The sequence below is a fragment of the Podarcis tiliguerta genome (assembly GCF_965153285.1).
Source record: "Podarcis tiliguerta genome assembly, chromosome: Z".
In the NCBI taxonomy this organism is placed as follows: Eukaryota; Metazoa; Chordata; class Lepidosauria; order Squamata; family Lacertidae; genus Podarcis; species Podarcis tiliguerta.
This window is the reverse complement of record NC_139553.1, coordinates 49,369,167-49,654,103: the sequence shown is the minus strand read 5'-3', so window position 1 is coordinate 49,654,103 and position 284,937 is coordinate 49,369,167. Positions and strand designations below refer to the sequence as shown.

Genomic DNA, 284,937 nt, shown 5'->3' with positions numbered 1-284,937 from the left:
TCAAAAGATTAATAATAATAATTTATTCTATAAAGAGCGGCTTCCCAGATCAGTGACCCCTTGGCTTTCAGGGCAGATGTTCATACTGGCACGATGCCCCATTTCTTGGGATTGCAGTTGGGAACTAGAGATCCAGCCCCCTTTCCATTTCATCCTCTGCCCTCTCCCAAACTTTTTGCCATTCCCAAATATTTTAGAGTGGTGCCTTAGGTTGAAACAAAATGTATTTTTGTATGATCACTCTTTTCATTCTGGCAGAGACAATCATTTGGACAAGCATGATGACTCCAGTGTTTTCCCCTGTGCAAACTGATGCCTGTTGAATGCTGTATGTAAACGCGTATTAAGTGTTAAATAAATTTTCCCATTGAAAGCAGCCTGCAGTTGGTTATTAACAGATGATCCAAAACTGTTGCTGTCGGCAAGGAGAAATGCAGAGCTTCTGAAACTGACTTTGTATTGACCTATCGTTGGTTTAATAATAATAATAATCAGAATAGATTCAGGTAGGTAGCCGTATTGGTCTGACACAGTCAAGATAAAAAATTTAAAAATTGTCGCACCTTAGAGACCAACTAAGTTTGTTCTTGGTATAAGCTTTCATGTGCATGCACAATTCTTCAGATACACTGAAACAGAAGTCACCAGACCCTTATATATAAAGGAAGGGCGGGGCGGGGGTTTTCTTCATAATTACTTTTCTATGTATTTCTAATATAACTGTAAAAAACGACTCTGAAAATGTATTAGTCCAAAAAGCAAACCTTCCTCCCAGTTGTCAATATGAAGAGGATACCAGCAAGGTTGAACCTTTCTGTAAAAAATAAATAAATAAAATCAAGTCTTGCTGATTCGTGATTTACCATATTTTCCGCTCCATAGGGCGCACCTAGTTTTTAGAGGGGGAAATCAAGAAAAAGTAATTATTCCCCCCCCCCAGCCCCAAAGAGCAGCATACAGGCTGCGCGCGACCTCTCCCTGCCGGAGGGGTTGCGCACGGCTATGGCACAAGCCAAGATACATCCCACTCGCTGTCTTGGCTTGTGCCATAGCCGCGCGCAACCCCTCCGGCAGGGAGAGGCTGCGCGGGGCTAAAGAAGCCATAGCCACGTGCAGCCTCTCCCTGTCAGAGGGGCTGTGCACGGCTATTCCTGAAGCCTTCTGAGCGCAGCGCAAGTTCCTCAGGCTTCGGGTTCCTTTTGCTGAAAGGAACCTGAAGCCTCCAGAATGCAGCGGGAACTTGCGCTGCACTCCAAAGGCCTTCAGGTGGCTATCCCTGAAGGCTGGAGAGCGAGAGGGTTCAGTGCGCACCAATGCCTCTCGCTCTCCAGGCTTCAGCCTGCATTCGCTCCATAGGACGCACACACATTTCCCCTCAATTTTTGGAGGGGAAAAAGTGCGTCCTATAGAGCGAAAAATACGGTAAATTGTGATTTATATCCTGATTAAAATTGATTTGATTTAAGTTAAATCCACCGTGGTTCTCAACAAGCCTGAAATTGAGAGAGAAGCCTCTTGAAATGGGGGGCAGATGTACAGCGATCCAACTCTAAAAGCTGAATAGTAGAGATACTCTCTTTAGGGAGCAGTCATTGTTCTACATCAGGGATGTCTCCAACTCTCAATAGATTGTGATCTACTCTCAGTGTAAAAAAAACTGGTTGTGATCTACCCATTGTCGTTGGACAGATCGAAGTTGTTGAGCTTTCTTTTTTTGTGTGTGAATGGAACTGAATTTATGAATGAATGGAACTGTGAGCATTGCGAGATAAACAAAACCTAATTTAAAGTCGATTATATAAAACACAGTTGACGGTCCTGAATCCACAGTCCAAATGGTGGACCTTAATCTGATCAGCAAAAGTTGCTGATCTTTTTTTTTGAAAGGCAAATTGTGGAGCTTTTCTTAGGATACCAAAGTCGTCGGGCTTTTTTTGGAAAGGCAAAGTTGTTCAGCTTTTCTTAGGAAGCCAGAGTGGTTGTTGAGCTTTTTTTTTTTAGGAATCAATGAATAAATGAAACTGAAGATATGAAATGAATGAAACCAAATGAAGCCAAAGTTACCGCGTTTTTTTCGGAAAGGCAAAGCTGTCCGGCTTTTTTCCGGAAGCCCCCAGAACAGGCTGCCTACCCCAGCCCCCAGAACAGGCTGCCATCCACAAGCCTTGCAAGCCCGGCAGGAGTTGCTGCCGGGCTCGCAAGACTTGCGGGCAGCAGCCTGCAGCCTGAAGCACGGTGCGCCCTCCAGAAGGCGCCCCATGCTTCACGCAGGTGTCCGCAAGCCTTGCGAGCCCGGCGGGAGTTGCCACCGGGCTCGCAAGGCTTGCGGATAGCAGCCTGTTCTGGGGGCTGGGGGGGGGGGGATAATTTTTTTTTATTCATTTCCTCCCCCAAAAAACGAGGTGCGTCCTATGGGCCGGTGCGCCCTATAGGGCGAAAAATACGATACACAGAACATAACAGGAAGCAGTAGTTGTTGAGCTTTTTTAAATTCCTTTTGTTCTTTTTTATTTTGGGGGGAAGGAGATCCCTGAGGGGCCAGAGATCGACCAGGAAAGCCCCACGTTCTACCAGTAGATTGTGATCTATCTGTTGGACATGCCTGTTCTACATGACTGTTCCATAGACATGGTACAGCCTTGTCTGCAGAACAGGAATGTTTGGAAATCAGGCACAAAATCAATTGGGCCTTTCTCTGAAAAGAAGTGGCCTTTGTCCCAAATTTCTCAGTGTCTTTCGGCGTTGTGAACATCCGCCTTTCCCCCTCAAAGAAGAACGAAGTGCCCTCTGGGAATTCCCACCTGTGTACTATGGGGTTTCCTTTTAGGGCTTCTACTAGAGGTTTAGATTTCTCTCTTTCCTCCTGTCGCCTGGTTGGGGTTATCTTATGGATAATGATCTAATTTTCTTTTTCTTTTTCCTTTTATAACGGGGTGGCCAACTCCCAAGAGACTGCGATCTAAACTGGCAGTGATCTGCCCCCTTTTCTGGGATTCAGATCAAAGTGGGTGAGCTTTTTTTAGGAAGGATAGCCCTTTTAAAAAAAAAAGGGATTCAGGTCTAAGTGGGTGACTTTTTTTTTAGGGAGGTTCAGGTCAAAGTTGTTGACCTTTTTTAGGGAGGAGAAAGGCACCATTTTAAATGTTGAGCTTTTTTAGGGGAGCCAAAGTTGTTGAGCTTCTCTACAGACATCCAGTCATAATCTACCTGTTGGACATGCCTGCTTTATAACAACCAAATAACATTTCTTCATCACATAGATCTTTGCTCAAATTGACCTTTGACTTCCTCCCATCCCCCTCCCTGACTTCCAGATGTAATCACTTTTATCTGAGCATTTCTGAATTGCCCTGTTTACCATATATCCATACTTATGATCTCATTTTCATCCATTCTGAGTTTTTTCTTGTTACTAGTTTGTCATACTTTGTCTCTGGTGTCCATCTATGGTTTGATGTTCCCACACGAGGCTTCCAGGAATGGTGAAAAATAAGGGACTCCTGTCATATGGGACCTGTGAAGCTTCCCACAGCCGGCATGCAAAAACGGAATACAAACCCAGGCAAGTTGAAGCAAAGCAGCGAAGATGCTGGACCTTTATTTGAGATTTCTGCGGCAGCAGGGTCAAAGCCAGTCTCGCCAAGGAGGAAAGGAGAAGACTCCAAACGGGAGACGTTTCTTACTTCTTAAACAGTTTTGAACCAAGCACACGTAGATTTCCGTAATCCCCCCTCCCCTTAATTCCCCATGAGACACTTCATTGGACGCAACCTTGGGTGTGATAACAGATACAAGTATCAGCTAAGAATGGGTGGAGGAAATTGTGTGTTGCAAATGTTTGCGTTTTATTCCTTCGTGCGCATCAAGGGTTTCATTGTGTTAATCTGCGAAGGCCAGGTTTTCTGGAGACGTTTCTGGGCTGGACCATGTGATGCTGATCAGATCTGCATATTGACATACTATCACCTAGGGCACAGGTGTCAAACACAAGGCCCGCGGGCCGAATCCGGCCTGCCAGACCTCGTCATGTGGCCTGTGTAGCCGCCAGCGGCCGCCAGCCTTCACCTTTTATTCTCGCTTTTTTTTTTGACACAAGAAAGCCGCCTCTTCAGCGCATGCGCGGCAGCCTACAAGCCAGAGAACGTCTGCCCTCTAGTGGCGCCGGCCGTTCTACACAGGAAACCTCCACTTTACGTGCATTCAGGAAACCTCCACTTGTTTTTATATTGAGCACATGAGGGTGACCAAACTGCTGGTGCGGCCCCCGATGAATTTGAGTTTGACACCCTGACCTAGGGCAGGGATGTCCAGCTCCCAAGAGACTGTGATCTACTCACAGTGTAAAAAAAGCTGGCAGTGATCCACCCGTTGTCGTTGGATGGATCAAAGTTGTGGAGCTTTTTTTGGGAAGCCAAGTCCAGCCCCCACAAGATCCGAGGCACAGTGGACCGGACCCCTGCTTTTCATTGTCAAACAAATATGAAGGCATCATTGCTTGTGGAAACTGACGTTGCAAAGGGCTCAGGCCAGCCATCTCCTGGCTTTCATGGGATTTTTGATATGGAAGAGCACACAAGCATTTTGCTTCCCACCCCACCCCAGGATTCAGTTTAATACAGGCAGAGGGCCTTCTTGGTGGTGGCATCCTCTCCCATCAGATCTCAAGGAAATCAGCAAGACGTCTGAAGGCAGCCCTGTTTAGACTTTTAAAGGGTCAGTGAGTGACCCTTTAAAATGGCCTCAAACTCTCTCCCGATCTTTTGCTCCCCAGGAAGGAGAAGCAAAAATTTCTGTTTCAAAAGCAGCCATGTGATTTCAGCCCTCATCTTACTGCTCACTTAGAAGTTAGTAACCTACCATACTTTTCCTTGTATAAGACTAGGGTGTTTTTTTTTACTAAAAAATAATGCAAAAAGGCGAGGGGTAATCTTATGCCTGGGGGCAATCTCCCTCCATTTTCTTAATTTTTGAGTCCCCCAAAATAAAGGTAAAGGACCCCTGACAGTTAAGTCCAGTCCAAAATAGGGGGCATCTTATACAGTGGTACCTCTGTTCCGGAGCCCCGTTCGCATACTGAAGCAAACGTAACCTGCGTGTGCGTGGGTCGCAATTAGCCACGTGCCCATGACGTCATTTTGAGCATCTGCGGAAGCGGCGAAACCCGGAAGTAACACACTCTGTTACTTCCGGGTCGCCACAGAGCGCAACCCGAAAATGTTTAACCTGAAGCTACTTCAACCTGAGGTATGACTGTACATGGGGGCATGTTATACATGGAAAAAGACTAATTAGCTGTATGTGCTCAGTTATCAGCAAGTACCGTACTTTTACATGTAGAAGACGAGGTTCTATATAAGACTCAAAGCGCAGGCTGCAAAGACCCCTCGGTGACCACAGCGGGTGCAATTTGTGGCAACCCCCCCTAAAAAAAGCTCAACAATACCCCCCCCCCAATTTTGGAAATTTTTAGTCCCTCAAAATAGGGGGCATTTTACAGAAGGGGGAGTCTTCTAAACGGGAAAGTGCGGTATATTTGGTTGTGTGAAGCTTGAGCCGAAACATCAGCTGGCACCCACGAAGCATGGCAAGAAGGCAAGAGGATCCCAGCGAGGTTGAACCTTTCTGTTTTTTAAAAAATGATTTAAATCAAGTCTTCCTGACTAGTGATTGAAATCCAGTCTTACAGAATATATGATTTAAATCAAATCCACCCTGGTTATCAGTAAGTACATTTGGATGTGCAAAGCTTGAGCCTAAACTTCGGCCGGCACCTGTGAAAATAAAAGGATCTTTCCTTAAAAAAGGGGGGGGGGGATTTTAAGCAAGGTTAGCAGCAGGTAGGATGCTAAGGCAGAGCTTTTATTGAATGCCACCTGTCAGATGGGGAGGGGGAAGCCTAAAATGTGGACAGGAGAGTGGGCAGGTTTTCTCCAAGCACACGGATCAAGCCCCTCCAGGGAAGAGGCGAGGCCACGCCCCCCCCTTTGCCCCTGGCGCCGCCCCTTACAGCTTCTTGGCGCAGGTGGGGCAGTAGACTTGCTCGCTGTGGAAAACGAAGGGCTTGTTGGCCAGCGGGATGGAGCACTTCTTGCAGTTGAAGCAGTAGTCGTGCCAGGAGTGGCCTTCATGGCTGACCACGTTGGTGCCTTTCCCGAAACCTGCCGGTTCAGAGGAGGAGCAGGGAGGGAAGGGTTAGAAAGGAAGGAGAAGGAAGCACACAGGTCACTTATTCAGGCAAAGGCAAACTTGGCCCTCCAGCTGTCTTGGGACTACAACTCCCATTGTCCCTAGCTCACAGGACCAGTGGTCGGGGATGATAGGAACTCCAACACAGCTGGAGGGCTGAGTTTGCCTATGCCTGGAAGCAGGAGTGGGGGAGTTCGGGGACAGGTAGGTGGGCTTCCCTCCAATGAGCCCCGCCCCCAGGTCTCCCAAGACTTGTAGGCTTCCTCAAACCTGGCCTACAACTCTAGCTAGCAGGACCAGCGGTCAGGGATGATGGGCGTTTTAGTCCTCAAATAGCTGGAGGGCCAAGTTTGACCACCACTACTCTAGATCAGGCATGGCCCAACTTGGCCCTCCAACTGTTTTCGGACTACAACCCCCATCATACCTAGCTCCCAGGACCAGTGGTCAGAGACGATGGGCGTTGTAGTCCCAAAAGAGCTGGAGGGCCGAGTTTGGGGGTGCTTGACTTAATTGCTTATGAGCTAGGCCAGGGATGTCCAACTCTCAAGAGACTGCGATCTACTCCCAGTATAAAAAAACTGGCAGTTGGACATATCAAAGTTGTCAAGCTTCTTTTGGGAAGCAAATGAACGAATGGAACTGAATATATGAATGAATGGAACGGAATATATATCTTGTGTATCCTATAGCAGAAGAATCTGATATATCCTATATCCCAGTGATAGCTGAACTTGGCCCTCCAGCTGTTTGGGGGCTACAACTCCCATTGTCCCTAGCTCACAGGACCAGCAGTCAGGGACGATGGGCGTTGTAGTCCCCAAACAGCTGGAGGGCCGAGTTGGGCTGCCAATGCAGTAGTCCAAGTGGAAGATAACCAGAGCATGCACCGCTCTGGGCAGAGAGGGGTCTCATCCTGCGTCCCAGATTGAGCTGCCCTGGACACAGAATGGACCTGTGCCTCCTTGGGTCCAAGATCACCCCCAGGCTGTGCAGCTGGTCCTTCAGGGGCACAGTTGCCCCATTCAGGACCAGGGAGTCCCCCACACCTGCCCACCCACAACAGGACTGCTGCCTTGCCAGGATCCAACCTCAACCTGTTAGGTGCCACCCATCCTCCAACCACCTCCAGGCACCTGTCCCGGACCCATCACTGACCCACCTGTGATGGGGTTCTTGCAACCACTGCATTTCTTGGCCACAAAGGACTTGTAGCAATCAACGCAGTAGAATTGATCCTCCACAGCTGTGAAGCGCTGCCCTCCCAGTTTCTTGGAGCAGGTGGCACACACAAAGCACTCGGAGTGGTACGGTTGCTCCTGGTAGGCGACCCCTCCGCAGGTGATGGCCTGGCGTGGGGAAGGAAGTCAGAGGTCAAGCGCTGCTTCGACTCCTGGGGAACCATTCGTCCCAACCGCCCCGAACCCTGTGTCACCTGTGGAAGCTTTCTCTCTTCTGTTCTCTCTTCTGTTTAAAGCAGGGTGGACAATGATTTTTTAAATGATTTTTAAAAATATATATATATATTTGGATGGGGGGGTTTCATTTGAATTAATTTAACGACCATTTGTATTGAAAAATTTCATTTAATTTAAATTTTATTTACGGTGGTACCTTGGTTTGTAGACGTCTTGGTTTGCAGACGTTCTGGATTACAAACATATCAAACCTGGAAGCGCTTATCCTGGATTGCAACCTTTTTTTGGATTACAGCCCTTCCCCCCCTTTTTTGGGGGGGGGGAACGAACAATTTTGGGGGGGAGGCACCATTGGCAAAAGCGTGCCTCAAGTTCCAACCTGTTTTGGTTTACAGACGGACCTCTGGAACGGATTATGGTTGTAAACCAAGGTACCACTGTACATTGTACAACATAAATCCACCACAACATAAAACGTCAGAATAAAAGACTTCCTTTATCCTGTACATGGCCTCCTTGCTTACTTCTTATAAACTGTTTTCTTCATGAATTATTATTCTGATTTTTTCAATTATGACTTTAAAAAACCCACAAACTCTTTATTTTGATTTAAATGGGATTTTTATTATTATTCAAATCAGGATTTTTAAAATGAAATACTTTGGGAAGAAAAATCTTTCTAAAGGTTTTCTATTGAAATTACATTATAGTCCAAAGGCTATTCGTCAGGAGATAAGGATTTATTTTTAAGTGCTAAAACTCAGTCTGTTGGGTTTAAAAAAGAAAAAATGTTTAAGCACATCAGTTAACAAACGTGGATCCATATGCTATCACGTTACTGTTTTAGTGAAATAAATGGTTTAAATTGTTGTGAAGGAAATGTTTTTTCTCCTTCCAATCAAATACAGCAGAAAAGTTGTCCAAATAGAAGCAGTTAACTTATGAAACCTCACTATAATTTCATCTTTATCTGTCAATGTATTTCTCATAGTAGAACCAAATCAGTCATATTTTATTTAACTGTAAAAACTCCTCTGAGAATTTATGATTCCAAAAATGAAACCTTCCTCTGGTTGTCAATATTAGGAGGATGCCAGCAAGGTTGAACCTTTCTGAAAAAAAGGTTTTTAATCAAGCCTTAATGATGAGTGATTTAAATCAAAAGGGCCAGAGGGCCAACCAGCGTTGTTAAGCTTTTTTAGGATTGAAGTTGCTGAGCTTTTTTTAGGATTTTACCTAGGGTGGCCAACTCCCAAGAGACTGCGACCCACTCACAGTTAAAAACTGGCAGTGATCTACCCCTTTTTGGGGGTGCAGGGCAAAGATGTTGACCTTGTTGAGCTTCTTTAGGGAGAGCCAGTGATCTACCACAGATGTCCAGTGATCTACTGGTAGATCATGATGCCTGCTATCCCTATCCCTATCTTTAACCCCTGTGAGTGCTGCAACCCATCGCCACCTTGGACTGGACTGAACCTTCCTGGAGTCCCTTGACCCTGACCTTATCTCTACCATATGTCCTCCGTTAAGAACTGCACCAAGAGAGGCCATGGTGAAAGAAGAGTGGGCGCATTGGTCGGCATAAGTGCCTTTTGGCGCACCTTCCGAACTGGCGGAGGAAACTCTGATAATGAGCGCAGCTCCGAGCCCTTTGGGGGAAAGCTGGGATCCAAATGGGATCCAGGTAAGCTGGGGGAGGGTGGGTCGGCACAACTTACCTGCTTGCACTTCACACAGGTCTTGGCAAATTTCTGCTCATGGCAGGAGGTGCAATAAATCTCGTCGTCCTTGGGGAAGAAGCTGGCGGTGCCAATCACCTGCTTGCACTGGCTGCAGGTGAAGCACTCCTTGTGCCAGACAGTCTTCTTGTATTCCACATTCTGGTCGCCTGCAAAGAGGGAGGGAAAGAGATGGCGCTCACTGCCAGATTGATGCAATTTGTGGCACTGAGAAAATTGTGATTCACGAATGGCAAGCTGAAAGCCATCATTATTATTATTATTATTATTATTATTATTATTATTATTATTATTATTTATTTATTACTTATAGCCCACCCATCCAGATGGGTTTCCCCAGCCACTCTGGGTGGCTTCCAATCAATTATTAAAAATGCAAGATTAGGGATAGGGGTTAGGGATAGGAATTGGGGTTAAGGATAGGGGCTAGAAACAGGAGTTGGGGATAGGGGTTAGGGATAGGAACAACTTTGAACTGAACACCCCCCCCCCAAAAAAAAGGGGGTAGATCACTGCCAGTTTTTTTTATACTGGGAGTAGATTGCAATCTCTTGAGAGTTGGACGTCCCTGCAATACAGCATCAAACATTAAAAATTTTCCCTCAACAGGGCTGCCTTCAGATGTCTTTTAAAAGTAGGATAGTTGATTATTTCCTTGACATCTGAAGGGTGGGTGCCACCACCAAGAAGGCTCTCTGCCTGGTTCCCTGTAACCTCACCTCTCGCAGTGATGAAACACAGTGGTCTAAATCTCTTGGACTCTAAAATTGGAAAGGGGACAACATCCCCTCAGTAGAAGATTGGTTAAACAAATTGTGTGAACTCATCAAGTTGGCTAAACAAATTATGTGAATTCATAGAGTTGGCTAAAATGACCGCAACCATGAGATTTCCATTGGAACCAAAACTTCAGAAGGAACGGAACTAGTTTGGAAGAATGACCAAACATTGATCCAAAACAAATGGATTGATATGCGTGGGCTAACTTCGTAAAGGAGTGGGAAAATTATTGTCAGATTGTCCTGGGGGCCAAAGTAACTAAAATATATTAGGGTGATTCATTAAAAAGTCTGGTCTTACTACACTAGGAATTATATAGATATATCTGAAATTTTATGCATATCAGTTAATATCTTGACCCTGCTCCACTGAAAAGCATTGGTTGTTCAGTAGGACGGTTTATAAAAAAAACTATTTTGTAAATGCCTGCTCCCAAGTTCTTATCTTACCACACTAGGGATTATATAGCTATAGCTGAAATTTCATGCATATCAGTTAATATCTTGACCCTCCTCCATGAAAATAGCTGTTTACTTGGCCATTTTCCTATGTTGTGAAGGCTGAAATGTCAATTCAGCAGAGCAGGATCAAGATATTAACTGATATGCATGAAATTTCAGAGATAACTATATAACCCCTAGTGTAGTAAGATAAGACCTTTGGAACAGGCATTTTAAGAAAAAGGTTTTTTATGAACTGCCCATATTTCTAACAGATTCAAGTAGGTAGGCATGTTGGTCTGCCATCGTCAAAATATACCAAAACCATTCTTTAAAAAGATAGTTCAAAAGACTTTTCTTAAAAATCTAAAAACTTCCTTAAAAGAATCAAGTCTTCTAAAAAGTGATATGATCTAAGAAAGTCTTTCAAATAATTCTTCCAAAAGAATAAAAAGCAGCACCTTAGAGACCAACTGAGTAGTTTTAGGTATAAGCTTTTGCATGTATGCACACTTCTTCAGATACACACACAATGACAAGTTCAAAATGTATTAAAGGATGTCGTGTTGTCAGAGTATCAGACGGAGTGTGTATTACACACAAAACCTCATACCTTGAAAGCTTATATTTAGTTGATCTTTAAGGTGCCACTGGAATTATTAAAAAAAAAATTCATCTTGTTATTTATTATGACACACACACACACACAATGACAAGTTCAAAATGTATGAAAGGCTGCCATGTGGCAGAGGGAAGTCACAGAAACAGAATGAGAGAGGAAACGGGGATTTTTATCAATGTCATAATTGACACTAGATTCTGCAATACAAAGATGAAAATAAAAAATAAGAATAATGAATTTCTTGGACTATAGTACATGGATTATAGTGGGGTGGGGCTGGCAAAAAACATGCGTGCTCTTCCAGGTCAAAAATCCCATGTCAACCAGAAAGCCGGGAAACAGTTTGCAACTCCACTTTCAACAAGCAATAATGCCTAAATGTTTGTTTGACAATGAAAAGGAAACCAAACCATTATTGCAGAATATTCTGCTACCAGAGATTCAGTGGGAACCCTCTGTTTCCACTTTTAAATACTGGCTGAAAACTCCTCTATTCCAACAGACAATGAAGAATACCTATTTCTACAATAGCTACCTGATTTCTGGTTTTGATTATTTATATGGTTCTTGCAGTTTGGATTTGTTAAGAGCTGCCTCTACCTGTTATGAAATAATAAATACCATATTTCCCCATCTATAAGATGGCCCCATGCATAAGATGTCCCCTATTTGGGGGGGACTCAGATTGAAGAAAACGGGGTGGGGTGGGGTAGATGGATCCTAGTATAAGATGCCATCTCATTTTTGACATTATTTTTAAGGGGGGGGGGAACCTAGTCTTATACACGGGGAAATGTGGTAATTTTGATCAAGCTAGAACAGGCATTGGCAAACTCAGCCCTCCAGATGTTTTGGGACTACAACTCCCATCATCCCTAGCTAACAGGACCAGTAGTCAGGGAGGATGGGAGTTGTACTCCCCAAACATCTGGTGGGCCGAGTTTGCCTATGCCAGAGCTAGGAAAAAATAGACATCTATACCTAGGTATTCCCAAAATGTAGACCCACTGTTTCACTGGAGGACTTTCAATTTTGTGCGCTCATTTACCAAAGATGTGGTGCGCCCGCAGCGGCGCTTCTCATTCACAATATCGGTGCCTGTCCAACTCAACAGCGGCACTTGTCATTCTCCGTGGCGCCATGTGTGCAAAATTAACTAAATTTGGGGGGCACTGGGCTGGTCTTTGCACCCGGCCAGCGCATATGTGAAGGGCTAAAGTATATTTTGTCCAGAACATGGTGGTGGATGAGTGTTCAGACCCCTGGGCTCTCACTTGTGGGGTGCCTCAGGGTTCCATCTTCTCCCCCATGCTTTTCAATGTCTACATGCAGCTGCTGGGAGAGATCATCAGGGGATTTGGGCTGGGTGTTCATCAGTATGCGGATGATAACCAGCTCTACCTCTCTTTTAAATCAGAACCAGTGAAGGTGGTGAAGGTCCTGTGTGAGTGTCTGGAGGAGGTTGGAGGATGGATGGTGGCTAACAGATTGAGGTTGAATCCTGACAAGACAGAAGTACTGTTTTTGGGGGACAGGGGGAGGGTGGGTGTGGAGGACTCCCTGGTCCTGAATGGGATAACTGTGCCCCTGAAGGACCAGGTGCACAGCCTGGGAGTCATTTTGGAGTCACAGCTGTCCATGGAGGCACATGTCAATTCTGTGTCCAGGGCAGCTGTTTATCAGCTCCATCTGGTATGCAGGCTGAGACCCTCCCTGCCAGCAGACTGTCTCACCAGAGTGGTGCATGCTCTAGTTATCTCCCGCTTGGACTACTGCAATGTGCTCTACATGAGGCTACCTTTGAAGGTGACTACAACTAATCCAAAATGCGGCAGCCAGACTGGGGACTGGGAGTGGCTGCCAAGACCACATAACTCCAGTCCTGAAAGACCTACATTCCTCCTGGGACATTTCCAGGCACAATTCAAAGGGTAGATGCTGACCTTGAAAGCCCTAAATGGTCTCGGCCCAGTATCCCTGAAGGAGCACCTCCACCCCGGACACTGGGGTCCCTCTCCCAAGATCCTTTTGGCGGTTCCCTTCTGCGAGAAGTGAGGTTACAAGGATCCAGGCAGAGGGCCGCCTTGGTGGTGGTACCCACCCTGTGGAACACCCTCCCAGCATATGTCAAGGCAATAAGCAGCTATCTGACTTTTAGAAGACATCTGAAGGCAGCCCAGTTTAGAGAAGTTTTTAATATTTAATGATGTATTGTTTTTAACACTCAATTGGGAGCCGCCCGGAGTGGCTGGGGAAACTCAGCCAGATGGGTGGGGGTATAAATAATAAATTATTATTATTATTATTATTATTATTATTATTATTATTATTGGGCTGGACGGGTCTTTGCACCCTGGCAACATGTATGTGCAAGACAGCTCTGGTTTTGTGCGCAACATTAAAAATGAATTCGTGTTACGTAAGTATTTTGGTAAAAGAAATGTTCCATAAGCCTGCTGGCCGCCCCATGACAAGGCTCCATAGTCGAGTGGGGCAAGAAGCAAAGGAGTCCTACCTGCCACGATGGGCTTCTGGCAGCCCTTGCAGTGGGGGGCCTGATCCATGGTGCACTTGTTGCACCACACTTTGTTGTGCTCCTTCAGCATGAAGGGCTCGTTGACCAGAGACGTGGAGCACTTGAAGCAGCGGAAGCAGTTCTCATGCCAGTAGCGGTTCTTGAAATGCAGCTCCTGGAGGGAGGGAGGAGGGGAAGGCAGCAGAATTGAGGTTGAATCCTGACAACACCGAAGTCCTGTTATGGGGGAGACAGGTGGGGGCACTCCCTGGCCCTGATCAATCTATCTATCATCTATCTATTTAATCTATCAACCATCTATCTATCTATCTATCTATCTATCTATCTATCTATCTGACAGCCTTAGCTTATTGAGCTTCTGTTCCAATTTCTCTGCACATTTCCCCTCCTCTACTCGATGATTTTCACTGTTTCCCTTTTAAAGGCAAGAGCGTGTAACTAGAGAAACCAGCCAGGTAAGTTTTGCATGCTCATGGTTTTTTTTTTTTAGCAAGGCTCTCCAATGCTGCCATCTATTGGTTCTTATCCGGCAGTTCCCGGTCCAATTTTTTCCATCTCTCTTTATGGGGGTGGGATAACAGTCACGAGGAGGCCGTGTCATATTCAGGCATGTCCCAACTCCCAGGAGACTGTGATCTACTCCCAGTATAAAAAACTGGCAGTGATCTACCGGTTGTCATTTGAGGGTGGGGGAGCATGCGTGGGGTGGGTATATTGCCCAAAGTTGTTGAACTTTTTTGCGGGGGGGGGATTGCACAGATATTTTTTAAGCTCCCCCCCCCCGTAACTTTTTGTACACGATAAGAATCCGGCGATCTACCAGGATCGGCCGGGGATCTACCGGTAGATGGCGAGTGAGAAGCTAGTCTTGAGCCAACCGCTATGCGTTCAAAAGGGGGATGCACTCTGCTTGGCAAAGGGACTTGCTAGCACAAGTTAGGAAGAAATATATAAAAGATAATCATAATCATAATTCATAACAAAAAAATAAATATGTAAAAAAAAATATTTATTTCTGGCATAGTCGAAATAAATTAGAAAATTAGCACCTTGGAGGCCAACTCAGTTTGTCCTGGGTAGAAGCTTTCGTGTGCAGGCACACTTCTTCAGATACCTTTTTTATTTTTTATTTTTTCCATCAGGTGGATATTTTAGTTCCAAAAAAGTTCGCTGCAGATCTCTTAGGGGAGCATCCCTGTCTGTAGAGTTGGAGCAGGATTGTTTGGTATGTTTGGGGTGGTGGCCAGAAGCATGTAGATATCATAGAATCATAGAATCATAGAATCATAGAGTTGGAAGAGACCACAAGGGCCATCGGGTCCAACCCCCTGCCAAGCAGGAAACACCATCAGAGCACTCCTGACATATGGTTGTCAAGCAGGAAACGCCATCAGAGCACTCCTGACATATGGTTGTCAAGCCTCTGCTTAAAGACCTCCAAAGAAGGAGACTCCACCACACTCCTTGGCAGCAAATTCCACTGTCGAACAGCTCTTACTGTCAGGAAGTTCTTCCTAAGTTCTTTCTTCTTTAGGGGGAATCTTCTTTCTTGTAGTTTGGATCCATTGCTCCGTGTCCGCTTCTCTGGAGCAGCAGAAAACAACCTTTCTCCCTCCTCTATGTGACATCCTTTTATATATTTGAACATGGCTATCATATCACCCCTTAACCTCCTCTTCACCAGGCTAAACATGCCCAGCTCCCTTAGCCGTTCCTCATAAGGCATCATTTCCAGGCCTTTGACCATTTTGGTTGCCCTCCTCTGGACATGTTCCAGTTTGTCAGTGTCCTTCTTGAACTGTGGTGCCCAGAACTGGACACAGTACTCCAGGTGAGGTCTGACCAGAGCAGAATACAGTGGCACTATTACTTCCCTTGATCTAGATGCTATACTCCTATTGATGCAGCCCAGAATTGCATTGGCTTTTTTAGCTGCCGCGTCACACTGTTGGCTCATGTCAAGTTTGTGGTCAACCAAGACTCCTAGATCCTTTTCACATGTACTGCTCTCAAGCCAGGTGTCACCCATCTTGTATTTGTGCCTCTCATTTTTTTTGCCCAAGTGCAATACTTTACATTTCTCCCTGTTAAAATTCATCTTGTTTGTTTTGGCCCAGTTCTCTAATCTGTCAAGGTCGTTTTGAAGTGTGATCCTGTCCTCTGGGGTGTTAGCCACCCTCCCAGTTTGATGTCATCTGCAAATTTGATCAGGATGCCCTTGAGTCCATCATCCAAGTCGTTGATAAAGATGTTGAATAAGACCGGGCCCAAGACAGAACCCTGTGGCACCCCACTTGTCACTCTTCTCCAGGATGAAGAGGAACCATTGATGAGCACCCTTTGGGTCCGGTCAGTCAGCCAGTGACAAATCCACTGAGTGGTAGCATAGTCAAGACTGCATTTTACCAGCTTCTTTACAAGAATATCATGGGGCACCTTGTCAAATGCCTTGCTGAAATCAAGGTAGGCTACATCCACTGCATTCCCTTCATCTACCAGGCTTGTAATTCTGTCAAAAAACGAGATCAGGTTAGTCTGACATGACTTATTTTTCAGAAATCCATGCTGACTATTGGTGATCACAGCATTCCTTTCTAGGTGCTCACAGACTGTTTGCTTAATGATCTGCTCCAGAATCTTCCCTGGTATTGATGTCAGACTGACTGGGCGGTAATTATTTGGGTCCTCTCTTTTCCCCTTTTCGAAAATAGGGACAACATTTGCCCTCCTCCAGTCTGCTGGGACTTCGCCTGTTCTCCAGGAATTCTCAAAGATGACTGCCAGTGTTCTGAGATCACATCTGCCAGTTATTTTAATACTCTTGGATGCAGGTCGTCTGGCCCTGGAGACTTGAATACATCTAAACTAGCCAAGTATTCTTGTACTATCTCCTTAGTTATTCTGGGCTGTGTTTCCTCTGCTGAATCATTTGCTCCAAATTCTTCAGGTCGGGCATTGTTTTCTTTATCGGAGAAGACTGAGGCAAAGAAGGCATTGAGGAGTTCAGCCCTTTCTGTGTCCCCTGTTTGCATTTCACCATCTTCTCCTCTGAGTGACCCCACTGTTTCTTTGTTCTTCCTTTTGCTACAAACATACCCATAAAAGCCTTTTTTGTTGCTTTTAACCTCTCTAGCAAGCCTGAGTTCATTCTGTGCTTTAGCTTTTCTGACTTTGTGTCTACACGTGCTGGCTATTTGTTTGAATTCCTCTTTGGTGGTTTCCCCCCTTTTCCATTTTTTGTACACATCCTTTTTTAATCTTAACTCAGTTAAAAGTTCTTTAGATAGCCACCCTGGCTTCTTTAGGCACCTTCCATGTTTCCGTCTCATTGGTATTGCCTGAAGTTGTGCTTTTACTATCTCCCTCTTAACAAACTCCCAGCCATCATGAACTCCCTTTCCTTTTAGTATTACTGTCCATGGGATCTCACCCAGCACTTCCCTAAGTTTTATGAAGTCGGCTTTCTTAAAGTCAAGAAATTGAGTCCTAGTATGCTTGGCTGCTCCTTTCCGCTGTATAGTAAACTTCAGAAGAGCATGATCACTTGCGCCTAATGATCCTTCCACTTCTACCCCATTAACCAGGTCATCAACATTGGTTGGGACCAGATCTAAAATGGCTGTTCCTCTTGTTGCTTCTTCCACTTTCTGGACAATAAAGTTGTCTGCAAGGCCAGTGAGGAATCTGTTTGACCTTATGCTCTTGGCTGAGTTTGACATCCAACAAATATCCGGGTAATTGAAGTCCCCCATTACTACTATCTCCCTTCCTTTTGCATGCTTGGCCATCTGTTCCAGGAAGGCATCATCTATGTCCTCCGTTTGGCTTCGGGATCTATTTTAAACTCCCACAATGAGGTCACTGTTATTCTTCTCTCCCTTAATTTTGACCCAAATGCTCTCACTTTGGCTTTGAGGTTCTAAATCTTGGATCTATTCACAGGTATACACATCCCTGACATATAACGCCACTCCTCCTCCTTTCTTGTCTGGTCTGTTTCTCTGAAATAGATTGTATCCCTCCATTATTACATTCCAGTCTTGGGACTTAGCCCACCAGGTTTCAGTGATGCCTATTATGTCATATTTAGTTTGCTGTACCAAGAGCTCAAGCTCATCTTGTTTATTTCCCATGCTTTGCGCATTAGTGTACAGACATTGAAGTCCATTAATCATTCCCCCGTGTCTCTTATTTAAGGATTTTCTCCTTCCACCACTAGGTCTGCGTGCTGTTTGCTCCATTTGGTCTATGACATTTGGATGATCATCTTCATCAATTGATAGACACCTACCTTCAGGAGCACTGTCTCCCTCCCCCACATTAGTCAGTTTAAAGCCCTCCTGATGAGGTTTCTGAGATTTTTGGCAAAAACATTCCTCCCAACCGTTGTGAGGTGCAGCCCATCGCTTGCCAGAAGTCCATCTTCAAGAAACTGCAGTCCTTGATCTAAGAATCCAAACCGTTCCTGTTTACACCATTTGCGAAGCCAGCTGTTCACTTCCACTATTTTTCCCTCTCCCCCTGGGCCACGTCGTTCAACTGGGAGGACAGATGAGATGACAATGAGATATGTTTGCCAGTTGTTTGGTTTCCGGCCTCAGGTGGTGTCTATGCGCCCATCCTGTCTTTTTATAGTAGTGTCCAGACAATGCATTTATTGCATAGATTGGTTCCTTGTTAGCTTGATGGTGGGGTGAAAGCCATTCTATTGAATGTCCAGTGGAAGGTGCCCAGGGTCTGCTGACCATGTGTTCAGAATCCAAAGGCTATTCATCAGGAAATAAGGATTTGTTTAAAGTTTTTCATGTGTGCTGTTTTGGGACTACAATTCCCATCATCCCTGACCACTGCTCCTGCTAGTAGTAGTAGTAGTAGTAGTAATATATTATTTATACTCTGCCCATCTGGCTGGGCTTCCCCAGCCACTCTGGGAGGCTTCCAAAAAAACAATAAAATACAATAACCTATTAAACATTAACAGCTTTCCTAAACAGGGCTGCCTTCAGATGTCCTTTAAAAGTGAGATAGTTATTTCCTTGACATCAGATGGGAGGGCGTTCCACAGGGCGGGTGCCACTACAGAGAAGGCCCTCTGTCTGGTTCCCTGTAACCTCACTTCTCACAGGGAGGGAACTGCCAGAAGGCCCTCGGCACTGGATCTCAGTGTCCGGGGAGAACAATGGAGGTGGAGACACTCCTTCAGGTATACTGGACCGAGGCCGTTTAGGGCTTTAAAGGTCAGCACCAACACTTTGAATTGTGCTTGGAAACATACTGGGAGCCAGTTTAAGTCTTTCAAGACCGGTGTTATATGGTCTCGGTGGCCGCTCTCAGTCACCAGTCTAGCTGCCGCATTCTGGATTAGTTGTCGTTTCCGGGTCACCTTCAAAGGTAGCCCCACATAGAGCGCATTGCAGTAGTCCAAGCGAGAGATAACCAGAGCATGCATCACTCTGGACAGTTACCCCATTCAGAACCAGGGCGTCCTCCACACCCGCCCGTCTCCTGTCCCCCAAAAACAGTACTTCTGTCTTGTCAGGATTCAACCTCAATCTGTTAGCCGCCATCCATCCTCCAACAGCCTCCAGACACTCACACAGGACCTTCACCGCCTTCACTGGTTCCGATTTGAAAGAGAGGTAGAGCTGGGTATCATCCGCATACTGATGAACACCCAGCCCAAACCCCCTGATGATCTCTCCCAGCGGCTGCATGTAGATATTGAAAAGCATGGGGGAGAGGACAGAACCCTGAGGCACCCCACAAGTGAGAGCCCAGGGGTCTGAACACTCATCCCCCCCCCCCACTTTCTGGACACGGTCCAGGAGAAAGGAGCGTAACCACTGTATAACAGTGCCCCCAGCTCCCAGCCCCTCTAGACGGTCCAGAAGGATGTTATGGTTGATTGTATCAAAGGCCGCTGAGAGATCCAGCAGAACTAGGAAACACCTTTGTTCCTAGCCCTCCGGAGATCATCAACCAGTGCGACCAAGGCAGTTTCAGTCCCATGATGAGGCCTGAATCCCGACTGGAAGGGATCCAAATTTTCCGCTTCTTCAAGGCGTGCCTGGAGTTGTTCAGCTCAATCACCTTGCCCAAGAATGGAAGATTTGAAAGTGGGCGATAGTTGGCCATATTGGCTGCATCTAAAGATGGTTTTTTAAGAAGCAGTTTGATAACTGCCTCTTTCAGCGGGTCTGGGAAGGCTCCTTCACAGAGAGAAGCATTCACCACCCTGCGAAGCCCGTCTCCCAGCCCTTCTTGGCTACCTTTTATAAGCCAGGATGGGCAAGGATCAAGGAGACAGGTGGTTTGTTTCACTCATCCAAGCAGCCTATCCACATCCTTGGAGGTAACAGATTGGAATTGGTCCCACGCAACTTGACTAGACAGGCCTCTAGCACTCTCCCGCCCCGGCCCTGCTCCCACAGTGGAGTCTACCTCTTCCCGAATCTGAGCTACTTTATCTGCAAAAAACTTTGCAAAATCATTACAGGAGATCATGTGGCCCATACTGGGCCCCGATGTAGCAGGTGGTTTCGCTAAATTGCGAACCACCTGAAAAAGTCTCCTGCTGCTGTTTTCTGCAGATGCAATATAGGCGGTGAAGAAAGTCTTCTTTGCCGTCCTACCACCACTTGGTAGGCTCGATATTGAGCTTTAACCCGTGTCCGGTCAGATTCAGAATGAGTTATCCGCCGCCGGCGCTCTAGCTGTCTCAGTGATTGTTCCATTGCCCTCAGGTCCGTGGAAAACCACGGGGCTGTCCGGGCTCCATGCAATCAGAAAGGGCACTTCGGAGCCAAATAGTCAATAGCCCTGGTTAACTCCGCATTCCAGCGGGCCACCAGGGAATCAGCTGAAAGGCCATCAACATGGGATAAAACATCCCCCTACCACTCTCTGGAAACTATTTGGATCCATTAAGTGGCGGGGGCGGACCATCCGAATCGGTCCCACCTCCCTGCAGAGGGGAAGGGTCGCGGAGAAGTCCAGTTGTACCAGGAAGTGATCTGACCATGGCACTTCTTTCGTTTCACTTTTACTTAGTGTCAGATCACCAACATCCATAGAGGTGAACACCAGGTCTAAGGCATGTCTGCGGCTATGGGTTGGGCCAGACTTATTCAGGGACAGCCCCATGGAGGCCATGCTTTCCACGAAGTCCCAAGTGACTCCTTATAAGGTTGTGTCGGCATGGATGTTAAAATCCACCAGGACAACCAAACTAGGTGTCTCCAGAAGAACATCTGCCACAACCTGAAGCAGCTCAGGCAGGGAATCCTTGGTGCAGCGGGGAGGTAGGTACACCGAAAGGAATCCTGTACTGCCCCTATTGCCCAGCTTCCAGAACATGCACTCAGAGAAGTGGGTCTTCCCAATAGGATGCCTGGTGCAGACTAATTACTTCCTAAAAATCACTGCAACCCCCCCCCCCCCGCCCACTACGCTGGGTTGCTTAAGAGAAACTTGGTGGACAAGCAGCAGCAAGGACAGGCCCATCTGCATCATCCAACCAAGTCTGTTGGCTGGGACCAACTCCCCGGCAGCCCTTAAGTACAAAATAAAACCTTTAAAACAAAACACAATAAAACAATACAAACAAAAAACTAAAAATTACAAACACATCAAAATCAAAACAAATTCCCAAACCCAACCAAACATCCATCCCACCCCCACCCCCACAAAAAAAAAATCAAAATGGAAATAATAGAATTTTAAAACATTTTTTAAAAGAACACTGCACAGCTCCGAGTCTTCCTGGCCAGCAGCAGCAGCAGCAACTGTCCTTATGAGGCCTGTCAGGCCCTGCCCTGGGCCAGGTGGTGAGTGGCAGGAGTGGGGCCCTCAGGCACTCATACAGGGGAGTCCTAGCTAAGGATCATGGGAGTTGTAGTCCCAAAACAGCTGGAGGGCCAAGTTTGCCTATGCCTCTATTAAACAATGGGTCCTCTCCTGCCTCCCTGAACATTCCCACATTTCTTGGGGCAGGGAGCGTGGGATGGAAATATCCATTCAATAAACAAGCAAACTGTTAAAATAGCCACCTTGGAATCAGCCCCGATGGGCTTCTTGCACTCAGCACAGGTGTTTGCACAGAACTTCTCAAAGCACTTGATGCAGCAGTGGCGGCCTTCCTTCTGCACATACTTCTTCCCGTGCAAGTTGTCCCGGCAATAGTGGCAGTCAAAGCGCTCTGACATGGTGCCCACCGTGTAGCTGGTAGGCCCTGTAATAATAATAATAGCAATAATAATAATAATAATCATCATAATAATAATAATAATAATAATATATCTAGGGCAAAGGCGGCGGGGAAGGAGACAGCAAAGCACATGGTTGGTGCATGGCAAATGGGAAAAGCATCTGCAGCTCAGAACATGGCATTGGACAGGCATCCCCACTCTGGGGGGCTTCCCAGATTAAAAATACATTAAAACAAGATTAAATAGATTAAACAAGAACAAAATAGATTAAAAATACATTAAAACAAGTCATTCAGCTTCCCTAAGCAGGGCTGCCTTCAGATGTCTTCTAAATGTCATACAGTTGTTTATTCCTTTAACATCTGACAGGATGGCGCTCCACAGGGAGGGTGCCACTACCAAGAAGGACCTCTGCCTGGTTCCCTGTAACTTCGCTTCTTGCCGGAGAGGGACCCTGGCATCCGGGGTGGAGGCACTCCTTCAGGTCTACTGGGCCAAGGCCGTTGAGGGATTTAAAGGTCAGCACCAACACTTTGAATTGTGCTTGGAAACATCCTGGGAGCCAATGCAGGTCTCTCAGGACTGGTGTTTTATGGTCTCGGTAAGACTTTCTTTTACAGAAAGGTTCAACCTCACTGGCATCCTCTTCACATTGACCCGCAGAGGAAAGTTTCCTTTTGACAAGAATAAAATCCCTTTTTTAAAAACAGCAAGTTAATTTATTATTATTATTATTGTTGTTATTATTATTATTATTAAATATTTTCTTGTTTTACAGAGGTATGTGTAATGTCTTTTGTATTTTTTTCCATGTAACATTTTTACAAATCAGTTTCATTTGTTGAGACATTAGTGGTGGGGAAAGGGGTGGAGGGGGGAAGGTGGGTGGGGGTGGGTGGCGATGTTTCTATTTTGCTTAATGGGTTTCGTGTCAGCTTTACTCGTGCTGGTTCTCTGCTGTTCACTTGTGTTTCTTTGCTGATGAGAGAGGTTGGGGTTGGCCTAGGGTGTGGTTGTTTGTTTGTGGTTGGCTGTGGTGGTCTTTGTTTTCGTGTGTGAGTGAGGTGGGTGGGTGTTTTGGATCAGGTTAGCCATATTGATTTGTATGCTGTTGGTGGATTATTGTCATTGTCCTGTTGGGCTGTGTATGTGATAAAGGGGAGCCATACCGGGGTGAAGGCGTCTTCTTCTGTTTGTCCCCATGTCAGTTTCAGTTTATTAGTTAATTTTTCTAGTAGGGCTGTTTCCCATACTATTTGGTACCATTGGTCCATACTTACTCCTGACAGGTCTCTCCAGTGTCTGGCTATGTTGCTTCTGGCTGCTGAGAGTAGGTGGGTTATGAGTTCTTTGTGGTGTATGGGCATTGTTGTCTTGGAAGATGTTTAGTAGGGCCAATTCTGGGGTGGTGTCTAACACTTGCTTAGTAATTTTATATATTTCTCGTGTGGCTGTTGTCCAGAATAGTTGGATTTTGGGACACTGCCACCACATGTGGAGATATGTGCCTGTGGAGGTGCACCCTCTCCAGCATTTTGGTGAGGTTCCTGGGCATATTAGCGCTAGTTTCCTTGGTGTTAGGTACCACCTGTAGGTGAGTTTCAGAGTGAGTTCTTTTCTTTTCGTTGATATGGATTTAAAGGGGGGTTTAGACCACATTCTGGTCCATTGAGTGGGGTTAATCTCATAGCCTGTCATTCTCCCATTGTTTTTTGATTGCGTCTTGGGGGTTTGTGGGATTTTGGAGTAGTATTTTGTATATTGCGGATACCGTCCCTTTACCTTAAAACAGTAAGTTTCAGCCTTGCTGGAATCCTCTTAATACACTTTGAATTGAGCCTGGAAACATCCCTAAGTCTTTCAAGACTGGTGTTATGTGGTCTTGGTGGCTGCTCACAGTCGCCAGATTCTGGATTAGTTGCAGTTTCCGGGTCACCTTCAAAGGTAGCCCCACGTAGAGCGTGTGGCAGCAGTCCAAACGGGAGATAACCAGAGCATCCACCGCTCTGGGCAGGGAGGGTCTCATCCTGCGTCCCAGATGGAGCTGCCCTGGACACAGAATGGACCTGCGCCTCCTTGGGTCCAAGATCACCCCTAGGCTGCACACCTCGTCCTTTAGGGGCACAGTTGCCCCATTCAGGACCAGGGAGTCCCTCACTCACACCCACCCACCCCCTGTCCCCCCAAAATAATACTTTTGTCTTGTCAGGATTCAAGAAGTTGATGTTGAAGAATTGTCACTTCGACACTGGCAATCTTTGCTTCTTCTAGTACTCTGGCATTAGTTCTCCTGTGTCTTCCCAAACTTTTTCAAGACCCCGTTGATGGAATCTTTCGAGGAGTTGGAGATGGAGTTGATAAATGGTCTGTGTTTCACAAGCAGACAGTCAGGTTGGTAGTACCATAGCAAATTTGGGTTTCCCTGCGAATGTCCCAGTCCTCAAACACTCTGCCCTTCAATTGGGAGAAAGCTGCACTCGCAGAGCTCAGGCAATGCTTGATTTCAACATCAATGTTGGCCCTTGTGGAAAGAGAACTGCTCGGGTAGGAGATGAGATTGACATTTCCCAAAGTTACACAGATCAATAAATGCCTAACTGGGTGATTCTCGACAAGGAGACCATCACAACAGAGACCAGGAAACCAAAGTTTAAAAAAACCAGCCAGGAGGACCTCTCAGACACGGGAAAAGATCTTTGAAACCCCACATTCTGAAAGATGGCATTTGAGATCCAGCGCGGGGCCTGGGAAGCTGCCTGGAATTAAGTCAAGCTTTCTCTCCTCCAAAACATGGGGAAAGGCTTGAAAAATCCAAACTATGCTGCTCCTTGGCCAGCTCTGTGCAGCCGCATAAAGCAAACAGTTTTGTTTGTCCAGGACTTTTCCATCTCTTGCTAAGAACTCCTGGTTGTTCAGGATCCAAATAAGCCATTGCCAAGGTACCGTACCTTTCTGTGTATAAGACTAGGTTTTTTTTACTTTAAAAAATGTTTAAAAAGGGGCCCCCATTTGAGTCCCCCAAAATATGACAGATGGTGACAGCAGTCACAAAATCAAAAGACGCCTGCTTCTCGAGAGAAAAGTGATGACAAAACTAGGCAGCATCTCAGAAAGCAGACCTTATCGACAAAGATCCCCAGTAGTGATGTATAGAAGTGAGAGCTGGACCATAAAGAAGACTGATCGCCAAAGAATTGATGCTTTTGAATTATGGTGCTGGAGGAGACTCTTGGACTACAAGAAGATCAAACCGATCCATTCTGAAGGAAATCAGCCCTGAGTGCTCACTGGAAGGACAGATCCTGAAGCTGAGGCTCCAAGACTTTGGCCACCTCATGAGAAGAGAAGACTCCCTGGAAAGCCCCTGATGTTGGGAAAGATGGAGGGCACAAGGAGAAGGGGACGACAGAGGACGAGATGGTTGGACAGTGTTCTCGAAGCTACCAGCATGAGTTTGACCAAACTGCGGGAGGCAGTGGAAGACAGGAGTTCCTGGCATACTCTGGTCCAGGGGGTCACGAAGAGTCGGACATGACTAAACAACTCAACAACAACAATTTTTCTCCTACTGATAGGGAACCCACTTAAGGACTCTAGGCGGGCTTTTGGGTACCCCATAAGGAGAAAAGGAGCAATGGCATTTTTTAAATAACATGATGTGACCCAGCTGCTCTTTGCAGAGCGGGATGGCCTGTTTTGCTTCCTAATCCACAAAGGAACACATTGCTTCAATGGCTGGGACGCTGTCTCCCCTCCGACTTGCCAAAACTTCCAGCTGTGTTAACCTCGACCTGTCTCCCATTCATCAGGCCAGCTGCCACCTCATCCATCAAGAGACAGAACACAGGAGACAGACAAACTCCCAGGGTTTCCCCAGCAGTTCACATTCTTGGCCAAACTTGCTTTGGATGTTGGTCTTCTTTCAAACAGCCTTAGATCCTAGATACAGGTGTTTTGGAATTCAAAGTTCAACAACAGATCGACAAAGTGAGACAGATTGCCAGAGAGCGCTTGCTGCGAGACAGACCCCAAAAAGAAAATAACAGAATGCCACTAGCGATCACATACAGCTCCCAAGTTAAAACAGTTCAACGCCTCAGAGATTTGCAACCTTCCTAGACGGCGATAACAACTGCTCACCCACAATCATACCTTAACATGGACACAGGTACCAGAGCCTGCAATAAACCCAGGTGCCAACTTTGCTGCCACTCAAACCCAGACGACACCATCGCTGGACCCAACAATGTCAAACATCCCATCTCAGGCCTATTGAATGGCTCACCTTCGAATGTTGTGTATGCCATCAGATGCCATCAAATGCCATCAAATGCCACCAGTGCTCTCTATTGGTCCAACAGGCCAAACCCTGTGCCAGAGGATAAATGGGCATCACTCTGACATAGGGAATTGCAAGGCAGAGAAGCCAAAAGGAGAACGCTTCCATCTTCTGGGAAGTTCAATACAGGATCTCCAAGCAGCTGTATTATTACAAAAGAATTTCAGATAGAGACTTGAAAGAGAATTGGCTGAATTGCAACTTATCACCCAGCTGAAAACTATGGAGAGACCTGGCTATTTTTGGCACCCCTGCTTATTTCTGCAGGACTAATTGCAGTTGTTCACAGTTGCCAACAGGTTAACCATACCCACTGAGTCCTACTACTCTTCAGAGAAAACCCCCGCCCCACCCTCCCTCTATATATCAGGGTCTGGGGACTTCTCCTCCCTCTATATATCAGGGTCTGTGGACTCCCCTCCATCTATATATCAAGGTCTGGGGTCTCCCCTCCCTCTATATATCAGGGTCCGGGGGCTCCCCTCCCTCTATATATCAGGGTCTGGGGACTCCCCTCCCACTATATATCAGGGTCCGGGGACTCCCCTCCCTTTATATATCAGGGTCCGGGGACTCCCCTCCCTCTATATATCAGGGTCCGGGGACTCCCCTCCCTCTATATATCAGGGTCCGGGACTCCCCTCCCTCTATATATCAGGGTCCGGGGACTCCCCTCCCTCTATATATCAGGGTCCGGGGACTCCCCTCCCTCTATATATCAGGGTCTGGGGACTCCCCTTCCTCTATATATCAGGGTCTGGGGACTCCCCTCCCTCTATATATCAGGGTCTGGGGACTCCCCTCCCTCTATATATCAGGGTCTGGGGACTCCCCTTCCTCTATATATCAGGGTCTGGGGACTCCCCTCCCTCTATATATCAGGGTCTGGGGACTCCCCTTCCTCTATATATCAGGGTCTGGGGACTCCCCTCCCTCTATATATCAGGGTCTGGGGACTCCCCTCCCTCTATATAATCAGGGTCCGGGGACTCCCCTCCCTCTATATATCAGGGTCTGGGGACTCCCCTCCCTCTATATATCAGGGTCTGGGGACTCCCCTTCCTCTATATATCAGGGTCTGGGGACTCCCCTCCCTCTATATATCAGGGTCTGGGGACTCCCCTTCCTCTATATATCAGGGTCTGGGGACTCCCCTCCCTCTATATATCAGGGTCTGGGGACTCCCCTCCCTCTATATATCAGGGTCTGGGGACTCCCCTTCCTCTATATATCAGGGTCTGGGGACTCCCCTCCCTCTATATATCAGGGTCTGGGGACTCCCCTTCCTCTATATATCAGGGTCTGGGGACTCCCCTCCCTCTATATATCAGGGTCTGGGGACTCCCCTCCCTCTATATATCAGGGTCCGGGGACTCCCCTCCCTCTATATATCAGGGTCTGGGGACTCCCCTCCCTCTATATATCAGGGTCTGGGGACTCCCCTTCCTCTATATATCAGGGTCTGGGGACTCCCCTCCCTCTATATATCAGGGTCTGGGGACTCCCCTCCCACTATATATCAGGGTCTGGGGACTTCCGCTTCAGTGTATCTGAAGAAGGGCGCCTGCACACAAAAGCTTCGACCAAGAACAAACTGAGTTGGTCTCTAAGGTGCTACTGGACAATTATTTATTTTACTTATTTATTTCAAACAGCGTTAGATCGGGACAGAGTCCCAGATCTGACGCATTCCTCTCTGAAGCTCTCACAGCTACAGGTTCAGGTGCACAAGCTCAGAACAAGAGAAGCAAGCAAGCAGTGCGGCCGCACAGAGCACCTCCTCCTAAGGACAGCCAAGGAAAACCAATGTGTTCATGGCTAACTTGTTTCTGCAATGTTCTCTCTGGCACGTACCCCACCCGCCCGCCCTCCAATCTAAATATAGGCCCATGACCCCATTGTTTCATGAGTTGCTTGCCCTTTCACTCAATTACCTGGATTTGGTCCAGCTCTATACAAAGTATTTTGTGTCATGGCAACAGTTTGTGGAGCACATTCAACAAACAGGAGGGAGTGGAAACTGATAAGCAAAGAGCTTTTTGGGGGGGGATTCGCTAATGTCTCTGGATAGACGTGAAACGATTTCTGCAGCCTCCGTCCGTCCGTCAGCAGGCAAAGTGGGATTGAAGCATGAACAGCAAATGCCAGTCCTACAGTGCAGGAGCACAGCTAGGGCGAATGAGCACCAAAGTGCTTATGGAAGACAGAGACAAGGGGCTAAGCTGTGAGCCCTGCCAAGCAAGTGTTAAAGAAAATTCTGGGATGAGACTCTACTCAACAGCCCAGCTTGTTGGGTAGCAAGTCCCCCATGGTCCATGCAGCCAGTAAAAGAAGGAAATTCCAGGCATGTAATTTGGAGCAAAACAGCAGTCAGTAGACTTTGATCCCTTATTGTTGTGTGACAGGTTCAAACGGCAGTAAGAACCCTGAGCATTGGGGCGACATTGACTTTTTAAACAGTTCACACAGCATCATCGATACTTCATTGCTACACCACTAAAACCGTCAGAAAGGGGAGGGTTACACAAGATTAGCATAGACAGATATGTCAAGGCAACACCCAAGTATATGATTAGCACAGGCAAACATGTCTCAAGTACCAACCACCCAAAAGTACAATAGAACTTTCTTTGCATGTCTGAGCCTGAGACAAGTTTGGTGATGAGATTTGGCTTCCCTTGGCCAACAATCAGCTCAGCAATTGTCACCTCTGGCATTTCCTGGGGTAGGAGGTGTGTATACATGTCCCCAGGCTTGGGGAGGTGGCAGGGGAAAGAGTCCTTTTTCCAAGGGCAAAATAGCGTTGAAATGGAGGAAACTGGCAAAGGAGTTGATGTTATATGATTTTTTAAAGCTGGGCATCTTCCCTGAGCTGTCAAGTCTAAATGATACATTCAGGCATAAAATTTGTAACATTTAACAACTTTAAAGATGTGGGGGGCACCTGTCATTTCCGTAAGAGAAGTTAACACCCTTTCTCTCGCCCTCTGCCTCAATCTACCTGATCTGTAAAATGGACCCAATAACATCACCCTAGGAAGCCGCTTGGTTCCAGGTCAGGATATTTGTCCACCAAGTGCCATACTCAGAAAGGCAGCAGGTCTCGGGGGTTTTCGATTCACCTGCGACCTCAGGTGTTTTAAAGTGGTGGTCCCAGGGGTCTAGCTTGGAGTTTTCCTGCATGCAAAGTTTCTAAGGCAATTTTTTTCTGTACCACCCTGTGTCCCAAAGGCATCATTGCGCCTAGAGGCCAATCTCCCTTCAGTAGAATTACGAATCTGGCACAGGACATTTAACTTCTGGCTTCACCTATACTCAAATCCCCCCAGTCTAATATCCCTAGTGCTGCAAGATTGTCCCAAGAGCGCCTGGACTCAAATGGTCTATCCAAAACTTCACTCTTCAGGTTTTAGTAAAGCAAATAGTCTAATTTGTCTACACCTAAATGATATAAATGATCACTGCAGATGGTGACAGCAGCCACGAAATTAAAAGACGCCTGCTTCTTGGGAGAAAAGTGATGACAAACCTAGACAGCATCTTAAAAAGCAGAGACATCACCTTGCTGACAAAGGTCCATATAGTTAAAGCTCTGGTTTTCCCAGTAGTGATGTATGGAAGTGAGAGCTGGACCATAAAGAAGGCTGATCGCCGAAGAATTGATGCTTTTGAATTATGGTGCTGGAGAAGACTCTTGAGAGTCTCATGGACTGCAAGAAGATCAAACCTATCCATTCTGAAGGAAATCAGCCCTGAGTGCTCACTGGAAGGACAGATCCTGAAGCTGAGGCTCCAAGACTTTGGCCACCTCATGAGAAGAGAAGACTCCCTGGAAAGCCCCTGATGTTGGGAAAGATGGAGGGCACAAGGAGAAGGGGACGACAGAGGACGAGATGGTTGGACAGTGTTCTCGAAGCTACCAGCATGAGTTTGACCAAACTGCGGGAGGCAGTGGAAGACAGGAGTTCCTGGCATACTCTGGTCCAGGGGGTCACAAAGAGGCGGACACAACTGAACAACAACAAAATTTAAAAGAATGGCGGCCAAGGAGTTTAATTGAGAGTCTAAGCAAGGACAATGCTGTCCCTGAAGCTTATCTGTGTCCTGTCTCCTGCTAAAAGGATCTGGCAGTTGTTTAGGGTCCAATCCATGAGCTATATTATAAAAATTAAAATTAAAATTAAAATTAAAATTAAAATTAAAATTAAAATTAAAATTAAAATTAAAATTTATTATTTATACCCCACCCATCTGGCTGGGTTTCCCCAGCCACTCTGGGCGGCTTCCAACAGAATATTAAAATGAAGTTAGTGATATTCTGCTTAATTGCCCTTTACCAGCTCTTATACTTGCTTATCCACACCATCTCCAGCTTCTCAAAAGATTCCGTCAACAGGGTCTCCGGAAATTTTTACATTTCACTTGGGAAGACAGGCGAACTAATACCAGTGTACTGGAAGAAGCAAAGATCGCCAGTGTTGAAACAATGATCCTTCAACATCAACTTTGGACCAGTCATGTTGTTTATCTCCTTCCAAAGCAATGACTCTCTTCCAAACTTAAAAATGGAAAGCGTAACGCCAGTGGTCCACAAAAGAGGTTGAAAGATCTCAAGGCAATTTTTAAAAAATGTAGTATAAACACTGACAACTGGGAAGCACTGGGCTGCGAGAGCTCCAGTTGGAGAACAGCCTTGACCAAAGGCGTCCTGGGCTTTGAAGACACTCAAACTCAGGATGCAAGGGAGAAACGTGTGAAGAGGAAGAAACGCTTGTGATCAACTCCCACTCAGAAACCAATGTCCCCACTGTGGATCTAGAATTGACCTCCACAGTCACTTATGGACTCATTGTTAAAACCTTGTTTATGGAAGATCTGACTCAGCTACGAGGGATTGCCAAAGATGAAGGATAAGAAGACCTCTCCCCACGAGCATCTCTACCAGGCTCTTACAATACTGAAGGGTTTTTCAGGGAAAAACAGGACAGAAACACTAACAGACACCCACAGCATGAAAGTAAAGCAAAGGAAATGTTTGTGCAAGGATCCTTCTTGCAGCAGTTGGCAGAACCTCTACCCACTAGGGCAGTTCATAAAAACTTTTTTTTTAAATGCCTTCTCCAAAGGTTTTATCTTACTACACTAGGGATTATATAGCTATTTCTGAAATTTGAAGCATATCAGTTAATATCTTGACCCTGCTCCACTGAATTGACATTTCAGCCTTCACGATATAGGAAAATGGGCAAGTAAACAGCTATTTTTGTGGAGGAGGGTCAAGATATTAACTGATATGCACGAAATTTCAGAGATCCCTAGTGTGGTTAAAATAAGACCTTTGGAGAAGGCATTTTCAAAAAAAAGTTTTTTATGAACCACCCTACTGCTCACCCTGGAAGGAATATCATCGCACATAGGGTCTCCTTATTTGTTAGAAAGCACACACACACCCCAAGGCTCAAAGGAAGAATTTCCAGCACAGCGAAATCCTGTTGAAAGAGCAAGCCAGCCAGCCAGATCTCTTGCCGGAAGCACAAAAGACAATGAAATGCCATATATATATTTGGGGTGCAGAGGAGTGTTACCTGCGTGCCTGTGATAAGCCATCCTTCAGCGAAGACCAATTCCCAACTAGCCCTACTTTAGGAGCTCGGCTGGTAAGAGCTCTCCCAGTTTGAGAGTTCAGGGAGGCTATTAATATGGGGGGGGGGGGCACCAAGAGTTGTCCACACCCCTTTGCCCAGGACTGGTGGCCCTCATCCCACGGAAAACATTTACCATTTTAGGTGATCTCAGGGGAGAAGAATAGGGCACCGTCAACAGGATATAAATACCTGCCCAGCTACTTCAGTCTCTGAAAACGTCCAAAATGCTGAGTGGCCCCTGTAGGAATCTGAGAACTCTCGGGGGGGGGAGGGGGTGCATAATTTCAGGAAATTTTAAACGGCTGTCTTTTTAATCTTTTGTTGGAAGCAGCTCAGAGCGGTTGGGGAGAGCCAGCCAGATGGGCGGGGCAGAAATGATAAATTATTATTGTTGTTGTTGTTGTTGTTACACGTATTGTTATTATTATTATGGCTCAGGCTGAGCATCATCAGGCAACTTCACTTCTGAGCTTCTGTGAGTCCTCTGTGAGTATCTGGAAGTGGTTGTGTTATATTGTGAAATTAAACGTTTGTTGTTTGATTTCTTATGTAGAGCAGACTTCTTCAACCTCAGCCCTCCAGATGTTTTGAGACTACAATTCCCATCATCCCTGACCACTGGTCCTGCTAGTGGGATCTTGGGAGTTGTAGGCCATAAAAATCTGGAGGGCTGAGGCTGAGGAAGCCTGATGTCAAGCATTTTGAATGCTGTTTAAATACTGTTTTATTCGCAGGATGGGACTCTTTCTGAGAGTCCTGCTTCCAACAAATGTAACCTGCATAAACTAACTGTATAAACTAACTCAGGGGTCAGCAAACTTTTTCAGCCATGAGCTAGCCCCCTGTTCCTCAGACCTTGTGGGGGGGGGGCGAACTAGATGGGGGGGGGGGAATGAACGCATTCCTATGTCCCACAAATAACCCAGAGATGCATTTTAAATCAAAGCACACATTCTAGTCATGTAAAAACACGCTGATTCCCGGACTGTCCGCAGGCTGAATTGAGAAGGCGATGGGGCCGCATCTGGCCCCAAGGCCTTAGGTTACCTACCCATGGACTAACATTATAAACGATATAAACTAACTATATAAACTAAACCTCTTTGCAACCTTAATACCTGAAACTGTGAGTGTCCCAGGGCATTCAGCTTGCTTGCCTGCTTCTCAATATCAGAGGCGTCTGCAAAGTTTAGGTGCTGCAAATTATCATTACAGCTGGTATCCTAAATGTGCCCTGCTCCCTTTCGACGTAGCTTATACACAGGCCCAGGCACAGCAGCAAAATCAGGGATAAATGAAGGCACAAAGCCAAAAAGGAGAGAAGATTAGGCAAAGATGGGAAATTGCTGATAAAGTAGAAGAAGGAAAAAAGGATAATATGATGTTACCCATAGGATCTGAAGTTATGTATATGAGATTGAGGACTAAGGACCACGTATTATGGCCTCTATGGAAAGGATCATTTGTGACAGTTGAAGGATGGATGGTGGCTAACAGGTTGAGGTTGGATCCTGACCACTCTGGCCAGGCAGGCGGCGGGCAGGGGGGTGGTCTCCGCCTGCGTCCCAGATGGAGCTGCCCTAGACACAGAATGGACCTGTGCAGCTGGCCCTTCAGGGGCAGAGTTGTCCCATCCAGGACTAGGGAGTCCCCCACACCAACCCACCCCCTGTCCCCCCAAAACAGTACTTCTGTCTTGCCACGATTCAACCTCAATCTGTTAGCCGCTCCTTCAGGTCTACTGGGCTGAGCCCATTGAGGGCTTTCAAGGTCAGCACCAACACTTTGAATTGTGCTTGGAAACTTACTGGGAGCCAATGTAGGCCTCTCAGGACTGGTGTTTTATGGTCTCGGTAAGACTTTATTTTACAGAGACTTCCGGGTGGAGCGCCATCGGTCATGGCTGACTTCCTCTGATCCTCAAGGGGAGAGCTCTGAGAAGGACGGGGTTTTTACCGCTACGGCGACGCGGTAACCCCCTGAAACCGTAGGCAGAGGAAGCCTACGGCCGTGGGACTCGGCAGGCACCAAGAGCTTGGCTTCAGATCGTCTCCGGGACGGGAAAACAGCCCCGGAGATCGGAGGGGGGGCCAGCGCGGTGCTGCGAGTCAATCGCTACCTTCTCGGAGCGACGTCGCATTGCCGGGATCGGAGAGCGCCCAACTTCTTCTTGTAACAATTCAGATTACAAAAACAGAATAATCGTGAGTAAAAGAGAGTAAATTTAAAGGAACTAAGTTCGGGAAATTGGAAGATAATCAGAACTCTAAATTTCTTTCGGAAAGATTTGATTTGAAGCGGAAAGGCTTAAACAGGAAGTCAGCCTTCCGCTCTGTAAATAGCAAAAAGTAAAGACTGTGTTGCTAATATTTTAAAAGAAGGGACTGAAATAACCAATCTGAAGCCTTTGAAAGATCAGACCCCCCCCCCCAGGACGAAGGGAAGGAACCTTAAAAGGACTTTTGCCGCTCAGACTCTCAAGGTTTTCTATGATCGAACTGAAGGACAAGCAGACCAATCTAAGGATCAGAGGCGTGCCAGAAATTGAGAAAGAGAGCCTACGGGACCTCCTTACACAAGAATTTGAAAAATTTTGGGAATTGGACTCGGAAAAAGAAGAATTTAAAATACTAAGTGCTTTTCGACTGGGAAAAACAAATAAAAGGATCAAAATCAGAGACTGTTTGGTTACATTAAGATCCAAAGAAGAAAGGGACAAGATTTTGGGACTGCATTTTCAAAAACCTTTGGAAATTTCCCAGTCCAGAGCTGAAATTTTTAAGGATATTCCAAAACATCTTCTTGACCTTAGAGCCAGATACAAAGATTTGGTCACTCAGCTGAGGGGGAATAACATCATCTTCAGGTGGGAATTTCCAGAAGGACTTTCCTTCAATTTCAAAGGAAGAAAGATAAAAATAAAATCAGTGGAAGATAGAAATAGTTTTTTGGAGGCCTACGGGGAAGGCCTACAGAAAGGAACTGTAGATCTGCTAGAGGAAAGAAGGAAGAAGATCACAGGAGCAATATTGAATCTGAACTTGGACAAAAAGACACCACCGGGACTGGAAGAGGAGAAGTTATCGGAAGCATCTGGAGGAACAGAATAGAAAAAAATACAACATGTCTGCAACTTTTGAGCTGGAACTGCAATGGTCTGAACTCGGGTCAAAAGAGGAAATCTATCTTTCATATATTAAAAAAAGAACAATTAGACTTGATTTGCTTACAGGAAACACATGTGACCAGGCTCCACAGAAAAATCTTAATCAATAAAAAATTGGGTCAAGAATTTATTTCGTCGGATAAAGTCAAAAAAAGAGGAGTTGTAATTTATGCTAAAGAGAACCTGTCACCAAAATTTGTTTTCAAGGATGAGCAAGGAAGATATTTGGCAATCGAAATTCAATATCATGGACAGAAATATTTGATAGTGGGTGTATATGCGCCCAATGAAGGAAAATCAGAATTTTTTAAAAGGTTGCATGAGACATTGTTGGACTATATGGAGTACAATGTGATTTTGATGGGAGATATGAATGGAGTAGTTTCAACGAATATGGACAAGGCACAAAAACAAGTAGTCACCAAAGATGGGAGACTACCGAAAACTTTCTTTGAACTGACTGACAACTTGGACCTGATTGACATCTGGAGAACTAAGAATCCCTTAGAAAGAGAGGGAACCTTCTTCTCTGAAGCCAAAAAGACTTGGACTAGAATTGACCAAATATGGATCACTAGAGGACTGGCACCGAAGATAAGAAAAGCGGAAATCTGCCCAAAGACTTGCTCCGACCATAATGCTGTAAAGATGGCAATGAACCTACAACCAACTGGTTCCTTTAGATGGAGGATGAATGACTCTCTTTTTAGAGACAAGGAATTTGTTAAGAAAGCCCAGAAAACTCTGAAAGATTATTTTGAGATGAACACCATGGTGGAGAAAAGAACCATTTGGGATGCAAGCAAAGCTGTTATGAGAGGATTTTTGATACAACAGAATGCACTCAAGAAAAGACTACAACAGGAAAAAAGAGAAAAGATTCTGGAAAAGATCAAGGAAGGTGAAAAGAGATTGAGATCAAAACCAAAGTCACAAGAAATTTTAAGAGAGATAAAGCTGTATCAAGTACAGTATATGCAAATGATAAATCAAGAGATTGAATGGAAGATCAGACAAATGAGACAAAGAACATTTGAATCTGCAAACAAATGTGGAAAGTTATTGGCATGGCAAATAAAGAAGAGGCAGAAAATGAACACTATTACAAATTTGGAAGTAGAAGGAAGAACTTTACAGCACCCTACTGAGATTAGGAGTGCTTTTCAAAAATATTTTAGACAGCTTTATTCTCAACAACCACAGAAAGATACAGAGATAGAAGAATTCTTGAAAGTGAATGGGCTACCAAAAATATCTCAAGAAAACAAATCTAAACTGAGTTGTAGGATAACAGAACAAGAGGTCGAGAGTGCCATTCAAAATATGCAATTAGGCAAATCTCCAGGACCTGATGGGTTGACTGCAAGATATTACAAATCATTGAAAGACTGGCTAATTCAACCCTTAAAGGAAGTATGTAATGAAATACTTCAGGGGAAAAGGGCTCCAGAAACGTGGAAAGAAGCTTTTGTGACTCTTATACCAAAGACAGATTCTGAAAAACATCAACTTAAGAACTACCGGCCTATATCATTGCTTAATGTGGATTACAAAATATTTGCAGACATTTTGGCTAGAAGACTGAAGAAAGTTTTAATAGAGGAGATTCATAAGGACCAAGCAGGCTTTCTCCCAGGAAGGCACCTAGCAGATAATGTGAGGAATATAATGGACATTTTGGAACTTTTACAGGAAAATATAAATACTAAAGCGGCTTTGATATTTGTGGACGCGGAGAAAGCCTTTGACAATATTTCTTGGGGTTTCATGAAGAAGAATCTTCAAGGCATGGGGGTAGGCCAAGAATTTGAAAATGGTATAGGAGCAATCTACTCTGAACAAAAAGCTAAATTAATTGTTAATAATGTTTTGACTGAGGAGTTCAGAATAGAAAAAGGAACACGACAAGGTTGCCTTATTTCCCCTTTGCTTTTTATATCAGTCCTGGGGGTGCTGCTGAATATGATTAGAAAGGACCAATTGGTTAAAGGGATGCAGGTTGGAGCTAAACAGTATAAATTAAGAGCTTTTGCAGATGACCTGGTTTTGACATTACAGGAGCCAGAATCTAGTGTGAAAAAAGTCTTAGAACTGATTCAAGAATTTGGTCAATTGGCAGGTTTTAAATTAAATAAAACAAAAACTAAGGTTTTGACAAAAAATTTAACAGAAATTGAAAAAGAAAGGTTTCAGAATGAGACAGGCTTGACAGTGGTGAAAAAAGTAAAATATTTGGGAATTACCATGACTGCTAAAAATGGGAACTTATTTAAAGATAATTATGATAAATGTTGGACGGAGATAAAGAAGGATCTAGATATATGGTCTAATTTGAAACTCTCACTTTTAGGTCGTATTGCTGTGATAAAGATGAATGTATTGCCCAGAATGCTATTTTTATTCCAGAGATTGCAGATTATTGATAAAACAGACTGTTTCAAGAAGTGGCAGAAAGACATATCCAGATTTGTCTGGCAGGGCAAAAAGCCAAGAATAAAATTTAAAATATTAACAGATGCAAAGGAAAGACGGGGCTTTGCCCTGCCGGACTTAAAACTTTACTATGAAGCAGCAGCTTTTTGCTGGCTGAAAGAATGGCTACTTCTTGAAAATACAGACATATTGGACTTAGAAGGATTTAACAATGTGTTTGGTTGGCATGCATATTTATGGTATGACAAGGTTAAAGTGCATAGAATGTTCAAAATTCACATTGTTAGGAAAGCACTGTTTAATGTATGGACTAGATATAAAGATCTTTTGGAAAACAAAACTCCAAGGTGTTTGTCTCCAATGGAAGCAAAAGCTTTAAAGAAACTCAATATGGAGGCCAACTGGCCAAAATATTGGGAGATTTTAGAACAAGATGGAGATAAACTGAAACTACAGAGTTTTGATAAATTAAAAAGCAAAGTCCGAGATTGGCTCCATTATCATCAAATAATGGAGGCATTTAAAATGGATAGAAAAATTGGCTTACAGGTGGAAAAATCAAAATTGGAAACAGAATTGTTACAACCCAAAACAAAGCTATTGTCAAGAATGTATAACTTGCTGCTGAAATGGAACACACAGGATGAGGAAGTGAAATCAGCAATGATTAAGTGGGCACAAGATGTTGGTCATAATATAATGCTAGCTGACTGGGAACGGTTATGGACCACTGGAATAAAATTTACGGCATGTAACGCCTTAAGAGAGAATATAATGAAAATGATTTACAGATGGTACACGACACCAGTCAAGCTAGCAAAAATTTATCATATGCCTGATAATAAATGTTGGAAATGTAAAGAATCTGAAGGCACCTTCTTTCACCTTTGGTGGACGTGCCCGAGGATTAAGTCCTTCTGGGAGATGATTTATAATGAACTGAAAAAAGTGTTTAAATACACATTTCGGAAGAACCCAGAAGCCTTTCTCCTGGGTATGGTCAACCAACAGGTTCAGGTGAAGGACAGGACATTTTTTATGTACGCCACAACAGCAGCAAGAATACTCATCGCACAGTATTGGAAGACACAAGAATTACCCACGCCGGAAGAATGGCAGATGAAGGTTATTGACTATATGGAACTAGCAGAAATGACTGGCAGAATCAGAGACCAGGGAGAAGAGACGGTGAAGGAAGACTGGAGGAAGTTCAAAGACTATCTACAGAAACACTATAAGACAACGAATGTTTGATGACATCAGATCGAACTTAAAAGAATATTAGCATAAAAACTTAAGGATTAAGAAAGACTAATGTTTTAGGATATATGGAAATGTAATTATGTTAAGACATTAAGATTAAGTTGAACTAAAGTTAAGCCAGAGGGAAAGAATTTACTGTCAGAATACAAGATCTGGAATACAGAGTGGGAAGGTTTGGGGAAGTCGCAGACCCAGGTTAACGTTAAATAATGTAAAGACACAATGATTGATTTTAACTTTTTCTTTTATTTTTTCTTCTATACATTACTACATAAATTTGTTGTTGTATGGTTTGTATGTGTTGCTTTTATTTTTTTCTTTGTATCTGTTTGTTTGTATTGTGTGTTTATTGATTGTAAAATTAATAAAATATCATTTAAAAAAAAGACTTTATTTTACAGAAAGGTTCAGCCTCACTGGCATCCTCTTCAAATTGACCCGCAGAGGAAAGTTTCCTTTTGGGAAGAATGAAATCCTTGTTTACAGAAAGGTTCATCCTGCCTCGCCAGCATCCTCTTAATACACTTTGAATTGGGCTCGGAAACGTATGGGGAGCCAGTGCAGGTCTCTCAAGACTGGTGTTATATGGTCTCAGCGGTCCCAGTCCCCAGTCTGGCTGCCGCATTCTGAATTAGTTGCAGTTTTTGTGTCACCTTCCAAGGCAGACCCATGTAGAGTGCATGGCAGTAGTCCAAGCGGGAGATAACCAGAGCATGCGCCACTCTGGGCAGGTAGGGTCTCATCCTGCGTCCCAGATGGAGCTGCCCTGGACACAGAATGGACCTGTGCCTCCTTGGGTCCAAGATCACCCCCAGGCTGTGCAGCTGGTCCTTCAGGGACAGTTACCCTGTTCAGGACCAGGGAGTCCTCCACACCAGCCTCTCCCCTGTCCCCCAGAAACAGTACTTCTGTCTTGTCAGGATTCAGCTTCAATCTGTTAGCCGCCATCCATCCTCCAACCGCCTCCAGACACTCACACAGGACCTTCACTGCCTTCACTGGTTCCGATTTGAAAGAGAGGTAGAGCTGGGTATCATCCGCATACTGATGATCCCCCAGCCCAGCCCAACCCCCCTGATGATCTCTCCCAGAAGCTTCATATAGATGTTTAAAAGCATGGGGAAAGAGGCACCCCACAAGTGAGAGCCCAGGGGTCCCCCCCCCCCCACTTTCTGGACACGGCCCAGGAGGAAGCAGCCAAACCACTGTATTACAGGGCCCCCAGCTCCCAGTTTAGGTATGATTTCCCTTGCTAAGTAGTTCTTAAGGCTATTGAAATATACAGTAATTTTCTAAGCTCTGTTGATCCTTATAATTTCGGTGAGTAAAGATTTCTGAGCAAATTTCCCTCTTCTATTTCACTGTTGTAAAAAAAGTGCTGTAAGGAGGAAGGAGTGGAACCACTGCAGAACAGGGCCCCCGGATTAATCGCCTTCCATACATAGCTGCTTCTTATTCTTATTACTTACTGATTCATCACCTCCAGCGCCTATGTCAGGCATAGGCAAACTCCAGCTGTTTGGGGACTACAACTCTCATCACAGGACCAGTGGTCAGGGATGATGGGAGTTGTAGTCCCAAAATAGCTGGAGGGCCAAGTTTGGCCATGCCTGTCTTAAGGAGATATACTAGATAGCAGCTCAAACAGCTGTACAGGGCTCTTTAGGTTAGTACCAACACCTTGAATTTGGCCGGGAAGCAGATTGGCAGCCTGTGCAAACCCTGAAGACAAAGGGTTGGATGCTTGGTGGCACTTGGACCCTAAAACAACCTGGTCGGAGTTCTGCACCAGCTGCAGCCTCCTAGCCCACCTCAAGGGTCTTCTTCTTTGGCGATCCCTCATAGCTGGGTGAGATTGGCTTCCATCAACACAGATTTTAGCAGTGAGCCCATAAGTGACAGTGGAGGCCAATTCCGGATCCACACGCCCTTCCACAGTGGGGTTTCTGGGCGCGAGTTGATCCCGGTGAAGGTTCTTCCTCTTCACCCGTTTCTCCCTCGCGTCCCAGGTTTGAGTGTCTTCAAAGCCTAGGGCACCTTTGGTCAAGGCTGTTCTCCAACTGGAGCTCTTGCAGGCCAGTGTTTCCCAGTTGTCGGTGTTTATATAGTGGTACCTTGGGTTAAGTATTTAATTTGTTCTGGAGGTACATTCTTAACCTGAAACTGTTCTTAACGTGAAGCACCACTTTAGCTAATGTGGCTGCCTGCTGCCGCCATGCCACTGGAGCACAATTTCTCATCCTGAAGCAAAGTTCTTAAGCCGAGGTACTATTTCTGGGCTAGTGGAGTCTGTAACCTGAAGTGTATGTAACCCAAGGTACCACTGTACTAAATTTTTGAAATTTGCCTTGAGATCTTTCAACCTCTTTTGTGGACCACCGGCATTAAGCTTTCCATTTTTAAGTTTGGAATAGAATTGTTGCTTTGGAAGGCCACATGACTGGTCCAAAGTTGATGTTGAAGGATCGTTGCTTCGACACTGACAGTCTTTGCTTCTTCCAGTACACTGATATTAGTTCGCCTGTCGTCCCAAGTGATGTGTAAAATTTTTCGGAGACCCTGTTGATGGAAACTTTTGAGGAGTTGGAGATGGCGTTGATAAGTGGTCCATGTTTCACAAGCATATAGTAAAGTTGGTAGTACCATAACTTTGTAAAGAAGCGTTTTGGTTTCCTTCAAATATGCATGATTAATAAATAACCGGGTATAGAATGCACTTCTGTATTGAAGAGAAATATATCAGGTAATGTCTGAATGTGAGATTATGGAGAGTAGTGATTAATGGATATTCATGAGTTTATACAGTAATGCACTGCATATATATATATATATATATATGTTCTTAAATCAAATGAAGAGGTTATAATACCTTAATAATAGTTGTCTGGTATATAATGTTATGTACAGTCAGCTCTTAGGTATTATGTAAAATATTAGGATATTCATGGGGTAAATATATAATGCAAAATTAAACATATATGTATTATGTCTTATACATTGGATAATGTATGTATAATATTTAATGGGGTAAATCAGTTAATGTACTATATATACAATAGTATTTAGATCATCTGCTGGTGACAGTTTGCCCCCAAAACAACCTAGGCACCCAGTTCTGCTCCAGCTGCAGCCTCCAAGCCCACCTCAAGGAGCGCACTGCAGTAATCCAGCTTTGAGGTTCCCAATGCATGGTGTGTAACTGTGGCCAAGCTCCACGGCTCTGCAGGAAAAAATAAAAATCACCTTCCACCAAGAAGGTTGGCAGGAGAGGAATGGAGTGGAAGGGGCAGAGGTCTCTCCCACCGTGGCCAAGCCAAGAGAAGGGGTGGGGAGGCCGCTCACTCTCTTTCTGGCCTGCGTCAAATTATTTCGCCGCCTTTGCCTTCCAAGTGAATTGTTAAACAGGAAAAAAATAAATAATTGTCCAGTAGCACCTTAGAGACCAACTCAGTTTGTTCTTGGTCGAAGCTTTTGTGTGCAGGCGCCCTTCTTTAGATACAGTGAAACAGAAGTCCCCAGACCTGATATGTAGTGGGAGGGTGGGGTGGGGTATTACTCAGAAGGGTAGTAGGAGATGGGTGATTTTATGGTTCCCAAAAGGAAACCTTCCTCTGCTTGTCCATATTGAGAGGATGCCAGCAAAGCTGAACCTTTTCCTAAAAAAGGATTACAGACCTGTGCCTCCATGATTAACATCTTCTTAATACTTGTAGTCAATAATAATAACAACACTTGGCTGTTGTGCGCAGGCAGACTTCTTCAGATACACTGAAGCGGAAGTCCCCAGACCCTGATATATAGTGGGAGGGGAGTCCCCGGACCCTGATATATAGAGGGAGGGGAGTCCCCAGACCCTGATATATAGAGGGAGGCGAGTCCCCGGACCCTGATATGTAGAGGGAGGGGAGTCCCTGGACCCTGATATATAGAGGGGGGAGTCCCCGGACCCTGATATATAGAGGGGGGGGGGGAGTCCCTGGACCCTGATATATAGAGGGAGGGGAGTCCCCGGACCCTGATATATAGAGGGAGGGGAGTCCCGGACCTGATATATAGAGGGAGGGGAGTCCCCGGACCCTGATATATAGAGGGAGGGGAGTCCCGGACCTGATATATAGTGGGAGGGGAGTCCCCAGACCCTGATATATAGAGGGAGGGGAGTCCCCGGACCCTGATATATAGAGGGAGGGGAGTCCCCAGACCCTGATATATAGAGGGAGGGGAGTCCCCAGACCCTGATATATAGAGGGTGGGGAGTCCCCGGACCCTGATATATAGAGGGAAGGGAGTCCCCGGACCTGATATATAGAGGGAGGGGAGTCCCCGGACCCTGATATATAGAGGGAGTCCCCAGACCCTGATATATAGAGGGAGGGGAGTCCCTGGACCCTGATATATAGAGGGAGGGGAGTCCCCGGACCCTGACATATAGAGGGAGGGGAGTCCCTGGACCCTGATATATAGAGGGGGGAGTCCCCCGACCCTGATATATAGAGGGAGGGGAGTCCCCGGACCCTGACATATAGAGGGAGGGGAGTCCCCGGACCCTGATATATAGAGGGAGGGGAGTCCCCAGACCCAGATATATAGAGGGAGGGGAGTCCCTGGACCCTGATATATAGAGGGGGGAGTCCCCGGACCCTGATATATAGAGGGAGGGGAGTCCCCGGACCCTGATATATAGAGGGAGGGGAGTCCCCGGACCCTGATATATAGAGGGTGGGGAGTCTCCGGACCCTGATATATAGAGGGACGGGAGAGCCCGGACCTGATATATAGAGGGAAGGGAGTCCCCAGACCCTGATATATAGAGGGTGGGGAGTCCCCGGACCCTGATATATAGAGGGAAGGGAGTCCCCAGACCCTGATATATAGAGGGAAGGGAGTCCCCAGACCCTGATATATAGTGGGAGGGGAGTCCCCAGACCCTGATATATAGAGGGAGGGGAGTCCCCAGACCCTGATATATAGAGGGTGGGGAGTCCCCGGACCCTGATATATAGAGGGAAGGGAGTCCCCGGACCTGATATATAGAGGGAGGGGAGTCCCCGGACCCTGACATATAGAGGGAGGGGAGTCCCTGGACCCTGATATATAGAGGGGGGAGTCCCCGGACCCTGATATATAGAGGGAGGGGAGTCCCCGGAACCTGACATATAGAGGGAGGGGAGTCCCCGGACCCTGACATATAGAGGGAGGGGAGTCCCTGGACCCTGATATATAGAGGGGGGAGTCCCCGGACCCTGATATATAGAGGGAGGGGAGTCCCCGGACCCTGACATATAGAGGGAGGGGAGTCCCCGGACCCTGATATATAGAGGGAGGGGAGTCCCCAGACCCAGATATATAGAGGGAGGGGAGTCCCTGGACCCTGATATATAGAGGGGGGAGTCCCCGGACCCTGATATATAGAGGGAGGGGAGTCCCCGGACCCTGATATATAGAGGGAGGGGAGTCCCCGGACCCTGATATATAGAGGGTGGGGAGTCCCCGGACCCTGATATATAGAGGGAGGGGAGTCCCCGGACCTGATATATAGAGGGAAGGGAGTCCCCAGACCCTGATATATAGAGGGAGGGGAGTCCCCAGACCCTGATATATAGTGGGAGGGGAGTCACCAGACCCTGATATATAGAGGGAGGGGAGTCCCCAGACCCTGATATACAGAGGGAGGGGAGTCCCCGGACCCTGATTTATAGAGGGAGGGGAGCCCCAGACCCTGATATATAGAGGGAGGGGAGTCCCCAGACCCTGATATATAGAGGGAGGGGAGTCCCTGGACCCTGATATATAGAGGGGGGAGTCCCCGGACCCTGATATATAGAGGGAGGGGAGTCCCCGGACCCTGATATATAGAGGGAGGGGAGTCCCCGGACCCTGATATATAGAGGGTGGGGAGTCCCCGGACCCTGATATATAGAGGGAAGGGAGTCCCCAGACCTGATATATAGAGGGAGTCCCTGGACCCTGATATATAGAGGGAGGGGAGTCCCCGGACCCTGATATATAGAGGGAGGGGAGTCCCTGGACCCTGATATATAGAGGGGGGAGTCCCCGGACCCTGATATATAGAGGGAGGGGAGTCCCCGGACCCTGACATATAGAGGGAGGGGAGTCCCCGGACCCTGATATATAGAGGGAGGTGAGTCCCCAGACCCTGATATATAGAGGGAGGGGAGTCCCTGGACCCTGATATATAGAGGGAGGGGAGTCCCCAGACCCTGATATATAGAGGGAGGGGAGTCACTGGACCCTGATATATAGAGGGAGGGGAGTCCCCGGACCCTGACATATAGAGGGAGGGGAGTCCCTGGACCCTGATATATAGAGGGGGGAGTCCCCGGACCGTGATATATAGAGGGAGGGGAGTCCCCGGACCCTGACATATAGAGGGAGGGGAGTCCCCGGACCCTGATTTATAGAGGGAGGGGAGTCCCCAGACCCAGATATATAGAGGGAGGGGAGTCCCTGGACCCTGATATATAGAGGGGGGAGTCCCCGGACCCTGATATATAGAGGGAGGGGAGTCCCCGGACCCTGACATATAGAGGGAGGGGAGTCCCCGGACCCTGATATATAGAGGGAGGTGAGTCCCCAGACCCTGATATATAGAGGGAGGGGAGTCCCTGGACCCTGATATATAGAGGGGGGAGTCCCCGGACCCTGATATATAGAGGGAGGGGAGTCCCCAGACCCTTATATATAGAGGGAGGGGAGTCCCCAGACCCTGATATATAGAGGGAGGGGAGTCCCTGGACCCTGATATATAGAGGGAGGGGAGTCCCCGGACCCTGATATATAGAGGGTGGGGAGTCCCGGACCCTTATATATAGAGGGAGGGGAGTCCCCAGACCCTGATATATAGAGGGAGGGGAGTCCCCGGACCCTGATATATAGAGGGGGGAGTCCCCGGACCCTGATATATAGAGGGAAGGGAGTCCCCATACCCTGATATATAGAGGGAGGGGAGTCCCCAGACCCTGATATATAGAGGGAGGGGAGTCCCTGGACCCTGATATATAGAGGGGGGAGTCCCCAGACCCTGACATATAGAGGGAGGGGAGTCCCCAGACCCTTATATATAGAGGGAGGGGAGTCCCCAGACCCTGATATATAGAGGGAGGGGAGTCCCTGGACCCTGATATATAGAGGGGGGAGTCTCCAGATCCTGATATATAGAGGGGGGAGTCCCCGGACCCTGATATATAGAGGGTGGGGAGTCCCCAGACCCTGATATATAGAGGGAGGGGAGTCCCCGGACCCTGATATATAGAGGGTGGGGAGTCCCCAGACCCTTATATATAGAGGGAGGGGAGTCCCCAGACCCTGATATATAGAGGGAGGGGAGTCCCTGGACCCTGATATATAGAGGGGGGAGTCTCCAGATCCTGATATATAGAGGGGGGAGTCCCCAGATCCTGATATATAGAGGGGGGAGTCCCCAGACCCTGATATATAGTGGGAGGAGAAGTACCCAGACTCTTATATATAGTGGGGGTGGGTAGGTGGGGTTTTCTCCAAAGGGTCGTAGGACTTCAGTGGGTATGGTCAACCTGCTAGCGACTATGAATGACTGAAAAAGCAAGGGATGGTATGCAGGTGACCCAAAATAGCTTCAGTGTGTGTAAAGAGACAAGAATTCAATTTCTCTATTCAGACCAGCTCTCTCCATAGTTTTCAGCTGAGTGATAAGTTGCAATTCAGCCACTTCTCTTTCAAGTCTATTTCCGAAATTATCTTTTCAGAAGATAGCTGATTGGAGATCCTGTATTGAAACTGTTAAACAGAAAGCTCTGTTCACCTACAGCTGGCATCCCCAACATGCAGCCCTACAACTTGGCCTACAACTCCCATGATCCCTAGCTAACAGGACCAGCTGTCAGGAACGATGGGAACTGTAGTCCAAAACATCTGAGGTTGGGAATGCCTGACCTACAGCCTAAACCAATTCTGGGCTTTGGCCTTGGAACGTTTCCTTCAGAGTGCTTCATTGAACTCGCACAAGTTGCTCTCCATCAAGGTTGAAGCATGTGAAAAGGATCTAGGAGTCTTGGTTGACCACAAACTTGACATGAGCCAACAGTGTGACGCGGCAGCTAAAAAAGCCAATGCAATTCTGGGCTGCATCAATAGGAGTATAGCATCTAGATCAAGGGAAGTAATAGTGCCACTGTATTCTGCTCTGGTCAGACCTCACCTGGAGTACTGTGTCCAGTTCTGGGCACCACAGTTCAAGAAGGACACTGACAAACTGGAACGTGTCCAGAGGAGGGCAACCAAAATGGTCAAAGGCCTGGAAACGATGCCTTATGAGGAACGGCTAAGGGAGCTGAGCATGTTTAGCCTGGAGAAGAGGAGGTTAAGGGGTGATATGATAGCCATGTTCAAATATATAAAAGGATGTCACCTAGAGGAGGGAGAAAGGTTGTTTTCTGCTGCTCCAGAGAAGCGGACACGGAGCAATGGATCCAAACGACAAGAAAGAAGATTCCACCTAAACATTAGGAAGAACTTCCTGACAGTAAGAGCTGTTCGACAGTGGAATTTGCTGCCAGGGAGTGTGGTGGAGTCTCCTTCTTTGGAGGTCTTTAAGCAGAGGCTTGACAACCATATGTCAGGAGTGCTCTGATGGTGTTTCCTGCTTGGCAGGGGGTTGGACTCAATGGCCCTTGTGGTCTCTTCCAACTCTATGATTCTATGATTCTATGAAGCTCTGTTTTACCAATCCGTGGCTTTGCACCGTGAGTATGTGTTGTGTTTTCCAAAGCTTTTCCTCAGCCTTAACACTCCTGCCATAAATGGGAAGGGGGTGGGAGAACGGATGAATGATGGCATTCTCATGTTTCCTCCTGTCACTCAACGCTGCTTAAAAGGGCCCCCGCATGGATGAACTATTAGTCACGATCACCAAACAGATAATTTCAGTTGCAATCAACAGCAAGCAAAGAAGGGCATCAGAACCTCACTTCGGGGTAATGTTTCATATGAAATTGGCATATAAATTCCTTAATGGGGAGGCAGCCCAACGAAAGGGCCAAGAGGATGCAGAAATAATAAAACGCAGGGCTGGAGGCAGTAATGTTTCTGAGCACCCGACGCTAGAAATTGCAGGAGGGGACAGGATTCTTGTTCTGAACTACTTGTTTTTGTTGTTGTTGTTGATGATGATGATTTATGGTTTCTATCCTGACCATCTGGCTGGGTTTCCCCAGCCACTCTGGGCGGCTTCCAATGGAAGGTTAGGAATACATGAAAACATCTGTCATTCACCCTAAACAGGGCTGCCTTCAGATGTCTTCTAATCGTTCTTTATTCCTTTGACATCTGACAGAAGGGTGTTCCACAGGGCAGGCACCGCTACTGAGAAGGCCCTCTGCCTGGTTCTCTGTAACTTGGCTTCTAGCAGAGAGGAAACCGCCAGAAGGGAGAGAGACCAGGGTGGAGACGCTCCTTCAGGCCTACTGGGCCGAGGCCATTTAGGGCTTTCAAGGTCAACACCGACACTTTGAATTGGGCCCAGAAACGTTCTGAGAGCCAACATAGGTCTTTCAGGACCGGTGTTATATGGTCTTGGTCAGACTTTATTTTACAGAAAGGTTCAACCTTGTTGGCATCTTCTTCGTATTGACATGCAGAAGAAGGTTTCCTATTGGGAAGCATTGAATCCTTTTTACAGAAAGGTTCAGTCTCACTGGCATTCTCTTAACACACTTTGAATTGGGCTCGGAAACTTCCCGGGAGCCAACGCAGGTTTTTCAAGACTGATGTTATGTGGTCTCGGTGGTCCCAGTCCCCAGTCTGGCTGCCGCATTCTGGATTAGTTGTAGTTTCCGGTCACCTTCCAAGGCAGCCCCACGTAGAGTGCATTGCAGTAGTCCAATTGGGAGATAGAAACTAGAGCATTCACTACTATGGCGAGATAGTCAGTGGGCAGGAAGGGTCTCATCCCGCATCCCAGATGGAGCCGCCCTGGACACAGAATGGACCTGCGCCTCCTTAGGTCCAAAATGACCCCCAGGCTCCACACCTGGTCCTTCAAGGGCACAGTTGCCCCATTCAGGACCAGGGAGTCACCCCCCCCCACCTACAACAGGACTTCTGTCTTGTCCGGATCCAACCTCAACCTGATAGTCATGACCCGTCCTCCAACCACATCCAGGCACTTGCACTCGACCTTCACCGCCTTCCTTGGTTCCGATTTGAAAGAGAGTCAGAGGTCTCCCCCCAAAACCCCTCCCCAAAACAACAACTCTGGGGAACCCCACCACCCACCCCAAAAAAGCTCAAAAACTCTGGGCACTTTGTGTTAACACTTTGCGATAAATAAAGGGGTTTGGGGCTGCGGTTTGGGCACTCGGTCTCAAAAAGATTTGCCACCACTGGTCTAGGCATGCATAGGCCACCTTCGGCCCTCCAGATGTTTTTGCCTACAACTCCCATGATCCCTATCTAGAAGGACCAGTGGTCAGGGATGATGGGAACTGTAGTCCAAAACATCTGGAGGGCTGAAGGTTGCCTATGCCTGGTCTAGGGTGAAAGTTGTCACTTTTTTCCAAACATGCTTTGCCGCGAAGCGGCCAAAACCTTCCCGTTTTGTGTCCCTACATCTCCGACATTTCCAAATAAAGCTTTCTCTCTGTGGCTTCTTCTCTAATGACTAATACACTGGAAACCTCTTCGGAGGCCCCGTGCTTATACTTCATTCTCGTTTGGAAAAAGCGAGCCAAGTCTCCATTTGTCTCCGTTTTATTACACTTGCCAGGAACTGATATACAACACCAGGCTTCCTCAACTTCAGCCCTCCTGCTGTTTTGAAACTATAATTCCCAGCATCCCTGACCACTGGTCCTGCTAACTAGGAATGATGGGAGTTGCAGCCGAAAAACATCTGGAGGCCCAAGGTTGAGGAAGCCTGCACAACATTATCAAACCTATAGTTATGTAAATCCAACTAGCATGCCCAAAATATTCTTCTGCAGAAGGAAACCAGATTGATTTTCCTGCTTGATTCTTTGCATCTCTCAGGTTTAAATACAGAAATAGATTATAGTTTTTTTATGAGTCATCATTAATATCTTGACATACAATGGATAACCTTAAAAATCTATGTTGAATCTGGTTTCAAAGGGGTCACTTTAAGACAGGCACTCCCAACCTTTGGCCCTCTTGATGTTTTGGACTACAATTCCCATCATCCCTGACCACTGGTCCTGTTAGCTAGGGATCATGGGAGTTGTAGGTCAAAACATCTGGAGGGCCGCAGGTTGGGGATGCCTGTTTTAAGAGATTAAAAAACTTTGCTGTAGATTGCTGCCACCTGTAACAAGAATTAACACTGTGTCTCTCTAGAAAAGTAAACATAGGATTACTGTTTGTTTACTGTGGGATCCGCCATGTCACTTGTCCCACGTCTCTGATACACAAAATATGGTATGGAGATCCATGCGTGTTATGTTTTATTTCTTAATTTGTTAAAAAAAAACTACAGGCAGCCCTGTTTAGGGAAGCTTTTAATGTCTGGTGCACTATTGTATTTTAATATTTTGTTGGAAGCCGCCCAGAGTGGTGGGTAGAAATAAAATAATAATAATATATTATTATTATTATTATTATTATTATTATTATTATTATTATTATTATGTATTATTTAAAGTATCATGGCTGACGAAGCCTGATAAGGCGAAACAAGGTGTTATTCCGGGAATCCTTGTCTTAAGTTCTTTTGTGTGATACCTGCATACAGCAACTATATTTTGCAAAGGAATATGTTAAGATCTTTTGTATCTTTTGTCTTATACCTGCATACAATAACTATACTTTGCAAAGGTGTACGTGGAGCCTTACAAGTAAAAAGTTCATTTTCTGCGAGAACCGCTTCTTAAAGTTGTTGCATCTGACACTTGTATTCGTAAAGACGTACTGTATGTGGAACACAAAAAAAGCTTCTATTTGGACATTACGTATGTAAGAAAGGATCTATTTGTATTTCCTGTTCAAAATGGTGGTTTTTAATTGCTTCTACTTAATTTGATAATGTGAATAGATGTTTATATGATGTATAAAGAATTCATATAGTTAAACACAGTCAGGAACTGATACACACCCATCAAAATTAGTTTTATTTCCCATTGGGCAGCGGCCGCAGACACATTGCAGGCTCAGGATTCTCTCCCAGCCGATGTGAAGCAATGTGGCCTTTTCTGAAAGTGAGCCTCCATGGTTTTACTAGTGCTCCTTGCCTCAATTTTCCTTGGTGCCTTGTCTCCTTGCCTTAGTCCCCCACCTGGTTTCTGATACACTTTCCCACATAGCCCCAAAGCAGTTGCTTTTGCAATACCACCAACTGCCCCAAACAGAGGGTCGTGATGAGGGTCAAGCTGAAGGGTGCAAGGAATCTCCCAACTTTAAGCCTGCAAGGTGGGAGTGAGGGGGTTAAATTGGTAACAATGAAATGGGCACAAGATATAGGACATCATGTACAAATGGAGGGTTGGGAAAAGTTACGGAGAATGAATTTAATATTCACTGATTGCATACTAGGGTGGTTCATAATTTATTTATTTATTAAATGCCTGCTCCAAAAGTCTTCTCTTTCTACACTAGGGGTTATATAGCTACATGGGAAATTTCATGCATCTCAGTTAATATCTTGACCCTGCTCCACTGAATTGACATTTCAGCCTTCACGACAATATAGGAAAACGACTATTTTCATGAAGGAGAGTCGCTAGTGTAGTATCTTTGGAGAAGGCATTTTCAAAAAAAAGGTTTTCATGAACCGCCCTATTGTACGCTGCTAAAAGATAATTATATGAAAATGTTGTATAGAGGGTATATTACAGGGTTAAAAAATCACAGAGTTAAAAACTGGCAGTGATCTACCCCCTTTTGGGGGGTTCAGGTCAAAGCTGTTGAGCTTCTTTGGGGCGAGCTTGTGATCTATGACAGACGTCCAGTGATCTACCGGTAGATCACGATCTGCCTATTGGGCCTGCCTGTAATATAGGAAGAAATGAATCATAGAATCATAGAATCATAGAATCATAGAGTTGGAAGAGACCACAAGGGTCATCGAGTCCAACCCCCTGCCAAGCAGGAAACACCATCAGAGCACTCCTGACATATGGTTGTCAAGCCTCTGCTTAAAGACCTCCAAAGAAGGAGACTCCACCACACTCCTTGGCAGCAAATTCCACTGTCAAACAGCTCTTACTGTCAGGAAGTTCTTCCTAATGTTTAGGTGGAATCTTCTTTCTTGTAGTTTGGATCCATTGCTCCGTGTCCGCTTCTCTGGAGCAGCAGAAAACAACCTTTCTCCCTCCTCTATGTGACATCCTTTTATATATTTGAACATGGCTATCATATCACCCCTTAACCTCCTTTTCTCCAGGCTAAACATGCCCAGCTCCCTTAGCCGATCCTCATAAGGCATTGTTTCCAGGCCTTTGACCATTTTGGTTGCCCTCCTCTGGACACGTTCTAGTTTGTCAGTGTCCTTCTTGAACTGTGGTGCCCAGAACTGGACACAGTACTCCAGGTGAGGTCTGACCAGAGCAGAATACAGTGGCACTATAACTTCCCTTGATCTAGATGCTATACTCCTATTGATGCAGCCCAGAATTGCATTGGCTTTTTTAGCTGCCGCGTCACACTGTTGGCTCATGTCAAGTTTGTGGTCAACCAAGACTCCTAGATCCTTTTCACATGTACTGCTCTCAAGCCAGGTGTCACCCATCTTGTATTTGTGCCTCTCATTTTTTTTGCCCAAGTGCAATACTTTACATTTCTCCCTGTTAAAATTCATCTTGTTTGTTTTGGCCCAGTTCTCTAATCTGTCAAGGTCATTTTGAAGTGTGATCCTGTCCTCTGGGGTGTTAGCCACCCCTCCCAGTTTGGTGTCATCTGCAAATTTGATCAGGATGCCCTTGAGTCCATCATCCAAGTCGTTGATAAAGATGTTGAATAAGACCGGGCCCAAGACAGAACCCTGTGGCACCCCACTAGTCACTCTTCTCCAGGATGAAGAGGAACCATTGATGAGCACCCTTTGGGTCCGGTCAGTCAGCCAGTTACAAATCCACTGCGTGGTAGCATAGTCAAGACCGCATTTTACCAGCTTCTTTACAAGAATATCATGGGGCACCTTGTCAAATGCCTTGCTGAAATCAAGGTAGACTACATCCACTGCGTTCCCTTCATCTACCAGGCTTGTAATTCTGTCAAAAAATGAGATCAGGTTCGTCTGACATGACTTATTTTTCAGAAATCCATGCTGACTATTGGTGATCACAGCATTCCTTTCTAGGTGCTCACAGATTGTTTGCTTAATGATCTGCTCCAGAATCTTCCCTGGTATTGATGTTAGACTGACTGGGCGGTAATTATTTGGGTCCTCTCTTTTCCCCTTTTTGAAAATAGGGACAACATTTGCCCTCCTCCAGTCTGCTGGGACTTCGCCTGTTCTCCAGGAATTCTCAAAGATGACTGCCAGTGGTTCTGAGATCACATCTGCCAGTTCTTTTAATACTCTTGGATGCAGTTCATCTAGCCCTGGTGACTTGAATACATCTAAACTAGCCAAGTATTCTTGTACTATCTCCTTAGTTATTCTGGGCTGTGTTTCCTCTGCTGAATCATTTGCTCCAAATTCTTCAGGTCGGGCATTGTTTTCTTTATCGGAGAAGACTGAGGCAAAGAAGGCATTGAGGAGTTCAGCCCTTTCTGTGTCCCCTGTTTGCATTTCACCATCTTCTCCTCTGAGTGACCCCACTGTTTCTTTGTTCTTCCTTTTGCTACGAACATACCCATAGAAGCCTTTTTTGTTGCTTTTAACCTCTCTAGCAAGCCTGAGTTCATTCTGTGCTTTAGCTTTTCTGACTTTGTGTCTACACGTGCTGGCTATTTGTTTGAATTCCTCTTTGGTGGTTTCCCCCCTTTTCCATTTTTTGTACACATCCTTTTTTAATCTTAACTCAGTTAAAAGTTCTTTAGATAGCCACCCTGGCTTCTTTAGGCACCTTCCATGTTTCCGTCTCATTGGTATTGCCTGAAGTTGTGCTTTTACTATCTCCCTCTTAACAAACTCCCAGCCATCATGAACTCCCTTTCCTTTTAGTATTACTGTCCATGGGATCTCACCCAGCACTTCCCTAAGTTTTATGAAGTCGGCTTTCTTAAAGTCAAGAAATTGAGTCCTAGTATGCTTGGCTGCTCCTTTCCGTTGTATAGTAAACTTCAGAAGAGCATGATCACTTGCGCCTAATGATCCTTCCACTTCTACCCCATTAACCAGGTCATCGACATTGGTTAGGACCAGATCTAAAATGGCTGTTCCTCTTGTTGCTTCTCCCACTTTCTGGACAATGAAGTTGTCTGCAAGGCCAGTGAGGAATCTGTTTGACCTTATGCTCTTGGCTGAGTTTGACATCCAACAAATATCTGGGTAATTGAAGTCCCCCATTACTACTATCTCCCTTCCTTTTGCATGCTTGGCCATCTGTTCCAGGAAGGCATCATCTATGTCCTCCGTTTGGCTTGGGGATCTATAGTAAACTCCCACAATGAGGTCACTATTATTCTTCTCTCCCTTAATTTTGACCCAAATGCTCTCACTTTGGCTTTGAGGTTCTAAATCTTGGATCTCTTCACAGGTATACACATCCCTGACATATAACGCCACTCCTCCTCCTTTCTTGTCTGGTCTGTTTCTCTGAAATAGATTGTATCCCTCCATTTTTACATTCCAATCGTGGGACTTATCCCACCAGGTTTCAGTGATGCCTATTATGTCATATTTAGTTTGCTGTACCAAGAGCTCAAGCTCATCTTGTTTATTTCCCATGCTTTGTGCATTTGTGTACAGACATTGAAGTCCATTAGTCATTCCCCCGTGTCTCTTATTTAAGGATTTTTTCCTCCCACCACTAGGTCTGCTTGCTGTTTGCTCCATTTGGTCTATGACATTTGGATGATCATCTTCATCAATTAATAGACTCCTACCTTCAGGAGCACTGTCTCCCTCCCCCACATTAGTCAGTTTAAAGCCCTCCTGATGAGGTTTCTTAGTTTTTTGGCAAAAACATTCCTCCCAACCGTTGTGAGGTGCAGCCCATCGCTTGCCAGAAGTCCATCCTCAAGAAACTGCAGTCCGTGATCTAAGAATCCAAACCGTTCCTGTCTACACCATTTGCGAAGCCAGCTGTTTACTTCCACTATTTTCCTCTCTCTCCCTGGGCCACGTCGTTCAACTGGGAGGACAGATGAGATGACGATTTGTGCATTTAATTGCTTCAATTTCCTGCCCAGAGCCTCGTAGTCTCTTTTGATCTTCTGGAGGCTATTGCTTGCAGTGTCATTGGTTCCCACATGAACCAAGAGGAAGGGGTATTTGTCAGTGGGTTTTATGATTCCTTGCAGTCGTTCAGTTACATCTTGGATCTTAGCCCCGGGGAGACAGCACACTTCCCGAGACATCTTGTCAGGCCCACAGATCACTGCTTCTGTTCCCCTCAGTAGGGAATCCCCTATCACCACTACACGCCTTCTCTTAGGTTTGGTCAGGGTTCTTCCGTGAGCGGTCTGTTCCAAGGTCGCCTGCACATTCCCTGAGGACTGACTTTGCTGCTCATCTTCATATACGTGATCGACTGTAATGAGGGAGAGATCCTCAAATGGAGTCTGCTCTTCGTCTTCCATGCTAGGGGAGAGGACCTCAAAGCGATTGTGTATTTCTAGACAATCAGAGCGAACCCTGGGCCTCCTACTTCTTTGAGTCACGTTTCTCCACATATCGGGCTCCTGTGTTGGTGAACTAGCCTCCTTCTCAGGGGAGTCCCCTGTCTCCTCCTTGGTGGAGACGGTGTGCTCTGTTGCTTCCAAGAAGAGCTCCAGCTCTCTAATTCTTTGGAGCGTAGCTACACGTTCCTCCAGTTGCTGGACTTTGTCTTTTAGGAGGGCAATCAACATGCAATTGCTGCACGTAAAGCTGCCTGCAACCTTTGGCAAGATGGCAAACATTGCGCAGGAACCGCAGGCGACTGCAGCTGTTCCCTCCCCCTCCATCTTGAGAATGTGTCGTTGGGCTTGAGACTAGCTCCCCTAAATCTAAAAGATGGTTCAAACTGACCTTTGACCAGGGAAAGCAGCTAATCAGCCACAAGAATCACACACACAAGAAACCCCTCTTGGCTCCTTCTTCAGCCGCTGCCCTGCAAACACTGATAAGCTCCTCCCACAGCTAATCACCTGCCTCAACAGAAACCCTGCCCCCTCTGACCTTTGACCAGGGAAAGCAGCTAATCAGCCACAAGAATCACACACACAAGAAACCCCTCTTGGCTCCTTCTTCAGCCGCTGCCCTGCAAACAAAATGATTTGATCCTAAACTTATCTCTTGAAGAAAGTGCATCTAAGGCCCTAAGCTTCAGCCGACTTAGCCCCCTAGACATAAATCTGGCACTGGCGGAGACCGTAATACAGGGGTGAGCAAGCTTTTTCGGCAGGGTCTGGTCCCTCAGACCTTGTGGGGGGCCGGACTAGATTTGGGGGGGGAAATATGAATGAATTCCTATGCCCCACAAATCACCCAGAGATGCATTTTAAATTAAAGGACACATTATACTTATGTCAAAACATGCCCATTCCTGGACCGTCCGCTGGCCGGATTGAGAAGCCGATTGGGCCAGATCTGGTCCCCGGGTCTTAGTCTGCCTATCCATGGCATAATAGAAGGGAGAGAAGAGGGAAGAGGGAAAGCACTAGGCTTGGAGGAGGAGTCAAAGCTGCTGCTGAATTATGCCCCCAGCCAAACTCTCTTTGGCAAACACCTCTCAGCAAATGGTCAGGGATGTTCCGTCTCAGCAACAGGTGGGATTGGCCAAAGCTAAAGAGAATTTCAGACCCGAAGGTTCACAGAGAGGAGAAGCAGATGGCAAACATCTAAAAGGAACTGGAAAATCTCTCCCTCTCTCTCTCTCCTTCCTTCTTTCCTTCCTTCCTTCCCTCTCTCTCTCTCTCTCTCTCTCTCTCTCTCTCTCTCTCCCTCTTCTGTGATGGCAAGAGCCCCTAGTTATCAAACCTTCAGAGGTACAGAAGGGGCACTGGGGGGAAACTACACAGCCTTCTCTCCTGATCCACCACAGCTCAGCTGTGAAGAGAGCAGAATCACATTGAATGAGTTGCTCATGACTCCTCGACCTAACCTACCTATCATCTATCTATCACCTATCTATTGATCATCTATCTATCTTATATCTATCTATCATCTAATCTATCATCTTATATTTTCTATCTACAGTGGTATCTGAAACTGTTCTTAACCTGAAGCACCACTTTAGCTAATGGGGCCTCCCTGTTTCTTTTCTCATCCTGAAGCAAAGTTCTTAACCCGAGGTACTATTTCTGGGTTAGTGGAGTCTGTAACCTGAAGCATCTGTAACCTGAAGCATATGTAACCCGAGGTACCACTGTATCTATCTATCTATCTATCTATCTATCTATCTATCTATCTATCCATCCATCCATCTATCTATGCCAGTGCAGGATTTAAGTATGAGCTCAACAAGCTGTAGCTTAGGGCCCCACTGTCTCTCAGGACTGGTGTTATATGGTCTCTGCGGCCGCTCCCAGTCCCCAGTCTGGCTGCCGCATTCTGAATCAGTTGTAGTTTCTGGGTCACCTTCCAAGGCAGCCCCACGTAGAGTGCATTGCAGTGGTCCAAGTGGGAGATAACAAGAGCATACGCCACTCTGGCAAGACAGTCAGTGGGCAGGGAGGGTCTCATCCTGCATCCCAGATGGACCTGCCCTGGACACAGAATGGACCTGTACCTCCATGGATCCAAAATGACCCCCAGGCTGCACACCGGGTCCTTCAGGGATACAGTTGCTCCATTCAGGACCAAGGAGTCCCCCACACCCAGCAGCCCCGCCCCCCCAAGAAGAGTACTTCTGTCTTATCGGGATTTAACCTCAATCTGCTCTATCATATAAGGAAGGAAAGTGGGTACAAACAGCTCTTTGGGAGGGGGGGAATTCCCACCCTCCACGCAGGTATCAAAGCAGAAGTTTGGAACAATGTCCGCCTGCTGCAGCATCATCCATCTCTGTCCAATACATCATTTTCACTGGTACCCCAAAGGGATAAACCAGCAGGAATATTTTGGGGGCAACTGGGATGGCAATGGTCACATCGTGTCTGTCGTTCGTTACAAAGGCAGACAAACCTTTTTGAGAGCCCTAAACGTCAAGATCCTATGGGAAGGATTAAGCGGAAAGGTTACCCTGCAAATAGTCAGCACGGCAGCCAAAGCGAGCCAAATGGTGTTCTAAAATGAGCTGCCGGGCTGCGAGCTACTAAACAGCCCTACAAGAACATGCAAATATTTTGTTCCAACTTGAATAATTGCGTTAATCCCTTTGTCACGCAGCCAACCTTAGAGCTTAGTTTCCATGGTGTTTGGAAGACAACTTGGCACACACAGAAGGAGGCAGCAAGATGAAATGTTTGGCCTCCCATAGTTGCTGCTACTCAAAATAGAGCATGAAGGACCAGGGGTGCAGCCTGGACACCATTTTGGACTCAGAGGTGTTCATGAAGGCGCAGGCCCATTCTGTGTCCAGGGCAGCTCCATTTGGGACACAGGATGAGACCCTACCTGCCCAGAGTGGCGCATGCTCTGGTTATCTCCTGCTTGGACTACTGCAATGCACTCTACATGGGGCTACCTTTGAAGCTGACCCAGAAACTACAACTAATCCAGAATGCGGCAGCCAGACTGGGGACTGGGAGTGGCTGCCGGGACCACATAACACCAGTCCTGCATTGGCTCCCAGGACGTTTCCAGGCACAACTCAAAGTGTTGGTGCTGACCTTGAAAGCTCTAAATGGCCTGGTAAGGAAACTTTCCTCTGGTTGTCACTATTAAGAGGATGCCAGCAAGGTTGAACCTTTCTGTAAAATATAAGTTTTAAATCAAGTGTCACCAAGGCCATATAACACCAGTCCAGAAAGACCTGCATCGGCTCCCGAACTTTTCTGGGCACAATTCAAAGTCTCAGTGCTTACCTTGAAAGCTCTCAACCGCCTCAGCCCAATAGACCTGAAGGAGCATCTCCACCCCGGACACCGGGGTCCCTCTTCCGAGGGCCTCCTGGCGGTTCCCTCCCTGTGAGAAGCGAGGTTACAGGGATCCAGGCAGAAGGCCTTCTCGGTAGTGGCACCCGCCCTGTGGAACGCCCTCCCATCAGATGTCAAGGAAATAACTATCTCACTTTTAAAGGACATCTGAAGGCAGCCCTGTTTCGAGAAGTTTTTTATGACTGGTGTTTCAGTGTATTTTTAACCTTCTGTTGGAAGCTGCCCAGAGTGGCTGGGAAAACCCAGCCAGATGGGCGGGGTAGAAATAATAAATTGTTATTACTACTACTATTATTATTATTATTATTATTATTATTATTATTATTATTATTATTATTATTAGACTGAGCTAGGGAGGCCATGTTCTGACCCCCACATCTCTGGGGCTGCAGACCAAACTGCATCATTTTCAATCTGGAGATTGATCAACAACAAAAGTGTGGATTCTTCTTCCAGTCATCCTCTTTGCAGTTATTTTAACTGCATGCCAGGAACTATGTCTGCTTGGCTGGGACCCTGACATAAGCTTCTGTGATATAAATCACATTTTATTTTTATGCAGCTTGTCTGGCCGGCTTGCTACGCAGGCAGGTCAAAGGCTGGGCAGGGCGCCAGGGGCAGAGGTTTCCCAAAAGGTCTCCATTGCATTGCAGTGAACATGCAGCCCTCGCTCTGCGTGTGCCAACTGGGGGCCCTGGCACAGCCCTGCCCTTTTATGGACCTTGGTTGTCTCGTCTGGGACCCCTAAACGTATTTTTATTGCATTTCTCCATCGTTCAGGGCGAGGGGTTTTCTGTCCACAGCAGGAATCTTAAGAGCCATGGAGTTTTTTGGGGGGTGGCAGGTCAGGGCCGTCTTGGCCCAGGGGCGCAAGGGGTGTGGGGCACCTGGGCGCCAAATTCTGGGGTGAACGGAAGCTGCCTAATCTCTTAACTATCTACCTGTTATGAAAGAATCAATCATTTTGATCAAGCTAGAAAAACAAAAGACATCTAGACATAGTAGGGCGGTTCATAAAAAACATTTTTTAAGATCTGCTCCCAAGCTTTTATCTTACTACAGTAGGGATTATATAGCTATATCTGAAATTTCATGCATATCAGTTAACATCTTGACCCGGCTCCACTGAATTGACATTTCAGCCTTCACGACATAGGAAAGTGGCCAAGTAAACAGCTATTTTCATGAAAACTGGATATTATTATTATTATTATTATTATTATTATTTTATTCTCTCTCTCTCTCTCTCTCTCTCTCTCTCTTTCTCTCTCGACTGCATCAGACAAACATGGCTACCTACCTGAATCTGATGTTTGTAGTTATTTTAACTGCACATCTGGTTGCTTGGCTGGGACCATAGTACTCTTTCCTAAGCTTCTGTGATGATATAAATCCCATTTTATTTTTATGCAGCTCGTCCGGCTGGCTTACTACACAGGCTAGGCAGAGGTTTTCCGAAAGGTCTCCATTATGTTGCAGTGAACATGAAGCCCTCGCTCTGCATGTGCCAACCGGGGCCCTGGCACAGCCCTGCCCTTTTATGGACCTTGGTTGTCTCATCTGGGACCCCTAAACATACTTTTATTGCAGAGGATTTCCCTTTCTCCCTCTTTTAAAATTACCGTATTTTTTGCTCCATAGGGCGCACGGGACCATAGGGCGCACCTAGCGTTTAGAGGGGGAGATCAAGGCTGCCGCAGCCTGTCCGCTTCTCCCAGAGCTGCTAGGGATCCCACTCGCTGTCTTGGCTTCGTCTTTAGCCGCGCGCAATCTCTCCAGCCGGAGGGGCTGCACGCAGCTATCCCTGAAGCCTTCCGAGCGCAGTGCGAGTTCCCGCTGTGCACCTCAGGCTTCGGGTTCCTTTTGCTGTAGCCGGGAGAGCAAGACTTTCCTGGCTTCAGCGAAAGGAACCTGAAGCCTCCAGAATGCAGCGGGAACTCGCGCTACGCTCCGAAGGCTTCAGGCGGCTATCCCTGAAGCCTGGAGAGCGAGAGGGGTCGGTGCACACTGACGCCTCTCACTCTCCAGGCTTCAGCGAAAGCAACGCGAAGCCTCCGGAGCGTGGAGGGAGCGCTCCCTCTGCGCTTCGGAGGCTTCGCGTTGCTATCGCTGAAGCCAAAGAGCCTGCATTCGCTCCATATGACGCACACACATTTCCCCTTAATTTTTGGAGGGGAAAAAGTGCGTCCTATAGAGCAAAAAATACGGTAACTTTTATTTGCTTCTCACATTACTACTTTGATCTATTTAAAAGAAAACACCTTTTAACATCTTTTGCTGTACGTTGTTGTCAGGGGTTCAGGAGCAGAGTCACAGGAGAGGGAGGAAGTGGAAAGCGAGGGGGAAGAGTCCGAAGGAAATGTCAGCGAAGACAGCAGTCCGAGGTCTCTGAGTCTCTCCAGTGACTCGGAAGATTCACAGAAAGGGGCCCCCATAGTCAGGGCAAGGGGAGTGCCCAGGGGGGCACCTCGGGAAGAAGGGGCCAGAGGGGACTCAGAGAGTAGCAGCTGGAAATCCGGACCAGCGTCCCCCCCAGAGGGCAGTAGGGGGGAGGAGTCCCAGGCATCGGGACCAGGGGGCGCGCGGGCAGCGGGAGAACGTGAGGCAGGAGGGACCACACCCTCGTCAGGGAGCGAGGAAACGGTAATCAGGAAAGTTAAACGCGCGCGCGCGCCAAGTTCAAATGTACAGGAGAGCGGCAAGGTGGGCAGCCCGGGTAGGGAGCCAGGTCCTAAAGCCCGCCGAAGAGAGGGGGAGGAGTCAGAGGGGTCAACGTCTGCCTCAGAAGAGTCCAGGAGGGAGGAGACCCCGGGGGGTAGTAGGACCCAGAGGAAGAGAGAGAGAAGGAAGAGGTGGAGTAAGATTAGAGTCTTAAACTGGTGCGCAGGGGGCGGAGATTCAGACGGAGCTTCGCCGGTCTAAACTCCAGACGTAGAGCTGGGACGCTGAGGCTTGGAAATGGAATCTATTCTTCAATAAAGACTTTGATACTTTACTACCGGCTAGCGTTGGTCCTTGGTGAGCTGGGACCCGGAGCCAGCCCTGACAGTTGTATATATATGTATCCAAATATCCTTCTGCAATTTCACCCTTAGTGTCCCTATGACCTTCCCTCCACCCATGCTTGGCCCCATTAGATTGATTTCTACAGTATATCCTTTATTTTTGTTCAAACAGTATACTGTATTTTTCCGTGCCTTCTGGCAGTTCCCTCATTGCAAGAAGCAAAGCTACAGGGAACCAGGCAGAGGGCCTTCTCAGTAGTGGCGCCTGACCTGTGGAACGCCCTCCCACCAGATGTCAAAGCGATAAACAACTACCTGACAGTCAGAAGACATCTTAAGGCTGTTCAGGGAAGTTTTCAATGTGTGACACCTTAGTGTATTTTTTGTCTCTGTGGAAGCCGCCCAGAGTGGCTGGGGAAACCCAGCCAGATGGGCGGGGTACAAATAATAAATTATATTATTATTATTCTATCCCCCCCCCATTTTCTTAAATCTGAGTCCCCCAAAATAGGGGGCATCTTATACATGGGGGCATCTTATAGACAGAAAAATTTTGTACTTTAGATATTAGCCCATATAATCTTGTAGCTCTTTCTATTGTAACTTTGTGGATTTCAGTCTAAACATATAAATCAATTTCATTCAGAACACTGTTTTCCCATAGATTCATCTACACATTCCCACTCTTTCTTTAAGTTTTGGTTAGAATGTAATCTGATTGCTGTCATCATTTTGGCCAATTCAATGAATTCACAAAATTCAATTTGCCCTTCTGCCACTGAAAGGACTTTATCTCCATTCCAGTTTTTTGCCACCAAAATCCTGGAGGCGTATAAGAATTTTTTTTCTTGTTGTTGGGGATGTCCCTATTCCTAGAAGAAAGGCTTCTGGGCCAGACAATCCATTTAGAGAGATGGGAAAGGTTATGGAAAACCGATATAAACTTTACAGCCTGCTATCTGATTAAAGAGAATATAATGAAGATGTTCTATCGTTGGTACCTCACCCCGGTAAAATTATCAAAGAGGTACAAAAAGCACTCAAATCTCTGCTGGAGGGAGGTGGGGACAATGTGCCACATGTGGTGTAAGGTGGTTAAACAGTTTTGGATTGTGATACATGAAGAGCTCAAAAAGATACTTAGGAGTTCAATTTCTAAAAAGCCAGAATGTTTTCTGCTGGGCTTAATATCTAGTGACATCCCCAAGGATAAAAGGAATGTATTCCTTTATGCAACAGCAGCAGCCAGAATATTAGTGGCAAAAAAACGGAAAACAGACAAAATTCCAGAATTACTAGAATGGCAAGCTAAGCTTTGTGAATTTGCAGAGATGGCAAAGTTAACAGCAACAATTAGAGGCTGTGCTAATAATTTTTTTTATAAAGAGTGAGAATGCGTAAAGGATTACATGAAAAGAGTCGGCTTCGGAGTCTAAAATTGATATGCGATAGTTTAAAGGGCTCAAGGTTATAGGATGATATTAAAACAAATCTGGAACAACAAATATAAACAGCTGTTAACTCAACAACAAAAACAGCAACAACAGTATGTAAAGAAGATTGTACATGGGTGAAGGGAAGCAACTAGTTTAGGGGGAAGGAGGTGAGGGCATTAATTGAAAAATTGTTAAAGATATATATGGGACCTAAGAGATTAAGGATAAGGAACCAAAAGGAGACAGAAATTAAGGAATAGTAAAATAAGGGAATCTGAGAAGAATCAGTACAAATGAAAATATGAGACTCAAGGTTTTGTTATATACTGTTTTGTCTTGGATGTGAAGTCTTTTGTTGTAAAGATTGTACATAAAATGAATAAAGAAGTGTTACCGGGGGGGGGGGGGGAGAGAAGAAAGGCTTCTGGTCTTTTTTCAAATGTCATTTTGAACACCCATTAAAATTCTTCGTAAATATTACCCCAGAACTTTTTGATTTAATCGCATTGGGGTGGGAAATTTTTGGTTTGCAGCAGGACTCTTAACAATCATGGAGGGGTTTTTTTTTTGGGGGGGGGTGGCAGGTACTACTAGCTGAGACCCTCCACCCATTTCCTCCCAAGCCACAAAACTAATAGCATCCCCCAGAAATTGCCTTCATCGTTGACATCCGTTTCCGCGTTTCCGCTTCCTTCACCATCATTTTTCTCACACATGTGGGTGACCTCGGTGAAGCCTCTGGGCTCTACGTTCTCCTTTGGGTGTTCTCCGTGACATTGAGGAGAGAAGATGTCACAGTTAACAGGAGATGGAGGACCAGGGAGGCATCCGTGGTTGCTTAGCAACCACCTATCGGATGCCACCAAGGCCTCCGAGAGGAGGCTGGTGGTGCAAATGGGTATTCCCTGGTCTCCCACTACTTTGGGTGAGGTGGACTTTCTTTGCTTCTCTTTTTATAGTAATATTGATTAAATTTCCATTTTAACAATCTAATAAATACCACATTAAAACATTCCAAATGATAAAATCACCAAATGATCCAAATATTAAGCCAAATAGTAAGTCTTTGGTTGACTTCCCATGCTCTGAGGTTCAGGGGGGTGGGTGTGATGGTGATTTCACATTTGTGCGGCTTATCTTAATTAGTCCAGGTCATTCCAATAAAACATTCCGATCTTGATCCTTCGTTTATTTTTAACAGACTCTGAGTTCGTCCGGCAAGTGGGTTGGACCAATGTCATATGTTTCTGTGTGGATATTTATTTTCTTTATTTCTCTCTTTATATTCTTTGTAGTCCAACAGTCTGTCCGTGGCATTTCTCTTCCTCTTTCTTGTGCCTGTGATTTTCCACTGCGACGTGTCCCAAGGTGGAATCTGTCTTTCTGCCATTTGTACCAGGCATATGTCCAAACTTCTTTGTTTTATCTCCTTCCATGACAAATCAGCCTGCACTTTGGCTAGAAACCATCATTTCCATCATCTATTCTTGTCACTCCATTGAAGGTAATTGCAAAATTCACAAATCATTTCCATGCAGGTAATTTGATAGCTAACTATAATCATAACAATGATGAAATACTCTTTCTTTCTTTCCCCTCCCACTTACGCACATAAACAATCAGGCACGCAGTCCTTACAGGGAGGTTGGCCAAATAAGATAGCATATACGAAGTATATCAAAAAGAAATAATGGAGGCACACGGCCCCCTTCCATTCCAACATAGGGTGAGGTGGACTTTCAGTACAGAATCAGGTAGATAGCTGTGTTGATCTGACGCATTCGAAATATATTTAAAAATAAAAACATTGTCCAGTAGCAGCTTAGAGACCAACTAAGTTTGTTCTTGGTATAAGCTTTTGTGTGCATGTTTCAGTGTATCTGAAGAAGTGTGCTTGCACATGAAAGCTTAGACCCAGAACAAACTTAGTTGGTCTCTAAGGTGCTACTGGACATTTTTTTTCAGTACAGAAGTTAGGAAGCCAAGAATATAGGACTGCACTTGAGAGCGCCTGGCCAGCAAGGCGGTGTAGCCCTGCCCTTTTCCTGAGGATTCCAGATTTCCTTTCTGGTTAGTTAAAAGCATGGGTAGGCAACCTAAGGCCCAGGGGCCGGATCTGACCCAATCACCTTCTCAATCCGGCCCGCAGACGGTCTGGGAATCAGCGTGTTTTTACATGAGTAGAATGTGTCCTTTTATTTAAAATGCATCTCTGGCTTATTTGTGGGGCATAGGAATTCATTTATTTCCCCCCTCCGTTAAAATATAGTCTGGCCCCCAGAAGGTGAAATAAACAGCTATTTTTGTGGAGGAGGGTCGAGATATTAACTGATATGCATGAAAATTCAGATATAGCTATATAATCCCTAGTGTGGTAAGATAAGACCTTGGGAGCAGGCATTTTCAAAAAAAAGTTTTTTATGAACCGCCCTCCCGTACAAGCGGTGGGTTGGCGCTTTAAATTGGCCATTGGGCAGCCGCCCCGGCCGCCCAAAATAAAATCAAGATTAAAGTGACTCATCCGTTTACAATGGATTCATTCCTTGACACCGTGGACGTCAAGAGAAGATACAGAGAGGAACGTTTCGCCACAAGCCAGAGAGGGCTGAAGAAACCAGAGAGGGAGGGAGGGAGGGAGGGGGCAGCCACCCAAATATTTTGGCAGCAATGGAGGCGAGAGGAGAAAGAGAGAGAGAGAAAGAAAGAGAGAGAGAGAATGTGCAGTCGCTGTGCATGAATATCCCAGAGCAGTGGGGAAAGCTATGGAGGCGAGATATTAGATTGACTGCCTGTTACACAATTAAGGAGAACCGAATGGAAATGATGCACAGGTTGGACATGACCTCAACCGGACTTGCTAAAATGTACAAATTAAAATCCAACTGAAGTTGGAGATTCAACAGAGCAGAAGGAACGATGTTTCCCATATGGTGGGGATGCGAAAAAATGGGGGGGGGGCGGCGGTCTGGAATACAATTTCTGAAGAACTAAAAAAGATGTTTGAAACATCCTTTGAGAAAAGGCCAGAAGCATTCCTAACAGGTATTGTTACAAAAGACATCCTGAATGATAAGAAAAGTGTGTTTCTAAATGCCACGGCCGCTGGCAGGTTGTTGATAGCTAAAAATTGGAAAGGGGACACTGTCCCCTCAATAGAGGATTGGTTAAACAAATTACCGCACCTAGTTTTTGGAGGAGGAAAACAAGAAAAAAAATATTCTCAATCTCACAATCCAGAACAGCAAGAGGGATCGCTGCACAGCGAAAGCAGCAATCCCTCTTGCTGTTCTGGCTTCTGGGATAGCTGCGCAGCCTGCATTCGCTCCATAAGACGCACACACATTTCCCCTTACTTTTTAGGAGGGAAAAAGTGAGTCTTACAGAACAAAAAATACGGTATGTGAATTTAAAGAACCGGATAAAATGACAGCGGCCATTGGTTTTTCACTGTGAGTAGATCACAGTCTCTTGGGAGTTGGCCACCCCTAGCTTAGAAGAATATATGACAAAACATTGTTCCAATTTCTTGATATGTATTTTTTTTAAATGATATTTACTAAAAGTTTTATAATTACAGAAAAGAAAGAAAAAAGAAAAAACACAGTATAGATATAAAAAAGAGGGGGGGGGTTAAGAAATACATCAAAAATAAAAGCAAAAAAGAAGACAATACCTCCACACAACTAGAAAGAAAATAAAAACATTTAAAAACACATCCATTTTTCACATCTCTATCCTTCAATGACTTAGTTCCTCGACCTCCTCCCACCTCCCTTTTTTGTATTCCAGTTAATAATTAAGTCACCAAATCCTTTCCATCTTTCACTGCTTACTATCGTTTAATTATCTTAATCTATTTTAACCTTATCTTCCCATCAAAATCTTAAATTTTATCTATACTTAAATCTAAAAAACCTTAAATCTTAAATCCTTAAATCCTTAAATCTTAAATCCTTATCATATTTCTACTAAAGTCATATAAGCATTCCACCATCTCCCAACATTCCTTAATTATGCTATATTACTCTAAATAATATTTTTAAAAATTCCAATCTTCTTCCACCGTCTTTTCTCCCTGGTCTCGGATTTTGTCAGTCTTTTCTATCAGTTCCACAGAGTTCATCAACCTGGTGCTCTTCTATCCGAGGCTCCTAACTCTTCTCCCTGTCCTGTCTGCAAGTTTCTTTTAGTGCCAAAAATTAAGTCCCAAAGGGCTTCCTTCTTAGCAGCTCCTTGATCCCATCTTAGCAAATTTACCCATACTCCATATTCAAAGTTGTAATCCAAAAGATGTTCCAAGGCATACTCCACAGGCCCTTTGAGACTAAAGAGCTCCACTTTTCCAGTCTCTCCCTCAGTGCTTCCCTCCATCGGAAAATCTGCCCATCCTCCCTTCTTCAGTCCAAGCGGGGCACCGTCTCTCCGATTCTGACTCTCAAACTCCATCACCTCTGAATTCAACTTATGTCCATCAATTTGTTTCTGTGGGGCCAAGACCTCCACTTGAGTTTCTTGAGGTGCAGAAACAGTTTGTTCCATCTTCTTCTCCAGAACTTGCCATTTCAAAATTGGTTCCTGAGTCACATCCCGAGTGGTTCCTGTAAAAATTTTCACTTTTTGTTCCAAATCAGATACACTTTGTCCCAAAGGGTCCATTTTCTTTACCGTCAAGTCCGTCTTCTCATGTAATTGTTCCAACAGAGCATTTATTTTGTAAAATGCATTCACTAGAGCTTCTTGTTTTTCCATTCTTATCCAGAGACTTTCCAGGGTCACTTATTTCACAGCCCTTGGTTCTTAGTGGAAAGTTCCACTTCGCAGTTGCAACAGTTTCAGAAGCTCCCTCTATAGGAAACAGTTTCCATTTGTATCTATCCTTGTTATTCCAAATCAAAATCCAGTATCAAAGTTACTGTTCAGCTTTTCTCCTTTTTAAGTGCCACAAGAACAATGCAAAGAATATATATCTCTTATTCAACCGTCCATCAGGATGTATTCCATTCCCAGTTATTAATTTTCTCAGATCATAAAACTTTTTGACAGCCCGATCCCAGGCTTGAAACAGTGGTAAATTATCTCGTCTCCCTCACTCTCCTGCAGGTTTAAACCATCCACAAAAGATTCCCCCCTCTTCTCCTGCTTCCAAGGGGGTATTCGATATCCTAAATGGTATTTTACAGAGTACTTTTCCCAGGCTTTAGCTTGGGACGTCTTTGCTTTGATCTGTTTACAAAATGGAAGGCGGACTTCCTGTTTAGACCTTCACGTTCAAATGCCAAATTTAGATGTTTAAATAATCCAATTTTCTGTTTACTTACAAATAATTACTTAGAGTCCAAATGTCCACAGGAAAAGTCGGCACTTTCTGGCAACAGCAATGCGGCTTCACTCCTTGAAAGAAGCGGTTGATTCGATGTACCGCGCCGCTCACCCCACGTCGCTCCGGAGCCCCAAAACCGGGTCTCCCCGCGAGTAGGGGAGGCGCAAAAGGTACCTGCCAAATCCCAAGTCCACGGGCTTCTTCCGCTCGTGGTTTCTAGTGGGTCTCCGCCTCACCGTGGCGGTCAGACCCTGATTTCCAAGGAGCGGATTCCTCCTGAACGGAGGAAATCTGCCATTACCAGAAGCGCCAACCCGGAAGCATTTCTTGATATGTATGGACTGAGTTTGTACAGGTTTGGGGAAGTTATTGTAAGACTGTAAGATCATTCTGGGGGTTCAAGTAACCACTATATATATAAAAAAACACAATGACTAGTTTAAAATATACCAAGAAGGTCTAGCTGTGGTGGAGGGAAGCCATGATAACAGAACAAGATAGACACAGAATGGAAAACAGGAACTTTATCAATATCACATCTTACATTGCATATTCTGTATATCTTAGAGCATAGATTCCATGTTATAATAATCAAATGAAATAAAGACTTGCAATATGAATATATATATATATATATATATATATATATATATGGCGGTTCATAATTTTTTTAAAAAAAATGCCTGCTCCCAAGGTCTTATCTTACCACACTAGGGATTATATAGCTATAGCTGAAATTTCATGCATATCAGTTAATAACTTGACCCTCCTCCATGAAAATAGCTGTTTACTTGGCCATTTTCCTATGTCGTGAAGGCTGAAATGTCAATTCAGCGGAGCAGGGTCAAGATATTAACTGATATGCATGAAATTTCAGATACAGCTATATAATCTCTAGTGTAATAAGATAAGACCTTGGGAGCAGGCATTTTTTTACATATAAAAAAGTTTTTTATGAACCACCCTAAATATATATACAGTATCCCAGAGCAGCTGCCGGCCACTAATGGGAGAGACCGTCCAAAACCTCTGGAGGGCACCAAATTGGGAAAGGCTGCCCAAGAGTTAGAGCACACACAGGCACAGCCCAGGTGACTTAAAACACTCTGACTGCTGGTCCCTTGTAAATAGCTGCTTTCCATATGTCCCTTTTCCTGCATGGGGTGGAGTAGTCTTGATGCCTTACTAAAAAAAGGTTGTGTCAAGGCCTACATCGACGTGGCACCGTTTGTGCAATTCACAATTTGTGCCAATGGGGTTTTCAAACTAAACTGCCACAGCAGGGCCCCCCAATCTGGACTGGCACCTTGGCACAGGCTGGTGTGTGTGTGTGTTCCTGCCCAGAAACCTATGTCCCCACTGTGGAAGGATGTGGGGATCCAGAATTGGCTTCCAAAGTCATGGTTAAAACCGTATTTATGGAAGACAATCTTACTTGGCTTAAGAAAAATAAGAGCCTCCAAAAAAACCTACAAACGCCTGTGTTTCCTTCTAACAGACACGACACAAAAGGAAAAGGGAGGATGAGGGAGGAAGAAAAGAGCAAACTCTAGCACTAGATTTGGGTTACGAAGTTTTTGCAAAGGCCAGCAGGAGTGGACAAATTGGGAGTGGCATAATCCTGGCATAATTAGCAGCTGAATCCCATCATCTGATTCCTATGCATATTTACTCACTGCAGCCTAAGCCTTTAAGCCGACATCAGAACTTGGACACATTTAGGAATGTGAAAGGAGCTGTTCGTCTTTGTTACTGCTGCTGCCACTGTAACCCTAAACACCTCTACAGTGGTACCTCTAGATACGAACGGGATCCGTTCCGGAGCCCCATTCGCATCTAGAGGTAAACGTATCTAGTGATGGCACATCTGCGCACATGCGCGTCACTTTTCGCCACTTCTACGCATGCACGTGATGTCATTTTGAGCGTCTGTGCATGCGTATGCGGCAAAACCCGGAAGTAACGCGCTCCGTTACTTCTGGGTTGCCGCGGAGCACAACTCGAACGCACTCAACTCGAAGTGTATTTAACCCGAGGTATGACTGTACAGTATTTCTCTTCCAGGCACAACCCTAAAACGATTCAAGCCATATTTGGTTCCAAAATTTGGAACTCGGCTCTTTGCTTTCCAAACCACCCTAAATATCTTCACAGAAGCTTACAAAAAGCTTGGCCTGTCGTTTCACATGCAAAAAACCAAAGAGCTGCACCAACAAGCACAAAATAATACCTCTGCAGCACCACAAATCCAGCTCAATGGTGTAATGTTGGAAAGTGTCGATCACTTCTCCTACCTAGGGAGTTATCTTTCCATAAGGGCCAACATTGATGCCGAAATCCACCACTGCCTGAGCTCTGCGAGTGCAGCTTTCTCCCGAATGAAGAGCAGAGTATTTGAGGACTGGGACATTTGCAGGGAAACCCAAATTTGCTATGGTACTACCAACCTGTCTGCTTGTGAAACATGGACCACTTATCAACGCCATCTCCAACTCCTTGAAATATTCCATCAACAGGGTCTCCAAAAAGTTTGGGAAGACACAGGAGAACTAATGCCAGCGTACTGGAAGAAGCAAAGATCGCCAGTGTTGAAGCAATGATTCTTCAACATCAACTTTGGACTGGTCATGTTGTACGGATGCCTGATGATCGTCTTCCAAAGCAACTACTCTATTCCAAACTTAAAAATGGAAAGCATAATGCTGGTGGTCCACAAAAGCGGTTGAAAGATCTCAAGGCAGATCTTTAAAAATGTAGTATAAACACTGACAACTGGGAAACACTGGCCTGCGAGAGCTCCAATGGGAGAACAGCCTTGACCAAAGGTGTCAGTGGGCTTTGAAGACACTCAAACTCTGGATGCAAGGGAGAAACACGCTAAGAGGAAGGCACACTTGCGGGATCAACTCCCACTCGGAAACCAACGTCCCCACTGTGGAAGGACGTGTGGATACAGAATTGGCCTCCACGGTCACTTACGGACTCATTGCTAAAACCGTGTTAATGGAAAACAATCTGACTCGGCTACAAGGGATCGCCAAAGAAAGAAGGAAGCCATGCCTAAGCCATTGTAAGGGTCCCTTCCAACTCTGCAATTCTGTGATCTCCACCACTTCCTTCTCTACAGGGAAAACATTTGGTTTTTGTGCTGTGCTCTCCATGTTACAAAACCACCATGCCCCACTGCGTCCCTCCAAGTGGGAAGGGAAATAAACAGGCCCTGCAACATCTGGCTGAGCATCTGGCTGCTGTGTCCTAGGCTCAGTGGTTTAGACCACAGCGCCACCCGCGTCCCTTCTCATGAGGGTAGTAGGGCTCAGTGGGTATGGTCAACCTGTGGATGACTATGAATGACTGCAATTAGTCCTACAAGAAAAAGCAAGGGAAAATATGCAGATGACCAAAATTAGCTTTAGCATGTGTAATGAGACCAGAATCCAATCTCTCTATTCAGACCAGACAGATAAGCCAGGAGGAGAACACTTCCATCTCCTGGGACATTCAACACAGGATCTCCAAGCAGCTGTCATACTGCAAAAGAATTTCGGAAATAGACTTGAGAGAGAAGTGGCTGAATTGTAACTTATCACTCAGCTGAAAACTATGGAGAGACCTGGTCTGAATAGAGATATTGGATTCCTGTCTCATTGCATATGCTAAAGCTATTTTGGGTCATCTGCATACCATCCCTTGCATTTTCCTGCAGGACTAATTGCAGTCATTCACAGTCGCCAACAGGTTGACCATACCCACTGAGTCCTACTACCCTTTGGAGAAAACCCCCGCCCCACCCTCCCTCTATCAGGGTCTGGGGACTTCTGTTTCCGTGTACCTGCACATGAAAGCTTCTACTGAGAACAAACTTAGTTGGTCTCTAAGGTGCTACTGGTCAATTTTTTAATTTTTTAATTTATTTTGACTGTCAGACCAACAAGGCTACCTACCTATATTTCGTTATGTGCAAATGGCTTTAGATACCTATTAGGTCCATCAGTGACCATATAGCACACATTCAAGACACACAAAAAGTGACAAAATGTTGTTGACAAATGACAGCTGGACAGATCAAGGGCCCCATGACTTTCAGTAGCTGAGGGCCTCATCAAACCTAAATCCGGCCCTGGCTTTGCCCGATTGTGAGATTGCCAATGGGTACAGAGAAAACGGGGCGATTCTGAGATCCTGAGAGAGGCAGCCCCTTCCATTGCACAGCCGAGGGAAAGAGCCAAGCATTTCAGATCACAGAAAGCGAAAGAAAAGTTGACATTAATTTGTTGGCAACCGACAATGCACAGGAACCCTGCCGGCAACAACATTGCACCCTTTGCCACCTTCTAGTTCTGTTAGGATTTTTTTTGGATAAAAAGAAGCACAAACTTTCCCTCCAGAATAAGCTGGGGAAGGGGGATTACCCAAGCTAGCAATAAACATACGAACAGTTAAGAGACAGTCGCCTGCAGCAGCCAGAGGCTTGGACAGACGTCTTCTAGCCCTCAGGCTGGAAGATGTCCTTGGAGAGGTGTTAGAGGAGAGAGACAGACTGACTCACACTGAGACAGACTCACCTCTGACCTGCTGCCTGGATGATGCCAGGAGGAGAGACTGGGGAGCGGCTGCTTTGCTCAGGAGGAAGGAAGGGGAACTAAGATCTGGAAGCAGCTGAGCCAGAGGGTTGGTGCTGGCTGGGTGGAGCATTGGAGCGTGAGGTGGGAGGGCGAGGAGGAGGAGGGGGGATGCAGGCGAGCCTGGACGGTCCTGAGGCACAGACCCGAATCCTGCTGCTCCAAAGGTGGTCCCATGGGATGGAGCCAAATGGAAGCGACATGCATATAAAACATTTGGAGGTTTCATCTGAAGAAGGCAATGGAAGAGTATCCAGGGTTCTGAATCTGAGCCAGGGTGCCCTGCCCGATGGTGAGATTGCCAACAACGGGCTCAGAAAGAAGTGGGTGATTTTGAGAATCTGAGAGATGGAGCCTCTTCCATTGTACAGCCAATGGAAAGAGCCAAGCATTTCAGATCACAGAAAGCAAAAGAAAAGTGGCACATTAATTCGCAACCCACAGGAACCCTGCCGGAAACAACCCTGCCCTCTTTGCTACCTTCTAGTACTGCTAGGAAATTTTTTGGATAAAAAGAAGCATAAACTTTCCCTCCGGAATACGTTGGGGAAGGGGGATTCCCCAAGTTAACAAGAAACTTACTAACAGAGACGGTCGCCTGCAGCAGCCAGAGGCTTGGACAGCTGTCTTCTAACCCTCAGGCTGGAAGATGTCCTTGGAGAGGTGTTAGAGGAGAGAGACAGACAGACTCACACTGAAGGATCCTCTGACCGGCTGCCTGGATGATGCCCAGGAGGAGAGACTGGAGAGTGGCTGCTTTGCTCAGGAGGCAGGGAAGGGGAACTAAGATCTGGAAGCAGCTGAGCCAGAGGGTTGGTGCTGGCTGGGTGGAGCCAGTGCCTGCTTTACATATAAGCTCAACAAAGCTCTAGTTTAGCCCCCCCCCCCAAAAAAAAATTAACATGAAAAAACCTGGATGTACATTTCCAAAAGAGAAGATAAAAAACAAATAAAACCAACATACAGCAACCGTGTTTTGTATTGTGTAGGCTCCTATGATGTAAGTCATGGGCCCCGCCTGCTCGCCTGCTCCCCTGCTCCTCAAACTATCACTGCTTTGCTCATTTCTATATATAGGGTGCCGACATTCTGCATGGACTGGTTGTCTGGCAACATGTGCAAATGGCTTGAGATACCTATGAGTTCCATTAATCACCATATAGCATTTATTCAACACAAAAAAACAGTAGCAATGTGTTGTTGACAAAGGACAGCTGGACATATAAAGGGCCCAATTACCTTCAGGTAGCTTAGGGCCTCATCAAACCTAAATCCAGCCCTCAATCAATCAATCAATCAATCACCTGTCCATCTGTCTGTCATCTATCTATCTATCTATCTATCTATCTATCATCTATCTATCATCTATCTATGCCAGTGCCAGATTTATGTATAAGCTCAACAAGCTACAGCTTAGGACCCCACTCTCTTGGGGCCCCCCAAAAAATTTAAAGCAGGAAAAATACTGGATGTACATTTCCAAAGGAGAAGATAAAAAAACAAATAAAATAAAGCTGACATACAGCAACATTGTTAAAGCAAAATACCGTATTTTTCTGTCTATAAGATGCCCCATGTATAAGACGCCCACTATTTGGGGGGACTTGGGTTTAATAAAATAGGGGGGGGAGATGTATCCATGTATAAGACACTCCCAAATTTTGGACATTGTTTTTTAGGGGGGGAAACCTAGTGTTTTAAATGGAAAAACATGATACTTTACATTGTTGTTTAGTCGCCTTAGTCATGTCCAACTCTCTGTGACCCTATGAACCAGAGCACACCTTAGAAACTCTCACTTTTCTTCTCAAAGCTTCCCCTTTTTTATGTCCATTGAGTTTTCTTGGCAAAATACTGGAGTGGTTTGCCAGTTCCTTCTCCAGGTGGATCACATTTAGTCTAAACTCTTGGCTACGACCTGTCCATCTTGGGTGGCGCTGCATGGCATGGCTCACAGCTTCTTGGGGTTATTCAAGCCCCTTCGCCACAAGTCAGTGATCCATGAAGGGGCTACTTTACTTTTTGTTGTTGCTGTTTAGTCGTTTAGTCGTGTCCGCCTCTTTGTGACCCCCTGGACCAGAGCACGCCAGGCACTTCTGTCTTCCACTGCCTCCCGCAGTTTGGTCAGACTCATGTTCGTAGCTTCGAGAACACTGTCCAACCATCTCGTCCTCCGTCGTCCCCTTCAACATCAGGGTCTTTTCCAGGGAGTTTTCTCTTCTCATGAGGTGGCCAAAGTATTGGAGCCTCAGCTTCAGGATCTGTCCTTCCAGTGAGCACTCAGGGCTGATTTTCTTCAGAATGGATAGGTTGGATCTTCTTGCAGTCCATGGGACTCTCAAGAGTCTCCTCCAGCACCATAATTCAAAAGCATCCATTCTTTGGCGATCAGCCTTCTTTATGGTCCAGCTCTCACTTCCGTACTTCACTACTGGGAAAACCATAGCTTGAACTATAAGGACCTTTGTCAGCAAGGTGTTGTCTCTGCTTTTTGAGATGCTGCCTAGTTTTATCATCACTTTTCTCCTGAGAGAAGCAGGCATATTTTGATTTTGTGACTGCTGTCACCATCTGCAGTGATCATGCAGCCCAAGAAAGTAAAATCTCTCACTGCCTCCATTTCTTCCCCTTCTATTTGATAGGAGGTGATGGGACCAATGGCCATGATTTTAGTTTTTTTGATGTTGGACTTCAGACCATACTTTGCGCTCTCTTTCACCGTCATTAAGAGGTTCTTTTATTCCTCCTCACTTTCTGCCATCAAAGTTGTGTCATCTGCAAATCTGAGGTTGTTGATATTTCTTCCAACAATCTTAATTCTGGTTTGGGATTCATCCAGTCCAGCCTTTCGCAGGAACTATCGGGCATATAAGTTGAACAAGAAGGGAGGCAATACACAGCCTTGCCGTACTCCTTTCCCAATTTTGAACCAAGCAGTTGTTCCATATCCAGTTCTAACTGTAGTTTATTGTCCAACATAGAAACCCATAAAATCTTCTCCAACTTTTATCCTGACTTTGTGAACATCAGCCTATCAGCCAGTTTCTTTGGGAACAATGTTTTGCCATAGACTCCTCTACACATTCCCATTATTTCCTGAGTTTTTGATTCGGTTGTCATCCGATTGCTGCTGTCGTTTGGGCCAATTCAATCAATTCACAAAATTTTACTTGCCAGTCCGCTACTGATGGGACTATATCTCCCTTCCAGTTTTTGGCCACTAAAATAATAGTGGCACAATATTTTTTTCTTATCATTGGGGATTTCTTTTTTCACTATACCCAGAAGGAACGCTTCTGGAGTTTTCTCAAATGTTATTTTGAACCTCTTTTTTAGTTCTTCATAGATATTACTCTAGAACTTTTGGATTTTATCACATCCCCCCATACACAAGACCTTGTTCCTTCTGTTGTCTTACATCTCCAACATGCAGTGGTACCTCGGGTTCCAGTTTACAGTGGTAAATTTACAGTGGTACCTCGGGTTACAGATGCTTCAGGTTACAGACTCCGCTAACCCAGAAATAGTTAAGAACTTAACTCGATTAAGAAATTTGCTTCAGGATGAGAACAGAAATCGCACAGTGGCGGCAGCGGGAGGCCCCATTAGCTAAAGTAGTGCTTCAGGTTAAGAACAGTTTCAGGTTAAGAGTGGACCTCCAGAACTAATTAAGTTCTTAACCCGAGGTACCACTGTATATGTTTTAGCTCATCTGGCAGGGGTCACGTACCACCTGTACCACATCTTCATTAGATTTTCCTTGATTGTGTAACAGGCAGTAAAATTGACATCTTGTCTCCACAGCCTTTCCCACTGATCCATCCTGATTGCATACTCAAAATCCTGGCTCCACTTAATCATAACCTCCTTTACCTCTTTGTCTTTCAATTCCCATTGTGGGGAGGGGGGGCACACTTGCCTGGACGATCCTGAGGCATCCTGCACCAAAGGTGGTTCAGTGAGATGGAGTGAAAGGGAAGCAACATGCATATAAAACCTTTGGAGGTTTCATCTGAAGAAGGCAATGGAATAGTATCCAGGGTTTAATGTGAACCAGGGCTCAGCCAAAATTATCATTTCTTCCCTGACACCCATCCTGGGAAAAATCTGCTCAAAGGAAGGCAGATGAATAAATGAGCGAACCGTGTTTCGGTGAATGGCTCAGTGCTGGAACTTGTGAAGTCCTGAAAACTGGGATTTGTCCTCTTTTCCTTTCTTTTCTTTAAATAATTTTTATTGAATTTTACATTGTTATCGTTTCCACAAATATATCTTAACAAATAATAACAGATGAATAAAACCCTCACCGCAGTTGTAGCTGACGTGTCCTCTGATCATGTGCAGAGTGCAACCTTCCGCCACCCCACCCCCCGCAATATCTTGTTCCGTTCATTGAAATGCCTTCGCTGCATTTTGGCTAGTTGCAATATCCAGTTCAAAATGCTGGCAATTATTTTCGATGGCTAGATTGTTTGTTTTTAAAAAAAGGGGGGGTCTTCTCTGTGAGATTGCCAATGGGCACAGAAAGAACGGCGCTATTCTGAGGATCCGAGAGAGGTGGCCAATTCCATCACAGAGCCAAGGAACAGATCGCACACTGAGAGCCAGTGTGGTGTAGTGGTTAAGAGCAGTGGACTCGTAATGTGGTGAACCGGGTTCACGTCTCTGCTCCTCCGCATGCAGCTGCTGGGTGACCTTGGGCCAGTCACACTTCTCTGAAGTCTCTCAGCCCCACTCACCTCAAAGGGAAAGGATATTGTTAGCCGCTTGTAGACTCCTTCGGGTAGTGATCAAGTAGGATATCAAATCCAAACTCTTCTTCTTCTTCTTCTTCTTCTTCTTCTTCTTCTTCTTCTTCTTCTTCTTCAAGGGCAAGAGCCAAGCATTTAAGATCATAGAAAGTAAAAGAAAAGTGGCACATTAATTCGCAACAACATTGCCTCTCTTTGCCACCTTCTGTTAGGAATTTGTCTTTGATAAAAAGAAGCATAAACCAACTCTCCCACAGGAACATGGGGTGGGAGGGACGAGGAGGAGGGGAGGGGATGCATACTTTTTATTTATTTATTTTTATTTCTTCTTACAGTATTACATTTTTTAAAAAGAGAACATCTTCTAACATTTCTTCCTTTACATTCTGTAAATATATTTCCAATTCCCAATAGACTGTGATCTACTCACAGTGTGAAAAAAAACTTAGCAGTGATCTACCCATTGTCGTTGGACGGACCAAAGTTGTTGAGTTGAGCTGGGGGGGAGGACACAGAATTGTTGAGCTGTTTTGGGGAAGCCCGAGTTGCTTGATCTTTTTTCGGAAAAGCAAAGTTGTGGAGCTTTTTTAAAGGAATCTAGAGTGGTTCAGCTGTTTTTGGGAAGCCAGAGTTGTTGATCTTTTCTTGGGAAGGCAAAGTTGTTGAGCTTTTTTGGGGGGTGGGAGGGGATCACTGAGGGGCCGGAAATCTATCAGGATCTACCAGGAACACCCCATGATCTGCCAGTAGGTAGCAATCTACTTGGACATGCCTGGTATATTTGATGTGTGTGTGTATGCAATATTAAAATAACAACAACAACAATAATAATAAAAACAACTTTCTTGGGCTCCATGATCACTGCAGATGGTGACAGCAGACATGAAATTAAAAGACGCCTGCTTCTTGAGAGAAAAGCGACTGCAAAGCTAGACAGCATCTTAAAAAGCAGAGAGTTCCTCCTCAGGAACTGTCCTAGAAACAATACTCTTCACCTTAAAGCTGTCCTGTTAATGCACGGTCTGCTCCAGGTCCCTAGCAACGCAAGCAAAAACAAGGAAAGGTCACGATTCTGGAATTAAGTTTGGCGAAATCCAGCAGAAGAAGGTGTGGTGGCCCTTCATACAAAGTCAGCCAACACCCCGTGAAAACTAATCTGGATCCCATATACGGCTCACGATTCCAGCCCTGGGTGGCTTTCTAGTTCTTTTCCATTGCTGTAATTCAAAATTATCTCCCCGCCGTGTATGTACACAGTTTAGATAGCGGCACGAAGGAGAAATGACTGAAGCGTTGAGGAATTTTTAGTGCCGAGAGGGAGACTGAGTGTGGGTGGGGGGAGGACAGAGAGACAAAAGCTCCTTCAGAAGGCAAGGAGCAAGGAAAGCAATGCTACTATACGTTGGTGCAACGTTGGTTTTCAAACGCTGCAAACCCGGAGGGAAGTGTTCCGGTTGGTGGACTTTTCCCAGAAGCCGAACGTTCTCCGTTTTGAGCACGCTCAGGCCTGTCTCGACCTGGGGGTGCAAGGGGGTGTAGGGAACCAGGGCGCCGGATTCTGGGGGGTGCCCAATGTATACCTATTGTATACAGTGGTACCTCTACTTACGTGCCCCTCTTGTCACATATCCTTTGAGATACGCGCGCAGCAAGCCTGGAAGGATTGCGGAAACCTTGGGATCCAGCCAGATCTCCGGAACAGATCCCGCCTGCAACTGTACCAGCCCCTCTCTATCGGCAGCAGTGAAAAGCACGGGAGTGAAAGTCCCTGCCCCCACCCTCTGCCACTCTGTTACTCCATGGCGGCAAATATTCCTGACGAGTAAGGAAACTAAAAGCTTTGAGTTTGCCCCCCCCCCAAAAAAAAATTGGGGGTGGCTAAACTAAATGACAAAACTAGGCAGCATTTTACAAATCCGAGACATCACCTTGCTGACAAAGGTCCTTATAGTTCAAGCTATGGTTTTCCCAGTAGTGATGTATGGAAGTGAGAGCTGGACCATAAAGAAGGCTGATCGCCAAAGAATGGATGCTTTTGAATTCTGGTGCTGGAGGAGACTCTTGAGAGTCCCATGGACTGCAAGAAGATCAAATGCATCCATTCTTAAGGAAATCAGCCCTGAGTGCTCACTGAAAGGACAGATCCTGAAGCTGAGGCGCCAATACTTTGGCCACCTCATGAGAAGAGAAGACTCCCTGGAAAAGACCCTGATGTTGGGGGAAATGGAGGGCGCAAGGAGAAGGGGAGAACAGAGGATGAAATGGTTGGATAGTGTCTTTGAAGCTACAAACATGAGCTTGACCAAACTGCGGGAGGCAGTGGAAGACAGGAGTGCCTGACGTGCTCAAGACGGCCCTGGTTCTGCTTCTGATTTGAGTGCCACACTTCCGCTTTGAGTGTTACACTGAGGTCTGTTTTGTGGTCTCCAAAAGAGGTTGAAAGATCTCAAAGCAAATCTTAAAAAAATGTAGTACGAACATCGGCAACTGGGAAGCACTGGCCTGCGAGTGCTCCAATGGGAGAACAGCCTTGACCAAAGGTGTCATGGGCTTTGAAGACACTCAAACTCGGGACGCAAGGGAGAAACGGGCGAAGAGGAAGGAAGCCTCGCTGGGATCAACTCCCGCCCAGAAACCAATGTCCCCACTGTGGAAGGATGTGTGAATCCAGAATTGGCCTCCACAGTCACTCACTGTTAAAATCCATATTTATGGAAGAAAATCTTACTCAGCTACGAGGGATCGCCGGAGAAGGAGGAGGAGAAGGAGAAGAAGGAGGAGAAGGAGGACAACAACAACAACAACAACAACAACAACAACTTGTCCTATTGCAGGAAGGAAAGCAAAGTGACTCTGATTTTTTATTCTGGAAAAGTACAGCTTTGCTACCAGAAAGAGAACTGGCTTTTTCATGCTTGCTGGAAGAAAAAAAAAAGCAATTTTCCTGCTTACAAATGTGCAAAGCAGGATTTAAAACAAAATGGTGAAGTAAATTCTAGACTGCAATATGCCCTTTTGTTATGTTGTAAGCCTAAAGTGGCTTATCTCCTGCCAATGAAAACCCAGGAGCTTGAGGAGTTAAAAGTCCAACGCTGATTGCAAAGCAATAGGTTACAGCCAGATTGTTCTGCAAAAGTGCAACCCCGCCCAGTGGTTCTGGTAGTGGTGTTGATAAAGTTTCAAACAAAGGATTCCAGTTTCCACTGGTTGTATGAAGCATATCCTACTGCATTGTGGGCAATGTGAGGAAGGGATCAACGGATCAAACCCTTCCTGGCAAATTTGCCGGGAAAATTCAAAGTCCCCCATATTAAATATCTTTCAGAAGACAGGTCAAATGATATTACACTGGTCATGGCAAAGTTTCTCTCGGAGGTTATAAGAAACAAATATCATTATGCCCTAGATCAGGCATGGCCAAACTTGGCCCCCTCCAGATGTTTTGGGACTACAGCTCCCATCATCCCTGACCACTGGTCCTGTTAGCTAGGGATGATGGGAGGGGTAGTCCCAAAACAGCTGGAGGGCCAAGTTTGCCTATGCCTGGTGCACACCATCACCTCATTTTATGTTTAATACACATGTGTAATGAGTGGCCATTTGTGCCGATTCAGGTTTGATTCTCACCCATTTCTGTCAACTAAGCTTGGATTCCCACCGTGTGCTGTTACATCAGGCATCTTCAACCTGCAGCCCTCCAGATGTTTTGGCCTACAACTCCCATGATCCCTAACTCACAGGACCAGTGGTCAGGGATGATGGGAATTGGTCCAAAATATCTGGAGGGCCAAAGGTTGGGGATGCCTGTGTTACATTGTGTTAGTGTGCATGCCGTTTGCACCATGTAGCGGTTCTAGCTTTGAGCTGTATCTTTGTGATCCACAATTAGCTGTACAGTGGTACCCCTGGTTGCAAACGGGATCTGTTCTGGAGATCTGGCTGCATCCTGAGGAATTTGCAACTGGAAGACCGCTTCTGTGCATGTGTGCGCGGCAACAACCAGAAAAATACTTCCAGGTTTGCTGTGTTTGCATCCCAAAAATTACGTATCCAGAGTAAGCAGAGGTACTGAAGGGGTACAGTTAGGGTTACCCCAGAAAGCCCTAAAAACTGTTTGTGAATTCCCCCCCCCCCCCCAGCCAGGCCTCGGCGTACGCATTTTAAAAACTGCAATTTCCTCTAAGACAAAAAGCACAAGCTAAGCAGTCCTCTTTGTAACAAAAACGCTGTAACAAACCTAGAGCTGAGAACAGAAAACCTTTCGGGTTCCCAGATCTAAGCAACCTTGTCCTGGTACATTGATTTGCAACATACTTCCGGGAACAGAACCAGGGAACGAAAAAGCAACATTCTATGTAAAAATCTGTGAAGGGGGAGAGGGAAAAAGGGGTTTGAAAAAAAGATAAAACCTGGTTGTAAAATGTTTTCGGTGCGGCCTGTCTTTTGTGAACTGAATCACACAGGTGCCTCTGCCCCTCCGGATGGCAGAATAAAACGCTCTTTCTCTGGATTAACCCCTTGGTGTCGTTTGGCTCCTTTTGTCTCTGCTCGGGTGCAACAATTATTCCTACCCATGGATTAAAAAGGCTACATATTTCTGGTGCATCGGCCGGGAATAACCACGTTCCCCGAGATCGAGGGACAAAGAGGTCCAGGGCGTCACTGCAAGGCGAGCAGCTCAGGATCCTGGGTCAACAGTTCCAGCGCGCATCCTGCCAACTTCGTGGGAGGGACTGGCCACCCGTTCCTGAGTGGACACGCGACAAGTGACGGAGAGAAAGAGCAACGGCCGTGCAGAAAGAAGGTACCTCGAGGAACAAGGTAAGCTCCACAGGGATAGGTGGGAGCAATAAGAGAGTCTGATCAACTCCACCAGCAGGGTAGAAGAAGTGCCACTGGTTTTGGTATTGCCCAGAAAAGCAGCAAAAAGGGTGCTGCAGGGCGCCGGTCGAAGTCTAAGCGCTGCCGGTTATGGTTCTTTTTGTGTCCAAAAGAAGCAGTAGAGTGCTCTTGGGCCCCGGTCGAAGTCTAAGCGCTGCCGGTTATGGTTCTTTTTGTGTCCAAAAGAAGCAGTAGAGTGCTCTTGGGCCCCGGTCGAAGTCTAAGCGCTGCCGGTTATGGTTGGTTTTGTGCCCAGAAGAAGCAGTAGAGTGCTCTTGGGCCCCGGTCGAAGTCTAAGCGCTGCCGGTTATGGTTCTTTTTGTGTCCAAAAGAAGCAGTAGAGTGCTCTTGGGCCCTGGTCGAAGTCTAAGCACTGCCGGTTATGGTTCTTTTTGTGTCCAAAAGAAGCAGTAGAGTGCTCTTGGGCCCCGGTCGAAGTCTAAACGCTGCCGGTTGTGGTTATTTTTTGGGGGGGAAAGGGGATTGGGGGAGGTGCATGGTTTTTTTTTTTTTTCTGAATGTGCGTGTGGGGACACTCCAGTGAATGTTTTGAGTGTGTGAGACGTTGAAAGCAACGTCCGGCCTGTGACTGAGTGAGAGAAAATAACGTTAGGAGGGCTGAGTGTCCCAGTGTCCCCAGGATCCCAGAGTCATGGGAAATAAAAGCAGTAAAACAATTCTTGAGACACCACTACAGAGCTTTCTGGAAAACTGGAAAAGTGCCATGAAAGCAGAAGAGTGGGGATGTAAACTCAAAAAAAACAGACTCCAACATTTATGTGACGTTGACTGGCCTTCCTATTTACCAGAATGGCCTCCTGGAGGATCCTTTGATCCAAACTTGGTCAACATTTTATGGAGTAACATTTTCAAGGCCCACACAGACCAGATTCCCTATATTTTTATCTGGAAAGCCAATGTGGATCAAAATCCCTCATGGCTTCGGAAAAATAGAATTGTGACTGCCCAAGTCAAAGTATGTTCAGTACAATTACAAGTTAAAAAGCCACCAGTTTTGCCAGTCCCAGAAGAACAGTCCCAGAAGAAGAGGAAGGAGGAATAATTAGCCCCCCACCACCATATGCAGCAACTGCACCACGGCTAAATGAGGTTCCCCCTACCCAACCCCCTTTTGATGCAAGCAAGGAAGGTGATGATGTTTGTGATGATGATGACTTCAGAAGAACTCTAGATAAAGAGATAAGATGGACTAGGAAGCAGTCTGACAGAGTGTTCCAGTATGTAGAACCATATAAAAGAGTGAGCTGGATGTGGCTTCTTGGTTCTAGAAGCAGCACAATGCAAGGATGTGAATTGGCAGACAGACAGAAACAGAGCAGAAGGCTTTGAGAGCCGCATAGGACAGAACTGTTAAAAAAATAGACAATTAAACCCAAGGGATTGAAATCCCTAGGATTACAATACTGACCATTGAGGAAATCCACAAGATACATGCCCTCAGGGCAGCGGACAATACTGATGTTGCAATTGAGGTAGCTAAAACTCCACTTTGATGGCCCACCCACTGACTGTACGACCCCCTGTGGACCCCCTGGTACAGGACCACAGACCTCCAAGCACTTTAAATCAGAATCCTTCTTTCGAAGAGGACCCAGCCAAAATAATTAGGGGTTTGTCTTCAAGCAGCCAGAAAGCCAAAAATGCAAGAGGGTGTCCACGGGAGAGAAAGAAGATGCCTAGGGAAGAAACCAGTGCACCATCTGCAGGCAAGAGGGTCATTGGGAAATGGAATGCCCATAGGCCCCACGCCCGACACACCCCACCCCCACAGGCTGGGAACAATAAGATTTCTCAAAAATGATTTCTTCTCATCTCTGTTCTTGCTAAAAGACTGTTGCAGCTAGAAGCAAGTAACAGGACATCAGCTTTTTGCTTTTTTTTTTTTTTTCCCCCTTGTGCCAGGCGCTTGGAGGTAGCTTCAGAGCGTTATCTCTTGGCTGCTATCCCAAGAGGAAAATGCTGCATTCTCACCAACCAGCTACCCTGAACCCCACACTGTCTGGATTTATGGTTCAGCCACAAAAAACCCAGAAGGCCAAGGGTTACCCACCCCCCCTTGCCCCAAGCACTAACCTGAGGAAAGTGACTTTCTTAAAAGCAAGTGAATGCTTTCTGTGAACTTTGTCAAGTTTTTCTTTTTAAGGTGCAATTTTACTCTGAAAAAGGAGCCGCAGCATAACATAGGAATTTTGAAACTTTGAAACTTTGCCAGAAGCAAGGAGCGCATTGTTCTTTTTACAGAGACTGGCAGTTTTTGGCAAATCAACTGGCAAATCAACTGAAATTTGCAACATGGCTTACAGGCCACGAGAGCTCTGAAATTTAGAGCACACGAATGAGACTTTTAAAAAATCTCAGCTGGCAAAACTAAACCCAAGGAACAGAACTGTTAACCCCTTGCGAAGTTTCCTGCCAAGCATACCCTTTTGAATTAATGTTTGCTAGGCCTATACCTTAGGTGCAAATGCTATCTGTCAATGTACAGTCGTTCTGCCGTGTGTTTCTTTTTCTCTTCTCTTGACAGGTAAACCGGCCAGAGGCTGTCCTGTTTCTCTACAGCTGTTAAAGTCACCAGCATCTGTGACACCTGATCTACACCGCCCACCAGACTGGACCCAGACGCCCAGACATCACTCCAGCATTGTTGGAAGAGACCCAAGACGTCCAACGCCCACCAGACGCCCCGACGCCCACCAGCCCTGCTCACGTCACTCCGGAAGCTGAAGTTTTGCATGGCTCAAGAATCCAGCATGGATTGAAAGGGGACATTTTCTTTTCTTTCCTTTTGCATAACTGAACTTTATTGAAGGTACCTGGGCCTGGTTTGCTTTACGCCACCCCTGCAGAGGAGGGTGTCTAGTGGGTCTTTTCTTTCAGCGTAATTACACCCCAGCCCACTCTCTAGCACTTACCTAAGCCCCTCCACGTGTATACAATGGCTCAAATACGACTGTGGGTCCCCGTGCTGGTATTTCTGCTGCCTTTGACCTTTGAAATGCCAATACCACTCACAGTGACCAGACAACTGCTGCAATCGTGGGGGGCCCACCACACATATAATAAGTGGATTCAGGTTGCTGAGATGGTTGCGTTCTCTGCAAATCGGACCAATTGTGCCGTTTGCACTCTGGCCCCTGTAGATGCTCTGGGAGGAATGCCACTCCTCCCTGTGCCTTGGAATGAATCCTTGGTTACAACTCCACTTGTTGCCTTCCAGCCTCTGGGCAACCATTCTTCTTTATGGAATCATTCCGTCCCTTTCCAGGTTCACAGGATCACTGGCTGCCTTTGTGTCAACAAATCAAATGACGCCAGTGACGCTCAGACCTATGTGGGCACTTCCCACTGTGATCGTACCTTCCCAGCCCCAACTGACATGCCTGAGTCCAAGACAGGAACTTTTTCTGGTTCCAAATTGACTGCATGCCTGGCCCGCTTGCTGACAGGCACCATATCTGCCCATGGTCAGGACGTTTACTGGGTGTGTGGCAGAAAGGCCTATCATGCCCTCCCAAGAGGATGGTATGGGGTCTGTTTTCCAGCCTACTTAATACCCCCCATGTGGATTCCTGACCAGATACCCTCTGCACCCCCTAGAAGGAGGCGTTCGGCTGACCTGGCAACACTTGCAGGTGGCAGTTCCCAGAATTGGGGCCAAAATCAGTGGCCTCCGGAAAGGATATTGGCCCATTATGCTCCAGCCTCTTGGAATCGGGGAGAGAAAATCTCTGGGGCACGGGGGCCAATTTATAACTTGAACCACATAATCAGACTCCAGGCAGTGGTAGAGATTGTTGCTAACACGACAGCCACGGCCCTTAGGCTAATTGCCACGCAATTGGATGAGACACGCAATGCGTTTCTCTCAGTCCGATTAGCATTGGACTTTCTCCTGGCGCAACATGGCGACTTTTGTGCAGCATTAAATCTCACCGGTGGGGCCTGTTGCTTTAACATCTCTGATTATGGTGAGGCCATTCGCAATTTGGCAGCAGGACTTGAAACAGTGGCCCATATTCCTACCCAAACCTGGGAGGGATGGGACATGTCATGGCTTGACTGGTTGCCAAAACTAGGATGGGTAAAAGGCCTGTTTTTGCTGCTGCTTGGCCCACTTTTCATTTTGCTAATTTTTTGCTTTTCTGTACCTTGCTTGCTGCAATGCTTGCATACAATGACACGCAATATGATTTCTCGCATGCTTCGCCCCCAGATTATAGCTCTGACCCAAGAATATCAGCCTGTGCCTTCCTGGGACGAGCCTTTTTGAGAAAAAGGCTGTCCAAAATTGAGAGGTATGGAATGAAGGGGTACAGTTAGGGTTACCCCAGAAAGCCCTAAAAACTGTTTGTGAATTCCCCCCCCCCCCCAGCCAGGCCTCGGCGTACGCATTTTAAAAACTGCAATTTCCTCTAAGACAAAAAGCACAAGCTAAGCAGTCCTCTTTGTAACAAAAACGCTGTAACAAACCTAGAGCTGAGAACAGAAAACCTTTCGGGTTCCCAGATCTAAGCAACCTTGTCCTGGTACATTGATTTGCAACATACTTCCGGGAACAGAACCAGGGAACGAAAAAGCAACATTCTATGTAAAAATCTGTGAAGGGGGAGAGGGAAAAAGGGGTTTGAAAAAAGGATAAAACCTGGTTGTAAAATGTTTTCGGTGCGGCCTGTCTTTTGTGAACTGAATCACACAGGTGCCTCTGCCCCTCCGGATGGCAGAATAAAACGCTCTTTCTCTGGATTAACCCCTTGGTGTCGTTTGGCTCCTTTTGTCTCTGCTCGGGTGCAACAATTATTCCTACCCATGGATTAAAAAGGCTACAGTACGACTGTATTCCTGCCCCAATTGGGGGGGGGGGGCGGCAACTTGCAAAATCCTCAGTTTCATAAAGCAACAGGTTACCATAACTTTCCTGTTAGAAGTACACTGAAGGATTTCTAGGGATACACAGGAGTGCTCTGATGGTGTTTCCTGCTTGGCAGGGGGTTGGACTCGATGACCCTTGTGGTCTCTTCCAACTCTATGATTCTATCATTCTATTATTCTACATTATGACATTTATTTTGGCCCCTTGGGCCACCACCACCACCCCCCCTTTCAAGCTTAAAGGTGTGAGATTAACTCATCACGACCCTCTGTTTGGGGCAGTTGGTGGTATTGCAAAAGCAACTGCTTTGGGGCTATGTGGGAAAGTGTATCAGAAACCAGGTGGGGGACTAAGGCAAGGAGACAAGGCACCAAGGAAAATTGAGGCAAGGAGCACTAGTAAAACCATGGAGGCTCACTTTCAGAAAAGGCCACATTGCTTCACATCGGCTGGGAGAGAATCCTGAGCCTGCAATGTGTCTGCGGCCGCTGCCCAATGGGAAATAAAACTAATTTCATTTGGTATACAGTGGTACCTCTGGTTAAGTACTTAATTTGTTCCGGAGGTCCGTTCTTAACCTGAAACTGTTCTTAACCTGAAGCACCACTTTAGCTAATGGGGCCTCCCGCTGCTGCCGCGCTGCCAGAGCACGATTTCTGTTCTCATCCTGAAGCAAAGTTCTTAACCCGAGGTACTATTTCTGGGTTAGCAGAGTCTGTAACCTGAAGCGTCTGTAACCTGAGGTACAACTGTATATCAATTCTTGGCAAACGTAATAAAACGGAGACAAATGGAGACTTGGCTTTCTTTTCCAAACAGGAACGAAGTATAAGCACGGGGCCTCCGAAGAGGTTTCCAGTGCATTAGTCACTGCAGAAGAAGCCGCGGGGAGAAAGAGCTTTATTTGGAAATGTTGGAAATGGAGGGACACAAAATGGGAGGGTTTTGGCCGCTTCCCTGCAAAGCATGTTTGGAAGAAGGCGACAACTTTCACCCTAAACGCTTGCTTAGGAGGCTCTTCCTCAAAACCAGACATGGAATCGTCTACTTCCTTCAGAGTGTTGTAAGAACTGAAGGTCTCCAAGATATAAATTAAATGTTCAATAATGTACAAGGCAAACATGTACATAAAGCTGTAAACTACGTGTCTGAAACAGCACAAGAAGACCATCCTGAAACCATTTGGACTCTACCCAACTGACCTCACATGTTCCTCTGCAGGGAGGGAAGCAATGGGGTCACTGGCAGGTCACTGGCTCCCCCCAAAGAAGCTAAACACCTTTGACTCGCCTAAAAAAGCTCAACATTTTTGCCCTGCACTCCCCCAAAATGGGACTTTTCTCCTCCCTAAGAAAAGCTCAACAACTTTGACCTGAACCCCCCCAAAGTGAGTAGATCACTGCCAGTTTTTAACTCTGTAGGCAGATTGCAGTCTCTTGGGAGTTGGCCACCCCTGCGAATAATTAATCAAATATTAAAACCTTCCCAAAACAGGGCTGTCTTCAGATGTCTTCTAAGGGCCAGAGAGTTGCTTATTTCTTTGAGATCTGATGGGAGGGCATTCCACAGGGTGGGCGCCACCACCGAGAAGGCCTTCTGCCTGCTTCCCTGTAACTTTGCTTCTTGCAGGGAGGGAACCAGAAGGCCCTGGGGAGAGGGACCCTGATGTCCGGGGTGGAGGCACTCCTTTGGGTCTACTGGGCTGAGGCCATTGAGGGCTTTCAAGGTCAGCACTGACTCTCTGAATTGTGCCTGGAAACGTCCCGGGAGCCAATGCAGGTCTTTCAGGACCGGGGTTATGTAGTCTCTGCAGTCCCAGTCCCCAGTCTGGCTGCCGCATTCTGGATTAGTTGTTGTTTCCAGGGCATCTTCAAAGGCAGCCCCACATAGAGCGCATAGCAATAGTCCAAGCGAGAGGTAACCAGAGCATGTGCCGCTCTGGGCAGGTAGGGTTTCATCCTGCGTCCCACAAGGAGCTGCCCTGGACACAGAATGGACCTGCACCTCCATGGGTCCAAAATGACCCCCAGGCTCCACACCTGGTCCTTCAAGGGCACAGTTGCCCCGTTCAGGACCAGGGAGGTCTCCCCACCTGCCCACCCACAACAGGACTTCTGTCTTGCAGGATTCAACCTCAACCCGTTAGCAGCCACCCTTCCTCCAACTGCCTCCAGACACAGGACCTTCACTGCCTTTACCGGTTCCGATCTGAAAAAAGAGGGTACCATCCGCATACTGATGAATGCCCATCCCCAAACCCACTGGTGATCTCTCCCAGCGACTGCGAGAACAAGCCAAGACGGCGAGCAAAGCTGGAAGGTTTTGAACTTTTAGGTTTGCTATCTTTTGCTTTCTGCATTCGCAGGGCCAAAAACCTTCACACATCACCTTCAAAGTGAAGGAAGTCACACACTCCAGACCAAGTTGGGAGACTGTAACCAAATATGGCAGCTTCTGACGGCGGCAGCTCCCTGTTTTGCAAAAGGGTTTGGCACCACCGAGGATTGGAAAGGAGAAACTGGGTTGGAATTTATGGGGGAAACCTCAGCAGAAATACCAAAATGGGGGGGGGGGGGGAATAATTCTGTTTACAAAGGCCTCTGTCTAAATATTTGACACAGAATTAAAAATTCTGCTCTTTATACTCCGTGACTCTTTGGCTTCTGTTAGTGTGAGCTGTGGGTTCTTTCTAAGCCATAGGATAAGAGCAGCACACAACCCACATTTCCTAAAACAGGCATGTCCAACAGGCAGATCATGATCTACTGGTAGATCTCTGACCCTTCAGTGATCTACTCCCCCCCCCCCACAAAAAAAAAGCTCAATAACTTTGCCTTTCCTAAAAAAAAATCAAGAACTTTGGCTTTCCAAAGAAAAGCTCAGCAACTTTGGCTTCCTAGCAAAAAAGTGGGCCATCAGATTAAGTTCCACTATCGGACTGGGGATTCAAGACCCTCCACTGTGTTTTATATAATCAAATTTTGATTGTGTTTTGTGTATATCACAATGCTCATTCAGTTTCATTCATTCATATATTCAGTTCCAATCATTCAGTTCCATTCACTCATTTGCTCCCTAAAAAAAAGCTCAACCACCTTGGCTTCCCCAAAAAACTGTTTTTTCACAGTGAGTAGATCACAGTCTATTGGGAGTTGGATGTCCCTATCCTAAAATAACGGGACCAAGTTCATTTCCAAAGGATTGATATTTGCCGTTCTGCTCAAACTCTGCTGTACGGGCTCTCGTGCTTAATTTACTAGTGTTATTAGAAAATAAACCACCAAAGAGGGGACGATTGTTATGAGCTGAATAAACTGCAATAAATTGCCAGTCCTCAATACCTTCCCTCACTTCCTTCGTTGTAGCCTTGTGCGTTACACTGACATTTGCTGCCATTTTATTGTATTGTAGTTTATTGTACCACTGGTCCCATGAGCTAGGGATGATGGAAGTTGTAGTCCCAAAAGAGCTGGAGGGCCAAGTTGGGCCATGCCTGCAAGGGTTTGACTTACTCCCAAAGGCAGCGCACTCTTCCTTTGTCTTACAAGACAGGCGGATGACTTTTTTATTCACATTGCAATCTGCTTTCCCATACATATATACCACATTTTTCTGTCTATAAGATGCCCCCATGTATAAGACACCCCTTATTTGGGGGGACTCTGATTTAAGAAAATGGGGGGAGATGGCCCCCGTGTATAAGACGCCTCCAATTTTGGACATTATTTTTTAGGGGGGAAACCTAGTCTTACACACGGAAAAATACGTACGCAAAGTGGCTCAAAACATGGCAAGAATCAAAACCCTCTGCAGGCATGGCCCAACTTGGCCCTTTAGTGAATGAATTTATTATTACAGCCACAGACCAGTTCTGGCTCACTTACAATCTCAGGAAAATCATAAAAACACAAGAGGGATACATTGAATGGCAATTGGGTCTAACAGGGACAATACGGGTATAGCAGTAGTTAAAAACATATAAGTTAAATCTTAACTTGGAAGAAGCGGACAATTTGGATCCCTTCCAGTTGTGATCCAGGCCTCACCATGGGACTGAAACTGCCTTGGCCGCGCCTGTTGAGGGGACAGGGGGCAGGTGGGTGTGGGGGACTCCCTAGTCCTGAATGGGGTAACTGTGCCCCTGAAGGACCAGGTGTGCAACCTGGGAGTCATTCTGGACTCGCAGCTGTCCAAGGAGGCGCAGGTCCATTCTGTGTCCAGGGCAGCTCCATTTGGTACACAGGATGAGACCCTCCCTGCCCGCAGACTGTCTCACCAGAGTGGTGCATGCTCTAGTTATCTCCCGCTTGGACTACTGCAATGCGCTCTATGTGGGGCTGCCTTTGAAGGGGACTTGGAAACTACAATTAATCCAGAATGCGGCAGCCAGACTGGGGACCGCCAAGACCACATAACACCGGTCTTGAAAGACCTACATTGGCTCCCAGTATGTTTCCAAGCACAATTCAGAGTGTTGGTGCCTAGCCCGAAAGCCCTAAACGGCCCCATCCTGTATACCTGAAGGAGCATCTCCAACCTCATCGTTCAGCTCAGACACTGAGGTCCAGCTCCTAGGGCCTTCTGGCGGTTCCCTCTGTGAGAAGCGAGGTTACAGGGTACCAGACACAGGGCCTTCTTGGTGGTGGAGCCCCCACTGTGGAACACCCTCCCATCAGATGTCAAAGAAAGAACCAACTCTCTGGCTTTTAGAAGACATCTGAAGGCAGCCCTGTTTAGAGAAGCTTTTAATGTTTGACACACCATTGTATTTTAATATTTTGCTGGAAGCCGCCCATGGTGGCTGGGGAAAGCTAGCCAGGTGGGTGGGGTAGAAATAATAATAATAATAATAATAATAATAATAATATGTCACTAAAATATAACCTAAAATTGTCATTTAAGAGCTTAAGATCCTTGTCCTCTACCAGGAGTTTTAGACATTGAAGTTCGGGCCCATTTGGAGATTTTTGTATAGCAGGGGTGATAAATGCCGAGCGTAACAAGACATGAGAGACAGTTTCTACCTCCATCAAGCCTCAGGGGCAGACTCCTTCTGTGTATTATGGATTACCCGCGAATCTGCCCTGCAATAAGGCAGATGGCAGCATGTTGAACCTGGCGAGGCCCTCCAGCTGTTTTGGGACTACAACTCCCATCATCCCTAGCTCACAGCGGTCGGGGTGATGGGCACTGTAGTTTACAAACGGCAACACCAGCAATTCGTTCCGATAACGGATTGGGGTGGAATGGTGGCAGCCCTGAGGGAAGCGGGTCCTCCAGCTGTTCGGGGACTACAATGCCCATCGTCCCTGATCACTGGTCTCGTGAGCAGCAAGCGACGAGGGGCGGGCCCGAGCGAGCCCTCCTCTCTGCGCACGCGTAGGAGAAGCTCCCACCACCACCCCTCCCCCTGCCTCCAAGGACGTCGAGAAGAAGCGCCGCCTCTCGCGCCTCTGTCGCCCTTTTCCCGCTTTCCACTTCACGTTCCCGGCAGCCCTAGCGCCTGGTGACGCGAGAGGGGCGGGGAAATGGGCGGGCCCGTCCGCTGAGGCGAGGGAGAGAGGCGAAGAGGCGGTGCTTCCTCGACGGCGGCGGCGGCGGCGGCGGCTGGTGACCGAAAGAACCCGGAGGCGGAGGGCGGTCCGAGGGGTGAGTGAGGGCAGGGAGCGAGGGTCCGTCGTCGCCCAGGAGGGTCCTCAGGGATCTCATTCCCGGCGATGGGCCTGCTTGGGGACTACAACTCCCATCATCTCTCACCGCTGGCTACTGGTACCTGGGGATGATGGGAGTTGTAGTCCCCAAACAGCTGCGAGGCGACCCGAGCCCGAAACAAAAGCGGGCCTCTTCCGGCTTGAGGGGAAGGGGCTGCGCTGCGCTCCTCTGCGGCTCCGGTGGGGCGGCGGCTCGCCTCAACCTGAGCGTTCGCGCGCCCCCCGCCCCTCGGCGGGGAGGGGGCGATCGGGGGTCTCTGGCCTGGGTGGGGGCTTCCTGGGGGAAATGGCTCTGAAAAAGTAGATGACCATCGCTGAGGGCGAGGAGGGCCTGGCTGTTTTGAGGGGGGATCGTCGTCGTGCCTTTGGCAGAGTTGTGTCAGAGATGACCGCCGTAGCTGTTTGGGGACTACAGTGCCCATCATCCCTGGCCACTGGTGCTAGGGATGATGGGATTTGGAATCCAAAAAACAGCTGGAGGGCCAAGTTGGGCCATGCCTGGGCCAGAAAGGGATGAAGTCTGTTGCGAGAGAGAACAGCAGCGGTGTCCTTCTACTGTCCTGGACTACAATTTCCATTATCCCTGACCACTGGTTCTGTTGGCTAGGGATGATGGGAGTTGTAGTCCCCAAAAGAGTTGTAGGGCCAAATTTAAAGCATGGCCCAACTCGGCCCTCCAGCTGTTTGGGGACTGCAACTCCCATTATCCTTGGCCACTGGCTAAGTTTGGCCATGCCTGCTGGCAGTGCAAGGGGTCTGGTAGCTCTGTTAAAAAGAATGCCAGGGTTGGCCGCAGCAGCCCCTCACCTAGAGGGGGCTTCAGCAGCAGCAGGGGCCGTATCCTCAGAGAGAGCACATATGGATCCGAAGGTTGGACTCTGCTTGTGTGTGTCTCCCCCCCCCCCCCCGCTCATTTTTTGTCTGCTGTTCCGGCCAATCGGGAGAAGATACCCCTGCCGCTGTAAACAGTAATGTGACTTGGCAGCGTTTTGTCAAGGGTGCAAGCTAGATTGGAGAGGGCCGGAATCATGTCTCCTCGTCTACAATATTCTGTTCGGTTTGTCTCCCATTCATTTCTTTGGATTTCTCTTCGCTGCTTGGTGTGCCTGAAACACATCTGGAGGAACGTGCTTCGTTAAGCTCCTTGGCCAGGGTTCCTCAACCTCGGCCCTCCAGATGTTTTGAGACTACAATTCCCATCCCACTAATTCTTGTTTTGATTGCATTCTAATTGACGCTGTCGTCTGGGCTAGTTCAAGTTTTGCCAGTTTTGAATTGTGTGAGTAGATCACAGTCTCTTGGGAGTTGGCCACCCCTGCTTTTTCCGATAACAATGACGTGATTCGCAAATGTGGCAGGCTTGCCATTTTCAGGATTAATTGGCATGGGTGTTGTGAATAGCTGCTGTGGGATCTCATAGATGCATAAAAGCTTTTGGCCTACAATTCCCATGACCCCTATCTAACAGGACCAGTGGTCAGGGATGGTGGGAATTGTAGTCCCAAAACAGCTGAAGGGCGCAGTTTGGCCACCACTGCTCTAGCTCAGGCATGGCCCAAGTTGGCCCTCCAGCTGTTTGGGCTGGGCGTCCATCAATATGTGGATGATACCCAGCTCTACCTCTCTTTTAAATCAGAACTAGTGAAGGTCCTGTGTGAGTGCCTGGAGGCGGTTGGAGGATGTATGGCAGCTAACGGATTTTGGTTGAATCCTGAAAAGACAGAAGTACTGTTCTTGGGGGACAGGGGAGAGGCTGCTGTGGAGGACTCCCTGGTCCTGAATGGGGCAACTGTGCCCCTGAAGGACCAGCTGCGTAGCCTGGGGGTCATTTTGGACCCATGGAGGTGCAGGTCCGTTCTGTGTCCAGGGCAGCTTCATCTGGTATGCGGGATGAGACCCTCCCTGCCCAGAGCAGAACATGCTCTGGTTATCTCCCGCTTGGACTACTGCCATGCACTCTACATGGGGCTCCCTTTGAAGATGACCCGGAAACTACAACTAATCCAGAATGCGGCAGCCAGACTGGAGACTGGGACTGCAGAGACCGCATAACCCTGAAAGACCTGCATAGGCTCCTGGGACATTTCCGGGCACAATTCAAAGTGACCGTGTGGACCTTGAAAGCCCGAGGGCCTTAAATCCGGCACTGGCATAGATAGATAGGTAGACAGATGATTGATAGTTAGATATAAGATGGAGAAATAGATGATAGATAGATTTGATAGATAGATAGATAGATAGATAGATAGATGAGACCCTACCTGCCAGAGTGGCGGTTCCCTTGCTGCGAGAAGTGAGGTTACAGGGAACCAGGCAGAGGGCCTTCTCGGTGGTGGCGCCCGCCCTGTTGAACACCCTCCCATCAGATGTCAAAGAAATAAACAACTATCTGACTTTTAAAAGGCATCCGAAGGCAGCCCTGTTTCAAGAAATTTGATGCTTAATGTTTGATGCTGTCTTGTGTTTTTATAGGTTTGCCTATAGGTTTGCCATAATGCTTTCGGATTCCTAAATTGCTGTGACGAGACGTGTGGGGAGACAAAGCCGTCGGGCGAGCAGAAGGCGCAGTGGCGAGGACGACTCGGGGCCAATGCAGCAGCAAAAAAGGCAGCCAGAGTTAGTGGAAGGAAACCTTCCTGTCTTCCTATTCCCCACGGAGCTTATATTTTATGCAGACGACCAGTCGACCCATAAACAGGTGTTGACTCTCTATAACCCCTATGAATTTGCCTTAAAATTCAAAGGTGCGTCTCAGGTACAATTCTATTTAAGGGTTTGCTTGGGGAGGAGGGATTGTCTCAACTTCCTTTTATTTGCTTTCTGACTTGCCTTTTGCCTGAAGGTCTGTGGGTGGGTTACAAGAACTTGGGAGTCCGGATAAGGCATGGCCCAACTTGGCCTTCCAGCTGTTTTGGGACAACAACTCCCATCACCCCTAGCTAACAGGACCAGCGGTCAGGGATAGTGGGAATTATAATCCCAAAACAGCTGGAGGGCTGGAGTTCGGTCGTTCCCGATGTTGAGCTTCGCTTCTGTGCCAGTTTTCCTTGCGATTGGCTGACATCGGATGACGGCCCCTTTTCTTTTCTTTCAGTTCTTTGCACAACCCCAAATAAATATGTCGTGGTCGATGCAGCAGGCGCGGTGAAGCCTCAGTGCTGTGTTGACATGTGAGTAAAAAGCTGGTTTTTGGTTTGTTGCTTTGAAATGAATAGCAACCACTAAGCTGCCTTCCAGAGGCCATTCGTTAATTTATTAGATGTATAGTACACCCTCATCAAGACATCTCAGGGTGGGGAAATCAAAAAATTAAAAAATTGTCCAGTGGCACCTTAGGGTCTAAGCTTTACGTGGGCATGTGCCCTTCTTCCGATACACAGAAACCAAAGTCTGTATAAGAACTAGCATGAAAGAGGCCTCCCAGCGTTCTCACAGGCCCATATAAGAGCAGCGCAAACAGTTGGGCCTGACGAGCGTTTACTGTTCCCAACCCTAATCCTGCGGAAAGCCATCTAATTGGATTTGAATTTGATCCTGGCTTGTTTTCAGGAGGTAATTTCGTTATTGCTTGATTTTATACCAGTGTTACATATTTGGTGTTAGCCTCCCTGAGCCCAGGTTCAGACGGGGAGGGCGGGATACAAATAAAAGTGTATTATTTATTATAATTAACCAGACCCTGATAGATAGTGGGAGGGTGGGGCGGGGTTTTTCCCCAAAGGGTAGTGGGCCCAATGGGTATGGTCAACCTGTGGGCGACTATGAACGACTGCAATTAGTCCAACAGGACCTGACCCTGTGCTCCGGGGACCAGTGTGGCTGGCATAGCACTGGGTGGACGTGGTCAGCAGGGGACCGATCCACTGTCCCTCGGACCTTGTGGGGGGCCGGACTAGATGGGGGGGGGATGAATGAATTCCTATTCCCCACAAACAACCCAGAGATGCATTTTAAATAAAAGGGCATATTCTACTCATGTAAAACACGCTGATTCCTGGACAGTCCGTGGGCCAGATTGAGAAGGCGATTGGGCCGGATCCAGCCCCTGGGCCTTAGTTTGCCTACCCATGGTATAAAGGAATACAATATTGATCTAGGAAAGAAAGTTTTTATAAAACATCGCAGAAATAAAATGATACAACACGCTTATGAGAAAGGGAAAAAACATGGAGAGGATGGGTAGTCATAGGTTTGTGATGAAACCCCATAATTGAAACTGTATGTATCTTTTGTGATCACCGATAGCTTTACAGTGGTACCTTAGTTTACAACAGGCATAGGCAACCTTGGCACTCCAGCTGCTTTGGGACTACAATTCCCATCATCCCTGACCACTCATCCTGTGAGTTAGGCATCATGGGAGTTGTAGTCCCCAAACAGCTGGAGGGCCTAGGTTGCCTATGCCTGGTTTATGACCATCATCCGTTCCGGAAATCCCTTCATAAACTGAAGCAGGTCGTAACCCAAGGCACGCTTTTGCCAATGGGGCCTCCAAAAATGGGTCATTGTCCAAAAAAATGTGTTCGCCAACCAAAAAAATTGTTTGTACAGTGGTGCCTCGCAAGACGAAATTAATTCATTCTGCGAGTTTTTTCGTCTTGTGAATTTTTTCGTCTTGCGAAGCACCAATGTGTATTGACAGTTTTCCATAGGAATGCATTTGTGGTTTTAAAAAAAGGGCGCAAGACGTTTTCGTCTTGCGAAGCAAGCCCATAGGGAAATCCGTCTTGCGAAGCAACTCAGAAAACGAAAAACTCTTTCGTTTTGCGAGTTTTTCGTCTTCCGAGGCATTCGTCTTGCGAGGTACCACTGTAATAAAAAACCACGGGTTGTAACCCGAAAAAGGTTCGCAAACCGGACGTGCACATCTGGGTTTGAATCGATCGTCATTCAAAACTGTTGTAAGCTAGGTTGTTCACAAACCAAGGTACTAATAGAAATGATTATGATGACTTGTTGTGCATATATAAATAATGAGCTGTTTATAAATATTAGAAGTAAGTCTATTTAGTATGGAGATGACAGGCTTCCTCAACCTTGGCCCTCCATATGTTTTTGGCCTACAACTCCCATGATCCCTAGCTAGCAGGACCAGTGGTCAGGGATGGTGGGAATTGTAGTCTCAAAACATCTGGAGGGCCGAGGTTGAGGAAGCCTGAGATAAGGTAAATAGGGTGATTTAGAAATGCGGAGATAAAAGTGATTGCATATGGTAGTCAGGGAGGAGAACGGGAGAAAGTCAAAGCTCAATTTGAGCAAAGATATACCGTATTTTTCGCTCTATAAGACGCACCAGACCACAAGACGCACCTAGTTTTTGGAGGAGGAAAACAAGAAAAAAAATATTCTGAATCTCAGAAGCCAGAACAGCAAGAGGGATTGCTGTGCAGTGAAAGCAGCAATCCCTCTTGCTGTTCTGGCTTCTGGGATAGCTGTGCAGCCTGCATTTGCTCCATAAGACGCAAACACATTTCCCCTTACTTTTTAGGAGGGAAGAAGTGAGTCTTATAGAGCAAAAAATACGGTATGTGATGAAGAAATTTTATTTGGTTGTTTGTTATAAAGCAGGCATCCCCAACCTTTGGCCCTCCAGATGTTTTGGATTGCAATTCCCATCATCCCTGGCCACTGGTCCTGTTAGCTAGGGATCATGTGAGCTGTAGGCCAAAACATCTGGGGAGCCGCAGGTTGGGGATGCCTGTTATAAAATAAAAAAGAAAATTTAATAAACATTATATTAAAAAAAAAAAAAGAGCAATAACGCGTTAAAAAAGGAAATGTGGCCATTCACGTCCTCCTCCCATTACAGCGTGATCCGTCACAGAGATGTCCGACCTTGCCACTATGGCGTGATTGACAAGTTTCGGCTCCAGGTCTCCGAGCAGAGCCAGAGGAAAGCGCTGGGGAGGAAAGAGGTCATCGCCACTCTGCTTCCAGCAGCGAAAGACCCGAAGGAAGAGGAGGAGAAGAGGATCACGGCGCATCTGGCAGAGAGCGTCTTTTTCGAGCAGGCTTTGTGCCAGCCAGGTAGTTGGATGGTTGGAACACCATTGCTTTTTGGAGCTATAGACCTGCCTTTTTCTCTATTTATTATTATTATTACTACTACTACTACTACTACTACTACAGTGGTACCTTGGGGTACATATGCTTCAGGTTACAGACTCCGCCAACCCAGAAATAGTACCTTGGATTAAGAACTTTGCTTCAGGAGAAGAGATACCGTGCAGCGGCAGCAGGAGGCTCCATTAGCTAAAGTGGTACCTCAGGTTAAGAATGGACCTCCAGAACGAATTAAGTTCTTAACCAGAGGTACCACTGTATTATATACCAGGGGTCAGCAAACTTTCAGCAGGGGGCGAGAGATGCATTTTAAATAAAAGGGCACATTCTACTCATGTAAAAACACGCTGGCTCCTGGACCGGCAGAAGGCAATTGGGCCAGATCTGGCCCCTGGGCTGTAGTTTGCCTACCCATGGCAGGGGCTGGCAAGTTTTTTTCATGGCGGGCTGGTCCACTGTCCCTCAAAAACCAAGGTCCCTCAGACCTTGTGGGGGGCTGGACTAGATTTTTTTTTGGGGGGGAGAACGAATTCCTATGCCCCACAAATAATCCAGAGATGCATTTTAAATAAAAGGACACATTCTACTCATGTAAAAACACGCTGATTCCTAGTCCCAGTCCACCGGATTGAGAAGACCATTGGGCTGCATCTGGCCCCCGGGCCTTAGGTTGCCTACCCTTGTTATATGCATTTGTGAATGTTTACTCAAACCCTGCCAATGAGTCCAACTCTCCTTGTCTCTTCATATATATCATAAATGGTTCCCATTCTCTTTTAAAGTCTTTGTTGTCCCTCTCATGTAATTTATCTGTTCATTTTGCTAATTCTGCATATTCCATGACTTTCTCTTGCTGTTGTTCTTTCTTGGCGTTCTTCCATCTTCCGAGCTGGGGCTAATAGAATCCTTGCTGCTGTTGTTTCACACATAAATAATTTCCAGTTGTCCTTTCTTATTTCTTATTTATTTAAGCATATTTACAAGCAGACAATATGGAGGCATTTCCTCACATTTGCCGTATTAAGCAGCTGGTCCCTTACCTCCCTTGTCCTGACCTCGCCACAGTGACCCATGCAACGGTCACCTCCAGGCTTGATTATTGTAACTCACTCTACGCAGTGTCCCCGCTGCGGGACCACGTCCACCCAGCGCTGTGCCAGCCGCACTGGCTCCCAGTGGAGCACAGGGTCAGGTTCCAGGTGCTGGTTTTCACCTTTAAACTAGGCTTCCTCCACCTCAGCCCTCCAGATGTTTTTGGCCTACGACTCTCATCACCCCTAGCTAGCAAGACCAGTGGTCAGGGATGATGGGATTGTAGTCTCAAAACATTTGGAAGGGCCAAGGCTGAGGAAGCCTGCACTTAACCCCAAAAACCAAAAAGAGTAAAGGGAAAGGGTCAGAAAGAAAGACTACACCCATTTGACTTTTTAATGTTTTATTTGAGAATATTTACAAACAAACAAACAAACAAACAGGTACACACACTTCACCCCCCAAAACCAAAGACAGTAAAGGGAAAAGGTGAGAAAGAAAGAAAAGATGGAGGAGCACACCCATTTGACTCCTCTCCACCAGCACTTGTCACCTTGAGAGTCCTTTTAAATTCTCATTCCTGTTACGTATTATTTATCACTACAATTACTTCTTTGATAGTATGATTACGGTGTAACATCAAGTCACCTTACAAGCTTAACCTTCCTTTGCTTGTCAATATGAAGAGGATGAACTTTTCTGTAATGTGTGTGTGTGTGTGTGTGAGAGAGAGAGAGAGAGAGAGAGAGAGAGAGAGAGAGAGAGTTTTAAATCAAGTCTTACCTCCGGGCTTCGCCCTGCCCTGCCTAGGTGAGGAAGGGAGCTGGCTGAGCACCATTTTCAGCAATCCCTCTCTGGAGCCAGCCCGTTCACACCACTCATCTTTCCCCCGCCGCCCTGCCTACCCATGAGAAGCGGCGGTAGCCCCTGGGAGGGTAAGCGTGGGGGATGGGGAGGAGGACTACTTGCCCACCTCGCCTCTTCTTCCAGCTCCCACCCTCCCTGGTGCTGGTTCTCCGGCCCGTCCCAAAGTCTGAGGGACAGTGGACAAGCCTGCAGCAAAAAAAAATTTGCTGGCCCCTGCACCTAATGGGAAGCTCAAAAGCTGAACCTGAGCATCCCTCTCCCCGCTGGTGGTTTTTGGCAATTGGTATTCAGAGGAACACTGTTTTCCCCCATTGGAGGTCGAACCTAGCCCATGGGTAGGCAAACTAAGGTCCGGGAGTCGGATCCAGCCCAATCGCTTTCTCAATCCAGTCGGCGGACCATCTGGGAATCGTGTTTTGACATGAGTAGAATGTCCTTTTATTGAAAATGCATCTCTGGGTGATTTGTGGGGCATAGAAATTCGTTCATTTCCCCCTCCCCCCAACTAGTCCAGCCCCCCACAAGGTCTGAGGGACAGTGGACCGGCCCCCTGCTGAAAAAGGTTGCCAATCTCTGAAGTCCTAGCCATTCTGGCTGGGTGGATTTGACGGGAAGCCCAATGTCAATAAAAGCAAGAATGTTTGGTGAAATGAAATGTTTAGGAATGAAGTGGATCTCATTTGAACTTTTTGTTAGGGTGGGCAAGACTGTGATCTACTCACAAAGTTAAAAACTAGCAGTGATCTAACCAAGAACTAACCAAAGTTCTTGAGCTTCTTTGGGGGGAGCCAGTGATGATGATGATGATGATGAATTTATACCCCACCCATCTGGCTAAGTTTCCCCAGTCTATCAAGTGCTAAAAACAATACAGCATTAAATATTAAAAACTTCCCTAAACAGGGCTGCCTTCAGATGCTTTCAGATTTACCTGTTGGACATGCCTATGTTATACCATTCAAAAAACTGTGGGCAAAAAATATAAATTTTACAGCATGTTATTTAATAAGAGAAAATTACCTGAAAATGCACCATAGGTGGTATTTAGCACTGGAGAGATTGGCTAAAATGAATAGATCGCTTAGTAATAAGTGTTGGGAGATGCACAAAGCAGATTGGAACCTTCTACCATATATGGTAGACATGTTCAGAGATCAGAAAGTTCTGGAACATGATCCATGAATAAATAAAAAAGTTACTAAGAACTTCACAAAGTAAAAGACCAGAAACATATCTTTTGGGAATATTGAACAGTGATATTCTAAAAGAAAAGACTTGATTTTTTCTGTATGCAACATCAGCGGCAAGAATTCTAGTGGCTAAGTACTGGAAGGGTAACCAGGTACTGACCAAAGAGGAGTGGCTATATAAATTATGTGAATATTTGGAACTGGCCAAATGGACGGATATAATAAGACTAAAGCCAATGAATACAGTCCAGGAGGAATAGAATTGCTTGAATGACTACTTAGAAAGACAAGGTTCAAATGTAAAAATTTGGCTGTGTCTAGAATGACCTGGTGAATGGAAAAGGGGAAATATACATATATACACATTTATATATTCAGATGAAAATAATACTGAAATACAGAGTGCTGTGAGAGTGATGGAAGTCTATTATTATTTTGTAAATTAGTGTTTATTGTAATGAAATATGATACTTTATTCTTCTTTTCTGTCTACTTTTCTTTGCATTTTTTCTTTTTCTTTTTTCTTTCTGTTTTATTGGATATTATTCTTTATGTATGGTTTTGTTTTGATGTATTTATTTTGCAATATAATAAAGATTTTTTTAAAATGTTTTGTTATTTACTAAATTCAATAAAAGGGGGGGGGGAGAGAAAGGAAAGGAAAGAAATTGTCCCTTTCCATAGTGTCAAATGCCTTTTCCTTTTTCCAGAAAACAGAATTGCCTCATCGGGGCCGAGTTTGCTCACCGTGTTCCTCGGAATCGTGTGCATTGCAGCTCTCATGCTTCCCACGCTGGGAGAAGGGGGTTCCCTTGTGCCTCTCTACCTCCACTTAAGTGTGAATCAAAAGTTAGTAGCAGCTTACGTATTAGGTATGCATCTTTTTGTCGTCATTTTGAAATAGGATTTGGGGTCGAGTGTAAAAATGAAAATGTGTAAAGAAACATAATAAACAACCCTATAATCGAGTCACTGCGTGAGGGCCATGTCAGCAAATTGCAACCAGGGTGGATCAATGTTTTTTAAAAGCAAGTTTTTAAAAATAGGATTTTTTTATTTAAATCAGATTTTGGAAATAAAATGCTTTTGGAGGAAGAATCTTTCTATAGTTTTCTGTTTTGGTTACATTATAGCCCAAAGCAGGCTTCCTCAACCTCGGCCCTCCAAATGTTTTGAGACTACAATTCTTTTTCTCTTTCCAATCAAGTACAGCAGAAAAGCTGTCCAAATGGAAACAGTCAACTTATTAAACCTCACCATCATTTCATCCTTATCTGTCAATGTATTTCTTATAGTAGAACCAAATCAGTCATTTTTGATAGAACTGTAAAAACTACTCTGAAAATTTACGATTCCAAAAAGGAAACCTTCCTCTGCTTGTCAATATTAGGAGGATGCCATCAAGGCCGAACCTTTCTGTAAGGGAAAAAAAAAATTAAATCAAGTCTTACTGACTAGTGATTTAACTGATTGCAACTGAAAGTAAATTTGAGCTCTCTGACATTTCGGCATTTGTAGAGAGATGAGTTGTGTATGTAAGATAAGTTGTGTATGTAAACCACGTTTCACAAATATTCACAAACATGCTCCCAGTGAACAAGCTTTCATGCGCATGTGCCCCACCTAACAAAACTCTTGGTTGGGTTATTTCTCAAGTTAAGCCGAAATAACTGGCTTTTTTCTTCTGATTCTTGCAGGTCTCATCACTATGGTAATCCTGAGAACATGAGCGATAACACAATTGGATGTCCATCTTTTCTCTCCTATTTTTTTACTGCCTTTTAAATCCGCATCCTGAACGTGGGCCTCTGACCTCCATTTGGGTGCAAAAATCATCTGGCGATTTGCATCGCTCTCTCTTTTTTTCCTTTCTTTCTTTCTTTTTCTTTTTTTTGAAAGCAAAGTTTTAACTCCGTTTTCACCAGAAAGACTCATGCGCTTGGAGGTGCTTTTTGACTGATGAAATGGTTGAAGGAAAAGGAATTGAAGGAAGCTTTTCTACCTACGTCTACCATGCAAAAATCTCATTTGTGCTTTCTTTTTAAATTGCATGTTTTTAAATTCATGTCAACTTCAGTGTTTGACCGCCATAGGAGCCTGCAGTTCTATCTGCAGTGTTCATTTGCCTGTAAGTATTGCAAATTTAAATACAGATAAAAACGCCTGGATGGCGGAATTGAAAGCCGCTTGCCCGATGGTGGAAGCTGCCGTATTTTTCCGTTTATTTTTGGAGACTCCGGTTTAGGAAAACGGGGGGGGGGGGGGGTTGCCCAGAAGAAGAAGAAGAAGAGTTTGGATTTGATATCCCGCCTTTCACTCCCTTTAAGGAGTCTCAAAGCGGCTAACATTCTCCTTTCCCTTCCTCCCCCACAACAAACACTCTGTGAGGTGAGTGGGGCTGAGAGACTGTGACTGGCCCAAGGTCACCCAGCAGCTGCATGTGGAGGAGCGGAGACGCGAACCCGGTTACCCAGATTACGTGACTACCGCTCTTAACCACTACACCACACTGGCTCTCTCCAGAGCATGGGTAGGCAAACTAAGGCTCTGCCCAGTCGCCTCAGGATCCTGCCTATGGACAGTCCGGGAATCAGCGTGTTTTGACATGAGTAGAATGTGTGCTTTTGTTGAAAATGCACCTCTGGGTGATTTGTGGGGCATAGGAATTCATTCACCCCCCCCCCAATAGTCCAGCCCCCCATAAGGTCTGAGGGACAGTGGACCAGCTCACGGCTGGAAAAAGTTGCTGACCCCTGACGCCCTTTTTAGAAAAGGAGAAAAGAGGACAAGCTTTTGCAACCATACAACTACACCAGATGAATCGTTGACAGCCAAATTGGCGACACAGATTTTTCTATTTTTTAAAACTAATACATTATAGTGGCCGGATCCGAGGTTTTTGCAACAGGAGGTGCCTGTTCTGCGCATGCGTGCGGCGCAGTAGAGTGCTTCTGTGCATGCGGCAAAATCCGGTAAAATACTTCCAGGTTTGTCGCTTAGGTATCCTGAAGTTTACGTAACCAGAGGGTTAGGTAAGCTGAGGTACTGCTGTATCTGCACTTCAGGGCAGGTCATGCATAGCAGGCGCAGGCGTGGCCCTCCAGCTCTTTTGGGACTACGACGCCCATCATTCCTAGTTAACAGGACCAGTGATCAGGGTTGATGAGAACTGTAACAGCTGGAGGGCCACGTTGGGCCATGCCTGTGGTAGGGGATAGCTCCTTCCGTTTCCCATGACAACTACATCTTGTAACTTGGTCTACCAATTGAGAAGAGGGTTTGCCAATGGAAACCTATTCATTGATTCTATCACTACTGTATTCTCAAGCGTGGGTGCCAGTGGGGAGAGTTACAAAGTGTGGGGAAACACGCTAAAAACATCCTTAAAAAAAGCTCAGCAACTTTGGGGTAAAATTGTAAAAAGTAGCTCTAAAAATTAATAATCTTAAAAAAAATTTTTTTGATTTTTATCCACTCTGATCCATGGACATTATTGTGAAGCCTTTGGCAATGCTGGACACAGCTGCCCTTAGACTAGAATGTCACTTAAATTGGAAACCATCTTTAGAAAGATTTTCTCTCCGGAAGCATTTTATTTTAAAAATCTGATTTAAATCCAAAAAAATCTGATTTTGGGGTTGTTTTTTTAAAAAAATCACTGATTTTTATCCACCCTGTCATGTGGTCATGCAGTGCTTTCAAATGCTCTGAGCTTACCTGGGATTGCCCACATAAGCCTCAAGTGTTCCCATTTTAAAGAACAAGGAACCGAGGCTAAGCAAGAATGATCTATCCCAGGCATAGGCAAACTCCAGCCCTCCAGATGTTTGGGCCTACAATTCCCCTCATCCCTGACCACTGGTCCTGTTAGCTAGGGATGATGGGAATTGTGGTCCCAAACATCTGGAGGGCTGGAGTTTGCCTATGCTTGATCTATCCAAAGGTATCGAGACTTTCCTGAATTGAGGTTTGAAAACTTCACTGCAACGTTCTGAATTTCCGGTACCAGGTCAAACAGCAGCCAGTAAGTGCACGGATTGACAACTTATATTTTTAAATTGTTATTATTAATAATAAAATAAAATAATTATAAAATTGTTGTTATATAATATAAATTTTCTAAGCTGTAGATAACATCCTGTGTAATAGGTCTTGTATTGCTGGGACTATAGGAAACCCTCTTGATATGAGTCAGCCCTTCGTTTAGCTTGGTGTTGTCAACACTGACTGGCAGCTGTTCTCATGGGCTTCACGTGTGTCTTTCCCCCTGGAGATGTCAGGGAAAGCTTAATAATTCTAAAATAAAATTATTATTATAAATTATATTAATAACATTAATATTAAATTAATAATATATTACTAATTTTATAATTATAAAATAAAATTATTATTTTTAAAAAACAATGCTGATGATAATAAAAGATCAAATTTGTTGGATTTAAATCAGATTTCTTTATTATTTAGCAGCAGCTGGGAGGCCAGCCAAAACAGCACAGTTTATCTACACAAATACAATTCGCACGCAGATAAAATTGAAATATATATATAAAACATCGGTCCAGTAGCCCCTTAAAGACCAACTAAGTTTGTTCTGGGTTGAAGTTTTTGTGTGCATGTGGATAAAATAGTCATTTAAAAAAATAAAGATACCCCTGGGTGACATTTTACAATATGCACATTTATTGGAGGCGAGGAAACTCTCTCCCAGGCAAAAACCGGAATACAGGTAACAAGAGGCCCAACTCCGATTCCAAACCAACGCTTTCCAAAGGAAAATTCCAGGAAGGGGAAAGCCAAATGTCCTTTTTTTGCCCTTTTTCCAAGCCAGACAAGCACAATCACGCTTCAAATTCCGCACTATTTCTTGGAAGGAAGGAAGGAAATCAAAGTTTTCCACATCCGGAAGACAAACATTTGGAACCAGAATCGCACAAATCCGGCGGACAAAGTTGCCTATCAATACAGACCAGCCAGTGCTCGCAGGACATGGGGAAAGGGCTTCAATCATAAAAAAATACTCTAATAAATCACCAGACTTTTGTTATTATTTTACAGAATTATAAATAATAAATAGCGTGACACAGTAGATTACAAATGGGTTGCATCTTTTTTTCCCTTTTTTGGAAATTAAGCCCAATTGGATCTTGTGAGGAATAAATCAGACTTCCTCAACCTCGGCCCTCCAGATGTTTTTGGCCTACAACTCCCATGATCCATAGCTAGCAGGACCAGTGGTCAGGGAAGATGGGATTTGTAGTCTCAAAACATCTAGAGGGCTGAGGTCTAGAGGGCTGAGCCTGGAATAGATCATTTCTTGCACCCCAAACCGAATGACATTTCCCATACTTAAGTGTACTTCTCAGTTTCCACCAGCATTCATCTCAAGAAACAGGCAAACTCTGGCCCTCCAGATGTTTTGGCCTACAACACCCATCATCCCTAGCTAACGGGACTAGGGGTCAGGGTGATGGGAATTGTGGTCCCAAAATAGCAGATGGGGCCAAGTTGGGCCACCAACTTGGCCCTCCAGCTGTTTGGGGAATACAATACCCATCCTCCCTAGGTAACAGGACCAGTGGTCAGCGATGATGGGAACTGTAGTCCCCAAACAGCTGGAAGGCCAAGTTTGACTAGGCCTGACCTAGAATAAACTCATTTATTTCAGCTCCATTCTTACCTTCAGAGCAAGGGATCGTGACGGCGACCGGTTTCCCACCGACATTTTTAATGCGAATATAAATTGGATGCTTTTCCGGGAATTCGGAGGAAATGTGGGTGTCATTTCTTTGAAAGGAAAGTCCCGATCCAAGGATACGTTCGCAAAATAATTTGTAGTTAAAAGGAAAACTGAGCAGACGTTGGCAAAAGAATTAAAAGGGAAACCGGCAAGCCAGGCAGCGCCAGGGCCTGACGCGTCCATTAAAAGGAGGATTAAAATCGCCTGGAGATGTTGCCGAGGAGGGTTGATGTGGGTGTTTCGCTCTCGGCACTCCTAATCCGGATGCCCTTGGGGATTTTATGCCGCCGGTTTCTCCGTAGGCGGGTATAGCAAAAGGATGGCACAGGCGGACATCCAGGCAGGCGGCAGGGCGAGTCACTTGGGGGAAAGGTCTTCCATCAAGATGAATGGGGAAGAAGGTTCGGATCGCGCGGCAGGCGATTCCGCTGCGGCGCCAGAGGCGGCGCCTTTGGCCAGTGAGTCAGTGGAGGGGCTGGCGCCGCTGGAGCAACCGTCGAGGGCATCTGAGGGCAGGCTGCGGACACGAGGGGAAACTGCAAGCTTCAGTCAGGGCACATAAAAAATGGTCCAGTAGCATCTTGGAGCAGGCATAGGCAAACTCCTATGTTTGGGACTACAATTCCCATCATCCCTCACCAGTGCTCCTGTGCAGTGGGGATGATGTGGGTTGTAGTCCCAAAACATCTGGAGGGCCAAGTTGGGCCGTGCAGCGGTGACCAAACTTGGCCCTCCAGCTGGTTTGGGACAATTCCCATCATCCCTGACCATTGGTCCTGTGAGCTGGGGATCATGGGTATTGTATTCCCAAAACAGCTGGAGGGCCAAGTTACCGTATTTTTCGCTCCATAAGACGCACCTGACCATAAGACACACCTAGTTTTTAGAGGAGGAAAACAAGAAAAAAAAATTCTGAACGAAACAGTGGATGTAAGAGTTTTGTGGTTCATGCAATGGCCACAGACGTGATTTGACGGTGAGTTTGGGGTAGGCCATTGCAAAAATCCTGAGGATTCATGTGGATCTGTGCTTTGTAACCACGTAGTTCCACCATTGCGGCCCCACAAAACAGTGGGTGTGTTATTTTTTTGGTGCAGGCTGTAGCCATGGACATGTTAAGTGATCTGATGGTGAATTTGAGGTGACCCAATGTAAAAATCCTGAGGATCCCCCCTCCCAGGCAGCCTCCTTTTTTGTGTCCCTTATCTCTTTCCCCGATCGCTTACCAATCAGCTACATCCTTTCAACACCATCTTCCCTCTTTCAAAAAAAGGAGCATGATCTGCTTTTTGACCCTGGGCAATTCAGCTCCAGGGACCATGTATTCGCTCCATAAGGCGCACAGACATTTCCCCTTACTTTTTAGGAGGAAAAAAGTGTCTTATGGAGCAAAAAATATGATATGTATCTGTACACTTCTTCAGGTCAGTACCCACCCGGGTGGATTGGGTACTATCATTTATTGCTATAAAGTCGGTTGAAATCACAATTCAAATCACTCGTCAGTAAGGCTTGATTTAAAATCCTTTTTATTTACAGAAAGGTTCAGTCATGCTGGCATTCTCTTAATATGGACCATTGGAGGAAGGTTTCCTTTTTGGAATCATCAATTTACAGAGAAGCTTTTACAGTTTACGGGCTGGGGGAGTGATTGTCGCAGGGTGGATTTGATACAAATCAAATAGATATAAATCCCTCATCAGTCAGACTTTATTTCAATCACTCATCAGTAAGGCTTGATTCAAGTCATTTTTAAAAATATTTTTATAGTTTTAAATTAATATTAAAACAAGGTTTTAATAACCTTGTTGCCATCCTCTTAATATTGAAAACTAGAGGAAGGTTTCCTTTCTGAAATCATAAAATTTCAGAATAGTTTTTACAGTTATATAAAAAATGAGTGATTTTTAGCACACATGAAAAACTTTAACCACATCCTTATTTCCTGATGAATAGCCTTTGGACTAGAACAGGCATAGGCAAACTCGGCCCTCCAGTTGTTTTGGGACTACAACTCCCTAGCTAACAGGACTAGTGGTCAGGGATGATGGGAGTTGTAATCCCAAAACATCCTGAAGGCCAGAGTTTGCCTATGCGTGGACTAGAAAGCCACTTAAATAAAAAATCTTTAGAAAGATTTTTCCTCCAAAAGCATTTTGTTTTAAAAATCTGATTTAAATCAAAAAAATCTAATTGAAGAAAAAAAAATCTGATTAAATTTTTTCAAGAATATGAATTTTTTATTTTTTAAAATAATCATTGATTTTTAGCCACCCTGATCCATGGACATATGTCACTTCAACAGAAAACTATCTTTAGAAAGATTCCCGCCCCCCAAAGCATTTTATTTTAAAATTCCAAATTAAATTTTAAAAATCTGATTTAAATTTTTAAAAAATCAATTAAAAAAAACTTTTTAATAAAAAAAAAAATAGTTTTTATCCACCCTGGGTAGGAACTATTTTGGAATGCTAGAGCATCAAAAGATACAGCGAACCATTTCTGGGCATTGATGAGTAGTATATGTATTATTAAGATTAATTTTACCATGAGCTGAGGTCAGAAAGGTGTGTCGCGTCAGGAGAAAGCATGTTGGTGGTTCCTTGGAAGAGTCTCTTGGGCTGGCTTTCGGTTTCCATTTCACCTATTGAAATCAAGCAGATTTGTTTCAGATGGTTTATTAGCCAAGAGGTGGAAACTGCCAGAGTTACCAACGATTGAGGAGTGGCAGAATGAAGATGGTGGACTAAGCCAGAGGGGGCCAAACTCAACCCTCCAGCTGCTTGGGGACTGCAACTCCCATCATCCCTGACCACAAGTCCTGAGAGCTAGGGATGATGGGAGTTGTAGTCCAGGCATAGGCAAACTCTGCCCTCCAGATGTTTTGGGACTACAATTCCCATAATCCCTGACCACTGGGCCTGTTAGCTAGGGACAATGGGAGTTGTAGTCCCCAAAACAGCTGGAGGGCTGAGTTTGGCCATGCCTGGACTATGCAGAATTGGCCACGCTGACTGGTAGAATCCGGAACCAAGACAACCAAAACTTTCGAAGAGACTGGAGTAAATTTATTTGGTATATGAACAATTATTCTAAAAATGTACTGCAAAAAATCTGGCCAAAGAGATAAGAGTTGGCTACAAGGATATTAAGGTCAGAAAATGCTAATTTAAAGGGTGATACAAAGATCTGAAAAGAAAAAAACCAGCTGAAGGGATGGAGGGAAGTCACAAACTTGGCAGAGAAAAGAGCAGGCCTAGGCCAACTTGGCCCTCCAGCTGTCTTGGGACTGACCACTGGTCCTGTGAGCTAGGGATGATGGGAGCTGCAGTCCCAAAACAGCTGGAGGGCCAAGTTGGGCCATGCCTGATCTAGAGCAGGAGAGATGTGTGGCTCGGGCGGGCCGCAGGCCCCACAACAAGGGCCGCCCAGCAATTTGTCACCACCCCGTCAGTGGTGACACCCGGGGCACCCTGCCTCCACTGCCCCCCCTTCCTCCACCTCTGCACTTACCTTTCCTTTTGATGGGACCAAGAGCGCTGGGCCGGATGCAGTTGATTGGACTCTGGCTCCTCCTGCTAAAATCAAAGCTGGATTATGGTCTTTCCAGGAAGGGGGAAACTTCCAAGGTGACAAGATGAATGACTTTAAAGCTACTATATTGCGTTTTCAAGATTATAATCAGGGTGGATAAAAATCAATGATTTTTAATTATTTAAATCGGATTTTTAAAATAAAATGCTTTTGAAGGAAAAATCTTTCTAAAGATAGTTTTCTATTTTGGTTACATTATAGCCCAAAGGCTATTCATCAAGGAAACAAGGATTTTTTTTAAGTGCTAAAACTCAGTCTAAGGCAGACATGGCCAAATTTGGCCCTCCAGCTGTTTGGGAACTACAACTCCCATCATCCCTAGCTCACAGGACCAGTGGTCAGGGATGATGGGAACTGTAGTCCCAAGGCAGTTGGCGGGCCAAGTTGAGCCACCACTGTTCTAGATCAGGCATGGCCCAACTTTGCCCTCGCTGGTCTAAGGTGTGTTTAAAAAAAATTAATTAACCACATCAGTTAACAAACATGGATACATGTGCTATGATGTTATTCCTTTAGTGAAATAAATGGTTTAAATTGTTATGAAGGAAATGATTATTTTTCTCCTTCCAATAAAGTACTGCAGAAAAGTTGTCCAAATAGAAAGAGTTAACTTATTAAACCTCACCATAATTTCATAATTGTTTCTAATGGTGTAACTAAACAGTCATTTTTTATATAACTGTAAAAACTCCTCTGAAGATTTATGATTCCAAAAAGGAAACCTTCCTCTGTTTGTCAATATGAAGAGGATGCCAGCAAGGTTAACCCTTTCTGTAAAAAAAGGGGATTTTATTATTCCCAAAAGGAAACCTTCCTCTGCTTGTCCATATTTAGAGGTTGCCTGCAAGGTTGAACCTTTCTGTAAAAAAATAAAGAAAAAAAGATTTAAATCAAACCTTCCTGACTAGTGGTTCAAATCAAGGAATTTAAATCGTGAGTTAAATCGGTTTGATTTAAATCAAATCCACCCTGATTATAATGCTGTATAGGAAACCCTCCCCCCCCCCAATCCTTACAAAGAGTAGCCTTTCACAAGATTTCATCCCGAAAAGAAAACACCAATATATTTTTAACCCCCAGAGGAATTTCACTGAAGATGGACTCTGTGCCCAAGCGGGTTATCAAATGAACCTTTGTTAAATGAGTCTGCTCTTTAATAAGCAAATCTACACGGTGCAGTATTTTCTGGGCAACACTAATAACATCAATATAAAGTTGAAAATAAATGCTATCATCTGCAGAAAATAAAACACAAATAATGACAAGTTATGTAACATCCGAAATGCCAATTTATATCTGCATAGATGAGGAATGCAACACACAACGTGTTTAAATGATAACTGAGAAATTTCCACAAGAAAGAAATTTATTTTAAAAATAGGCTTTAAGTAACCAGCCTGTGACTTTATAGTTTCAAATTGCGTTGTGCTGCCAGATTTGATATATAGATATATTGGTCCATCACCAAAGAGTAGTCAACATAATGAGTTGACATTTTAAACAGTGCTGAAGCAACCTGCATAAAAGGTAAAGGTACCCCTGCCCGTTCGGGCCAGTCGTGTCCGACTCTAGGGTTGTGCGCCCATCTCACTTAAGAGGCCGGGGGCCAGCGCTGTCCGCAGACACTTCCGGGTCATGTGGCCAGTGTGACAAGCTGCATCTGGCGAGCCAGCGCAGCACACAGAAACGCCGTTTACCTTCCCGCTAGTAAGCGGTCCCTATTTATCTACTTGCACCCGGGGGTGCTTTCGAACTGCTAGGTGGGCAGGCGCTGGGACCGAGCAACGGGAGCGCACCCCCCCACGGGGATTCAAACCACCGACCTGACGATCGGCAAGTCCTAGGCGCTGAGGTTTTACCCACAGCGCCACCCGCGTCCCCTGCATATTAAATAACAAATAAACAATAAATAAGGAATACGTACCAAGTAATTTTTTTAGGATATCCATACATATAAATATAATACTTGTAGATCAGAGCTCACTAACCAGTGTAGCTAGCTGATGCTGATGAAACTGATGTATAGAACTGATAATTATTTATTTGACACACCTGTCAATAACCTCAAGAACAGTGTAAGAAAATTGAAAGGTACAGTACATTATTTGGAACTTGTAAATTTCGGGTGACATTCTGCTATTAATAATAATTATCCATGTGCTGCGGCTGAATTTGAGTAGACAAGTAAGGCAACACGCAACATGTTTAAATTGTACAACTGATAATCTGGTTTTCGTGTTGGTTTTATGCAAGTGGTTTTTAATGTGAAGCGCCTCGAGAGATATGGGGCGGTGTAGAAATACAATAAATAATAAATAATAATAACAAAGACGACACCAGACACTGTCCACCAGCATACATCTAGATTCAGGTGGGTAGCTGCACTGGTGGGACGCAGTCAAAATAAATAAATAAATAAATAAATAAATAAATGGCCTTAAGAGACCAACTCAGTTTGTTCTGGGTCAAAGCTTTCGTGGGCAGGCCCCCTTCTTCTGATACACGGAAACAGAAGTCCCCTGACACTTATATATAGAGGGAGGGAGGGAGGGTGGGGTGGGGTATTTCTCCGAAGGTTAGTAGGAGATGGGTGATTTTACGGTTCCCAAAATGGAAACCTTCCTCTGCTTGTCCACATTGAGAGGATGCCAGCAAGGTCGAACCTTTCTGTAAATAAAGGATTTTATTATTTCAACACGGAAACCTTCTTCTGCTTGTCCATATTGAGGGGATGACTTCTTTAGATATATTGAAGTGGAAGTCCCCAGGCCCTTATATATATAGCGGGAGGGGAGCCCCCAGACCCTTATATATAGAGGGAGGAGAAGTCCCCAGACACTGATATATAGTGGGAGGGTGGGGCGGGGGTTTTCTCCGAAGGGTAGTAGGACTCAGTGGGTATGGTCAACCTGTTGGCGACTGTGAATGACTGCAATTAGTCCTGCAGGAAAAAGCAAGGGATGGTATACAGATGACCAAAACTAGCTTTAGCATATGCAATGAGACAGGAATCCAATATCTCTATTCAGATGAGGTCTCTCCATAGTAATAAGTTGCAATTCAGCCACTTCTCTTTCAAGTCTCTTTCTGAAATTCTTTTGCAGTAAGACAGCTGCTTTCTCTGTAATAAACTGACAACTTTTCTAAATGACTATAACCACCTGGCAAATAGAAGGGGAGGAAATGGAGGCAGTGAGAGATTTTACTTTCTTGAGCTCCATGATCACTGCAGATGGTGACAGCAGCCACGAAATTAAGAGACGCCTGCTTCTTGGGAGGAAAGCAATGACAAACCTAGACAGCATTTTAAAAAGTAGAGACATCACCTTGCAAACAAAGGTCCGTATAGTAAAAGGTATGGTTTTTCCAGTAGTGATGTATGGAAGTGAGAGCTGGACCATAAAGAAGGCTGATCGCCGAAGAATTGACGCTTTTGAATTATGGTGCTGGAGGAAACTCTTGAGAGTCCCATGGACTGCAAGAAGATCAAATGCATCCATTCTTAAGGAAATCAGCCCTGAGTGCTCACTGGAAGGACATATCATGAAGCTGAGGCTCCAATACTTTGGCCACCTCATGAGAAGAGAAGACTCCCTGGAAAAGACCCTGATGTTGGGAAAGATGGAGGGCCCAAGGAGAAGGGGACGACAGAGGACGAGATGGTTAGACAGTGTTCTCGAAGCTACAAACATGAATCTGACCAAACTGCGGGTGGCAGTAGAAGACAGGAGTGCCTGGCGTGTTCTGGTCCATGGGGTCACGAAGAGTCCGACACGACTGAACGACTAAACAACAACAACAACAACATAACATACTATCTGAAGCTCAGGCAGCTTTCTGCAAGAACCACTCAACATCAGACCACTGTCTAATGCTGTCCCTCCTAGCCGAGAAGTACACCAGACCTTGACAGGGAAAACACTTTGTGGCCTTTATGGACCTGAAATCTGCCTTTTGATTCCATCCCCAGATTCCAACTATGGGCCAAGTTACATCTAGCACTGAAGGATAAACGTCTCCTATATCTTACTAAAGCCCTGCACTGTGGAAGCAATTTGCAGGTTAGGTGTGGGTTGCAGGGCCAGCTCTCAGACTGTATTGAGATGGCCAGGGGAGTGAGACAGGGATGCATTTTGGCCCCTACTTTGTTCAGTTCGTTTCTGAATGACTTAGAGGCAAGCTTAATGACCCCGATGGCCACGTTCCAAAAATAGGGACGAGAAAGACCCCTCTCTTGTTGTATGCGGATGACGCGGCCATCCTCTCCCGAACCAGACCTGGCCTGAACTATCAACTATGGAAATTCTGAGACTACTGCTCTGGTAATGGGTTATCCATCAGTTATGAAAAATCTAAAGTCCTGGTGTTTGAGAAGAGATTCTCCCTGAGTAAATGGGTACTGGACGGTCACAAACTAGAGTAGACCAAATTCTTCCGGTACCTAGGGCTTCTGTTCCATTATTCCAAGTCCTGGAAACATCATTGGCAGACCGCCTATCAAAAGGCAGAGGTAAGCAAACTGGCTATACTTCAATTCTTTTATACAAGGGGAGGCCATTATGTTCCATCAGCCATTAAGGTATTTAATGCAAAATCTGTCTCTCAACTCCTCTACGCCTCAAACGCCTCGTTCAATGGCTCACTCTCCAGGTTCAATGGCTTCCAGGCAAAGTTTCTCCGGTCCAAATTGTGTTCCAAATGGAATACTATTTTTCAAAACAGGTAAATGTCCTCTATCAACTAAAGCATGGTGGGCTGACCTGAGATACTAGCTCAAGATCTGTGTCTTTGGCCTAGGGAAGGGCTTCCATACCTTCCATACCTAAACAACGAGGAGTTTGCCAGCTCATAGATGAAAATGATGGTTAGAAAAGCCACTTGGCTTGGTATGCCACCTTCTCTCCTGTACCATCTGGGCTATGATACTGCCTTTGAATCTCTAAGGCAAAGCCTCTGGGACATATCACATAGTGATCTCCAATCTCAATCTCATGTTATCTGTGGCCCATTAGAAGTAGGAATTCACTATGGGTTCGAGTTTCAGACACCTGCATGTCTTAGAAATTTGTCTGTACCAACATACCGGCATTTTTTCACCCAAGCCAGATTAAATGTATTCCCATCAGAAGTGTTAAGCGCCAGACTGAGAGGTGGTGTTGTTGTTGTTTAGTCGTGTCCGACTCTTCGTGACCCCATGGACCAGAGCACGCCAGGCACTTCTGTCTTCCACTGACTCCCACAGTTTGGTCAAATTCATGCTTTTAGCTTCGAGAACACTATCCAACCATCTCGTCCTCTGTCATCCCCTTCTCCTTGTGCGCTCCATCTTTCCCAACATCAGGGGCTTTCCAGGGAGTCTTCTATTCTCATGAGGGGGCCAAAGTCTTGGAGCCTCAGCTTCAGGATCTGTCCTTCCAGTGAGCACTCAGGGCTGGTTTCCTTCAGAATGGATAGGTTTGATCTTCTTGCAGTCCATGGAACTCTCAACACTCTCCTCCAGCACCATAATTCAAAAGCATCCATTCTTTGGCGATCAGCCTTCTTTATGGTTCAGCTCTCACTTCCATACAATGCTACTTGGAAAACCATACCTTTTACTATACGGACCTTTGTTTGCAAGGTGATGTCTCTACTTTTAAAGATGCTGTCTAGGTTTGTCATTGCTTTTCTCCCAAGAATCAGGCGTCTCTTAATTTCGTGGCTGCTGTCACCATCTGCAGTGATCATGGAGCCCAAGAAAGTAAAATCTCTCACTGCCTCCAGACTGAGAGGTATCCCTTATCAAAATAGGATCTGTGTGCGCTCTCAGGACGTCGACTGCATGAGGCATATTTTATTGCATTGCAGACAATATGATCAAGCTAGGGAACAATAGATTAAACCACTATTGGCAAATCGGCTGGGTCAATCTGAAGCCTACTATATCAAATATCTTCTGGACGACAAGTCCAATGATATCACAGTGGCCGTGGCAAAGTTTCTTTCAGTAGTCATACAAATCAAAGATCAACATACCCATGACTAAACAGATAACGCTTCGGTCTCCCTTCTCTGGGGGGTTGTCTGTATTAATCCATTTTATTTTGAATCCATTTTATGGGTCGTTGGACCACATAACATAATAAAGATTATTATTATTATAGAAACAGTTAACTTATTAAACCTCACAATAATTTCATAATTATCTGTCAATCAATGTATTTTTAATAGTAGAACCAAATCAGTCATTTTGGATAGAACTGTAAAAACTGGGAATTTATTATTTTCCAAAAATGAAAACTTAAAATAGTCATAATTTGTTTATGAAACAAATTTCATAATTATCTGTCAAACGATGTTTTTCTAAGAGTAGGACCAAATCAGTAATTTTTGATAAAACTGTAAAAACTACTCTGAAAATTTATTATCTTCCAAAATGGAAAACTTTAAACAAATCCTGATTTCCAGATGAATAGCCTTTGGACTTGAATGTCACTTAAATAGAAAACTATCTTTAGAAAGATTTTTCCTCCAAAAGCATTTTATTTTAAAAATCTGATTAAAATAAAATAAAAAATCTGATTTAAATAAAAAAAGAATCCTGATTATTTTTTTAAAAAAAAATATTTTAAAAAAATCAATGATTTTTATGCACCCTGATATATTCCATTCACAGGCATAGCTCATGTACAGTATATTTTAACAGTACAGAAGTCAAACTGATTATTAAGAAACACTTCCACAGATACAGTGACTTACTTTGAAAATCTCCTTGTGGGGCTGGGAATTGGGCTTGGAGGCAGTCCATTACTACTCACAAACATTTGCAGGGAGGGAGAAAAGCATTGCTAGGAAAGACAAACACAGCATTGAAAAGCACCTGAAACGATGTTTTAAAGAAGTCTTATCAACATATAAACACCAGTGAAATTAGCTAAAAATGTATAAAACAATGAATCGTCGTTGGAAACGTAAAGAAAAGGAAGCTACTTTTTAACTGTATGTGGTTTAAAAAAATGTTGAAACATACATTTATTTTAAAAAAACAACAACCCAGAAGCCTTCTTACTAGGAATTGTGGGTAATGAAATACATAAGCAATATAAAAGACTGTTTTTATCTGCAAAAACTGCAGCAAGAATATTATTAGCCCAGAGATGGAAGCACATGAGATGCCAATGAAAGAAGAGGGGCTGACGAAATTAATGGACTATGGTGAGCTGGCAAAACTTGCAGGGAAAACTCGGAACCAGCAAGACCAGACTTTCCTGAAAGATTGGAATAAACATACGGAATACTTGAAAGACAATTGTAAAAAACTAACTTCGCTAGTAGGGTTGCAAGAAGTTTTACAAGGTGGACTTTATCCATTATTTCAAAGTATAATTTAAAAATGGTTGATTTACGATTATGATTTCTTAGTACAGTCATACCTCAGGTTAAAGACCCTTCGGGTTAAATCTTTTGAGGCTGCGTTCCGCGGAAACCCAGAATAAAAGGAACAGGTTACTTCTGGGTTTCACCGCTCGCACATATGCTCAGAATGACGTCACACGCATGCGCTAATGTGGCAAATCGCAACCCGCACACTTGCAGATGCAGGCTGCGTTCTGCTCACGATGCAAAGGGGGCTCTGGAACGGATCCCGTTCACATCCAGAGGTACCACTGTATTTTTTTGTCTATAAGACTAGGGTTTCCCCCTGAAAAATAATGTCCAAAACTGAGGGGCATCTTATACACGCGGGCCATCCCCCCCCCTTTCATAAATCAGTGTTCCTAAAAATAGGAGCATCTTATAGACAGAAAAATACAGTAATTTAAAAATGGTTGATTTACGATTAAGATTTAATAGTACCATATTTTTCTGCCTATAAGACACCCCCATGGATAGGACACCCCCTATTTTTGAGGACTCCGATTTAAGAAAATGGCGGCGAGACGTATACGTGTATAAGATGCCCCAAATTTTCGACATTATTTTTTTAGGGGGAAAACCTAGTCTTATACACGGAAAAACATGGTAATAATTACAATTCCAAAATGCAGTATTAGATAATAAGTGGGGAAACAATGAGTCAAGGAGGAGGGAAGTCTAAGGCTGTTGTAGCCAAATGCTTTCTATATTATATATAAATTGCATGTTATGTTTAAAACGTTTGCAAAAAAATTAATAAAAATTATGATATTAAAAAAAGTTTTATAAACATATTGCAAACATTGGATGCTTTTTTCTCACTTAAAAAGTGCTGTCATCAGAAACCACTGTGATACTCTAGCAGGTTCTCAAAATTGGTGCTCAGGATTTCACTATTCCACCTCTGCTAGTGAAGGAAGCTGAAATGACGCTAATAATAGTAATAAATTTTATTTATACCCCGCCCTCCCCAGCCGAAGCTGGGCTCAGGGCAGCTAACAACAATCAAAATAATCCAACATTCTAAAAACCTTTCATTATAAAAATTAATTAAAATCAAATTGATGGCAACCATTAAGCAAGATTCTGTGCAGATTGCCAGAGGAGGGAGTCAGGCTGCGCCCTGACCAAAGGCCTGGTGGAACAGCTCTGTCTTACAGGCCCCGCGGAAAGATGTCAGGTCCCGCAGGGCCCTAGTCTCTTGTGACAGAGCGTTCCACCAGATTGGAGCCGCGGCCGAAAAAGCCCTGGCTCTAGTTGAGGCCAACCTAACCTCTCTGTGGCCTGGGATCTTCAGGATGTTTTTATTTGCAGACCGTAAGTTCTTCTGTGGGACATACCAGGAGAGGCGGTCCCATAGGTACGAGGGTCCTAGGCCGTATATGGCTTTAAAGGTTAAAACCAGCACCTTAAACCTGATCCTGTACTCCACCGGGAGCCAGTGCAGCTGGTATAGTACCGGATGAATGTGATCTCGCAGCGAAGACCCCGTAAGGAGTCTCGCCGCGGCATTCTGCACCCGCTGGAGTTTCTGGGTCAGTCTCAGGGGCAGCCCCACGTAGAGCGAGTTACAATAATCCAGTCTGGAGGTGACCGTCGCGTGGATCACAGTGGCTCGGCCAGGGCGAGAGAGATAAGGAGCCAACTGCTTAGCTTGGCGGAGATGAAAAAATGCTACATGGTACTCCTTCCGGCACAAATTACTTTGACATTAAATCCGGCTCCAAACCACCGGAAATCTTAATTCAGCTGCCCGTGTAGCTTCTGAGCATTCAGCATTCGGTTGCAGGCTTTGGATCAAAGGTTTTGTGGTGTTAGTGAGCAGGGAATCTACGGTTTTTACCAAGGCAAGCTTTAATGCGACGTTGTTTTTGTTTTTAACTTGACTACATAGGAAAGTAAAGGATATTTATCTCTGGACAGAAGCAACAAGAAGGCTTGGTGCCCACAGCCCTCTCTGAAGATTATTAATGAGCTTATTGGTCCAAAAGATTTGAGGCCCCGCTATAAAGTGGTACCTCTGGTTAAGAACTAAATTCGTTCTGGAGGTCCGTCCTTAACCTGAAGACCACTTTAGCTAATGGGACCTCTCGCTGGCGCCGCGCGATTTCTGTTCTCATCCTGAAGCAAAGTTCTTAACCCAAGGTACTATTTCTGGGTTAGCGGAGTCTGTAACCCGAAGTGTTTGTAACCCAAGGTACAACTGTACATCATTTAGTTCCTGTAGTCTTCCCACACTGCCGCTTCCCTTGCAACTCCCAAACTGAGGAAGCTCTCTGGCGTACCTTTCCAATCCCCCTCGTAGGCGAAGGTGCCGGAGAGACGGGAATGAAGTCTATCCTCTTTGGAGACGAGGATTTTTCCGATTTGTCCAAGTCATTGTCACTCTGAGAACACAAAAGGGTCATGTTGACAGCCTCACGGGACGCAGCGGCCCTAGAGGCTGCGCCATAAAGATCCCGATGAAAAAGAGAACGGCCAATCACTCCATCACCCACTCTGAGCTCACTGGTTAAGTCAGGGAGTGGAATTAAAATATTAAACATCTGTAAAAGGATTACCAGGCTCAAGCTTTCTTCCCATGATTGGCTTATCTGCATTGCTGTTTGGACTTCCCTAAAACACAAAAAGGCTCATCAGTGGCGACAAGAGAACACAGTATCTGCTTTTTTAAAAAACAGCAGTTCAGTTGCGCCTACCTTTCATGTGCCGCTTCTCTGTTCATCAAATCCACTCCTTCCTCCTGGAGTACAAGAATTCACAGCTTAATTCTCAATGACTTCCTGCTCCGCGAAATTATCATTTCCCATATCAACCACATATCCTATATCAGGCACCGGCCAACTCAGCCCTCAAGCTGTTTTGGGACTACAACTCCCATCATCCCTAGCTAACAGGACCAGTGGTCAGGGAGGATGGGCGTTGTAGTCCCAAAACATCTGAAGGGCCGAGTTGGCCTAGGCCTGTCCTATATCAGCAGAATCTAATATATCCTATATCATGGGTAGGCAAACTAAGGCCTGCTGGCCAAATCCGGCCCATTGGCCTTCTCAATCCAGCCCGGAGACGGTCCTGGAATCAACATAATCTGACATGAGTAGAATGTGTCCATTTATTTAAAGTGCATCTCTGGGTTATTTGTGGGGCATAGGAATTCGTTCATTTTTATTTCTTCAAAATATAGTCTGGCCCCCCACAAGGTGTGAGTGACAGTGGACCAGCCCCGTGCTGAAAAAGTTTGCTGACCCCTGATCTACAGGGACTGTTCGAAACTAGTAGACTCCATGCCAAATTGTGTTCAAATGCTGCTTAAAAAGAGCAGAGGTCACCTCTGTCACTAATGTACATATGTGTGGGTTTTGTACGTGTAATGGTGTCTATTCCACCTGTCTGTTCATAAAGTCCAAACCATCCACATGAAAGGTTGTTACAGTTCCATAAAAGTCTAAGACAAGGATTTCTGGAATATTGGCCTTGTTTCGCCGTCCTGGGCTTCATCAGTAGTTAAAGCTCTAAGTAATGCAAATATATACAATATCATTACACAAATGGACCTTATGCATGAACTGACTATAGAATGATCTGATTCACTGGGTCTTCTGCTTTGTTCGTTTGTTGAATTTTATGAGTTACTTCTGTTGAAATTTACAATTTGATTCTATAAATAGTATACCTTATTTATCTAAGAACACAGCCGGTTACATCTCATGTGCTTATTGAGTTTCCAAAGTTAAAGTCAGGCTTACAACATACTATAAAAAATACGTAACTACAAAGAAAAGTAGTCACATACAATAAAGAAAACATCCAATAGTACACAACCAAATAGAACAATTTCCATGTAAAATGTAAGATTCCAAATAAAGATACAGTACAAAATATTAACAGCAACAACACCCCCAATAAAAGCTCCAGTCCAAGATTATATAGAGACCATTATACTGGGTTCTAAACAAGAGTATGATGATGATGATGATGATGATGATGACATAGCTCAGCTTCTAGAATGCAAGTAGGAGGATTGCAATTAGCAATGGCCAAAGGTTAAATCAGGCACATCCAAACTCAGCCCTCCAGCTGTTTGGGGACTACAACTCCCACCATCCCTAGCTAGCAGGACCAGCAGTCAGGGATGATGGGAATTGTAGTCCCAAAACATCCGGAGGGCAGAGTTTGCCTATGCCTGGGTTAAATGCACACTGTGGGACCCCAGACCTGCAAACAAGAACTTGCCCTTAAGTTGCATTTAACTGCCGTATTTTTCCGTCTATAAGATGCCCCCAAGTATAAGATGCCCCCCAAATTCTGAGCATTATCTTTTCAGGGGAAACCCTAGTCTTATACACGGCAAAATCTCCGCTTCTGAAAATTAGGGAGAGGTGGAATAGGGTCATGGAGACCCCAATTCTAACAACCATATGTGGAAGCTAGAAAAATTTAGCTAAGAAACCCAGAGTTTTTTTCCTTTTAGGAAGGCAAAAAAATAGAGCTTGGTTTTGGGAGTGGAGCACACAAGACGACTGTTTTCTTCAAAGAACCAAGATATTATTGAGAGACCAATTCCAAAGAACTTTTATATATGTTTGTACTTTAATGCCAGTGCCCATAAAAGTGAAATGTTGCTTACCCTTCTGATCTGATGGAGTCGGCTGCTGGGGATACGAATTGTAGAGGAAGAGATCAGCTGCAGGAGAGAAGGAAGAAGGCACAGACCTTTCAGATGTTACCTTTCTTTGGTTGGGCTGAAAACCGACACTCAATCAAGAACCTGGCACGCCACTTTGTAAAGACGGAAAGATGAGCCATCAATAATAATAAGTGCCCACAGAACTTGTATAGTAATAACACCAGGGTGGATAAAAATCAACTATATTTTAAAAAACAACAACAAAAAACAGATTTTTAAATTGGATTTTTTAAAAATTTACCAGGTTTTTCAGTGTCTTTTGGGGGTTTTTTACCACAAAAATAGGTTTAAAATTGGGGCTCATCTTATACATGGGTAGTGCTGAGGGTGTTTCTAAATTTGGAGTCCCCCATAGGGGGGCGACTTATACATGGGGGCATCTTATACACAGAAAATTTCGGTAAATCGGATTTTGAAAATAAAACGCTTTTGGAGGAAAATTCTTTCTAAAGATAGTTTTCTATTTAAGTGACATTATAGTCCAAAGGCTGCTCATCAGGAAAGAAGGATTCATTTAAAGCAGAGGTTGTCAAACTAAGGCCCGCGGGCTGGATATGGCCCACTGGGCTCATTAATCCGGCCCACGAACGTTGCAGGACCCTACCGCCCACTTGGTCAGTCCCCGCGCTAAACAGGCGCGTTGCAGAGGCCTGCCTCACCACACGGAAACTGACTTCCGCGACGCCCCTTGAGCAGGAGGAAGCGGTCGAGTGGGAAGGAAGCAGCAGCGGCGTGGAGGCTGCCTCCGCCACCAGGCCAGTGGCATGGCCTCTGTACTCCGCCAAGACAGGGGATGCCAACGCTGCCAAAGATGGGGAAGCGCCAGTGGCTGTGGCGTGAGTGGCATAAGAGGGGGGCATTCCGGAGGGGGGTGCTTTTGGGAGGCGGTGACTCCGGCCCCCAACAAGGTCAGGAGTGCTCTGATGGTGTTTCCTGCTTGACAACCATATGTCAGGAGTGCTCTGATGGTGTTTCCTGCTTGGCAGGGGGTTGGACTCGATGGCCCTTGTGGTCTCTTCCAACTCTATGATTCTATGATTCTAAGGTCTGAGGGAGAGTGGACTGGCCCCCTCCTGAAAAAGTTTGCTGATCCCTGATTTAAAGTTTTTCATGTGTGCTAAAACTCGAAGTTTTTTTAATATTAAAAAAATTAATTTAACCACAAGCATGGTTTACAAGCATGGGTCCATATGCTATCATGTTCTTGTTTTAGTGAAATATGAAGGAAATGATTAGTTTTCTTCTTCTAATCAAGTACAGCAGAAATGTTGTCCAAATATAAACAGTTAACTTATTAAACCTCACCATAATTTCATAATTATCTTTCAATGTATTTCTAATAGTTTAACCACATCAGTTAACAAACATGGATCCATGTACTATGCTATTGTTTTAGTAAAATAAATGGTTTAAATTGTTATGAAGGAAATGATTATTTTTCTCCTTCCAATCAAGTACAGCAGAAAAGTTGTCCAAACAGAAACAATGATCTGTTTATTTCTGATAGTAGAACCAATCAGTCATTTCTGATGTGACTGTAAAAATGACTCAAAATTTAAGATTCCAAAAAGGAAACCTTCCTCTGGTTCTCAATATGAAGAGGATGCCAGCAAGATTAAACCTTTCTGTAAAAAAATGATTTAAATCAAGTCTTACTTACTAGTGATTTAAATCATGATTTAAATCAAATCCACCCTGAAGAACACTAATATTTCCACAGCTGTAACCTCCCAAGGACTATGGATTATGGTAGATATGCATTCCACCCATTTTAATGTAGGAGAAATATACTACCACTCAGCCTCTACTCCAAGGCAGGTGGCCCTGAAAACTCCTTATTTTTATAGCATTGAAAGAATATTCATTCTTCTTAAAAGGAAAGAGGAATGGCAGTTTCTCTCATGCAGACGCAGTCAAACTCCATCATATAAATCTGTTGCAAAGGAAGGTAATATTACTCTGAATATTTTAACAACAATAGAACCTGAAAACACCTTCATTGGTGGCTAAGAAGAGTTGAAGCATTATTTATATGTGAAATTTCAAGTGCAAAACTTATTTTTCTCATCTTTGCTGTTCATCTGGTGGAGATGATTGACACTTTAGCCTACCATGCAGAGACTGATACTAAAGCTAATTCAATCTCGGGGCAAAATTAGCTGAATTAATCCCTGCCATTGAAAATGTTATCAGCTTGCCTCTTTGCAAGACAGAAAATTGCAAGTTTCTCATCTTGCAAAAAGTTATGGAAAGAGGAAATAAAGTTTACTGCATGCTCAACAATTCCAACCCTAAAAAAAGCTCAACAACTTGAATCCTAAAATAAGCTCAACAGCTTTGGGGCAAAAAATGTAAGAAAAGCTCAGCACTCAGCAGCATCAAGCCTAAAAAAAGCTCTATAACTTTGGGATAAAATCCTTAAAATCCTAAAAGAAGCTCAACAGCTTTGGGGCAAAACCGTAAAAAAATCTCAACAACTTCAATCCTGAGATATGTCATAATAGCTACGCTCCAGAGCAGAGTTTCTCAGTGGGCTGGCAGGGCATATTTCTATTTGCAGTTTCTATTTGTGTGATTACGTCGGGCGCGATGGGAAGCCTGGTCTCGAGTTGGAATTCTGCCCTGGTGGGAAACTGAGACGTGCAAACGGCAGCGATTGTAAAAAAACGATGTCTGGATCAGAAAAGAAGCCTGCGTACCCAAGAAGTAAAGAGGAGAGTTAACCCAGAGGAATTTAATTAATTTCCACGTAATATAGTCAGGAAGCATGCCCGACAACACTGTATTATATACAGACATATACAGCTCATTAAGAGACACCAGAGAGAACTTGCGCTCACACACATATATATATGTTTATGTTTACCAATGCTTACCATGCTGTGCCGGTTCACGACCGTTGTGCTGTTCCGGCGGGTGCGCAAGACGTGCGGCTGGAAGACCTGGGAATTATCACTGAAAGAAGCGAAAGTGTCTATTATGTTATGCAGGTGACTATCCTTCCCTTCCCACACTTTTCTCTCCCATCTGAATGTAGACTATCAACTTTGGAAGAGGCTGCTTGGTTTGTTCGGAAATGTGCCACATATATTGCTGGCTCTATATAAATACGTAGCTCCCATGCACAGCTAGCACAATATCACCTGTGGCACTCTGAATCCTGGCCACACTGCTGCCCTGCATCATCATCATCAATCTTTATTGCGGTCCAAAGACCCATTGAACAATTTCAGGACAAAATACTGTTGTGACAGCCAACCACAAAAGAAAGAGAAACCGAAGCGGTCGTTTTGTTATGTCTCAAGCATGAAGATCTTTGTTTCTTTTAACTTCCGAAAGAAACTTTGCCACAGCCAGTGCAATATCATTGGACCTGTCCTCCAAAAGATGTTTAATATGGGACGCTTCAGATTTTCCCGGCAGATTTGCCAGAAGGGGTTTGATCAGTTGGTCCCTTGCTTGCTTCTACTGCCCACATCACAGTAAAATATGCTTCATGCAATTGATGTCCTGAGAACATAAACAAAGCCAGTTCTGATAAGGGATGCCTCTCAGTCTACCATTCAGCACTTCTGATGGAAATACATTTAGTCTGGCTTGGTAAATAAACACTAATATGTTGGTACAGACAGGTTCCTAAGATATGAGGATATCTGAAAGTCGTACCTGTATTGGATTCCAGCTGCGACCGGGCTACAAATTACATAAGATCGGGATTGCAGGTCGCATGAAATGTCCCAAAATCTTTGCCTCAGGGATTCAAGGGCAGTATCATAGCTTTTCTGGATTTTCTGGCCATAGTTTTCAGCCATGGGCTGATAAACTCCTTGCTGGTTAAATGTAGAAGTAATCCCTCCCCCAGGCCAAGTACTGAGATCTTGCGCCTGTATCTCAGGGCAACCCACCATACTTTAGTGGAGAGTGGGCATTCACCTGTTTCCAAGAACTGAATTTGGGACACAGTTTGTGACCTGTAATAGGGACTGAAGAAACTTTGTGTGGAACCCATCTAACTTAGGAAATGAACTACTGCCATGCGCTCTACGTGGGGCTGCCTTTGAAGGTGACTTGGAAACTGCAATTAATCCAGAATGCGGCAGCCATACTGGGGACTGGGAGTGGCCACCAAGATCACATAACACTGGTCCTGAGAGACCTGCATTGGCTCCCAGTACATTTCCGAGGACAATTCAAAGGGTTGGTGCCTACCTTGAAAGCCCTAAACAGCCTCATCCTGTAAACCTGAAGGAGCATCTCCACCCCCACCATTCGGCCCGGACACTGAGGTCCAGCGCCAAGGGCCTTCTGGTGGTTCCCTCCCTGCGAGAAGCGAGGTTACAGGGAACCAGGCAAAGGGCCTTCTGGGTGGTGGCGTCTGCCTTGTGGAACGCCCTCCCAGCTGATATCAAGGCAATAAGCAACTATCTGACTTTTAAAAGATATCTTTTAAGGCAGCCCTGTTTAGGGAAGTTTCTTAATGTTTGATGCTGTCTTGTGTTTTTAATATTTGGTTGGAAGCCACCCAGAGAGGCTGGGGAAACCCAGCCAGATTGGGGGGGCATGGGGTGTATAAATAATAAATTGTTAGTATTATTAATTACTAATGGAATAGCAGTACAGTACATTGGCTAAGAGTATGAGCTGTGAGACAAGAAGCCGTCCATCTGAAACTACTATGAAGGCCATTCCACAGGTGCAATCCTCCATTCTCTCCCAAGACAGACGGATGCCAACAAAACAACAGAAGCCCCACTGATATACAGGTTAATTGCCCTTTGTAACAGACGTCTATAGCTGTGTTAGCCAAACTCGACACTCCAGCTGTTTTGGGACTACAATGCCCATCATCCCTGACCACTGGTCATGTTAGCTAGGGATGATGGGAGTTGTAGTCCCAAAACAGCTGGAGGGCCAAGTTTGGCCATCACTGGTCTATAGGATACCAGTTCCCTGTGACCTTAGGTAGCGTAAAGTAGAACAACATTCCAATGTCCTCTCCAGATCCTTTACAGTGGTACCTTGGGTTACAGATGCTTCTGGCTACAGACGCTTCAGGTTACAGACTCTGCTAACTCAGAAATAGTACCTCGGGTTAAGAACTTTGCTTCAGGATGAGAACAGGAATCATGCGGCGGCAGCAGGAGTCCCATTAGCTAAAGTGGTACCTCAGGTTAAGAACGGTTTCACGTTAAGAACAGACCTCTGGAACGAATTGTAAACAGAGGTACCACTGTATTTGTGCTTTAACTGTATGCTTTAAAGCAGGCATGGCCAAACTTGGCCCTAAAGCTGTTTTGGGACTACAAATCCCATCATCCCTAACTAACAGGACAAGAGGTCATGGATAATGGGAATTGTAGTCTCAAAACTGCTGGAGGGCCAAGTTTGGCCATGCCTGCTTTAAACCATGGGCAGGCAAACTAAGGCCCAGGGGCTGGATCCGGCCCAATCACCTTCTCAATCCAGCCCGCAGATGGTCCAGGAATCAGCATGTTTTTACATTAGTAGAATGTGCCCTTTTATTTAAAATGCATCTCTGGGTAATCTGTGGGGCATAGGAGGGTCAGGTCTGAGGGACAGTGGACCGGTCTCCTGCTGAAAAAGTTTGCTGACCCCTGCTTTAAACATTGATGCAAGTAGTCCGGAGGATAAAAACATTGTCAAGCAAATTTACATTCCTCAAACCTCTCTCTCTTTCGGCATACACAGGGTTTTCCCCCACAAATTTCATTGTGCGAAACTTGCATACCCCATGGCTAGAAGGTGAGAGAGGACCCTCTTACCACCAGAGCCTGTGTGCTGAGCAGACCTTCCCTAGCGAGTCAGGCCAACGGCTTAAAAACTCTTTTCTCCAGGGGAACCCTCAGTAGACCTGGCACATAAATCCGCTTTTAAGCATTCCATTGCACATACTATATTTTTCGCTCCCTAAGACGCCCTTTTTCCCCCTAAAAAGGGGAAATGTCCGTGCGTTATATGAAGCGAATGCTGCACGGAGGTGGAACGGATGGGAGGCATGGCTCCTGTCCATCCCTCCTCCGCAGCTCGCTTTTAAGCTGCAAAGCAGGAAAGGAGCCACTTACACAGGTGCAAAGCAAACACAGCGGGAGCCGTGTAATACGTCTGCCCCTGTGCTTGGCCGCCCCATTGGGATGGGCACGCGCGCACACATGCCACCCCCTTGGGACGACGATCACATGGGCGACATCCCACGTCCCCGCAGGCCATGTGCCGCCACACAAGACCCTCCCTCCGCCACTGGTCTTGCTGGGACAATAGTACCTTTCTTTACAGAAGTGTGAAATTTCAAGGGCAGCTGTGGTTTGGTCCTTGTGTTGTGTACGAAGGTGTGACTTTAAATGGGAACTGAATCAGATTCCTCCCTCATATGAAAGCCCCCAGAGCTCTCTGCAATGAACAAGAAGTCCCACTTCTTTTGGCTTTATTAAAATAATTGTGTAGGGCAAAACCATACAGTCCTTAGATCTAAGGGACTCAATGTGGAAAGCTCATATACAGTGGTACCTTGGGTTACAGATGCTTCAGGTTACAGACGCTTCAGATTACATACTCCACGAACCCAGAAATAGTACCTCGGGTTAAGAATTTTGCTTCAGGATGAGAAGAGAAATCGTGCTCTGGTGGCGCAGCAGCAGCGGGAGGCCTCTGGTACCTCAGGTTAAGAACAGTTTTAGGTTAAGAACGGACCTCTGGAACAAATTGAGTTCTTAACCAGAGGTACCACTGTAGTTTAGTACAACATTTGATTCAGAATATATTTTTTCTTGTTTTCCTCTTCTAAAAACTAGGTGTGTCTTATGGAATGAAAAATATTATATATTATATATTATATATCCATATGCTATCATGTTATTGTTATAGTGGAATACATGGTTTAAATGGTTATGAAGGAAATAATTTTTCTCCTTCCAATCAAGTAGTGTCCAAATAAAAATAATTTCATCATTATCTGTCTATGTATTTCTAATAATATAACCAAATCGGTCATTTCTGATGTCACTGTAAAAACAACTCTGAAAATTTATTCTTCCAAAAATGCAATCTTCCTCTGGTTGTCAATACGAAGAGGATGCCAGCAAGGTTAAACCTTTCTGTAAAAAAATGGATTTAAATCAAGCTTTACTGACCAGTGCTTTAAATCAAATCCACGCTGCTTTTCCTCCAGGGGAACCCCCAGCTCACCTGGCGCAAGAACTGCTTTTAAGCCTTCCATTGCACATATATATATACAGGCAAGGTGCCTATAAACAATATTCACATTTCTGCTCTGGGACTGTAAGCGTGGTCGTTGGGCATCCTATACGTCTCATAATTCCCACGTCGACCCTAAGTTCGGCTTCGTTGCGCATGATGGATCTTGGTCTCTTCGAGTCTCGAGTACGCCCATTCATTTCAAGCAGGTATGGCACAACCTGGCCCTCCAGCTGTTTTGGGACTACAACTCCCATCACTCCTAGCTAACAGGACCAGTGGTCAGGGATGATGGGAACTGTAGTCCCAAAGCAGCTGGCGGGCCAAGTTAGGCCACCACTACTCTAGATCAGGCATGGCCCAACTTGGCCCTCCAGCTGTTTGGGCACTACAACTCCCATTATCCCTAGGGTTGATGGACATTGTAGTCCCAAAGCAGCTGGAGGGCCAAGGGGCGGTGCTACCTCCGGGGGTGATGCCCCCTTTCTGCCCTTCCTGACCCCGATGCCCTTTTTAAAATAATAACCATTATTTTAAACAGTGGAAACAGTTGGTCCTAGCAAGTGTTAACCTCCCTTAATTCCAACCTGCTAATTGCCACCTGCCCAGGTTATAACTTGTCTGGATTAATTTTAAGATCAATTTTAATTAACTGATGTCTGTTTTTATGCATACTGTGTTGTTTTTACTATGTTAGCCGCCCCGAGCCTGGCCTCCGCCAGGGAGGACGAGATACAAATAAAAATTATTTATTATTATTATTATTCCTCCTGTGGCCAAGGGCCAGGCCCAAGAGGAGGAGGCGCCCTGCCCTCCCCTCACCCAGCCATGGCCCATCCCTCCATCCCCGACCACCGGCCCCGCGCGCGACGGAGGGCCCGTGCCGCACCTGAGCCCGTGGATGAGCGGGGCGCTGTTGGAGCGCCTCAGGCCGCCCCCCTCGCTCCCGGCCGGCGGCAGCTCCAGGTCCAGCTCCATCTTCTCGGCCTGGGCCATGGAGGCGGCGGCGGCGGGCCTGCTCACCGAGGGCGGCTCGGCTGCGGCTCCTCAGGCCCGGCCTCCCAGCTGCGGTGGAAGGAGCATGGCAGCGCCCGCGGAGGGCTTGCCCGGGGGAGGCGGCTCCTCCTGCCCGTCGTCGCCTCAGCTTCGCCTCCGGAGCGGCGTCGGAGCGCCTCCTCAGGCGGAGGCCGGCCAGCCGGTAGGCGTTGCGCACGCGCGCGCACGCGTACTGGATCGCCCGGCTGATGGGCGAGAGGAAAGGAAAGGGCTGCTCCTGCGCATGCGTGCGTCCTTCTCGCCGGAGCACAGCGTCGATGGGCCTCCTCAGGCGGAGGCGGGCCAGCCGGGAGGCGGTGCACATGCGGGTGTGTGCGCGCGCTGGCTGCTGGGAGAGGAGGGAACCGGTGGGCCGGCCCTTCACGCATGCACCCCGCTGCTCCTGCGCATGTCGGCCTCTGCGCGTGCGTACGTCTGGCCGGAGCACCTCCCAAGGAGGAGGAGTAGAGGGCGGGGGGAAAAGGGAAAAAACACGGGCGAGGGAAGGTGAGCCTTTTGATTTCGTCGCGGCGGCTCTCCCTTGCCGCTCCGCCCACAAGCGCGGTAACGCAGATTGGCTGCTTTACTTTGACGTCCCCCATGACAACGGGCCAATCCAGAAAGTGGCTTTTGCGGTGGAAGGGAGGGGCCGGTGGAGGAAGCGTCACGATTCCTTTCAGGGCTACGAGTTCGAGTCCCCGTTGCCTCTTTTGCCGGTGACTTTTATTTTTCGGGTATTATTACATTATTATTATTAGTCGCTTGTCACCTGAAGGTCTCTAGGTGACTTGCAGCAAATAAAAATGTATTATCAGGGTGTATAAAAATCAATGCTTTCTTTTGGTTTTTTTTTTAATCGGATTAATTTATTTATTTTCATAAAATTCTGATTTTTTTTAATCGGATTTTTAAAATTTAAATCGGATTTTTAAAATAAAATGCTTTGGGAGGTAAAAATCTTTCTAAGATTTATATTCTTTTTTTCCTTTTTTTAATTTTATATGCTCAATTGAAATAAATAAAAGAAAGCTTCCTTATCATCCATTAATATAAAATTATAAAGCAAATCAACCTAAAGGGGATAAAATCTAATATAATAAAATAAAGAATATCTTTCCATCCACTACATATTTCACATATTCATTATTATCTGATTGCCAAAACTTGTCAGGTTGTTATCAAACCCAAAAGTATACATAAATATTTAATTATCTGTGTTCTTGATTCTTATTATCACCTATTACAGATAATAAATCACAAGATGAAAGATGAAAAAATATTTTGTAATAATTCCGGTGGCACCTTAAAGATCAATTAAATATAAGCTTTCAAGGTATGAGCTTTCATGTGCAATACTCACTTTGTTGCTGGGAATCATTTGTCAGATACTCTGAAGCAGAGGTTGCTATTATTATCATAGTTATTATAATATTTATATTATTATTATTTTAGTATTATTTTTATCTGTAATAACTATTACAGATATTATTCATATGCTACAACAGCGTTTAGACTGCAACAATTATTTTTCATATATATTTTAACACGCGTTTTGTTTTGTTTTATTTCCGACAAATTGTCCAACAACTCTGCATATTCAACTGATTTTGGAATCCATCCTGTCCTAGAAGGAACATGGTCACTTTTCCAATGTGGAAACATTCTTTTGCTGGCTTCTGATTTTCGATGAGTTTGATTGATGGGCAATAATCAAGATACAGTGGTGCCCCGCAAGACGAATGCCTCGCAAGACGGAAAACCTGCTAGACGAAAGGGTTTTCCGTTTTGGAGGTGCTTCGCAGGATGAATTTCCCTATGGGCTTGCTTCGCAAGACGAAAATGTCTTGCGATTCCTGGGGTTTTTTTTCCGCTCCCCACCCCCTTTTTCTAAGGCACTAAGCTGCTAATAGCCTTTCAGCAGCTAATCCGCTAATCCCTTAAGCCTTTAATAGCCGCTAATAGCCGCTAAACCGCTAATAGTGCTGATCCGCTAATGGGCTTGCTTCGCAAGACGAAAAAACTTGCGAGGCACCACTGTACGTCTTTGATGTACCAATGCAATACAGTCAGAACATATGAATTTGCAGCAGAAGCTTTCTTGTTTGGTATTTTAGGACAAGATCTGCCGAAAGAAACTGTTAAGTTGTGGGTGAACATATCAGACAACACAGTGATTCTTCAAACAGCTCTTGCTTATTCAGAGGCCAGAACAGAACTGAGCTGAAGGGTTCAGTCAGCCTGCTTATATAGAGCTCCAGTACACATAATCGTAACAACTTTTCTAAAACTATCCAATCACTGAACGTCACTTTCGATCCCATATTTGCATAACTACAGTATCCCCCTGCTGGCCCAGGGTGAGAACTTCAGTACATAACACCCCTCCCCACCGAGATAAGGCGTTAGTTACAATCATAATGGTTTCCTTATATACAGCACTACACGTAAAGGTTCAATTAGGCACAAAAGCATATCGGTTACATTTCACCTACTTCCATTAGGCCAACAATATTACATGTCCAACAACATAGTCCTTTAAATAAGTTGGGCGCTGGGAAACTCTGCCAGACTGCCGGGGAGCGATACCCAGGTCCAGGGGCCTGCCCGATTCTTGCTGAGGCTGTGGCGCGACCCTAGGTGGCGTTGAAACCAAGTCCCCTGGATCCGCTGCTGTGGGTGGAACATCCGCAAGTGGAGTTGGCGGAATGTCAGGCATGGCAGTGGTCTGAGTCTGTGGGAAGTCCGGCAAACCCTCTGAAGCAGCTTGGTTCGGCTCCGCACCTGCACTTTGTGAGAGAGGTGTAGGTGGAGTCTCGCCATCTGTAAGTGTCTGTTCTGGATCCATGAGCACAGTTGGCACTGCAGTAGTGTCCAAGTCCCCAACCCTGCGCCTAAGCTGGTCTAAGTGCCACAAGCGTCCGTCTTCGAGTGCCACCTGGTATGAGCGAGGTCCAGTGACTCCCACTACTGTGGCTGGCACCCAAGGAATGTCCCCCACAAAGTTCTGTGCAAATACCTGGTTTCCTGGAACAAATGACCATGGCGCATTGGCACAGCCTGGGGGTTTGGCCATGGCAAAGTCCGGGTGCAGCCGGTCGAGAGGAGGTCTGAGGCGGCGGCCCATAAGCAGTTTGGCAGGACTCCGCCCTGTGGCCGCATGAGGGGTGATGTGTTGCACAAACAAGTATTCAGCAACCCGCTCATGCCAGTCTCCCTGGTCCAGGTGCGCCAGTGCCTCTTTTGCCGAGCGCACCTGTCAGAGCTGGCTCCAGGTCCCAGCTCACAGAGGACCAACGCTAGCCGGTAGTAATACACAAATGTCTTTATTGAAGTACAGTTTCCATTTTCAAACCGGAGCGCCCCAGCTCTACGTCTAGGGTTTAGACCGGCGAAGCTCCATCTGAATCTCCGCCCCCTGTACACCAGTTTAAGACTCTAGCCTTACTCCACCTCTTCCGTCTCTCCTTTCTCCTCTGGGTCCTGCTACCCCCCGGGGTCCCTTCCTTCCTGGATTCTTCCGACGCAGACGTAGACCCCCCTGACTCCTCCCGCTCTCTTCGGCGGGCTTTGGGACCTGGCTCCCTATCCGGGCTGCCAACTGCGCCGCCCTCCTGTACATTTGAACTTGGCGCGCGCGCGCAGCCTTCAACCTTCCTCTCGACCGTTTCCTCGCTCTCCGATGGAGGCGTGGCCAATCCTGGCTCATGTCCTCCCGCTGGGCGCGCGCCGCCTGATCCCGATGCCTGGGACTCCTCCCCCCTTCTGCACTCTGGTGTGGACGCTGGTCCTGATTTCCAACTGCTGCTCTCTGAGTCCCCCCTGGCCCCTTCTTCCTGGGGTGTCCCCCTAGGAACCCCCCTTGCTCTGACCACGGGAGCCCCTTTCTGTGAATCTTCCGATTCGCTGGAGAGACTCGGAGACCTCGGACCGCTGTCCTCGCTGACATTTCCTTCGGACTCCTCCCCCTCGCTCTCCATTTCCTCCCTTTCCTGTGCCTCTGCTCCTGAACCCCTGACAGCACCATTCTCTCCGCTTGCCCGTTGCTGGATGGATGAAACGGTGCCGTTAGGGCATGGCGGATGCCCAGTCCCAAAAGGTACCACTCAAAAGTGCCTGACATGAACTGCGGTCCGTTGTCAGAGACGAGGACATCAGGACACCCATGCGTTGCAAAGAGGCCTTGCAGCACCCGGATGACCGCCTTGGTAGGGGTGGAGGGCATTAGGGCCACCTCCAGCCATTTGGAATAGGTGTCCACCACTACCATAAAGGGCTGGCCCCGAAAGGGGCCGGCCAGATCGATGTGCACCCTCGACCAGGGTGTCTTGGGCATCTCCCAGGTGTGTCCCTTAGCTGCCAGTGGCGCAGGCCTCAATTCTTGGCACGCTTGACAGGCGAAAACCCAGTAAGTGATGGCATCGTCCATGTTAGGCCACCAGACGTAACACCGAGCCAACGCTTTCATTTTTATGATTCCTGGGTGGCCAACGTGCAGAGCCACAAGGATGCGTTGACGGAATCTTTGGGGAATCACAACGCGGTCTCCCCAAAGCAGACAGCCGCGATGAGCCGAGAGTTTGTCTTGTCTGGTTGTGAAGGGCTGGAACTCCGATGCAAAAGGCCCTTGTGGCCACCCTCTCCACACCCAGTTGAGCACACGGCTGATGGTGCGATCCTGGGCAGATGCGGAGGCCACAGTGGCAGCTGATACAGGCGCTGCCGGAAGATCCTCAATCAGGAGGAGCGATGAAGCAGGAGCCAGGCCTTTCACAAACACTGGAAGAGGGCAACGGCTGAGGGCGTTGGTATGGCCCATCAATTTCCCTGGGCGATGGATGAGCCGGTAGTGGTAGGCAGCCAGAAAAACAGTCCATCACAGCATGCGCGGTGAGGAGGCCCAGGAGCGGCTTGTTGTCGGTGATGAGGTCGAAAGTCCTGCTGTAGAGGTATTCATGGAACCTCTTCACTCCAGCCACAAGTGCCAGTGCCTCCTTGTTGAGCTGGCTGTAATTCCGTTCAGTCGGAGATAGCGTCCTGGAAAAGCAGGCGAGCAGTGCTTCTCTTCCGTCTGGAAAACGGTGACTAAGGACAGCGCTGATGCCAAAAGGTGAGGCGTCGCAGGCAAGGACCAGCGGCCTGGCTTCACTGTACTGTACCAGCACACTGTCCAATGAAAGGAAAGCCTTGACTGCGTTGAAAGCCGCCGTCTCCCGATGACCCCAGGACCAAGGCGTTTTTGTGCTGAGGAGTCGGTGAAGAGGCTCAGCCACCGTGGCTTTGTGGGGCAGGAACATGTTATAAAAGTTCAGCAGTCCCAGGAACGCCTGCAACTCCGTCTTGTTCTTTGGGATGGGGGCCTGCTGGATAGCACGGATCTTGGATGTCGTCGGGTGAAGGCCGGAGACGTCGATAAGATAGCCCAGGAACTCCACCTGTGGAATGGCGATCTGGCACTTCTCCCTCTTTACCTTGAGTCCGGCCTCCTGGTACCTGGTCAGCATGGCACGGAGGCGATCAAACAGCTGCTGGTGTGAGTCTGCGGATACCAAGACGTCGTCAAAATACGGTACCACGCCTGGAAGCCCTTGCAGGAGACGCTCCATAAGGCTTTGGAAGATGCCAGGAGCCACACTCACCCCGAACTGCAACCGGCGGCAACGGAATGCCCCTCGGTGGGTGACGATCGTCTGGGCTTCAGCAGTGGCATCATCGACGGGCAGTTGTAGATAGGCTTGGGCAAGGTCCAGCTTAGCAAAGAACTTACCCTCACCCAGGGAATGCAGCAGGTGTTGAACAACAGGAACCGGGTAAGTGTGCTGCTGAAGTGCCTTGTTGATTGTGCACTTGTAGTCGGCGCAGATTCTCACCGACCAGTCTGGCTTGACAGGGGTGACGATGGGGGTTTCCCACTTGGCATGGTCAACCGGCTCCAAAACGCCTTGGACAATCAGCTTGTCCAGTTGTTTGTCCACCTTAGCCTTGAAAGCAAAAGGAACCCGGCGAGGCTTTAGCTTGATGGGGGCGTACCTGTATATTGCCCCAAAGTACCGTCAAAAACCTCGGCAAAGTCTTTGACCAGACTCTCAGTCTCTGCATTAGAGATGCAGTTGATGCCGGTGACTTCCAGGCTGAGGGCATCAAACCAGTCTAGCCCTAGGAGACTTGGCCACTGACCTTCGACCACCACCAGTCGGAGCAGGCCCGAAAAATCCTTGAAGGCAATCCGGAACCGGCCAACGCCTACCACGGGAATGTCGTTTCCCTGGTAGTCTCTCAGGTGTACGTGGTGAGAGTCAAGTTGCCTTTTAGACACTCTGGGTACCAATCTTTTGATGGTGCGCCAAGACACGATGGACAGGGCAGACCCGGTGTCGATCTCCATGTCACATGGAGCTCCTTCAATGAGAACCGTGACGTTCAGCTTGCGTCGCGTAGGCGAGTCCGTTTAGCCAATTGTGGTTCCAGACGGGCAGTGGCAGTTGTTGAGAGCGAAACAGCTTTCCTTGGCAGACTGGAGTGAAGACTTGGACTTGTGAGTCGGTGAAGGTGGGGTGCCGGACGGAGCTGATCAGCAGACCTTAGCGATGTGGCATCTTCTGGAACACTTCCGACAGATGGCGTCTCTGAATCGACACTTGGTACGGGAATGGTTGCCTCCACAGCTGGCACATTCCGCTTGGCCCTTGGACTTCTGTTGGAACTTCCTGCACTCCCGCTTTGTCTGGTGCACGTCATCGTCTTCACTGGAGGATGCCTCATCACTGCTGGCCTCTTTGTGATGCACTGGAACTGGCTTCCTAGTAAGACGCGGGCTGCTGGCCTTGCGGATCTCCTGGGCGGAGCGTTCAGCAGCTTCCGAGGCCACGGCCTCCTCAATGGCTTTCTGCAGCGTGAGGTCTGGCCTGGCGAGGAGACGCCGTTGAAGACGGATGTCCCGGACCCCACAGACGATTCGATCCATCAGGGCATCGTCTAAGTCTCGGAACTCGCAGTGCATTGCAGCCTGTCGCAGGGCGGTGGTGTAGTTGTTAATTGACTCCCCCTCTGCCTGGTTCCGGTGATAGAACGCATGGCGGGCAGCAATCTTGGACAGCTTTGGCACGTAGTGGTTGCGGAGCTTCTCTTGAATCGAGTCCCACGGTGCTGCCTGGACTGCTTCAGGTACAACCAATGCTCAGGCCATCTCAAACACCTCAGGCCCACAGAGGCTGAGGAATAGGCCCCGCTTCCGCTCCTGTGATACTTCTGTCAGCTCATTGGCTTGGAGGTAGCAGTTGAACTGAGCGAGGTAGGAGTCCCATAATTCAGAGGCTGGCACAAACAGTGGTAGAGGCACAAGTGAAGCCATGATTCCAATGCCAGCATGGAGGGTGATGGGTGGAACACAGTGCTCTAGCCAGAACAGTCAGCTCTGAATTGGTTCTGTTTTCGCTCAGTGATTCAGCTCAGTGATTTCGCTCAGTGATTCAGCTCAGTGATTCAGCTCTGCTCAGAGGGTGGCCGCATCTGGCTGTGCTCTGATGTCCATCGATCCCACCTTCGTCGCCAGTGTTTAGTTGTGGGTGAACATACCAGACAACACAGCGATTATTCAAACAGCTCTTGTTTATTTAGAGGCCAGATAAGAACTGAGCTGAAGGGTTCAGTCAACCTGCTTATATAGAGAGAGCTCCAGTACACATAATTCTAACAACTTTTCTAAAACTATCCAATCACTGAACGTCACTTTCGATCCCTTATTTGCATAACGATCTACAGTATCCCCCTGCTGGCCCAGGGTGAGAACTTCAGTACATAAGAGAAACAAAGGACATTATTCATGTATGCTATGACAGCTGCAAGAATTTTAATAGCTCAAAACTGGAAGACCGGAGAAGTCCCATCAAAAGCACAATGGCAAGAAAAGTTGGTGAATTATGCAGAGTTAGCAAAGTTAATGAAAAATTGCGTGAAAGGGATAATAGTGACTTTGAAAAATAATGAGAATCTTTCACGATATATTGCAGAAACAGAAAAAAGAAATGGTCTCACTGGCAGGATTTAAATGAGCATTTACAACTTTATTTACAGAGAACAAGAAGTACATTGCATTCAAACAGCAGAATGTATCGTTGGATGTAATAAATCAGAAATGGTAGTAGAGGGAAGTCAATAGAGAGGAAGAGGGAATGGAAAAGGTAAGTTTAGTAATGATATTTGATATTTATTTTGAGAAAATAAATTTAATAAAAAACATTTCTTTAAAAATTGATCCACTGTCCCTCAGACCTTGTGTGGGGCTGGACTATATTTTGAAAAGAAAAAGAAAGAAAGAACAAATTCCTATGCCCCACAAATAACCCAGATATGCACTTTAAATAAAAGCACACATTCTACTCAAGTAAAAACACACTGATTCCCAGACCATCCGCCGGCCAGATTGAGAAGGCGATGGGGCCGGATCTGGCTTCCGGGCCTTAGTTTGTCTACCCATGCTTTATTCCTATACTTTCTTAGATGCACTTGAAGCCAATTTAAAAAGAACTACTGTGTGACGTTGCAAAATTGTTTGCCATTGTCAGGGCACTGCCATCGGCAGCACAAGAGGTGCCAAGGCTCTCTGAAGTAGAGAGAGACGTAACACCTGAAGAGGGAACCAGTAGGGGGCGAACAGGAATGTCAAGGGAAGGAGAGTCGGAGGAATGGCTCAGAGATGCTTCCAGCGAAAACAGTGGGGATGTCTCAGGTCCTCCTATAGGGACACCCGTTCCTCGCCGGAAACTGTCACGCAGAGAGTCCAGAAGACGTGTTTCCGTTAAGGAGCTTTTATGTTGGAAACGTTTCCGAAAGCAACCACTTTCGGATTCTGCTAGCGACTGACGCAGCCATGCTGGAGGGGCTCCGTCACAGGCAGAGGTTTGAGAAACTGTTCAAACTCTGAGGGATTTGCAGTTTACACACAAGCAGCTCTTCATCCCATCACAGCAATCCGAAAGTCTCCGACAGCTAGCTTGTGCCAGGGAGAGGCATCATGAGCGAACCAGCCGGAACTGGAGGGGCAGCTGGAGGAGGTCCAAGCCTGGAAGAAAGGTACAGGACGTTGGAGATCCAGCTTGCCTTGCAGACGGCGAGGCTGGAAGAGAGGAGGGCTCAGGATGCAGAAAGGGGGAAGGAGAAAGCCACCCCACTCAACAGAAAGATGCCAGGATTGGTGCAGAAATTTGGGGGGGACCCCAGAAACTATCATGCCTTTAGGACAGAGATGCAATACGCTCTCAATCTGCAATTTGATGACTTCCCTGATGAGGAATCGCGAGTGGCTTTTGTAATTAGCCATCTCGAATCAGGGGCGAAGGACTGGGTTAGACCCTTGATGGCAGCAAATAATGAGATCCTAAAGGACACAAGGAAGTTTTTTCGTGCCATGGACCTGATGTTTTCCAGCGACATTGAGCAGGGAGGGGTGCGAAGGCAGTTAATGGCTTGCAGACAGGGAAACAGGACTGTCCGTGAGTACTGGACTGAGTTCACTATGCTGATTCATAGATTGGGGTGGGACTTGTCTTCTGAGCCCATTCAGATGCTTTTCGAAGAAGGTCTGTCTTCGTCCTTGAAAGATGAACTTTCCCGGACCCCCAGAGCGGAGTCTATGGACCAGCTGACTAAAGCCGCGCTGGCCATAGGGGCGCGCCAGGAAGCGAGGGCTTTGGAGAAGCGGGAGGGGAAAGGAGAACGTTGGAGGGAGCTCCGCATTCCAGACATTCCAGAGCAGCCTTTCCCGCCGGCAGAGCCGATGGAAGTGGGAACAGCGCGTGCGCGCGCAGTTTCAAACATCGGTGAAGGGCGGAAGAAGGAGGGAAAGGGCGGGAAGAAATGTTATCTCTGCCAACAGCCAGGACACTTTGCCAGAGTCTGTCCACGGAGAAAGGAATGGCAAGGCATGGCAGGAGCTGTTGGGGGAGAGGAGGAGGAAAGCACGGAGCAAGTAAAAGCCAACGCCTGGCTGCCGTCGGGGCACAGCAGCCAGGCTCAAAAGCAGTGAGAGTGCCCGCACCAGAACCTCCCAGACCTGCTCTAGTGATAGAGGTGTTGCTAGAGCTGCCAAACGGACATCCTCTACAGATCAAGGCCCTTCTGGATTCAGGCAGCTCATGTAATTTCATGAGTAAGGAGTTCGCAGCTGAGCACCAGATACAAACCCTCCCCTTAAGTAAACCCCTGCAGGTAACCACGATTGACGGCAGAGAGTTGTTGGGAGGAGAAGTGAACCAACAGACAGTCCCCATGACAATGAGGGTGGCAAGGCACACCGAGCGGATAGCGTTTAATGTGGCCACCTTGGGAGGAGCTCCCATAATTTTGGGGATGAGCTGGCTGGCACTACACGATCCTCTAGTGGGCTGGCACCAGAGGGTGGTCTCCTTTGGGTCAGCGCATTGCCTAGAACACTGCAAGCAGGGAAAGGATCCAGGGGGAGCCAAGCTCACCCTAGCTGGGATGGAGGTAATGAAGCAAGGGGAGGTGCCTCCGCAATATGCAGATCTGAGCAACGTATTTAGCGAAAGGGAAGCGGACAAACTGCCGCCGCATAGACCCTTTGACTGTCAAATCAACCTACTCCCTGGGGCTCAACTCCCAGTGGGCAAGCTGTACGCCATGTCAGACAGGGAGATGCAGGAGCTGAGGGAGTTCATTGACAAAAACCTGAAGAGGGGTTTCATCAGAGAGTCCCGAGCGGTGGGGGGCAGCCCAGTGTTTTTTGTGGACAAAAAAAACACAGATAAGCCGAGGCTTGTAGTGGACTTCAGATCCCTAAATGCCGTGTCGGAACCCCTGGCTTTTCCTATGCCCCGAATTGATGACATTCTGACCAGGGTAAGGAAGGGGAAGATTTTTACAAAACTGGACCTGCGGGGGGCGTACAATCTGATACGGATAAGGAAGGGGGATGAATGGAAGACCACCATGTTCACCCCTTTGGGAGCATTTGAATACCTCGTAATGCCCTTCGGTCTCCAAGCCGGCTCCGCATGTTTTCAAAGTTTTATCAACCACGTCTTGGGACCTTTGCTCTACAAGAATTGTGTGGCCTTTTTGGATGACGTGTTGGTGTATTCGGAAGATGAAGAGCAGCATGTGAGGGACGTGAGAGAAGTGTTGGGCCGGCTGCAAGCCAATCAGCTGTGGGTGAAACTGGAGAAGTGCCAGTTTCATGCCAAGGAGGTGGAATTCCTGGGGTACCACTTGTCAGACAAAGGATTGGCCATGGATCCAGGCAAGGTCCAGGCGGTGCTGGAATGGAAGACACCGAAGACCAAGAAGGATGTGCAAAGGTTCCTGGGGTTTGGGAACTTTTATCGGAAGTTCATCAAGAATTTTGCACACTTGACAGCGCCCATCACCGACTGCCTCAGTAGCAAGAAGAAATTTGTTTGGACGGCGGAGGCGGAGAGAGCTTTTGAAGAACTGAAAAGGGCTTTCGCTTCGGAAGAACAACTTCTGCATGTGGACCTACAGAAGCCCATGAGAGTGGAGACAGACGCGTCAGACAGAGCGGTGGGGGCGGTGCTTCTTCAGCCGGGAAGAAATACGTCGGAGTGGAGACCGTGTGCCTTTTTCTCGAGGAAGCTGAATAAGTCCGAGCGGAACTACACGGTGTATGACAGGGAACTACTCGCCATTCACGAAGCGTTCCGGAGGTGGAGACATTTATTGATTGGGGCACAACACAAGGTGCAAGTGTGCACCGACCACAAGAATTTGGAGTATTGGAGAACAGCTCGAGTACTCAACCAACGACAAGTGAGATGGGCACAGGAATTTTCCAAATTCCACTTCGAGATTTGTTATGTACCAGGCCCAGAGAACGTCAGGGCGGACGCTCTCTCACGCAAACCAGAGTACTTGGAGGGGGAGGGGGCAATCGAAGAAAGACATGTCATTCCTGAGGACCGCTGGGTGTGTGGGGCGGCGCTGGTGGGGAGACGAGAACTGGTAGAAGAAACTGAAAATGACGAATATGCCCAAAATAAGCTCAGAGGTCTCAGGGGAGAGGGTGAGAGCCCGGAGGGTTTTGAAGAAAGAAATGGGGCATTGTATTACAAAGGGGCACTGTATATACCAGAAGGTGAATTGAGAGGGAGGGTACTCAAGCAGTTGCATGATAGTCCCACGGCGGGACATTTTGGACAACACAAGACCATGTGGATGGTCACCAGGGAATTTTGGTGGCCCAAGGTGAGGGAAGATGTAAAGGAGTATGTAAGAGGGTGTGACCAATGCCAGAGGGCCAAGGGGGAAAGAAGGGCGCCGGCAGGGTTATTAGAACCACTACCCACGCCAGAACGGCCTTGGGAGGCGGTATCAATAGATTTTATGACGGATCTGCCCAAATCCAAAGGGAAAACGGCCATCATGGTAGTAGTGGACCTGTTGACTAAGATGTGCCACTTTGTAGCATGTTCACATGCAGTCACAGCGGAAGAAACAGCGAAGTTGTTTGTAGAACACATCTTCCGGCTGCATGGCGCCCCCTTGAGGGTTATCTCAGACCGCGGGAAACAATTTACTTCCAGGTTCTGGAGGAAGCTCATGAGCTTGCTGCACGTGGAAGTCAATTTCTCGACGACCCGGCACCCTGAAACCAACGGGCAGGCGGAAAGAGCAAATAGCATCCTCCAACAATATCTGAGGTGTTATGTCAATGACAGAGAGAATGATTGGGTCGAAAAGCTGGCGCTGGCAGAATTTGCCTACAACAATGCGGAGCATGTATCCACAGGGATGAGCCCCTTTTTGGCCAATTACGGGTGTCACCCCAGGGCATTCCCGGGGGAGGGAGGCGAGAGATGGAGCGTCCCAGCGGCCGAACATTTTGTAGAAGAGATGGAAGCGATCCATCGTCAGCTTCAGCTCAACTTAGAAAGGGCCAAGGCACAATATAAGAAGCAGGCAGACAAGAACAGGAGGGAAGGTGAAACAGTAAGGGTGGGGGATCAGGTGTGGTTGTCCACCCAAGGGTTGCCGTTCAAAGGGGGTTGTAAGAAATTAAGACCCAAGAGATTGGGACCCTTTGAGGTCATTCAGCAGGTCAACCCAGTGGCTTTCAAACTCCGGTTACCCAACCACATGAAATTGCACCCAGTGTTCCACAGGTCGTTACTGTCACCGTACAAGGGGGGAGGTGAAGGGGAGTACAACAGGGGACCAGTCTTGGAAGAGAGGGAGAGCAGTAACCATGTAGCGGAAATCCTCGATTCCAGGTGGAAGGGCAATCAGGTGGAGTATTTAGTGGCGTGGGAAGGGGAACCGGAGTCGGAAAACACTTGGGTGACAGCAGAGGAGGTCAATGACGAGGTTTTAACAGAAACGTTCCACCAAAGATTCCCGAGGAAACCACAGCCGGCAGCAAGGTTTAGGAGGGAGTATTTCGGCACCACAGACGAGGAAGAGGAACTGGAAGGATTCGCGGAGTCGGAGTTGGAAGAAGGAACGGACTCAGACGACGAGGAGTACCGAGAGACTAGGAACCGCAACAAGTGGAGAAAGGTGTTCGAAACTTCAGACGATGAGGAAGGTTCTTTCCGGGGTTTTGCCTCCTCCCAACCCGAAGGGGAGGAGACGGGAGGGGGTGAAGGGGGCCCTGGAGGGGAGGTGGATGTCAGGGCACTGCCATCGGCAGCACAAGAGGTGCCAAGGCTCTCTGAAGTAGAGAGAGACGTAACACCTGAAGAGGGAACCAGTAGGGGGCGAACAGGAATGTCAAGGGAAGGAGAGTCGGAGGAATGGCTCAGAGATGCTTCCAGCGAAAACAGTGGGGATGTCTCAGGTCCTCCTATAGGGACACCCGTTCCTCGCCGGAAACTGTCACGCAGAGAGTCCAGAAGACGTGTTTCCGTTAAGGAGCTTTTATGTTGGAAACGTTTCCGAAAGCAACCACTTTCGGATTCTGCTAGCGACTGACGCAGCCATGCTGGAGGGGCTCCGTCACAGGCAGAGGTCTGAGAAACTGTTCAAACTCTGAGGGATTTGCAGTTTACACACAAGCAGCTCTTCATCCCATCACAGCCATTCTTGCTAATTTGACAGAAATTCAGCAAGGTGTTGAACGGTTGATGGAAGCCTACCCAGAAGATATTGACCTGAAACTTTGGCACTTTCACCTGTATGTGAGACAAAGCCATAGGCTTACAGCAGAGCCCTCTCTGTTTCATTCAGACATTTATCAAATTATATACAAGGGAAAAAATCAGATGACCTTTCTAATGTGGAAGCAATATTGCAGCTATTTTTTAGCCTTGTGGTTACTAACTGCTCAGGAGAGAGGAGTTTTTCAAGACTCAAAAGAATGAATTAAGGGCCACAATATAATTTGTAAACTCAAGGTTGTTTTTTTAAAGAATAACATTACAGTGGTACCTCGGGTTACATACGCTTCAAGTTACAGACTCCGCTAACCCAGAAATAGTGCTTCAGGTTAAGAACTTTGCTTCAGGATGAGAACAGAAATCGGGCTCTGGCGGCGCAGCAGCAGCAGGAGGCCCCATTAGCTAAAGTGGTACTTCAGGTTAAGAACAGTTTCAGGTTAAGAACAAACCTCCAGAACGAATTAAGTACGTAACCAGAGGTACCACTGTACAACATTAACATGAATGCTGATTCTGCAAAAGGTTTACAAAGTTCAGTTACCGCAAAACTTTCTCTGTATTATTTTTATGCTTTTTAAAAAAATCACCATAGTTTTTAACAATGACACCGTCTGTCCTTTAGAGGAGAAATTGAGAGTTGCAGAATTTTAAAGACCCATCACCGTCACCCTTGGCGTCACTCAATTTTGCTTGTGAGGGTGGGGAGCTGGGAGGGGCCTCCCAAGTGGTGGGGCCAAGGACTGCTCTTCCTCGAAATCCAGCCCTGTCCAAGGGAGCCAGCATTTGTCCACAGAAGGTTTTCTGCGTCATGTGGCCAGCAGGACTAAACTGCATCAGGCACAACGGGACACTGTGATGGAAACCAGAGCAGCGCACGAAAACGCCGTTTACCTTCCTGCCGGAGTGGTTCCTATTTATCTACTTGCACTTTGACGTGCTTTCGAACTGCTAGGTTGGCAGGAGCAGGGACCAAACAATGGGAGCTCACCCTGTCATGGGGATTTGAACCGCCGGCCTTCCAATCAGCAAGCCCAAGAGCAGGCTTCCTCAACCTTGTCCCTCCAGATATTTTGAGACTACAGTTCCCATCATTCCTGACCACTGGTCCTGCTAGCTATGGATCGTGGGAGTTGTAGGCCGAAACATCTGGAGGGCCGAGGTTGAGGAAGCCTGCCCAAGAGGCTCAGGGGTTGAGACAATGTCGCCACCCGAATCCTCCTACTGTAGCTTATGCATGGGTAGGCAAACTAAAGCCCGAGAAACCTTAGAACTGGTTTCATAGAATCATAGAGTTGGAAGAGACCACAAGGGCCATCGAGTCCAACCCAAGGGCTTTGCTTGTTATATACTGAAGTTTTCCCCCAGGCCACCAGACTGGCAAGGCCCCCTAGATTTAGAGGCCCTAGGCTTCAGCCTAATTAGCCTATACATCAATCTGGCCCTGGGAGCATGCCTGGCCTGGCCTGGCGGCGGCGGACACCAAAGAGCAGCTGGGCCGGCAGCAGTGGTGGCAGCAGCAGCAGCTCAGACATGGGCATTGCCTGATCCTTATGGACAGATTGATAGATATAAGGTAGATATTTAGATAGATAGATATAGATAGATGATAGATAGATAGATAGATAGATAGATAGATAGATAGATAGATGATAGATAGATGATAGATGATAGATAGATAGATGATAGATAGATAGAGATAGATATAAGATAGATAAATGATAGCTAGAGCATAGATAGATAGATAGATAGATGATAGATGATTGATTGAGAGATAGATTAGATAGATGGATGATAGATTAGATAAATAGACAGATGATTGATAGAGGCATGTCCGATGTCTGTTTTGGGGGCCTAATCTAATAGGGAGGGAGATGTCGTCGCGCCACTCCTTGGTGTGTGGACTGCCGCAGGGCGCAATCCTCTCCCCGATGCTTTTAAACATCTTTATGTGCCCCCTTGCCCAGATTGTCCAGAGCTTTGGGCTGGGTTGTCACCAATGTGCTGATGACACTCAGCTCTAACTACTGATGGATGGCCACACTGACTTGGCCCCAGACACACTGACCAGATGCTTGGAAGCTGTGGCTGGATGGTTTCATGGGAGCCGATTAAAACTAAATCCTTCGAAGACAGAGGTCCTCTGGCTGGATTGGGATGACATGGGTTTGGGGGGCCAACTCCCTTCTCTTGCGGGGGCTCAATCAGTGCCATTGCCTTCCGTTAACAGTTTGGGTGTAATCCTTGACGCCTTCCTTTCCATGGAGGCGCAGGTTACAGCAACAGCCAAGGCGACATTTTTCCACCTTCGCCGCCTCAAGCAGTTGGTCCCTTACCTTTCCTGCCCCGACCTGGCCACAGTGATCCATGCGACGGTCACCTCCAGGCTTGACTACTGTAATTTACTCTACGCGGGGCTGCCCTTGAAGCTGTCTCAGAAACTCCAGCGGGTGCAGAATGCTGCAGCGAGGCTCCTCACGGGGTCTCTGCCATGGGAGCATATTCACCCAGTGCTTTTCCAGCTGCACTGGCTCCCGGTGGAGTACAGGGTCAGATTTAAGGGGCTGGTTTTGATCTTTAAAGCCCTTCACGGCCTAGGACCCTCGTACCTATGGGACCGCCTCTCCCGGTATGCCCCACAAAGGACCTTAAGGTCCATAAATAGCAACCACCCTAGAGGTCCCGGGCCCTAAGGAAGTCAGATTAGCCTCAACCAGAGCCAGGGCCTTTTCAATACTGGCCCCGGATGGAACGCTCTTCCTCATGAGACCAGGACCCTGCAGGATCTGACTTCTTTCCGCAGGGCCTGTAAGACAGAGTTCTTCCATCTGGCCTTTGGCTTAGAATCAGTTTGATTCCCTCTCCGTCTTTCTTTTTACTTTCTCCTCCTGTGAAGAGGCTGCACCCTAATATTTTAATGTTGTATTTTAATCTTGTTTTTAAGTTGTATTCAATCAACTTGTTTTTATTATTGGCTGTTAGCTGCCCTGAGCCCGTCCTTGGCTGGGGAGGGCGGGGTATAAATAAAATTTATTATTATTGTTGTTATTATTATCTGGCCTGCTGGTCAGTTTAATCCAACCCCTGCGGCAGTTTATTTTTCCCGGGGTAAAATACTAAAAGTGGGACGCGGGTGGCGCTGTGGGTAAAAGCCTCAGCGCCTAGGGCTTGCCGATCGAAAGGTCGGCGGTTCGAATCCCCGCGGCGGGGGGTGCTCCCGTTGCTCGGTCCCAGCGCCTGCCAACCTAGCAGTTCGAAAGCACTCCCGGGTGCAAGTAGATAAATAGGGACCGCTTACTAGCGGGAAGGTAAACGGCGTTTCCGTGTGGCTCTGGCTCGCCAGAGCAGCGATGTCACACTGGCCACGTGACCCGGAAGTGTCTCCGGACAGCGCTGGCCCCCGGCCTCTTGAGTGAGATGGGCGCACAACCCTAGAGTCTGTCAAGACTGGCCCGTACGGGCAGGGGTACCTTTACCTTTACCTTTTTAAAATACTAAAAAAAACCCTCAACAACTTCAATCCTAAAAAAAGATTAACAACTTTGGTGGGCCCTCACAGCCTTTCACTTCATCAATTATGGCCCTCTTTGAAAAAAAGTTTGGATTAGATAGATGATAGATGATAGATAGATAGGTAGATAATAGATGTAAGATAGATAGAGACCTGGATTTAGGTTTGAAGAGGCCCTCAGCAACCAATTGTTGCTATTTCTTTGTGTTGAGTACTGTATATGCTATATGGTCATTGATGGACCTAATAGGTATCTAAAGGCATTTGCACATAACAAAATAGGAGCCTACACAACTCAAAACATGGTTGATGTATGTAGGTTTTATTTTATTTGTTTTTTTATCTTATACTTTGGAAATGTACATCCAGTTATTTCCCCTTTATTTTTGGGGGGGACCCCCAAGAGAGTGGGGCCCTAAACTAGAGCTTGTTGAGCTTACATGTCAATCTGGTACTGCCCATGCACGATTACTCAAGGGCATTGGCACCTTCTAGGTCTGGGATCCCATGTCCTGCTCTTACCTGGAAACCCAACGCCCTACCCGAGTTGTGGGCCAAACTCGGCCCTCCAGCGGTTTTGGGACTACAGCTCCCATCATCCCTGACCACTGGTCCTGCTAGCTAGGGATGATGGGCGTTGTAGTTCCAAAAGAGCTGGATGGTCGAGTTGGACCATGTTGGCCCTAATGCTGCCGCCTCCTCCGCCTTCGCCCATCAATCATCCCTCCCAGCTCCGCCCCCTGATGCCTGCCCGCAACGCATAAGCCAATCGCATCCCGAGAGAAGTGGCGAGGGTGGAGAGAGGGGAGCGAGGGCCGAGGCGGCCGCAGTCCCCGCCCTTCATGCATATGCAGACGACGGCCTCGTCGGCGGCCAATGGCGCTCCGGTGTTCGGGTCACGAGCCGCCCCCGAGCGGCGGCTCGGCCGGGAGGAGCCGAGAGCCTGTCAGTCCGTCCGCGCGGCTCGAGGGAGGCGGTCGTACGTTCAGCGGCGGCGGCAGCAGCAGCAGGAGCAGCAGCAGCAACGCCCCGGCGCGGGCGAGTGGGCTGCGGCCTCCCTTCGTCGTCTTGCCCCCCGGCCGGGCCTCCCTCGGAGGACCATGCCGATCCTGCTCTTCCTCATCGACACGTCCGCCTCCATGAACCAGCGGGCCTACCTGGGCACCAGCTACCTGGACGTGGCCAAGGGCGCCGTCGAGCTCTTCATGAAGGTGCGCGCGCGCCCTCCCCCCGCCCCGCCGCCTGACGTGGCCGTCCGAGTCCGCGCGCGCGCACACACACACCCTCAGAGACCGCGCTCCCGAGCGCGAGCGCCCGCTCGCACGTTCGGAAGACGCGTGTCGAGAGCCCCCCCCCCCGCCCCGCTCCCCCTCAGACGCGCCTTTAACGCGCTCCTTTCTCCCGTTTTCTCCCCTTCAGCTGCGCGCCCGAGACCCGGCCAGCCGCGGCGACAGGTACATGCTGGTCACCTTCGACGAGGCGCCCTATTGCATCAAGGTAAGCCGCCCGCCTCCCCCCGCCGGGCGCGCCGCGGGCGAAGATGGCGGACATTTTGCTTTTGTATGGAGGCTGAGGGCGCTGATTAGATGGAGGAGGGAGCGAGGGAGGAGGAAGAAGAGGAAGGCGGAGGAGAAGAAGAAGGCCCTGCCGACACCACGCGGCACCTCCCGCCCGGAGGAAGGCAGCGGGGAGGCGGAGCGCCTGGCGGGCGAGCCGTTTGGGGACTACAACTCCCAGCATCCTTAGCTCGCGGGACCTGTGGTCAGGGAGGGTGGGAGTTGTAGGGCCGAGTTTGCCAAGGCCCGTGATGGACTATGCCATGCTTCCTCAAACTCCTATGGTCCCTAGCTTAAAAGGACCAGTGGTCAGGGATGGTGGGAATTGTAGTCCCAATGCACCTGGAGGGCCGAGTTTGCCTTTGCCTGGAACGAGTAGGGGAGTTTGGGGACAGGTGAGTCGGCTTCCCTCCCACAAGCCCCCCCCCCCCCCGTGTCTCCCAAGAGCAGGAAACCCAGCCAGATGGGTGGGGTGTAAATAAATTGTTGTTGATATAGCTCAGCTTCTGGAATGCAGGTAGGAGGATTCCAATTAGCAATGGCCAAAGGTTAAATCAGACATAGGCAAACTGGGCCTGCCAGCTATTTCGGGACTACAACTCCCATCATCCCTAGCTCGCAGGACCAGTGGTCAAGGATGATGGGAATCGTAGTCCGAAAACAGCTGGAGGGCCAAGTTTGGCCATGCCTGCCCAAGAGGCCAAAAGATGGTGGTGGCGAGGAGTTGGGGGGTCCAGGAAGCGGCCTCCTTTTGGGGGGGGGCTGTTTGAACTTAAGATAAAACGAATCACTGTTTGCAGGCACATCCAAAGATGAAGGTGCATCCTCCCCCCGCGTGTGAATGCTTGTCTGTCACCACTGTGTGTGTAAATACGTGTGTTGCATGCAAGCTATGCATTTATATCATTCCGGCAGGCCTTTGGTTGGGGCCCAGTCTGACCCCTCTCCTCCTACAAGATCCTATGTATGAGGCCTCTCTAACTCCTCTCACCAGCTCATATATATATATATATGTGTGTGTGTGTGTGTGTGTGTAAGCCTGGTGAGTACCTAAGGTTCCCAAACCCTATAATCATAATTTGCCAGTTGCCTTCTGATCTTATTGGATTTTAATCCCATTTTAAGATGTATTTGTATTTTGATGTCAGCCACCCTGAGCCTGGTTATGGCTGGGGAGGGCAGAACATAAATTTATTTTTATTATTCTTATTATTATCTGTAAAGCATCCCCACCTTGCACCCGGGTGCCTCCAGGCAGGCATGGCCAGACTTGGCCCTCCAGCTGTTTTGGGACTACAATTCCCATCATCCCTGACCACAGGTCCTGTGAGCTAGGGATGACGGGAGTTGTAGTCCCAAAACAGCTGGAGGGGCCAAGTTGGGCCATGCTGAAATCTGCAGTGAGAGAGAACTGCAGCGGTGTCCCCCTTCTACTGTCCTAGACTACAATTCCCATCATCCCTGACCACTGGTCCTGTTAGCTAGCGATGATGGGCATTGTAATTCCAAAACAGCTGGAGGGGCAAGTTGGGCCATGCCTGAGCTAGGTGCTCCTTTGTCAAAAGAAGTTCAGCAAATGTTCATCCTGATGCAATGCCCCATTTCTTGGGATACCAGCTGAACTAGAGCAGGCATGACCCAACTTGGCCCTCCAGCTGTTTGGGAAATACAGTTCCCATAATCCCTGACCCACTGGTTCTGTGAGCTAGGGATGATGGGTGCTGTAGTCCCAAAACAGCTGGAAGGCCGAATTTGAATGTTCTGGATTAGATGGTAGAGCAGGCATGTCAACTGTGTCATGGAAATCTGGTTTATTCCAACAAGGGGTTAATAGCTTTAAAGCAGGCTTCCTCAACTTTGGCCCTCCAGATGTTTTTGGCCTACAACTCCCATGATCCCTATCTAGTAGGACCAGTGGTCAGGGATTATGAGAATTGTAGTCTCAGGGGTTAAAAAAAAGCACCCATTTTTTTGTTTGTTTTGTTTCTGTTGTACTGTTCTAGCAATCACTAGAAAAGGCATCGGCAAACTCGGCCCTCCAGATGTTTTGGGACTACACCTTCCACCATCCCTGACCACTGGTCCTGCTAGCTAGGGATCATGGGAGTTGTAGGCCAAAAACATTGGGAGGGCTGAGGGTGAGGAAACCTGTACCAGAACAAACTTACTTCGTCTATACAGAGGTGGCCAGGGATCTAGGTCAGTTGTTGAGCTTTTTTTAGGGAGGTGGCCCTTGGATCATCATTTGATTTGCTCAACCTCAACAGATTGGTGTCTGGAATAGACAGGTAATGGACAGGTAATGGATTTAATTTAATTTAATTTCCTCACTGCCTTGCCTGAAAAACCTTAGCATCTAATCTTTAGGATGTGAATATTTGCTGGCGCATTTAAAATAAAGCAAACGGGCCACTTGGGGAACTCACTGCTACTTGCTCCTGCAACTACCAGAGCCTGAGAAAATTGCCTATTTAGTATCTTGTATGGTGAGCCGAAATACTTTCTGCCAGGGGCCAGAGCAGATCTATGTAGATATATAGATCTCATTTGCATGTTGATGGCTGTGATACTCTAATGTAGGGGTGGCCAACTCCCAAGAGACTCAGATCTACTCACGGAGTTAAAAACTGGCGGTGATATACCCCCTTTTTTGGGGTTCAGGTCGTTGCTGAGCTTTTTTGGGAGGAGGAAAGCCCCATTTTGGGGCGGTGCAGGGCAATAATGTTGAGCTTTTTTAAGGAGAGCCAAAGTGGTTGAGCTACTTTGGGGTGATCTACCAGATATTCAGTGATCTGCTTGTAGATCACGATCAACTGTTGGATGTGGCTGGCATAACCACATCAGTCATTTTTATATATAACAGCAAAAACTGCAATGGTACCTCGGGTTACAGACGCTTCAAGTTACAGACTCCGCTCACTCAGAAATAGTACCTCGGGTAAATCACTAGTCAGTAAGGCTGGATTGAAATCATTTTTTTACAGAAAGGTTCAACCTTGCTGGCATCCTCTTCATATCAAGAACCAGAAGAAGGTTTCATTTTTGGAGTCATAAATTTTCAGAGTAGTTTTTACAGTTACATAAAAAATGACCAATTTGGTTCTAGTATCAGAAAGACATAGACCGTTCATTATGGAATTATCGTTTCTATTTGGACAACTTTTCTGCTGTACAGTGGAACCTTGTGTTGCGAACATGATCCGTGTGGGAAGCACATTGCAATCCCAAGTGCCGCATCTGTGCACGCGCAGGTTATGATTCGGCGCTTATGCGCAAAGTGCGATTTGGTGTTTCGGCGCAGTGCGCAACCCGAAAACGCGTAACCTGAAGCGTCTGTAACCCGAGGTGTTGTTGTTGTTTAGTCGTTCAGTCGTGTCCGACTCTTCGTGACCCCATGGACCAGAGCACGCCAGGCACTCCTGTCTTCCACTGCCTCCCGCAGTTTGGTCAGACTCCTGCTGGTAGCTTCGAGAACACTGTCTAACCATCTCGTCCTCCATCATCCCCTTCTCCTTGCGCCCTCCATCTTTCCCAACATCAGGGTCTTTTCCAGTGAGTCTTCTCTTCTCATGAGGTGGCCAAAGTCTTGGAGCCTCAGCTTCACGATCTGTAACCCGAGGTACCCCTGTATTTGATTGGAAGAAGAAAAATAATCATTTCCTTCATGACAATTTAAACAATTTATTTAACTACAGAAATAACATTATAGCATATGTATCCATGTTTGTTTACTGATGTGGTTAAACTTTTTTATTTTTTAAAAAAACCCTTAGACTGAGTTTTAGCACACATGAAAAACTTTAAACAAATCCTTATTTCCTGAAGAATAGCCTTTAGATTAGAATGTCAGTTAAATAGAAAACTATCTTTAGGAAGATTTTTTCCTCCAAAAGCATTTTATTTTAAAAATCCAATTTAGATCAAAAAAATCCATTAAAAATAATTGATTTTTATCCACCCTGGTTGTGCAGCTTAAGTCAATCACTTGGAGAACTGAGAAACCCTGCTGCTATATATGATAGCGAGCGAGAAGAAATCAGAGGGTTACTGTAGGTGAAATAACTTCAGATAACATTGTAACATAAGAGGGTACAATTTTAACTATTCTCACGAATGTGTGAGTTATTTCAGGCTCAAAGAGACAAACCTGTACAAAAAAGTAATTATTATTATTTTTGTAAATTTTTTCATTTAATAGCAATTTATTTTATAACCGCTAGCCCATTCTACAAAAAAAGGATGATACACGTGTTAGTTGTGGTTTGCACCCTATGGCGTATTGAACCCACCGGGAATAAAATGAGAAAAATTCACATTGGTTGGTGACCCTTTTCTCTGGTGCTTCTCACCATTTTTATACCTTATTTGGAAAGAGACCACAATTAGCTTTATCTTAATCCCAAAATAAGCCCAGTTGGTTGAACAACAACAACAACTTATTATTTATACCCCGCCCATCTGGCTGAGTTTCCCCAGCCACTCAAAATATTAAAGAACAATAGTCCAATATTAAAATACAATAAGCGAAACAGGAGGTTTTTTTCTAATTGCATGAGCCTAAATTGCGTGAAAATTCTCCTTGGATCCTGGCTGTTTTCACACACTAACACCCCACCCTGTATAATTCTCTCTGTTATATTTCATCTGAACAACTGGAATAAATTTTAGAAGCGGAGCCCAAAATTGAAAAATCAACTTTTGAGCCACCTAGCCCCCAAATGGCAACTAGACATTCTGATTTGGCAACTGTAACCTTAATAATAATAATAATGATAATAATAATAATAATTTTTATTTCTATCCCACCCTCCCCAGCCATAACCGGGCTCAGGGTGGCTAACATCAAAATACAAATACATTATAACAGGCATAGGCAACCTCGGCCCTCCAGATGTTTTGGGCCTACAACTACCATGATCCCTAGCTAGCAGGACCAGTAGTCAGGGATGATGGGAATTGTACTCTCAAAACATCTGGAAAGCCAATGTTGCCTATGCCTGCATTAAAACATAAAATTCAGCAATCGACTGAAATACAGCTTAAAATTGGATTAAAATCGAACAAGATCAGAAGGCAACCAGCAAATTATCACTATAGGGGTTGGGAACTGTAGTTACTCACCAGGTTCACCTATTTATATGAGCTGACGAGAGTAGTTTTAAGGAGGTATTTAGAGCCTAGCTTATATATCTGAGTTTCTAAGTGAAAATTTGTGTTTTGTTGGGCGGGGGGTGGATCCTTAAGTTGGAAATGCTTCTGGCTGGTGGTTTTGCTCAAAACTTACCTGTCTTAGGAGCTCCAGGCCGTCTTTCATACTCACCTCGAATGTATTGAGCAAAAGAGTAATTCTATATATTTTAAAATATTTTTTATTTTTATTGAGTTTATTTACAACATCTGAAGGCAGTCCTGTTTAGGGAAGTTTTGAATGTGTGACATTTTAATGTATTTTAATCTTTGTTGGAAGCCGCATAGATAGAAACCCAGTGAGATGGGCGGGGTACAAATAAATTATTATTATTATTAATAATACAGTGGTACCTCGGGTTAAAGGGATGCGGGTGGCGCTGTTGGTTAAACCACAGAGCCTAGGACTTGCCGATCAGAAGATCAGCAGTTCAAATCCTCATGACGGGATGAGCTCCCGTTGCTCGGTCCCAGCTCCTGCCAACCTAGCAGTTTGAAAGCACATCAAAGTGCAAGTAGATAAATAGGTACCGCTCCGGCAGGAAGGTAAACGGTGTTTTCATGCGCTGCTCTGATTCGCCAGAAGTGGCTTAGTCATGCTGGCCACATGACCCGGAAGCTGTCTGCGGACAAACGCCGGCTCCCTCGGCCCATAGAGCGAGATGAGTGCCGCAACCCCAGAGTCGGTCACGACTGGACCTAATGGTCAGGGGTACCTTTTCCTTTACCTTTTACCTTGGGTTAAGTACTTAATTCTTTCTGGAGGTCCGTTCTTAACCTGAAACTGTTCTTAACCTGAAGCACCACATTAGCTAATGGGGGCTGCCGCGCTGCCAGAGCACGATTTCTGTTCTCCTGAAGCAAAGTTCTTAATCTGAAGCACTATTTCTGGGTTAGCAGAGTGTGTAACCTGAAGCGTATGTAACCCGAGGTACTACTGTATTATTAACATAAACACATAACAAAAAAAAGCAACAAAAACAAACAAAATAACCCTCAAAAAAAGAGAATAAAACGAAAGGAAAAAAAGAACGAACAAAAGAATACTGATATACACCCACCCACACCCACACCATATTTCCATTCTTCATTCCTACTGTTTGACTTCCTTCATGCTTTGCACGGTTTTCTTTTTCACTTCTAGTAAATTCTCTTTCATACTTTGTTATAACCCCCTTTTTAACCATTTATAACCTATGTAGCACAAATCATCCTGCGGAGGTTAATTGAAACAAGTCCGAGTACAGTGGTACCTCGGGTTACAGATGATTCAGGTTATAGACTCTGCTATAGAATGGACCTCCAGAACGAATTAAGTTCTTAACCCGAGGTACCACTGTATTGATTTGGGGGCACTGCTTTTACCAAAATATGTAAAATGTATGTAAAATTACATCTGTGTTGGAGATGTAACAAAGTGGAGGGGACACTCATACATATGTGGTGGTTTTGCCAAAAAATCAAAAGTTTCTGGGACACGGTGTATGAAGAACTAAAGAAAACGTTTACAAATTTTTTTGCAAAGAGAACAGAAGCCTTTCTCTTAGGGATAATGGACATAGATATAGCCAAAGGAAACAAGAAAATCTTCCTTTATGCTGCAGGGACTGTGAGAACACTCATTTCCAAAAAAAGAATAAATTATTTGATTATATTGAACTGGCCAGACTTAACAGAGACAATTGGGGGTCAATCCAAGCTAAAAATGTCAAAGAATGGGGAAAATGTAGAGTAATTATATATGTATTGGAGACATTTGTTTAAAAGTAGGGCTGTCACAAAGTGTGGAATAATGTTATTTTGCAGGCTGGATGGAAGGAGAACCATGCCACTTTTATGAATGAACTGAAAAATCTGCAAGCGTCAGGACTGACCACCCTTGGACAGGCCCTTCGATCCTCGTTTGATTTGCTCAACCTCAATAGATTGGTGTCTGGAATAGACAACTATGGACAGGTAATGGATTTAATTTAATTTAATTTCCTCACTGCCTTGCCTGAAAAACCTTAGCATCTAATCTTTAGGATGTGAATATTTGCTGGCGCATTTAAAATAAAGCAAACGGGCCACTTGGGGAACTCACTGCTACTTGCTCCTGCAACTACCAGAGCCTGAGAAAATTGCCTATTTAGTACCTTGTATGATGAGCCGAAATACCTTCTGCCAGGGGCCAGAGCAGATCTATGTAGATATATAGATCTCATTTGCATGTTGATGGCCGTGATCCTCTAATGCAGGGGTGGCCAACTCCCAAGGGATCTACTCAGAGTTAAAAACTTGTGGTGATCTAACCACTTTTCTGTTTCAATGTATCTGAAGAAGTGTGCATGCACTCTTACCAATCACAAACTTAGCTGGTCTCGTTAAGGTGCTACTGGAAGGATTTTTTAAATTTCATTTTGACTATGGCAGACCAACACGGCTACCCTTTTGGGAGGTTCAGGTGTCAGGATTGTTGAGGTTTTTTTTAGGAACAGGAAGGCCTTTTTTTAGGGGTTCAGGGTGAAAGTGTTTAGGTTTTTTTTTGTTTTTTTGGAAGGAAAGCCCTGTTTTTGGGAAGGAGGAAAGCCCATTTTTGGCGGGGTTCAGGTCAAAGCTCTTGAGCTTTTTTTAAGGAAGGGTGGGCTTTTTTAGGGAGGAAATCCCCGTTTTAAAAAATGTTTTTGGGGAGGTTAAAGGCAGAAAAAAGGGTTAAATCACTCACAAAAAGGGCATGGCAGGAGTCAGTTTTAGCGACGCTAAGGAAAGGGAGCTAGAGATTGACCACGATCTATGAAAACCTCGCTAGGATCTACCAGTAGATCGCGATCGACCTTGTTGAACCTCCCTGTCTTTAATGGATCCTTTGTGTTTCAAACGTTAACACAGATATATTTTCCCTCCTCTCTGTAGGGAAGGAACCCATTCTTTTTAGAGCCCTCGATTTTAATTACTATCACGGATGGAAACAAGTTGACCAATATGGCAGGTGTGCAGGAGGAGGTAAGCTTTCAACTGGAATATAGTTATGTTTCTATCCCGTTCTTCCTGTCTTGCTCAGAGGGAGATTAGGCTGGAAGAAGATGCAAACATGGGAAACTGTTTTAAATAATAATAATTTATTTTTTTATATATATATATATCCTGCCCACCCTAGCCAAAACTGGGCTCAGGGTGGCTATTATTATCATTTATTTTTAAAAGACATCTGAAGGCAGCCCTGTTTAGGGAAGTTTTTAATATTTAATGCTGTATTGTTTTTAGTACTCGATTGGGAGCCACCTGGAGTGGCTGGGGAAACTCAGCCAGATGGGCAGGGTATAAATAATAATTTATTATTATTACTATGACATCAAATATATAACATTGGTATAAAATCAAATAATAATTCAATTACCTCCTCAAAACAAGTCAGGAACAAATTATAATCGTAATTAGATGGCTTTCTGCAGGATTAGGGTTGGGAACAGTAAATGCTCATACAGAGTCAGGCTGCTGGTCCTTCTAGCTCAGGATGCCCTGCACTGACTAGCCGTGGCTGTTCAGGGTTTCAAACAGGGGGCGTGCCCAGCCTTGCCTGAAGATGTTGTCCTTGTTGAGTTGATTAGTTGTGCCCGACTCTTCATGACCCCATGGACGAGAGCATGCCAAGCACTTCATGTCTTTTCGTTTTTCTTCTAGTAAGCATGAAAAAGCCAGTTCTCTTCCTGGTAGCAATGCCATACTTTTCCAGAATTAAAAATCAGACTCAAGACACTTTGCTTTCCCACCTGCAATAGGGCAAGTGTTTCTCCTCCTCCGGCGATCCCTTGTAGCCGAGTAAGATTTTCTTCCATAAATAAGGATTTTAACAGTGAGTCTGTAAGTGACTGCGGAGGCCAATTCTGGATTCACACATCCTTCCACAGTGGGGACATTGGTTTCTGGGCGGGAGTTGATCCCAGCGAGGCTTCCTTCCTCTTCGCCCGTTTCTCCCTTGCGTCCCGAGTTTGAGTGTCTTTAAAGCCCACGACACCTTTGGTCAAGGCCAGTGCTTCCCAATTGCCGATGTTTGTACTACATTTTTTTAAGATTAGCTTTGAGATCTTTCAACCTCTTTTGGAGACCACAAAACAGACCTCAGTGTAACACTCAAAGCGGAAGTGTGGCACTCAAATCAGAAGCAGAACCAGGGCCGTCTTGAGCACATGCGCCCCCAGGGTGCAAAGATCCACCCAGCAACCTCAGATTTTGTTGTGTTGTTGTTTAGAAGGCGATTGGGGTGGATCCGGCCCCCGGGCCTTAGTTTGCCTATCCATGGACTAGATCAAGGGTAGGTAACCTAAGGCCTGGGGGCTGGATGTGGCCCAATCGCCTTCTCAGTCCGGCCCACGGACGGTCCGGGGATCAGCGTGTTTTGACATGAGTAGAATGTGTCCTTTTATTTAAAATGCATCTCTGGGTTTTTTGTGGGGCATAGGAATTCATTCTTTTTTTCCTTCAAAATATAGTCTAGCCCACCACATGGTCTGAGGGATGGTGGACTGGCCAATGGCTGGAAAAGGTTGCTGACCCCTGGATTAGATGTTCCCTGCGGTCCCTTCCAGCTCTGTGATTTGTGATTCTGTGGTTCCTTTTCAGAAGGAATCAAATGAGCTTACTGTTCTAGCGAAGTCTCTAGGTGTCTTGCCTTCCTTTTTAGCTTCATCTTCCTCTGAATTCTCCCCTTCCTGGAAGCGAGTTAACCAAAGAACCGTTTCGCTGGGATCAGAGGCTGTTTGCCCTTGTGCTGCGCTTACCTGGAGCCTCTTCAGTGGAGCCCGAACAGCTAGGAAGTGTCCCGACAGATGAGTCTGCCATTACACAGATGTGTGAAGTTACAGGAGGTAGCCTTTTTGCACCTTTTTCTTGGTTTGCCAACCTCAATCCATCTACTTTGAAATCATGAAGAGCATTAGTGCATTGACACGTAACATCTGGCTAAGCTTCTCATTCGTGTCTATATGTGCCTAGATGCCTGTGTCAAACCAAAACCACCAGAAGGCCTGTATTACACAAATACAGTTGAAAAAAACACACATGTAATAGGCCATATTGTAACAATTGCAAAGTTCTTTACTAGAAACTACTTACTTCGTGACATAATACATTAAAAGGTAGCTTTTCAGTTGATCACCAGGTCCAGTATGTACAAAATACAAATCCTGTTTTGTCAGTGCCATAGTACATTCTGATCTAATTTCTCTATTTTCTCTTGTACAGTGGTGCCTCGCAAGACAAAATTAATTCGTTCTGCGTGTTTTTTCGTCTTGTGAATTTTTCGTCTTGCGAAGCACAGTTTCCCATAGGAAATGCATTGACGGTTTCCCATAGGAATGCATTGATGGTTTTAAGAAAAAGGCGCAGGACGTTTTTGTCTTGCGAAGCATGCCCATAGGGAAATTCGTCTTGCAAAGCAACTCAAAAAACAAAAAACTCTTTCATCTTGCGAGTTTTTCGTCTTGCGAGGTACCACTGTCTTTTCCTGTCTGATGTATTCATTAGACGAGTGATATGAAATACTCTTCTAAGTGTCTAATGAAGATGATAGGTGTCAGGGAAGAGTTAGAAGTTTTCAGTTTCTCAGAGGGAGAAAGCATTCCCCAAGGGGGGAGGGAGAACAGTGAATCGAATAGAAGGGAGCAAGAGGAACAACAGGGAGGGACCGGCTGTTCCCAGGAAAGGCAAGGGTTCAGTTCTAGCTCAGATTCGGAGGAAGGGAGATACAAGCCAGCTCTAGCCAGGAGGGTAGAAAAAAGAGCAGGAAAGCGAAGGGAAAGGCGCCTTCGCCATTTTGAGAGTGGCTGGTCATGGAGAAGCAGAGCTCAGAAGGTATCTGAAAGAAGTGACTCTGAGGAAGAATAGTTAAGAACCGTTTATAAGATTGTTTTGTTAACACGCCATAAAAAGTTTTATAAAGAACAAGAAGCATTTGTGTGGTGATCTGAAGAGGACAACGACCAGTCCTGACAATAGGGTTGGCAGGCATACTGGACTTAGTGATCAACTGAAAAGCTACTTTAAGTAGTTTAGGTTTTCTGGTTGTTTTGGTTTTGCGTTTTGTTGTGGCTGTTTATACTAAAAAATAAATAAATGGGTACACTGATATAGAAAAACACAAGTTATTAAACATGTTTACCTTCTTTCAGAGTGAAGGTGACCAGGTGCTTAATGGTGACATGAACTTTGAGTCTGTATTTAAGCAAAAAGGACATTTAGAGAGGCATGGAGGCTCACTTGCTGAGTATGTTAAGAATAATTTGATTCCTAGAGGGTTATGCATCCCAAAGGCACCTACTCAATTCAAAGAGGATAACAGATTTGTGGAAAAATGGGTGTGAACAAATTCTCAACAAATGTTCCAGTGATTTAATGTTGTTAATAATGGAACAATTCGTAGCCAGTTTAGACCAGATTAATAAGGATATAGAGGAGGCGAAAGAATGTCGTGAAGCCAAGCTAAACAAACTTGATTATGACAAACTCATACAAACGACAGAAGAATACATGAAGAACTTCTCTGATGAACTCACTAATCTGAAAAGGAAGAAATTAAGTAGAGATCATAATGACTATTCAACAGGTGGAGTTTATTTATGGCTTACCCCCACTGGACAGGTTGAAAAAAAGTCCAAGAGACCTACTAATCAACAAACCTTGACCACTCCTGCAGATTATGATACACTGGTACCTCGGGTTAAGAACTTAATTCGTTCTGGAGGTCCGTTCTTAACCTGAAACTGTTCTTAACCTGAAGCACCACTTTAGCTAATGGGGCCTCCTGCTGCCGCTGCGCCGCCAGAGCACGATTTCTGTTCTCATCCTGAAGCAAAGTTCTTAACCCGAGGTACTATTTCTGGGTTAGCGGAGTCTGTAACCTGAAGCGTATGTAACCTGAGGTACCACTGTACTTCTAGTTTTTCTAGCTAGAGTGGAACAGATGAAGATAGGGAACCTAGACCCAGATCATTGTCTGCCTCTGCCAGCATCTCCCAGTGCCAGGTTCTTTTGTCTGCCAACCCTATCATTAGACACTTAGAAGATTATTTCATGTCACTCGTCTGAGGAATACATTAGACAGAAAAATACATTTTACATTTATATGTATATGCCTATGTATGCAAAAAGGTCCTGAATGGGTAACTGTGCCCCTGAAGGACCAGGTGCGCAGCCTGGGGGTCATTTTGGACCCATGGAGGCGCAGGTCCATTCTGTGTCCAGGGCAGCTCCATCTGGTACGCAGGATGAGACCCTGCCTGCCTGCCTGCAGGCTTTCATGCCAGAGCGGCTTGGACTACTGCAATGCGCTCTACGTGGTGACCCGTGAAGGTGACCCGGAAACTACAATTAATCCAGAATGCAACAGCTAGACTAGTGACTGGGAGCAGCTGCTGAGACCACATAACACTGGTCTTGAGAGCAGAGCGAGGACCACCTTCTCCTGTGCTGGTCGGCTTCCCGTTGGCTTCTGGAAGCTCCTGCAGCCAATGGGAAACTGCTCGTGCCTCCTCCGCACCGGAAGCAGTGTCGTTAATAGCATTTGTGCATGCACACGCACACTCCAGCCCACCACAGCGTCTGTGGGACCATGAACTGACCCCTGAGATAAAGCTTTTATTTCCTGCTAAACCTGGAAGTCACAGGTAGGCATTCAACCTAGCACCAGGTTCAACTTCCTTGGCGGTGTACCTCATGAGCTAGCAGAATGGCTTGCATGAGAGAAGGCTACAGGAAGTCACTGTGTTTCTCATGGCTGGTTGCGCAACAGATTGCTGTAGCCCCGATCCGTCTTGTTGCCCATCCAGTCTCAAAGTAAACCCATTGGCGTTGCTATTGTGCAGCTATTCTCACTCTTACGCTAGCACAACAGCCCTTGCACTGGCTGTTTGAAAACATGGAATCTGTGCCATAGTTTTGCTCTGAGGCAGGCATCCCCAACCTGCGGCCTTCTAGATGTTTTGGCCTGCAACTCCCATGATCCCTAGCTAACAGGACCCCAGTGGTCAGGGATGATGGGAATTGTAGTCCAAAACATCTGGCAGGCCGAAGGCTGGGGGTGCCTGATCTGAGGTATGATAAGACCGAAACCCGTGTACGATCGAATTCTGTTCAGTGGCGCTTCTTTACAAAGGGGATGAACAAGATTCAACAGCTTGTGTGCAAAGTTAAATATCCTCTGCTTTAATCAGGCCAGGCATTGGTGCCAAAGGGAAGACAATGGCAGGGGGCGCTTGTACCTCCCATACAACAATACTGATGTCTTATTTTTCCCCATAAGCTGGCATGATGGAAAGTCTACTTCATGGGTAGGCAAACTAAGGCCCAACCACCTTCTAAATCTGGCCCGCGGACAGTCTGGGAATCAGTGTGTTTTGACACTAGTAGAATGTATCCTTTTATTTAAAATGCTTCTCTGAGTTATTTGTGGGGCATAGAAATTCGTTCGTTTTTTATTTTATTTTTTAAAATATAGTCCAGCCTCCCACAAGGTCTGAGGGACAGTGGACTGGCCCCATGCTGAAAAAGTTTGCTGACCCCTGGTCTGTTTCAATAGTAGCCTTTTGCCATATTCACAAGTCATGTTGGCTTCAGAATCTCCTTATCTCTTCGCTTTCCATTATAGGACGTTCCTATTGTGTTCGGACTCAGAGGATGCTGAACCAGTGTTTAGAATCTCTTGCCCAGAAAGTGCAGAGTGGTGTTGTCATAAACTTTGAGAAATCGGGACCCGATCCACCCTACATTGGGGAAGGTATGGTAAACGCTTTATGACCATTGTAAACTCTTAAGGTTTGCAAATGTGTAAACGTCTTTGGTTAAAAAAAAGAATGATATTGCAAAACCAGAGTAGATTCTGTACACAATATTGTATTATAACTTTGCTTCTGACATTTCTGTTGAACAATTATCTTCAGTTCTTTGAATGCTTAAACTGGTTCATTTCTGGCTCCGGAAATGATTCTCCTGCTGCATGTTTTCATTCTTGGATGCAAAACTAATCTTTATCTTAAACACAAAACCACCACACAGACTTTTTAATCTCCCCTCCCCCAAATTATCTTAGGCACAAAACCAGTCAATAGACCTACTTTTCCCAAAACAGTCTTAGATGTGCAACCACTACACAGACTTCCTTGTTTTTCCAACTCAAAATATCAGTTTTACAGCTAATCTGTTCGCACGTGGCTTTGAGAAAACACATCTAAGTAGTGATTGGAAAAGTAATGCTCGAGACCTAATGTGCTGTACTAACTTATTATTGTTCTCCTTTTGGATTTTAGATGGACTTGTTGATGTCACCAGACCTATCAATTCTTTTGGTTCTCAGCCATGGCACAGCTGTCATAAGCTCATCTATGTGAGGCCTAATCCTAAAACGGGCGTTCCTGTCGGGCATTGGCCAATTCCAGAATCCTTTTGGCCCGATCAAAATTCACCAACACTGGTATGTCGCAGGGCTTTCAAGCTTCTTTGCAGATACGGTCAACGCAAATGTCTTTTGGTGACCATTGGTAATGTGGTGGAAAGTAGCTGGACAGCTTAGTCGATAGAGCATGAGACTCATAATCTCAGGATCGTGGATTTGAGCCCCACCTTGGGCAAAAAAGGTTCCTGCGTTGCAGGGGGTTGCAGGGAAAGCAAATGATCCTTGCTTTCCCTTCCAGCTCTGATTCTCTGTTTTCAGATCGCATCCAATCTCAAGTAACACTGGGTAGCCCTAATACATGGGTCAGCAAACTAAGGTCCACAGGTTGGATCAGGCCCAATTGCCTAAGAACAGTCCTGGAATCGCCGCTTGGATCAGCATGATTGTTCGGGTTGCGCCATTTTTTTGCATTTTTTTTAGGCGCCTTCCCCAACACTGCCTCCTCCCTCCCGGCTTCTCCCCATCCTGCGAAGGAAGGGAGCTGGGCTTTGATTGGTGCCAGCCAATCCGAAGCCTCATCGCCCACGCGCCAAGGTGTGGCCCAGGCTCACCATCTGCCCTCTCCACCCATGGCCGCGCTGTGGGCATCGTGATGGCCGCGTCGCGGGGCTTTGGCTGGAGCTGGGTGCATCTGTGGGCCCTGTGCCTGGCGCCCTGGAAAGCAGAGGCGGAGGCGGCGGCGGCTCCCAACCGCAGGCAGAGCAGCAGAGGAGGTAGGAAAGCAGGGGGATGGGAGGGGCTGGGGGGAGAGAGAGAAGCCCCCTTCTGCTGCACGTGCGCAGTCCGGCCCGCCACAAGGTCTGAGGGGCAATGAACCGTTCTCCTAAAAATGTTTGCTGACCCCTCCCCTAATATCCCCCCTTGCAACCTCTTAATTCTCCCACTGTGGGGATCATGTAGGCCAGACGTCAGCAAACTTTTTCAGCAGGGGGCTGGTCCACTGTCGCTCAGACCTTGTGGGGGGCCAGACTATACTTTGAAAAAAAATATATGAACGAATTCCTATGCCCTATAATTAACCCGAGATGCATTTTAAATAAAAGCACACATTCTACTCATGCGCCATCTGCGGGCCAGATTTAGAAGGCGATTGGGCCGAATCCGGCCCAATCGCATTCTTAATCCGGCCCCTGGGTGGTCTGGGAATCAGTGTGTTTTGACACAAGTAGTATGTGCCCTTTTATTTAAAATGCATCTCTGGGTTATTTGTGGGGCATAGGAATTCGTTCATCCCCCCCTTCCCCCCAAAAATCTAGTCCGGCCCCCCACAAGGTCTGAGGGACAGTAGACCGACCCCCTGCTGAAAAAGTTCGCCGACCCCTGTTACAGACCAACCTTCTGGAACATTGTGACTAATGTATTCTACATTTTGAACACTTGGTGCTGGATAGCTATTGAGCTAGCCATTCTTTGCGATGTTTTGTGGAGGATTATGAAAAAAGGAATAAATTAATGTTCTTGCCTAGCTGGCCAGTTGGCTCTTGGGATGACGCCCTGTAAGCTCGGTAGTGGCACCCGCCCTGTGGAACGCCCTCCCACCAGATGTCAAAGAGAAAAACAACTACCAGACTTTTAGAAGACATCTGAAGGAAGCCCTATTTAGGGAAGCTTTTAATGTTTGGCGGACTATTGTATTTTAATGTTCTGTTGGAGACCGCCCAGAGTGGCTGGGGAAACTCAGCCAGATGGGTAGGGTATAAATAATGAATTATTATTATTGTTGTTGTTGTTGTTATTTCCCTTTTCCTCCAAATGGTTCTTATTCCCTTTCTTCCTCCCCCCCCCCACTTCCTAGCCTCCCCGCACAGCCCACCCAGTGGTGAGGTTCTCCTGCATGGATTGCGAGCCCATGGTGATCGACAAGCTTCCCTTTGACAAGTACGAGCTCGAACCGTCACCTCTAACTCAGTACATCTTGGAGCGGAAGTCGCCTATTGTGTGCTGGCAGGTATTTGCGATATACCCATTGCAGGGTTCCCAAGGAAGTCTGGGATAAACTTTGCAGGTGAAAGTAGAGAGAATGCCCTGTATTAGTCTCTCTCTCTCCCCCCGCCCCTCCATTTGCAGCCAGGTCGTCGCATGTTAAAGACCCTAGCTTGGGACCTCAGCATTTGCAATCCAGCTTAGCAGAGCTGGAGAAGAACTTTCTCTTCCTGAGGACGGTTCCCAGTTGAAACATTGGTTTTCAACATCTGCCCATGCGCCATCACAAAATTTGCAGAATTGCTAATCCCTTACAGCCCTTTAGTGCCGCTACGTGTCACGCTTTTTAGATAAAAGTTCAGAGAAGTTGCAACTTTTTTAAAAAAAAAAAAAAGGTAAAGGGACCCGGGACCGTTAAGTCCAGTCGCGGACGATGGGTTGCGGCTCTCATCTCACTTTAGTGGCCAAGGGAGCCAGTGTTGTCTGCAGACAGTTTTTCCGGGTCATGTGGCCAGCATGACTAAGCCACTTAAGGCAAAACCAGAGCAGCACACAGTAACGCTGTTTACCTTCCTGCCGGAGCGGTACCTATTTAATGTACTTGCACTTGGACGTGCTTTTGAACTGCTAGGTTGGCAGGAGCAGGGACAGAGCAACGGGAGCTCACCCTGCCATGGAGATTCGAAGCGCCGACCTTCCAATCGGAATGGCCAAGGCTCAGTTGTTTAGACCACAGCGCCACCCGTGTCCCTTTCTGCTACGTTTTGAGAAGCTCATATTTATAACAATACAAGAATTATCAAAATGGATCACATTTTATTCAAGCCTAGCCTTATTTTCATTTAAGGAGCCCAAGCAAAAGCATTCTTTTTCTCCCAGTCCATTGGCTAACAAAACCATCTACTGTGCCATGTACCTGTGCAGAACAGGCACCTCCGGTTGTGGAAACCTTGGGATCTGATTGGAGTCGATCCCATTGGCAACCGGAGGTACAGTGGCACCTCAGGTTAAGTACTTAATCCGTTGCAGAGCTCCGTTCTTAACCTGAAGCACCACTTTAGCTAATGGGGCCTCCCGCTGCTGCCGCGCCACCAGAGCACAATTTCTGTTCTCATCGTGAAGCAAAGTTCTTAACCTGAAGCACTATTTCTGGGTTAGCAGAGTCTGTAATCTGAAGCATATGTAACCCAAGGTACCACTGTACCACTATATCTTGGTTTGATAAGGGGGAGGGGGAGAAGGAATCTTTGCTTTGCAGAAGCAATGCCTCCCCATAAACCAGGTATGTCCAAAGTGCGTTCCAGGGGCCTCATCTGGAAGTCAGGGAGGGGGACGGGAGGAAGTCAAAGCTCAATTTGCGCCAAGATCTATGTGATGAAGAAATTCCATTTGGTTGTTCTAAAGCAGGCATGTCCAAGGTCCGTTTCGGGGGCCCAATCTGGCATGCTGGTCGGTTTAATCCGGTTTATTTCCTGGGGTAAAGTCCAAAAAAAACTCCTCAACAACTTCAATCCTAAAAAAAGCTCAACTTTGGGGTAAAATCCTAAAAGAAGTTCAACAGCTTCACCCCCCCCCCCAAGTTCAAAAACTTCAGTTCTAAAGAAAGCTCAGTTTTGGGGTAAATCCTAAAAAAAGCTCAACAGCTTCAACCCCAAAAGAATCTCAAGAACTTTAGTCAGCCCTCACGCATTTTCACTTCATCAAATCTGGCCCTCTTTGGAAAAAGTTTGGGCACCACGATCTCTGGTCTTAAACTGTGAATGTGGGGAGTTATTGTTTTGGTTCGCTACTATACTATTCATTTTTGTGTCTTTACACCGTTGACTGCATTTTGATCCTCGGATGAAAGGGGGGTATAGATATTTAATAAATAAAAGACATTGCCTTCTGATACTTTTAATTTAAAAGGTTTTTTTTAAAAAAAAAAATGGACTCTGCAGCCCTTGAACAATTATTTACCCAATCATTTGCAACTGACTTGAGCGGGAAGTTGATCAGATCCAGAGCATTTTCCTAATTGCTTAAACAATTGTCAATCAAGTGGGCAACACTATCTCTATTATTCTTAGTCCCGTGAACCAATTTTAAGTGGATTATTTGAGTGATCTGTTTGAGTAGCCAAAAAAGCTCCACTTACCCTGTGGAGGAATGGAGATTTCGTTTTAAAAGCTAAGTCTGCGGGGTGTTGACAGTGTGAGACCGCCTTTTGAGCAAGGGCTGGTGATGAGTTTTCTTGCATTTGGGTTCTAAGAACATGGTTGGGTTTCCTTTTTCCTCTCCTCCCCCCCCCCCATATACACTAATCTGTTAGAAATGAAAAATACAAAACAATAACCACACATAGAAAACAAATAATACACCCATGTGACTTTTCTCCTCCAATACCCGACATCTCTTAACCTTTAAGTCAGGCATCCCCAACCTTTGGCCCTCCAGGTGTTTTGGACTACAATTCCCATCATCCCTGACCACTGGGGTTAGCTAGGGATCATGGGAGTTGTAGGCCAAAACATCTGGAGGGCTGCAAGTTGGGGATTCCTTCTTTAAGTTCTTAATTAACATTGCATCTTTGGTATCTCACCCCCAATATATAACTTTCTTCTAGTTTCACTTTGCAAACTTAATCTATACAGTGGTGCCCCGCAAGACGAATGCCTCGCAAGACGGAAAACCCACAAGACGAAAGGGTTTTCCGTTTGCAGAGGCGCTTCGCAAGACGAATTTCCCTAGGGGCTTGCTTCGCAAGACGAAAATTGACGAAAATTTTTGAGTTTTTTTCCCCGCTCCAAAACCCCTTTTTTCTGAAGTGCTAAGCTGCTAAAAGCATTTTAGCAGCAAAACCGCTAATCCCTTAAGCCTTAAAAAGCCGATTTTAGCCCTTAAACTGCCAATAGTGCTAATAGCGCTACTCCGCTAATGGGCTTGCTTCGCAAGACGAAAAAACCGCAAGACGAAAAGACTCGCGGAACGGATTCTTTTCGTCTTGCGAGGCACCACTGTACATATCAACATATTACCCTTAGAGCAGTGTTTTTTCATGTAAATTCAAAACTTTGCCATTCTGTCCTTAATTTCTGGCATGTCTGATACCTTATGGCTGCTGTTAAATTTACTAATTCTATAAATTCATTTAATTTACATCTCCAATCTTCCTTTGTGGGGATATTTCCATTCCAATTCTTTGCAAGTAATAATCTCGCTGCGGCTGTGGTTGGGCTTCAAACCCACAGTGGCCTTCCTAGAAGTGTAGTTCTGCAGAGCTGGTTCTAGCCATGTATGTTTCGTCAGTCTGTGAATTGGTGGTGCTGTTTTATTTCACCCCACATTTGAACCTGGAAAGAGCTCCAGAGCCCCATAAGATCTAATAAATAAATAAATCCAAATGCAATGAAATTGGGGCTGCTTCTACAGCCTCCAACACCTGGGGTTGTTCTCGAATATAGTGTGTCTTCTCCTCTTCCTCCCAAACCCACCAGTTCTTAGCAAGAACCTGTGGCTGTTTGGTTTGACCTCCCAAGGGCTGGCAGTGGAGTGGTCTGTTATTATTAATAATTATTAATTTATTATTTATTCCCCAGCCACTCTGGGTAGCTTCCAACAGAACACTAAAAACAGAATAAAACTTCAAACATTCAAAACTTCTCTAAACAGGGCTTCATTCAGATGTCTTCTAAAAGTCCGATAGTTGTTTATTTCTTTGACATCTGATGGGAGGGTGTTCCACAGGGTGGGCGCCACCACCGAGAAGGCCCTTGGCCTGGATCCCTGTAACCTCGTTTCTCACAGTGAGGGAACTGCCAGTAGGCCCTTGGGAAAGGAACCCCGGCATCTGGGATGGAGACGCTTCTTCAGGTCTACTGGGCCAAGGCTGTTTAGGGCCTTTGAATTGTGCTTGGAAACGTCCCAGGAGCCAGTGCAGGTCTTTCAAGACTGGTGTTATGTGGGCTCAGCGGTTGCTCCCAGTCCCCAGTCTGGCTGCCGCATTCTGGATTAATTGCAGTTTCTGAGTCACCTTCAATGGGAGCCCCACGTAGAGCCCATTGCAGTAGTCCAAGTGGGGGAAATCTAGAGCATGCAACACTCTGGTGAGACAGTCTGCAGGCAGGCAGGGTCTCATCCTGCATACCAGATGGAGCTGGTAGACAACTGTCCTGGACACAGAATGGACCTGCACCTCCATGGACAGAGGTGAGCCCAAAATGACCCCCAGGCTGCGCAGCTGGTCCTTCAGGGACACAGTTGACCCATTCAGGACCAGGGAGTCTCTCCCCCCCCCCCCAGCTGCTCACGCACAACAGTACTTCTGTCTTGTCAGGCTTCAACCTCAATCTGTTAGCCGCCATCCATCCTCCAACCGCCTCCAGACACTCACACAGGACCTTCACTGCCCTCACTGGTTCTGATTTAAAAGAGAGGTAGAGCTGGGTGTCATCCACATATGGATGAACCCCTAGCCCAAACCCCATGATGATCTCTCCCAGCGGCTTCATGTCAACGTTAAAAAGCCGGGGGGGGGGAGCCCTGAGGCACCCTGTTGTCTCCCATCCAGAACAACGCACCCTTTCACTCTCCGAGGGCTGAGAGAGGGGAGGCAGGGGCCGCAGTTGTGCTTCAGGCAGTGAAGATCTGATTTTAATAATAGCCCACCATCTGGACAAGTGGGGCCAATACCACTGAAAAGTGCAGTAGTTCCTTAATAGCTGTACCCCAACATCAAGGAATAATACAGTGGACCCCGAAGGGAACGTAACTTTCCAGTTGCGAATGCAGCAAACCCGGAAGTGTAGAAGCGCCCTATCTGGAAGACCCACTGTAAAAGGGCCTATCTAAGCACTTTAAATTTTAGGTGATTAGAAGCTTTGATGCACTCTCTAGTCCAGGGGTGGTGAACCTTCAGCCTTCCAGCCGTTCAGCAACATCCGAAGGGTTCCCCTACATATTGTTCTGTGGACTGGAATTGGGTTTGTAGTGAGACTGATGTCAATTAATGTGGAGCCGCCTCAGAGCCATCATAGGCTCGCCTGCTGATTCATAAATGTGTTACAAAAACAATAGGAATATTACTGCTTGAATATATTCAGCAATTCACTTATAACAGGCATGTCCAACTGGTAGATCGTGATCTACCGATAGATCATTGGATGTCTGTGGTAGATCACTGGCTCCCTCCAAAGAAGCTCAACAACTGGTTCCCCTATAAAACATTCAACATTTTTCCCCTTCAACCCCGAAAAACGGGGCTTTCCTCCTCCCTAAAAGAAGTTCAACAGCTTTGACCTGAACCCCAAAATAGGGGGTAGATCACCATTACTGCCAGTTTTTAACTCTATGAGTAGATTGCAGTCTCTCAGGAGTTGGCCACATAACATTCATAAGATTTTCTTTCTTCCAATCATAATTACAGGGCAGATCACAGCATAGTATAGCAAATACATAAAACCCACCGATCAAACAAAGTGAATTTACAAGAAGTTCAGTCAGCTTTTGTGGGTTTTTCCCTGTTAGCTTGAATCAGAATGTCATGCAGACCAGCTGCTTTTCTCATGATCATATTAACTGGTGGTACTGTCCTGAGGTAACAGCTGTCCATAAAGGAACAAGAGTGATTTTATTAGAGATAGTGTAATTATTGGACGCTTGGTTTGACTCCTGGTAGAAGGCTTTGTGCGTTGGTAGCTCTGTTCAGCCAGGAAACTTCATTTTCAGTGTCTTGCAGGACTATAAATGGGCAAAAAACAAGTAAACTGCCCAGGATTCCTCCCCTGAGCCTCTGAGAGAAGGGGGAAAACAATTGCGCTGTGACTTTCAAAAAACACATGCCACACCACGTCTGTGAAAACGCCAGGATGTTTTGAATTCCTCCAAAGGCCAGCAGCCCCTTGCATGTGCTAAACTTTTGCCTCTTCCTTTGTCGTTCTCCAGGTGTTTGTGAGCACCAGCGGCAAGTACAGTGAACTGGGCCACCCATTTGGATACCTGAAAGCCAGCACCACTCTGACGTGCGTCAATCTCTTTGTCATGCCGTACAACTACCCTGTCCTTCTCCCTCTGCTAGGTGAGTGTGGTGCAGAGTGTCTTGGCGCAGCCGAGCAGGAAAGGGAGCCTGTCCGCCCGCAGTGTTTACTTGCCAGCCGTTTTCTTAGGTGGGACGGGAGGCCGGAGCGCCTCGAGGGTTGCAGGCGGCTCCATTGGAAGGAGAGGGATTTTTACACCCGCCCTCTCCCTTTTTCTCTCTGCAGCAGAGGAGGAGAGCCGCCTGCTTCGTGGGCATGTTTGACGCTGCTCACCTCCTCGACTCGTAGCTCCTTCCTTAATTGGAGTAAGGTTCAACCTCCGTTCTTTTCCCCTCTTTCAGGACGTTGGTGCCTGCATAGTCTTTTGCAGCAGTGTTGTGTCGCCCGTTTTTCATTGGGCTTTGTGAGCTGGGGGCACACGGGGAAGAAGGCATCCCAGAGAGGACTCGAATATGGTTACCAGATGTTCCTGGGATCACAAATATATGCCTCCAAGAAGCAAATGGGATTAGAACCTTTCAAGAAGTGGTCCAGGAAACAAGAACAACTCCGTATGGGGCTGTGTGTTCTTCCAGAGAGGCAAGAAATATGGTTACCAGGCGGCCCCGTTTCCCGGGGAAAGTCGCCGGATTTACAAACCTGTCCCTGGACAACATCCATCCCTGGATTTCATTTCATGTCCCCGGATTTATATTTTAAGCATCGTAGATTTATTATTAGGAAATGAACATTGCGTGATTGGTTCAATGGCAGAAGACACATCACACAGGGACTTAAGGTGAGGCAAAAAGGCAGGTGCCACAGCAGTGAGCAGCTCCAGAAGCCACTGGGGCCAATTGCACTACCAGGCTACTGAGGCTGCCGCCGCCACTGCCAAGGAGCAAAAGACGCCCGGCGCATCAACTGGGGGAACTACTGACCTGCCCCCTGCGACGCAAATCGAGCCAGGGGTGAGAGCATCCAGCTGACTGCCCAGTGGTGCTCCAGGGCCAGGAAAACCCCAGAGCCAACGCAGGGAGAAGGAGGAAAGGAGGAGGGAGGAGAAAAAAGAGGCAAGCCCCGACCTTGACGCGCCACTGCCGGATATCGTCTGGGGTCAGATTTGTAAATCCAGGGACTGTCCCCGGGAAACGGGATTGCCTGGTAACCATAATATAGAAGTGCATGCGCCTTGAGCTATTTCTTGCCTCTCTGGAAGAACACACTCGCACACCCACACGGAGTTGTTCTTGTTTCCCGAACCACTTCTTGAAAGGTTCTAATCCCATTTGCTTCTTGGAGGCATATATTTATGGTGGCTGCATTTTAAAAACACAAGCTCTGCTGAACCTGCTCTTCCGTGCCCCCTTCCCTGCAACTCTTTAATAGAAGATTTTGGGGAAATGCTCAGGCAGGCTTCATGAATCGCCTGGGGCTTTCCAGAGGCTTTGAATTGCTGTGGTGCAGCTCATGGTGTCCTGAAGCGATCTCCTCTTGTTTCTCTGCCCCCCAAAAAGCACAAATGTGAGGTTCCTCCTGACTGCAACCCGTTAAAAAATTCTTTCCCCGACATTCATGTAGAAAGAATCGTACATCAGAGGACTCTATTTTTGTCTGCATCAGCCTTCCTTGTTCAATAGGTGCTATTTGTTGGATGTGTGGCCACTCTTCTGAGTGGTACCCCTTCTGCCAAATAACCCTTGGATTCTTCCAGGAATTAAGCTACAAGGAATTTTGCCAGTCTCAATAATGGCACATGTAGGGTGCCATTTTTGTTTTGGTCAAGCTTCTGGGAATAGTTTCTCAGATACTTAGTATCATAACTTACCATACTTTTTTTGTGGAAAAGACTAGGTTATTTTTTACTCTAAAACAGGCTTCTCCAAAAATCCGTTCCGGGAGCCTAATCTGGCCCCCCGGTCAGTTTAATCTGGCCTCTGTGGCAGTTTATTTCCTGGGGTAAAATACTAAAGAAACCTTAACTTCAACCCTAAAAGAAGCTCAACAACTTTGGTTGGCCCTCATGCATGTTCACATCATCAAATCTGGCCCTCTTTGAAAAAAGTTTGGGCACCCCAATCTAAGGCCTTTAAATTGTGAGTGTGGGGAGGGGGGTTATTGATTTTGGGGTAAAACCCTAAAGAAAGCTCAACAACTTCAAAAGGTCGACAACTTTGGTTGGCCCTTTGGTCGGCCTCCACAGCCCTTCACTTCATAAAATCTGGCCCTCTTTGAAAAACGTTTGGAAACCACTGCCTAAAAGAATGTTAAAAAAACGGGGGTCATCATCTCCCCCCATTTCCATAAATTTGTGCCCCCCAAATAGGGGTCATATGATACATGGAAAAATATGGTAAATACACACTTAAAACATTTCACTTTCAACAGTACCACAGAATTAATAGTTCAAAGTGTGGGCTCTCCCGTTTGCATGGGATTGTAAGGGGAATATACGGAATGTGTTGGCATCTAAAATGAGAAGAATCTTAACTTGTTTAGGACTTCAGAGGTCTTCAGACTGAGCACTGGTGGTTCCCTTCATTCAAAGCTGTGATTGTTACTCTGCTAAGATACAGCTTAATTTTTGGCTCTGTGGATCCCTTCCAGTGCCTGTGTCAAAACTGGATATATAAGGAGGAGAGAGGCTAAAGAGAGAAAAGCCCATGGAAGCATAAAAACTCTCCAGATTGTTGTTCTCAAGGGACGTTCCCGCGGAGCATGACTCTGCTCGGATACTATGACTGGAACATGGGGCATGCGGGTGACTGGTCTTGTTTCTCCTCTGTGCAGATGACTTTTTTAAGGTTCACAAGCTGAAGCCCAATCCAAAGTGGCGGCAATCTTTGGACAACTACTTAAAAACCATGCCTCCCTACTACTTGCTGGTATGTACCTCTTGCGAACTCAGTGGCCCTAAATAAATGAATTGATGGCTGGCTGTCCTTGGCAGAGCGGTTTTTACGTGTCTTCTGCTGGAAACCAAACAGCCCACAGGCCAGGGTTCAAAAACCAAAAATGCTTTGCAGCTTAGCACGACTTACTGGTCCCTCGTCCTTGGATTGCTATCCAGCGCAAGTCCAGCATTTATTCTTTCGGCTCTCCCTCCTCCCCTTGGGAATACTTCTTTGCTGCGACTGGCAGTGTGGAAAAGCTCCTAGTGAAGCCCTCCTCTGCCCCTGGATAAATCTCATTTAACAAAGGGCTGGGCTGGGGAGGAAGCTGGGGGGCGCGGTGGAAGCGGCAGAAACCTCCCTCATCGCTTGGGCAAGATGTCGCTGTGTGGACTTGTCATATCCCAGCAATCAGGGACTCTGGCCTCTGTGTGGAATCAGCTGGTGGCGCTGCACTGCAAAGCACCACGCTCGCAGTGTAGCCCGACGCCCGCCGGCGAGCCAGCTGAAACCCATCTCATTTCCCAAAGCGTCAATGCCAAGCTTCCTCAACCTTGGCCCTCCAGATGTTTTTTGTCCTACAACTCTCTTGATCCCTAGCTAGCAGGACCAGTGGTCAGGGATGATGGGAATTGTAGTCTCAAAGCATCTGGAGGGCCGAGGTCGCCTATGCCTGCCTTAGCTTGACGTAACACTGATCTGCGAGGAACTTTAAAAAAACAACGGAAAAACTTTTTTTAAAGAAAAAAGAATATTTTTGACCTTCTTCTTACTCTTTTTTGTTTTGTTTTCCTTATAGCCGTTAAAGAAAGCCCTAAGGATGATGGGAGCTCCAAATCTGATATCAGATAATTTAGATTGTGGACTTAGTTACAGTGTTATCTCTTACCTTAAAAAACTCAGCCAACAGGTAGTATCGACAAAACCTTTGCAATCAGAAGTACATTGATGATGATGACTATGATGATGATTTGTTTTATTTTTAGTGTGTTTTGCTCTGGTTGTATAAATGCATTGCTTAAGGAATGTCCCCCCCCCCCCCCCCCGTTTTTTGAGATGGGTAAAGACTGACCTGCGTTTCCGTTTTCATGTAAGTCAGGCTTCCTCAACCTTGGCCCTCCAGATGTTTTTGACCTCCCAACTCCCATGATCCTGAGCTAGCAGGACCAGTGATCAGGGATGATGGGAATTGTAGTCCCAAAACAGCAGGAGGGCCGAGGTTGAGGAAGGCTGATGTAAGTGGTGGTGGGGGCTGCTGGAAGAAGTTACTGAAGAAGAGGAAGACAACAATTCAGCTTACTTGTTGCGTGTTCTTAGTTGTTTGCTGCTAATGAGCATTGCAGTCAACATTGCAGATGATTTGAAAGAGTGGCAGCTGTCCAATCTTATGTGGCTGGTGGCCAAAGGCCTCCTGTCTTCCTGAACCCAGTTTTCACAAGGGCTACCTAAATCTGTAACATCAAAGAAGTGCTATTCCAGGTGTCAGCAAATTTTTCAACAGGGGGCCGGTTCCCTGTCCCTCAGAACTTGTGGGGGCCTGGGCTAGATATTTTTTTGGGGGGGATGAATGAATTCCTATGCCCCACAAATAACCCAGAGGTGGATTTAAAACAAAAGGGCACGTTCTACTCATGTCAAAACACACTGATTCCCGGACTGTCCACGGGCCCGATTGAGAAGGCGATTGGGCTGGATCCAGCCCCCGGGCCTTAGTTTGCCTACCCATAGGCTATTCCAGGCTTCCTCAACCTCAGTCCTCCAGCTGTTTGGGGCCTACAACTCCCATGATCCCTAGCTAGCCGGACCAAATTTTTCCGTGTATAAGATGAGGGTTTTTTGACCCAAAAATGGGGTTCAGAATTTAGGGTCGTCTTATACACGAGTAGTGCTGAGCAGGTGAATGGTTTTTTGGTGCGAGCTTGTAAGCGGCGATTGGCTGCTTGGTCATTTGTGGAGGGCGGATACTGAAAATGGCTCACCCGCCAGAACGCAGCGCACAACCACATGCGTCGCTCGCAATTTTCGGCATCCACTCCCCCCCCCCCCCAAACAATGAAGAGGCAAATCGCCGCTGAAAATCTCAGGCTTCTGCTTCGTTCCGGTGGGTGGGCGATTTTGGCATTTGCTGCTTGATTGTTGGGGGAGGGGGATGCCGGAAACTGCTCACCTGCCGGAATGTGGCACACAGCCACTTGCATCGCAGCTGCCCGGTTGCCGCTGTTAGCCCTCCCAATCCTGTTGCTGTAGCCAATAGACAGCTGCCCTTGTCACCGCAAGCAGGAGCATGATTGGCAGCAAGCCGGACAGCTGATAGGTAGTTTCTGTGACGTGAGCAGTTGTGCACTGCCTTCTGATAGGTGAGTGATTTTCGGCATTCCCCCCACATAGTCCTCGCCCCAAAGCTCAATCCCCCCTATTTTCTAAATTTTGAGGCCCCCAAAAGTCTTATACATGGGGGCGTCCTATAGATGGAAAAGTGTGGTAAATGCCGGCTAAAGCTTTCTACCTTCCTACGGACAAGGAGGATGGAAGGATTCAGCTCACACACAACAAGGGTGGATTTTGCTGATTTTGGAGAGCTTGGAAACATCACTTGAGTATCATGCCTGCAGTTCTAGAAAATCGGCCTTCCCCTCCAGGCGAAGCATCTTGAAATACTCACGCAAGGGCCTTATTGTCCAGTGAAAATCAAGTCCACTGGTGGCCTATTTGGCCCTCCAGCTGTTTGGGGACTACAATTCCCATCATCCCTGGCTTGTTTTGACATGAGTAGTATGTGTCCTTTTATTTAAAAGGCACCTCTGGGTGATTTGTGCGGCCTGCCTGGTGTTTTGACATGAGTAGAATGTGTGCTTTTATTGAAAATGATCTCTGGGTTATTTGTGGGGCATAGGAATCCATTCATTTCCCCCCCTCCAAAATCTAGTCCGGCCCCCCGCAAGGTCCGAGGGACAGTGGACCGGCCCCCTGCTGAAAAATCTTGCTGACCCCTGCAACTCTATCAGCATGTAGACAGCAGGCTTGGGTTGCCTTTTGACGCGGCCAGAATTTGCTTTACGCTAGAGTCGTCTGCACTGCTGTTTGCTTAACGTGCCGTGTTCTTTTGTCATAGACGAAAATCGAGTCGGAGCGGATCATAGGGTCGGTGGGCAAGAAAGCCCCGCAGGAGACTGGCATTAAAGTGAAGAACCACTCCAGCGGCCTCTCCCCGATCCAGAACCGGGATTTCAAACAGCTTCTTCGAGGGATCTCGGGGGAATCTCCGCTCAGGCTGTCCGAAACAAGCGCGAAGGAATTTGCCGGCTTCCACATAGGGCTCTTCAACAAGGTGGGTGTGCGGCAACATTCGCTCAAGCATATCAAACTGAGTCATCGTCAGGATTGGAAAGAAAAGAAAAAAGGGGGGGAATGGAGGGGAAGAAAAAATGGAAAGGAAGGTGATTTTAACCAGTTGTGTCTAAGCTTTTTCCAAAGAGGGCCAGATTGGATGGAGTGAAGGGCCGTGGGGGCCGACCAAAGTTCTTGAGCATTGTTTAGGATTGAAGTAGTTTAGGTTTTTTTTAAGATTGAAGCTGTTGAGCTTCTTCTAGGATTGAAGTTGTTGAGCTTTTTGAAGGGCTGGAGTTGTTGAGCTTCTTTGATGATTCAAGCTGTTGAGCTGCTTTTAGGATTTTACCCCAAAGTTGAGCTTTTTTTAGGATTGAAGTTCTTGAGGTTTTTTTAGGGTTGGAGTTGTTGAGCTGCTTTTAGGATTGAAGTTGAGCTTTTTTTTGGATTTTATCTCAGGAAATAAACTGCCACAGGGGCCAGGTTAAATCAGCCAGCGGGCTGGATTGGGCCCCTGCAACGGACTTTGGACATGCCTGTTTTTAGCTTTATGTAGTGGGTCTGTAAGGAGGCGAAGGCTTTATGGGAAATGATTTATTATAAACTTTAAAAAATGCTGAAAATAAACATTTTTTAAAAAAACACACCAGAAGCCTTCTTATTAAGGCATTGTAGGTAATGAAATTCATCAGCAAGATAAAAGCCTTTTTATCTGCAAGAACTGCAGCAAGGATATTATTAGCCCAGTGGTGGTAGGGTTGCAAGAAGTTTTGTAAGGTGGACTATCAATTACAGTGGTACCTTGGTTTACAACCACAATCCGTTCCGGAGGTCCGTTTGTAAACCACAACAGGTTGTAACCTAAGGCGTGCTTTCGCCGATGGGGCCTCCCCGCAAAATTTGTTTGTAATAAAAAAAAAAAGGGTTGTCATCCAAAAAACGGTTGCAAACTGGGAACCGCATTTCAGGGTTTGACATGTTTGTAATCTAAAACTTATGCAAACCAAGACACCACTTTTATAATTTAAAAATGGTTGATTGACAGTTAGGATTTAATAGTAATAATTATAATTCCAAAATGCAGTAAGTGGGGAAACCATGAGTCGAGGAGGAGGGAAGTCTCAGGCTGTTGATGCCAAAGGTTTTCTATATTATATAGCAATTGAATGTTACTTTGAAAATATTTGCAAAAACTAATAAAAATTATTATATATATTAAAAAATAAACAAGGTGGGTGTGACATGGTGCCAAGGGGGAACAAACTGCTTGCTTTGCAGTTTCCATCTTTGCAAATGATCTGTTTTGTTTTGACGACAAACAGGATCTGAAGCCACAGGCTTACAGGAACGCTTACGATATTCCTCGCCGCAGCCTTTTAGACCAGCTGACCCGCATGAGGACGAACCTGCTGAAAACACACAAGCTCATTCTTGGCCAAGATGAAGGTGGGTGCCGTGTTGGTGTGGCACTGAATTGAGGTTGAAGTTTGGTTCCTTTAGGTCAGGGGCTGTTAAACCACAGTCCGCAGGCCAGATCCAGCCCAATCGCCCTCTGGATCCGGCCCATGTATGGTTCTGCAATCACCGCTTGGATCGGCGTGATCACCATCCCCCCCCCCATTTTGTTTTCTGGTGCTTTTTTTGCAATCCCCCCCCCCCCGGACTCCCAGCATGCTCCAAGGTTTTTTCCTTCATAACCAATGATCAGATCTCTTTGAAATTTTACACAGAGGTCAATAAGAGGATGAGGATTTCAGGAAAAAATACACCAGTACTCAAAAGATTTTATAAATGCCTTTTTATGGAGAAAAATAAAATAAAATGTACATGTGCTGATGGTCTCGAGGTTTTTTGAAATTTTGAAGTACTATAATTATTTTTTTTGAAATTTTTAAGTGCTATAAAATTTAAACCGTTTATAGAGGGGGAAAATTTAAGGCGATTTCTTTCAACCATAAGGGAAGTGTGTGTACACCAAGTTTCATCCAAATCCTAAGATGGTGGGTGACATGACCGCATTGACAGGACGTGGAATGAGCCTTTAGGGAAGTTTCAGTCTTCTGGAAATGAAGTGTGGTGTCCTTTCTGTTTCTGCTGCAGACTGCCTTCATAGTGTTCCTGTGGCTCAGATGGGGAACTACCAGGAATATCTCAAGATGATGCCCGCTCCTCTACGAGAAATTGACCCAGACCAGCCCAAAAGACTCCATACTTTTGGGAACCCTTTCAAGCAGGATAAGAAGGTAGGCCGATTTCACGGGGTCCCCTTCCCCCCGGCAATTTCTCACGGCTCGTGAGTGAGTGGAGTTGCCCCTTTCTTACAAAAGAAGAAGAAGAAGAACACCACTGCGGATTGTTCTTAACGGGTGATGATGTGTCTTCTAGGGCATGATGATTGATGAAGCAGACGAGTTTGTCGCTGGTCCTCAGAACAAAATCAAGCGCCCAGGAGAGCCCAACACGCCAGCTTCTCTGAAAAGGAGGCGCAGCATGTCCCCGCTGCTGAGGCGGCCCCAGTCTCCACCAGCGATAGCCAACCATGTCAGCGGGAAGGGCCCCCCTTCTGCTTCAGGGGCACCAGCCAACACCACCCTCAAAGCCATGCCAGCTTTCAATGGTAATTTGTGCTTAGCCTCCTAAAGGCTCCCTGAGCAATTGCCGTCTGCCTCTTCATGTGCTTTTGACAATGTGTGTACCTCGGTGAAACATGCATTTTTTATAATTTTTTTATTTTGGTCTTGTGTGCACTGAGGTTTTGTCTTCTGGAATCATTTTTATAAGCAGAGGAATTGAACTGTTTGACGCTATTGTAATAAAACATACCCAGAAGCACTATAATAAATAAATAAGCAAGCTAACTTACTGAAACAAAACTCCTCCCCCAAGCATGCTCCGGGCAGCTTCCAACAAAAGATTAAAAGTACATTAAAAGATCAGTCATTAACAACTTGCTCAAACAGGGCTGCCTTCAGATGTCTTCTAAATATCAGGTGGTTGTTTATTTCCTTGACATCTGACGGGAGATTGCCATCACCGAGAAGGCCCTCTGCCTGGTTCCTTGTAACCTCGCTTCTCGCAGGAAGGGAACTGCTAGAAGGCCCTCAGTGCTGGACCTCAGTGTCCAGGCCAAATGATGAGGGTGGAGACGCTCCTTCAGGTCTACTGGGCCAAGACCGTTTAGGGCTTTCAAGGTCAGCACCAGCACTTTGAATTGGGCCCAGAAAGGTACTGGGAGCCAATGTAGGTCTTTCAAGACCGGTGTTACATGGTCTTGGCAGCCGCTCCCAGTCCCCAGTCTGGCTGCTGCATTCTGGATTAATTGCAGTTTCCAAGTCACCTTCAAAGGGAGCCCCATGTAGAGTGCATGGCAGTAGTCCAAGCAGGAGATAAGTAGAGCATGCACCACTCTGGCAAGACAGTCTGTGGGCAGGGAGGGTTAGGGGTACTAGATGGAGCTGCCCTGGGCACAGATTTGACCTGCACCTCCATGGACAGCTGTGAGCCCAAAATGACTCCCAGGCTGCGCACCTGGTTCTTCAGGGACACAGTTACCCCATTCAGGACCAGGAAGTCTTCCATACCAGCCTCCATACCCTGCCCCCGAAGAACAGGACTTAGAATAGAATCATAGAGTTGGAAGAGACCACAAGGGCCATCGAGTCCAACCCCCTGCCAAGCAGGAAACACCATCAGAGCACTCCTGAAATATGGTTGTCAAGCCTCTGCTTAAAGACCTCCAAAGAAGGAGACTCCATCACACTCCTTGGCAGCAAATTCCACTGTCGAACAGCTCTTACTGTCAGGAAGTTCTTCCTAATGTTTAGGTGGAATCTTCTTTCTTGTAGTTTGGATCCATTGCTCCGTGTCCGCTTCTCTGGAGCAGCAGAAAACAACCTTTCTCCCTCCTCTATGTGGCATCCTTTTATATATTTGAACATGGCTATCATATCACCCCTTAACCTCCTCTTCTCCAGGCTAAACATGCCCAGCTCCCTTAGCCGTTCCTCATAAGGCATCGTTTCCAGGCCTTTGACCATTTTGGTTGCCCTCCTCTGGACATGTTCCAGTTTGTCAGTGTCCTTCTTGAACTGTGGTGCCCAGAACTGGACACAGTACTCCAGGTGAGGTCTGACCAGACTTCTGTCTTGTCAGGATTCAACCTCAATCCGTTAGCCACCACCCAACCTCCAACCGCCTCCAGGACCTTAACCATCTTCACTAGTTCCAATTTGAAAGAGAGGCAGAGCTGGGTATCATCCGCATACTGATGAATGCCCAGCCCATACCCCCTGATGATCTCTCCCAGAGACTTCATGTAGATGTTAAAAAGCATAGGGGCAGAGGCACCCCACAAGTGAGGGCCCAGGGGTCTGAGCACTCATCCCCCACCACCACTTTCTGAACATGGCCCAGGAGAATGGAGCGGAACCACTGTATGACAGTGCTCCCAGCTCCCAGCCCCTCTAGACGGTCCAGAAGGATGTTATGGTCGATGGTATCAAAAGCCGCTGAGAGATCCAGCAGAACTAGGAAACAGCTCTCCCCTTTGTCCCTAGCCCACTGGAGATCCTCGACAGGCGCGACCAAGGCAGTTTCAGTCCCATGGTGAGGCCTGGATCCTGTTTGGAAGGGATCCAAATGGTCTGCATCCTCCAGGTGTGCCTGGAGTTGTTCTGCAACCACCCACTCAATCCCCTTGCCCAAGAATGGAAGATTTGAGACTGGGCGATAGTTGGCCATATTGGCCGGGTCCAAATATGTTTTTTAAGAAGCAATTTAATGACTGCCTCTTTTAGTGGCCCTCACAGAGGGAAGCATTTGCCACCCAGTGGATCCCATTGCCCAGCCCTTCCTGGCTCGCTTTTATGAGCCAGGATGGGCAAGGATCAAGGAGACAGGTGGTTGGTTTCACTCGTCCAAGCGAGTGGAACAGATTGGAATTGATTCATACAACTCGACTAGACAGGACTCTTAGCTCTCTCCCGCCCCATCCCTGATCCCACAGTGGAGTCTATCCCTTTCTGAATCTGAGCGACTTTATCTGCAAAAAACTTTCCAAAATCATTGCAGGAGATCTTGGGGTCTTTCCCAGGCCCCGGTGGCAAAGGTGGTTCCGTGAAATTGTGAACCACCTGAAAGAAACCACCTGCTGCTGTTTTCTGCAGATGCAATAGAGGTGACGAAGAAAGTCCTCTTTGCTGTCGCTATCGCCACTACCTGTGTCTGGTCTGATTCAGAATGAGTTTCCGCCACCGGCGCTCTAGCCGTCTCAGCGATTGTTTCATCACACTCAGCTCTGTGGGAGACCATGGGGCTGTCCGGGCTCCATGCAATCGGAAAGGGCGCTTCAGAGCCAGGCGGTTGATAACCCTGGTTAACTCCGCATTTCAGTGGCCCCCCAGGGAATCTGCTGAAAGGCCATCAACATGGGATAAAACATCCCCTACCACTCTCTGGAATCCATTTGGATCCATTAAGTGGCGGGGGCGGCCCATCCGAATCAGTCGTGCCTCCTTGCAGAGGGGAAGGGTTGCAGAGAAGTCCAAGTGATCTGGCCACAGCACTTCTTTCGTTTCACTTTTACTTAATGTCAGATCACCCCTGTCACTAGAAGTGAACACCAGGTCTAAGGCATGTCCATGACTATGAGTTGGGCCCAACTTATTCAGGGACAGCCTCATGGAGGCCATGCTTTCCACGAAGTTCCAAGCGTCCCTTGTAAGGTCGTGTTGGCGTGGATGTTAAAATCCCCTAGGACAACCAAACTAGGTGTCTCCAGGAGAACATCTGCCACAACCTGAAGCAGCTCAGGCAGGGAATCCTTGGTGCAGCGGGGAGGAAAGGCATCCTGCATTGCCCCTATTGCCTAGCTTCTGGAACACACAGAGAACTAGGTCTTCCCAATAGGGCTCCCTAAAAACCACTGCCCACAAAAGGGGAGCCTGTTCCCACCTTGATGGAATCCCAGAGCTGAGCTTGTAAAGCAGTGGTGGCCCAACTTGGCCCTCCAGCTCTTTTGGGAGTACAACAACTCCCATCATCCCTAGCTAACAGGACCAGTAGCTAAGGATGATGGGAGTAGTAGTAGTAGTAATAATAATAATAATAATATATAATAATAATTTATTATTTCCACCCCGCCCATCTGGCTGGGTTTCCCCAGCCACTCTGGGCGGCTCCCAACAGAATATTAAAATACAATAACCTATTAAACATTAAAAGCTTCCCTATACAGGGAACACTGCTCTAGATCAGGCGTGGCCCAACTTGGTCCTCCAGCTGTTTTGGGACTGCAACTCCCATCATCCCTAGCTCCCAGGATCAGTGGCCAGGGATGATGGGAATTGTCCCAAAACAGCTGGAGGGCCAAGTTTGGCCACCACTGTAAGGAAACAGGCCTGGTTTGCCTGGGAGCAAAGAGACCTGGGGTGGGTCCTTTAGATACCTTGATCTTAGGGCCATTAGGGCTCTAAAGGTTGGTTGTTGTTTTTTAAAGCACAGGTGCCATTCCTGTTGGTTGCCATCAAAATTAATTCATGCTACACCTTACCATTGCCGAAAGAGTTGTTAAATGTAGCCTAGCTAGTTTTGTTTCTTGACTGATTAACTGTGTAATTAGCTATCAAGCCCACATCCTTTCAAGGTCCTATTTTTTGCTTTCTGCTGTGGTGCTGCCATTGCTAGACGTTGGATCTTGAGCCACCTAGGAGGTGCCTTCTGCTGTGTGTTTAGCTACTACTAATACTAATAATTTATTATTTCTACCCCAGCCCATCCTGCTGGGTTTTCCCAGCCACTGTAAGCGGCCCTTTTTACCCGTTGTTGTCTTTTTAATTATATATATTGTTTGTTTTATGTTGCTATGGCCGTTGGCTAATGTGAATAAAGTTTATCTATCTTTATTTCTAGGCGGCTCCCAACCAAATATTAAAAACACAATCAGGGGTGGCCAACTCCCAAGAGACTGCCATCTACTCACGGAGTTGAAGACTGGCAGTGATCTACTACCTTTTTGGGGGTCTAAGTTGTTGAGCTTTTTTTAGGGAGAAGGAGATCCCTAAGGGGTTCGGGGAGGCCCTTTTTGGGGCATTCAGGTCAAAGTTCCTGAGCTTTTCTTAAGGAACAGGAAGTCCCTTTTGGGGGGTTCAGGTCGAAGCTGTTGACTTTTGGGGGGGAGCCGGTGATCTACCACAGACGTCCACTGATCTGCTGGTTGGGCGTGCCTTGTGATACGGCGTTGAGCATTAGGAAACTTCCCTAAGAGAGCTCTTTCTTCTGGCAGATGCAAATAGCAATATGGTCCCGGATGGCAACGGTGAGAAGAAAGCTGAACACTTCCAGTCCCTGGACAAGCAGGGAGACGGGCTGCCTGTGCCCATGATGGCCTTGACCCCCCCGCCCCCAGCAGCCCTGATGGATGACGACCTGCCCAACGAGGTGGACTCCCTGTCTGGTGAGCTGAATTGCCTCGGGGAAGACGGATTGGACCTCAGGCCTGTCGCCAGCTCCCTGCTTCGCAGACCTGTCAGCTACAGTGTGTCTTCAGGGGACCCAAAACTCCTGCCAGGATCCGCACCTGGGACCACACCCCATTCGGTGAAAATCACGCCCAGCATGTTCGAAGGGAGCAACGAAGTGATCAAAATCAAAGTGATGAAGGAGGTCCGGAAGCCCGGGAGAAGTGAGTGTTGGAGAGGGGGCTGGGTTGTCCGAAGGGAGGTCCTGCGTTGCTCCCACCAACCCAGAAAGAACGCCAGGGCAGCCAAAAGCCGTCTCTCGACTTCTCACAGTTGTGAAATGGGAGGCGGCTCTGATGAAGCTCGTGGTATTTCAGTCTCTGCCGCTATCATTTATTGCAGGGACACTTCAGTTCCCGGGAGAGCGGGGGGCGTTCGCTGTGGTGCCAGTCTCGCTTGGCACCTTTTGGAATTTGTGAGGATCCCCCTTTTTTTAGAGTTGGCAGAAATGTAATTGTAGAGTTCGTCTGTAAATGGCAGCAGCTGCCTATCATAGTGGAATTCACATTTAGAAACCTGTGGAACGTGACCACGAGAGAAAGTGATTTGTCAGTTTGGTGTGAGGTGCTGTTACAAAGGGAAGAGGAGGAAATCGGTGCTAGCAGGAGAAAATATCTTTTCTCCAATTAGGAGGGTCAAGTCGAGGCAGCAGACTGACTCATTTATCTCCAGGCTTGTCCCATGCGATCCTGCACAAACAGCTATGCCCCAGGAGAGAAGAGGAGTGGCCTTTAGGAGGACACTGAGGGTCTGAAAAGGGCGAGTTTGAGATAGCAGCCACTGCTTGGAAGCACAAGGCCGGGTTGAGGGCAGGATTCTGATGGTCTTACCAATGCTACCATGATCTCACGTTTTGTTTCGTTTTTTAATTGTAGATTTCGAAAAGATTTTCTCTCTCCTTGAAGAAGTTCAAGGCCCTGTTGAAATTCAAAAATATTTCATTGAATTTGCTATCAAGGAAGCAGCAAGGTTTGTATCCAGATGACATGTTCAAAGCTTGAGCAGATATGTGCATGTGTTCTGATAGTGGCCTGTTTGCTTCTTGCCTGTTGTGCTGCATGATGTTCTTTGAAACCACCACCTTTGATGGTGGGAGGAACCTCTTTTGCTTGTAGGTTGATGGGAGGAATTAACATTCCAAGCACAGGAGGGTGTGTGAGCCTAGGCCCTGCATATGTTCTGCAGAGTAATGCAGAGGCAGTTGTTTGTTTCAGAGGGGGAACTTGGAACTTGCAAAACCCACATTAAATTGCTCCCCTTCCCCCCCTCTTTCTCTTAGGTTTAAAAAACGGGTGTTAATTCAGCACTTAGAGAGAATACTAGAGGAAATAGAGTTCAACAGCCTGCACAACAGAGTTAATCATGTCAACAGTAGATAATAATGCCCCAGCAAGACAAGTGCATGGGCCAGGGAGAACAAGTTTGCTGTGTTGCAGAGGAGCGGAAGAGGACGTGGCAGCAGCTGCCCCTGGCAGTCAGGCGGCTTTTCTCTTGGAGTCTGAGAAGAAGGGTGGAGTTTTTATGCTTGCAAGCCTCTCTCAATGGAAACTGAGCTGTGACCTTGATGGATTTGCTGCAGGGGGTCTGGCGTCCTCCCTCCCCACCTCACATTGAAGGGCCTGATCTGCTCAATGGGCTGAAGAAAAACACTCAGTGCTGCCCTCTGCCGCAGGTGATGAGAATTTACTCATTTGAACCTTTGTTCTAAGACACTTTTTAAAGAGCTGCTTTAGGCAGCAGGTCGAATCTGGTAAAACAAAAATGCATACGTTTTATCTGCGCTTGTGTTGGAGAGAGCCTATGTTCAAAAAGGAAAAAAAAGAGGAGAGAGAGAAATCCCTTCGTGATGGTAGTGCATGTTGCTGCTACAGACACGAAGGCAAAAGTTCCTGAGAACTGGCAGCTGACCCAGGCATGAGTTTTCAGGGTAACATTGAATTTGAGAGTAAAGCAGCTGCTGAAACTGGGTTGAGGAAAAGTGGTCAAGAGGCCTGTGACTGCTGCTCCTGGTAGCTGCTAAGCAACCTACCTCAGCCTCTCTTCTCTTTTGTCTGCAGACTTTATGAAAGCGCGTGCCTGAGGCTGCCCAGGTCCTGACTTCAGTTCTCTTTCATCTTGTGAGGAGGACGGAGACTCTTCACGTGGACTTGGCCTTGGAAGCGCTTAGAAGGAAACTTTGGGGTTTTTAAAAAACAAACAAACAAAAACAATCCCTGTCCCCCAAATATTATGTGTGTTTTACTTTTTAAATGTTCATATGAAAAGAGATTATTTTGGACAGTGTTGTTTACCAGATCCTTAATTTGATATATCAAACAGAGTGTGTGTGTGTGTGTATGAGAGATGAATTTTTTTAGCACTTGTAAATAATAAAAATCATTTTATGGTTTCCTAAGAAATGCCTAATCTGAATGAGGTGCTAATGAGGAATCTCTAGTAATCCCAGTTGCCTGCAAGCACAAGAAACAAAAGAACAAAAGACCCCAAACACAGAAGACCCCTGCTGTTGTCTTCCCTCCTTCCTCCAAAAGACCACTTTGACTCTTGGAATGCACATTTCTTCTTTGCAGGAGGAGCTGGTTCACATGGTTTGCTTTGACTATAGTTGCCACCTGACTTTCCACATTATGTTCTTCAGTCACTGGCAGATTGTCCCTTTGCATTCCATGGTGGTGCCAGGAGTGGGGTGACTCCTTCTTCTCCTTGCCTTGGATGCTAATGACTTTTTGTTTGGGCCCTTCAGTGGGATACGAAGCTCCTTACATTAGGCCCAGTCTTCTCTGCTTTGAAGCAACAGAGCTTCAGTTTTGAATTTGAGCAGCTGCCACAGCACTAGTTTGGCTCACATTTTATCTAACCCTTGATGAGGGAAGCTTCTACTGTATGCCCCCATCAAGAACACCTGCAACTGGAAGCATCCCAGATCCAAAGAGCATCCTCTTTCCAGTTGGGAATAGGGTCTGCCTCTCCTACACAGAGGAGAAAAGGCTAACTACAAACAGGAGCAGAAGGAGCTCTGACCTAGTTCTGGCAAGGGTGGCCCAAGCACGTTTCCCTTCCAGCTGCCATTATAGCATGGGGGTGCAGAACATGACCTGGGTTTTGGGCCTGCACAACTTGCATTTCAGCAGGAATGGTGTCTGATAACTGACCTTTCTGCCATTCTTAACACTTTGTGTCGGTACTTGGATGCACTATGGCCTGACTCTGGTGCTGCCATAAACCCGCTACTGTCCCTATGCAGAGAGTGTTTGAAGCCATGCTTTGAGTAATCTTTTAAGCTGCACTCCGTGGCACTGACTGACTTGCTGCTTTGTAATTGCTGGCTGAGCCAAAATTGGATAAAGGAAAAACCCAAAGGCAAAAGATAAGCCACTGTGATGACAAAAGACTTGACATTACTCATCTGGTGTGCTGATTCCAGGACAGCTACACAGCAGTCTTCATAAGTCACTTCTCAGATTTGTTCTTCTGACAGAGCAAGGCCTTGGATTCTTCATGATTCCTCCCCCCCACCACCCTTTTGCAGTGGGAGAGTGCAGCCTTTTACAACTGATGACCCCCATCAACTCCAGCCAGCACACAACCATATTGTGCATGGACTGATGGGAGTTGTAGTCTTAAACAGAGGCTGGAGAAGGGCAAGGAATGGTGAGGAGATAAAGGGAAAGCAAATTAAGACCGGGGCCCTTTTTGTAGTGACTTGAGGCAACACTACTGAAGTACATTTTCATACTTGCTTGATTTATCTTCCAGAAACCTATGTGTGAACAAGCTGGTGTGTGTTTCTCTAGCAGAAGCCCATTCCCAATTTGGTCTAATCATGAGCAGAACCTTCTAAAGACTTGAGCTGCTCTCCCATTTCATGGCCATTGGCCATGTGTACTTTTGGCTAAGGATAACCTTGGCTGACAGATTCTGGTTGTGGACATAATTTCTCTGAAGCTAGGTCCTTTTGGTGGCTCATCTTGTGTGAACACAATTTGCCAGTTCTGCAGGCTGGTATTGGCAAAACAAGGCAGGGCTCTCCCTGGAATCATGGTAGAAGACACATGCACAAAACACATATCCATGTGAGTGCTAAAAATAAAACCCTAATTGTGTAGTTTGTCTCATTTTCCTGCACAGAAGTAATCTTCAGCTGCTCTGCTTTGCCCTAAACATCTCTAGGGAGGGAATGGGAGATTCAGCAGGCGGTAGACAATGGGAGTTGAGACAAGTAATTAAGATGTCACCTGTGTAGATGACCAGTTGCAGGGGTTCTTTTATTTTGAAGTAGACTGTCTAATGCACATCTGCATTTTGATGTTGCCTCATGCACAGGTGCGTCTGCCTGCTCTGTTTAGCTTTAAAAATTCCTAACTTCTTAAACTTTGGAGAGGCATCCTATTAACCATTCTGGCATGTGAAAGCTGACAGCCTCCGTGCTAAAGGCCTCAGACCAGAAGAAATTGGGACCTCACTTCTACTAAGTGTGATGGGAGCAAGGAGGTCCTGTGGCAAAACACAAATTTGGGTACTGCAGAGTACACCTCTGCTTAAGTAAATTGGTGACAAAATATTTCAAGATTTGCAGTACATACCCAAATAGCCGTGAGTCCAAATTCGAATCATTCATGTGTGCAGGTCTTATTTTTACTGCCGCCACCACCATGCATTATCTTTGAGAAAATGTTTACATGAGGAATACTTGATTGCCCATTTTTTACCTGTAGACAAACTTGTTTAAAGCAACTTTGGAACAAATAAGAAGTCTGGTTTAGATTGAAAAACTGCAGCTTACACCTGTCTGAAAAAGGCTTCCATGAAAACTTTCTACTGAGGAACAGCATATGGCCGTCCCTGTGCTCCTGGACAAGAGTTCCCTCCTCCCTGACCATAGAATCATAGAGTTGGAAGAGACCACAAGGGCCATCGAGTCCAACCCCCTGCCAAGCAGGAAACACCATCAGAGCACTCCTGACATATGGTTGTCAAGCCTCTGCTTAAAGACCTCCAAAGAAGGAGACTCCACCACACTCCTTGGCAGCAAATTCCACTGTCGAACAGCTTTTACTGCCAGGAAGTTCTTCCTAATGTTTAGGTGGAATCTTCTTTCTTGTAGTTTGGATCCATTGCTCCGTGTCCGCTTCTCTGGAGCAGCAGAAAACAACCTTTCTCCCTCCTCTATGTGACATCCTTTTATATATTTGAACATGGCTATCATATCCCCCCTTAACCTCCTCTTCTCCAGGCTAAACATGCCCAGCTCCCTTAGCCGTTCCTCATAAGGCATCGTTTCCAGGCCTTTGACCATTTTGGTTGCCCTCCTCTGGACACGTTCCAGTTTGTCAGTGTCCTTCTTGAACTGTGGTGCCCAGAACTGGACACACTGCTCCAGGTGAGGTCTGACTAGGTGAGGTCTTGACAACTGGCCAAGCTGGGTGGGGCGGATGGAAATTGCAGTCTCAAGAGAAAAGCAGGTACCAAATCCCTGATTTATCAGATTGCTAGTTCTCAGTGTGGAGTATGGAGTAACTACTTGCATGCTGGCTGTTATTGCTCCTTAGCTAATGATGCTAACTAATGAGTTGGAACAGATTTTAAATTTAGTAAGCAGAGTTCATCGGGATTACTGGCTAGGCAGGCAATTTCAACTATGTTAAAATTTACTTGCTAGGCAAATTAGGTGTATTCTGCATGGCTGCTTGCCATAATACAGTGGTACCAATACAAGGGAGAGGCATGTCGCAGAGAAAGGGTTGGTGTTGCTATCAAAACACAACCACTACTTTTATCCCAAGAGACGGGATATTGCATTTTGTGTATTGCAATCGAGCTTTATAATAGCAGCTCCTTAGAACTTCCTCTCACCTGTGTGGGTGTAAACCAGGGGTCGGCAGCCTTTTCCAGCCATAGGCTGGTCCACCGTCCCTCAGACCATGTGGTGGGCCAGACTATATTTGGGGGGGGGGGGGTGTGAACAAATTCCTATGCCCCACAAATAACCCAGAGGGGCATTTTAAATAAAAGCACACATTCTACTCATGTAAAAACATGCTGATTCCCAGACCGTCCACGGGCCAGATTGAGAAGGCAATTGGGCCACATCTGGCCCCCGGGCCTTAGGTTGCCTACCCCTGGCGTAAACAGACACGGCCACAGCTATCTAATTTAGCTGCTATTTATAAAATTCTAGTGGGTGTCTCTCAAATAGAGGAGCTGCTCCTATGCTGCTACTTCAGGCTAAAGCTGGAGCTCTGCCTGCCTCAATAATCTTATACTGAAAAAATCTTACGTATTCAAAAGAAGTTGCCAACTCAGATGGTGGGAAGTAATGCTAGCTTTTCAAAAAACAGGTAAGCTTTTTGTACAGAGATTCAAGTCATGGGCTTCTAACAGTAGCACTAGGATTCAGTTGCTTGCATGCTTTCCTGGCAATGTCTTCCTCCTGAAATAAGGCCTGGGAAAAATGTTCTATAGTAGCCCGTAAGTTTCTACTGTGCCTGTAGAAGGGACGCGGGTAGCGCTGTGGTCTAAACCACTGAGCCTCTTGGGCTTGCTAATTGGAAAGTTGGCGGTTCAAATCCCCATGACAGGGTGAGCTCCCGTTGCTCTGTCCCAGCCTCTGTCAAACTAGCAGTTTGAAAGCACACCAGTGCAGGTAGATAAATAGGTATCACTGTGGCGAGAAGGTAAACGGTGTTTCCATCATGGTGTTCCATTGTGCCAGAAGCGGTTTAGTCCTGCTGGCCACAGGACCCAGAAAGCTGTCTGTGGACAAACACCAGGTCCCTTGGCCTGAAAGCGAGATGAGCGACGCAACCCCACAGTAACCTTTGACTGGATTTAACCATCCAGGAGTCTTTTACCTTTGCTGTGCCTGTGGGCTTAAAAAGGTTGCCAACCACCACTGCTCTATGCAAACCAGAAGGCAAATTCAATCCAGTACAGCAGCAAGTGCAGTAAAACACAAGCCTTTTCCGAATAAAAGGGAAAATAATGGGTGTATTTAAAACTACCCTTCAGCTTTATAAAAGTGGCATTTTTCTTAGTTCAATCCTTGAAGAAAGAATTCATACCCCATGTGCTTTTTAAGGATGTTGGTTCTTTATTAGGCAATGCAAGATCAAAAATGAAAGAACAAGTTTTGCACACGTGATAGTTAATGTCAATGCTGGAGGTTCAAGCTGCTACTCCTTGCAAGTTTAAATGCCCAAAGGGCATTCAATAGGTTGCAAACTTAAAACACAAACATGGGGAGGACTCCGTTCATGCAGTGATGCCCTGCTGTGATGGAGCCTTTTTGGCAACCCAAAGCAGGTTCTTGCCAGGTTTGTAGGCCCCTGGTTAATAAGGAGAGTTTAGCTGAAAATGATTTTCATACATGGTACTAAGACAGGGGGAGGGGAGTTCAAACTGAAGGACACCTGTGACACCGGCCATTCTCTTATGCACAGCCACTAGCCCACAAGCTCCGCTGCACTGTGCAACCTTTTCCTAGCAAACATTCAGGACTGCGCTGCAAGATTGGATTGGGTACTTTTCTCACCCCACCTCAATTTTATGCAATGAGATCCACAGGGAGCCGGGTTACCACAAGGGACAAGATCCTTTTATGCAGCCCAGATCACCCATACAGGGTCAAGAAAAACTTGGCTCTTAACTCCCAACAGTAGCAGCTGTAATTCTGAAAATGTGCTGGGAGACCTTCATTGGCTTTAAAGGAAATATTAAAGTGAACCATCAAGTAGGTGAAGCATAAGACCTGCAGCCTCTCTCGTCAAGAAAAGGAGATCCCACCAGCTGCTGTTCTCTGTGCTTAGTTCCGAAGCACTGTTTCAGGTTTTACAGAGCAGGAGTCTTCACTCCAGGACAAGGGATGGTAGGGAACAGTAAGGCCATTACATAACAGACTTTATGTTCAGTTTGCCACTGCGTGTACTTGGGGGGACTGTAACACTAAAATAACTTCCATGAACAAGCAGCAATCTGAGTTTAAACAAGGCCATGTCTCCTTTACATTCACAGCTCAACCATCCTGACCCCTGTGGTTAGGGTGCCTTTCGTGGAACCAGGAACCACCATGCAGAGAAAAGAGCAAACCATATTGGGTGGAATGCATTGTTTTATTCTATCACAAGTGCACCAGCAGTTGATGCCCATGCGTCTATACTGTGCTGCCACAAGTGGATGGGGCACCTTTCTTTCACTGCAGAAAAAGTAAAATGTAAACACGCCATTGCAGCCAAGGAGAGACGGACAGCTTTCCTGCAGCCCACTCCAACCAGTTTAAATCTATGGCAAACAAACATGGGGACAAACTAAATTTAGTGAATCTATTCCCTCTGCTTAAACACCCCACATGCTCCAAGGCAGGTGATTCGGAGATGCCATTAGCAAAAGAGCAATGCAGCAAAGTGGAAAAACAAGACAAACGGGGTAAATTGTTTAAACAAAAGCAAAGCAGCTCTCCCACCTCTGGACAAACTTCGTCCTACGTTTTCAGTGAGAGTGCACACTTCTAAATGGAGGGAGCTGGAGTAAAATGCACCCTTCTGAGCAGAAAGTCAGGAAACAACTTGTCCACGTTACAAGAACAAACTGAACAGCCTTGTGGCATCTCAAGACAGACATCCTAAGCAGTCCCTGAGATCCTTGTATGTTATAAGCCACTTGCTCATGTAGCAGTCCCATCCTCACCCACACTTGCAGCCCTTCCTCAGGTACAGCCCTCCTGCTTTGCAGCAGTAATCCGGTTGCGATCCACCTTGCTCCCAGCTTAGGCAACAGCTAGCACTTGCTACAATTAGAAGGAGCTTGGTGTAAAGTGGATGAGACTACAGATGGTGTAGTAAGGATGTAAGCATCCTTCCTGCCTAACCCCCAGTGAGATCTCCAATGACTCTCAAAAATGATCCATTTCCCTTCAAAACCTGTGAGCATTTCAAGGTAGCTCAAGGACACTGAGCAATAAACGAAGGGAGCTTTTGTGTCCCTGGCAACAGTTTGAGTAAAGTTCCCACTTCAGAACTGCCTGTCTGAATGTCTCTGATGCTGGTCATAACAGCGACCACATTACTTCAGCCAAAGTGCTGAAGACAGGAAAGAAACACAATCACCATTGTCCTCTGTGTTAAGGATAGGAGGGAAGGGATAGACACAAAGCAGCCCCCTTCCTCAGCATTCAACAGAACAGCAGCATAAGCCAATATCCCTTTCTTCTGTGCTCATCTGTGGCATTAAAACAATCACCTACTTTTTGGAAATAAAGAATTTGCTTTCACTAAATTCGAATCAACCATGATGGTGGGCTAATGGACAAAAAGTAAAGTGATGTTTCACAGCATAATTCTAGCAACAAATTACACTGTTCTGCCAATTCAAAATTCAGTCATTGTCATTAACAGTGTTTGAAGAAGGTCCTTTTTAATAATTATATATATATATATATTTATAAAGTCTGGATGATCAATATAAATACTGCTCCAGAAATGAAATAAAAGTGTTTACACCCCCAACTCCAATGTTACAGCTCAGTGTCCTGTTCTATTTTTAGAATAATCTGTAAAAATCTTTAACGGCGAAGAGGTTCAAATTTTCGCAACTTCAGCGATGCGCTAGACGACAAAGCATCCCTGTTGGAGGAAGAATGGACCGTGTCTGGGGACTGGAAAAATACTCTGCCCCGGTGATTAAAAACGTAGAAGGATGGATGGTTCCTTAATGTGTCAAATGTCCTGAAACAAAAAGCAGAACAAAAAGGAGAGAAGTGCAATTGGCAACAAATCATAACTGTTAATTCACAGTCCTATTCTGGTTAAAATGCCATAACCAAGGTTACCTTCAGATCTTCCTTGGACATATTAAAAAGTTCAAACTTGGCCTCCTGCCCCAATACTAGTAAGAATTTCTATTCCACCCTTCAAACGAATATGCAATGCTCAGGGTAGCTTATAAAAATTAAAATCACATGAAAAAACCAGAAACAGCAAACACACACAGTGCAATGGAGGCAAGTAGAGAGATAAGAATCAAACTCCAAGATAAAAATATGATCTGTTCTTAGCTAGAAGTAGCAGCAGCAGCAGCAGCAGCAGGGGTGACAAACCACAGGAACCACACTGGGGCATCAAGACAGAGAAGGATGCTGGGGCCAGGCCAAAGATGGCTACCAAAAATGTGGCAATAAGATGGAGTTAAGGCCAGAGCCTGGCAGGATAATGGGAGGCAGAAAAAGCAGAAGAAATCCAGGACGCGCTAAACTGAAGAGCTTGTTCTACCATTTTCTCAATTATCTCCACCGCTTCCTGAGCAATCTCCCTTTGGCTCCCATCACCCCATGAAGAGTCTTGCTGGATCAAGCAGCCATCTGTTCCTTCCTCCTGCTTCCCACAAGAGTCCAACAGGAATTGGGCATGAAGGTTACAGCCTTCCTATTTTTCTGCTGATATTCAGATGGTGGATACCTGCTAATCATGTAGGTTTCATAGTCAACATGGCAAAAACTTCCCTTTTTAACCAGGCATCTGGCTCTTAACTATCTGGTCTTTTAGAGTGGGTGGGGATATACACACCCACAGCCACACACCCCTGGTTTTAATGTGTGTAAGTTACTTTGAGTTGCAGTAGCAAAGAAAAAGTAACTAATAAATCCAATAATAACAATTACTAATAGATTCTTTTAACTTTGCCATGTGTGAGAGGGGAGTACAGCAAGCTGTAGTTTCTCAATCTTACAGCATTGTGCAAATGATGAAATAACAACTGCTAAACGTCTTCTAACTGATCAGGAGAGAGAAACCCTCCTCTTTAAACAGACCTGGAAGATTGCCTGATGTAAAGGGTGGGGGAAAGAATAAAAAGCAAAGCACTGAGCAAAGTAATAATGCCAGCAGAAAGAAATGGGTAAAAACATACTTATTCTTCAGCTCTGAAGTAGCATCCATGTCTTTAAATTCCCCTGCAATATGTACTATGCCGTAACAGGTAACCGCAAAGGCCAACAGTGTTTGAAGCACTATCTGTAACAAAAGTAAACAGCCAGAATTAAGTTACACAGTACACTATCCATACAAGTCCACAAGCCAGTGAAAACGTTTAATTTGTTCCTGGATGTTTCATCCCCCCACCTTATTCCATTGCAACCATACTAGTTTAAATGGAAATGTGTCATCTTACGGATCACAGTCAAGTCAGCACTTGCATCACTGAAAGAAAAAGAACATTTAACTTACATCTATTGGCAAAGTTTCATCTTCCTTTTCTGTTAATCTCATGTAGGAGCGATCTGCAAAATGAAGACATGCTGGTAAATTAATCTGATTTCCTTTCTATGTTCACGGAGCAAAAAAGGGGCCACACAGCTGGGTTTTCTATCAACTCCACTACAGGTAAAAAGCCACCTCCACCTCAGTTTCTCTTTCTGATTATTAATCAGATCTTCAAATCTTGCCTTGGTGGATTAACTAATCTCCATAGTGCACACAAGAGAAATGTGTCCAACAGCTATAACTGAGTAATGCAAGAGAATCACTGGTAGCTCTCTGCTGCCTTATTCCAAGTCAGTTCTTTAGTGCACTTGTCCACAAGGATTGGCAACAGTTCTGCAGGGCTTCAGTCAGGTCTTGCCCATACGTACCTGGAGATGTCTGGGACTGAACCACAGACTTTCTGCATGCCATGACCCTTCTCCTCACATATCTTACAGAAAGGCCTCAAGCTCATTTAAGGTAAAGGTACCCCTGCCCGTACGGGCCAGTCTTGACAGACTCTAGGGTTGTGCGCCCATCTCACTCAAGAGGCCGAGGGCCAGCGCTGTCCGGAGACACTTCCGGGTCACGTGGCCAGTGTGACAAGCTGCATCTGGCGAGCCAGCGCAGCACACAGAAACGCCGTTTACCTTCCCGCTAGTAAGCGGTCCCTATTTATCTACTTGCCCCCGGGGGTGCTTTCGAACTGCTAGGTTGGCAGGCGCTGGGACCGAACAGCGGGAGCGCACCCCGCCGCGGGGATTCGAACCGCTGACCTTTCGATCGGCAAGCCCTAGGCACTGAGGGTTTAACCCACAGCGCCACCCGCGTCCCTTGCACTTCCGGCTCATTTAGACAACCACTGATCACTATTTCAACTAAAGGCAACCAGTCTATGTTGCTTCAGTATGCATATTAAACCGTTCTCCCAAACTTGTCATAACAGGGAATCACTGCCGGCAACAGAAACAAATCACTCCACCATCTAGCTTCTCCTGTTCAACTGACTGCCCTGATCCAGAAATATAGGAGTTTATGCAAATTCACAATGCAATTTCACAACTAAGCTGAAAATGTTACAACTGGTACAATGTCAGCAGTCACTCATGTTTGTTGGCCAGGGTGTCAGTACACACATATAGAGTTGGGGGGACAAGCCGCTACCGTACTATTTTAACTGGTTACTTGAACAGTGTCCAAGTGCCCATATCAGAGAGAATCTGTCCCTACCCCACAGATTACAATCTATGTTAGAGCAAAAAGATACAAATGGGGAATTCACATTGGCTGCCTTCAATCCAAGTATTTTATGGACTAGGCCAAGGTCTGGCAGCATGCCACCAGTCCAGTCACCAAAACCCATTGTGTGACAGTTCCAGGAGAAATTCCAGGAGTAATTTCATGGGCCCATGAAATTACTAGCCCAGCTACTCATCCATTTTTGGTGTTTCTATACTACTCTTCTTAATATTTATCCTAGAGTGGTATGCAATGCAATTTTTAAATAAAATAATATATAATGAAAAGTAGTCAACACAGCAGAATGCACATGTGAAATAGCAATTAAAGCAGCAAAACATGAAGTATCTTCTAAAATACAGCATTCCCCAATACTACTTTAAATTATACTCTACAACTGACCTGCCACATATGAGAAAACCCTCTCCTTCATTATTGCCCACATTATCTTTAATGGTGGTGGCTCTCAGAGGGGCCTCAGTAGGAGATCTTACTGAAGGCTGATGTGGGAGAAGGCAAACCTTAGGGACCAGAGTCTCAAGCAATTATGAGTTTCCAAGGTTAAAACCAACAACTTGAACAGAGTTTCGAAGCAAACCAGTAACCAATCTAGATACAATGGTACCTCAGGTTAAGAACTTAATTCATTCTGGAGGTCCGTTCTTAACATGAAACTGTTCTTAACCAGAGATACCACTTAGCTAATGGGGCCTCCCTCTGGCGCCGCACGATTTCTGTTCTCATCCTGAAGCAAAGTTCTTAACCCGAGGTACTATTTCTGGGTGGGCGGAGTCTGTAACCTGAAGCGTCTGTAACCAGAGGTACCACTGTATTACAAAACTGGTTAGATATGTTCCCAACAAGCTGTTCCCATTAAAATCTTGACTGCTGTATCTGGGGGATTCATACTGACGCACATAACCCTGAAGGGATTTGCATGGTTACTGTTAGCTCATCTGGCGTACAGATTACAGATGTAGAGACCAGATCAAGGAACACATTGCATCAGGAGTTGCATGATTAATCCAGCACTTCTGCTGAGATGACCACCACCTTCTGAGCTTAAGACTCCCTTCATTCACACAACTGACAAAAACATACTGTCTCCACATCATACTTGATACATCTATTCCCTATTGCCTTAGTCAAGCACCTGCTACTCACCAGCTGCCTTTATCCTAACACCAGCTTAGTTTTCCCAACCTCTCTCCCACAGTGTACGCTGGTGTCACACCAATCCAACTGATCCCCTTGACTTCTAATGGCACTCCTATTCCACCCACTACACTCCATAGTCTTTCCACATCAAGTTCCATTTCCAGCCATTAAAAGTCTTTGTTCTATTCACTGCCAGGCTTAGAATTCTATGAGACGAACATAAAGGCAAAATTTCACCAGGTGCCATTCACCATCTTAGTGCTACAGAGATCAGAGAAACCTTTTGTAGACTGTTCTTTTTAAGGTCTTGGGATCCAACAACTACACAGCCTAAGATAAGGTCTGACATTTTCCCACCACAGTCGGGCATGGACAAAAACCAGAAATCAGGATGGTACCGGGAATGTGTACAATGCTCAGTATCTGGGAATGTGAGGAGGCAACAATCCATCCCTCCCAGGTTCCAATGGCTGCCATACGTAATAATGGGTATTTCACTAGCGTCTCATAAAATTCTATCTCCTGATGTCTCACACACCTGAAAAAAGTTGTGGGCTCAAATCAGCATAAGCTTCACCCACAGCAAGGCTACAGCCCTATGCACCCTTACTTGAGAGCAAGCCCTACTGAACGCAGTCAACCAGAGCAGGATTGTGCCTACAAACTGCTCCTGCATTTGCCCTGGATGTCCTACGGGATCCCCTTCCGACTCTACCACAATTCCCATGCTGCACAGCCACATTCTTCTCCGTGGTGGTCAGGGCCGGATTTAGGCTTGATGAGGCCCTAAGCTATAAGCTCCTGAAGGTAACGGGGCCCTTGATATGTCCAGCTGTCCTTTGTCCACAACAAATTGTTGCTGTTTTTTGTGTTGAGTATATGCTATATGGTAATTTATGGATCTCATAGGTATCTAACGCCATTTGCACATAACAAAATATGTATTTTATCAAAGTAATTGTTGAACTTATATTTTGGAAATGTACATCCAGGTTTTTCCCCCCTTAATTTTTTTGGCCACCCCCCAAAAGAGTGGGGCCCTATGCTAGAGCTTGTTGAGCTTATACGTAAATCCGGCACTGGTTAATTCTACCCTCGCAATTTCGGACACGGACCTCCTCCCTTTCCTCTAAACGCGGCAGGCGGGATTCCCTCCCTCCCACCCAGTAGGTGAGGCGGGGAAACGCTGGCGGCCCCGGGCCAGCCAGGAACCCGAGCGGCCCTTGGGACACCCCCTGCCGGGGCCGCCCCCCAGGGAGGCGGCACATTCCAGAAGACACGTCCTGCTCGCGCCCCCGCCCCGCCTGGGAATCCTCGGCGCCCCCCGCCCCTTCCCAGGAGGGGGGGCTGGGCCGGGCGGCGAGGGGGGCGCCGAAGCCCACCAGGACACCCCCTCCGCCAGGGTGCGCATGCGCGTAGGGCGACGGGACGGGGCGCTGCCGCCGCAGGCGGAGGCCGGAGCCACTCACGCTGCGCGGCGGAGAAGGCCGCGTGCGCCAGGGCGAAGAGTCCGACGCCGACCAGCCCTTTCCACAGAGAGGCAGCCGCCATCGTCTGCCTCGTTCCCTCACAGGCACTGCCGGGGCCGCGCACGCGCACGAAAGGCCAGCGGGAAGCTTCCGGCGAGAGCTGAGACGCGAACGCGATGCGACGCGAGGAGTCGGGCCTTCGCCGATCGGCGCGCGGGGATGACGTAGTGCGCAGCGGAGGCTGGTGGGAGCCTCTCAAGCAAGCGCCTCAGAGAGGAAGGAGGAAGGCGGGGCCGCTGCTGGTGGCGGCGGCGGCGGCGGCGCGAATCGGCGGAAGTGGGCGGAGCCGAGTTCAAGTGGGCCTGCCAATGGCTGCGCCACACGCCCTTCTTCGCTGCCTGACTCTCTCTTGGCTCGGTCGCACCCGAGTTTCTGAGGGGATGAGTTTGGCGCCTCTTTTCTTCGCTCTCAGCGCCTCTTCCTGTTCTCCTCTTGTCACCAAGCGCCTTTCCCATAACCGATAAATATCCATATACAAAGCAAGGGGAACTTTTAAATTGAAAAAGACAACCGCATCAAGCAGGCCATGAAGAAACATAATAAAACAGTTATTACTAATCCGGGTCAATCAATCAAATCATCAATCAACTGACAGAATCCGGGTCCTATTCCTGCCGAAGGAGCACAAAGATGGCAGGCACAGCAAGAGCAAACATTTAAACCAACTTAAAGCGGCCGTTAAAAATAATTCACAAGCATTTTAAAAACAGCCAAAGCGTTGACACCAGTTTTTTTAGATAAAAAACCCCCACAACTTGAAGCTATTCACAACTAGGAATCTCAGAGTTGCCAGAAGCAGTATATCTTCCAGCCACCAAACCCCTGAGCAATTAAGAGGTGTTCCTAAATTTCTTCTGAGATTCAGTAATGAAGGAAGGTGTCCAACAAAGGGGGAGCCACCATTGATAAGGTCCTGCCCTTGCCCCCAGCAAACCTGGTGGAGCCACCACCAAGAAGGCCTCACCTTCCAGCCATAGGGTGGGTCTGGAAGTCACTGGTTCAAATGTTGCTTTAAGTGAGACTCTTGCATATTGTTTGAATAATATATTTTAAAAATAATTTTAAAAGAAAAGGCCTTCTAGGTAGTTAAAGAATAGTATAGGATAGTAATAATATTGAAGCCTTGGCTATCTAAAGTTAAGCAGAAATGTCAAAACAATAATAACATTCTCAGTAGCAAGATAGGTGGAAACATAAGCCCTTCCAATGATTTATTTGTATTATATTTAAAGCATTTTTATCCTGCTCTTCGGTTTAAAAAAGACTGCCAGAGTGACTTACAAATGTCACTGATGAGACAGTCTCTGCCCTCAGGTTTAATATCTGAAAGATGCTACCTTTTGTGTCGTGTCTTTTAGATTATAAAACGGAGGGGAAAGGCTGTCTTTGTAAGAGATATTTGTAAGCCACCAAGGCAGCCTTTTGAGGAGGGTAAAAGGAAAAGGGAAACTTGGGCTCTGCAGAGTTTTTATTGGGAGCCACTAGAATGGAATAATTTAAAAATGGTAGCTGCTCTTTCCTGCAAAACTGACACAGTATTAATGACGTCCAGAAATTTTATCAAGCAAAGGTATAATGTATTTATCATTAGTCATTTAATATTATGGATGGTCTGGGAGCATCATTATACAATAATTTAGCTTTTCATGATCAAGGTTAAAATTCCCATTGAACTCAATGGGCCCTTACATCTGAGTAGACATGCAGAGAATTGCACTGCAGCACTCTCTTATTATTTCTTTCCTTCTTGCTTTATTAACTAATTTATTTCTTGTTTTCTTTATTAATCTATGATTAATATACTTTTTTAAAAAAGCTAGTGATGGGGTGTTAATCTTCATTTAATCATTTTCAGATCATGGGTGTCAATACTTATCAATGTTTGCATTAGGCTTCCATCATAAGGTATATAATTTTTAATATTTTAATATTTTGAGATGTTTGTATTCATGAATTATGTTGTACACTGCCCTGGGCTCCCTTGTGGGAAGGGCATAATAATAATAATAATAATAATAATAATAGGTACTTACCTGTGGGACTTCTTAGTGTATTGCAGCTGTGAGAAGGAATTTTCCATGCTAAGGATGAGGAACTGAAAACTGGCAGTATCATAATTCGCTCTGATTGTTTAGAAATACACAATCGTTTTGAGGTCCTCTCCCCTAGCATGGAAGACGAAGAGCAGACTCCATTTGAGGATCTCTCCCTCATTACAGTCGATAAGGTATATGAAGACGAGCAGCAAAGTCAGTCCTCAGGGAATGTGCAGGTGACCTTGGAACGGACAGCTCACGGAATTACCCCGACCAAACCTAAGAGGAGGCGTGTAGTGGTGATAGGGGATTCCCTACTGAGGAGAACAGAAGCAGTCATCTGTGGGCCTGACAAGATGTCTCGGGAAGTGTGCTGTCTCCCCGGGGCTAAGATCCAAGATGTAACTGAACAAGTGCAAGGAATCATAAAACCCACTGACGAATACCCCTTCCTCTTGGTTCATGTGGGGACCAATGACACTGCTTGCAATAGCCTCCAGAAGATCAAAAGAGACTACGAGGCTCTGGGCAGGAAATTGAAGCAATTAAATGCACAAATTGTCATCTCATCTGTCCTCCCAGTTCAACGACGTGGCCCAGGGAGAGAGGGAAAAATAGTGGAAGTAAACAGCTGGCTTCGCAAATGGTGTAAACAGGAACGGTTTGGATTCTTCGATCATGGACTGCAGTTTCTGGAAGATGGACTTCTGGCAAGCGATGGGCTGCACCTCACAACGGTTGGGAGGAATGTTTTTGCCAAAAATCTCAGAAACCTCATCAGGAGGGCTTTAAACTGACTAATGTGGGGGAGGGAGACAGTGCTCCTGAAGGTAGGAGTCTATCAACTGATGAAGATGATCATCCAGATGTCATAGACCAAATGGAGCAAACAGCATGCAGACCTGGTGGTGGGAGGAAAAAATCCTTAAATAAGAGACACGGGGGAATGATTAATGGGCTTCAATGTCTGTACACTAATGCGCAAAGCATGGGAAATAAACAAGATGAGCTTGAGCTCTTGGTACAGCAAACTAAATATGACATAATAGGCATCACTGAAACCTGGTGGGATAAGTCCCACAATTGGAATGTAAAAATGGAGGGATACAATCTATTTCAGAGAAACAGACCAGACAGGAAAGGAGGAGGAGTGGCATTATATGTCAGGGATGTGTATACCTGTGAAGAGATCCAGGATTTAGAACCTCAAAGCCAAAGTGAGAGCATTTGGGTCAAAATTAAGGGAGAGAAGAATAACAGTGACCTCATTGTGGGAGTTTACTATAGATCCCCAAGCCAAACGGAGGTCATAGATGATGCCTTCCTGGAACAGATGGCCAAGCATGCAAAAGGAAGGGAGATAGTAGTAATGGGGGACTTCAATTACCCGGATATTTGTTGGATGTCAAACTCAGCCAAGAGCATAAGGTCAAACAGATTCCTCACTGGCCTTGCAGACAACTTCGTTGTCCAGAAAGTGGGAGAAGCAACAAGAGGAACAGCCATTTTAGATCTGGTCCTAACCAATGTTGATGACCTGGTTAGTGGGGTAGAAGTGGAAGGATCATTAGGGACGAGTGATCATGCTCTTCTGAAGTTTACTATATAGCAGAAAGGAGCAGTCAAGCATACTAGGACTCAATTTCTTGACTTTAAGAAAGCCGACTTCATAAAACTTAGGGAAGTGCTGGGTGAGATCCCATGGAGAGTAATACTAAAAGGAAAGGGAGTTCATGATGGCTGGGAGTTTGTTAAGAGGGCGATAGTAAAAGCACAACTTCAGGCAATACCAATGAGACGGAAACATGGAAGGTGCCTAAAGAAGCCAGGGTGGCTATCTAAAGAACTTTTAACTGAGTTAAGATTAAAAAAGGATGTGTACAAAAAATGGAAAAGGGGGGAAACCACCAAAAAGGAATTCAAACAAATAGCCAGCATGTGTAGACACAAAGTCAGAAAAGCTAAAGAACAGAATGAACTCAGGCTTGCTAGAGAGGTTAAAAGCAACTAAAAAGGCTTTTATGGGTATGTTCGTAGCAAAAGGAAGAACAAAGAAACAGTGGGGTCACTCAGAGGAGAAGATGGTGAAATGCAAACAGGGGACACAGAAAGGGCTGAACTCAATGCCTTATTTGCCTCAGTCTTCTCCGATAAAGAAAACAATGCCCGATCTGAAGAATTTGGAGCAAATGATTCAGCAGAGGAAACACAGCCCAGAATAACTAAGGAGATAGTACAAGTATACTTGGCTAGTTTAGATGTATTCAAGTCTCCAGGGCCAGATGAACTGCATCCAAGAGTATTAAAAGAACTGGCAGATGTGATCTCAGAACCACTGAGATCAGTCATCTTTGAGAATTCCTGGAGAACAGGCGAAGTCCCGGCAGACTGGAGGAGGGCAAATGTTGTCCCTATTTTCAAAAAGGGGAAAAGAGAGGACCCAAATAATTACCGGACACGGGTGGCGCTGTGGGTTAAAGCCTCAGCGCCTAGGGCTTGCCGATCGAAAGGTCGGCGGTTCGAATCCCCGCGGCGGGGTGCGCTCCCGCTGTTCGGTCCCAGCGCCTGTCAACCTAGCAGTTCGAAAGCACTCTCGGGTGCAAGTAGATAAATAGGGACCGCTTACTAGCGGGAAGGTAAACGGCGTTTCCGTGTGCGGCTCTGGCTCGCCAGAGCAGCTATGTCACGCTGGCCACGTGACCCAAAAGTGTCTTCGGACAGCGCTGGCCCCCGGCCTCTTTGAGTGAGATGGGCGCACAACCCTAGAGTCTGTCAAGACTGGCCCGTACGGGCAGGTGTACCTTTACCTTTACCTTTAAATAATTACTGCCCAGTCAGTCTGACATCAATACCAGGGAAGATTCTGGATCAGATCATTAAGCAAACAGTCTGTGAGCACCTAGAAATGAATGCTGTGATCACCAATAGTCAGCATGGATTTCTGAAAAATAAGTCATGTCAGACTAACCTGATCTCATTTTTTGACAGAATTACAAGCCTGGTAGATGAAGGGAACGCAGTGGATGTAACCTACCTTGATCTCAGCAAGGCATTTGACAAGGTGTCCCATGATATTCTTGTAAAGAAGCTGGTAAAATGCGGTCTTGACTATGCTACCACTCAGTGGATTTGTAACTGGCTGACTGACCGAACCCAAAGGGTGCTCATCAATGGTTCCTCTTCATCCTGCAGAAGAGTGACTAGTGGGGTGCCACAGGGTTCTGTCTTATTCAACATCTTTATCAACGACTTGGATGATGGACTCAAGGGCATCCTGATCAAATTTGCAGATGACACCAAACTGGGAGGGGTGGCTAACACCCCAGAGGACAGGATCACACTTCAAAATGACCTTGACAGATTAGAGAACTGGGCCAAAACAAACAAGATGAATTTTAACAGGGAGAAATGTAAAGTATTGCACTTGGGCAAAAAAAATGAGAGGCACAAATACAAGATGGGTGACACCTGGCTTGAGAGCAGTACATGTGAAAAGGATCTAGGAGTCTTGGTTGATCACAAACTTGACATGAGCCAACAGTGTGACGCGGCAGCTAAAAAAGCCAGTGCAATTCTGGGCTGCATCAATAGGAGTATAGCATCTAGATCAAGGGAAGTAATAGTGCCACTGTATTCTGCTCTGGTCAGACCTCACCTGGAGTACTGTGTCCAGTTCTGGGCACCACAGTTCAAGAAGGACACTGACAAACTGGAACGTGTCCAGAGGAGGGCAACCAAAACGGTCAAAGGCCTGGAAACAATGCCTTATGAGGAACGGATAAGGGAGCTGGGCATGTTTAGCCTGGTGAAGAGGAGGTTAAGGGGTGATATGATAGCCATGTTCAAATATATAAAAGGATGTCACCTAGAGGAGGGAGAAAGGTTGTTTTCTGCTGCTCCAGAGAAGCGGACACGGAGCAATGGATCCAAACTACAAGAAAGAAGATTCCACCTAAACATTAGGAAGAACTTCCTGACAGTAAGAGCTGTTCGACAGTGGAATTTGCTGCCAAGGAGTGTGGTGGAGTCTCCTTCTTTGGAGGTCTTTAAGCAGAGGCTTGACAACCATATGTCAGGAGTGCTCTGATGGTGTTTCCTGCTTGGCAGGGGGTTGGACTCGATGGCCCTTGTGGTCTCTTCCAACTCTATGATTCTGTGATTCTCTGCTTCCCATGATATTTGAATTTGGATTGTCCAATGAAACTTTTATTCATATCACGCTGGAATACAAACTTCATGAATGGAGTCAGTTCTGTGCTTTGTTTTCATTTCTGAAATGCAATTCTTCTACTTTTTACCTATGAATAACATTGGCTGTTAGTCATGGTACCTAATTGGACTAAATGCTGAAGCAGAACAAGGTTGTAAAGCCCTCCCTTGGGAAGACTCAAGATGAAGTGAGTATGAATGAATGTTTATTGGATCGGCCCTTGGATCACTAATAAACATGATACCAAAACTTCCATAAAGGCGCAGTAGTTACAGTTAAAATTAATATATTATATGTATGCAATTCCTTGTGATAAGCAGAGATTTGTTTATAAAACAAATAAACATGTAAGCAGGTAAATTTGATGAAAGCAAGATATGCTTTATACTCTCATGTCTTCAAATCACTATGACAGCTGACAGAAATGGAATCCAAAAACTTCCCCCTGCATTTAGCGGCTTTTACTCTGAATGAAGCAACTCTCCAGGTTACATACTATCATGTGCTTATAGCAGGAAGCCCAGATTCTTTCAAATCCAAGTATTTAATTCTCTTTAATAATAGCTCGAAATAATGTTCTGTAATATCAGTATACAACTGACACTGAAAGATATAATGAACCAAAGCCTCAGAGACACTAGGATGTTGCACTGGGATCCCATGAAATCTCCCCAACGGCACCATGGATTCCATTTGTTCGAAATGTAATTGAGTGAAAGCTTTCCAATAGTCAGTTGTCAAAGGGAATAACAAAGCATTTTTCATATTGATGCTGATGTTTTACATTTCCCAACCATTTCACTGTTCTTGAGGATGTGGGAATTCTGGTTTTTCTTTGGATTACATATTGTAGATTAAGTTAGTGTTAATATGTCTATGGCCATCTCTGTTGAAAATGATAAATGCTTTATTTTCCTTGCTCTCTGGGGCAAGTGGCAAGGTATCAAAGTAACCATTTCTTTAGTCTGCACATTTAGATAATAAGACAGATATATTTGTGGGGTCCTTCAATACAGCTCTGACTTGATTGGGTAGATAAGATTGGGTAGAATCATAAAATCACAGAATTGAAAAGGACTCCAAGGGCATCTAATCTAATTCCCTGAAATTATTAAATTGCTAAATAAACTGCTTTTATTATTTCAGTTTCCATGCTGCTATTCCACTCACAACATAACAATAAAAAATACAAATCAATACATCATTAACAATAACAGTTTAAATGCTAATTTATTTCAAAACATAATATGGCAATCCAAATAAATAATTAATTTTGATAATATGGATGTTATATTTTAATTCATGATAAAATAAACTTTCAATCATGAAAACATATCAATTGATGTCTGTTGTTGTTGTTGTTGTTTAGTTGTGTCCGACTCTTCGTGACCCCATGGACCATATAAATCAGAATTGGATATTTGCTTGTTAAAATTAGTTCCTGACCTTGATCCCAAAGGAGCCTTGGTCTGTGGGAACATAATGATAAACATTTCCAGTACCATCAGATATAAACAGTTAAATAACCAGCAGCCAGTATGTGGCAGTAGTAACAAATAAAGTGCATAACACTTTTTTCCACAGAGGCTAAAAACTGAAGTGCACACAGTTTGTATTAGCTGGGTCACATACTATAAACATGCACTAATTAATCCTTGCACAAAGTCATTCTGTGTTGGCAACAGGTGGTTTCAGTCACCTCCTTCAGTCTGGCTTCTCAACAACCATCACAACACCCCTCCCTTTCCTCGATCTCACCTGGGGGGTGGGCATAACTAGGGCAGCCAAAAGGATACCCCCCCAGCCCCCACCCAAAGGGAACCCTTGTATTTCGCCCCACCACCTTCTTTTCACCCCTGACCAAAATACTGGCAAGGGGCCTCCCCCCCCCCCCGTGTGGTCTCCAACTGTGGCTCTCAAATGGTGTGGCGGCAGGAGAGAATGGCATGTGTCAAAGAAGCATTTAAACATTTCAGTGCAGTATAGTATGCTATCAATTGATTGATTGATTGTAGAATATGGATAAACGTATTTTCAAAATGAGAGCAAGGCCATCAAGTGACAATGAGGACAATCCTAGCTGTTTTTCAATGTTTCCGTTATCAGTAAAAAAATTACCATACTTTTCCGTTTATAAGACTAGGTTTTTTTTACTAAAAATGTTAAAAGGGGGATAGTCTTATACACGGGGGCAATCTCCCATTTTCTTAATTTTGAGTCCCCCAAAATAGGGGGAATCTTATACACGGAAAAATACAGTAAGTATTTTTCTTTTCTTTTATTCTGAAAGTGTCGGTCCACGGAAAAAAGTTTGAGCACCTATTATTTTTTGGGAGAACCACAGACAGCTTTAGCACCTTCACCTTCGTGAGTGATGTCAAAGTTACAGCCCCTGCTGTGTCTGTGTACAGACTGATACTGGACGGACATGTTTTGCTGCAGCTGGGGCAGAGGAAAGTGTCCGCTTTGGCTGCTGCAGGTGCACTATGGCAGTGCCTCTCTCAACGCTCCTCCCAGCTGTCATTCCTCCTCTGGTCACTGCTGTGGATGCACCACCTGACCATCTGTCTCCAGGCACTGGCAGTCATCTTACAAGGGAAGTAATAGTGCCACTGTATTCTGCTCTGGTCAGACCTCACCTGGAGTACTGTGTCCAGTTCTGGGCACCACAGTTCAAGAAGGACACTGACAAACTGGAACATGTCCAGAGGAGGGCAACCAAAATGGTCAAAGGCCTGGAAACGATGCCTTATGAGAAACGGCTAAGGGAGCTGGGCATGTTTAGCCTGGAGAAGAGGAGGTTAAGGGGTGATATGATAGCCATGTTCAAATATATAAAAGGATGTCACATAGAGGAGGGAGAAAGGTTGTTTTCTGCTGCCCCAGAGAAGCGGACACGGAGCAATGGATCCAAACTACAAGAAAGAAGATTCCACCTAAACATTAAGAAGAATTTCCTGACAGTAAGAGCTGTTCGACAGTGGAACTTGCTGCCAAGGAGTGTGGTGGAGTCTCCTTCTTTGGAGGTCTTTAAGCAGAGGCTTGACAACCATATGTCAGGAGTGCTCTGATGGTGTTTCCTGCTTGGCAGGGGGTTGGACTCGATGGCCCTTGTGGTCTCTTCCAACTCTATGATTCTATTCTATCTGCAAAGGATTCCCAGAACCAGTGGATTCAAAGCAGAACCAGTGAAGATCCTGTGTGAGTGTCTGGAGGCGGCTGGATGGCGGCTAACAGATTGAGGTTGAATCCTGACAAGACAGAAGTACTGTCATTGGGGGACAGGGGAGAGGCTGGTGTGGAGGACTCCCTGGTCCTGAACGGGGTAACTGTCCCTGAAGGACCAGGTGCACAGCCTGGGAGTCATTTTGGACTCACCTTTGTCCATGGAGGCGTAGGTCAATTCTGTGTCCAGGGCAGCTCCATCTGGGACGCAGGCTGAGACCCTCCCTGCCCGCAGACTGTCTTGCCAGAGTGGTGCATGCTTTAGTTATCTCTTGCTTGGACTACTGCAACGTGCTCTATGTGGGGCTGCCTTTGAAGGCGACACGGAAACTGCAATTAATCCAGAATGCGGCAGCCAGTCTGGGGACTGGGAGTGGCTGCCAGGACCACATAACACCGGTCTTGAAAGACCTAAGTTGGCTCCCAGTACGTTTCCGAGCACAATTCAAAGGGTCGGTGCTGACCTTGAAAGCCCTCAATGGCCTTGGCCCAGTAGACCTGAAGGAGTGCCTCCACCCCGGATGCCAGGGTCCCTCTCCGGCAAGAAGCGAAGTTACAGGGAACCAGGCAGAGGGCCTTCTTGGTGGTGGTGCCCACCCTGTGGAATGCCCTCCCAGAAGATGTCAAGGCAATAAGCAACTACCTGACTTTTAAAAGACATCTGAAGGCAGCCCTGTTTAGGGAAGTTTTGAATGACGGATGTTTTAATGTATTTTTAATCTTTGTTGGAAGCCGCCCAGAGTGGCTGGGAAACCCAGCTGGATGGGTGGGGTATAAATAAATTATGATGATGATGCCATGTTTGTTGCAATAAGGAGGAATAGAGCTTCCACACCTGGATTTGCTGGTCCTGTGGCTCCTGGGTGGGCCTGCCCTGGGCGCAATCACTGCTCTTCCAAGGGGACCCACTCCGGAACAGAGCCATCTTTACCCGGGGGTGCAAGGGGGTGGGGCACCCGGGCACTGATTTCTGCGGGGTGCCAGGTGCCTGCCGCTGAAGTCACCCAAGGTCTTAACTATCTACCTGTAATGAAATAATAAATAATTTGGATCAAGCTAGAAAAACAAAATACATATATACCTAGGTATTACTGATGCTCCCTGGCCAGGGCAGGCCTCCTGGCGAGAAGTTGGGCTGTGGCACCCAAGCAGCCTGGCAGTGCCTGCTGGCCTATAGCAACGTCCTGCTCTCCATCCTCACCCCGTCCTGGGGGAAGCAGGTGCGTCCCTTGCTGGGGGAGGGGGAGCCGTTCCCCGCCACGCGCGGAGGGCGGGTCAGCTGCACCGGTTGTAGTCCCGCCTGCCCCGCGCACTAGGCTGGGAGCAGGAACGAGGCGGGGCTGCCCTTTCGCATGGAAGGGGCGAGGTTTCTGCAGCAGCCTCTTCCTTTTTAAAGGCGAAGCAGCGTGGCTGGATTAGAACAGCAGCGGCGCTTGGCAGACGCAACTAAATTTGGGGGTTCTTTGCACCCCAGACGGCCCTGCATGATGTCACGTTTGTTGTAACAAGGAGGAATAGAGCTTCTTCCACACCGAGATCATCCTGCGGCCCCTGCTGCCGCCTCGCCTCGCCTCCTGGGCGGGCCTGCGCCCTGGGCGCGACCGCTGCGCTTCCCAGGGGGACCCACTCCGGAGCCCACCCTGCGCTCCGCCGCGCGCCCGGCGCTGCTCTCCCCACGGCGCCTGCTCCTCGCGCGCCCCTGCTGGCCGCGCCTGCTCGGCCTGGGATCGGCGCTTCCTCCTCCCTCTCCAGTCCCGGCTGCGGGGAGGGAAGCAGCGGAGGGGGACCCGGAGGAGCTATGGCTGCCCTGGCCCAGCTGCCGCGGGGCGGCTGGAGAGCCGGGCCGGCGGGACACCTGGGGGACCCTGGCCGGCGGCAGCAGCGGCTGCTTCTGGGGCTGCTGCTGGCGGCGGCGGGGCTGGGCGCCCGGGCAGAGCCGCTGCTGGTCTCGGGAGCGCGGCCCGTGGCGCTGGAGGAGGAGATTGTGTCCGAGAAGGCGGCCGAAGCCAGCCACCGCCAGGACAGCGCCAACCTGCTCATCTTCATCCTCCTGCTCACCCTCACCATCCTCACCATCTGGCTCTTCAAGCACCGCCGCGCGCGCTTCCTGCACGAGACGGGCCTCGCCATGATCTACGGTGGGTGCAGCGCGCCGCGCTGGGTGCAGGGAGGGAGGCTGGCAGAGACCCCCTGGCGGGCACCCGGGCCACTTTCCAAGGGGGCCCGTCGGCCATTTAGGAGCAGGGATGCAGGCGTGCCGGATGTACGTATGAGCTAAATAAGCTATAAGTTAGGCCCCCCTCTCTTGGGGGCCCCCCAAAAAATGAAAGGGAAAAAATCCTGGATGTACATTTCCAAAATATAAGATAAAAAACCAAATAAAATAAAACCTACATACAGCAACAGTGTGTTGTGTAGGCTCCTATTTGTTATGTGCAAATTTCTTCAGGTACCTATTAGGTCCATAAATTACCATATCATATATTCAACACAAAAAACAGTGGCAATTTGTTGTGGACAAAGGACAGCTGGACAACTTCAGGAGCTGAGGGCTTCCTCAAACCTCAATCCAGCCCTGGATGCAGCGCTGCTCCACTGGCCCCACGGTGCTGCACCCCCCCCCCCTTTTGAGGCATCTTCCCTTGCTCCCACCGCCTGCCCATATCTGTGTGGGGAGCCCACGCCTGGGAGAGGGGCAGGGGGAATCGCTGGGGCCGTTATCAACGTGCCCGGCAGCGAGTCCACTGCCTACCTGTGCGCACACCTTTAGATTCAGGACCTGCGTGGTTTCCTTCATGCATATGATGAAGCGAGCTTCTGCCTCCGAAATAAAGGTCGTGTTTATTAGCCTTCCGGGTATCGTGAAACCAATTGTTTTTCCATGTTCAGAGGCGCTCCGTGAGCATAAGCAACAGGTAAGATGGTTGTATTGCTGCTCTTTCTGGAGTTTTCCACACAAGGTGAGGCTTGGTGACAGAATGCGTCGCCGAAAGGTGCCGGGGTTGAGACAACAGAGCTGCTTTTTCTGCCTTGCTCTCCCTTTCACACAAAAATAAAAAGAAACGCCTGCCTTACTATGTAGTTGCCATTCTGCTCACAGTGCAGAATCCCTGAAACTGCCACACTCTTGCCCCGGACCTGCCACCCTGTGGGCAGTTTATGACCTTTGGACAGTGCTGCTGCGAGGTTAGGAAACAAATCCATTAGTCTGGGACTCCTGAGGACCCCACTATAGCTGTGAGATGGTGATTTGGTTTCCTCACTCTGACCGCATCTTATAGCGGGATTAATAGTCACAAAGTGTTTTACAATTGGCTCCTGTTAGAGCTGACATGGGGGGGGGGGGCAAGTCCAGCCGGGATCACAAAGTGTTGCTCCCTAGTTCTCATGCACAGGATCACAGCTCAGAACCGTAAGAAGAGATCAGAGCAAAGGCCCATCTAGCCCAGCATCCTGTTCTCAGTGACCAACCTGATGCCTGGAGGAGGCTCAAGCAGGACAGGACTGCAGCAGCGCCCTCCCCAATTGGGGTTCCCAGCAGTGGGCAGACAGGCATTCTGCCCCCGAGAGCAAGGGAGCAGCTACTGCTGATAGCCTTCTGCTCCATTAATTTGCCTAACCCTCTTCAGGATTAGTATGCCAGGTGTGTTATTATTCTCGCCAGCCATCTTGGAGGTAGCTCTCTTTTAATCCTGTTTTTTACAGGCAGGGTGGGTTTGATTTAAATCAAATCAATTTAAATCACTAGTCAGTAAGACTTGATTTATTATTTTTTACAGAAAGACTCATTCTTGCTGGTATATTAATATTTACAACCAGACGAAGGTTTCCTTTTTAGAACATTAAATTTTCAGAGTCATTTCGACAGTTCTATAAAAAATTACTGATTTAGTTATACTGTTAGAAATACATAGAAAGATAATTATGTAATTATGGTGAGGTTTAATAAGTTAACAGTTGGACAACTTTTCAGCTGTACTTGATTGGAAGGAGAAAAATAATTATTTCCTTAATGACAATTTAAACAATTTATTTAACTAAAACAATAACATTATAGCATATGTATCCATGTTTGTGAACTGATGTAGTTAAACATTTTTAAAAAAAACAACACACACCTTAGACTGAGTTTCAGCACACATGAAAAACTTTAAACAAATCCTTATTTCTTGATGAATAGCCTCTGGACTATAATGTAACGTAGATAAAATATTTTTGGAGGAAAAATCTTCCTAAAGATAATATTCTATTTTAAAAATCCAATTTAAATCAAAAGAATCCTATTTAAATTTTAAAAAATCTGATTATATCAACAAAATCCTATTTTTTATTTCAAAAAATCATTGATTTCTCCCACCCTGCCTTATACAAATCTACGTTGTGGAATACTGTGTGCGGTTCTGGTGAAGGAGAAGGCAGAGCTGGAAAAGTTTCTGAGAAGGGCAACTGAAGTGATCAGGGGATGGCAGCCATTTTCCCTATGAGGAAAATGGACCTTTCTCACTTAGACATGATAAAGGACTATGCAATTCTGTGTGGGAAAAGTGGGTAATTTTTTTTCTTCCCCCTCTCCTATAGGGCTAGAATCCAAGGCCATCCAATGAAGTGGATCCAATTTTTTTTTATTTTTTTTAAATCATTGATTTTTATCCACCTTGTTTACAGGTGAGGGTGAGAGATTTCGACCTTCTGAAGGCTATCTAGTGAGTTTGTGGCCAAACAGGCATTTGAACTGAGAGTTCCCCAAATCCAGTATTGTACAGTGGTACCTCGGGTTACAGACGCTTCAGGTTACAGACTCTGCTAACCCAGAAATAGTACCTCGGGTTAAGAACTTTGCTTCAGGATGAGAACAGAAATCGTGCTCTGGCGGCGCGGAGGCAGCAGGAGGCCCCATTAGCTGAAGTGGTACCTCTGGTTAAGAACAGTTTCAGGTTAAGAACGGACCTCCAGAACGAATTAAGTACCACTGTATTCTAGATCCTGACTGGTAACAAGTTTTCTCTTTCGAACATAGGAATCCCTTAACTTTGGCAGGGCCAGTAATGCTTGTACACATATACCATTAATCTGTCCTTCCTTCCAGTGCTGCTTTAAACATTTTTTAGAGAGCTGATGGGAAATTGACAGCACTTCCTTTGCTACCTCTCCAGTTCATGACTTGTGACACTTGGGTATTTTACTAGGGTAGTCACAAGAATGGTGCTGGAAAATTTGAGACCTTAAACTCTTTGGAGAGAAAGCTGATTGCTCAACAGAAACAAACTAAAAACTGCAAGAAGTTTAAATTACTTTGTCTTAGATTCCCAAGTGATCAGGCTAGATATATCTGAGCTTGCTTATTACGAAGTTGCTAACTGAGCAAGGAAGCAAACATAACACCTGAGTTATATATAGAGAATGGTCTGCAAACATTTGGAATTGTTCTGTGCTACATATTTTTAAGAATTGGTGCCAATGCATACCTATGTTCCTATTTTAAAAGTTTGCAATAGATTATTGTACTTTTTTTGTAATTCCAGTGCTTACCATGGGGCCCAGTGACTTGAGCTTGGACATGGGAGACCCCCCCAAAGTCCGGCCAGCTGCAGAGGTTTTTGGGTAGTCCACAAAAGCAAGAATTTTGTGGCACTGAGAACAATAATGCCACTACAAATCTGGTAGTTTTCAGGGTGGCCTGAGACACACTGTCTTTATCACAGAGTTGTTATGAAGCTGAAAGAACAACACTTATAAATTGATTCTTAAGAACTGTAAAGCCATTTGCAATAGTGGGAAAAGATTTGGAGGGATCACTGTGGTAGTTGAGCATATAACCACATATATGCATATATATAAGGGTGGTTCTTGTGATATCTTTTGTTATTGATTAGAGTCCTGAGGTCCTTGTGTGAAGAGCCTGTTGGTGTCACCTTTAGATAGTCAGGATGGGTAGAGATTTACTGTCACACGCATGCACAGATGTGTCCTGCTCTGGAGGCCAGGACCTGAACCCATGGCTTCAAGTTACAAGAAAGGAGGTTCCAACTAAACATCAGGAAGAACTTTCTGACAGTAAGAGCTGTTTGACAGCGGAACAGACTCCCTTAGGAGGTAGTGGGCTCTTCTTCCTTGGAGGTTTTTAAGCAGAGCTTGGGTGGCCACTTGTCATGTATGATCTAGCTGAGATTCCTGCATTGAGACGGTTGGACTAGATGGCCCCTGGGCTCCCTTCCAACTCTAAAATTCCAAGATCTGTGACCTGTGACTTGTTTCAGACTTCCCCTGGGAGTGAGATTAAATCCTTTTTCAAATCTTAACTTGAACTTCAAATGCCAGTTGAATGAATGAACCTCAGTTTCTGTGTACTGTATATAAACACACAAAAAGTTAAATCGGATTTTTATTCCTGACCCCATATGAGGGCTGTAAAAGGATAAAGGTGAAATGAGTGACATTCTAAGATTGTTTTAGTATTACTTTCAGCACCTGCTGTGACTTCAGTAGGCTCCCAGAAGAAGTCCTCTGTGGTGGTATGGCTGCCACAAACTCCCCTCTGTGGGGCATGTAGACGATATCATCAGGACAACCTCAGTCACTTTCTCATGGGATGCATGTAGGTTCTGCCTTGTTTCCAAGATGTATCCAGGATCAGCATCCTAGGTTTCTCTTAGGTCCAGTTCTTGAGTCTCACCATGGACATATTTCTGTGGATAACTCTTTCTTACATAAACTTTAAATGGTTATGTTTGTAATATCTTCCTAAAGTCTGCCTCTAATGCATGGCTAACCACCCATTGAGAACCACATTGACCCTTAGCCAGCTGTTTGGGGAACACACACAAGGGGTGGGGGTGGTTGCCCCCCCTTACCCAGAGGACCCAGAGGCACCCCTCCAGCTGATCCACATAGCTCATCTCCCCCTCTCTCATCAAATGATCAGTCTGAGATGAAGAAGGGAACGGTTGGCATTATTGTCAGGGTGCTGAGCTGCATCTCTTTTTTTCAAACAAACAATTTTTACATCACCGCTGCCAAAATTGATTTGTTCTTAGACAACCAGAAAAATTTGCATAGATGGCCAAACCAGACCTCCAGACTAGGGACTAACCACCAGTAACTTATATCCTTTGTTGTGTATCTTTTATATTCGTTTTATATGTTTTTATATTTCTGTAAAACTGTTTTGCGTCGTTATTGAGAAAGATGGCTAAAGAGATTCAACAAATAATATCGTACTTAGATGTATTGGTTGCTTTCCCCTCTTGTTGGTTACCAAATCATTCTGAGAAGTGAAGTAAGTGCTGTTTCTCAAGTCCTGTTCCATTCTCTCTCATATAGGCAAGGACTTTACCCATGTGCTCAGGGTACAGAGTACAGTGGTATCTTGATTCTCAAACTTAATCCGTTCCGGAAGTCTGTTCCAAAACCAAAGCTTTCTAAAAGCAAGATGCACTTTCCCATAGAAAGTAATGCAAAACGGATTAATCTGTTTCAGACTTTTAAAAACAACCCTAAAACAGCAATTGAACATGAATTTTACTATCTAACAAGACCATGGATCCATAAAATGAAAGCAATAAATGATGCACTGCAGTCACACAGTCAGTCAATCAATCAGTAGCTGAACTGGGTACCACACAGTAACAAAAACAAAAAAGAGCCATGAAAACGCAAATGAATAGCAAAAACAGACAGACCTCAGTGTAACACTCAAAACAGAAGTGTGGCACTCAAAACAGATCATGTTTGGCTTCTGAAAAAAGTTTGCAAACCAGAACACTTCTGAGCTTGCAGTGTTTGGGTTCCAAGTTGTTTGAGTATCAAGGCATTTGAGAACCTAGGTACCACTGTAAAGCGAAGAGGTAGGGAACAGTGTCATGGAAATTTCCTTCCCTGAGCTTTTAAGAAGCCTCCGAGTTCCAAACCGTCAATTCAGATTGGGGGGGGGGGCTTTGTAGGGAGCATTAACACCTCAGAAGCAGTGAAGAGGCTGATCTCCTGGAAGGAGGTGCCAGACCTGCGCAATGAAAAGGTTGTAGGAAGAGCCACCTAGTTCAGTATTTTCTATGCCTGCTGGTGGGCAGCATGGGTTCAGGCAGGGATGTGGAGATGCTGGGGATTGAACCAAGGACCTTTTGCATGCAATGTGTACGCTTTTGCTTCTGAGCTATGGCCCTTCCTTCCTTCTTCCTTCCTTCCTGGGAGGCAGGCAGGCTAACTGAGTGCAGCCTTCTTTTAGCAAGCTGGCCCAGCCCGGCCAATGCCTTAGGATGCTTCTTGTAGCACCAACCCCAGAAACGCTGCCCCTTCTCTGTCAGGGGACTCTAGCCACTTCCTTGCTCCCAGGCTACTCCGCTGTTGCTCAGCCTTCCTCTCTCCTCTCCCCTCTTGCTCCCTTTAGTCAATCTGTTATGTAAGATAGTTCCTAATAGCATCATGAGCATGTGTCATGTGAGCATGGAGGGTTTGTCCAAGTGTTTCTCTCGCTATTTTTATGAGTCCTTATAGTAATTAAGTGCCTTGGAACTACATACAGTCTAAGTTCCTTGTAGTCTGTACTTGCACATTTTTTTTAATGTGTTTACTTTGTGCATACATCACAGTTTCACTTGTGCACTTTACAAATGTGGCAAACAAAGCGGTTCTTTGAGTGTTACATCCTGAGATCTTGTAGCCCCAAGCCTTAAAATCTCTTGGCTGTGGCTGCAGTTCTTCTCATTCAGCACTCCCTTTCACTTTATTTATTTACAGTATTTATATACTGCCCACTAACAGGAATTCTCCCAGTAGCTTGCAGGTTAAAAAGGAAGACTCTATAAAAATAGAACATGAAACACAAAATCTAAAACGGCCTTTGTGAGCCTAGCACCCTCCTGATCAAAACTTCTCCCATCAGTCCAAAACAATATTCACCAGCCCTGGCCAGCATGATCTTGCTTTCTGGGGCTGATGGCAGCGGTCGCCCAAAATATCTGAAGGGTGCCTGGCAGGTGCGGTTTGATCAAAACAAAATGCAACCACAGCAGCAGAGTAAAACCGTTGGCAGAAGACAACTGTGCAGACACTGAAAGAGCACTGAATTTACTATTCACAGGTGTCCTGGTGGGTGTCGTCCTTCGCTATGGCATCCACATTCCCAGTGATATCAACAACGTGACTTTAAGCTGCCCAGTGCAGACCAGCCCTGCAACTCTGTTGGTAAACCTCAGTGGGAAGTTCTACGAGTATACCCTGAAAGGGGAAATCAGTTCCCACGAACCTAATAACGTTCAGGATAATGAGATGCTCAGAAAGGTAAGCTGGTTTTCTCCCTTCTCTTATTTGCCCCTCCACCCTAGAAAGGGTTTCTCAGTTCCACCTCTGGCTTTCCAAACCAGTCTGGTTGGGCTGGGCTGACCAGGGCCAGTGGGCCCTGAAGCAACCAAGCAAGAAACCTGGTTTGGTAGGCTTTCTCATGTATCTCCTCCTCCTCCTCCTCCTCCTCCTCCACCATCATCATCCCACTGGTCCTTCTGTGTTCTGTTATGGAAACCTGTTCATGTGCCCTGAATTCCTTTCCCATCCTTGTCTGCCCACCCTCATGCACTCCAAGGTAATTAGCTAATAGCACTATCTATTTCATCTTAAATTCCTTAGGTAGAGCCTCCAGAATGGAAGTTTCCTGGGTGTAGCCTTCTCCTTTTTTTCTCCCTGTACACACAAATCACATTTCTGTATTACCTAAAACTTTCCAGTTCCAGGTATGGTGAAGGGTGTTCCTGTTTAGAGTAATGGGAGCTTTTTCTTGTGAAATTATCCATTGTTCCCACGTTGTAAAAGCCAAACATTTGGCTCCCTGAAGCGGTTGTGTTTGCTAACGTTTTTATTCTTGATTTAAAGTGAACTTAATTAAGCTTTATATACAGTCTTATGTAAAACTTTCCTTGCCTGGATTTTTATTCGTTCTTTTTTTTAAAAAAACTTCTACAGGTGACATTCGATCCAGAAGTATTCTTCAACATCTTGCTCCCTCCAATTATATTTTATGCAGGATACAGCTTGAAAAGGGTATGTCCTTCCTCGTTTAAACCGATGCTTTAATATGTTGAAAGAAATTCTGGTGCTTTTACACCTTTGTCAGATGTGAATTCTGCTCTATCCTGTAGGCTCAGGTAATGATGCTATCCATCTCAGCATTAATGTGTTAAAGGTGAAGGGACCCCTGACCATTAGGTCCAGTCATGGCCGACTCTGGGGTTGCGGCGCTCATCTCGCTTTATTGGCTGAGGGAGCCGGCGTACAGCTTCCGGGTCATGTGGCCAGCAGGACTAAGCCGCTTCTGGCAAACCAGAGCAGCGCACGGAAACGCCGTTTACCTTCCTGCCGGAGCGGTACCTATTTATCTACTTGCACTTTGACGTGCTTTCGAACTGCTAGGTTGGCAGGAGAAGGGACCGAGCAATGGGAGGACACAAAGCTTCTTTTTAAAAAGCGGTAGAGCTATTATAACTGTTTGCAGGCCTAGCCCACTTATTGAGCAAAACAACAAATTAGCACACCTCCTGCCCCCTCCTGCTGCCTCTCCCCCTTGCCTTACTTTTAATGTCTGGGCCCCTCCCCCTCCTTGGCCCTTCCTCAGAGTAAGGTGTTGCAGGAGAACTGGCCCAGGAGGATGCAGCCTGTGCTGCCATCACTTTTCTGGGATGGCAGAAATGTTGCCACATGTCCGGAATTTGGAAGTCTATACAGTATTTTAGAAGTCTATATTTTTGCAATTTCCCCCCAAAATCCCAAAATAGCTCAAAAACTTATCAGTTATCTTTGAGATTTTGCTAAACCACTTTGTTCAAAACTAAAAAAAGCTCAACAATCTTTGTGTCCAGATTTTGACTTTTTGAAATATGGCAATCCTATTTAACTTTCAAAGTTATTTTTAACTTTTAACTTTTAAGTGATGCTTCAGGAGAATTTAAAAAGTGAAGGGGGGAAGGAGAGGAGCAGCAACACAACACCCTGTCTTCTTATGCCACCCATGCCAACTTGTGCAACCTGTCCTGTGACTGAAAACAGGCTTTCTTGCACATCCAGGTATTGGTTTGTGATGAATGGGACCTGCAGCAAAATGGAACGTTCTTGTTCCAGTCAACCAGCAGTGCTGTCCTCCACAACACACTCTTCATTTCCCCCTCACAGCCCATTTTCAATTCCCCCTCCCCGTGTACCACCTTTTTAGCATTTCATGGCCAATGAGTGCACACAGTTACTGAGTGGGTTTCTCCTCCTTGTCTTTCTTCTCCTTATATTTTTAAACTTCTGGCAACCACAGGGTTCCTGTGAGTCTGCGCATGATTGATGCTGCTTTAGCTAGATGAGCCATGGTACTCATGTGGGATAATTTCTGCTGCAAGGAGTTTTTGTATTTGTATAGGCTTCCTATGCTGTTTAGAATGTGTTACGTTGTGGGCAGTGAACCTCCATCTGAATCACAACTCCTCCGCCCCAATCAGGGCCTTGCTGGCTGGGGTTGATGGATGCTGAAATCCAGCAATGTTTGGGGGGGGGGCACAGGTTCCCCTCCTCAGGGGCAGGTTTTTTGTTGTTTATATGGGTGATAATCATTCCAGCTTGGTTGACGTGGGAGTCCAGTGGAGCAATCTTGTGCATCTTTTGAACTCTGTTTTGAGCAATTGTTCAGACAGCTATTGAACTCAGAACAATATTTTGGAACCTTTTGAAGCTTCCAAATTCTGAATTCATTGCAAGGCTCTTTCGCCTCTCATATCTAGCCAACAACAATCTATGGAGAACCTGCTCTTAATGAAACATTTTAGAAAAAGCAGAGGCTGGGCATACTTTCACTCTGAAATGCTTGGCTGAAAGTTCCAGCTTCCTTAGGAGTCCGCCCCCCCCCCGCCCCCCAAATCAGATGATAAACTGTGGTCATGTGAAACCTTTAAGATTATATAAATGAATAACTGTTTGATCATTGGTTGTGGCTGTTTGTTCTTTGTAGTAATACTTACATTATAGACATGTGCACACAGTTGGCATCTGCCTGTTTGGATTTATTGTGGCAGGAATTAGCCCGGGTGAGCCTTGTGCCCTCTCCCTTCTGCTGCTCTATTCTGGCATTGGCCACGACAAAGAATTCAGAAGCTTTTGCATCGTCCTGGCCCCATAGCTGGAGATGCTGGGTCCTTCTGCATGTAAAGCGGGTGCTCTCCCACTGAGCTATGAACCTTTCTTCTGTCAGTGAAAATCACTGCAGTTGTCTTAGAACGGAAGGCTTGCTTTGCTGCTTGCGACCAGGGCTCCAGCGTTCTGTTCCTGACGGTGGCAGCCAGGTGCCTCTGAGATGCTCTTGGCCAGAGCCTGGGGGCCGTGGCTTTCCCTTGTTTGCTCTCAGCTATGCAGAGGGTTTTGCCACTGGAGGTTCAGCTGTTATAAGCTATTAGCTTTCAATATACCCATCCTCCACCAAGTTTTCTAACCCTTGTTAAAAAACCATCTAAACTAATGGCCTCCAACACATCTTTGGTAATGAGTTGCATAAATTAGTTATGCATGGTGTGAATAAGTGTTTTATTTATTTCTCCCTCTTTTTCTGGACTTCATGCCAGTTTGATTGGGTGGCCTCAACTTCCAGTATTCTGAGAGAAGGAGGGGAAATTCCCCTAGTGGGTGCCTGTTTCACTTCCAACAGCAACATAAACAACCCACACCAGGCCAGTGCCTGCGTGTCGAGGAAAATGATTTCCATCTGAACATTATCAAAGGCTATCCTTTGTAATCCAAGGCTTCACATATGTCCCCTTCTACCCTGATTCTCAGTGTGGTAGTGACTGTCGTAGGAGTATAATTTACTTGAAGGAGCCACGGGGATTATGACTTTTCTAGACAGGATGAATTGTAAAATCAGCTACTTCTGACCAAGCAGTGTGCAAGCCTATAAGCCTGTGGAGTCCACCCCCAGTCTTCTCTCCTCGCCAGTACTCGTTTATTCTTTGCCCTAAGCACTGTATTGGGGGAAAGCCAGAAGCAACGGTAGTGCCTCTAAACTATAACCAAGTAGGTTGTAAAAATAAAGATTACAGCCGGACTCTGTAAGAGCTGGGGACCCACTGCATCTCCCAAGCATGTGCCACCCTCTTTATTTTATTTCTCTGCTTGGGGGTGCATGGCCTGAGCTAATGGAGAGATTGCGCATTTTGGAACAAGTAATCAAGAATCCACTTGAACAAGTATTTGACCATCGGCTCTGAAGCAGTTTAATTTAATGGAAGACTCTCTTGCTTGCCTCTTAGCGGCATTTCTTTCGAAACCTGGGATCCATCTTGGCATACGCTTTCCTCGGAACGGCCATTTCCTGCTTTGTGATAGGGTGAGTGTTTGCTTTTTCCCTCTAGACTTCTTGAAAATGGAAGGAGAATGGATCGTGATGGGTGTAGGAATTCTGCCCTTTGAGCAGCTGTTTAGTATACACCAGATGTAGAAAGCATTCTTATTTTTTTGTTATTAAGCTTAGGAATCCGAAGGTGCTAAATGTTCAGTTTAAAATCAGTGTTGTTATTGTACTTGAGGAGATTATCACATTAATATTCATTTATCCTGCCCTGGTTAGTGTGTTAGTGCATTTTGTAATGTTACAAGCTATGTAACTTTGCTACTGAGTTATCTATTTTTACATGGGCTGTGGTATTTTTTGTATTGTGACTTTACTGTTCATTAATCATAGTCTAGTAATGAATTGCAATTGTTGGGAATAATTTTCTGTACAATTACAGTTTGCTGATTTTGAGAGTTGATTTTATCATGTAATATCAGAAGCAAAATATTGAATATTACCTTACTTTATTTAAGTTTATTTTACTAGTCATATTTTTGGTTACGACTTATTTGTATTGGACCGGATTGATGTAGGTTGTGTGGCCTTTATACTGCCTTGTCTATAGCAATGTTGGAAGGCAGTATACAAATTAAATGAGAAATGAGAAAATGTTACCTGTCCATGTTCCTGTTGAATCACCAGGTCCATCATGTATGGCTGTGTTTCTCTGATGAAGGTGATGGGACAGCTTGGAGGAGATTTCTACTTTACTGACTGCCTCTTGTTCGGTGCCATTGCCTCTGCTACTGACCCAGGTGTGTTGCAGACTTGGGCCAGATGTTCCACGGAAGATATTCCTTGGATCCCAGCTCACTTTTTGTTCTTGGGTTTTTCTGTCTGCTACAAGAGTGGAGATAGTTTTTGGTTTTTTAAAATGATTTTTATTGAATTTTGCATCTTTTTTAACATAATCACAACTAACAATATAAACACAAAATAAATTCTCGATTACCCCTTCCCCCCAACTTCCCTTCCTGGTTTCTTACACATTCATTTCTCCTGCTTATTATTTATTTTGTTCTTAACATTTTAACCTCATTTTTATATTTTTGCTTTTTGTTTTGCTAATTGTAAGTGTTTAATCAAACACTGGCGTGCTCTGGTCCATGGGGTCACGAAGAGTCGGACACGACCAAACGACTAAACAACAACAACAATCAAACACTGCAAGTGAATTCATTTCCTTACATTGTTTCTGTAGATAAAAGGTTCCCAGTCTTTAAAAAAATCTCTATTGTCCTTATCTTTTAATCTTTCAGTTAACTTCACCATTTCAGCATACACCATCTGTTTTTCTTGCCATTGTTCTTTCGCAGGTATTTCATCATTTTCCCATCTTTCGGCTAGCAAAATCCTAGTCGCTGTTGTAGCAGACATAAATAAATTCTTCTTATTTTTTGGCAGATCTTTGCCTGAAATGCGTAATAAAAAAGCTTCTGGCCTCCCAACAAAAGTTAACTTAAACATTTTTTTATTTCATTATAAATCATTTACCAGTAATTTTAAATTATTTTACAATTCCACCACATATGAAAAAACATACCTTCCTTTCTTTTACATTTCCAGCACTTATTGGAGCCTGTTCTATACATTTTTGCCATTTTCACAGGTGTGATATACCATTGATACATCATTTTCATATAATTCTCTTTTAACAATATACAGTACAGTCAGTAAATTTTAAATTGGCTTTCCATAATTTTTCCCAATCTTCCATTTGTATATTGTGTCCTATATCTTGTGCCCATTTAATCACTACAGATTTGACCTCTTTATCTTTAGTCCCCCATTCTAACAACAACAACAACAACAATAATAATAATAAATTTTATTTATATCCCGCCCTCCCCAGCCAAAGCCGGGCTCAGGGCGGCTAACAACAATAAAACAGTACAAAAGTACAGCACAAACAACAGTCTAAAATCATTCATTATAAAATTAATGAATTCAAGCCACTGGCAACCATTGGGCCAGAGCTCCGCGAAGATTGCCGATGGAGGGAGTCAGGCTGTGCCCTGGCCAAAGGCCTGGTGGAACAGTTCTGTCTTGCAGGCCCTGCGGAAAGATGTCAAGTCCCGCAGGGCCCTGGTCTCTTGTGACAGAGCGTTCCACCAGATCGGAGCCACGGCCAAAAAAGCCCTGGCTCTAGTTGAGGCCAGCCTAACCTCTCTGAGGCCTGGGACCTTCAGGATGTTTTTATTTGCAGACCGTAAGTTCCTCTGTGGGACATACCAGGAGAGGCGGTCCCGTAGGTACGAGGGTCCTAGGCCGTATATGGCTTTAAAGGTTAAAACCAGCACCTTAAACCTGATCCTGTACTCCACCGGGAGCCAGTGCAGCTGGTATAGCACCGGGTGAATGTGATCTCGCAGCAAAGACCCCACAAGGAGTCTCGCCGCGGCATTCTGCACCCGCTGGAGTTTCTGGGTCAGTCTCAAGGGCAGCCCCACGTAGAGCGAGTTACAATAATCCAGTCTGGAGGTGACCGTCGCGTGGAAACCAGTGGCTAGGTCAGGGCGAGAGATTGTAAATTGTACATTTTCTTTAAGAGTTTATTATTATCACCTACAATTTCTCTTTGAAATCTAGATATAGTGTATCCAAATCCTTTCTTATTACCTAAGAGTGGAGATAGTTTTTTAAAGTTGAGAATGGGCAGGCATAAGAACACAAGAAAAGTGCAGCTGGTCAGACACAAAGGCAGCCCATGTACTGCAGCACCCTCTTTCTCGCAGTGGCTGGCCAGATGTTTCCTCTGGCAAGCCCACCAGGGCATCATGGCCATAGTCCCCTCCTGTGTGTGTTGTCATGGCAACTGGCAGTTCCAGTTGTGTTCTGCTCCTAGAGGCAGTGCTTAGTAGACCTGACATCCATAAATTTGTCTAATCTCCTTTTAAAGTTCCTGGCCACCAGCACATAATGTGGCAACAAATTCTATTGTCAAACCTTTTGAAAGGAGTATTTGCTTTTTTGTCTTGCCTTGAATAGCCCACCATTCCACTTCATTGGATGACCTATAGGAGAGGGGGAAGAAAAAATCACCCACTTTCCCCACACAGAATTGCATAGTCCTTTATCATGTCTAAGTGAGAAAGGTCCATTTTCCTCATAGGGAAAATGGCTGCCATCCCCTGATCACTTCAGTTGCCCTTCTCAGAAACTTTTCTAGCTCTGCCTTCTCCTTCACCAGAACCGCACACAGTGTTCCGCAACGTAGATTTGTATAATGGTGTTACAATAACAGAGCTCCTATTTGCAGAACCTTTCCTGATGATCTGCATTGTCATGAGGAAGGGAATTTCTGTGGTCTCCCATGCTTTTCCTGTTACCAACGTTAAAAAGGGGGAACCAAGGAAACCAGAATTTTCTGTTTATTACGTAAACACAAGACTTTCATTTCCACCTCCATGACATTGAATGGAATGTCTGTGTACTTAGAGACTTGAGCTGGGTTTAGGGCAGGTGCTACACGTAAGGCAGGCAATCCAAAGGATTCGGTTTTCTTCCCTGCCCCCTGCTTTTTTATATTGATTGATAACAAATGGGATTTGGAGGGCTTTTATTGGTAACAAAGAGCACTTGAGCTCTCTCAGATTGTATGAAAAGTTTTACCATATTTTTCGCTCCATAGGGCGCACTGGACCATAAGGCGCATCTAGTTTTTAGAGGGGGAAATCAAGAAAAAAAATCTTATTCCCCGCCCCCCAGCCCCAAAGAACAAAGAAGCCAAGACATTGAGCGGGATCCATCCTGCTGGCTGTCTTGGCTTCCTCTTTAGCCGCGCACAACCTCTCCAGCCGGGAGAGGCTGCGCTGCGCTAAAGTAGCCATAGCCGCGTGCAGCCTCTCCCTGCCAGAGGGGCTGCACGCGGCTATCTCTGAAGCCTTCGGAGTGCAGCGCGAGTTCCCGCTGCGCTCCTCAGGCTTCAGGTTCCTTTTGCTGAAGCCAGGAGTCTTGCTCTACCGGCTTCAGCAAAAGGAACCTGAAGCCTCCGTAACGCAGCGGGAACTTGTGCTGCACTCCGAAGGCCTTCAGGCGGCTATCCCTGAAGCCTGGAGAGCAAGAGGGGTTGGTGCGCACCGACGCCTCTCGCTCTCCAGGCTTCAACGAAAGCAACGCGAAGCCTCCGGAGCTTCGGAGGCTTAGCGTTGCTATCATTGAAGCCAAGGAGCCCGCATTCGCTCCATAGGATGCACACACATTTCCCCTCAATTTTTGGAGGGGAAAAAGTGCATCCTATAGAGCAAAAAATATGTGAGACTTGCCTCAGTCTGTGTGAGCTCTCTTTAGTGAAATTGAATCCCTTAAACATATTTGGGTGCACATATTGGCTTTGCTAGGTGATATAAACTAAGTTGAGATGCCTAAGTCTGTATTTTTCCATGTATAAGACGCTCCCATGTATAAGACGACCCCTGTTTTTTGAGCCCAAAATCAAGAAATAATTAATTGCAACAGTCTGTGTATAAGACAGCCCTCAATTTTAAACTTTTAAAATTTTGGGAGAAATATAGTCTTATATGTACTTCATCACTAAAGAAAATGTACTTGAGCATGTGCTTAGGAAGAAGTGTTTCAGACAACTGGCTGTACAAATAATGGGGAGAACTTTAGAAAATACATACATACATACATACATACATACATAAAGTAACTGTACTTCTGAAGTAATCCTAACATAACAAATATCTTAGCAGTGGATTTATAATGTGAGGAGTCAGTCATCTTTGAGGGAAGATCTGGCTTTTTTCATGAGAAAGAAAGGCCATATAGAGAACAGCCAACCTAGTATATGAGTTAGGAACTGGCATGAGTTAGAAGCCCCCAGTTCAAATGACTGGAATGCCAGGAGGCAGTATGGTGTGGTGGCGTCAAGGCTAGAACTGGAGAGATCTGCGTTCAAATTCCAACACAGCCATAAAATTCAGTGATTGACCTGGGAACATTACCCCTCTGTTTGTCTGATCTATATCACCACCTTGTTGTGAGGGTAAAATGGGAGAAAAACTAGAACAATGTACTCCTGAGCTATTGGGATATAAATGTGATGAAATAAGCCTCCACATCTACAACATGGGCAAAACAATACTGGCATCTCTACATTGAAGGTTTGCTGTCAATATGTCTGAGATAATTCATACAAAGAGCTATGAGTAGTTTACTTAGATGAATGATTATGATAAACACAGGAAATGAAAAAGGCCCAGAAGAAACCCTTATGAAATAAATTTAGAATGATTGTCTCAGGGTGCTGGTAACAATACAGAATTCTTGCAAGAGCCCGTTGGTCTGAATTTCATTTTTCAACTTTCCTTTATTATTTTCTTGGACAGTGACCGTACTTGCCATTTTCCACGAGCTTCAGGTGGATGTTGAACTGTATGCCCTTCTGTTTGGCGAAAGTGTCCTCAATGATGCCGTTGCCATTGTCCTGTCTTCGTAAGTTCTCTGTCGTCTTTCTCAAGGTTTAAGTAAGCGACATTTCACATGAGGCACTACGGATGTCATCTGGGAAGCCTCCATGCCAGCAGTAGGTGCTTCTAGGAACACAGAGTGCTGGCAAGGAAGCTGTAATTGGGAGGAACTGTAAGCGGTGTAAAAAGGGAAGCTACCTCCAAACCAAGGCATTGCTTGTTTTCAAAGGAACAACCCATTGTTTGTGTCCATTGTAAGGTGAGCCTTGCTGGATCAGACCAAAGTCCATCTAGTCCAGCAACCTGATCCCTATTGTGGTTGACCAGATAGCACCAGGATGCCCACGGTCAGAGTGTGTGGTTAAACATGCTGTGGCTCCCCAGTAAATGGCATTCAGAGGTGTGCTGCTTCTGTACACAGTTGGAGGCAGCAGTGCTTCTGAATGGCAGTTGCCAGAAACCACAGGAGGGAGAGGGCTCTTCTGCTCGAACCCAGCCTGCGCGCTTCCTACAGGCATATGGCTGGCCACTGTGAAACTAGATGGGCCTGATCCAGCAGGTGCTTCTTGTGTTCTTATGACCTCGGGGTTCTATATTCCTGTCCAAACTAGACACCCAAATTCCCCATTCTCACCTGCACCCCTTTGATTGGAAAGGCAGCCAAGCATTCTCATGCACCTGTGCTTAGGTTAATGACTTTCCTTGCTCATAATATTTAAGATGCTGTTCTCTGCTGTGGACTGCTTCAGTTGCCCTGATGTTGAACGGGACTTTCCTGTTGCACACAGCTGCCCTGCAATGCATCTGATATCCAGCAAGGTATGCTAATAAGAAACCTTTGTGTATGTTTGCATCCAGCTCGATTGTAGCCTACCAACCAGCAGGGGACAACAGCCACACTTTTGATTTAACAGCAATGTTCAAGTCCATTGGGATTTTCCTGGGGATCTTCAGCGGATCATTTGCCATGGGAGCAGCTACTGGAGTCGTGACTGCTTTGATATCCTTTAAGTTCAATGAGTGTTACTTGGCTTTCTAACTGCTTCATGTCTGTCAGGGAACTGCCATCAGTGCCGGAGGGAGATAACAAAATCCAGAGGGATTCCGGAGAGCGTCCAGGGATTGGGAGAAGCAGCCCATCTTCTGGGGAAGAGAATCAGTGTAGCACCAGTGGAGAAGAGGGGCAGTTGGGGGAAGCGGGGAGGCGGTCCCATAACTCCTTGCCGGGGATCAGCGGGGAGAGTAGGGGTCCTCCGTTGCCCACGCCCTCCTTGCGCAGAAGGCTTTCGCGCAGAGAGAGTAGGAGGAGACTAGGCGTTAAAGAGCTTCTTTGCTGGAAGAAGTTTAAGAAATGGCCACTGACGGATTCTGCCAGTGATTGAGTCAGCCACGGGTGAGTGGCTGTCCGGACAGAAAAGGTTCACTCAGGCAACCCAGCCAGGTGTTTGCACCCGGCCGGGGAGATAAGCACCGGCTTATGCACGAGCAACCCCCAGAACCATTACAATGTCTCTGCAAATTCGAACCATTTTTCTTCAGCATAATACAAGGGTGGGTAACTTTGGGAGAGGCAGGTGTAGTTCTAAATGCTTGTTAACAGCTTGGCTGAAAGATGCAAAAAGAACAACTCCACAGATAACTAAATGCGGAGAATGGTATGTGAAACTCTGGGATATTTTATGTGAACCACCCTGAGACCCTCGGGTATAGGGCGGTATAGAAATAATAATAATAATAATAATAATAATAATAATAATAATAATAATGCCTTAAATAAACTAGCCTGGGTCCTGCAGGTGAAACAGGCAGCACAAAATGGCATTCTGCTTAGAAAGGAATGGGCTTGCTTCCTCTAATCCTGGAATGGAAGATAAGATTATATACTAAGAGCTCTGTTTTCATTACAGTGGTACCTCAGGTTACATACGCTTCAGGTTACAGACTCCGCTAACCCAGAAATAGTACCTCGGGTTAAGAACTTTGCTTCAGGTTGAGAACAGAAATTGCACAGCAGCAGGAGGCCCCATTAGCTAAAGTGGTACCTCAGGTTAAGAACAGTTTCAGGTTAAGAATTTTGAGCAAAAAGCAAAACTTGTAATAAATAACACCACATTGGAATATTTTGATATATCTAAAGGGACTAGACAAGGTTGCCCCCTGTCTCCTTTATTGTTTATAACAGTGCTAGAAGTACTTATTAAGAACCTGAGGGAAACAACAGAGGTTAAAGGAGTCAAGGTGGGCATTAATGAATACAATATTAAAGCCTTCGCGGATGACATTGTACTAACATTGGAAGATCCAAAAGATAATGTGGAAAAGGCTCAAAAAAAATTGGAAGAATTTGGTGCTGTGGCTGGATTTAAAGTAAATATGAATAAGACTAAAATGTTGACCAAAAATTTAAGTAAAGAAGACAATATAGACCTAGAACAAAGGACAGGAATTAAGATAGTAAAGAAGGTGAAATATCTTGGAGTGTGGATCACAACCAAGAATATCAACCTCTACAAGGACAACTACGAGGTCACCTGGAGGGGCATTAAGAAAGATCTAGAAATTTGGGAGAGAATGAAATTATCCTTCCTGGGGAGGATAGCGGTTGTTAAAATGAACATACTACCCAGAATGCTTTTTCTGTTTCAAACTATACCTATACTTAAAGGGTTAAAACAGTGTAAAGAGTGGCAAAGAGCCTTAGCGAGATACATCTGGCAGGGAAAAAGACCGCGAATAAAAATGAAAATATTGGTAGACAAAAAAGAGAGAGGGGGCTTCTCCCTACCGGATTTAAGCATATACTATGAAGCGGCGTGCCTATTGTGGCTTAAAGACTGCATAAGATTGGAAAATAGAGACATCTTGGACTTGGAGGGCTTCGACAATAGGTTCGGGTGGCACGCGTACTTATGGTACGGAAAGGTGAAGGCACATAGAAGCTTCCTGAACCATGTTTTCAGAGGACCAATATTTCAAGCATGGGAGAGAAATAAAAACTTGCTGGAAAGGAAGACACCTTGGTGGATCTCGCCAATAGAGGTCCTAATGGTTAAAAAAACCAATATGGAAGGGAAGAATGCCACCTATGAAGAACTTATACGGAAAACTGATCAAGGCATTAAACTCAGACCATATGAAGAGATAAAAAATTCATTTACTGGGTGGATACAATACCACCAGGTAAATGATTTGTTGAAAGAAGATAAAAAGAACCTAGGGTTTGAAGATAAAAAATCTAAATTTAGTATAGAAATCATAGAAGGTAAAAATAAAATATTGGCTAAGATATATGATATTTTACTGGAGTGGTACACAAAAGACGAGGAGGTGAAGGAGGCTATGACTAAATGGGCAGTGGATATTGGGTATAATATTGAGTTTGAGAAGTGGCTGGAATTGTGGAACATCAATATGAAGTTTACGGCGTGTACGGTACTAAAGGAAAATCTATGAAAAATGATATATAGATGGTACCATACACCAGTGAAGTTAGCCAAAATCTATAGGCTGAAAAATAAGAAATGTTGGAAATGTGGAGAGGCAGAGGGAGACCTCTACCACATGTGGTGGGCATGCAGTAAGGTGAAGGGCTTTTGGGAAATGATTTACAATGAACTTAAAAAAATTCTCCAATATACCTTTCCCAAAAAGCCTGAAGCTTTTCTGTTAGGAATGATGGGTAAAGAAATTAAAAAAGAAGATAAGATACTATTCTTATATGCCACTACAGCCGCAAGAATCTTGCTAGCGCAAAACTGGAAAACAGAAGTTATACCCAGTATAAGTGATTGGCAGGTTAAGTTGATAAATTATACCGAGCTCGCTAGAATGACAGGAAGATTAAGGGATCAAGACGAACAGAAATTTCATGACAATTGGAATAAATATTTGACTTATCTTGGAACTAATTTTCAGACGACACTGGCGGGGCTGAATTAACTCTAACAGTAAATGATACAGGATTAAAACGATAAAATACGTGAATACAAATTTATCTGATACTTACCAAAAGTGTGGAAGGAAGTCTACGGCTCGGCAGAGCCTAAAAGAATTTTGTGTTGTATTTTTGATTTGTTGATTTGGTGTGATATGCGCAAGTTATGGTATAAATTTTGTATTTGTTCTTATGTATAAATGAGCAATATTAATAAAAATTTACTTGCCAAAAAAAAAAGAAAAAAAAAAAGAACGGACCTCCAGAACGAATTAAGTACTTAACCCGAGGTGCCACTGTATTATAGATATTGGTGGGGGAGGTAGTACATAAGCAAACACACATTTGTATCCTTTTTTGTGTAACTTGAATTTTGGTGCCATTTTGAATCAAGATGGCAGACTGAAATGTGACTTTGCCCGCGTTTTGTCATAGATCCAGCCATCTTCTGTGATATTGTCACCAAACTTGACACAAGGCTTTCTGAGGTGGGGATGGGGGTCTATGTTGAAGTTCAGGTGCCAGGCACCATTTTGGATCAAGATGGCAAGCAAACTTGGTTTTGGTGTGTCAGGGAAGAGTTAGAAGTTTCCAATTTCTCAGAGGGAGAAAGCATTCGCCAAGGGGGGAAGGAGGGCAGTGAATCTAATAGAAGGGAGCAAGAGGAACAAGAGGGAGGGACCGGCTGTTCCCAGGAAAGGCAAGGGTTCAGTTCTAGCTCAGATTGGGAGGAGGGGAGATACAGGCCAGCTCTAGCCAGGAGGGTAGAAAAAAGAGCAGGAAAGTGAAGGGAAGGGCGCCTTCACCATTTTGAGAGTGGCTGGTCACCAAGAAGCAGAGCTCAGAAGGTATCTGAAATAAGTGACTCTGAGGAATAGTAGTTAAAGATAAGAACCATTTATAAGTTTGTTAATATGCAATAAAAAGTTTTATAAAAGAACAAGAAGTGTTTGTGTGGTGATCTGAAGAGGACAACGACCAGTCCTGACATGGTGTGACACTTCCCATTTTTTTGGCATAGGCTTGGCTGGCTCTTGAGATAAAACTCAGCGCCAAACCTCGTACGAGGGTTCCTGACAAGGGGGTGGCAGACTTTGCCACCATTAGGATCCTGGACACCATTATGAATCAAGATGGCAGACCAGAACATCACTTGGCACATTTCTTGACATATGTTTGGCTTCCTCTTAAGATATCATCACCAAACTCAGCACAAGGGTTCTTGAGGAGGTGGTGGTGGTCTTTGTCAATATTTGGACTCCAGGAGCCATTTTGAATGAAGCTGGTTTATTGAAATGGGACTTGGGTGTAACCACTTGATTTTTGGTGTGTTGGGTCCAAACTCAGAAATTACACTATCAGTTTGAAGGGGGAAGGATTTTATTTTTTTTGTTATTTCTAAAAGATATGGATACTTCCTGCTAGCAAAGAATGAATCAGCAGGGTAACAGTGCAAATAATCAACATGCATATATGACTGTCCTTTGGGGCCTGAATAATCAAATTGGGAGATTACTTGCTTCTTGCTCTATTTTCCCCTGCTGAATATTTTCATCCGCAGAGGAGCCCACCTGTGTCTTTTCCTTAACCCCTCTGTCACGTCACCAAATTCACCAAACTCCGTGAGTTCCAGCTGCTGGAAACAGGCTTGTTTTTCCTGATGTCTTGGAGCACCTTTCTATTGGCTGAAGCTTGTGGCTTTACAGGTAAGCTATGGCCTGTCTGCTTGTTTGGGTGTGTTGGATTGCTTGATGGGATGGATAACAGTTACAGAGTCTTAGAATTGGAACTGTGTAGAGTTGGAAGGGATCCCAAGGATCATCTAGTCCAACCCCCTGCAATGCAGAAATCTCAGCTAGATCATCCCTGACAGATGGCCATCCCTCTGCTTTAAAACATCCAAGGAAGGAGAGCCCACCACCTCCCAAGGGAGACTGTTCCACTGTTGAACAGATCGTACTGTCAGAAGTGTCTTCCTGATGTTTAGTCAGAATCTCCTTTTTTGTAACTTGAAGCCATTGGTTTGAGTCCTACCTTCTGGAACAGGAACAGACTCTTCTGAGTCTCCTCCAGGCTAAACATACCCAACTCCTTCAACCATTCCTCATAAGGCTCAGTTTCCAGACCCTGGATCATCTTGGTTGCCCTCCTCTGCACACCTTCCGGCTTGTCAATATTCTTCTTAAATAGTCAGATAGATGATCCCCTTGTTGTCAGTGAGGCAACTGAGGAATTTGTTGGACCTTACATTCCCGGCAGAGTTTGAGTTCTATCAGATATTGAGGGAGCTGAAGTCTCCGATTACTATAATATATCTCCTTTTTCTAACATATTTGGTGTAGCACACAAGCCTGCAGTGAAACAGGTGTATCCTCCCCCACCCCCTTAAACCAGCAATCAGACTCGAAGACAGCTTCTTGAGTTCCTGTGGTTCTGCGAACCCAGACCTGCCCAGTCATCTGTTTCTGTGCCATTCTTTATGGGAAAGAAGCTCTGTCCAACAGAACAGCCAATGTTTGCAGTACTGATTGAAACACATCTCAGGTCCATGTACTCTGTGACAGTTTTAATGTAATTCTCTGCCTCCAGGTGTTGTAGCTGTGCTGTTTTGTGGCATCACTCAGGCCCATTATACTTATAACAACTTGTCCACTGAGTCCCAGCACAGAACTAAACAGGTGAGTCCTCTGTCCCAGTGGTGACCTGTGGGTCCCGCTGCCCCTTCATCATCCAATTTCATTCTCCTTAATATGTTTTAAATGTTCTCTCCTCCGCACCAGCCATTTTCATAACCCATCAAAACACCAGACATCCAGTAGTTTGGGGAGGGGCTTATGGTTGGCTTTTCAGGTTTTTCTTTTTTAAATTATACTTGAAATCTTCTGTTCTGTTATAACATGCATCACTGCAATTCTTTTTAGTTTTTTGGTTGTGCTGACTGTGTATTGGGCATGGGATGGTTTACAGCATGGGTAGGCAAACAAAGGCCTGGGGGCCGGATCCAGCCCAATCGCCTGCTAAATCCAACCCCCGGACGGTCCGGAAATAAGCGTGTTTTTACATGAGTAGAATGTGTCCTTTTATTTAAAATGCATCTCTGGGTTATTTGTGGGGCATAGGAATTTGTTCATTTCTCCCCCCCCCACAAGGTCTGAGGGACAGTGGACCGGCCCCCCACTGAAAAAGTTTGCTGACCCCTGGCTTACAGTAATCACAAACTATTGTGCCAGTAATCATAAACTCATCCTCTTTTTGCAATGCGTGCCCAAAGAAATTCGCTGCCCAGACATTTCACTTATGAACATACTTGGTGTTTTCTATACTATCTTGACATGTGTCACAGCTATGATTGATATTCCTTCTCTCTCCCTTGTGTGTGTGTGTTTTGCTTTAGTTGTTTGAGCTCCTCAATTTCTTGGCTGAAAACTTCATCTTCTCCTACATGGGCCTTACGCTGTTCACCTTCCAGAATCATGTGTTTAATCCAACGTTTGTAGTGGGAGCTTTTGTATCCTTTTATTCCAAAAGAGTAGAAGTTGCCTTTTGCCACCTCCCCAATCAACAGATATGAAATGGGGAGAAACCTCAGATATAAATAACAACAACATACGTTGCATAGGATAACAGAATGGAAAAGAAAGGGGAAAGAGAGGTGGTGGGGACAGAGGCCCGCAGCCTGGGAGCATATCATTCCACCTTAAGCAAGAAATGATCAGTGTTTACGGCTGTTGAGTGTTGCAAATTTTTGCAGCAGTTGTTAGAGGTCATTTCATAGGTGTATGTCACAAACTCTAGCACTTTCAACCGAACCTTTAGATTCCAGAGGCAAAGCTTGTGGAGAAGGTTTGGAGGCAGTGGGAAAGAGACGAGCGAGGGGGCACAGTGTGGCCTGCCCTGGAGAAAGGGACAAAAGCGTCTGAGCTCCAGCCAAGCTGTACCCAGTGACCTTAAGTTGCTGGAGAGCAGATTTTGAATAAACACGAGGAAAAACTTGTTAATGGTCAGTGCAGATTGAGAACAGAGCCAGGGCCCTAGGGAGAGTGGGCAAGAGGAAGGAGAGGAAGGTACAGGGGAGGGAAGGAAGGAAGGAAGGAAGGAAGGAAATATTTGAGAGGATAAAGCAGCAGAGAGGAAAAGGTGGGGAAAGAGTGTGGGTTGAGGAGGGAAGGGGAAAGGCTCCCATTGGTACCCTGTGCCCAAGGTCTCCCCTAGAAGCCTTGTACTGGCCCTGATTTTGAACAGCTGGAGCCTTGTTGGCTCAAGGATGGGGATAATCATATACAGGGATAGTCTCTGTGTAGGAATACATGTGTACAGTGTAATGCAGGGATGTGTGACCTGTGGCACTCCAGTCATGGCTGGGCGCTAACACCCACCCTTCCCGGCCACTGACCATGCTGACTGGGGCTGATGGGCATCCAATAACATCTGGAGGGTTGCAGATGTTCCTACCCCTGCTGTAGAGGAACCTATTGGGCTTGTTTTGGTCCTCTTTGAATCTGTGGTTAGGACAGGTGCTGTGTGTGCTTGGCATATGGTAAATGCATTCATAAGAAACCTCTCATCAATGCATAACATACTTCTGATTTCTGGTGCACACATGTCTGTCCTTTGTAGAGATGACCTCCATTTAGCGGGAATGTAAGATATGGTAGCCCAGGGGTGGCTCTCCCATTTTGCCACTTGAGGTGGGACAGGAATGCCCAGAATCAGCAGTGGGGGCCCCATAGTCCTTCCTCTGGGGTGGGGGGGCTTCTGCCACCTGAAACAGCAGCCTCACCCTTCCTAATGGCTGGGCTGACTGTGGTAGCCTTTAGATACCATGGCTAGAATCCAAAAAAACATGGTTAGCTCTGTGCACTAATAGGAATATTTAAGTCCAATCCTTTCCTCAGACGTAAGCTGTGTTTTGTTCATTGGAACTGTCTGCCTAGTGAGTATGAGTCTTAGATGCTCATTTCTCAAAAGGCCTTCCATGTACCCTTGTGCCAGACATGGGTGCTTTTAATATGGCTGAGATCTCTGAACAGATTGCTTCTCAGCAGTCAGGTTTTTTTGCAGTTTTGAAATTGCTAGTTTGGGATTGCAGGAGGTAATCATGCTCTCTGAAGGCCACTGATTCTCCTTCTTGGCATGATTATTTGTTATTTGTCACTGTTGGAATAAAAACTCTTCTTTCTTGTGCAGTAGGAACATTGGTAACCCACCATTTTTAGGGTTAAACGTAAACTTTAGTGTCCGCTATTGCATGATGCATTCTAATTTTCGCAAACCTGTCAACAAGGGGGGGAAATCCTTAATATGTGCCCAAATCTAGCTGGCTGTATTCCTGGGGAGAGCTGCAAACATTTACCCTCTCTCTTTCCTGCTTAATTTGGGGAGAAGAAACAAGATCGGGACAAATTTCCAACATATGATGATGTTTGCTGGTGAGTAATCACCTCTTGGGGTGTTTCAAATCCATCCCTTCATAGATTATTTTCATAAGTACAAAGTCTGCTTGTAGAAAGAGACAAAGGATGGAACCTTAGATTTTATCTTAGTGATTGCCCTGCCTGATCAAAGGTCAGCCTCTGGTCCCCCAGGCCAGCCAGATGCCTCCAGGAAGCTGCAAGCGGGAAATGTCTGCAAAGAAGACAATTACTGGCTGTCATCAGAACCAAGATTGGGAGAATGTGCGTGAAAATGTTTTGAATACATGCTTAGTATTAATAGCAACCATTTTTGCTTCTTGCAGTGATTCAGCCATTTTTGCTTATTTTGTTTATACTTGCTCTTTCTCTTCCCTGCCTAGGCTTGCTTTCAACCAAAAATAAAAATAATACAAAAACAGCAACATACAAGCAAAGTACAATTGACAACAGGGTGGATTTGATTTAAATCAAATTGATTTACCATATTTTTCGCTCTATAGGATGCACTTTTCCCCCTCCAAAAATTAAGGGGAAATGTGTGTGCGTCCTATAGAGCGAATGCAGGCTGCGCGGCTAAGCCCAAAGCCAGAACAGGGAGATGGAGCGCTGCGGAGCGCTCCATCTCGCTGTTCTAGCTTGGGGATGGCTGCGCGCAAAGCCTCTGCTAGGCAGCAGGGTGCCTTTGGAGCACAGCGGGACCTCGCGCTGCGCTCCAAAGGCTTCAGGGATCTTTGAGGTTGGTGGTGGGGGAAAGCAGTGCTTCCCCCCCCCACCGCCAGCCCCAAAGAGCAGGTCGAAAGGAACCTGAAGCCTCCGGAGCCCAGCGGGAACTCCCCCCCGCGCTCTAGAGGCTTCGGGTTGCCTTCACTGAAGCCTGGAGAGCGAGAGGGGTCAGTGCGCACCGACCCCTCTCGCTCTCCAGGCTTCAGGGATAGCCGCCTGAAGCCTTTGGAGCGCAGCGGGAACTCCCGCTGCGCTCTGGAGGCTTTGGGTGAATGCACCTTGAACGCACCCTGTTTTAGAGGGGGAGAACAAGGGGGAAAAAATTCCCTGTTCTCCCCCTCCTATGGTCCGGTGCGTCCTATAGAGCGAGAAATACGGTAAATCACGATTTAAATCACCAGTCAGTAAGACTTGATTTAAATAATTTTTTTTTTACAGAAAGACTCATTCTTGCTGGTATAATCTTAATAATGACAACCAGATGAAGGTTTCATTTTTGGAATAAGAAATTTCCAGAGAAGTTTTTGCAGTTAGATCAGAAATTACTGGTTTGGTTATGCTATTAGAAATACATAGACAGATAATTATGAAATTATTGTGAGGTTTAATAAGTTAACTGTTTATATTTGGACAACCTTTCTGCTGTACTTGATTGGAAGGAGAAAAATAATCATTTCCGTAGTGTCAGGGAACTGCCATCGGAGCGGGAGGCGGAGAGGAGGCTCCCGCACGATGGAGGAGAGGGTCCTAGGAGGAGGAGGGATAGCCCATCCACTGGGGAAGGTAATCAGCGCAACACCAGTGGAGAAGGGGAGGAGATGGAGGAATCGGAGAGGTGGCCCCAGGACTCTTCACAGGAGACAAGCAGAGAGGGGACTAGTGCTCCTTTGCCCACACCCACCTTGCGCAGAAAGCTTTCGCGCAGGCAATGGGGGAGGAGACTGGGCGTCAAACAGCTTTTATGTTGGAAACGGTTTAAGAAATGCCCACTGACGGATTCTGCCAGCGACTGAGGCAGCCACGGAATAGAGGCTGTCCTGTCAGAAAGGGTTCAACCATGCAACCTAGCCATGAGTAAAGGCAACTCACGCACAAGCAATCCCTAGAACCATTACACGTAGTAACAATTTAAACAATTTATTTAACTAAAACAATAACATGATAGCAAATGTATCCATGTTTGTTAACTGATGTGGTTAAATGGTGTTTTTTTAAAAAAACAACTGAGTTTTAGCACACATGAAAAACTTAAAACAAATCCTTATTTCCTGTTGAATAGCCTTCGGACTAGAATGTAACTTAAAGAGAAAATCTTTAGAAAGGTTTTTTCTCCAAAAGCATTTTATTTAAAAATTCCGATATAAATCAATAAAAATTCCGATTAAAAAAAAATCCTATTTAAATTTTTTAAAATCTTTTTTTTTTTAAATAAACCATTAATTTTTAGCCACCCTGATTGACAAATTTACAGTTAAAGTACATATCTAGTTGGATATCTAGTTGGGGATTAATTTTATTATAACTGTTCTGTTTTTGTTTTTTGTTGCTTTATTGGTTGCTGTATAGTTTGTGTTTTGTTTTTAAGGGCGGGATCAGGGCTGCCAGGGAGTGGGGCCCCAGCCAACACAATGGCTGGGACAAGTTCCACAGGGGGGGAAGCCCTGGGTCATCTGATCTCGGTGATCATGGGCAGGAGGAGGAGGATTTACGCTAAGACCAGACCATCTCATTACCGAGGAGGCAGGTTTAGTCATTGTTTGAGGACTATCCCTGCCTCCGGTCTGTCTGGTCTTGACCGGATGGATACTGGAATCAACAAGGGAAAACCCACATGACCTGAAGGTGCTGCTGTGCAATGCCAGGTCAATGATCCATAAGACCACTGCCATCCATGACTTGATCGTGGATGGAAGACTTGACCTGGCATGCGTGACAGAGACTTGGTTGGATGAAGCAGATGGGCCTGTCCTTGCCGCTGCTTGTCCACCAGGTTTCTCTTATGCACAGCAACCCAGGCGGGGGGGGGGGGTTGCAGTGATTTTTAGGAAGTCATTAGTTTGCACTAGGCGTCCTACTGGGAACACCCAGTTCTCTGAGTGCATGTTCTGGAAGTTGGGCAATAGGGGCAGTACAGGATTCCTTTTGGTGTACCGACCTCCCCACTGCACCAAGGATTCCCTGTCCGAGCTGCTTCAGGTTGTGGCGGATGTTCTCCTAGAGATACCTAGTTTGGTTGTCCTGGGGGATTTTAACATCCATGCCGACACGGCCTTACAGGGGGCCGCTCAGGACTTCATGGAAAGCATGGCCTCCATGGGGCTGTCCCTGAATGAGTTTGGCCCAACTCATAGTCATGGACATGCCTTAGACCTGGTGTTCGCTTCTATGGATGTTGGTGATCTGACACTAAGTAAAAGTGAAACGAAAGAAGTGCCATGGTCAGATCACTTCGTGGTGCAACTGGACTTCTCCGTGACCCTTCCCCTCTGCAGGGAGGTGAGACTGATTTGCATGGTCTGCCCCCGCTACTTAATGGATCCAAATGGTTTCCAGAGAGTGGTAGGGGGATGTTTTATCCCATGTTGATGGCCTTTCAGCTGATTCCCTGGTGGCCCACTGGAATGTGCAGTTAAACAGGACTATTGACTCTCTGGCTCCGAAGCGCCCTCTCCGATTGCATGGAGCCCGACAGCCCCATGGTTTTCCATGGATCTGAGGGCAATGAAACAATCACTGAGACGGCTAGAGCGCCGCTGGCAGATAACTCATTCTGAATCTGACCGGACGCGGGTTAAAGCTCAATGTCGAGCCTACCAAGTGGCGATAGCGACGGCGAAGAAGACTTTCTTCACTGCCTCTATTGCATCTGCAGAAAATAGTAGCAGGAGACTCTTTCAGGTGGTTCACAATTTAACGGAACCACCTTTACCACCGGGGCCTTGTAAAGACCCCAAGATCTCCTGCAACGATTTTGCAAAGTTTTTTGCAGATAAAGTCACTCATATTCGGAAGAAGGTAGACACCACCGTGGGAGCAGGGCTGGGGCGGGAGAGTGCTAGAGCCCTGTCTGGTCAGGTTGCATGGAATCAGTTTCAATCTGGTACCTCTGAGGATGTGGACAGGCTGCTTGGACGCGTGAAACCAACCACCTGTCTCCTTGATCCTTGCCCATCCTGGCTAATAAAAGCAAGCCGGGAAGGGCTGGGCGATGGGCTTCGTGGGGTGGTGAATGCTTCCCTCTGTGAGGGAACATTCCCAGATCTGCTGAAAGAGGCGGTCATTAAACCACTTCTTTAAAAAACATCTTTAGATGTGGCCAGTATGACCAACTATCGCCCAGTCTCAAATCTTCCATTCTTGGGCAGGGTGATTGAGCAGGTGGTTGCTGAACAACTCCAGGCACGCCTGGAGGATGCAGACCATTTGGATCCCTTCCAGTTGGGATTCAGGCCTCATCATGGGACTGAAACTGCCTTGGTCACGCTGGTTGATGATCTCCAGCGGGCTAGGGACAAAGGTGAGAGCTGTTTCCTAGTTATGCTGGATCTCTCAGCTGCCTTTGATACAATAGACCATAACATCCTTCTGGACCGTCTAGAGGGGCTGGGAGCTGGGGGCACTGTTATACAGTGGTTTCGCTCCTTCCTCCTGGGCCGTGTTCAGAAAGTGGTGTTGGGGGGATGAGTGTTCAGACCCCTGGGCCCTCACTTGTGGGGTGCCTCAGGGTTCCGTCCTCTCCCCCATGCTTTTTAACATCTATATGAAACCGCTGGGAGAGATCATCAGGGGGTTTGGACTGGGTGTCCATCAATATGCAGATGATACCCAGCTGTGCCTCTCTTTCAAATCAGAACCAGTGAAGGCGGTGAAGGTCCTGTGTGAGTGCCTGGAGGCAGTTGGAGGATGGATGGTGGCTAATGGATTGAGGTTGAATCCTGACAAGACAGAAGTACTGTTTTTGGGGAACGGGGCGGGCTGGTGTGGAGGACTCCCTGGTCATGAATGGAGTAACTGTTCCCCTGAAGGACCAGATGCGCAGCCTGGGAGTCATTTTGGACTCACAGCTGTCCATGGAGGTGCAGGTCAATTCTGTATGCAGGGCAGCTGTCTACCAGCTCCACCGGGTACGCAGGCTGAGACCCTCCCTGCCCGCGGACTGTCTCGCCAGAGTGGTGCATGCTCTAGTTATCTCCCACTTGGACTACTGCAATGCACTCTACGTGGGGCTATCTTTGAAGGTGACCAGGAAACTACAAGTAATCCAGAATGCGGCAGCTAGACTGGGGACTTGGAGCGGCCACTGGGACCACACAACACTGGTTCTGAGAGGTATGCATTGGCTCCCAGTACGTTTCCGAGCACAATTCAAAGTGTTGGTGTTGACCTTTAAAGCCCTAAACGGCCTCGGCCCAGTATACCTGAAGGAGCGTCTCCACCCCCATCATTCTGCCCGGATGCTGAGATCCAGCGCCGAGAGCCCTCTGGTGGTTCCCTCATTGCGATAAGCAAAGCTACAGGGAACCAGGCAGAGGGCCTTCTCGGTAGTGGCGCCCACCCTGTGGAACGCCCTCCCACCAGATGTCAAAGAGATAAACAACTACCTGACATTCAGAAGACATCTTAAGGCAGCCCTGTTCAGGGAAGTTTTCAATGTGTGACATCTTGGTGTATTTTTGGTCTTTGTGGAAGCTGCCCAGAGGCTGGGGAAACCCAGCCAGATGGACGGGGTACAAATAATAAATTATTATTATTATTATTATTATTATTATTATTATTGCTACATAATGAAGGCCTGCTGGAACAAATGAGCTTTTAATTGCTGACTGAATGCAGACCAAGTGAGAGACAGCCAGATCTCCACAGGGAGGGCATTTCATAGCAAAGGTGGTGGTGCCACTGAGAAGGCCCTGCTGTGTATAGTAGCCCTACTGGGCTATGCTCAATGAGGGAACCTTCAGCAGGGCCTTTCTTGCAGATGTCAAAACCTGGCTTGGGTAGTACTGCAGAAGGCACTCCTTCAAACACTTGGGTCCTAAGCTGTTTGGAATTGGTTTGTTGGTACCTATACTTTGAACTGGGTCTGGTTGCTCTCCTGCAGTGATTTCAAATTCAGTGTAAAATGATCCCATCTCACTGCAAGAGAGCAGCATTATGCGCTAGCTGCAAATACTGGATCATCTTCAAGGGAAGCCAAACACTACAACAGTCTAACTCAGAGGTTGTTCCTAGAATGGCCATAGCTGGAGAAACAGCTGTAGCTCCGCATAGGTTGCATCCTTGTCACATGGGCCTGCAATAATAATATATAATAATAATTTATTATTTATACCCCATCCATCTGGCTGGGTTTCCCCAGCCACTCTGGGCGGCTCCCAATTGAATATTAAAAACACAATACAGCAAGAAACATGAAAAACTTCCCTAAACATGGCTGCCTTCAGATGTCTTTTGAAAGTAGGATAGTTGCTTATCAACATCTGGTGGGAGGGCGTTCCACAGGGCGGGCACCACCATTGAGAAGGCCCCGCTGCCTGCTTCCCTGCAACCTCGCTTCTTGCAGGAGAGGGACCCCGGCGTCCGGGGTGGAGACGCTCCTTCAGGCCTACTAGGCCAAGGCCGTTGAGGGCTTTCAAGGTCAGCACCAATACTTTGAATTGTACTCAGACATGGAATCTAGGAAGTCCCCCCCCCCCCCGACTCCAGGCATCTCCCTTCTAGAAGATTGTCAGAACAAGCTGTCTTACCTAATTTTTGGACCTGAGAAGCACCAGCCCACAGATAATGCACCTTTTTCAAATTAATAATTTTTATTAAATTTTCAAATTGTACATTTCAAATTAAACATCTTTTATTATACCATACATTCACTGACTTCCTTCCCTCCCTCCCCTCCCAGGATTCAATTATCTTATCCAACATTACTACATATTCTAATATATCTATCTAATTTAATTTTCCTATCTTACATCAGTTCAGAATATGTTATATTGTTGAGTTACTTTAATACTGCCAGCGTTTTTAACTGTGCACAATTATTTTCATTATACTCAACAAAAAGATACCACTCCTCTTTAAATACCTGTTCTTCTTGTTCTGTTCTTCTACTTGTTAGACCTGCTAATTCTGCATATTCTGTCATCTTCAGTTACCAATTCTCTTTCTTTTGTGTCAATCAAAATTTTGTGTTTAATTCGTGGCTCCCCCACCCCGACAGATTTAGAAATACCCCTTTTCCATTCCTTGAGGCAACTTGGTTTGTCAATAATCGGGATCGGTTGAAATAAAAGCAGCATTTTGGGGAGCACATTCATTTTGATAGCTGAAATTCTCCCTAGTAGGGAAAGTTTAATCCTTCCCCAAATCTCTACTCTTTTTAAATCTCTTTCCATAGTTTAATGTTGAAATAAGTCAAGATTCCTCACCGTCGTCCAGACACCTAGATATTTCCAGGCCACTCTCCATTTCCACAGGCAAAGCATCTTATCTGGGTTCAGCTTCAGTTTTATTAGCCATCCTCCATCCCTGCTTTCAGGCACCCAAACAGTAATTGTGCAGCTGTTCCTGATGCAGATGAAATGGAGAGAGAGGATTTTGCCCTGTCCCCTATATTTATCTTTGTTTTTATCTGTATTTATCTTTGTACTTGTTGTGTTTTTGAAAGTGCAAAAATACGACACTTGATCTTAGCCAAAAGGCTGAGAATCGATGAAAGTGCAAAAATACGAGCTCCTGCCATTTGATTGGTGTCACTGCAATAAACATGAAGGTGGCATCATTCCAGTGGCAGAGGCTTAAAAGATGATCTAAGCATCTCTTAAGGATTGGCCTTAAGGCAGGGTGGAATATAATGCATGAAGGAGAAGGTGTTAATTAACACATTAAGAGTCCTAGCATGGACCAGGATCTAGGCCCTTGTGCAGCTTGCTCTGGACGTCTTTCTCTCGTGCCTCTGCAGAAGTACAGCGTGATCTCTTCACACACATGTTACTTGTGCAAATGCAACTCTACACACTTTGCTCTTGCAGCAGCAGCCTTCCCAACTCAAGGGAGGAGGGCAGGCAGGCAGAGCGAGAAGAAGCCCCACCTGTCTGCTGCTTCTACCTGCCTCTCTCCCTGTCTGCCTCTGCTCCCTCCCGCATCTGAGGAAGTTGTGCTTTCTTCTTTCTCTGGCAGCGGTGGCACAGGGAGGTCCTCCATGCAGGCTTTCCCTCTTGCCAGCCAGCAGCCTTTGGCTTTGAGCAATGTGGTGTATGGGCACTGCCTCTGGAAGAGAGCCCTTGCTAATAATAATAATTATAATTATAATTATAAAATTATAATTTATTTCTTCCCCAGGCACTCTGGGTGGCTTCCAACAAAATATTAAAATATGATAGTCCATCAAACTTTAAAAGCTTCCCTAAACAGGGCTTCCTTCAGATGTCTTCTAAATGTCAGATAGTTGTTTATTTCTTTGACATCTGATGGGAGGGCGTTCCACAGGGCGGGCGGCACCACCAAGAAAGCCCTCAGCCTGGATCCCTGTAACCTCGCTTCTCACAGGGAGGGAACTGCCAGAAGGCCCTTGGGAAAGGAACCCCAGCATCTGAGATGGAGACGCTCCTTCAGGTCTACTGGGCCAAGGCTATTTAGGGCTTTCAAGGTCAGCACCAACACTTTGAATTGTGCCTGGAAACGTCCTGAGAGCCAATGTAGGTCTTTCAAGACCAGTGTTACGTGGTCTCAGCGGTCCCAGTCACCAGTCTGGCTGCCATATTCTGGATTAGTTGTAGTTTCTGGGTCACCTTCAAAGGGAGCCCCATGGAGAGCGCATGGCAGTAGTCTAAGCGGGAGATAACCAGAGCATGCACCAGTCTGATCAGACAGTCGGCGGGCAGGGAGGGTCTCCACCTGTGTACCAGCTGGAGCTGGGAGACAGCTGCCCTGTGATCATACTGTAGATTCCGGTCCACAAAAGCTTATGCCGTAATGACTGTGTTCATCTTGAAGTCACTAAAAGATTCCTTTTTGCTGGAAGTTGCAGCTTGGAACAGTAGCCCTCCCCTCCTGCAACACCACGTGAAATGGAAGAGAGTTTTCTGGGGGAAGTGGGTTGGGGTTTGCACTCGAAAGGTGAAAAATAGAAAAGCTTGCGTGTGTGCGCGCGCGCACGCATACACTCATGCGTGCCCACACGTTCTTGCATGTACATACTGCATTCAGACTCCGGGACAGAAATGGAATAGGCTCTTAGGAGCCCAGCCATAGGCCACACAAGGTTTGATGAGCCTTTCTTCCCAGGCCTCCGTGGAGCCATGGCTTTTGCGCTGGCCATTCGGGACACAGCCACCTATGCGCGGCAGATGATGTTCAGTACAACGCTTCTCATCGTCTTCTTTACCGTCTGGGTGTTTGGAGGTGGCACCACTCCTATGCTGTCGTGCCTTCATATCAGGTGAGTGTCGGTTCGAGTCTTGTGCTGTTGCCTTAGCTAAGGAATCTTGCTATGATCTGTACAATGTATCATGTATGGTGGGGATGTGATAAAATCAAAAAGTTCTGGAGTAATATTTATGAAGAATTAAAAAATATGTTTAAAATAACATTTGGGAAAAGGCCAGAAGCATTCCTTCTAGGTATAGTGACAAAAGACATCCCCAATGATAAGAAAAAAAATATTCCTATACGCGATGGCTGCCGCTAGGGTTTTACTGGCAAAAAACCTGAAGGGAGATATAGTCCCATCAGTAGCAGATTGGCAAATTAAATTTTGTGAATTTATTGAATTGGGCAAAATGATGGCAGCAATCAGATTACAGTTTAATCAAAAACTGAGGAAAGAATGGGAATGTGTAGAGGAGTATAAGGCAAAACATTGTTCCAAAAGAAACTTACTGATATGCTTAGACTGATGTTCACAAAGTTAGGATAAAAGTTGGAAAAGATTATACGGGTTTTTATATAAAGTATATTGCTTTAACACAATATTAAAATAATATAAAATTAACTAAATAATGCTAAGCATGGGGGGAGGGAAGTCACAGGGATATAAAGGGGGAAAACGTACAGTGATGCAGTGGAACCTGGGGTTACGGCAGGAATCCATTCCAGAGGCCCCGCCATAACCTGAAAATGACGCACATCAAAGCTCTGCGTCTGCGCATGCACGATTTAGCGCTTCTGCACATGCATGAGTGGCGAACCCAGAAGTACTCCGTTCCAGTACTTCTGGGTTTGCTGCGGATGTTTGCTGAAGCGGATGCAAGCGGAGGCAGACGCAGAACGAGGTTTGACTGTATATGTATGTAAGAAACAGAATGTAAGAAATGTTAAAAGATGTTCTTTTTGTTGAATGTAATACTGTAAGAAATAAATTAAAAAAGGGAAAGGGGGGGGGAAGGAAACCTGCTGTGCAGCTTGTCATCCAGCTGGTTCAGTTATCACAGGCTTGAGCAGGTAAATGGCCACTCTCCCCCGCTCACTTTCCCTGCCTCCCACCCATCAAACCTCTACTGCCCTCAGATTTCTATGGGTCCCTGAGGCCTCTAAGCATGAGTTCTTACGTTGCTTCTCAATTATTTCATTTATAGCTTTTTCCTTCCCTTTTTGGGGGGATACCTGGTAAGATCTCATGTGTGGAGAAACCCTTATCTTGTCTGTAGGTGGCCCCATTTTGCTGCCCAAGCGCTGGGTGCTCATGTTTCGTTTTGGAAGAAATAATAAATGCCACAATTCATTAATAAGTGGCATAACAAATAGTTGCTGTTTATTAAAATGGTGCTGAGATTCCAGATGAAGAACTTTTTTCAGACACTTGTAACAGTGTTTATAGCCAGGTGGGTCACATAGAACGAGAAATCTAGAACAGATAAAATGGTTCTTACTGAATGGACCACATAATTATTAGCCTTTATTTTCAAATCCTATCAGAGACTTTTCATCTCAGTAAACATAGTTCAGGTGTGCATGTTTGTCCTTGAGAAGCAACTGTGCCTCTGCAGCCTGTAATCATTTGTGGGGGTGAAAACCAGGAAGCCAGTGAAGGAAGAGAAACCCTTTGCTCCACATTTCCCCACTTCATAACAATGGAATCTGAGGGTCCGTCTTTCTGAAGTGAGAAAGAGTGTTAAGCAGGAGCTGAATGATGGGGAAAGTGTGCTTGTGAAATGTCTCCTCTTGGTCACTGGGGGTCTCCTTGGTCACATGACTTAATGAGAAGGATAAAATCAGTGGCCAGATACAGTTGGATTAGCTTAAAAATCCAAGACTGCAGGGCTTGACGTCCATAGCCTAGCAGGGAGTAAGTCCTGTTGAACTTAGTGGGGCTTCATTTACTAAGTTATTCCATGCCTCCCTCCTGCAAAACGTTAGGGTGGACCACAGCAACATGAAAACCTTTAAAAGGACTCTGGAGCAGGCAGGTGTAATTTGTTATGGACATTTCATAATTTAATTTAATTTTTTAAAACAGTAGTTTGATTTTTGTGTGAGGGAAAAAAGGTTCTTTCTTTCTTTCTTTCTTTCTTTCTTTCTTTCTTTCTTTCTTTCTTTCTTTCTTTCTACCATGCACCCTTCCTGCCAAGGGCAAGTGCTGTGGGCTTGTGTTTTTAGCTTTTAAGCCCACATCTGGGCAGTGAGAGGCCTTGTAGATGAAGCCCACAGGAGAACAGGAGTAATTGTTTCCTCTTCTCTGCAGGGTTGGTGTGGATGCAGATCAGGAGAACGTGGTAGGTGGCTGTGCTCTTTTTCTCTGCCTCTAACACAGGGGTGTCCATGGTGGATATCCTCACATTTGTTGTGGTGGCATGTTGGTTAATTTCCTCACGTAAACAATTTTTTATTTATGTATGCAAAACGGTTTACCGTCCTGTTTCTGCAGCAGCCTTGCAGAGTAGTGACTGCCTTCAAGGCACCTCGAAGCTGAGTAGTGAACTTGAACTCTGTTGCAAGCGTATCTTCTGAAATAACACACCAGGGGAATAATTATGGGCAGAGGAAACCAGTCCCAAGCAGATGGAGAGGGTCTGTTGGTTCTCCCATGCAGATTACAAGCACCGGCATGCAAACCCAAGACTAGAGACTAGCTGTGCAGAATTTGAGCCAGAAGCTTCGGGACCAAGGGCCAACATGAAGAAGAGGAAGAGCAAAGCCAACTCTCCTTGCTCTGTAGGCCCTGCCTTTCCTTGCCTGCCCCCAGTCACATGAAAGAGTATGTGAAAGCAGCTTTTGAAACTCCCACTGTTCCAGGCGCATTTTGTGACAGGGAATTTCATTAGCGTGAGCAGTTTCTGAGCTTTGCACCTGAGATTTCAGATTAAAAGTGCAGAATGGAAGGAAAGGAGGACCTTTTTCTGCCTCCCCACTTCCAACTACTCTCTGAAGAATAGAGAAGAGTCTGTCTTAAGAATATTAGGAGGGTGGGCAGGGGAAGGACTGGACCATGTGAAAAATGAACATAAGATTTTAGGTGCAGTTCATTCATTTTCAGCTTTGTATTCTTGTTATAAAAAAGCATGCCTAGACACTCAGTTGCAGCGCCCATAACCTAGGTTTAAGGTGCCATTTAGCTCCTAGCTTTCATATCTCAGTTTCTAACACTGCATGAAAGCACCATTTCAGTGCCTCGACTTGCTGGAACCCAGGACATGTCAATCTGCCAGAAATTAGGACAGAATTCAGCATGGCCTTCCAGTGAAAGAGGGGATGGCAGGAAAAGAGAAGCTTCTGTTTGTGGTTCACGTCACTGAAAATGCTTGCAAGCCTCTGACACCAATGCTTTGCCAGGCTATCACAGGCAGAAGTTTCTTTTCCTTGCCAAATGCCTTGTTTGGAGTGTGATTCTTGTCAACCAAAGTACTGTAATTGTGCCTCATTGATTTGTTTCAGGGAGTGCCGGAAAATGAAAGGAGAAGTACCAAAGCAGAGAGCGCTTGGTTATTCCGGCTGTGGTACAACTTCGACCATAAGTATCCTTAAGAGAAACAAAAACCGGTTCTCCTTCTTTCTCCTCCTCCTCTTACTTCTTGGCCTTTGCACTAGGAGGCCAATATCTGCCATGATGGGGGAAGAGAGCTCCTCCTCTCTGAGAAGCCTCTTCTGCTCAGCTGTGGATCCTCGTCTTTCATAAAGCCAATTGCCTGAGTGATAAATCTGTCATATTTTCAGTTACTTAAAGAGTCAGCCAGCTATTTTAGCCTCTGGAGGTGTGGATGTTTTCCAAAGGTATAGTTTGTCACACAGGCTGCCCCCTAGAAATGTGGTTCCCAATTTGCAGTTTTTCAAAAGCCAAGCCATGGACCCCCTGCTTTTGAAAATACGGGTATCTCTGTAGCAGTTTTTGTTATGTGAATGGAGCCACCGTACCTTCCAGCTTGTCTTAGTGCCAAACCATCCATGCCAGACTAGTCACATGACCTGCTCGAGAGCATGGTGCCCCCAAAACATGCACTTTTGGGCCCTGCAATCTCAAGCTCACAGGAGAACACGGCCCCCCAACAAAGGATGTCCTGGATAGTTGACAGATATGTGCCATGGATCCCAGTGGCTCTAGTATAAAACTCATACCACTCAGCAGCAAATGTTTCTACGTTGTGGAACAAAAACAACCTATTACTGAAGTGCCCCGACAGGAGCAGATAGCCCCCCCCCCCCCGCTTTCTTGGGACGTTGGAAAACCAGTTTTCAGAAAGTGAAACTGGATGAAACTTTTTACCACCACTTAGTGAACAATAAAATTACTTTGCTCTGATCCTGGGTAGCCAGTTAGCCAGTCGTTGCCCATCAGAACCACTTGCTTGTGTGTTGCTTTTGTGAAGAAGTTGGCCTGGAAAGTAAGACCTTAGTGCCATCTGTGGGGATGAGCTGAACTGGGAGTTTGTTAAGAGGGAGATAGTAAAAGCACAACTTCAGGCAATACCAATGAGACGGAAACATGGAAGGTGCCTAAAGAAGCCAGGGTGGCTATCTAAAGAACTTTTAACTGAGTTAAGATTAAAAAAGGATGTGTACAAAAAATGGAAAAGGGGGGAAACCACCAAAGAGGAATTCAAACAAATAGCCAGCACGTGTAGACACAAAGTCAGAAAAGCTAAAGCACAGAATGAACTCAGGCTTGCTAGAGAGGTTAAAAGCAACAAAAAAGGCTTTTATGGGTATGTTTGTAGCAAAAGGAAGAACAAAGAAACAGTGGGGTCACTCAGAGGAGAAGATGGTGAAATGCAAACAGGGGACACAGAAAGGGCTGAACTCCTCAATGCCTTCTTTGCCTCAGTCTTCTCCGATAAAGAAAACAATGCCCAACCTGAAGAATTTGGAGCAAATGATTCAGCAGAGGAAACACAGCCCAGAATAACTAAGGAGATAGTACAAGAATACTTGGCTAGTTTAGATGTATTCAAGTCTCCAGGGCCAGATGAACTGCATCCAAGAGTATTAAAAGAACTGGCAGATGTGATCTCAGAACCACTGGCAGTCATCTTTGAGAATTCCTGGAGAACAGGCGAAGTCCCGGCAGACTGGAGGAGGGCAAATGTCCCTATTTTCGAAAAGGGGAAAAGAGAGGACCCAAATAATTACCGCCCAGTCAGTCTGACATCAATACCAGGGAAGATTCTGGAGCAGATCATTAAGCAAACAGTCTGTGAGCACCTAGAAAGGAATGCTGTGATCACCAATAGTCAGCATGGATTTCTGAAAAATAAGTCGTGTCAGACTAACCTGATCTCGTTTTTTGACAGAATTACAAGCCTGGTAGATGAAGGGAACGCAGTGGATGTAGCCTACCTTGATCTCAGCAAGGCATTTGACAAGGTGTCCCATGATATTCTTGTAAAGAAGCTGGTAAAATGCGGTCTTGACTATGCTACCACTCAGTGGATTTGTAACTGGCTGACTGACCGAACCCAAAGGGTGCTCATCAATGGTTCCTCTTCATCCTGGAGAAGAGTGACTAGGCGGGTGCCACAGGGTTCTGTCTTATTCAACATCTTTATCAACGACTTGGATGATGGACTAAAGGGCATCCTGATCAAATTTGCAGATGACACCAAACTGGGATGGGTGGCTAACACCCCAGAGGACAGGATCACACTTCAAAACGAGCTTGACAGATTAGAGAACTGGGCCAAAACAAACAAGATGAACTTTAACAGGGAGAAATGTAAAGTATTGCACTTGGGCAAAAAAATAAAATGAGAGGCACAAATACAAGATGGGTGACACCTGCCTTGAGAGCAGTACATGTGAAAAGGATCTAGGAGTCTTGGTTGACCACAAACTTGACATGAGCCAACAGTGTGACGCGGCAGCTAAAAAAGCCAATGCAATTCTGGGCTGCATCAATAGGAGTATAGCATCTAGATCAAGGGAGGTAATAGTGCCACTGTATTCTGCTCTGGTCAGACCTCACCTGGAGTACTGTGTCCAGTTCTGGGCACCACAGTTCAAGAAGGACACTGACAAACTGGAACGTGTCCAGAGGAGGGCAACCAAAACGGTTAAAGGCCTGGAAACAATGCCTTATGAGGAACGGCTAAGGGAGCTGGGCATGTTTAGCCTGGAGAAGAGGAGGTTAAGGGGTGATATGATAGCCATGTTCAAATATATAAAAGGATGTCACATAGAGGAGGGAGAAAGGTTGTTTTCTGCTGCTCCAGAGAAGTGGACACGGAGCAATGGATCCAAACTACAAGAAAGAAGATTCCACCTAAACATTAGGAAGAACTTCCTGACAGTAAGAGCTGTTTGACAGTGGAATTTGCTGCCAAGGAGTGTGGTGGAGTCTCCTTCTTTGGAGGTCTTTAAGCAGAGGCTTGACAACCATATGTCAGGAGTGCTCTGATGGTGTTTCCTGCTTGGCAGGGGGTTGGACTCGATGGCCCTTCTCGGTGGTGGTGCCTGCCCTGTGGAACGCCCTCCCACCAGATGTCCAAGAAATAAACAACTATCAGAAATTTAGAAGACATCTGAAGGAAGCCCTGTTTAGGGAAGCTTTTAATAACGGATGTTTTAATCTGTTTTTAATCTTTTGTTGGAAGCCACCCAGAGTGGCTGGGGAAACCCAGCCAGATGGCAGGGTATAAATAATAAATTGTTTTTGTTGTTGTTGCTATATAAAAAACCCATGAAGTGCTCTCATTGAAGTGTTTTCTGCCTTAATAACGCCCCCCTTCAGTTACCTGAAGCCCCTCCTGACACACAGTGGTCCTCCTCTAACAACAACGCTCCCAAGCTGCTGCGGCCCCATTGCCAGGTGCCTGACCAGCCCTCAGGCTTATGAGGTACGTGCAGAACCTCCCAGAATGACCATGGAATACTTTCTGTGTATGTTGTGTTTCCGCAGCTGCTGAGGTTTGGCTGTGCAAAACAGTATTCTTGGAGCAGCTTTTTCCATCAAGTGCTGTGATTGCTTTTCAGTTTCCAAATCAGACTGGCTTCTGTCTTTATCTATTTATCATATGCCACTTTCTTGCTCAAAATCGTGCTCAGAGCAGCTCCAAACAGCATCAGAAAAGTGCAATAAACATATATAGCAACATTTCAAGATAATCCACTGCTAACATAAGGCAGCAGAAAGCCACATACCATACTTTTCCATGTATAAGACTATGGTTTTTTATTCAAAAATCTTGTTCAAAATTTGGGGTCATCTTATACATGGGTAGTGCATTGTGGGGACATGGGATTGGTTGCTGCCGCGAGTCGGAGATTGCTATTGGTGGCTGCGGGAAGGGCTGGTGTTGATTTGCTGTCGCTGCAGCAGTTGGGCAGGCAATTTACTGCTTTTGACAGCGAGGGGACAGAGGATAGTTTGCTTTGTTGATGTGTGTGAGCAGCACTGTCAGTCTGGCGGGTGAGTGATTTTTGTCATTCCCAAAAAAATCTGGGCCACCCCCCCCAAAAAAAAGTTCAGCAACTCTGGGCAATTCCCCCCCCCCCAGTTTCTTAGTTTTTTTGTCCCCCCAAATAGGGGGTGTCTTATACATGGGGGGTGTTATACATGGGAAAATACGGTAAATGTTGCTTGGTCAGTCAAAGTCCATCCATACCTTCATCATGTTCCCAATAGACCACCCTTTATTGGCATTCCTAAGCATCTGAAACTTCTGAACTTGGCAGTTTGATTTTGGTAATGGCCTTTGGGAGACCTGTTTGCCTCTGTAAAATTGTTAAATACTATGGGAGTCAAAGAAGATAAATTCTGTGGTGTTTTATAAATGCAGATGGACTTAATTTGTAAGCAGTATTCTTGTGGAGCAGGTATTTAGCCCCATTTTACAGGTATAAGTGAGGCAGGGGAGAAATGATGACTACTCCGGTGGGGTTAGGACTCAATTGTCCTGGATCTGAATCTCGTGGAACATGCCTAGGTTGTGAAACCTTCATATCCTGCTTGGGACATGGGTACCTTGTAGAAAATTGCAGTCATAAAATAAAAACTTTCCAATTTTATTATGCCAGTCAGACATCTTGGGCAGCAGGAATAGATATTAATTCAGCATATTAGCTGCTTGGTAAAATAGCTCTTTTCTTTTACTCAGAATCAAGAGCAGCTGAAAGATGATGATTCAGACCTTATTTTGAATGACGGAGACATCAATTTGACCTACGGGGATTCCACCGTGAACACAGATTCTTTGACATCTGGCGCATCTCGAAGGGCGGCGGGAAACGGTTCTGAGGACACCCTGGACCAGGAGCTTGGGTTTGGGGACCACGAACTTGTCATAAGGGGCACACGCCTCGTTCTCCCCATGGATGATTCAGAGCCACCCTCAAATGTAGTAGACAATGCCAGACATGGGCCGGCATGAGATCTGCTGGTAACAAGGTGATCAGTAAACCCCCCCACATACGATCATGAAGAAAAATGTACTACCTACAACAAAAAAACTACTGCATGTCTCAGAATGTCTAAACTGTATAAATATTACTTATTTATATGGTGTTAGGAGAATATAATTACCCATATGAGACAACTTGTGAAGAGCGACTCTTAATTTTCATAAGTTAAACTCATGGACTATACTGTGTAGCAGTGGAACTGTTTTAGAACAAATATCCTTTATGAAGGGGGAAGGGGGGGACTGCTGCCAAGATCTTCCCTCTCAACTTGTGTCAAATAGTCTGCTTTTCTTTTGCAATTTCCCATCACTTACCTGAGAGTAGGAAGGAGGTAGTGGTGGTGGTGGCATCTTGGGTTGCGTTTTGCCACGTCCATCTCAGGTGGTGAGCAGGTGGTTTTGGCTGCCTTCCTTTAGTGGATGGCAGCTCTGGAGACTTGAAATTTCCTCTCTGTAGCACTGCTATAGGATTTGTTAGAACAGACCTTGATATTATGATGGCCTGCATGCTAAACCTGCCACCAGGCGATAAGAAGCTGTGATGGTAATAGAGTGCTTGGATGAAACAGTCAAGGAGCAAATGGTCAGTGGCTTGTTGACAGGAGCCGCTTGCATCTGTCTTCCAGTTGCAACAGGTGCTTCTCATAATAAGGCTCCAGGTGATTCATAAAAGCAAGTTCTTTAAGATTTGTGCTTGGATTGAAGGTGGGTGTTTTCTTGTTGTGTTTAAATTTCTCTCATGCCTTATTCCATAGGGCCAGGGGCAGGTTCTGAGTTATGAAGCAGTCAAAGTGGGCAAAGTTTGGTTTTTCACATAGAGAATTAAGTAGTGTTTCTAGATCAATTAACAGCCATACGAAGCCATTGCTGGCTCCCTTTCTAAACTTGCAATTGAGTGGCTGTGCCTTTCAGCTATGTCAAAATTTTCTTCTTGCTGCATAGCTGCCAAGAAGACCAGTTCCACACCATATCATGGAGTTCAGCTGTGTGAACAGGACATGCAGAGGTTTAAGACTCTTAGGTGTGGGTTTTCAAAAGTGGCAGTTTAGGTAGTACCGAAAGGGGGTTGTCTGTCCATCCATCCTGTATAGTTGCACTTTGGTTTGGCCACTTCTTCGCATGCTTATGTGACTATAAAAAAACTACAACCTTTGGTTTTTGTTCTTGTGTCTCTTTCATGTTAAATGAGAAATATATTTGTGAGCTGCCATAGATTATTTACATGTTTTTGTTTTGTTTTGCCTAAGGAAGAGCACTGAACAACTCGCTGATACTGCACTTGGTGTATTCAGCCTCATCCTGCCATGATGTTTTTTTATTAAGCCTTTTGATTTATTTTTTTTACTTGGTGCAGTGGGTGTTTTTGGGAAGCCAGGATTTCTGAATGCCATGTTTTCTTCAGAGAAAACAGTTGCCATATAAAACCTTTCAATGTACAGCTCTTATTTCTGCCCCTTTTCTCAAAGCGCTATAGGGCTGTACAAACTTAACACTTTGCTCTGCTAACACAAAAGTGTGATGACCCTGAAAAAAGAAGAGAATCCGGTTTTGATTTGTTTGAACATCATTCCATTTAACAACAGTACAAAGAAAAGAGAGAGCGAGAAGCTGGAGAGAAGCAAAGCCACCCTCTAAAGGCAGCAGATTCCCTAACTCGGTTGCAGCAGGATGTTGGGAAAGGTGTGGGGAGTCAGACCCCTGTGTGGTGGATGTGCCCCATAGCACAAGGTTTATGGAAGAAAGGCAGCTGCAGCAGGAGAGGGAGAAGCAGCCTGGACTATCTCCTCCAGGAGGGAGAGTGTGGCACATGTTCACACCTGCAAGAGAGCTTGGCTTCTTAGGGGTGACAGCCGGACTTCTTGTTTAAAAGAACTGGGGGCCTTTGACTTTCATCAGTGGGTGATGGTTCCCATCTTTTCCAGCACTAAGCAGGAAGCACCTAAGTGCAAAAGTAGCAGGAGGTGGAGTTCTTACAATACAGCCAAGAAACCAAGATAACTTCTCTCTCTTTCTTTTCAAACTTTTTTTTTTTATGTTCTCAGGTCTGAATGTCATGCCTTAAGTATGCTTCCATGCAGTTCCTTGTTATTTATGTCCTTTCTTTTAAGATTGAACATTCTGGCTGCAGGTTGTTCATGCAAGCCAGATTGAAACGAAGGGAAATTTTTCAAGAACAACCCTGATTCATGATTTTCTTGTTCTCCTCCAGCTTGCACAAGAGAAGTAGGACCTCCACTGCACCTAAAAAATTAATAAATGCCGGTTTCCATTGTTATCATAGGAATTCGTTGTTGGGTACTGATACATCCTTCCCCTCCCCCCGCTATGCAGGAATTCCATGAAGTATGCGTGTGTATTTTTATATGATGTCTGTATCTTAAAAGTTTGATGTTAAAAAAGTAATAGGGAAAATGTTCACGAGTTGAGATTTTTACATCACTTGCACATTAATGATTTCCTTTGTTTAAGGCTTTTCCAAACAAGAGTCAATGACCTCTTTATCCCCCTCTTATTAAATATTTTGCAAACTGATATAACCAGTAATCATATTGACAAAAATATCCCCGTCTGATACTGTGAAATGTTGTGAAACAAACTTCCTTGACAAATCCGCTTCTAGTCCACAGGGTGTCACTGCACTCCTGACCTGAACAGGGAGAGTGCCTGTGCCCCTTGGTGCCCCCTTGGACCTTGTTCTGATGAACTTTTTTGTAGGTAATACCAGAGGGAAATAATTCTTAGGCTCGCATTGGCCGCCTCCCTTTTCTGTCTTCCCATTGCAGAACGTAGCCCATGTCACAGCGTTGCAATGCTGTGTCTGTGCCAGTCCCCTCTCAATACGGGAGAGCCGGGCGGAGAGGGGCTACCAGTAGCAGATTCAGTGAGATCTTGATGCAGCTGAATCCAGTAAAGTGAAACACTAAAATGTTTATCAGTGCCACGGTAAATAAACCGTATTCAATAAGTAAACCCAGCCAGATAGGCAGGATGTAAACAATACAGTTGTTGTTGTTGTTGTTGTTGATTAATATAGATGTTTAAATACAATAATAAATAATAAATAAAATGATAGATCCAGATATGAGAAGCAACAAATGATGCATAAGATCAAATGCAGATCATCCAGACAGACTAGATTTACTGTGACAAATCATATGGAGAAATGTTTTGGATCACTGAGGAAGTCCCACATGGCTGGAACACATTTTGGTCTTGGCACAATTGTTTGTCACAAGAGTTGGTTGATCAGGCATTGATTGGATATATCAGTATATTTATTAATCCCTTTATTTTATTTGAATACATTTTATCTCTCGTGGTATTAAAGCTTGCATACTTCTTTCTAACATTTCTGGAGTAGCAAGTTTTATTCTTTTGATCTTACCCAGTTCACTGTTCTGTGTCTTGCTTTGGAGGTTAGGGCCCACGCACCCTCTTTCCAATATAGCGTCCCGTCATTCTTTACTGTCTCGCTGAGAATAGAAGGATGAAGTGCATTCAATAGCCAAAGTCTTCCTCCCTTTTGAAGAAAAGGGTAGAAAAATGTTCCCTCTTTGTTGTCAATAGCAGTCATGGAAAGTTCCCATAACCCTGTAAGGTGGGATCAAAGTTGCAAGTTGTCATTTGTTGAAGTGGGCACTTGGGAAGAATATAGGTTCCCTGGCACAAGCGATGTATTCATGCTCAAAGTGGGGCATGAACACCAGGCACAGATATTATCCCTGCCATGCTCCAGAGGAGACATATGGGGCTCTTTCAGTCTCACTTTCCAAAATGGTGGCAATTGAATGTACATAATTTATGGGTGAGAGGATCAGCTGCCAGCATTGCTTCTGTATCTTAGATATGAATTAAGGATTTGTAGTCATCCACATAAATTTTGTGGGTTGCTGTGCTGGCCAGGATCCCCTGCCCTCGATTCCCCTTTGCCCAGACTGAGCATCTCTGCTAAAATGAAATACCATTTTTAAAAAACAATCTCTCTCTTTATGTAGTAGTAAGCTCCCCATCTTTGTTTCATACATTTAGCTGCTTGGCATGTTTATGTCAACAGGCTGCTGTAAGTTCCAGATTTCTGATGCTTATTAGATGAATATTCTGTTTTCGTCAGGGTGATTGTTTTTGTCCCAGATTTTATTGCATGTGAATAATAAAGAGAACCTTTTAACAGAACTGATTAAAGACATATACTGAAATTGCCCAAGGTTCACCCATGATTTGCCAGAAATAACTCCTAATATTTTGTATTGACTAATTTATTTGACGTTAACGTAGAACATTATTTGTGCTTAATATCCCCAGGGGGTCTTTGCACTCTTCCCCCATCCTTAATGACCTTGAATACAGCTGTGGGAACTTATTACCTCCCAGGTCCAGGTATGGACCCTGATAGGCCATGTCTGGTGACACAGGAGCATAATCCTTGATAAAAGGATTAAGAAACCCCTTCCTTTGGAGCTGTCTTTTCTCTGAACAGAATGGACACATTTTTCTGCATCAGATGACACTGTATGTCAAGTTCTGGTTTATTCTACTTACTATTGGAATTGTCTGTTGGAATTTCATGGTACTATTAACTGCTATAGTTGTGGTGTTCTTGTAATTATATTCTGAAGCATAATTGCACCTTTTTTGGTTTATGATGACTAAATCTTTTATGGTTCCCTGCACTGTGAAAGGAAAAAAGAATCATGGGCCTATAAAAAATAAGTTTGTTTCTTTGGATTTTGTGTCTCTTTGTGTTCCTTGTAACAACTTATAATTCCGCACTTATTTTGCATATTTGATGATTTTACATCTTTGCTAGGGTTTTATCACGAAAGAGTACTTGTCCCAAACCTGGATCTTGCTATCTATGGAATTCTTCATTTTATTATACGTAGCATTTTATCTTTTAACCAAAATACAAAAAACAACAAGTATTCACCCTGACTGATCCAAGCACCTTGTCCACATCCTTGAGCCTTACGAACCATAACTCATCCAACACAGCAGGGCTAGACACCTTGAGATTCATCTGCTGTAACAGCAGTCAAGGTCCCAGTGGGTGCAAGCAATTTTATCCTCAAAGAGCTTAGCAGACAAGTCACAGTGCGGTACTGTGGGCCCCACCAACTCCTTTGGGCCAGGCTAAAAGGTTCTGCACCATTTGGAAAAGCTCTTCTGGGTGGCCCAACTGGGATGCAGTGGAGGCAGCAAAGTAGGCCTTCTTGATGATAAGCCTGCATCAGTGCTCAACTGCATTCAACTGGAGTTTTTCTCCACTTGCATGGAAGCCTTGGGTGGGTAGGGAGGGCCAGCTCCCCCCCCCATCAATAAAAATAGCTAACTGAGGCTCTGCCCCACAGTGGCAGAGGAAGGGGGCGCGCCCCGCCCTGGGTGTCATCACGGGTGTGTGCGACAAAATGAGATTTTGTTTTTGTTTTTTAAAAGGGCTCACGAAACTTTTTAGGAGTGACATGGTGGCTTAGGAGCCTGCAGGTTCTGCACTGCCTAAAACAGCAGTGTGGGACTTGCATCTGCCTCTCCCTCAGCCGCCCTACAGCTGGGGGGGCGGTGGAGAGGCTCCAAGCTTTGGAGAGGCTTGCCCCGCCCTCACGGGCAGATCACCCCACCCCCAACTGCAGGGCACTCCCCCGCACCAGGCACCCAAGTGGCTAGCTATACCACTGCTGGCCCCTCCCAAAAAAATCCTGGCTACGCTCATAATTGAAGCTGTCTCCCAGCTCATTTCCTTGCCCTAAGCTCTGCAGTATACCAGGGAGCCAGGCAGGCTCTCCCAGCAGGAGCAATCTTGTCAATGGCTTGAGCCATTCAGATGTTCTAGATCAGGCTTCCTCAACCTCAGCCCCCCAGATGTTTTTCGCCTACAGCTCCCATGATCCCTAGCGAGCGGGATCAGTGGTCAAGGCTGATGGGAATTGTAGTCTCAACGTGCTGCAGCCCCCGGAGCGGAGAACAGGTAGGGGCGTGGCTGGCGCGCGTTCCAGGGGCGCAGCTGTGATGGCACCCTTTCCCCAAATGGTACCCGGTGCAGCGCATTCCCCCCCCCCCTTGTATGCCAGTACTAGAGGTTGGCCAGGGCTTCAGCCTCAGAAATCTCCCAGAACCGCCTGGAAACCCATTGGATCCATCAGCCTCTGAGGGTGAACTGTCCTAACAGGTCCGCTACCTCTGTAGAGTGGGAAAGGTGCTAAAAGCCTAAATCTCTGGAGCTACTGCAACAGGACAGAAAGGAAGAGGCACAGCTTGCCTATGTCAGGATTTTTCTCTTGGAAGTCAAATGCAAGCATGATGCATGCATTTTCCAGCCAGGCCTTTCTCTCTCTCTCAGTGCAGCAGGCACAGATCTGCTTCTTCCGAATTCTTGAGAGGAGGTACAGCCTGCAATGGAAGCAAAAAGACTGCTGTTGCTCAGACAAGAAGCAAGCAGTATGGCCTTAGCCAAATGGCAGTAACTAAACTCAGGAAGTGGGATGAAGACAGACCCCAAAGTTCCTGCTATTTGGCATCGCTGTTGAGTCAATTATACAGGGAGAAGAAAGGGGAACTAAGGAGTTCTTAAAAGAAGGTATCAACCCTCCAGGACTTGTGTGGAGACAGTCCCATGCATAAGGAGGGACAGAAATGAGGAGACAGTCCCATGCATAAGGAGGGACAGAAATGCAGGAGGCCACCTGGCAGCTGGGTGGGATGTCACAGGTAAAGGTGCATTTGGAAATAAGAGCAGAAGCGAGAGGCAGCTCTTCAAAGCACCAGATGCAGTCTATGCCAGATGCAGAAGGCACCTGGGAGCCAGTACAGTGGTACCTCAGGTTACAAACACTTTGGGTACAGACTCCACTAACCCGGAAGTAGTACCTTGGGTTAAGTCAGAACCTTGCCTCAGGATGAGAACAGAAATCATGCATTGGCAGCAGCGGGAGGCCCCATTAGCTAAAGTGGTGCCTCAGGTTAAGAACAGTTTCAGGTTAAGAATGGACCTCTGGAATGAATTAAGTACTTAACCCAAGGTACCACTGTATAGTCATATGGTGGGAGGAATAAGAAGCTTCGGCTTTGGAAGACCGTGGCATGATCATAGCTTATTGTTAGGGAGCGTACATGTTAGCCATGTTCAAATATATAAAAGGATGTCACAGAGAGGAGGGAGAAAGGTTGTTTTCTGCTGCTCCAGAGAAGCGGACACGGAGCAATGGATCCAAACTACAAGAAAGAAGATTCCACCTAAACATTAGGAAGAACTTCCTGACAGTAAGAGCTGTTCGTCAGTGGAATTTGCTGCCAAGGAGTGTGGTGGAGTCTCCTTCTTTGGAGGTCTTTAAGCAGAGGCTTGACAACCATATGTCAGGAGTGCTCTGATGGTGTTTCCTGCTTGGCAGGGGGTTGGACTCGATGGCCCTTGTGGTCTCTTCCAACTCTATTATTCTATGATTCTATGTCTTACAGGCAGAAGACTTACCTCTGGGCATCTTCAGTGAAAAGGGTCTTGAGTAGCAAGGTGTCTGCCTTGGGCCTTGGGAAGCCGCTGATACTGAACTACGTGGACCAGTTTATTTGCCTTGGAGAAGGCAGCTGTGTATGTTTGTATGATTATAGCAGCATTTATAGGATCACAGATCTGAAAGAGAGCAGCCGGCAGGCCAAATATTTCAAGGGGCAACAGAGATTGGGTGGAAGCTGTAAAAGTGGAATAAGACTTCAGGGGGAGGAGCTCTATCAACTGAACATCTTTTGTTGGCAGGTTGCCAACAGAGATAATTACAGTGATAGATGATAGCCAGGCATGAATCTTGGCTATCAAATTCACTCTAGAGCAATGGTATAGCGTGAGGGGCAAGGGATGCTGTGGCCCTCAGTGCAGAATTCTGAGGGGGTGTCAAGGCTGTGTGTCTGCTGTGTTCTTCTCACAGTCAGTGAAGGGACAGCAACTCCTAGGTGGAATTCCCACTGGCTGGAGGCCAGACGTTTCCTGGTCCATGCCAGTCCTTTCCTGGGGCCTCCTTTCCGTTGTGTGTCCTTGGGCGATGTATGTGCCCCACAACAGGACCTTCCTTCACGTGTCCTTGCACAGTGCAGCCAAGGAGAGACAGCTGGGAAAGGGCTGCGCTTGGTGCCTTTGCTTGCTCCCTGCCGCCCTCCTACTAGGCCTGCTGCAGCTGCAGCTCAGGTGCTTCTGGGACGCTGCCAAGCCCACCAAGGAGCACCAAGAGCACACCAAGCTAAGAGGGCAAATATGGTAACCAACAGGCAGCCTCCATGAGGAGCAGCTGCTGAAGGGGTGCAGCACAGCCCCCCTCTTGCCTCCCATGCAATCCCTGCAAGGAGATTAGGGGGAACAATCTTTGCCTTGCTCCGGTGCTGCCAATGCACACTAATGCTCTAGAGTGAAAGGCAATTAACCTCTAATGCTCTGAAAAATACATTTTCTACATCAGGAGACAGAGAAGCTGTCAGCTCCAGGGAAACTGGAGGGGGTGATTGACTTATGAGCGGAGGAATCAACATCTTTCCAAAAGATATGTTAAAACTCTGATGGGCATAAGGTGTGCAAAAGCCTCCCTTTCTTTAATTATCTCTGAGATGGTTATAATTTATGACTGAGAAAGGTTTCTCTGTCAGCCAGTGGATATTTACATCTGGTGTGTGAGCTACTTTCTGGCTTTAAGACGAGTCCATCATTAAAGGCTGAAGGAAGAACAGAAAGCATGCTCTAATTGTTTTAGACAATAAATTTTTAAATAATTGCAGGAAGTTATGAGTGCTAAGAATTTTTATTTTCTTAATTTTTAATTTTCTTTTTTCTTGATGAAAATTCTTTTTTTCTTGAAATCAAAAATAATTTTGCCACTTCGTATTTATTCTATGGGAAAGGAAGGTGTTTTCATTAGAGAAAACTCTGTGAAGATCTTAAGGTGGAGATGGGAGATGTAAAAAGACTGAAATATTAGTAAGACCAAAATCATTCAGTATGGCAAATATATCACTGGACATTCCACCGACTGTTGGCATTCTTCAGCACATGTTGGATGAGCAGAAAAGGTCATTAAAGCTAGGACTGATGAAATGGTTAATGAAAGAGGATCAGAGGATGAAATGGAAAACGGAATCAAAGAGGACAAAGAGACTTCGGAGAAGAATATAGATAAAGGATTGCCAGAACAGGAAGGTGAAACGGAAAAGTCTTTCATACAGATTTTTAGAAGAATTAAAGAGTTAAATAGTGAAGCTGAGATGTTGGAGGAGTGAGGGAGAGCGGAAGAGACATGATGAGCTAGCAGAGATAACTGAGTAAGGACTCTCTGTACAGCTTGGAGTGATTTTCCAGGAAAAAGCTATCAAACCTCTGGAGCTTTTCTTGGAAATATAATAAAAGAAGCATAAATTGAAGGATTTTTTTTTTTCAAAATCAAGCTGAAAAAACCATGGCAAATACAGCAGGAAATGGGAATGGAAAATATATAACTGGTTGTGAATTAATGAATACATAATCAGAAAAGAAATATGGATTATTATTTTAATATATGATCACAGCAGAGAGATTTGCGAGGAAAAGATGGAAAGCCTTATTATGGTTTAATATGGAGGAATTATTTGTTGACATTATTGGTGATGAAGTTGATATGTTTGAATGGAGAAAAACAATTGCTGACATTTATTAATAACAAAAATTAGATAACCCCTTTGGACTTTTTGTGTGAAAAGGAAAAGGAATTAATCTGAGACATTTGGGTTGGAAGACTGAGAAAATAGATCAGTTGGATGTCAAGCCAGAGTGAATATTTTGAATGATTTCTTTCATGTAAGTGACAAACAGAAAATCAGAACTTTTATTTTTCTTCTTCTATTTTTGATTTCCTTTGGTGTTTTCTCTTTTTCTCTCTGTTCTTGCTTTTATTTAAATTAGTTTCTTTTAACTTATTGTATTATGAAAAAGCTTTAATAAAATCTTATTATTTAAAAAAAAGTGGCATAGGGCTCCCTTAAACTGTTTTTTCCTGTAAATCTTACCAATGAAGTATTGGCAGAGGAGGCAATTGTCTCACCATATTGGGGAATTTTAAATTGTATATTGGGTGTATAAAATGACATAGTGGCAAGATTAGTAAGCCCTTGTAAGATTGTGTTCTATGTATTTTGTAATTTTGCATTTACTGTTAGATAGCTTGACTTTCTAAGCCAGTATGATGTGGTGGTTAGCATATTGGATTATGAGTTACAGCACAATGTATACATATGTGCACTTGAGAATAAGCCCTAATGTGTTCCATGGGCCTTACTCCCAGGCAGGTGTGTGTAGGATCCAATACAGTCAGGTCGTGGAAGGGTCAGGTCATGCCCTGCCTTGTCCCTGGGTTTTCAAACTGTGGCCTGGCTTTCAGAACATTCCAGAAGAGCAGTGACTAGGTATGAGGAGAATGTTCCGCTGGAAATTGATGTCACAGTGACATGCATCTCATAGCAAGGAAGACATTTCGAGAGAGAACTCTATTAACTGATATACCAGTCACACAGCTGTGATAATTGCTCTCATATAAGAGCACAAGAAGAATCCTGCTGGATCAAACCTGACTCTCATTTCTCCAGCATCTGTTTTCACAGTGGTCCACAGAGGGGGAGGCTCACAAGGAGGACTTGAGCGCACCATCACTCTCCCCACCAGTAAGGAGAATCCATAGGTAAAGAGCCTCTGATGGAGGAGGGAGAATAAAGCCATCGTGCGTAGCAACCAGTAGTCTCATCCACCAAGAATTTATCTAATTATCTTTCAGGGACATTGAAGCTGATGGACGTCTTTGCCTGTTGTGGGAGCAAATGCCATAGTTAACTATGTGCCGTGTGTAGAAGGACTGTCTTTTGTCCATTCTGAATCTCCCAACATTTGCTTCATCAGATGTCCCTGAATTCTAGCATTGTGAGAGAATAGCAGCTGCACTCTGCCCACTTTCTCCAGGCTAGGCTTCATTATATAAAATTCTGCTCATATTTTCTCTACACCAAAACACCCCAAATGTTGTTGGGGACCCTGTTATGCAGTGGTTCCGCTCCTTTCTCCTGGGCTGTGTCCAGAAAGTGGTGTTGGGGGATGAGTGTGCTCACTTGTGGGGTGCCTCAGGGTTCCGTCCTCCCCCCCCATGCTTTTTAACGTTTACATGAAGCTGCTGGGAGAGATTATCAGGGGGGTTGGGTTGGGCGTTCATCAGTATGCGGATGATACCCAGCTCTACCTCTTCTTCAAATCTGAAACATTGAAGGTCCTGTATAAGTGCCTGGAAGCGGTTGGAGGATGGGTGGCAGCTAACAGATTGAGGTTGAATCCTGACAAGACAGAAGTACTGTTTTGGGGGGACAGGGGGCGGGCAGGTGTGGAGGACACCCTGGTCCTGAATGGGGTAACTGTGCCCCTGAAGGACCAGGTGCGCAGCCTGGGAGTCATTCTGGACTCACAGCTGTTCATGGAAGAACAGGTTAATTCTGTGTCGAGGGCAACTGTCTACCAGCTCCATCTCGTACGCAGGATGAGACCCTACCTGCCTGGAGACTGTCTTACCAGAGTGGTGCATGCTCTAGTTATCTCTCGCTTGGACTACTGCAATGCGCTATACGTGGGGCTAACTTTGAAGGGGACACAGAAACTGCAATTAATCCAGAATGCGGCAGCCAGGCTGGGGACTGGGAGTGGCTGCCGGGACCACATAACACCAGTCCTGAGAGATCTGCATTAGCTCCTAATACGTTTGCAAGCACAATTCAAAGTGTTGGTGCTGACCTTGAAAGCCCTCAATGGCCTCGGCCCAGTAGACCTGAAGGAGCATCTCCATCCCCATTGTCAAGAACGGACACTGAGGTCCAGCGCCGAGGGCCTTCTGGCAGGTCCCTCTCTGTGAGAAGAAAGGTTACAGGGAACCAGGCAGATGTCCTCCTTGGTAGTGGCGCCTGTCCTGTGGACCACCCTCCCTTCAGATGTCAAGGAGATAAAAAACTACATAAGTTTTAGAAGACATCTAAAGGCAGGCCTGTTTTGGGAACTTTTTTGTTTGATGTTTCATTATGTTTTGATATATGCTGTAAGCCACCCTGAGTGGCTAGGAAAACCCAGCCAGATGGGTGGGGTATAAATAAAATTATTATTATTATTAACACTTCTTCATGCAGAAGAAGAAAACAGAAGATTGAATCAAATGCTGTAAACTGCAGATTCCCAACTGAATTCATTTTATCTCATTGTAGTTTATTGTGTGTGGTCTACAGAAGAAAGTTTTCTGGAGTTCATGTACCATTTGTGAACAGTGTTCGAAACTCCCACTGTTCTAGGAGCATTTTGCAACAGGGAATTTTATTAATGTGAGCAGTTTCTGAGCTTTTGGCATACTATTGAGCCTCAGATTTCAGATTAAAACTGCGGAGTGGAAGGAAAGGAAGACCTTTTTCTGCCTCCCCACTCCCAGTTACTCTCTGAAGAATAGAGAAATGACCCTCTTAAGAATGTTAGGGGGGTGGGCAGGGGATAGAATAAAGCATGTGAAAAATGAACATAATACTTTAGCTGCAGTTCATTCATTTTCAGCTTTGTATTCTTGTTATTTAAAAAAGCACGCCTAGACATTCCATTGTTGTGCCTATAACCTAAGCTTATGGTGCCATTTAGCTTCTAGCTTTCATAGCTCAGTTTCTAACACTGTTTGTTAGACCGTCTATGGGCCAATAAACCATGGCATATGCCCCCTACATTTAATAAACAGTACCACACTTCTAAAAGACAAAGAAGCTATTGCACTGTGCTGGAAAGAACATTACCAGCATCTCCTTAACAGCAACTCCCCTTTTGCTGCTGAGGTCCTCTCACAAATTCCACAAAAACAAGTTAGAGATGAGCTTCAGTACAGTGGTACCTCTGGTTAAGTACTTAATTCATTCTGGAGGTCCGTTCTTAACCTGAAACTGTTCTTATCCTGAAGCACCACTTTAGCTAATGGGGCCTCCTGCTGGTGCCGCGCCACCAGAGCATGATTTCTGTTCTCACCCTGAAGCAAAGTTCTTAACCCGAGGTACTATTTCTGGGTTAGCGGAGTCTGTAACCTGAAGCGTCTGTAACCCGAGGTACCACTGTACCTCCAAATCTGGGAGAGTTGTGTACAGTGGTAGCTCGGGTTACATACGCTTCAGGTTACATACACTTCAGGTTACAGACTCCACTGACCCAGAAATAGTACCTCGGGTTAAGAACCAAAATGCTTGTTTACAAAGCTATTGTACTGCCAACCTTACTATGTGTTTGTGAAACATGGACGGACCACTTATCAACGCCATCTCCAACTCCTCGAAAGATTCCATCAATGGTGTCTCCAAAAAATTTTACACATCACTTGGGAAAACAGGCGAACTAATGCCAATGTACTGGAAGAAGCAAAGATCACCAGTGTGGAAGCAATGATTCTTCAACATCAACTTCGTTGGACTGGTAATGTTTTGCGATTGTCTTCCAAAGCAACTACTCTATTCTGAACTTAAAAATGGAAAGCGTAATGTTGGTGGTCCACAAAGAGGTTTAAAGACTGTCTCAAAGCAAATCTTTAAAAATGTAGTATGACAACTGGGAAACACTGGCCTGAGAGCGCTCCAGTTGGAGAACAGCCTTTACCAAAGGTATCATGGGCTTTGAAGACACTCAAACTCAGGACACAAGGGAGAAACGTGCTAAGAGGAAGGCACGCTTGGCAAATCCACACCGTGATCAACTCTCGCCCGGAAACCAATGTCCCCACTGTGGAAGGACACTGTGAATCCACAGAATTGTCCTCCACAGTCACTTATTGACTCACTGTTAAAACCATGTTTATGGAAGACAATCTTACTCGGCTACGAGTAATCGCCAAAGAAGAAGAAGAAAGAAGAAGACTGTGAATTACAGTAATGGTGACATTTACTTCTATTTAGTTTATAGACTTAAAAGCAGGGTTTCATAACATCATTTATTTCACATTCATGAAATATTATGAAAGAAATATACTACATAGCATTTTTTAAAACTTACAAATCTTAAGGATGCATTCAGATGGGCTCATATCCTGCCTATGCCTCTGGGGCAGGTGGAATCATGGGCTGTGAAATTTCAAAAAGTTCCACAATCTGCTCCCAGCATGCAATACTCAATGGAATGAGGCCTGAGGTTTGTGGCGGAACATAACTGCCTTGTCCTGGATCTAAAGGTTCCAAAACAGGAATCTCATCCTCATCTGCCTTTATTCTTGCAAGCCCATGTCTTACCAAGTATAAAACATGGTACATGTTATCCAGGGTTTGCGCAAAAGAATTTGGATCAGTCACAAACTTAAAGAAGTTTATGGGACTCTCACCGCCTTCTCTATAAAAGACTTTCAATAGTCCCAAGATCCTTTCTGCTTCTTTTATCGTTGCTTCATCGTCACATGATTCTTCCATGTCTTCTGACTCTGCAGAGTCTGTCATGGCTTGTTGCGGAGATGAATGCCCCTTGACTTGTGCCCCAACAACAGGAGGGTCAGCACTGTGGGCAGCTTCTCCCCCCTCTGAAGGCTCCGGGCCAGTTTCTGCTATTGCCCTCTCTTCCTCCTCTTTACTGTGGAATAAAAGTAATTGCGATAAGGCACCACAGAGGGAAAGCAGCCATCACTAAAACATAGATAAAACAATGATTCAAAAGAAATTAAACACTGATAGAAGATAATGGAATTGTAGAGATGGAGGGGAGCCGCAGGGGTCATCTAGTCAACACCCTGCAATGCAGGAATAGGCAATAAGGCAACTGCAAAAGTAGAGGGCACACATACTAATTCTCTCAATTACAGTAGAACAGCATAAAATAAAACATATAAAACTCTTTGTTCTTTTTGTTTTTGCTTCCACCATACAGCAGAAAGAAAAAGCAGGCAGTTTGACTTACCGTAGGTTATAAAAAGTGGGAAATATTTCTAAGTTATTCATATAGAAACAGAAATTTAGTTTGCATCCAGCTTAGACAGATTCTCAGGGTGGAAGCAAAAAATAAATAAAAAGAAAAAAAAGATAGAACAAAGAGTTTGGTAACCCCCTTCCTCCTAAGTGGGATGGTGGTGACCAACTAAGCCTAATAGGACAGATTAAGCTATGGTTTAACCCCTTCATGCATGAATTAAAAGTTAAGTGGGTTTGTTGCATAAGACTGATTTATCCCACAACAGAAAAAATAATAATCTGCCAGCAGAAGGACAACAAGAAGAAGGGGAATAATGTTCTCTTAAGAGCATGAGCCCCTTCAAGGATCACGGCCTTGCCGTGGCGAAGGGGCTTGAAGAACTCAGAGAAGCTATGAACTATGCTGAGCAGGGCACCCAAGACAGACAGGTCATAGTGGAGAGTTTTGACAGTGATCCACCTGGGGCAGGAACCGGCAAGCCACTCCAGTATCCCTGCCAAGAAAACTCCATGGACAAAGACAACAGGCATATAAAAGTTATGACGCTGGAAGATGAGCCCCTCAGGTCGGAAGGCGTCCAACATGCTACTGGGGAAGAGCGGAGGACAAGTACAAGTAGATCCAGAGCTGATGAAGCGGCTGGGCCAAAGCCGAAAGGACGCTTAGTTGCGGATATGCCTGGAAGCGAAAGGAAAGTCCAATGCTGTAAAGAAAAATATTGCATAGGAACCTGGAATGTAAGAACCATGAAGCTGGGTAAGTTGGATGTGGTCAAAAATGAGATGGCAAGAATAAATATTGACATCCTGGGCATCAGTGAACTAAAATGGACGGGAATGGGCGAATTCAGTTCGGACGACCATCATATCTACTACTGTGGGCAAGAAACCCGCAAAAGAAATGGAGTGGCCCTCATAGTCAACAAAAGAGTGGCGAAACTGTACTGGGATGCAATCTCAAAAATGATAGAATGATCTTGATACGAATCCAAGGCAGACCTTTTAACATAACAGTAATCCAAGTTTATGCACCAACTACTGGTGCTGAAGAAACTGAAATTGACCAATTCTATGAAGACTTACAACACCTTATAGAAGTGACACCAAAGAAGGATGTTCTTCTCATTATAGGGGATTGGAATGCTAAAGTAGGGAATCAAGAGATAAAAGGAACAACTGGCAAATTTGGCCTTGGAATTCAAAACAAAGCAGGGCAAAGGCTAATAGAGTTCTGTCAAGAGAACAAGCTGGTCATCACAAACACTCTTTTCCAACAACACAAGAGACAACTCTACACATGGACATCACCAGATGGGCAGCATCGAAATCAGATTGATTATATTCTCTGCAGCCAAAGATGGAGAAGCTTTATACAGTCAGCAAAAACAAGACCTGGAGCTGACTGTGGCTCAGATCATCAGCTTCTTATAGCAAAATTCAAGCTTAAACTGAAGAAAGTAGGAAATACCACTGGGCCAGTAAGATACAATCATAGAATCATAGAATCATAGAATCATAGAGTTGGAAGAGACCACAAGGGCCATCGAGTCCAACCCCCTGCCAAGCAGGAAACACCATCAGAGCACTCCTGACATATGGTTGTCAAGCCTCTGCTTAAAGACCTCCAAAGAAGGAGACTCCACCACACTCCTTGGCAGCAAATTCCACTGTCGAACAGCTCTTACTGTCAGGAAGTTCTTCCTAATGTTTAGGTGGAATCTTCTTTCTTGTAGTTTGGATCCATTGCTCCGTGTCCGCTTCTCTGGAGCAGCAGAAAACAACCTTTCTCCCTCCTCTATGTGACATCCTTTTATATATTTGAACATGGCTATCATATCACCCCTTAACCTCCTCTTCTCCAGGCTAAACATGCCCAGCTCCCTTAGCCGTTCCTCATAAGGCATCGTTTCCAGGCCTTTGACCATTTTGGTTGCCCTCCTCTGGACACGTTCCAGTTTGTCAGTGTCCTTCTTGAACTGTGGTGCCCAGAACTGGACACAGTACTCCAGGTGAGGTCTGACCAGAGCAGAATACAGTGGCACTATTACTTCCCTTGATCTAGATGCTATACTCCTATTGATGCAGCCCAGAATTGCATTGGCTTTTTTAGCTGCCGCGTCACACTGTTGGCTCATGTCAAGTTTGTGGTCAACCAAGACTCCTAGATCCTTTTCACATGTACTGCTCTCAAGCCAGGTGTCACCCATCTTGTATTTGTGCCTCTCATTTTTTTTGCCCAAGTGCAATACTTTACATTTCTCCCTGTTAAAATTCATCTTGTTTGTTTTGGCCCAGTTCTCTAATCTGTCAAGGTCATTTTGAAGTGTGATCCTGTCCTCTGGGGTGTTAGCCACCCCTCCCAGTTTGGTGTCATCTGCAAATTTGATCAGGATGCCCTTGAGTCCATCATCCAAGTCGTTGATAAAGATGTTGAATAAGACCGGGCCCAAGACAGAACCCTGTGGCACCCCACTAGCCACTCTTCTCCAGGATGAAGAGGAACCATTGATGAGCACCCTTTGGGTTCGGTCAGTCAGCCAGTTACAAATCCACTGAGTGGTAGCATAGTCAAGACCGCATTTTACCAGCTTCTTTACAAGAATATCATGGGACACCTTGTCAAATGCCTTGCTGAAATCAAGGTAGGCTACATCCACTGTGTTCCCTTCATCTACCAGGCTTGTAATTCTGTCAAAAAACGAGATCAGGTTAGTCTGACATGACTTATTTTTCAGAAATCCATGCTGACTATTGGTGATCACAGCATTCCTTTCTAGGTGCTCACAGATTGTTTGCTTAATGATCTGCTCCAGAATCTTCCCTGGTATTGATGTCAGACTGACTGGGCGGTAATTATTTGGGTCCTCTCTTTTCCCCTTTTCGAAAATAGGGACAACATTTGCCCTCCTCCAGTCTGCTGGGACTTCGCCTGTTCTCCAGGAATTCTCAAAGATGATTGCCAGTGGTTCTGAGATCACATCTGCCAGTTCTTTTAATACTCTTGGATGCAGTTCATCTGGCCCTGGAGACAGAGTGCCTGAAGAACTATGGATGGAGGCTCGAAACATTATACAGGAGGAAGCAACGAAAACCATCCCAATGAAAAGGAAATGCAAGAAAGCAAAGTGGCTGTCCAATGAGGCCTTACAAATAGCGGGGGAGAGAAGGCAAGCAAAATGCGAGGGAGATAGAGAAAGATACAGGAAATTGAATGCAGAATTCCAAAAAATAGCAAGGAGAGACAAGAAGGCCTTCTTAAATGAGCAATGCAAAGAAATAGAGGAAAACAACAGAATGGGAAGAACCAGAGATCTGTTCAAGAAAATTGGAGATATGAAAGGAACATTTCGTTCAAAGATTACCATAATAAAGGACAAAAGTGGTAACAGAAGCCTAACAGAAGCAGAAGATATCAAGAAGAGGTGGCAAGAATACATAGAGGAATTATACCAGAAAGATATGGATGTCTTGTACACCCCAGGTAGTGTGGTTGCTGACCTTGAGCCAGACATCCTGGAGAGTGAAGTCAAATGGGCCTTAGAAAGCATTGCAAATAACAAGGCCAGTGGAAGTGATGGTATTCCAGCTGAACTATTTAAAATTTTAAAAGATGATGCTGTTAAGGTGCTACACTCAATATGCCAGCAAGTTTGGAAAACTCAGCAGTGGCCAGAGGATTGGAGAAGGTCAGTCTACATCCCAATCCCAAAGAAGGGCAGTGCTAAAGAATGCTCCAACTACCGCACAATTGCACTCATTTCACACGCTAGCAAGGTTATGTTTAAAATTCTACAAGGAAGGCTCAAGCAGTATGTGGGCCGAGAACTCCCAGAAGTGCAAGCTGGATTTAGAAGAGGCAGAGGAACCAGAGACCAAATTGCAAACATGCGCTGGATTATGGAGAAAGCTAGAGAGTTCCAGAAAGACATCTACTTCTGCTTCATTGACTATGCAAAAGCCTTTGACTGTGTCGACCACAGCAAACTATGGCAAGTTCTTAAAGAAATGGGAGTGCCTGATCACCTCATCTGTCTCCTGAGAAATCTCTATGTGGGACAAGAAGCTACAGTTAGAACTGGATATGGAACAACTGATTGGTTCAAAATTGGGAAAGGAGTACGACAAGGCTATATATTGTCTCCCTGCTTATTTAACTTATATGCAGAATTCATCATGCGAAAGGCTGGGCTGGATGAATCCCTAGCCGGAATTAAGATTGCTGGAAGAAATATCAACAACCTCCGATATGCAGATGACACAACCTTGATGGCAGAAAGTGAGGAGGAATTAAAGAACCTTTTATTGAGGGTGAAAGAGGAGAGCGCAAAATATGGTCTGAAGCTCAACATAAAAAAAACGAAGATCATGGCCACTGGTCCCATCACCTCCTGGCAAATAGAAGGGGAAGAAATGGAGGCAGTAAGAGATTTTACTTTCTTGGGCTCCATGATCACTGCAGATGGTGACAGCAGCCACGAAATTAAGAGACGCCTGCTTCTTGGGAGGAAAGCAATGACAAACCTAGACAGCATTTTAAAAAGTAGAGACATCACCTTGCCAACAAAGGTCCGTATAGTAAAAGCTATGGTTTTCCCAGTAGTGATGTACGGAAGTGAGAGCTGGACCATAAAGAAGGCTGATCGCCGAAGAATTGACGCTTTTGAATTATGGTGCTGGAAGAGACTCTTGAGAGTCCCATGGACTGCAAGAAGATCAAATGCATCCATTCTTAAGGAAATCAGCCCTGAGTGCTCACTGGAAGGACAGATTGTGAAGCTGAGGCTCCAATACTTTGGCCACCTCATGAGAAGAGAAGACTCCCTGGAAAAGACCCTGATGCTGGGAAAGATGGAGGGCACAAGGAGAAGGGGACGACAGAGGACGAGATGGTTAGACAGTGTTCTCGAAGCTACAAACATGAGTCTGACAAACTGCGGGTGGCAGTGGAAGACAGGAGTGCCTGGCGTGCTCTGGTCCATGGGGTCACGAAGAGTCGGACGCGACTGAACGACTAAACAACAACAAGAGCATGAGCTTTTTGGAAAAACAAGTTCTGTTCTTTATCTTGAATGTTTATCAGCTAAGTAGACTAAATATTTATCACCAGGCTGTTATCAGTTTTTCCTCTTCAATATCACCTCCTGCTTTAGAACAAATAATTCAAGACATGTTAATACCTCTGAGTGGAAGTTGTGTCCACTAGATCATGTTAAGGGTTAAGCCATAGAGGGTGAACCACTTTCTATAAAAGACATACAATCCCACCTTGGAAATTCTCCTGGTTCCAGGGTGCTGGTTAAAATCTTTCCTTTTGAATATTAAAAAAGCGGTTGGAAAACATTGAAAAAGTAGTTATATGAGAAACCATTCTACTAAAAGGACTGATTTCTGTATTTTATAAAGCACTAATATTTTATTCACTTCACTCAACAAATCTCTGTAATGGATAGCCAAATAGAGGATGAAAGCTGGCAGAATCTATGGTCAAAGAGACCATACAAATCTTCATTGACTTTGACAAGGAAACATCCTCTCAAGTTAGCCATGGTTGGTGCTTGACCTCCAGGCCATGGTCCTTTACAAAACCAACTTGTTCTCCTCTATGTTGCAGGTGCTGTGCAGGTATATGCCCAAAAATATGTGGTGGGAGGACTGCCCCAAGGTAGCAACTTTTTGGAAAGGTATTTCACTGATCACAGCACAAAGTAGCCCTCTCTGCCCTTATTTGGCTCTGCCCGATGTGTTTACACAAGAAAGAATGAATTTAGGAAGTAAGGACTTATATAACATCTGTTAACTGAAGGCACACTGCCATCTTGGAAAACTTTGAACTACTGAAATCTGGATCAATGGTACACTATACTTTGGCAAACAGTGCTGTTAGAAGAATTATGATGCAAACTGAAAGTTGCAAAAGGTCAAAGGAAACATGGCAATTTCTATGCTTTTTGATATAACTATTTCTTTCTGCTTATTTATTTCATAAAATGTATACCACCTGTTTGTAGAAAAACCTCAAAGCAGTTTAAAACTATCACTATAAAATTTACAACCGTAATTTAAAACAGAGAAAGTTAATGAGGTTCAGGTAATGGGGTACATAACATAGGAGTCCCCTCAGTTTTTTGGCATAGTTTCATAATTAAAGACTTATTTTCAGGCTGGCAATTACACCTTTGAACCCTGTAACAAAGAAAGTAAAGGAACAATAATACTGTATTAAAAAACCTCAGCAATTTTTTAAAAAAAGTGATCTTAACTTACCGGTTTTCAGCCATTATTTTGTATAATTGTATATCTGGTCTTGTTTTCTTATTCTTTCTTCTATTATATGCTGAAGATTTGAAAAAGATCAAAACACAACATTAGAAAAAGCATGTTTGTTTACGCAATCCTGAAATGTTTTTAGCTTATTCTTGATTTTTGTTTTCTGAATGTTTGAATAGTAGTTTTTAACTGTGTTCACTCATAATTACCATAGAGTGTGGTGGCTTCCCCCAATTGTACTTAATGCATTTTACTTGAACATTTCTCTACTGCCATTCTCTGCATCTGGCTCCAGAAGGACTTGCACGACTTCAACGGACACGTCCCATCAATAGGGGCTGGACTAGATGAGGCTTGGGGTCCCTCCCGGCCCTGCAATTCTGTGATGAATATAGTCCTTCACTTTTATCCTGCCTGGACTAGCCTGAGCTTACCATAAGCAAAACAGGCTCATGCGCTCTCTTTTTTCAAGGTCTTCGCATGTCACCATGGCCTCGACTTCTGCACCGTTGCCAGGGAGCCAGCTGAACTGGTCCGCAAGAGCCAGACTTTTGGCCAACGCGCCGCCCGCTCCAGAGGCTTTGCAGAACAACTTCCACATCCCCCCGGTTCCCAAAGATTGGGAGAACAAGCCCGAAACGGCGCCATGAGTGCTGGGATGGGAAGGCTTCTTTTAAACCCAATTGAGGGAGGGAGCATTTGGGGGAGGGAAAGAGTTATTTCTCCACCAGTCTCAACCCGCCCCCCGCAACCCCCTTCCTGCTGCAATGAGGCTTGAGAGCAGCGTTTTCAAGGGGCAGTTTCGGGGGGGGGGGGACAGCCGAGGTGTGGACAGTTAACCCTTTCCTCCCAGGTATGGCCACCCAAGGACTCGCGGCTACAGCAGAAGTCTTCTGTCAAGCCGCCAGCGTTTTGTTCCCATGCCCGCGTATCCTTTCCAGCTCTGACACGCAAAAACCTTTGCAAAGGATGGAGCGCCACAGTTGCTCCACGCGCACACGCGAGTACACCTCGGAACAAACCCGTAGATGACACGGCGTCTTTGCAAGGGCTCCCGGGGGGCTGCAAAACCGGGGTTCGGGGTGCGGGAAACCCCCCCCCCCAACATGCTCCGCCCGGGACGAGCTACGTGTTGAACCCCTCGGAGGCTTCCCGTTAGGAGCAGAAGAGCAGCGGGGTCCCTTTCCTGCCCTCTCCAAATGCACCTCTGGAACGCCCCGGGGCAGGATTTGAACGGGAGTCAGCCCGCGAGAGCCGAGGAGGGTCCCGCAGCCCACCGCTCACCTTTTTCTGCGCTCCGAATCACCGTCCGCAGGACCTGCTTCAATCTTAGCGCTCAGCAGCGGGACCGACCTGATCGGCGCTCCTTTGAGCCGCAGAAGCAAAGCCTGTCGTGTCATTGGCCCAATCTGAGGATGGCTCCACCAATAGGCATTCAACAGGCAGCTTCGGGGATCACATTTCAAACACCTGCGGAAAACTTTCGGCATACTCCCGGCTTCTGCAGGCACTTAAGGATCCATCTTCCCAGGAGAGGGGCTTTCCGACTGCAAGGCTTCGGATTGTGGGATATTCCACAGATAACTGTTCCTGAATTGCAGGGGTCCTCGGCGACCCTTCCAACTCAGTGAAAAGTTTCTCTTGTAAATAGCGCAGTGCCTAGTTATGTATTATTGCTCCATATCATGCAGGGGTCTGAGTAAGGTTTTTTTTATTGCTCTGGTTCCCCCCCCCCCCCGCCGCCGCCGCCCCTACATTTAAAGCCCGATCACAGTGCATGACTCCCCCCCAAAGAGTCATGGGAACTGTAGTTTTACACCTCAAACAGCATGCAGGGAACTGGGCTGGGGCTGGGGAGAGGGAACACGCGTCAACATTGCCTACTTGGGTCACCCCCCTCCCCCGTCTCTTGTCTAAATTGTGTCCTTCATCCTGCCAGGGGTGTGTGAGACCAAAAGTGCGGATACAGAGTGCTTTCTGCTCTGAAATGTGCTCTGTACATGATGAGGACTATGGCAGTTAAACTCCATTTCCAAATGAGTAGCGTGGGAGACTCTCTGCAGACCAAGCTTTCCACAACCTCTAGAAAAGTCCAAGATGTAGATCCCAAAGCCCAACAGGTGGAACAACTGCATGCAGTCATCGGAGGAATTCGAACTATGGAGAAGGGACACCAAGGGTCAGCTAGTCCAAGCCCCTGCATGCAGCAATCAATCAATCAATCAATCAATCGTTCAATCATTTTATTTGCATGCCGCCTTTACAAAATTAAAATCATGCTCATAAACAATCATCAAAACATCAAAAAGTACGCAATCAATCAAATACTTTCCACATACATAAATCATAACATCCAAAATAAAGCTACAAAAAATAACATCAACAAAAGGAACAACTCCCTCCCAACAAAACCACCTAAACAATGGTTCAGCTCCATAATCTCTGACAGATGGCCACCCAACCTCTGCTTAGAACCTCCACTGAGAGTCCACTACCTCCTGAAGGAGTCTGTTCCACTTTCAAACAGTTTTTGCCATCAGAAATTTCTTCCTAATATTTGGTTGGAATATCATTTCTTATTATTTGCTTCTGTTGGTTTGGGTGCTGCCCTTAGTTTGGTCACTCTTCTGTGCACATGTTCAAGTTTGTCAATATCTTCTTAAATTGTGGTGCCCAGATTGAGCCCAGACTGAGCCCAGGACTCTGGGTGGGATCTGACTAAGGCAGAAGAGAGTGAACCTGCAACTTCCCTTCATCTGGACACTAGACTTCTCTTGATGCAGCCTAGAAAACCATTCGCTTTTTTTGATGCTGTTTTACACTGTTGACTCGTGCTAAGCCTGCGGTCCACCAAAACCCCTAGATCCTTTTCACATGTACAACTTCAGAACCTGACATTTGTCCCTGTTGAAGTTCATTGTGTTAAGCACCTTGTTTCTCAAATAGGAATTCTGTTAATCTCCCCCCTGGTACCACCTTCTCCATTTAGACCACAATTTATCTGAGGGATGATGTTCTCATTTTGTCCTTAGCTTCTTTCTTTATCTGAGGCACTGCCATGGAGTATTCAGGCTGCTGCCCCTTGCACCCTTTTCCCTTCACGCAGCATCAAAAAACAGTGATATAACCCAACCTTGGCATATTCTTCTGTGGGGCCATGAGCGAGGCCTTGTGTAGGTTTCTGTCTGCTGCTGTTTGTAGCTGTGATACAAACGAAACAACCCAACACTAGGAACATTCAGTTAGTTGCTTGTCTCAAGATGCTTATGAATGCAAGGCCATCATTTGTTTTTATTTGCTTAGTTTTATTTTTATTTTAAAATTCTTGGTTTACAAAAGTACGTGCATTGCCTCTTTTTGCAAGCTGTGGAGTCTTTTTACATTTGATATGAGACATTAGTGCAGTATACAGAATAAGGTTGGGGAAGAAGAAAAGAGGGAAGGAGGGGAGGTGGTAAACTTATATTCCAGGTCAGCATTTATATATATATTTATATATCATATATATTTATAAACAATAATGGAATGGCTGAAGGGGCACTTCTCGCTGCAGCCCTTGGTGGTAGCTTGCTGAAATGCCTTCTACGCAAAGCGGCAAGCCCCTGGGGAAACCGGTTTGTTACCTCCCTCCGCCAAGCTGCCTGGCTCTGCAACTCCTCAGAGCTGGAGAACATGCTTCGTGACCACCTCGTTGGTGGCCTGAGGGACTGTTGCAGAAGCTGCAATGATGCTTTTACGCCAAGAAGGACCTAACGTTCCAGACACAAGGCAACTCGACGGAGATCACGGACTGCCAGGTATACCAGTTGCCCCATTCCAACACAGATAAAATTTACATAGAGGTACAGATAGAGGAAGCCCTGTGCCACATGGAGCTTGACACAGGTTCAACTCTATCCATAATCTTGGCATGGACCTTAAAGGGACTGTGTCCTAATGGGGGTCCCAAACTCAGGCCGACCCATTCACCCTCCAGGACTTCCAGAAACGTAAGGTCCCCACAATGGGGGTGGGGACCTTCAGGGTGCAATATTGAGGGCAGAAGCGACAATTGGACTTGTGGTCAAGGGCCCCTACATAATCTTGCTGGGATTGGCATGGTTTGGACCACTGGGGCTAGCTGTCACTAGGGTGAACCACACTAGCTTACAAGTGGACGTGGACGCCATATGCAAAGAGTTTCCAGGGGTTTTCGATGGGGCATTGGGACGATATACGGCCCCCCCATTGCCCTACAGCTAGACACCGCCGTACGACCCATCAGGCTCAAGGCCCGCTGGGTCCGATTCGCCCTGAAACCCCTCATAGACTAGGAATTGGACTGGCTCGTGGAGCAAGGAGCACTGGAGCCAATGCCTAATGCTCCCTGGGAAACCCCGATCGTCACACCTGTCAAGCCTAATGGTTCGGTCTCCATCTGCGCAGACTACAAATGTACCATAAACAAGGGCCTCATGGCCCACGCATACCCAGTGCCAGTTGTCAGCCATGTCCTCACCACCCTGGCTGGGTCAAAAATTTTTGGCAAGTTGGACTTGGCCCAAGCCTATTAGCAGTTGCTGGTGGACAAGGCCACAGCAGAGGCACAGACGATCCAAACTACAAGAAAGAAGATTCCACCTAAACATTAGGAAGAACTTCCTGACAGTAAGAGCTGTTCGACAGTGGAATTTGCTGCCAAGGAGTGTGGTGGAGTCTCCTTCTTTGGAGGTCTTTAAGCAGAGGCTTGACAACCATATGTCAGGAGTGCTCTGATGGTGTTTCCTGCTTGGCAGGGGGTTGGACTCGATGGCCCTTGTGGTCTCTTCCAACTCTATGATTCTATGATTGTGGCGCACAGAGGAGCGTACAGGGTAAAGCGGCTGCAATTTGGTGTCAGCGTGATGCCAGGCATATTCCAGAATCTAATGGACTCTCTCCTTAAAGGGATTCCTGGCGTCATACCCTTCTTCAATGATGTGCTGATTGCCAGGCCCACGCCAGAGGAGTTCGGGGACCGCCTCCACACCGTTCTGCACCGTTTCCAGACGGCGGGTCTCAAGGTGAAGTGGGAATAGTGTCTACTAGTAGTGCCCCAGGTGGACTTCCCAGGATTTACAGTGGACGCATAAGGGGTCCACCCAACCGGTGACAAGGTACGGGCCGTTTGTGATGCCCCAGCGCCCAAGGGCAAGACTGAACTTCAGGCCTTCTTGGGACTATTGAACTATTACCATGCCTTCTTTTCCCATAAGGCGGCGTTAGCGGAGCCCCTACGCAGACTCCTGGACAAGCGGGCCCCTTGGGTGTGGGGCCAGCACCAGGAGGCCGCATTCCAGGCAGTCAAGGATTTGCTCGTCTTGAACTCAGTCTTGCCACACTTTGACGAGAGGCTGCCGGTGGTGCTAGCATGCGGCGCCTCGCCCTACGGCATTGGCACTGTCCTGGGACACCAACTCCCAGACGTAAGAGAGGTGCCGGTGGCATACTTTTCCCAGACGCTCACCACAGCTGAGCGGAACTACTCGCAAATCGACAAGGAGAGCCTGCCAATCGTGACGGGAGTAAAAAAATTCCATGATTTCTTGTATGGGCAGCCCTTTACCGTGGTGACTGACCACAAGCCGTTTGCCCCTGAGAAGCAGACCCTCCAAGTGCTGTCTCCTGGCGTCCTCAGGTGGTCAA

At 45.9% G+C, this 284,937-nt stretch overlaps 7 protein-coding genes and 9 long non-coding RNA genes across 30 annotated transcripts; 7 read left to right on the top strand and 9 right to left on the bottom strand.

The window, feature by feature from the left end:
* Positions 1–2,903: 2,903 nt before the first annotated feature.
* On the top strand, positions 2,904–3,382 carry LOC310669136. The gene is made up of 2 exons (XR_014507038.1): positions 2,904–3,064; positions 3,119–3,382. It is a non-coding gene; the product is annotated as an uncharacterized lncRNA (long non-coding RNA).
* Positions 3,383–3,567: 185 nt separating this feature from the next.
* On the bottom strand, positions 3,568–4,411 carry LOC310669120. Its single transcript, XR_014507017.1, has 2 exons — positions 4,293–4,411; positions 3,568–3,966 (listed from the first exon to the last, which is right to left on the bottom strand). It is a non-coding gene; the product is annotated as an uncharacterized lncRNA (long non-coding RNA).
* Positions 4,412–4,552: 141 nt separating this feature from the next.
* On the bottom strand, positions 4,553–74,018 carry FHL1 (four and a half LIM domains 1). Of its 4 annotated transcripts, none has more exons than XM_083422678.1 (6): positions 73,876–74,018; positions 21,770–21,951; positions 13,701–13,875; positions 9,323–9,492; positions 7,349–7,535; positions 4,553–6,158 (listed from the first exon to the last, which is right to left on the bottom strand). In XM_083422678.1, the coding sequence occupies exons 2-6, from the start codon at positions 21,923–21,925 to the stop codon at positions 6,004–6,006; spliced, it is 843 nt and encodes a 280-aa protein (XP_083278804.1). In that variant the 5' UTR covers positions 21,926–21,951; positions 73,876–74,018; the 3' UTR covers positions 4,553–6,003. The 4 variants fall into 4 exon arrangements, with proteins under 4 accessions (XP_083278804.1, XP_083278802.1, XP_083278805.1 ...); XM_083422676.1 differs by lacking the exon at positions 73,876–74,018 and adding an exon at positions 73,237–73,381; XM_083422679.1 differs by lacking the exon at positions 73,876–74,018 and adding an exon at positions 73,244–73,305.
* Positions 58,669–132,749, bottom strand: LOC310669109 (P2R1A-PPP2R2A-interacting phosphatase regulator 1-like). Of its 8 annotated transcripts, XR_014507014.1 has the most exons (12): positions 132,194–132,741; positions 126,969–127,047; positions 124,033–124,089; positions 122,105–122,148; positions 121,967–122,021; positions 121,691–121,792; positions 118,749–118,837; positions 111,930–111,994; positions 110,964–111,060; positions 108,357–108,933; positions 104,047–104,095; positions 101,009–101,284 (listed from the first exon to the last, which is right to left on the bottom strand). XR_014507014.1 is itself a non-coding variant. In XM_083422699.1 (11 exons), coding segments are annotated over exons 1-10 (696 nt in total). In that variant the 5' UTR covers positions 132,301–132,741; the 3' UTR covers positions 101,009–101,284; positions 104,047–104,094. The 8 variants fall into 8 exon arrangements, 5 of the variants coding, with proteins under 5 accessions (XP_083278826.1, XP_083278825.1, XP_083278823.1 ...); XM_083422699.1 differs by lacking the exon at positions 108,357–108,933; XR_014507015.1 differs by lacking the exon at positions 101,009–101,284 and having other exon boundaries at positions 103,713–104,095.
* LOC310669394 lies at positions 82,116–86,252 on the top strand. Its single transcript, XR_014507171.1, has 2 exons — positions 82,116–82,865; positions 85,471–86,252. It is a non-coding gene; the product is annotated as an uncharacterized lncRNA (long non-coding RNA).
* MOSPD1 (motile sperm domain containing 1) lies at positions 93,262–104,886 on the top strand. 2 transcript variants are annotated; one of them, XM_083422704.1, is made up of 6 exons: positions 93,262–93,465; positions 96,000–96,271; positions 96,622–96,697; positions 99,337–99,554; positions 103,390–103,551; positions 104,377–104,886. In XM_083422704.1, the coding sequence occupies exons 2-6, from the start codon at positions 96,118–96,120 to the stop codon at positions 104,406–104,408; spliced, it is 642 nt and encodes a 213-aa protein (XP_083278830.1). In that variant the 5' UTR covers positions 93,262–93,465; positions 96,000–96,117; the 3' UTR covers positions 104,409–104,886. The 2 variants fall into 2 exon arrangements, with proteins under 2 accessions (XP_083278830.1, XP_083278831.1); XM_083422705.1 differs by lacking the exon at positions 93,262–93,465 and adding an exon at positions 94,612–94,806.
* Positions 117,098–118,036, top strand: LOC310669123. Its single transcript, XR_014507021.1, has 2 exons — positions 117,098–117,160; positions 117,782–118,036. It is a non-coding gene; the product is annotated as an uncharacterized lncRNA (long non-coding RNA).
* Positions 132,750–138,437: 5,688 nt separating the features above from the next.
* Positions 138,438–139,628, bottom strand: LOC310669183 (uncharacterized protein). Its single transcript, XM_083422757.1, has 2 exons — positions 138,755–139,628; positions 138,438–138,641 (listed from the first exon to the last, which is right to left on the bottom strand). Exon 1 carries the CDS (start codon positions 139,334–139,336, stop codon positions 138,908–138,910), a length of 429 nt encoding a protein of 142 aa, XP_083278883.1. The 5' UTR covers positions 139,337–139,628; the 3' UTR covers positions 138,438–138,641; positions 138,755–138,907.
* An 11,201-nt stretch (positions 139,629–150,829) lies between these two features.
* On the top strand, positions 150,830–190,190 carry LOC310669075 (integrator complex subunit 6-like). Of its 3 annotated transcripts, XM_083422584.1 has the most exons (20): positions 150,928–151,184; positions 151,393–151,470; positions 158,523–158,672; positions 159,609–159,698; positions 161,377–161,560; positions 165,337–165,465; positions 165,995–166,158; positions 167,936–168,088; positions 173,986–174,118; positions 174,303–174,382; positions 176,847–176,941; positions 177,747–177,857; positions 180,060–180,275; positions 181,597–181,720; positions 182,375–182,517; positions 182,660–182,891; positions 187,557–187,955; positions 188,667–188,760; positions 189,071–189,463; positions 189,849–190,190. In XM_083422584.1, exons 1-10 carry the CDS (start codon positions 151,074–151,076, stop codon positions 174,338–174,340), a joined length of 1,230 nt encoding a protein of 409 aa, XP_083278710.1. In that variant the 5' UTR covers positions 150,928–151,073; the 3' UTR covers positions 174,341–174,382; positions 176,847–176,941; positions 177,747–177,857; positions 180,060–180,275; positions 181,597–181,720; positions 182,375–182,517; positions 182,660–182,891; positions 187,557–187,955; positions 188,667–188,760; positions 189,071–189,463; positions 189,849–190,190. The 3 variants fall into 3 exon arrangements, with proteins under 3 accessions (XP_083278708.1, XP_083278709.1, XP_083278710.1); XM_083422582.1 differs by lacking the exon at positions 174,303–174,382 and having other exon boundaries at positions 150,830–151,184; XM_083422583.1 differs by lacking the exon at positions 174,303–174,382 and having other exon boundaries at positions 150,880–151,184; positions 189,071–190,190.
* Positions 190,191–194,858: 4,668 nt separating this feature from the next.
* On the bottom strand, positions 194,859–203,148 carry MMGT1 (membrane magnesium transporter 1). 2 transcript variants are annotated; one of them, XM_083424183.1, is made up of 4 exons: positions 202,889–203,148; positions 199,008–199,060; positions 198,691–198,794; positions 194,859–197,510 (listed from the first exon to the last, which is right to left on the bottom strand). In XM_083424183.1, the coding sequence occupies exons 1-4, from the start codon at positions 202,968–202,970 to the stop codon at positions 197,348–197,350; spliced, it is 402 nt and encodes a 133-aa protein (XP_083280309.1). In that variant the 5' UTR covers positions 202,971–203,148; the 3' UTR covers positions 194,859–197,347. The 2 variants fall into 2 exon arrangements, with proteins under 2 accessions (XP_083280309.1, XP_083280310.1); XM_083424184.1 differs by lacking the exon at positions 202,889–203,148 and adding an exon at positions 201,818–201,911.
* Positions 203,149–210,405: 7,257 nt separating this feature from the next.
* Positions 210,406–211,785, bottom strand: LOC310669122. Its single transcript, XR_014507020.1, has 2 exons — positions 211,558–211,785; positions 210,406–210,663 (listed from the first exon to the last, which is right to left on the bottom strand). It is a non-coding gene; the product is annotated as an uncharacterized lncRNA (long non-coding RNA).
* A 563-nt stretch (positions 211,786–212,348) lies between these two features.
* On the bottom strand, positions 212,349–213,989 carry LOC310669127. Its single transcript, XR_014507027.1, has 3 exons — positions 213,501–213,989; positions 212,573–212,729; positions 212,349–212,445 (listed from the first exon to the last, which is right to left on the bottom strand). It is a non-coding gene; the product is annotated as an uncharacterized lncRNA (long non-coding RNA).
* A 124-nt stretch (positions 213,990–214,113) lies between these two features.
* SLC9A6 (solute carrier family 9 member A6) lies at positions 214,114–262,797 on the top strand. The gene is made up of 16 exons (XM_083422604.1): positions 214,114–214,557; positions 221,496–221,695; positions 222,371–222,448; positions 225,685–225,761; positions 226,410–226,522; positions 231,101–231,206; positions 232,040–232,181; positions 236,716–236,821; positions 237,705–237,793; positions 238,510–238,623; positions 240,433–240,544; positions 249,533–249,686; positions 251,928–251,958; positions 253,118–253,197; positions 256,404–256,509; positions 257,770–262,797. The coding sequence occupies exons 1-16, from the start codon at positions 214,218–214,220 to the stop codon at positions 258,040–258,042; spliced, it is 2,121 nt and encodes a 706-aa protein (XP_083278730.1). The 5' UTR covers positions 214,114–214,217; the 3' UTR covers positions 258,043–262,797.
* Positions 262,798–264,180: 1,383 nt separating this feature from the next.
* On the bottom strand, positions 264,181–268,440 carry LOC310669132. The gene is made up of 3 exons (XR_014507034.1): positions 268,353–268,440; positions 265,535–265,693; positions 264,181–264,456 (listed from the first exon to the last, which is right to left on the bottom strand). It is a non-coding gene; the product is annotated as an uncharacterized lncRNA (long non-coding RNA).
* A 221-nt stretch (positions 268,441–268,661) lies between these two features.
* Positions 268,662–269,019, top strand: LOC310669137. The gene is made up of 2 exons (XR_014507039.1): positions 268,662–268,751; positions 268,845–269,019. It is a non-coding gene; the product is annotated as an uncharacterized lncRNA (long non-coding RNA).
* A 2,968-nt stretch (positions 269,020–271,987) lies between these two features.
* On the bottom strand, positions 271,988–283,861 carry LOC310669125. Its single transcript, XR_014507025.1, has 3 exons — positions 280,558–283,861; positions 279,271–279,340; positions 271,988–272,671 (listed from the first exon to the last, which is right to left on the bottom strand). It is a non-coding gene; the product is annotated as an uncharacterized lncRNA (long non-coding RNA).
* Between the last annotated feature and the right edge of the window lie 1,076 nt (positions 283,862–284,937).

Bases quoted from the DNA above. Each gene is read 5' to 3' on its own strand.
- LOC310669183 (XM_083422757.1), bottom strand. From the start codon at position 139,336: ATGCACTGCGAGTTCCGAGACTTAGACGATGCCCTGATGGATCGAATC.
- MOSPD1 (XM_083422704.1), top strand. From the start codon at position 96,118: ATGCAGCAGCAAAAAAGGCAGCCAGAGTTAGTGGAAGGAAACCTTCCT. The intron at 96,698-99,336 runs GTGAGTAAAAAG...CTCCCATTACAG, and splicing joins CCTCAGTGCTGTGTTGACAT to CGTGATCCGTCACAGAGATG. The intron at 99,555-103,389 runs GTAGTTGGATGG...TCCTTTTTCCAG, and splicing joins GCAGGCTTTGTGCCAGCCAG to AAAACAGAATTGCCTCATCG.
- LOC310669109 (XM_083422697.1), bottom strand. From the start codon at position 132,300: ATGGCCCAGGCCGAGAAGATGGAGCTGGACCTGGAGCTGCCGCCGGCC. The intron at 122,149-124,032 runs GTAAGCAACATT...CTTGTACTCCAG, and splicing joins GACTCCATCAGATCAGAAGG to GAGGAAGGAGTGGATTTGAT. The intron at 108,934-110,963 runs GTAAAATTAATC...TCGTGTCCGCAG, and splicing joins CTTTCTGACCTCAGCTCATG to CCTGCCCTCAGATGCCCTCG.
- MMGT1 (XM_083424183.1), bottom strand. From the start codon at position 202,970: ATGGCGGCTGCCTCTCTGTGGAAAGGGCTGGTCGGCGTCGGACTCTTC. The intron at 199,061-202,888 runs GTGAGTGGCTCC...TTCATTTTGCAG, and splicing joins GGCCTTCTCCGCCGCGCAGC to ATCGCTCCTACATGAGATTA. The intron at 198,795-199,007 runs GTAAGTTAAATG...CTTTTGTTACAG, and splicing joins ATGAAACTTTGCCAATAGAT to ATAGTGCTTCAAACACTGTT.
- FHL1 (XM_083422676.1), bottom strand. From the start codon at position 73,366: ATGCTCCACCCAGCCAGCACCAACCCTCTGGCTCAGCTGCTTCCAGAT. The intron at 13,876-21,769 runs GTGGCTATTTTA...CCCTCCCTCCAG, and splicing joins CCATCGGGGCTGATTCCAAG to GAGCTGCATTTCAAGAACCG. The intron at 9,493-13,700 runs GTAGGACTCCTT...CCCTCTTTGCAG, and splicing joins CCAGAAGCCCATCGTGGCAG to GCGACCAGAATGTGGAATAC.
- LOC310669075 (XM_083422582.1), top strand. From the start codon at position 151,074: ATGCCGATCCTGCTCTTCCTCATCGACACGTCCGCCTCCATGAACCAG. The intron at 151,185-151,392 runs GTGCGCGCGCGC...TCTCCCCTTCAG, and splicing joins CCGTCGAGCTCTTCATGAAG to CTGCGCGCCCGAGACCCGGC. The intron at 165,466-165,994 runs GTATGGTAAACG...TTTGGATTTTAG, and splicing joins TCCACCCTACATTGGGGAAG to ATGGACTTGTTGATGTCACC.
- SLC9A6 (XM_083422604.1), top strand. From the start codon at position 214,218: ATGGCTGCCCTGGCCCAGCTGCCGCGGGGCGGCTGGAGAGCCGGGCCG. The intron at 222,449-225,684 runs GTATGTCCTTCC...CTTGCCTCTTAG, and splicing joins CAGGATACAGCTTGAAAAGG to CGGCATTTCTTTCGAAACCT. The intron at 238,624-240,432 runs GTATCCTTTTAT...GCCCAAATCTAG, and splicing joins CGTTTGTAGTGGGAGCTTTT to CTGGCTGTATTCCTGGGGAG.